General features: G+C 48.3%; 1 protein-coding gene across 4 annotated transcripts; it reads right to left on the bottom strand.

The window, feature by feature from the left end:
* Positions 1–384: 384 nt before the first annotated feature.
* On the bottom strand, positions 385–209,387 carry RNF220 (ring finger protein 220). 4 transcript variants are annotated; one of them, XM_058030483.1, is made up of 15 exons: positions 208,763–209,387; positions 126,495–126,569; positions 82,183–82,312; positions 69,089–69,134; positions 59,396–59,491; positions 55,241–55,283; positions 47,699–47,820; positions 46,567–46,699; positions 31,223–31,319; positions 30,155–30,241; positions 28,812–28,867; positions 27,033–27,111; positions 12,085–12,193; positions 10,875–10,949; positions 385–3,318 (listed from the first exon to the last, which is right to left on the bottom strand). In XM_058030483.1, exons 1-15 carry the CDS (start codon positions 209,385–209,387, stop codon positions 3,247–3,249), a joined length of 1,845 nt encoding a protein of 614 aa, XP_057886466.1. In that variant the 3' UTR covers positions 385–3,246. The 4 variants fall into 4 exon arrangements, with proteins under 4 accessions (XP_057886466.1, XP_057886467.1, XP_057886468.1 ...); XM_058030484.1 differs by lacking the exon at positions 126,495–126,569; XM_058030485.1 differs by lacking the exon at positions 126,495–126,569 and having other exon boundaries at positions 47,777–47,820.
* Between the last annotated feature and the right edge of the window lie 23,319 nt (positions 209,388–232,706).

Genomic DNA, 232,706 nt, shown 5'->3' with positions numbered 1-232,706 from the left:
GGGGGAACCCGACCTCTGCCTCCCCGTCCCTGGGCTGGGGTAACCCTACACTGCACCAGGGGCCCCTAATGCACCATGTATGGATCTGTTGGGGCTGGGCGTCTCCTGCCCCCACCAAGGCAGCCGATGAGACTTCATTATGGGGGTGTCCCCTGAGGGGTGCCCTTCGCCCTGCCCTCCTGCTCTAGGCGGGGACCAGTTGGGGGAACCCACCCGTGGTGGGCCTGGCGCACGTCCCAGCATCCCCCTGCATCTGTCCCTGCATCCCAAACAGGACCAGGACTCCCCTCTGGGACATTACTCACATCCAGGAGCTGCGGTGTGTGGTGGTGTCTCTGCTGCCTCTCGCCTGCAAAGGGAAACAGAGAAGCAGAAAGCGCCCAAGAAGATTTATACTTGTTTAATTAATGTCAAATGTAGTTTACAAACGGGAGTGACAAGTACCTCTTTGTATAGTATACACTGACACACAATCATTGACACACCGGAATATCGCTTTGTGCAACTGGGATTCTTTGGGCAAAGATAGGTCACTCTGATATTTCACTTTTTCTTTTTTTAAATCATTTAAACTCATTACAGAAGAGGGGAAGTGGCGGATGCCTGTTACAAACTGGGATGCCTCTCTCCCCAGCCTTCCCCCTGCAGCTTCCCCCTTCAAAACAGGGGATGGCTTTACAATTTAAACAAAAAAAAAAATTACCAAAAATAAACCCCAAAGCAAAGAACCAATGACTAGTTACATATGGTTTTACACATACGTACATAAAGCACACGGCTGGTCCACAACACCTGCCAGAGAGGCCCTGGGAGGGAGCTGGGCTATTTCCAAGGAAGGGCTGGGTAGGGGCCTCCTACCCTCTTGCCCTTCCTGGCTGTCTCTCAAACCCACCTGGCTGCAGCCTCTCCATCTCTGAGACTTTAACACCAGCACACTCCCAGCTGAGCCACGTGCCCTACAAGGTTTTCTCCCTTTACAAATCCAGCCTGAGCTGTGCATGCCTGCCCTTCCCCTGCCTTGTGCTGCCTGCTGCAGGGTTACCCTGCAGTGACAGCCCCTGCCTGCAGTCCCCCTGTGAAGGCAAGACCCTCTGGGGTGCCCTGGCTTCCTCTGGCTCCTGGGAGCTCTCCTGGGGCACAGAGCAGAGGAGGCTGCAGCTCTCTGGTCTCAGAAGCCACACACAGATATGAGCTTGGACACAAGGGAAACTCCCAATTAGGAATTGTCACCTTTTGATGAGATGTTTATGAAATAACAGCTCCTTCAATTTCATTTGAGGTTTTTTTGGGTGCAGTGGGATCCTTCTGAAATCAGTCAGGAGGTGCCAAGGCTGCAGCTGTTCTCTGCAAAGAGTTCAGGGTAGGGAAGCAGTAGTGGGACTGTCACACTCCCCACACATCCTGCTTACCCAGCCCTTCCCTCTCTGGAAACACCCCAGCAGCGCTGGGGACCCAACTCCCAACCCCTCATCCACTGCTTTTTCCAGACTGTCTGGAAATGCCCGGCTGTGTTGTGCTGCCAGGTGGGATCTGCTTGGAAAGGAGTGGGGCAGATGAACTTTCCCACTCCCTGTCTTCTGGATGTGGGGACCTGGCACCCCACAACAGCCCAGGAAGCTGTGGCAGGGATACACAGTGTGGAGCTGGGGGAAGTCCCAAGGCCTTGGGAAATGGGTGAGTATCTGATTCTTGGATCCGGACAATAAAAGAAAGAACAAAAAAACAGGCCAGATGGCAGCTTTGGTTAAGGCTGAGGATATGGGAGACAGGGACAAGCATGAGGGACTGCAGGGGACCTCTGGGTCCAGCTGAGAGTGTCTCTGCTGGATCCTGGGAGTGGCAGTGGGGACGAGACAAGGCTGCCTTGGCTCTCTGCCCTGGTGCCAAAACCTCTTAGGAAAAACACAGGCTGCAGGAGAGTGGGAGCTGGGGGATGAGAGAGCAGGGCAGGGGTGGCTCTGCCAGGGAGGCCCACAAGGGAACGGCTGAGTGTCTGTGGGCAAAGCCACCAGCAGCACCATCCTGAGCAGCCCAGGCACCCTCAGCAGGAAATGCTGCCCAGAGGAGGAAAGCAAGGCCAGGCAGGGCAGGGGCAGGGGCAGGGGCTGTGGCTGGACGAGCACAGGCATCAGCCGGACCCTCGAGCAGGCACTCCCAGCCAGGGGAGAGGACAGGGCTCTGACAGACTCCCTCCTTCCAGCTCCTCACCATTTGCTCCTTCCCCAGCTGGGAAAGACAAAGGGGGCTGAGCCAGATTCCCCCTGTCCTGCCTGGCCCCCGGTGAGGAGTTAAAAGCTGTGTCTTTCCGGGGATAATGATTCTATTATAAATAGCCCCATTAGCTACAACTAATGACAAAAATCCACCTCCTCTACTCCCCATAAGTTCTGTAAGTTATGGGCAATGCTACAGCCATTACTAAAAGCTGTTAACTTCATATCTGAATGAGGAAATATACACCACAGAACATTAAACCATTTATATTATATATATGTATATATATACTTTTTTTAAACTAATGACTTTAATGCCAAAACTTTGCTGAACCAAGAAAAATATGGGTTTAATGTTCTCTGCTCATTTTTTTTCTTCTTTAAAAAAAATACAACCCAAAGAAAAGAAAGGGAAACTTATTAATATGTAATGTTTGAGTCTATCCCATTTATACACAACATTGTAAACATATATAATCTATATTACATGTGCTTCATTTCTGCCTGGGTGTGTTTTTTTTTTTTTCTTTAAACCTTTTAGTCATCACTAGAACACCACAAAAAACCAAAACAGAACCAAACAAAAAAAAAATCAAACCAAAACAAATAAAAACAAAAACTGATCAAGGAACACAAGTTACAGGTTATTTAACATCTTTCTGTGAAGGGTCCCTTCCCCAGTCTCCTGGGGGCAGAGTGGTCAACAACACAGTCCAAAGGAGGGCTCACGAGCCATCCACAATGCCAAGCCAGCTCCAGGGAATGGGTGATGGGGAACACTGGTTTTAAAAAAGGGGGCTTCACAACAAAGGATTTGGTTTTGCCCGCTGCAGATGCTGAAGGAGGTCTCAAACTGCGGGACCTGGCAGCCGAGGCTCCCCACTGCTCCTGAATCCTCGAGTCCATGTCTGGAGTCTCTGGTTTGTTTTTTCTTTAAATTTTAAAACGTCTTTTTTTTGTTGTGGTCGTTCTCCTCCCCCTGGGTGTGACGAGCTGAGCCGAGTAGCTGGGTCCTGCCCTCCTGCTGGGTCCTTCATAAGTAGATGCGCCGAAGGTCTCCGGGAGACGTGATGGTGTTACACTGAGGACAGAGCTTCTTGGCACCCTGCAAGCAGCAGATGAGATGCACAGTGTGAGTGTGAAGGACATCCCTGCCTTTGGCCTGGGATTGCAGGAGCAGTAAGGCCCTCCACGCAGGGCCATGGCGTCCAACAGTGAGCACAGGATGGGTGAAGGGGCAGTCCCCATGCCTTCCTTGCCTGCCCTGCAAGCCCCTTGTCCTTCTCCAGTCCCTGGCATGAGGCAGCTGGACAAGCAGGAGCTCTGCAGAGGGCTGAAACCCAGAGCCAAGCTGCATCACCCAACTCAGCACCATTGTCACCACTGGTTTCCAGGGAGATCTGCTCCTTTTTGTTTCCCTTGCTCACCAGCAGCCCTTGCTGAATGAGTTCAGACCACTGAACAGGCAGAAAATCAACCCAGCTGCCACAAGTGAAGCTTTCAGCGGGGATGATTGAGCTGGTTCATGGGGGGCTTGGACCATCCCTTTCAAAATGGGACACTGCCTTGTCCATCCTGCAAAAGCCTAAGAGCTGCTGGCATGAAGGAACCCTCCGTCCCATCCTCCCCAGCTCACACAGATTCTGCAGAGATGAGTCTCTTCTGCCAAGGTGAGCTGGAAACAGCAAACTGATGTGAGCTGGGGTGGGGTAATGGGTGGCCAACAGGAACACTACATGAAATAAAACAAGGGCTGATGTGCCATCTATCACTGAGCCTGACAGCAAGAGGGTGTTAATAAGCCTCAGAATCGGGGTCAACCTAAGCCGGTCATCATTAGATTGGCAGATGTGAAAGACAACTGATGGGAAAAATGACAGAAAGATGGCTCTGCTGTGAGGCAGCCTCCCAACTACAGCACCAGCAGCGTGGGAAACTGGGATGGCGCTCTCTGCTCCCACTGCACATTATTCCCTGCAGTCATGGACCTGGCACACCTGCCATTCCCTGAGCTTTGCACTCCTGGACATTCCCAGTTGACAGCCCTTGCTGCCAGCGGCTCAGCTGTTGACAGAACACATGTAGGGACCATGGGCACCTGCACCTGATCTAAACCAGTCACACACAAAGTCCTGTTGAGCTAGAGTTGAATGAAGTGTCTGTAAAAGACACCCAGAACAGCCTGGCACACCTCAGGGTGAGTGACACTCTTGGGGTCAGCGACAGGCTGGCAGTTTGTCACTGAAGGACAGACCACTGGTGGTGTGGATAGCATGCCTAACATTGGTGCTGATGCCTGTGGGCACATCATTCCAGTTATCTGGGACAACCACTGTGTCTGTTTAGATTTTCAGCCTTTCAGGACATCCCATCCTGTGCAATGCATCATGCAGCCCTATGCTCTGGTCTTCACAGAGTGGACTTGGCATGCTGGATTCTGGGAGAAGCAAGTGCAACCTGTAACTCAAAGGAAAGGCTTAAAATGCTGATGAAATGGAAACTTGAGTGCACTGGAATTTCGCAGAGCCTGTTTATTTAAAATGCCTCTTTGCTTATTTTCAATGCCTCACCTTTGGATCTCCAGAACTAGAAACAGCAAGCTCTGCTCTGCATGTCCCAGTAAAAACTTGCTGCAGTGGTGAAAACATGAGAGAGAAATCTGAACATCTGCCCCTTCTGCCACTGTGCTGACATAGCAGCACTCCCAAGGGGCTCACTAATCTGGAGGCAAATGCCACGAAATATCCTGTTTCAATTGAGTCTCTGCTCAGTTTCATGTGTTTCCCTTTTCCTTGGAGGCACCTGTTGCATCTAGTTGCCCTCCTGGCATCAACTTTGTAGCTGAAGGGGGTCCCAAAGGAAGTGGCAGGGAGGTGCTGAGGGATTAATTCACAGCACGTTGTCCGTGCAGCTGGCAGCTGCCTGTTCAAGCTTTCTTGTGTGCCCTGAAAAGCAGAAGTAAGTGTGCATGGGGACTTGAAGCATTCCAGATGTGACTAGTGCCCACGTCTGTGTCCATGCTCTCCTTCCTGAGACAGGCTTTCTGGCAAGAGGCAGCAAGGCATCAAACCAAAGGATGCAGGTGCTCACTCTAAGCACCAGCCCTCTGCACTCAGCCCACAGGGGTGGCAGAAATGAAATCAAGTGCATCTTTGCTCTCTTCCATAGCAAAGCAAGGTCAGGTATGCAGCTCCCTCACACTACAGGGAAAGGGAGGATGGCTGGATTTATCTTGCCAGACCTTGGCATCTCTGTCCCAGAGATCTGTTTTCTGCACCACATGCTGATGGCTTTAGGGGAATTCACTCTCCCACTTAGGGCTGAGAGCTGCACATACATAACCAGGGACAAGTTTTCAACCCTGTCACAAAGCAGAATCCAACTACATGGAGCTTGACCTATTTTCTGCAAAAGCTGCATGATCACAGATTGATTCAGGGCAGTGGGGGATACTGCTTCACCTGCATGTGGGAGGCACAGCTCATCCTTGAGCTCTGAAGTGTGGGTACATTGAAGGGAACAATGGCATCCTGGAAACCTTCAGCAGCCCGGCCTGAATGTGGTGCAGGCTGCACGTGGCACGCGGCCCAGGGCTCTGGGTCTCCTAATACTTTGGACACTTGGGGATGCATTTTTCTTTTATATTATATGAAAGTGCCCTCCTCTGCACACGTAAGCATGTGTGGTAAATTTCGAACTAAGTCCTGATTTTTTACTTTTTAGATTGAAGTTGCTCAGAACCTTGTTCCTTACATCTGACTTTTCGGTGTAGGTATGTAACATTTATCTGGACCAGTGATTAAGCTCTCCTCTCTTGTGGAGAGGCACATAAGCTTGTATACACACACATGCTGGCACAGGCACAATGAAAAAGCGTTTGCTCCCCCACTGCTCACCTGCCAGCTGGGGTTACTAAACTTTTCCCTTGAAATAAAAATGCTGTGGAATAATAAGTCCCACCTGTTGGCCATTTCTTTTTCTTTTTTTCCAGGTCCTTCTGCTCCTTTCATCATAGCTACATGGAAAAGCCTTGATGTGTTATGGCTGTGTGTGCTGGAGTAAAGGCCACCTCAGCTTTTCCATTATAAACCCCAGTTTTGAGGGGTTTATAAAACTCTGCTGCAAGAAGTTTGCTCCAGGGCTGTTACAAAGCAAAGAAACGGGGCTGGAACCAGGAAGGAGTTTATTTTTTCTCCTCCTTTCTTAATTAAAATTTGGCAAGTGATTGATCCACAATACAGGCTAATCACTTGGGGTAGTAGTTTGAAAAATGCATTAACAAGAGCTGAGATGTTGAAAAGTCGTTAGGGCTTACATGGTGCCAGGAAGGATTGGACTAGTTTGTCTTAAAATTGACTCTTAAAAAAATGGTATGATGTGTGCTATAAATTGGCTAAAGCAAGGAAACTTCTCACAAGGAAGGATTTAGGCACTTCCTGCTGTCCCATGGGTCTAAAAATGGGAAATTTCCAAGAATGTGTTACCAGGGACAGAGAATAAAGAGACAAAGAAACAGAGTGGGCAAAGAAAGTAACATCGAAGCAGGGAGATGACAGGAAGGACCCTAACCAAGAGCCAGCTTCTTGCCAGGAAAGGAACTGAATGCCAAGATCCAATTCTCAACCAAGGCATCAGCCTCCTCTCCCACCCATGCCTCCACACAAGTGTGGAGCTTCTTCTCTGCAGATGCTGATTCCCAGAGAAACAGCTGTCCTCCACTGCCATTGTGGGGTAATGGGGTTAAACCAGCAGGAGAACAACTTCTGTCACCAAACCTCCTCAAAGGGTGGAGCTCACCCCCACAGGCTGCTGGAGGCCAGAGCTGAATAATGCTAATTAATAACCAGAGTGATGAGAACATCATGAAGGCTCAAGTGCAGCATCCATGCAGCTGCTGACTCTGGAGGTCTCTATATGCTGCTGAAGCACTGAGGAATCCCCCAGAAGGGCTGCTCTGTATCTGTACCTGTGCTGTTCTGTACAAAACCACTCCAGCCCACATGGCATACATGGTACTAGAGCCTAGAGAGAGTGGCAAGGCTAAGGATGTAGTAATTACCAAAGATATAAATGTGTCAACTGCAGAGCACAGCATATATCGAAGGATCCCCTGGAAGCATTTTGTGATGAAGAAAGCTTTTTAGAAGTGATTTTTCCCTGCTCTTGTAGCTGTCATTTTCAAATAAGCCCAAGACAGGCAGGCACAAGCCTGAAGTCAGCAAATACACCTGGGAAATGCTGGATCTGGCTTGTACAGGTGATGGGGGAAACTCAGTAAACTGCATTTGTTCAAATAAACCTGTCCTCTTTCAGCCCTTGCACTGACCACCACCAACAACAAACAACAGCCTGACTTAAGTTTCCAGCTCCATTTACCTTGTAAAGAAGGATACCAGGGATTGGGAAATCACACAACTATAGCTCAGAGGGACATCAAGAACTTGCTGACCCATTCCCTGGACAAGATCACCTCAACCTGATTTACTGCTGACAGACACACATCAACCCTGTTCTCACAAACTTCCAAGGATGGAGGCTCCAAACCTCCCCAGCAGATCACTACAGCAGATGGACAATCTCTTCTGCCAGAGAACTCTCCTCAGGAGAAGGAAAATACAAATCTCACCCACTCTTAGCTGTAAGGTCCCCTCTCAGGGGAAGGATGGAGACTGGGCAGACTCTTACAGAGGGAGATTCATCCCCTACGACCCCATGACTTGGGCTGTAGTCCAACAAGCAGCTGAGGATGGACACCCACCATGAGGACTGTCAACATTCAGGGAAAGGAACTCCACCTGCTGCTGCCCAGGCTACGTCTTGCTCCTGCAACACCATTTCCTCTCCTATCTTTGAAGAACCTGCACACGTTTTCAGGGCTTCTAAAAGGGATCACAGGTAAATCACTCCATGATTTTAGTTCTCTTAAGACATCTCCAGGGTCTCTTTCTACAACCCCAGCCTTTGCTTCAGAGATGGAGTCTCCTCTGGTCAATGTTTCAACCCCAGAACTTGCAACCTGTTGATGTGCTGAGCTCCAGTATAATTACACCTAACCTAGAGAGTCCAGCAATCATTTGTAGAGTTAGTGATTAAAAGTCTCTTCCCTGCCCTTTCCAACAGAACAGTTATAATTTGGAATTGAACATCAAGAGCCAAAGTCCAAAAATTTTATTTTCATGAAGTCTAAGCATTTTAAGATCCAATCCTCATCAGTGCCCTAAACACTATCAAGTCAGATGCTCAGATCATTGTACTATTGTATCCTAGAAAATGTTTAAACCTTAGGTCCACAGACACATGTCAGCATCACATTTCACGCTGTCTTCAATACCCTGCAGAGGTTTAGAAGTGGTCCAGGGCACTCTGAGCCTTCAGTTCCAGGGCCTTGTTCAGTACATGATCCTTGCTCTCTCAGGCACACACTCACACTCTAAGTTAATGTTAGATCTTGGCTGGGCATGTAGGCACAGGCACAGAGGAGAAAGGGGACTTTTCACCAGCGTGGATGGCAGATCTCCAGACTGTTCAAAAGGGGCCGGAAGCCTGACACAACCCGCCTGCTCCAACTCCTATTAACTCCAACAAATTGTTTATTGCACAACAGCAGAAAAACGCTGCCCCTCTCCCCCAGCCAAGTCTTTCCATGTGTGCTGCACGCGCAGGCTCCCTCCTCCCAGCCCACTGGGGAGCCAGCTTTATACCCAGGGAAAGGTAACAGCAGCGATTATTACACACACTATCCCACAGCTCCTCGCTTGTTAAAAAAAACAAGAGTCTCTTTTGTGCCCGAAATAAAAGGAGATACCTTAATTAGAACAATGCAGGTTGGTAAGCATTAAACACTGAGCCCAGCTGCTGTATGCCATTAAATTCATAAAAAGGGAGGGGGGAAGGAGGGCAGTCTTAACGAGATTACACACATTGACTTTGATCAAGACACAAAAGCACCAAGGCGTTCCAGGGTTTTTATTGCTGTCTTCAGGCTACATTTTAATGGTTACATTAGAAACATGCGAACACAGGCTGGGAGATTTTTTTGAGATGGGAAAGGGAGTGCAAGCATGCCTTGTGAAAAGGCCTGGTTTAATAAATTGGGGGCTGCAGGGAGAGGCTAGGACTGGGGAACACATGAGTAGTCATTTATTAATTGCTTCCCCTATGCAAGTGCCAAGTCCTAACATGATATCTTGCTGGACTACTCCCATCCCGCCTGCCTGGTCAGCAGAAGAGCCATGTGCAGATCACACACAGCCAGATTCATCACCACCTTTCTCACAGACCTCTGGGGGGAGATGGCTTCCCCTCTGCAAGGGAAATGTTAATCCCTCAGCACCTGGAGTGACTTTCCCTGTTCTCATGAGAGGCTGTGACTGCTGAACATGACAAAAAGGCATCTGACTGAAGTTGCACTAAGTTGCTGCTGAGCCTAAGAACAGCCTGAAATTAGTGCCACAGATTTAGAACATGACTTGAGGCTGGTGGGAAGAGGAGAGGACAAAGACTTCAGAGTAAAGAAAATGAAGAGGAAATTAGTGTTTTATCTTGTGCTCTTAGCACCACTGAAAGACAAGATTACTCCTCACTTAGCAAAAGTGGCAGAGCACATATTCATCCAGACACCTCACAGCAACATACCCACATATGTGTCTTTTATAAGATGCTGCTAAAATGTTTACAAAAGCTTGTATAACGTAAATAGTGACAGGGTGTAGCTGAAGAGCTATAAAATACAGCCCAAGGGATAGCCAAGTTATTGAGTTGCTATTAGTACTCAAGCCCACAGGCACTTCACCATCCTGGTAACTTTTCTTGGACAAGACTTTTAAAGGGCAGGATTTAAAGGAGCACGATCAGCCTAATCGTAATTCCAAGCACACAATGTGTTTTATAAAGTAGAGTAATGCCTTCCAGGAACAAGTTTTTAGGAGTGGCATTCCCTTATATTTTTTGCAACCCAACACTGTATCATCTTGCTAACAGGAGAACTAGAAAGCACAATTGACTATTTTCCACTCCCCAGCCTGAACAAAATGAAAGCCCTGAAAATCAGCTGCAGAGGGGATGTTAAAGGCTGATTAAAGACCACAGTTTTAACACAAGAAAAGAAAACACTACTGGGTCACCTATTCAATGTTCAAGGTAGTTCCCAATCTTGTAAACAGAATGGCATATGCTTGAAAACCACACAGTGCTATTCCAAGTAACCTAAAAAACATAGATTCACATTAAAAAAGCTCCCTTCCATATCCTCTCTCCTGAAGATGATTCCCTTTGCTTCAGGGGAATATTATGTTTCTCAGAAGCTACCCATTCCACGAAATCTCAGTGGATTTGGCCTCCATTCTCACAGCTTTACCTCTCTGCATGGATGCCCCACAGAAAATTACTGAAAGGCAAGGTAGTCCCTGGCACAGAGCTCTTCCCACAGCAGCAGAGGACAAGGCAAAGGGCAAAACAGAGCTTGGGTCACAACGACTCCAACAACCATGTCAAAACTAGAGTGGGGTGTTAAACAGCCAGGCTTGGGAAACCTGCAAGCACAGCAGTCAGATTGTTTAAAATAAAACAAAAAGCACCCTCCCCTGTGGCAATCTAGAATAAAGTATCTGAGAAGAGTGGAAAAAGGCTGTAAGTGAACAAGAAAGCAGACAAGAGCCTCACCAGAGTCCGCAGCCAGCATTCTTCACAGTGCACATGCCAGCACTGAATAGAAGTCAGGGGCATTGTGTAGGAGTCCTGAGGAAAAGAAGCAAACATATTATTTCCATAGCAGTGATCTAGTGATTCTTCACTCCCAACCCCATCACAATGCCTTTCTTTGTGGGTAACACTGTCTAGTATTTTGTTAAAAAAGTTGGTTAAAAGAACCAACTTGTGTAATACATAAGTTGTATTTGTGTAATGTTTGTACAGAAGTGGCAGAAAGTCTCCTTCAATCCCTTTTCTTGGCTTCCCAGAACTCCTGTTGGAAGCCCATAATCCACTCAAGTGATGACCTAGCTCAGAAGAGTTATCACAAAAGCATCTGAAGTTGCTCTGGCCACCTGCCATTATTCTCATCAGAAAGGTCACCAGATCATATGAAAGCCAGTGACAGGGTAAGATCAACCCTTATCACAACTCAGCTCTGCAGGAACAGTGCAATCACATCCCAAGAATGGTGCTGCTATTTCAGCAGACATGCCTTCTCAAGGAGCTATCTTCTATCATTGCTAACAAACCTCTGGAAATCAGCAGCCAGCTGCTGTCCCTTCTATGGGACGAGTGACAAGGGCTGCACTCCCACACTCCCAAACTGTGAGCTGGCTGGGAGACAGAAGCCTGTGCATCAAGCTGAAGTTGCAGAGGGAGCTCTCCACCAAGCAGAATGTTCAGTCCTCAGCAGAACACAAACCCAACAGGAGATGTAGAGCCCTGCAGGCTTGGACCATCAGAGGGAGCTGCTGCCCTTCCTGAGGAAGGCCACAGCATCACCAGAGAGCACGCAGGACACTGGCAACTTTTATATGCTCAGGCAACATCCCTGTTCCCAAATCAGAAAAGGTGAGCTCTGACCACAGATTCTGCTCTCTCCTATGTACCTAAATTTGCACATCCAGGAAAAGGATGCTGGTATTTGGGAGTTTTCTACAGGAAGGCAGAAAGTCTTCTGAAGTTGGGCCTTTCTTGATCCTGATATAGAGTGACAGCTACAAATACCAGTGAAACAACGTAATTCATACAGAAATTTGAGTTATTAAGACCTTAATTTGGAAGGCTAATTGGTGATGAGTTCCCCCAGTCTGCCTGCAAAAGGAGAAAAGCTTCTCCTCTCCTCAGCAAAGATAGCAAGACATTTCTGATTCATTACCAGGAGTGGAGTGCTACTCACCATGCAAATGAGACATTTATAGCGGTCCCCACGGGAAAGCTGCCTTTCTAACTCACGGACACGAGCCTTTAACGCTTCAAATGTTGTCACTGCCGAGTCTTCTGTAATTCTGCAAAAGATGATGAAGAGTGACCATCACTGAGCACACAAGACTGTTAAAGAGTTTGGGGCAAAAAGGATCCCACAATAGGTACTGCACAGGAAATGGCATCGTATTTCAAACTAATACATCCAACTTGGGTTAAAAAAAACTCCTGAAAAGCCCGGTGTGAATTCTTTAAAGTGTCTTTCTAAACACTTCCAAACACATCACAAAAGAACACAACCAGTGCTGGAGTTGCTAGCTTCATACAGAGCAAGACACAGACTTTTAAAGAACAGATATTTTTGTTGGGGTTTTCTGTTTGTTTTCTGCCTTTTTTTTGTCTCTCTTAAGAGATTACTTAGGACCACATGCTTGAGACAAGTTCTGTATGTTGCTTTAAAGTTGCTGATATAACTTTTTGTGGGCAATAGGAGCTGTTCTTCCCCTTAGAGAGTGGAGGCCTTTGCTGGCCATCAGCCTTGTGAAATGCAAAATCAGCTCATTACACAGGATCAACACAATGGCTTATATTAATGAAAGCCCCAGCTTTTTGATTCTAATACTGAAAGAATGGAGAAACCAAAAGCACTGGACACGGTGCCAACAGGGTAGCTATAAAAGCAGCTTTACAATCTCAGCTTTCCCATTTCCTAGAGTCATTTTTGATGGGCAGCATTATCTCTTTTGTCACAGAGGCACTGTGTTGAGGCCAGGCAAGTGTATTTTCATGGTTGTGCAAGGCTGGTGAAAAGAGCAACTTGCCAACCTAAAAGCAAGGGCAGACAGCAATGCTTAGCAAATGAAATACAGGGAGCATTACAGACAAGGATGCATCACTCCAGCATGCTGCAAAATCTGATTTCTACACAGTGTAGCTATAGGGAGGGGGCCTCAGGTATTCCCCAGAAAAGATTTAAGAGAATTGGCAAAAAGGCTCTCACTTTCTTGAATAAAAACAAAGCCAACAATTTTCACGTGTGTCAGTGCATTTCTGGCATCTCCAAGCAGACTCCAGCTCAGAAGAACCTGAAGAGCATCTTGACACCACAAGCTGCATCATCAATCACAAGATAACCCACAGTGGCACCTATGTCTTCTACCTTTTTAGAGGATGATTCATCAACAGGTGGCTAAAGCACAGTCTAGTGGAATTACTACAACCAGTGAAGTGAGCTGCAATCTCAGCACTCGCTGCAGGCAGGCACTCACTCCTTTGTTCATCAGTCACTTGCTGCTAGCGTGCAGGGAGGGACTTGGGGTATCTCCCACAAGCTGATTCTGATGGCTTTTCCCAAGGCTTTGGTAATGGAACTAGTCAAAGAGATCTTGGGTGATTTTCCTAATTATGACACTTCAGAAGGAAGTGAAGCTGCTGGAATGTATATGGTTAACTACCAGTGCTACAAAGCTCCTTCAACTTCACTCCTGCCTTTGTGCTGATGAGACACGCTCTGCATGAGCTGAGATCTTCATCAGAAGGAGATTCATTGCAAGTGACAGCTGCCAGCAAATGGTAACAATTTTAAAACTGCAAAAAAGGTAAAGAAATACAAATGTCCCATGATAGCCTAGTGGGTGAGGACTGTCTGGGGACAGGGACACTGTGGATTCAAGTCTTGGAATACATAAATATTCTTTGGAGCAAGATGAAAGAGTTTCAGTAGGAGACAGTCCTCCCTGCTGTGAAAACACCCACTTGCTCCTGCTCGTTGGTATAAATTATTACCACATCCCAGCTTGAGTTCTCACCCTCAAGAAAGAGTTGCTAGCATTTTCAAAGAAAGTCTAGAAAGGTGTTAGTTTTGTCCAAGGAAGAAACAGATTTATTTATTTATAGCTTGAAGATTATTGTTGGCTGAGAAAATTGTTTCTCTTCCAGTCTGGCCCACCACTGAACTAATGCTGGCTGAATACTGAGGCTAAATTTGACTTCATGGAGTCCATTTCTCCTTCTGCATGCACAAGGGAACTGGAGGTGTAAAGGCAGTGAGTGTGACTCCTGCCCAAAGCAGGTGGCAAGTAGAACTTCAACCCTTGCTAAATTCTCCTTTTACCATCTGTGGAACTGGCTGCTCTCCTCAGATGGGTGCAGCAACTCAGAAAGGAAAAGTTGATTCTTTGAGCAGATACAAACAAATGTCCATTCATCCCCAGTCCCAACCCAGTAACAGTCAAAATTTGAAAAGGAAAAATTTGCCACTGTAACAACTAGAGAAGATAGAAAATGGTTTGTTTATAGAAACCTAAACAGCTGACCCCCATTGGCCAATTTCGGAAAGTCTCTGAGATAATCGCACCTGTCCAGTAATAAACGAATGAATCAGAAAAGGAGGCTGAATAGAGGTATAAGCAATAATGCTCAGAGGCTGCCTGATACAATGGCCAATCAATAGGAGGGCTGTAGATCAGGGTGCTAGTTAGCTGGAAAATTACCACACCGCTGCGTGCGTCACGCTGTAGGGATCCTGGACAATCAATGTGGGAGGTATTGATTTAGTTATTATCACTTCATACGCTCCAGACATTGTTAAATATACATTTATTAACAAGACTGGGGTGCATTGGTAAGAGAGGGAGCTTTAGCCACTGAGATACCTCCCAGCACTGATCAAAGCTTAGCTATGACAGAATTTAAACTCCATGTGCTTCCTGCCAAGCCAGCCCACAGGACAAATCCTGACGCACAGCACAGCGCTGAAGACACAGCTCCTACTTCACATGAGAGATAGGAGTTTTGGCTCTAAGTGAACATTTTGCACTTGAGATTTCAGGAAAACCTCTCGGAGCAGCAGCAACAAGGGATGTGGCAGCCAAGGGTCAACCCAAAGCGAGCGATAATTGCATGGTTACTTCGGAAAAGCTGGAGGAAATGAGGTCAAGGGAAATAGGGAGAACATTAGTAAATAAAGGAAACTGAAACTACCTCCAGGGATGGAATAAAGACGAGAGTCACTTCCCATGTGTCTGCCTCCCGTGGTGGCCAGCGCACTTGGGACACATGCCATTCCATTTAGTGTCATTTTACCGTCAACCTGCCGCTTGTATCCTAAAGATAAGCATCGCTTAGGAGCAACTCTTCCTGCAGCAGCAATCTTGGGAACTCCCTCAGGATTCCCTCTTGTGTGTGCACCTTGTTTGCGCCTGCCTGGACACAGCTGGGAGCAGCCTTGGGCAGAATTTTTACAGGGTAGCGCCAGGGTGGAGCGAGGGTCAGAAAGCCAAGTGCCATGGACAGGGGAAGGCTGTGTACAAGCTTCCCTGCCAAGTGAGGCAGAGGGAATTACGGGGAAGGAATTGGCTCTCTGCTTTGCCTTGACCTCATGCTGGATGCAAGAGGACTCTTAACAATTTTGCGCCTCAGCGCTCTGATTTGACGTGTTTGGATAACGTCATTTATCAGCCTCCAGGGAGACCTGCTGAGCACAGCTGCTGCCAAGAGCTATACCTTGAGCCTCAGCGCTCATGCTTCTCCAGCAGGTGTGAGGGGCCTCCCCAGTACCTGAACTGTCCTCTCTGGCTGAGGATGTATCAAGAGGGCACCTCCATCGTGGAGTAGAGACTGCTGTGACAACACCACACACAGCGAGCCTGAGTGAGAATGCTTATACAAGAGCAAAAACAGGAAGGGAGGGATCCTTGTGGGAGAAGCTGGGTCCTGTACTTCTCCCTGGACTTTGTGGTTAAGTTTTCCACACCTTGGCAGCCACAGCTGAGGATGCTGGGTATCAGGAAGTCTGGGCAGACTGCATGTGATAATTTTCAGTCTTTGCGCCCAATGCACATTTTTCCACTACTCACAGCATTTTCCCTTCAGCACTGAAAATAAGAACACTTTCTTTCTCTGAAAAAATCCTTGCTTTGTTCAGGTACAAGGCCAGAAGAAGTGCACAGAAACACAATGGCAGAGGAAAAAGGACCTATCTGTAGCTTTGAGCAGCAATCGCCTCCTGAGAAATCTCCCCCGGAAAATGGCCACCCCCCTCTTTGCTAAAAAACTTAAACCCAAACACTGGTTATTTGTTAAACATTAGCATGCATGTGATCTTTGTTTCTCCAAATTAAATCGAGCAATTCCTACCCGCTGTCCCAGTGGGCAATCACAAGCAATTCCGTTAATTAAATTATCTCTGATTCTGCAGCTCTGGAATCTCTCAATTGACTAAGTCTGTGCTTTATCATCAACAAAATACTGGACCAAAAAGGAAACAAAAAAATGCTGATGTCAGTGTGATTGGCCTTGGTTAACCCTTCCCAGCTGGTATTTAGGGCTGCTCAAGAAACTGCTGTACTGGAGCAAGCCCAAGAGTGAGAGCCTTGTACCACAAATACCAATAGCAGCTGTTCACTTTTGTTTCCTTTTCACTGTACATAAAAACACAAACACCACACTGTCCCTTGCATCCAGCGTCCTGCCTATTTGGGAGCCACAGAAAGATGCAAACTGTTAGCTGCTGAGCAAGCAGGAAAACACCTCAAAGAAGCCCCTGCAAATACCCCATCCACATCTTATCCAGATCGCATTTGATGTATCCTGCTGTTGAGGAGTCTCCATAAAACATTCCCCTTTGGTTTATTTCAACTGGATATAAATTTTCCTTTCTTCATAAATGGCTACACTGTACACAGCATTCCATAAATTTTTACAATTCCACTGTTTGTATGTACCTTGTAAAAAACACTTAGCACTGATTAAATGCACCACCAATAAAATTTCATGGGCTACTTTTGACACTTGATATTTTGACCTTCTCTCTTCCTCATACATTTATTTTTGCTCTCCTCTGCCTGTAAACACAGACTGTCAGAGAGGAAAATGTACAGTACCACTGACATACCTGAAAGTGATGTATTTATTTTTAAACAAAGCCTTTATCCTCCCTTGTCCAAAGTGGAGAACCCAGCAGAACATACATGCCACCTCCCTGCACCAAGGGCAGAGGTCATGTCACTAGCAGCTTACACATCATAAATATTAGAAACAGACTGGTCGATGCTTTGAAGGCAAAGTCAAGCTAAAGTAAAATTCCAGGAGCAGAGAAATTGCCCCAGGCCATATCCAACCTCAGCTGTAGATGACAATTATCATAACCACTGCTACACTGCAGGAGAGAAAGCCTGGTGCAGTCCTTGCTTTGTGGGGCACAAATCTTCAAGACTCGATAAAACGACCCCAACATCAGTGCACAATCATGCAATTGCCAGCCTTCTCTCATAGCCAATTTACATCTGGGTGAGAGGGCAACTCTTTCAGAGAAGAGACCCTGTTTTATTAGCCTGTAACATGCTGAGCACAGCTCTGTGACACCCAGGAGCACTGCAGAATGGCAGAGCACAGTGACACTGTCTCAGCTCTCACTCATACAATGTCTTACACACTACTCCCCCACTACCTGAGTTTCAAACACTAACTACAAACACACCTATATTTCTTGGGATAAGAACTGCTTTCATTTTCAATCTGATGAAATAATCTGCACCCACTTTCAATTTAGCAAGCATCAGCTGCAGCAAGTATGAGAGCTAAAGATACAGGGAGTTTATTTTGGCAGATGTGGGTGAGCGGCACTGAAGTCAGTGGGAGATTCAGACTGAAAGGACTTTTACACTGACTGGAGTGCAAGAACATAAAGCTGAAAAAGCCCCTTTGCTACTAACAAGCAAAACACTTAAACTGACATATAAGTTTTTAAAAAGAAAAGTGACAGGTGGCTTTAAAAGAAAACAGACACAGCTCAGGCATTTTCAGTATCTTAAGTCTCTGGAAGAAGCCCAGCATCAGGCACTGGTGGCAGATTGACTGTGAATCACCCCACAACATGTGGGCTACCAGACTGGCGCAATGTACTGAGATTTTATTTCACTAGATGAGCTGGTTATAGCAGAAGGGGCTTGCATGCCTTGATGTAGAAAACTGCCCAGCAAAGCTGTTTACAGAAAAGCCATGTCAAATCACACCAAGTGAAGTTTAGACCCTCTAAAGGGTCTGCAACACTGCCAATGCTAAAAGCAAATCTCCTGGCAAGACATCAACGTTTTAGGAGTTGGCTTCCCCTTTATTTAGCTAAAAATCTCATTTATTGGGTTTATTTGTTTTTAGACTAACCTCCTTTAAAAAGAGGCTGACTTATAATCCTGTAAAACGTTGTCACATGTATTGAGGAAATTGGCAAGGATGCTAATTTATTGTCCTCTAGGAAAAAAAAAAGCCCTCTTTCCTTGATTAATGTATGTTTTTGTATTGTAAGATATTAAAGAATGTTGCTTCACCTGTGATTATAGAGAATAGTTTACTCTGGCAAAGTGCCCTGGCTTCTGGTTGCCAAGTTATGAATAATGCAATGTTCCCCATTCTAATTTCTGTGTTCTAAGTTGTGAATTTGGAGCAGGGTGCATGCAAGGGCACACACACACGACTCCGAGGCGCTCTCAGTCACGGGCGCCTCTATTTTATACTTGCTTGCACAACTTGTTAATACTGGCATTTGCTTGCCAAATTCAGAGTTTGCTTCTCACTAATTTCATCTTGATGCAAACCAAAAATGTTGTCTCTTTTTTTCCCCACAGAGGAATTATTTCTCTTACACTTGCATGCACCGTCGCAATACCACTGAGGGGAGCTTACCACTGCAAGAAGGCGTTTTAAGCTGCATTTAGTAGGGACTTGGGTAAAGATTCCCTGAAGAATTTAATGACAGAAGAATTAATTTTGCTTTCACATCTCCCCCGCCTCCATAACACAGAACTCAACAATGTCTTTACAGAAGCAGGAAGTAAATTCAGGCGCTGGCGCTTTCTCTTCCCTTTTTTTGGCCCATGTTTTGCTGGGACACATGTGCCCAGCCCCAATCAAAACAGAGACAGATGGCACCGCTGATCATTCAGAATGGAAGGAGCCTCGGAGTCAGCATGTTTAGATGCATTTGTAGGGCTATGCAGTATCCACTGGCCACTGGGACTGATTTAAAAAGGCGGCGAGTGAAAGTCTGAGCTTGCGCCAAAATTTTAAATGTGCCATTTGAGCAATTATGGTTCGACATGAAATCTGGGAGAAAGAATGCATAGGTCATTCTGATTAGATTTAGAGACTATGTTCCCCGTTCCAAAGAGAAAATAAATGCAATCCCATTGCTTCACTGGAGCAGCTTTGGTGATAAAGAAAAAAGCCATGCTATGGAAAACTGGTTTGCTGCAGCAAGGTTCTGTAGAGGCAGCACAGGCTGAATCAGAAAATGATTCTCTAAACAATGTTCCTAAAGAGAAATAATGACTCATCTAATGTGTTAATATCTCTATTCACTTTTCAAACATATCCTTCTTCCTGGAGACCCCAACTGTATTTCTAACAGATCTGTGAAAGTGCATTGTGGTCTCTATCTTAATACAAGCCAGGGCCACAAAAGACAGGAGGTGGAAATGGAAAATGCAGCTCCTCTCCTTGCTGAGGCACGCGGGCTAAAGGTTCCAGCCTACGGACACTTGCCTCCATCCACAAGTAAACATGTTTGGATTATGACCAAGCTCCATGTATAGCTAGGCAGGTCTATTTTTCTACTGGAAGACTTATGGCAGATGTAACTTGTCATCTTACTGTGGCCTGGAGCTGGTCTGGGATTATTGGTAGCTTTGGCTGGACGATCAGGGCACAAAATTATAAAATAGCCATGAAATGAAAGAGGAATAGCAAATTCCTAGGGCTGAAAGTTGCTCAGGAGGTTGGACATGCAGCTGAGTCTTGCAGCCAGCCTCTGTGAGCAATTAAATAAATGTCTCCTACTCCCATGGCCCCCATCCAAATGCCTGAAATAAACAGGAAATATCTATGCTACTACAGCAGCACTTGGATTCATCTATAGCCTTTTAAGGGCTTTACTGTGGAGGTGATATGCTTTCCAGAACCTCCATTCATGACTGCTGATTGGAGGCACCCAAGGGCAGTGCGATAACACATCCTCCAGACAGCTTCCTACAACTGCTGCTGCCGCCCTAGAACTTTTACACTGCGGCTGTTTCCTTTACAGGGAAAGAAAGGAGCAGAATTAGCATCATTTAAGGTAATCGTGCCTTCAAAAAGAAACACGAGGCTATTAAAGGAGGCCAGGGCACATCAGTATCATATAACCAATTGTGGTCCCAGAGCTAGAAAAGGAAACCAGCAGAGCAGTGGAAGGACAGGTCATGAGCTGGCTATCTGAGGGAAAAGCAGGAATACTTATGCAAATGTGTAGGAAACAACAGCTTTTTGCAGCCAAATCATCAAAAATGAAGAAAAAAGATAATGGAGAAACAGGATGAAGTGCCTGTAGCAGTGGGGTGTAAGGTTAGGAAAAGCACTGACACTGAAGTGAGGACAGAAAATCAACATGGATATTAAACGACTTTAATTATATTACTTGCTATTACTTTGCTTCTGTAAAGGCAGTGCTGGGTTCTGTGTTACAGAGGCAAAGAAGATGTGAAAGCACAATGAATTCTTCTGTCATTGAATTCCTTGGGAAATCTTTACCAAGCTCCAACTAAATGTGACTTAACACTCCTTGTTGCAGCAGTAAGCACCCCTCAGTGATCCTGCAACTGTGCATGCAAGTGTAAGAGAAATAATTACCCACTCTACAGTTGTCCCAGACATGGTTTAATGAGAACTAACAAAACCGGTCCTTTTTAAAGTACTATTTTGTATTTATACTTACTAACTGTAGCCCAAGAAATGCATAAACTACCAAGAGCTGTAATTACAACCATCCTGTTGTCAATACAGCAGCTGGCACAGCACAAACACTTACTGAGTCCTGCCACAACAGTTAGTGAGTGCCAAGGAAAGCAGTAGCCCTGTCACCATCAGCAAACAGCCGGCTTGTGCAGCCAGGGCTGCCCTTCAGCAGATGCAGGGGAGAGACAGAAAACTAGCAGAGGATAGGGCACAACATGGTCCCTCTTCTGCTCTTCAAAACAACATTTTCATCCAAACAGGGAGTGCAGCCTACATAAAGATAATTGTTACTTTTCTCTTGAGAGCATCTGGGCGCCACACAAACATTTCCTAAAAAAAAAAATAGTATCACTCCCTGACTCTTAATTCTTGCAGCATAGCTAAGGGATGTGAAAAAAGAGTCACATCTTTAAAGTATTTTCAGAAGGAACATGGCAAGACCCACAATGCTCCATCAGAGACAATGTTAAACAAAACAGGCTAATTTTAGGGACGACTCCTCTGACAAGCTGCTCACACATCTAAGGGCAGAATTCATCTACTAGAAGGCAGTTGTTTGTGTTTTATAAGCTAAAGTTTCTCTTACCTATGGAATAACTCCAATATTTCACAGGGAATCATCATCCATCTAACTGAAGTACCCTCTAACAGACCATCAGCTTCATATCCCCTTTGAAATAGCACAGCTGAGCACTTGCTGGGCCACGATTTATTTTTTACCTTCTAAGACATCTTGGTAACTCTATAGCTCAATAGTGACAGTCGAATTTCACACTGCGATAGCCCCCCATCGATTTTTCATTCCCAGGAAGCAACTCTACAAATTAAAGTTAACAGCATTTCTGAAACTACGAAAAGAAAAAAGAAAAGAAGGGGCAGGCAAAGAGACATAAATTACAAGATGCCTAAACCACACCCCCAATGTAGGATTAAAATTCCATCCTGGGTTTTTCACCAGTTATGCAGGGATGCAGAACCTACTGCCCCTGAAGCCAGAAGACCCCTTGGGTTTGCAGATGCTTCAGCTTTAAAACATCACAGGTTCAACAGAAACAAGTCTCTTCCTATATGAAGATGTCAAAATCTATAGAAAACTGACTCAAGGCATGAAATTAGACCAAGTCTCTGGACAACACCACACTAAACAGAGATACCACCTGCCCCCAGGTCTGAGCTTGTACAGTCACAGGCTGCTTCACTGAGCTTTGTTAATCATTGGCCAGTGAAGAACCGGACACTGATACAAGTTCAGTTTGCACAGTGGTTATAATGTTTGAGACCATTATTGGCACGTGCAACTTCTCTCCAACAGTTAAAAGAGGGAGCAGAATAAAGAAACACAGCCAAGCACTCTGCTCTCCACTGTCACATCCCAGAGGAAGAAGTAATGCCAAAGCCTCACTTCATAAAGAAATGAAGCATCTTTCTCCATACCCTTTCAGCACTAACACCAGTATGCAGTACAAACGCAGTATTACATACTACTGGAATTACTCAAAAGGAGTAAAATCTAATAAAGATAAAAATCTGGACACAAGCAGCACAGCCCAGCAGCTTTCTCAGCCTTTGACAATCCCACACTTCAGTTCAATGTCCGGAATCCTCTCCCAAGTTCATGTGGGCTGTTCTGGTACTGAACTCACCAGCAGCATCATGCTCTTGGCTCAGCAGAGCACAAAGGGTTAGTTCATTTATGACTCAAGCTAATTTTTTAATTCTGTCTTTGCTATGAGATGTTCCTGTCTCCCATCAAAGCCTATAAATGGTGTGACACTGTGGAGAAGGGCTGGGTATCGCTTATCCTATGGTGTGAATTCTCAACAGCTTCTGTTTTCTCTGACATACCAGCTTCAGGTGCTATGAAAGGGCTCCTTCCCTTTCAGGCCTCTGCTAATCCTCTGGCTTCACACTCTGCTCCTGCCTGGATGGGTCTGCCTGGGAGCAGGGTCTCCCCAACACCCCAACAGACACTGCTACCTCCCTGACTGCTCCCACATGCCTGTCTCTGGGCACAAGGACCCCGATCTAAACTTTGCTTAATTTTAACTGATGCTCCTCCTTGAGCTGCTGTGCCAGAGCCCCTCCAGAGCCAACGTTTCCAAACAGCTGGACTGGAAAGTGGTGAGGTGGGAGGGAAGGGGAAGAAAGAAGAGACAGGAGAAATAAAACAAATACAATTGCTTTTTGTCTCTAAAACCCTCTTTTTAACCCAACAAGCGTCTCATCCAATGAAGCATGATAAGCATGAAGTGTTATATAAAGAAGATAATTATAAAGGGATTTAATGCTTGGCAGGGTTGTATTGCAAGGTTCAGAGCAGAGGTAGCACACTCACTTAAACAGCCTTGTGTCCGGGTTTGGTATTATGCGGGCAGCGTGGCTGGGGCCAAGCGGAATCAGAAACAAGATTTGTTTTTAAAAAAAAAAAAAAAGCACAGCCCCCTTCCCAGCGAGGATGGCAGTTTCAGTCCCACCTCCTTCCACTTCTGTCCCATCCCTGATTAATGATGTTGTCTGCCTGATTTATGACCCACCCCAACAGATTAGAGTTTCCCTCTTCAACCTCCCCCCCCTTTCACCCCTCCCAGAAGGCACAGCCACACTCCGTTGGAAATATTAGAGAATTATTAAATAAACATTCATACGTCATGTCTCTTCCCATACTGAGCTCATCGTAGTCAATGCTCAGCGGCCGGGCCCTGTTTGCTTTGGGGCTGACACCAAACAGCTGGAGTGATTCATGGAGAGGCTGGCTACAATGCTCTGTGCCATACATCATGCTCGCAGCGCTCCCTGCCCCGGCGGAGATAAACTGATCAACCACAACGGGCTGGAATGAATTTATGACAACACAAAATTGAGGAAAACAAATGGGAGGTGACCCAGTGGGCCACTAACCCAGACTCTCTCGCTGGCCTGCAATCTAGTCTTGTAGCAGAAAGCAAAATTGAACATTGGCACTCTGAATTAAGATGCTGGCTTTTAACCCCGGGGAACCTCTGTTTCAAAATGGCACCAGACCCTCACAAGGCAGGGAGAAAGACTTTTTTGTGGGGAAGGTGCTTTTTGCAGCTCTCTGTGAGCAGCACTTCTGCTGAGAGTCCAACGTTCAGTGGAGGCCATCAGGGAGGGTGCCTGGGCAATTAGGGACCAGCTGCTCTCTGAGCAAAGCTGCATCTCGAGCTGAGGTAAAGGAGCATTGCACCAGCTGAGCTCTGCCTTGGCAATGGCTGGGGTCTTCAGCAGACAAGCAGGGCTCAGATAGTGTGATGCTCCTTCATCTCTCTTCAAGAGCCTTCAGCACTCCAGTGTCTCTTCCAGACACCTCACATTGGCAAGATTAAAAAAGCCCAGCACTGAGACACCTCACAGTGTTAGGAAGGAGAGCTGGGACAGCACCATGTCTCCCACTACCCCTGGCTGCCACCTGAAATTCAACACTACACAAATGAGATCAACTTGTCCAAGTTACTGATGATCTGGCACAGCAGAAGGAGCAGAGCAAAAAAACACAGACTTACCCCAAACCCCATCTATAGCTGTTCTACATGCAAGAAACTCTCCCACAAAACCCCATGTTTAGATTAATTTAAACCTGCTCAAGTGAAGAAATTCAGCTGCGTGCCAAAAGGAGAACTGCTCAGTGTACTGTATTAATGGATTAAAAACCAAACAAAACTACACTAGTCTCTTTGCCCGGACTTATTTTTGGAAGAGGGGAGGAAGGAACGCCATTCTTATGAGAGAAGGATCAATAGGCAGATCACTGCTAACTCTATTAGCCCCTGCTCTAAACAGAGAGCACAGCTGACACAGGTGCTAAGCCATGTGCTTCTGGACAATTTTAAAAATGCTAATCAGATGCTACACAAGGTTTAACATGCCAATCAATAATGTTCAGATTTAAAGGCAAAACCTGAAGTTACAAACAATGGACTAAAGTGATGCTGCCAAAAACTTCCTGTAAGCACCACCCAAAACAAGAAAAATGAAACCAATTTAGCTCCAGATTAAGAAACAGGAACTAGAGATGAATCAATTTAGCCTGTTGGGCTAGGTCGCCATATATCATGGCTCAGCAGTGGAGTGGGAAGCAGCCAGACAGTGAGAAACCCTTCCCCCTCCTTTTCTGTAGGCTTCTAGCGCTGATCCCTGTTATCAATTAATTTAACAGAACCCCTCTACACAGACAAGCACACAGAGAATTCAGACTCCTTAAATGGCAGGACAGAAACTATTTATCACACATGAATCTCAAAGGAAAGGAGAGAGAGGGAAAAAAAAGGTAGCTAGGAATTCTCCACCTGAAACACTGTCTTGTTTTCTGAACCTTGGTGAAATAAACTACCTTAAACAAAAAGGTCCCTCTGCTACTTTCAAAAATTAACATTATTGGAAAGACTGAACAAGACATTTGAGGAATTTCTTGTAATTTCTTTTAGTCTTTACTGACTTTTAGCAGCACTGAAGCTTTAGCAGGCAAGGTTATTGCAGAGCAAGGTGTGTGTGAATAGACACACACACACGCTTGCTCTCCTCACGTCACAGCAGCGTTAGCGTGGGAGTTGTTTGGAAAGGATTGTGGGACCCTTCAAAAGGTGCAAGCTAAAGCCTCTTTGATCAGATTATTAAAGCTATGTCAATTTTATCACTTGAGCTCAAGTGTTCTGGAAAATGTCAAATCCTTTCAGCTCCTACAGTTTAAAGATTTTCAATAGGAGTGGATCTGGGAGGATGGAGGGCTGCTGCACTGACAGGCAGGAGGCCCAAAGGGAAGGCAAGCAGCAGCTGAGACAGAGGCTGACAGATTAGGGCAGAAGGGATGAGTCCTTGCCACCAAGACAGCATGCAATGGCTGGCTCACTCGAAGGACAAAGCTGGTTCTGCATTGACCTGCAGGCTCCCAGACTCAGTAGTCCCTGGCCAAAGTCTGCTAAGGAGAAGCCATCGAATGGCAGACAGCCAACATTTGGGACCAACTAACAAAAAGGGCTTGTAGAAAGGAAAGAGCTGAGACAGCAAAGCAGTGTTAAAGTTCCCTCTACAGCAGAGAGCTTCCCCAGTTAACTCTCATGGTGAACACATACTCTGCCAGGCTGCCTGAACTGTCAGAGACCCAAAAATGTGCCAGGGATGCAACCTCTTAGGTCAGGACCAGGGAAGAGAACGAACTACATGAAAATGACAACTTTCTGTAAAGTTAGCTTAATGCTACACCACTAGATTTTTCCCCATCCCAAACTATCAGTGGATGTCACCACAAATTGTAATATTTAAAACCCAGCATCACATTATTGCTTTCACTGCATTCAAGTTGTTTGGTCTCTCACTTGATCTTGGGGCAATGTTTTTTATCAGGCAATAATCAACTTAAAACACTAAGGCCCATCCCAGCTAATGCAGTCCACAGTAGCAGAGAACAGCCTGTAGTTTTAGGCTTGGACCATCAAATTTGTCCAAGCAGTAAGTCACCCCAGTAGCACGTGGAATAAGGTTTAGAATAGAGGCTGTTACTCAAATGGGCAGTGCAGATAAATCCATTTATTTTTATTTCAGACTGCAGCACATTCAGTGAGCAGAAAGGGACAGGAAAGGAGATGCCTAGCAGTCCCTCCCCAACTGTATATTAAAACACTGGGACTGAAACTTCTCAATCACTGAAAGGGTTGCAGGTAAAAAACTTCAAAACTGAGACATTATTTCTGTTAGGAACCATGCAAAGGCTCAATATAGATCTTAAGGAAAAAGAAATCCCCTCTGTGAGACTTCTTCCAAGTAACAGTGCTGCTAGGGGAAGATTCTCTTTTGTTGAGAGATGAAAGATGGAAGATAGAGAGAACAAGCATGGATCTATCTATTTACAAAATTTAAAAGAAAGCAATTTGCAGTGGAGAAGCCCTGTGGAAGCCAAATTCCATGTCACTGGGTAGCTGGCCTCAAAGATACCTGGTGGAGAACTCCCCACAAGCCCTCTGTTAACACAGCAGTGATGAGTGCTCCAAGTTCAGGCTTTGTGTTGCAGCACAATTTCCCCCTCTCAGTGGTAAAAGCTTCAAATATGCCTACCTTCAGATTACCACTGCTGCTGGGAGCACCAGATGGGACACTATGGCTCTTTAAAACAAGAAAAAGAGAAGCTACCCACTTCACACTCACTTTTCAATGTCACTGTTCTTACAGGTCTTCTGCATGGTCTCCTGTTTACTGCTTTCACCATTACTCGTTGAGGGCATTTCTGTGGAGGGAAGAACAGAAAAATTAGTAAGAAAACATGAAATCATTCCAATGAGCAAGTCACAGTTTCAGAGGGCCCCAATGAGCCACTTTCATGCCAGCTCTTGGTAAGAGATAGAGAAGTGACTGATGCTAAGTGTCCCTGTCTGGCAGGAAGGGCTGCCCTGGACAGTGTATTTCTATGATTCAGGGCCCAAAATACAACTGCCCTTCACAGCGATCTGACCCCTGCTGATGTACCCATTGTTTAAGCCAGGATTTAATTCAGAAGGGTTGATGCAGCTGCTACATGAAAGTGCTCTTCTGGAAAGGTGGATTTGGAGCAAATCCATCCAGGCCAGACCCTGCTCTCAGCCTCTCCCATTTGCTGAGACCTCACAGACACAAGTAGAGAAATATATACCAGGTAACCAGAATGACAGAACAGTCTGCTCATCATGGCTGCTCCCAGCACAGGAGAGGGTGTGAGACACCAGGTGGAGATGAGAAGATGAACCAGCCCCAGGGTTGTAGGTTCATCACCGTGAATTCAGGTAAAAGGTATGAAGAAAACAGCTCATAGCAAATGTCATCAGGGCTGCCTCCTCATCACCTCCACGGCTGTAGCTACTAAAGCTGATAATACCTACAAGCAAGTGCTTCTACATCACAGAAAATAAATGTGATTGCCTATCCCACAGAAGGAAATGCCTGCGATAGATATCCTATGTTCTCCATTTAACCATCATGCCCTTGGCAAAACTGGTTCTGCTCCCTTCCCCCACTCCCACTGGCAAGTAGTTATATCTTGTAGGTACTTTCAAGGCTGGGAATCAAATGCCCAAAGCATGACAGGAACAGAACAGGGAACAAAATCATTGGGACATGTCTCTTCAGGTCGCTGAGCTTCAGTTTCCTTCCTAAGGGAGCTGCAGCACACTGCCCAGCTCTGGAAATGGATTTGGCATCTACAGCTGGAAAGCGCCAGGTTTTATTATTCTCATATTTCCACTAGGTTGCTGCTTACACTTACAGTGCTGCTGGCATTGAATAAAAACCCCCAGCAGTCAGATGGGTTTAGCACTTCCCCCTTCCTTCTCAATCCAATGAGCTTTCAAGTGCTGTATGCAAAGGTACACATTCACATTAACTCCTTTGCTCTGGAGTCTCAACTACAGGTCATGAAATAGGACAGATCCTAGAGTTTCCACTCCTAAGGTGAAGGCTTCACAGTGGTAGGCTTTTCTTGCCATACAAAGGCCAGCAAGGACAAGATCTACCCAAAAGATAAAAGTCTTTAGTATATCCTCTAAAAGAAGGGAAGAAAAAGCAGTTGGAAAAAACTCAATAATAAATGCACCTGTGTAGTTTAAATATCCAGCAGATGAACACCACTACCACATTGTCAGGCTCTGCTGGCTCGCTCTGTAATACAGCAGTTTGCCTTCCAGTGGTGTGCCATCAAGTCAATGCAAACCCTATCTCACATCACCATCCCACTTAAGGTGGCACTTTTGGGAACTTCCCAGCTGCCATTACTGACAATTAATTGTACTGTTAAGTTCCAAAAATATAGTGTGGTTTTATGTGCATACCTATCTGATGACACTCTGCAAGAGTATCAGTAACTACCTCTCCTAAGTACTGGCAAGCAGAAGACACGGACGATCTACCTGCCCCCCTGCAGTACATAAATTAACAATTTACAATTTCAACACTCACCGTCACTGGCCCATTTAGAAAACTCTGGCGTTATTCGAGTACTTGGTGTGCCACCACTAAAAGAGAAAAGGATAACATGCAAAAGGTTGAATACAAACAATTTTGTTGCTCAGGAAAAGCTATGCCTTCCACCAACCACTCCTCTCTTAATACTTCTATCCATCAGTCTAGGTTTCAAAATGTGAGCAGCTGGCCAGCCAAAAAACACGCTCATGCTTCGTGGCATCAGAGACACTACTGTATTTCTACAGAAACTCAACAGAATTTCAAAGTGCTTTTACAAGCAACATCACCTCTTGTGTTGTAGAGATGGGAAAACAAGCCCAGGAAATGTGCAAGGAAGGACCTTGTAAAAACAGCAAAACAATGTGCTAGGTGCAAGCCACATGAAGGGACTGGATCTCCTGGCCTCAGGCACTCAGGTATCTCACCAAGCCCTAAGTGTCTGTAGCCACTGATAACCAAGAATCCTCCTGCTACCACACCAGACTCCTAGCTGTGAGGGAGCTTCAGCATCTTTGTGGCCCTGCTTTTGGACTAGCATGGTTAGCAAAGTATTGACTGGACCAATGGTTTGGATCCAGTGGCAAATGCCACTTTTCTATGGAGTGAAACCTAATTTTGAAGTAGTGTTTGCGACAGGCTAAGCAGTAAGAAAATTTCATTTCACTGCTCTATCAATCACTTCAGCCTTGACCCCACAAGATCACTCAGTGAAAGAGATAGAGGGGTAATTTAAGTCCTGTTTTATGCAGGGCAGGGGGCTTAGAAAGCAATCCTAGCTCCCTGTTAAGGCTCATTTTATTCGCCTGGAATGCTTCCCTGAGTGCCCTGAATGCTGGCTGCCTACATTCTCCACATATGTATGTGGGCAGAGCACACATCCTGCCCCAACCCACAGCTGAATACAGATGGATCAGTTTGCATGCCCCACAACAATTAATTTGATGCAATGAAGTCACACAAGGGATGCCAGACTCCTACAGTGCCAACCAAGATTCCAACAGCATCACACTGTACTGCTAAGAGCCACATTTGATCATGAAGCAAGATGGTGCATAAAGCCTTAGTCCAGCACAGTTTCCTTATCACCAGAACTCATCCTCTGTCCAGCACTGTTCAGGGCAAAGATGGCACTGGCAGGGCAGTGGGGTGGCTCAGAGAGGTTGAGTGTACAGGAAGGCTTTCCTAAGGCTGCACAGGTAGAAACAGAAACCCATCTGCTGGATTTGTAAGGCTCTTGTTGCAACCCTTGCACTCAAGTGAACAGGGTATTTTCCACAAACTGAGACTCCCCAAAAGTAATGAATGCACTAATTTAAAAAGGCAGAAATGATACTTACTTTAAAACAGCACCTCGGAGCGCTTCCCTTTCTTTGGCTTCACCTGGCTCTTCTCCAGTGCAAGGGATAATGTCTGCCTCTGTGTACCTGAGCACAAAGGGTTAAGGAAGATACAGCCCTGCTGCAGACAGTAGAAAGGCTTTTGAGATGGTTAGGACACTGTCTGGGATATAGAACAAATTAATTCCAACTGGGAACACCTTAAGAAATAGAGGGGTTGATATCCGCAAAGGGGCCTGCTTTAAATTCTGGATTAAAGTTTTGTTTTAGTTGGAGAGAAACAGTAACACGATTCCACAGATTCTTGCAAAAGGAAAACTAGTTCCTGAACCTGTGCAAACTTAACCTGCAGAATTTGTGTTTGAAGTACAGAGTTCTTTTACCAGTGGAGGGCTGGAGCTTCAATCCTAAAGGCTGGTACAGATTTCAATAAAACCTAATTCTACAGCTGCACATTGTCCCTCATCACAGCTAAGGCAGTGTCTGTCTAATGCCCTTGCAGGAATTCTTCCTTGATGCCTATTACAACTGCTGTGGGGCAGAAGTCCGGTCACAGCTCTCCCAGAGCTGTGCCCAAAGAGCCTGCTCCCAGATGGAGAAGTTCTCAAAATCTGCCTTTAATGGTAGTTCCGCCCATGAACTGTGTAATGAAAGAGGAATAAAAAAAAAATCAAATCTCGCAGAGTGGAAGGTGAATAGTGCTTACTGCACAAACCCCTTGAAAACAAAAGGGTGTCTTGTGGAGAATAAACTCAATTCCTACCCTTGAAGCAGGAAAAGCTATCCATATAGAACAACCTAGATGTAGGCAACAGATTGTTTATGAAACAGAGAAACTCTAACTGATCCCTTGCCATGTCTCCTACAGACTTCAACCAGGTCTAGAGTAGTGCTGCATCAACAGCAGGATCTCAAAGGGAGCAATGGGGAACCTCTCCTAGTTCAAATAACATGGTAACTGGAGAAGGCTGTGTCATTTCAGTAGGGCTGGACAAAGATTATCCCCAATTTCCTGGGGCAGGAGCACCTCTGGGTCCCCTCTCAGTAAGAGCCTTTCAAAAACGATACTGTGGTTTCCCGTACTCGAGTGTGTCGTCTCCATCCACATCCAGGTCAGCGTCGCTGTCCGGATTCTCCTTCCCGCTGCACATGATAAACCCAGACCCTGAAAGAGAATAAAACACATGGATGAGCATTTGAATTGGAAATGAAGTGCACCAGATCTCCCCAAAAAGGTGCTACAGCACCAGTTTGCAGGTTGTCCTTTACTAACAGCCTCATAAAAGATGCCCTCTCCAAAGACAGCACAAGAACACTCACCAAAATGCTCTAACTTCCTAGATTTTATGCTCTAAATGCCCCCAACATTGAAAATGGAACATTCTCGACTTTTAGCTCTCCACATGAATTTTTTTAGAATTGGAGTCACTGTAAAGGTCTCTCTCAAAGGCAGAAAAAGCAATGAAACTTAACAGGAAAGACTTATTTTTCACAGAAGTAGTTAATGCAAAATCCACACTACTAGCAGGTAAGAGAAGGCCACAAGGATGTTCTGAATTACTTCTTAATTCAGATGCAGAGAGCAGGCAGAGGCTAAAATACAATTAGAAACAGCTCTTCAATTTTGAAATACATTTAGTCATGGCTTAGATTTTTAAAATTTAAAACATTTAAGAATAGCAAACCTGCTCCCACAAGAGGGGAAAAAAATCAGACTTTTCTCATTAACAGCTCCTCACACGCACTTACATGAGCAAATTGCAATGCAACTCATCAAGAGTTCTGCTCTTCCAGCACAGGGGTGTCAGGCACACATCCAGTCCCAACTCCATCAGGAAGTAACCACTTACAGTTCCACCTGAGGCTGACTGTGCATCAATTCCCAGTTTCCAACAATTTCTACATTTACTTTGGTCCCAAGCATTTTGTAAACTGTAACCAGGCTTCTTTTAATTTAATCTGCACAAACACCTACAAAGATGAATCTTCATATGGTATTTTCTGCCTAGGGTTTATTAATAGAAGAGAAACTATAGAAGGCATATTTACTCTTTATGAGAGCTAACACTGAATATGCTCTGTCCTGTTGACTGGATATTAAGCAAAGACCTGCTGAACTCTAAGGTGCTTGCTGCTAGGTCCCCATTTGTGTTCAATTTTGCAGCAGATCTAAGCTGTTTGGGTACATTAGCTGTGCAGATAGAAATGTACTCACTGCAGCTGCCTCCAGTATGTTCCTTCACTAAACACCCCTGTCCAGACAGCAGAGCTGGACACCTGGCTCAGGCAGAGGTGGAGCCTGAAGCACCTGGCACATCCGAGGCTGGTGACCTAAGTCTGTGGTAGACCAGGGAACATATCCCAACTGCAAAGATTGAAAGGGTAAGGTAGGTATTGCCTTGGCCTTGCACCAGTGGCCCAAAAGGGCTATGGTCCTGTACTGCAATTATGGTTCTATAATAATGTTAGCCTGTATTCTGCATTTAGAAGCACTGAGTATTATATGCATGTCTGAAGAATGAGGACATTCCAAAGCTTTAGGAAATCTTTTTCAGGAATTCAGATGTCTGAGTCTGTTCACCCCACTAGGCTCTCACCAGCACACTTAACATAAGCCCAGAAGGGTGAACTGTATTTCTAATGGTCTGCATCTGTGCAGACAACAGGGCAAAGCAAAGGTCTCATTTCCAAGGATACCATGCAGACACAGCTCTTTACTGTCGCTCTCCAGGAACGGACGCTCTCACTGATTCATTAAGCCCCCAATAAAATTTGTTTATATGGATTTGATATTTCTCTACTCTGAATATCAAGAAGGTCCTTAACGAGTGACAACTGTAGCATGACAATGATTTTAAGACTAACCTTTCCCTAGAAGCATAAACTACCTTTTACCTCAAAGTAATTGCCAGCCTTAATTTTTAGCAGAGGTAACACAACCAGCACCAAGCATGCAGCACCCATGTCTGTGCCAGGTACTGTGGGAGCCCTGCCTGTAGGTCAGCCCCATGGTGTCACTGGGGCAGCCCTTTTCCAGCAGACCCCTTTCAGAATGTTTCACATACTGGCTGAACACTGCCAGCCAACACAAGCTGCCTCCTCTTGCTGCAATGGCTCCTCTAGTAAATCTTGCCTCATTCAGTTCATCACAATGTTTGGGAGAAGATTTAGAGGGGTAAGAGAGACCTGTCAAAGAAGCTGCATAGTCTTTCAAAGCTGCTTTAAAAGTCAAGAGTGGGCGATGGGGTGGTAATTTATAGGCATGGCATTTAACCTGCAGTAACACCATCCCCTGCACCTGGCATTACTTTAGCCCATCACTTCTCAAAGGCCATAAACTTTGGACACACAGGTCTTCATTTTTCTTGTAGCTGTGGGAGACACAAATCATGCAAAGCTGGAGCTGTGACTTGGCCAGTCCCAGGGGGTGATCTGAACATTAGCCAGACAATGAATACTTGGAGCAAGTGCCTTGGTGGGGGGGAAGGTGGCCAAATGAGTGAACATAAGTGGGACCACCCCCCTTGTTACTGTCTCTGCAAGGATGCCAAGCACACAGCAGACATGCACCTTTCCATCAATTTTGTTTCCAAGTGACTCAAGCCAAATGGTGGTTTATGGCCAGAGCTTAAGATGAGAAGATCTGCTTACTACAATACAGTTTACAAATATTAAGGCACCTTGTCTTCAGAATCCTTGTGTCCTTGCTCTCAAGACCTTTGTATTTAAGAAAATCCCTTTTAAGTCTGGAAAGAAAATATTCCATAGCTTTGGCTGAATCTAGCTCTATTGCCTAGCTGCACTGCCAGCAGACTACTATGCTTCCTGAACAGGGTGTGTACAAGGGGAGAGTTTGGATAGTATGTGTTCTGATGGCAAACACACACTGGGATGATCTGAGAGAGCCCTTCAGTCAGAGAGTGCACAGCAGAGAAGTTCATAGGTTAAAATGAGGGACAGGGGAAAGGTAAATTTTCTTTTCTGATCAAACAAGAACTCCCAGACTGACACCTAAAGGAGGTGCAATCAGGTGATCCAACTCTCAGTTTTTCACTTAATATGTTTTTTTTTTAATGTGACCAAGTGCAGTCTATTGCAACATGGTGAAAACCAATGACTTAGAAACTGTATGGTAAACAGAGTAACCTCTATGAATCCAAAAAATATTCTGAATATAAGTTGTGCTATCAGTTTTAGGACTTCAGAAGCTGCTTTAAATAAAAAGGAAAAACAAAAGCCACAAAACATGCTTCTGATGCGAATCAAAATATCCATAAATCCCAATACTGCTCCTGCACACAACAAAATACTAAAAAATGGGACGCAAAGCTTGGCCCTGCATCACCTGGGGAATGAAGGGCTTGCAACCAGCATCCTATAATACCTTTTGATTCTGCAGCAGGGATGGATTTTGAGGCCTGCTCCAGTGGGATCAGGTTTGGTGCCACAATTTCAACCTGACCCTCCTTGTCTAACTTCCTGGGGTTGCTTCCATGCACAAAGCCAGTGAAAACACCCACGCAGCTGTTCAAATATTTGACGTCTGAACTGCTTGACATTATTCATTCATCTCAGGCTCATTCAAACCAGATTTCTGGACAAGTGCAGTTATAAATGGATTAAGAAGACCACTAAATGCAAGGAAGGTCCAAAAGGATCACACCTGCTTCTCACTAACTCAGCCCAAATGTAAAGAGGGCTCACAACTTCCAGCTCCTGCTGGTGGTGTAAACTGCCATCCAGGAGAAAGGAAAATGTGAAATGGAGTGCAGAGGACAAGAGCTTCCACAGGACCCCCTACCAGCTCCACTGGGGTGATTTGCAATTCAATAGTGTGCACTGAGAACAGGGAATGGTTCCTCCAGCAAGGCTCTGCTTCTGAAGGTCACACAGTAATTCACAGCCATCAGCAACACGGCCTAGAGTAGAGACCTCTAAAGCCAGTGTGTTATCCAGAGGTCAATGCTCGGGACCAGAACTTTATTCCCACGTGTTAACAAAGTGAAACCCCACAACTGAATGTTAACTTGTGAGCTTGACCCAGGAATTCATAAGAGATGTGATCTCTTATTCACAGAATCACAGAAGCAGCTTTGACTCTTAGGAGTCACCCAAGGCCTGAGGAATGTAATTCCACATGTGAATTTGAAAATGCTGCTTTTAGATGAAAAAAGAATAAATCCAGTGCAGGCTCTTCCACACTTTTCTTGTCCCTTGTTGAGAATTTTTTGCTCTTGCTGTGCATTTGGTAGGAGGCAACCCCTTGTCATATGCTGCCAGCCCCAATACAATTAGCCTCCTGATGCTAAAGCAGCACAATTCTCTGACAGTCTTAATCCCAGCTGCCTCCTTAAGGACCAGACAAACAGGAGTCAACAGGCAGGTCAGACGCTGAGGCCATTAAGCAGAGAAAAAACAAAGTTACAGCTCTGTCTCCAATCCCCATTGCTCTTGTAGCCAGGTGCTCTGACAAGCAATTCCAGCACTGGTATTGAGTGGCACCTCTATAAACCCTGTGACAGTTTGGGAGACAAACTCGCCCATCAATCAGAATGTACCTATCAACATCACTTACCTAGCACTGTGTACACAGCTTTCTTTGCTTGGGCTGGTCTCAGAGCAGTCTGCCTGAGCACCAATTCTTGTTACTTTCTGAAAAATTTAGGTACTCTACACAAGCAACAGTGTTTCTGAAATACTGACTCAGAGGTCAGAAAAGCAGGAAAAATTCGATGCATTGTAACTGCTGCCAACTTCAAGCACTGGCAGGCTCCAGGAATCAGCTGAGCTTGAAGTTAAAAACACTTCCCATTCTTTCCATGTACCTATTAATAATGTCTGTAGATAAATCTCACCAGAAATCCTTTCCTTCCCCTTCTTAGGGGAAGCAAATAAAATAAAAGCACTTTTCTTTCACTCAAGTTGTCCCCTATGCCCAAGCATCCTCTCTGACCTCTGCACTGCTTCTCAAATCTCACTTCCTTTATGCATTCCCCCTGATGAGTGGTCACCTGATCAACTCTCCAGTGAATGGTGGCCCAGGTTAAGATCAAGAGTTATTAACATGATATGTAAGCAGATTCACAGGACAGATAAAAGGACTTCACATTCAAGTACCTCCTTTTCTCCATCACACTCAGTAGCAGATGGTCCAAGTGACAACATATGCTGCTTCAGGTGCTGACAGCACTGCTCCTGCACAGGCACGAACGAGCTCACAGGGACACTGGCAGTCTTAGGGGCAGAGTGGTAAAACAACCAGACCACTGCAGACCCAAACAACCCCAGCCTGATTCCCTGAGCACAGGCAGGAAAACACAGACCTACTGTGCCCCCCTCTGCTCCTCAACTCCCACCTAGGCAGATCACTTTTGGTGACCAGCTGTTCTGTATACACTTAATTATATGTTTATATTTCATTATCACTCCAAAGCAAGCCAGGGAAGAAAACTAAGATGTCAGTATTAAACTAAGATGTCAGTATTATTATTTGTACCACCATTGTCAATGCAGCTATGAGATACTGCTCATGCAGAGGATCAAACTCATCTGGACAACTAATATTTCTCCAGTGTGGCCCCAAGGAATGGGAGAGAGAGTGAATGGAGTGAATGTGTGTGTGTGTGTGTGTGTGAGAGAGAGAGAGAGAGAGAGAGAGAGAGAGAGTGTAAAAATCTATACTGGAAATATTCTAGAAATCCCAAATTTTGCGTGAATTCCATAAATGGGTCTAAATTCAAATCCATCTTAGAGGCCTAGAGCTCTACTGGGGCCTATTTTGGCTGGGAAGAGGCATTCATTCTGTTTGCAGGTAGCATACATGTGGCTCAGGAAAGAAGAAAAGCCTCCCATAAATCTCCAGAACTGCAGCCTTTGCTAATTACACTCCTTGCAGTGACCCCTTCTGCACAACCTCCCTTTCCAGCACGTTCACTCTATTTTCTTGTTGAAATGGCACTCGTTGCCTTCTTGGAGAGTAAAAACAAGGAAGGCAATAAAAGCAGTTTATGCAGACTCACGGCCAGGCCTCACATACTTCCAAGAATGGCTCTAAACTGGGTTTATTCCGTGATCTGCTGAAGTATCCCAAACTAATACTAAGAGGACAGGGTGGCATAGATGCCATTTTATTGTAAGAGACAACTGGGAAGACAGAGAAAGCCACTAAAAAGTCTTGAAAACGAGAGGAAAGCAAAGATGAGACCATGTTGAACACAGGTCTTTCTACAGATCCATAATGCCTCCCCAGCCTTAGTTTTCAACAGTGAAATTGTTCCCCCATGTTTTCCTAGCATCACCAGGGATAGAATAGTTCTGGTGATGTTCCCAGCCTGTTGCAGAAAAAACCCGACATTTAGAAGCCAAGAAAAGCTGCTTGCAAAACAAGAGTTTTGTTTCTCAGGAGCCAGATCCATTTAAAGCTAAATTTACCTGGAAAACTGACACCCAACTGTGTTGTTACAGCACACACCTGAAACAGCAGATGCATCCATCTGATGCTGTCTATTAGCTCCCACAGGGGCACAAATGGGCTGTCAGAGCCCTGACTGCTTACCAGCGTGGATGCTTACAGGGATCTTTGCTAACAGATCACAGAAACAGCTGCCTTTAAGGAAAGGGGCCATATAATTTTATGACCATTACCATAATTTTGCAGCAGCATGCTGAACAAAGGGCAGGCAAGCACTGCTGTACAGGGTAAGAGCTGGCTGCTGCAAGGCTCAGGAAGAGGCTTCCCCACCCTTTGCAGCATTGAGGAATATTCCAGAGATGTCTTTTGTGCCTCCTGTAACTCATCAGGTACAGACTATGGCTGCAGAGGGGAAAACACATTCGGACCGGACCAAAGGTCTGATCGGGTTTAACAATTCATGGCTGCCTCCCAGAGCCTCATGCTGATGTGATACAGGAAGGTGAGAACAGCCTCATGTCTGTCTCAAAGGCTGCTCTTCAAAACCTGGAGCTGAACTACAAAAGCAGCAGCAACAGCCATGGTCTCTGCAGCTACAGCTCGTTTTCCACAGTTAGGGAAAGGTGGATCTGAAAGGTTTTGTTCCCCTGGGGAGAGGGTGGAAACAAACAAAAAAAGAAGAGGGAGAATTAAAGTAATCTTGAATCGCTAAGCAGATTCACATCACTGGATCAATAAGCACCACTGACAGGGATCACAGGAATGTCGCAACTTTGCCAATAATAAAGCAGCACAGCAGAGCTCGGAGGATGACTTTTCTAAGGCAGCCGAGCATGAAGCTGCAAGGCTGGTGAACAGCTGAATGTGACACCCTGGCTTACAGCAGGCTGCTGCCAGTGGTGGGGCTCAATGCAGTTTGCTTTAAATAATGATGAGCACAGAGATTGTATTCATGGGGAAAAGGCAACCAAGGACTGGAAAAACCAAAGGCTAAATTTCATAGGCCAAACACATGTGCTTTTCCTCCCAAACTAATTCTTTTCTAGGCTGGAAAGAAGAAAGAAAAATCAGTGCTAATTTAATCAATTGATCAGTCTATTGATTGCAAAACTGGAGCTGCTAGTTAGCCATGTGCTGTAATGCCCTCAACTCTGAAACCACAAAACAACCATTGATTTCTTCACTTCCAGCTCCAAAACAAGAAATAAAACCGGGCTTTCATGGAAAAACAACTTCCTTGTCCAGGGAGAAGACGCAAGCAAAGAAGAGAGGCCAGGAAACAGGGACAGCCGCATCTTGCGAGGTTCAAACTGAAATTAGTTACAGATGCAGTCACAGTGTCTTGTGTAAACTCTATCGATTGGGTGGCTGACAGTCTTGGGAGCCTCCATAGTAGGACAATCAATCCGGCTGCAGTGTCACCTGCCACTTTGCTGAACAGTTGACAATGCAATTATCCAGTGTGGAGGCAGGGAGTTGGCGTGTGTCAAACGCAGTTAGGCACTTTCCGGGCACCACTCGATAATGCGCTGCACCGCCGCGCGCAGGAGGCGACACACGGAGACAGGAGCTGCTCAGAGCCACCGAGACCTGTGCTCCCTCCTTCCTTCAGGAACATCTCACTGCCCCCGACTTAACAACTGTATTCTAAAATGCTATTAAAATCACGTCAATCAACTATTGTGTGCTTAAAGCTCAAGCTTGACCTGAGTGTCCAAGAAGTAGGTTGCAGCTCTAGCAAAAACTGCACATCCTCGAGGGAAAAAAATTAAAAATTTATCAGATTACTATCTTAAAGCCTATGATTTTCAAAACAGACCAGTAGAAAACTGGATTGCAGAGCAACTAATGTCTGAGATCTACAAAACCTGAAGTTTAAAGGAACTGTCAACTGAAACTCAGTCTGCTTCAAAAAAGGAGTAGTTTCAGGTGCTCTACCTACTCCTTTACTCCCCCTACTAATTTTCATGGTGTTACAACTGCATTTTCTGTTTTCTTTTTTCTCCCTTCCTTTCTCTAGGAAGGGGTTAACAGACATCCCTTTTCATGCTCCAACTACAATATGTAATACTGGAAAAGGGAAAGAATTCCACTTCTTCCTGCAGAAAATCTTTTCCTAGTTAGAATGGCTATTGGTGTTACATAAATCGACCACCAAGGTTTACTTGATTGTGCTCCTTTCAGCTAATGCATTCTAGCAGTTGGAACATAAAAATTAATTATTTTATTTTTGTATGCATTCAAGTTAACAAAAATGTACAATCAGCAATGAGAAATTTTAATGGCTATCTTCACCAATTTCTTTTTTTCCGGTTAAAATTATTTTTACTTTGCTAAGTCCCATTGATTACTTTGTGTTCCAAAATGAAGGAAATGGTGTTCCTTGAAGAATTATGTGAACTTCAAACACACATGACACTGGACATCAGTTACATAGCAGGTCATGCTGGCTTTTGTACATAAGGTGAGAGGTTTTTTCCTTCTTAAATCACATACTATTCTAATCTGTTTTTCTGGCTCACTAGAGCCAATTTATGATATTAATATACAGGACAATACTTAACAGATATTAATTAACCACAGAATCCTTCAAATTCTATATGCAGACACAAACTACAGAGAAAGAATCAGGTGCAGCCCATGTGATTACTGTATCTAGCACTATGCACACAGACTTTGTTAGCATTTTTAGGTCAACTATTACTTTATGGGCAAGTACTTGCTCTCAAAGGAGAGAGGTGCAAACGTTAAGAAGTGCTTGGGATACTCCATCAGACAAATCCAAATTACTGCACTGCTGCAATGGAGGGATTACCAGGATTACACAAGGGCTGAGGTAAGGGACACAGGTGCTCTGGGGCTCAGCAGCCCTCTATAAGGGGCATAAGGCACAGACTAAGCACTTGAGAAACATGGAATTTATACATCTTGCCCACTTGGAAGCTTACAAATGGTTGAAGTGCCCAGCAGAAGGTAGCAACCTGAACATAGGAATGCTAAAATTCAAGGGCTGAGAGGCCCAGAAAGATGCTCAGATGTACAGACAAATTCAACTTAGCGAGAGATGCTGACACTGGAAACATGGCAGAGAAATGCACAGAGTTGAGCTCTTGCTAAATGGGAGGAAGATTAAGAATTTCAGCATAGATTCCTTGTACTCTTAACACAGACTGCTCTTGCACCCAAGCTGAAGTTTGCTTTAGCTTACCAGGATAAAAGGAATGCATTCTGGCTCATCTACACAGCAGCAGCAATGATGATTCTAGTTACTAGACCACTCATTCAAAAGGCCTAAATATGCCAGTGACATCTCCCATTTCCCACACAGCCTCTTAAGACACACATTTACTGTTCAGCTCAAATGCTTTTGCTGCATTTGAATAGATCAGGTTATACCCTCTTACCAGTATAACCTTAAATGCAGCCTGAATCTCCTGACATGCAAAAAAACGAAGTCTCCGTGCCTCTTGAAGCTTCTCTGCATGTCTCATTATATTTTATCTGAAAAAGAGGACACAGCTGGCTACTAGGTGAGACTCCAGAGCAAGACTTTAAAGGTTTGTCGCCACTGCTACTATCTTTCTAACACTAGAGAAGATGCTTCTCCATGCTTCAGTTTCCACATACTTGTCAAATACAGATTTTTGTTGTAGAGTTCCATTTTCATGAAATTGCACAGAGAAGCACAAGTGAATTTTCCCCCTCTATTTGGAGCTTCCTGCCAGGCAGTTACCAGATCCAAGAAGTCACTGTAATCACAAAAACCTGTTGTTGAGGTAGGAGAACTAAAAAGTATCTATTTAGATTCTTAGGCCAGGACCTCACACATTAAAGAATGATTCTAATGCTCCATGGATTTAGAAGAAGAACAAGCTGGAGGAGAATACAGATACTGCCCCAATGCTCTTTCTGGGACAACTAACCCACACTGGACAAAGGCTGCCTCTACAACATTTGCTGCTCAAACTGAAGCATATCTTGATTCTGTGTTGACAGAAAGCTGGCAGTGCGAGGACTTCAGTCATTTGCTACAAACTTTTAAGCATTTTAATACAGTCCTACTTTCCAGGCAGCTGCCCTAATTGTACACGACATGAGATCCAATGCAAATGGACCCCCAAGGATAACTGTAGTTTGTTACAGCTTATAAAGGCTTTACCAAGTCCCTCTATGCATACACTTAGTTGTGCTGTTCTTTTCCCTTGGTAAGACATGAGCAAATAGAGCCAAGAGCTTGGGAGAAGGGTTGCATGGAGAAATAAAAAGAAATACCAGAAAAATAAAGACAAACTTCAGAGTTAAGTAATCCCTGTGTGTTTTTCCTTCTTCAAGAGTATCACAATCTATCAGACAGATCCTTGTCATGTTGATCTTTCTTAGAAAGTATCCTTCCCTGAAAATGCCCTGCTTGCCATTTTAACATTTTTAAAGTCTTTCTCTCTTTTGTGTTATTTTTGATGCAACTGATCTGCCGAAGCAAAAGAAACTGAGAAGAGCAGTGGTGACTCGCTTGCTACTGCACCTAGAGGAAGGCTTTTTGGTGGGGGAGCTGGAGGGGAGAAGAGGAGGACAGGGCGGGTGGAGAGAACTTAGCTACAATTCTTCAATTCTTTCATATCTAAAGAGGACAGCAATCTCTGTTCTATCAGACCGCACGGTTCGTGCTTTAAATGGTACTTGCTGCCAGCTTGCTTTCCCTGTCTCTCTCCCTTTGAAGCAGACTGGACAGCTTCCTCAAGCTGGCGTTATCACTCCCTCTAACCACTCTTGGCAGGCAATCTAATTCCCCCTGAAAAGGTCACCGCCATTTTAACTGCCTTTCAATCACATTAAGCACGCTGCCGCTCGTGCTCAGAGCACTGCGCCCGCAGCTCTCCTGACTGAGGTGCGATCGATAAACTGACATCCCGCCCAACACCCAGCTCCCCAGCCGCCCAGCCCTGCTCTGCTCCATCCCCTCTCCCGGGCAAGCTGCTTCCCAGAGTGGACAGAAAGGGACCAAGTGACAAAACCCTCTCCTCAAATCTGAGGCAGCAGAAGGGAACCGCTAACCTGGCATTTACTAATCTTTGTCCCATCTGTTAAGAAACAGAAGGGTGCAAGCATCCCCCACTCCCCCGCCTTCCCTAGACCTACAGAGGCAGCAACTTCACAGGACAGTTTGCTTAGGCACCAGTCCAGACACCTTTGAAGCTGTGTTACAAAGAACAAGCCTCCCTCAAGCTTCCCTCAATGCAATCATTACCGTTATCTCTCCCCCCGAGCTGCTTTTTTTTTTGCAGTTACGAGTTATGTGTTCCACCCATCGATCCCTGTGTAAGACACTGTTTTAAGTCCTCTTGCCTTTTGACTGTGCTAAGCCGTTTAAGAGATGACAGCAGCTTCTATCAGTGTGAAGCTGATGTGATTCTTTTCAGATAAAGCACTTTTTTTCCACTTCCCCCCCTCCCTTCCCTTCTTTCAAGTAAGAAACATACACACAAAAAGAGACACTGAATCTTTCAAAGGAAAAAAAAGCCTTTTGAACTTCCCTCAGGAATTCTTTAAAGGGATAACCTTACAGTGTAAACACTGAGGGTAACGTGCATCCATTCTGGACTGGAATAGAAGAATTGCTACAAATATGTTGAGCATTAAAAAAACCCCAAAAACCCCACATCAGAGATGAAGCCACTTGACGCTTTCACTTGCGAAGCCTTGTTGGCATCCAAAACACAGAAACTCATTAAAGGTGGCATGAAATAATCCCGTGCAACAAAGAGCTTCAGAGAGCGATGATTCAGAGACATGGGGAGAGATAGTTACTGAATGTTCAGGTATTTCCAGAGAAATTTTACTCTTGTGACATTGTACTGAGGCAGGGGAATATCTGATTATTTTATCAGTACAGTTTTACATTTTGAAGTACACACTTGATTGATTTAAATAGAGTTTGGTAATTCATGCTGGTATTATTCTGCACCTACCTCCAAGGAGAACCACAAATTCTCCTACAAACCGCTGCTTCAAGCAGCACCTCTGCTGAAACAAAGTGGCTCCAAACCCTATATAATTGCCAATAATCTTAATTTACACCTTACCTCTTTCCAGCTTTGCAAAGCAAACTGAATGACAGCAAATTTTAAGAAGCCAAGAGGACAGCTGGAAGTACTAAATATTTCCTGACTGAAATCCTTCAGCAAACCCAACAGCTTCAGAGACAACACACTGATCCCTGCACTTCTTAGGTCATATTCCTATGTGCTGCCACAGCCTGTTCTTTCTACCTGCTGCCTCAGGTATGCCAAGCTGTGGCAGCCAAGAAGGTGTGCTATGGCTCTGCCACACTAGACCTGACTGGGGGCTGGCAGCTGTAATAAACAGAGAAGACAAATAATTTCCAGCTTCTAAGACAGCTTCTCAGGTCAGAAGAGCAAGATTTTCCTGCAAGTGCTTTGGAAGCAGGAAAGTGTTATCCTAGGAACTTTACAAGTGAGAGTTTCAGCTTGTGATTGCTCCTATATTTTAGACCACCTTCCAGAAAACCCAAACAGGGCTGCTCATTTCCCTGAGGCTTCTGTTTTTAGGAAGAAAAACCCTAAGGTCTCTCAACCTTACTCCAACTGATAATCTGTCAGCATTTCCTATATAATTGGCAAAGAATTTTCCTCATGTGGAGAGTGATATGAACCTTGTCCCCTAACCAAAAATGATAAAAAAGTCCGGATCTGTGTTGAGACACTGCTGTAATGCTGCCCAATGGACTTATGTGCAACACACAGTGGCCACAGTGTCCTGCTCCCCCTTCACCCAGCTGTGACATCTCCTCAAAGCAACACACCATTAAAACTGAAATTAATGAGACACATGGCCATCTATTTTCCCCTCCGGTTTTATGTATTTCCCCATGTCATCTCTTTAGACATTGGTGACATCCCTGTAGCCTGGTAAAGGCTGTCTGGCATTATAAAAGACATTTGATTTCCACATCACTGCTACTTCTCAGCAAAGGGAACAGAGCCAAATGCAAAGCCTCAGGTGACAGGGGTTAACGAGGGCCTTGCCAACTCCAGACAAAGCAGTTTTAAGCATTAGAAAGCATCTACAAAACGTTGTGCTGTGCTTCAGGGCTGTAAATTAAGAATTCTGTCTGGCAAGAGCCAACACTGGCAGCAAAAGAAGAAAGACAGTCACCTTAAGGTTACCTGAGAGTGCACATAGCAGTCCTGAGTGATGGAGACCCATGAATGCAGCAGTCAGAGACAACAATAGGAGAGCCACAAAAGAGAGCGTGAAAAAGTGTAACTTAATTAAAAATAAATGCAATCAGCCAGCTGTAGGAGATCACTCCAGCTTTGCTCTGGCTTTCCAAATTTTACAACTTCCTGCACAGAGTAGGTAGGTACTCTGTACATATTGTCTGACTATTCCAAAATACTAGGTAGAAAGTTGTTAGGAAAAACATTTACCCAGCCTAACTACAGCAATTACACAGATATTGTCCACCTGAAGCCTCATTTGAAAGAAAGTATCCATATGACCAAGGTAACGTGGAAGATTCAGATCACACTTCAGTGAATTAACTCAAAAGCAACTGGGAGCATTTACCAGATGAAGACAGCACCATGTCCACACCAAAGAAGTGGAAGAGCGTGCTCTCCTCAAATGCAGGTGTTTGGTGGGGATGAAGGAAGAAACCACTCAAGCACAAAAAAAGGGGAAAAGATGAACTTAACAGCTTTTTCTAACCAGGGCTAGCAGTGATGACAACAACAGAGGCACACAGAAATCCCATGCCTCCCTGCTACAGAGTGTAGTGTCTATGCTACATGAACACAGTTTAAGATCCTGCATGGTCTCATCAGGCCTCTACGTGGAATCATGCACAGACACAACTCTCCAGGCAGTCACAAAAAAAGTTAGGCTGCTGACACAGCATGTAATAGCATGAGCTTCACTGGGGGTCCTTTAAAGCCTGAAGAAGCTGCTCCTTATCATCTGCTCTGCTACAACCCAGCTACAATTTAATTTCAGAGGAAAGCAAGAGCAGATCAGGAGTGCCTGGTTTTAGCAGAGCACACGGCTTGCTTTTTAGTCCAACTCCCTTATGCAGTAGCCTTTCCCCTTGAGATATTTTAAATTAAAATCCAAGCTGATATAGGAAGAGATCACATCCCATCCTCTTTATTGAACGAAGGGAGCCAGCATTCCTCCTCTCATTAAGCATGCGCTACGTGGATTGCTTGTGAGAAACTCTCATGAGTGCCTGAGGTTCATGCCAATGAACAGTTTAGTAAATCCTCCTCTTTGAGGCCAAAGGGCTGAATGTAAGAAAGGGGCCAGGTTTCTAGCTAAAATTACATTCACCAATAAAGCTCACAAGAGGTCAAATTTTGCCATAACTCACTCTCTCCTTGGTAACTGATTTCCCCATCACTAGGGAAGGAGCAAAAGAAGGAGGAAAAATAAAATGTGTTTGTCTGAGAGCCCTAAGGGCTTGCAGTGCTGGAGGTGCAGAGCAGGTTCCTGGATTCTCATTTATCAACCTTAAAAGGGATGGAGTGATAAATGCACAACTGGCCCTTTAATATTTTATGCAGGTGCTAAAGCGACTTAGCTGTCACCTCCAATACATCACCAGAGGCTGATACACCAGCTTTCGTCACTCCAGGCTGGGAATTTTTACAATTTCATTTCTATTTCCCTCTCTTCACATATTTCCATGTATTTCTTACTACGTGTGAGATATAAAATGTTATTTTTCCCCACATGATCTACCCATTCCCTCCTCAGCCACATTCCTTGAGAAAGAAATATCCCCACGCTTCGTTAAAGATTTGCACAAATTTTGACTCCAATCGTTCAAGAGGGACAAAAAACTGAAATCACTTTACATTCTGGCAAAAAGGCTGATGATTCTGCCTTTGTGGAAGGGAAATCCCTGCGTCCCTCCCTTTAAAGATAGGTAATGATGAAATTCCAGAGCAGAATGGTTTACAAGTGCCCCCGGAACACTGCACACCTCGGAATCCTCCCTCCAGGAGAGTAGTGGCCCGTATCCTCTTCTGCCCGCACCACTCGTACTCCTCAAAGCGGTTGCCGTTCTCGTTCTCGATGTCCACAGAGTCATCCTCAGTCATGCACGAGCCTTCTCTCTGCATGGGGTAGAGCAGGGGCAGAGTGTTGAGATGCACAAAATGGCTCTTTGGGGTTCGTAACTCGTGGTGGGATGGGGAAGAAAAGCTGGGCTGCTTGCAGGACAGCTAAGTATAGAGCATACAGCAGCCTCTATTCCCATTCCTGCTCCTGCTAACCTAAACTAGAAGTAAATAGGTACTGGAAGAACTTTACAATCTAAGATTAAACATGTTGCAAGTTTCATAATTTTTACTCAAGGAAATATAAGGTCTGGTCCCTACAACAATGCTGGTGTTCACTTCAACATGCATTCCCCTGCCTTGCAAGCAAAATTTCTCTGTCATGGAGGAACATTCCTTTGACCCCTAGCAGAAGTGTTCTCCTGTAACATAGTTTCAGGGCATACTGATCAAAATACACCTCTCTTTATACTATGCACCTCTCGAGGCAACAAGTCCTCTATTGAAGGTTTTTCCCGAGAAACATGAACAAAAAGCCCTATGACAAAACTCTCTCCCCTCCCCTGGAGCTTGTTTCTCCTTCCTTGCTGTCTTTGGGATGAACAGCAAGAGAGTGGTTCTGCTTAAATGCAACTTCTCTGGAGTAAGACGATCATGCAACCTTTAAAAATCCCAGTCTGCTATAAAAGAACCCAACAAACAATTGTAATGCTGTCAAAGGCACAGATCAGAACAAACTGTTCTTCCTGTGCTACACAGGATGCCTGAAGTCCTACAAAAGGTTCATAAATTTCAATAGCTCCACCTTTCAAATCTACAAATTAGACTTCCATAACAGAACAGTGCATGAAGTAAAAAGTTGCTAATGCAACAGAAAAGAAAAATCCAGAAAAATCCATCTTCCCAGACAAAGAAGTGACTACAGATCTTAGGGAGACAGTTAGCATTGCCTGCAAGCTCAGCAATGTTAGTTTTTGCCCCACATTAGGACAACTACAGACAGAGCTGGGAGTGGGGAGAAGGGAATGGCAGCTGGTGATCCTGTTGCGCCTCTACCTTTGCAAGGCATTGTTCCACATGCCTACTCATCTCCTCCTCGGATCCTGACAGGGGCCGGCTGCAGAGGGGACATACCTGCCCTTCGTCTTGCTTCCTCCGTTTCATTTTTCCAATCCGAGCTGCATGGAGAAACCAGGGAAGAAAAGAAACAAAAAAGGAAGACGTCAAGTTTGCAGGTCCAGTTTTGGCTCAGCTCCAAATAATAAACCCTTGGCAAAAATGCTAACATTTCACAGCAGAAAATCCCATTGTAACTCCCAATTCTGACTTCTATGAACAGAACAGAGACTGTTACTTGGCACTTTTCAGAGGATATCTGTAACCTTTGGCTGAGCACTCTGATTCCACAAAGGCAGCTATTCACAATTTAACAACCAGAAGAAAATCTGCTACACATCCCATGGTAAGTTATTAGAATGGTTAAAATCTTTGCCTTGGAAACATGAAATTGTTTTCAAAGTTGAGTGATAAAGCCACTGAACCCTGTTTTGAATTCTGCCTTTTAAGTCTGAGGTCCTTCCATTAACATGTCTATTCCCTCTACAAGAACTTGCTTAGAATGTGGAAGGATGATGTAGCACCTGATAGCCTTGGACAAGGTATTTAACAGTCACTTCCAGAACCACAAAACTTCCTGTACGCCCTGAAAAACTCCTTCTCAGACCACCACAAACAAGTCAGAGCACCATCTTGGTAGCAGGCAAATTTTATGGAAAGGAAAGAGATTTGCTACGAAAAACACAGGATCTATGCTAGATAGCTTCTGTCTCTCTACTGTTTTTATTTCATGAAAACTAGGAGCTACACTGCCTTCTCGAGAGCACGCTCTGGGAAACAAACATGTTAGGAATCACGATGATTAGAAAAAGCAGCCAAGGTAGCCTGTTGCTTAATCCAATAGCTGGTTAATTTGAGCCATCGTTTAATGTGATCAAAACATCTGGAACCAAATCATTTGCATTAAAAAGAACTTCTGTCTTTTATTATGATAGCTTTAGGCAGGTATTACTGAATAACTCAATCACTGGCTGCAGGAAAGTCACTGTTTAATTAATAAGGAAGGTCAAAATTCTGAATGAGAGACAAGAAAAAGCCCAAGGAAAGCCCGTGTGATAATGAGAGATGACACCACCAAAAAGCTGCATTAGCCAGAAATCGTTACTGACATTGTGAGCACTGCAGCATGCTCTGAGAGCCTTCATGCCTGAACACTGAGGGATCAACAGCTCCCTGCAGCCAGCGATCACAGAAAGCTTCTGCAATGCCAGGATGGGAAGGACCAGTGCACAGGAAAGTTTCTGTTCATTGTTTTCTCAAGTGCATTAGTTTAGAGCACACACATCAAGTGAATTATAAAGTTTCAGCTGAACACATCAGCACAGACCAGAAAGGCCTCCTTCAAGACTTTCTTGCTGGCTTCCCTGGACTCAGGACTCTCTGGGTTAGGATATACTTTCCCACAATTCCGGAGCCCTCATCATCACCTATACTCTCTCATGCTCCAGCACTAAGAAAGCTTCAAATTAGCCAATGGGCATCGTTTTTCCTCATTGAAATGCATATGTGTGAAAACTCCCTGAAAAATACATCTCCTCTCCTCACATGCTGGAAAGGATTCTGCAAATGTGATATTCCTAGAGTAAGAGACAGCAACTTGAGACCAAACCAAAAATGTTTTTGATATCTGGCACTTTGAACAACACAGACTCAATAAACACAGCTTTGATTGTTTCTCTAAATTTTATTTGCTGAAGCTCCACAACCCTCTCTTGTGCTGGGTACACCACACTGACAGTTCCACAAACCTCTCATTTAGGCAGAGTTAAGCCATACTCTTTCTGGCTTGGACTTAAGTGCCCAAGAGATTTCTGAAGTTCTGGTTTAGTGCATACCTGTATCCTTCAGCATGGCTCTTTCATTTAAGTTTAGGATGATCTTTCCTTGCCTCACTAGCTCTGTAGAGCCAGAAAAAAATATGGAAGGAGGCTGGAATCAGACACGACTTGAGCATTCCTCAGCAAACACCCATCTGGAGAGAAACACAGAAACAAAGCCTCCTCTATCCTGATCACAGACACAAATTTCTCTCACCTCATCATGTTTTTAACAGGGAAATGCAGGGAAGGAGCAGTTTAATTATTCTGGTAGGACTCCCCATGGCCAAACAATTCAGTTAGAGCAGTCTGCCTGGTAAATTTATTAGTATTTTAGGGATTTTTTACTGCCATCCTCCAATCCATGCACTGCAGCAGTGACAAAAGGAAGACAACTTATTTTGGATCTTCCACAGATAAATTCTTGGGACAATTCTACCACAACAAGCACCTGATGTACTGCTGAAATTTTAGTGCAGAGTTGGGAAAGAACCTCACTCTACCCCAGCTCCACACCAGACCCAGCAGCCAGCCCCTATCTTGGCTCATTTAGCTCCGCAGAGCGGCATCCCTTCGAGTTGCAATGCCACAAGTGAAAAAGCCACCGGAGGAAAGAGGTGTTGAAAACAAATCCCCCTGCCATTTTCATTCTCTGGTCATTAGCAGTGGCAGCAGCGCCGTGCCCACGGAGGCCGAGGGTGCCCCTGGTGACAGGAGGGACGGGGAGGGAGCAGCCTGGCACGCAGATCCGAGCGGCGCTGTCCCTGGCCCGGCCATCACTTCCAATCAGCGCGGCGGGGACGGAGCGGCCCCAAAGGCAGGGGCTGATTGTGCCGCCGTCCCGAAGGGGAGCAGCTCAAAAGAACACGCAAGTGAGACCGCAGGATTGCTAATTAGTGTTGATAGATGCGATCATTTCTAATTAGCTCACTAATCCCTCTCTCCCTCGCTCCTGTCGCAGGACCATGGAGAGAGGGGGAAAAAAAAAGAAAAAGTCATTCCCTTCCTCCCATAATTCAGGAAGATAAAAACGCAGCCAGTTGAGGACTGGATGTACAAAGAGGACAGAACTCAGGGAAGGAGGTTTTTGCACAAGACCGACCCATTCTTACCTCTGACCGCACAAAGATTCTATAGTTATTATTCTAACCTTCTGCCAGGAGGTGAGAAGTTCACTAGTTTTTATTAGCATTAATAATTATTATTATTAGGCTATCAGAGGGCTTCCAGCACCTCTGAGGCCTCACTTTTAAAGATGTACATTACCCTATACATGGCTCCTGCTGCAAGTGCATGTTCTCCCTCAGATTACACGAAACCATCAGGCACAGGGGGAGTTTAAGTCACCACAGCAGATGAATGAGAAAGTGGCACACAGAGGTGAGCAAGAACTGGGATCCTCTGCAAGGGCAGGGGGGTCTCAGCTATGGTCTCTGACTTAACCTAGGAGCTGTGCTGGCTATGGAATTGCCCTTCCCTTCACTGATATGTAATTCTCTAATATGGGGCTGTGCAAGGTGAGAGGCTGCTTGCTCTAGAGAAGGAGCCCCACTGCACTCGACAGAGCCTCTGCTGCTGAGGGAACACTGGTCCCTCCTTCCCACAGGCACAGAGACAAGGAGCCAGGCCACCACTGCTGCCTTATTGGCAGAAGAGACTGAGGATGCTTTCTAACAATGGGGTCTCCTCATCAAGGCTGAACATTATTAATGCCTAAAGATCATGTTACTCTCTGGTCCAGCCAAACTTCCTGCGAGAAAAGCTAATGGATTCTACTTTTCACTGGTGCTCCCTTCCCCAAGCAAAAATTCACCTTCAGGACACAGCACTAATTACCTCAGAAGTGCTCTTACACAGCATCTAGCAGTGGACATTGCACCAACCTCTCCTGCAGCATCAAAGGCCATGATTAAGTTACTAGCAATATCTCTTATGGTTCCCTCCACCAGTTTGAGTGGTCCCCTGAGTCCTATGCAGACATCATTAGCAGCTCCTGCAATGGCAGGCCAGTCAAATTAAGTGGAAGCATTTTTGTCTCCTTTCCAGTGAAAATCATCCAGCTTCATTCCTCCCCCACCCATCAGCTACAAAAGCACAGGACATGGTGCTGGTGGTTCAATAAACTGCACGGTCTGTTTGGGGAGACAGGCTGGGGGTAACCACCAAAACTGGATTCACCTTGTCAGGGAGGTGCAAATGGAGCTTTGTAAGGACCTACTTCACAACTCACCTAAGAACTTTGGAAACAACCCTAAACTTATGCCAAAGATATTCAAGCACAAGAGCTAGCACCCGTTCTCTGCAAATCTGCAGGAGTCCTGAGGAGTGGCTGTACCTACTTTTGTTAGATGTATCACAGAAAGCTTTTGTGAATGATCAAACTCGTCCACATTATCTGATGCAAGGTAGTGGCAGCGCACAAAAAGCCATCTCAAGAAGAAGCAAAAGCAAGAAAACAGATGGTCAAGAAGGAATCAGTTTCAGACCTTAAGTACAATTTGCTGCTCATCTGCCTGAAAAAGAACATTAAGGGCCAGATTCACAAAAGGATTTCAGTGCAGCTTTCAGATTTGCATGGTCAAAGTTCCACACAGATGATTTTCAGCAACCTTCAATGTGACACTATTCTCAGAGGTTGGCACCTACTTAACCTGCTGAACCCATGTTCTGATACACTAAGCCAAACTTTGTGCCTCCAATTTTGAATGACTACCTAACCTGCTTTGCACTGCTAAACTCCACAAGCATCAATTTACAGGGTGGCTTAAAGTTTCCAGTTTGGCAACACTGGAAATAAGGCAAATGAAAGAAAAGCTTCCTTTGTCACACAGGTTCATCAGGAACCAGCACCTCATATGCCTGGGTTCACAAGGACACAACCTCTGGAAAGTGAGTTTAGCACAGGTGAGAGGTGCAGGATTAACTCACGGAGGCTGACAGGGAAGTTGTGATACAAACACTCAACCAAGAGCCTAACAGACAGAACATTAATTTCCTGCTCCTGAGCTTGAAAATGCATTTGCCTTACTTACAGCTCAATTTAAGTCACAGGCTTGACTTAAAGAATTAAAATTCTGGCCAGTCAGGTACATGTGAACCATGTTACTATCAGGATCTAATCATGTTGTGGCCAGGCCAACAGAAGCTCACAGAAGACATTTCCCTCTCTACCTTCTCTTCCCTTAGCTCTTTTTGCACATTCCCAAATGAACACAACAGGATGGAAAACATCAAGGTCCAAACAAGACTGAGTCACAAACAGCCTGGGCAGCCAAGATTAGAGTCAAGGACAATGTAAGAGAAGAGCAAACACTGTGAGTCCTTTTTATGGGAGGAGTTTCCAGAAGTGCTTCTGGAACTCAGCTCATAAATGCATGACAGAAACACCAAGATAAACTGGTTACAACAATATTGAAAAGTACACATAAAACATCATAAAACAAATGAAATAGATTTTTATTTGACAGACTGCATTTGCTATATCTTAAGTTTCTGCAGTGTGTCAATGAGAATATGAAACAAAGAGTCAGTTGTCCTTGAACAAGTCCTACACAACTTCTGTTCATGTAAAATAATCAGGATTAGGAAACTAAAGTTGCATGATTGATTAGAAGCTCATTAAAACATGAGATATAGATAAATAAGAGGTTTTTTTTTCTCTAAAGCACTCCAGTGTTCTCCATCTAAAGCATTACTGCTCAAATTACTCAACAATTAGATGGCATAGCTTACAAATACTGCAATTATTTCAGTACAAACAAACGTGGAGGAAGAAACTAGAAAGCAGCCAGTGTTCAGAAGTACACATGTAAAGACACATGCACAGAAAGGAGCAGAAGAACCCACCCAACCATGTGGCTGGGTGCAGCCTGGACCAGACATCACTACAGGTATGTTCTGGGAACAGCAGTGATCAGTCACAAAAACCTAAGGTCAGAAGGAACCAGTCCTGATCTAATCTGACCTTCTTTGGGACCCAAAGCACTTCACCTGAATTTCTGCATCCAGCTCCCTGACATCTGGACCCTCTTCATCTTAGGATGAAGAAGAGAACAGACAGGAAACCCCAGCACTATTAGGGCAGCACATATCTTCTTTCATTTAGGATATGGCTGTACCACGAAAGGTACATAAAGAAGAGTAAAACGTCCAACAGAAACAATGCAAATGCTGTACAAAACTACCTGCCTCCCTTCAGATGAGCACAGTTCACAAAAACATCCAGAAGAGCTCCCAAAAGGAGATCACAGTCTACCCAGACTGTGGTGCAGCCCTGCTTTGGGACACAGACAAAAGCACAAAGCAATACTGAGCCAGTTCAGCTGAGCATGCTCTCACCGAGAACTTTGTCTCACTCTGAAGGACTCCACAACACCAAGAATTTGGCTCAGACTTAAGAAAAAAAATCTTTAAAATAAGGTGACTGCACCTTAATTGCTGGCCTGAAAAAAGGTGGAAGGAGAGAGCTTAGCCCTAGCTATCCAACCATGATAAAGGAACAGTTTGACATCCTTGACCCCAGAGACCTCGGTCACACAAGACAAGTCCCCAGAGAGCAGCACCTCGTGTACCTGGGCCATCTGAACTCTGTGTCTGCCTGCCAGCACTTCCTGCACTCATCCTGGAGTGCAGAGTGAGCACCTGCCAGCAGTTACTGTCACTGGTGCAAGGTAACTCCTTTCTTTTTTCTGTGGCTTAACACTTTCTGGAGTTTGCTGGTTTTTGGCCCTCTGGGTTGATATTTAAAAATTGTAAGGCTAGCTCTGAATTCACCTATGTCTAACTTATCAAAGTTCTGGATCAGTAGCTTCTATTTGCTTAAGACTACATAAACATGGAGGGCTTCAAATTCAAGCAAAATGTTTTCTATCAACACACTCTAAACTTGTTTGCTATTTTGTTCAAGCAGATCTTCTTCTAAATAAACTCCAAATGCTCATCAGAGGTGTTATAGTGAACTATCACATCAGGAAGCTCGAGATTAATGAGCCTCCTATTAACCTGAATAAGCAAATTCTGACTAATTATTACATACTAAAGTAGCTACAAGCAGCACAAAACCAGACAACAGAACATTGTTTCTGTGTACACAGTAAGTTCTGACTTCAGAACTTTAAGAAAAGTTTCAACTTCTTCAGCTCTAATAAAAAAAGTTTCCTTTCAGCTTTTCTTTCCAATTTCAAAGCAGAGAGATGGGCTTCCTTTCTCTGAAACGATGTCTGATTTGGTTTTTTAATATCAGGCCACTGTCGACTAGAAACAGTTGTTTACTTGTTACGAGCATCCATAGATACGAGAATAAAAGTACCACACCAGCATCTGTGGGTGTGAGAGGAAAAAAAACCCAAACAAAACAAACCATGACGTCAGATGACGCTCAGGCTTCCTAAAAGTTTACTGCAAGATTCAGCCATGTGAGCTGTGAAAGCTCAGCAGCCGGGCACAGCAAACACGGCTTTGGGGCCTGTTTTACACCGGCGGGGGGATCCCGGCGGGGACAGCCGGGGCTGAGCGCGGAGGGCTTCACCCGGATGCCCCCGCGCCCTCCCGGCGGGGCTGGAGGCGGCTCCGGGCCTGCGGTGCGGGGGACACGGGGGTGCCACACAACTCGGCCCAACTCTGGAAACTTCTCCGGAGGGGCAGGCGCCATGGGGGCCGCACTCACCGTTCAGCCGGGTCTGCCGGTTCGCTCGCACCCGCAGGAAGGTCTGCAGAGGGGAGACAAGAGCGTCAGGACGCGGATGCAAACAACTCGCCCCTCGCCCGTACACTAGGCCCGGCCCGGTCCCCCCACTCCCCGCGCATCCCCGGGACAACGCTCGGTCCGCGGGCCTCCCCCCCACCGCAGCACCCACCTCTTCCCGGCCCCCGCCGCCAGGCCCCCTCTTGCCGCTCTGCATAGCCGCGGGCGCCGCGGGCGGGCGGCGGGCGGCGGGCCCGGGATGCGGGGGGATGCGGGTGGATGCGGCGCGGCCCGGCGGGCGCCGCCGATCAGCCCCCGGCGGCCGCCGCCATGTTGGCCCCGGTCATGTGACCCGCGGCGCGCGGGTGAGAGTTCAGCAGGCAGTTCCCATGACAACCGACAGGGGGCGGCAGCGCCCGGCGAGCCCGGCCAATCAGAGCACCGGGGCGGATGGAACGCGGAGGATCTGGCCAATCAAAATTCAGGGGTTACACGGGGAGGGGGGGAAACCCTGTGTACCTGACCAATCAGAAATAGGAGATTACTGGGATCCTGGCGCCCCTGGCCAATTAGAAATCAGGGGTTACTGAGACCCTGGAGTTCCTGGTCAATCAGGAATCAGGACCCTCTGGAACCCAAGGGGCCATGATTAATCATACCCCAAAGGCAGGTTGCTGCTCCGGGGCAGCTGACCAATCAGAGCCTGGGAGCAAGTGGTAAACGGCTTTCCTGATTTCCTTGTCCAATAGTGATTGAGCACCCTTCAGGCTCAACGTCACTGGCCAATCAGAGCCTTAGCCCTAAATATAACCCAAAGGCACTGACCAATCAGACACCACTATGTCACTCTCCAACTTCCTCTGCCCAATCAGAGCTTGGGGGCCCAAGAGCTCTTGGCCAATCAGAATCCAGGCGCAATAAGACCCAAATGCAGGTAGCCAATGGGCTCTACTGTGGTTCTTGCCCTGGCCTGGCCCTGCCGTGGAGCCCCCAGGGCCTGCCCTGGCTGGGGAAGTCAAGCCTTGGGAAGCGGAGCCCTGGGAAGTGGAGGCCCGGGAAGTGAAGCACATCCTTCCTGCCTGCTGACACCCTCTGCCTCTGCCGGGGCCAGGCTGAGCATGCACCTCAGCTCCAGGGCTCTGACACCTGCCTGCCCTGCCAGAAATGGCCCCTACCACAATGACACCTTGCCTACAGGCAAAGCCTGCGCTTTCCAGACACTCGTCCCTCTTTTCCTTTCCATGGTTCAGCAAACCTGGCTGGTCAGAAGTGTCTCATGGGTTTCCCTGCCATATCTGCAATTGTTGGGGAGGATGGCCTCAGCAGACCGGCCTGAGGTTGGGACAGAGCTGGGGGCTACAAATTGGGCAGCAGAGGCTCCTTTACACACAAATCCCATCTGCTCCCCTCTCTTTAGACTCCTCAGACTTTGTTTCCTGGAATCAAACCTACATTTTGGGTCTCCTCTCTGGCTCCTGTGACAGTCTGTCAGTTCTTTTTCAGAGGGAAAACAAAAACCACCCTGGTAAATGTTTTGCTCTCCCCAGATGATGATGGCAGCTGGACAGTTCAGTGCTGGCTGGTGAGCTTTGCAGTCTGTCCTACATCCCAGCTCTGCCTGCCTGCTGAACATGCAGCTGGATTCATACATGGCTTACTTATAAAATCACAGCTGCTGATTGTAGGCTTTACCCTTTCAATGAATTGAGCTGTCTTTTGGGAGCACGCTTACCTGAGCTCAGGGGGAGGGATATGAGCCTTCCCTGGACAAGCATTTTAGCCTTTTGCTTACACTACACTTGCTATTCAGTCACAAATATTCTGTGGGCTCTCTTCTAGCCTGAAATGCCATCTTTGCAGTACGATGTTTCACTTGCAATTTGCTGTTGATTTCTCCACTGGGTATTCACAGTTTTATCTAAATGTGACTAAAATGGCTTTGTTTTTACTCAAAGCTCCATCTGACAGAACATACTGTAAGAGGAGTAGCCCCTACTGACCAAATCCATTGGCTGCCACTACCTCTGTATGATCAGTCTCCATGTACCAAACTCCAGCAAGCAGGCTTGGCTCAGGGGAGGCAGGAGATGCCTCCTCCCCACATCCAGGAGCCCCCCACTGCCTTCACTGCAGCCTCCTCTCAGCATGGGGAGCAATTCAAGCCGCCCTAGTGCTGTGCATGCCCCTATTTCCATAGCACTCCTATTCATTAATCTCCTTCCCTAAGTTTCCCCATTGGTACATAAGCACAAAGACTGAGAAAACAGAGCCACAGGAATTCTGAAAACCCAAACGCCAATAACTCACGTTCTAGCATGTTACTAATACAGTGTATAATCATGATTAGATCACAACACAAGGGACAGCCATAATTCCAGCACACCTCTGCATATGGAAAGCTAAATTTTGCAGCCCTTAAAATCACCACCGTGAGAGTCTTCTGCTCTGCTTCCTGGGTTTTTTCCCTTGGCAAGCCAGGCAGACTGAATTCTCGTTCATATTGTGGCTTTATTAAGAATACACAGAGGCTTTACACAGCCTTGGCACCCACTCTGAGGTCCCTTTACACTGCCAGTGCAGCGTAACTCAGCCAGCACAAGCATAAATGAAAATCAGGCCCTAGAGGTGTTTTCTCCCTGCAGTGCAGATGTACAACTCCCATTACACATTTGCATTAAGGGCTGCAACCCTCCATAAAATATGCTCACAAACTTAAAGCACATTAGAGAGTAGCTGGACTCAGCACATGGAGGGGCTTCTGCTGAGAATATTTGTCTTTGAGTATGACATAATAAAAATGTGCAGGAACAGAGGGCTGCAAGGGGCCACCAATCTCACAGAGACTGATGTCTGGCAGAGTGGGAAGGGAGGGGGGTTCTCCAACAAAGGGGCCATAGCAAAAATCTCTTCCATGCTCTTTTGAAATGAACATAATTTAATTATTAGCCTTAATAAACAGGCAGGAAAGAGAGCAGGATTACCTGAAACAGGCATTTCTGTATCTTCTGCAAGGTTTTGCTTCTTTTGCTTTGCTCCAGCTTTTATTGTTTTACTTTCATGGGAAAGTAAAGCGGCTGTGACGTGACACCAAGTTATACCTCAAAGCCACATGGGAATATGATCCACAACTGATAGTATAACCAATAAATAGGACAGAGGATGGAATAATGGGCAACAAATGTACAAATCTGTTACTAACAGGACCCAACTTCAGAAATGTGTTATAACTGTGTCTGCTCAGTAAGAGCCTCAGGACTGGTCATCAGCCTCTCTCTGCAGGCTCAAACACAGACTTGGCATGTGCAAAGTGGCTGGTGCAGAAAGATATGAGTGCCCACCTGACCCTGGGCACAGGGTATGGCTGCAGACCACCACAGAATAGAGGGTGATAGGTGTTTACCTGGTACAGCCTCAGCCCACCCAGCCTGTCTGCACAGCAGGAGGACACAAGCTTGGGTCTGTGCTGATGACCAACATTGATTTATCTGCTGTCTTTCAGAGCCTACTTGAAGCCAGTGGCTGAGTACAGACTTGCAGCCAAAGACTTGGATGTGTGTTGAGCTGGAGTCAAGTGTGCCAGCCTGCCCCAAAAATACAGCCGGACTTACAACCAGCCAAGCTGTACTTGTGCTCTCCCCTTTTCATTTCTTGCTCCATCTCCCTCAGATTTACTCATTGCATCACCAAAGTCAAGACCTGCTGCTCCTCTGGGAAGAGAGTGTTTTATAAAACAGGCTGGCATGGCTGTGGATTGTCCACTCATTTCTGTCTTTGATGGGAGTCATGAGTAAAAAAGGTCACTTCTCTGAACGCTTCTCAGTGGGCACAGGGTGGGTAATGACAAACATAGCCATGGAAATGAGACCAAAATGGTGAATATAATGCAACAGAAACCTCAACAAAGATTTTAAAACATTTTTAAATACCACAGTGGTTCTAGTCAGATTTGCAGACAAAAGCCCACCTCTGCAGTCCTGTGAGGGGCCAAATGTTCACATCCCCATGATGTGGGCAGGAGAACCAGGGCAGTGACTGCATAGCCAAGAGCAAGGCTGTCACACAGAGAGAGCTGTGGGCACTGGGTTGTGCTGGCTCCCTGCCTAAGGCTGAGACCAGCAACAGCATCTACCTGCTTACCTGGTATCTGTCTGAGTGATGGATGTCATCTGAGGAGTGGGGCGATGCTGTCGGAGAATCTCCTTCCCGCTTGATTGAGGCCGACAACAAAATTGACTGCAAGAGAAAGGAGAAATTCATGTTGTGAGCACTGCCAAGCTCTCTGCCTGTCTCTGAGCTGTCCACAAAGCCATGGACAGTGTCTCCTGAGCTGTGGAACTGTGCTGGGATGGAATACTGAGCTGTGGGTCTGGCTCTGCTCTTTGCAAGGGACTCTGCCCCATGAGGGGATCAGGCTGCTGGGTCTAGGAATGTACAAATGAATGGGACAGTCATTTTTACCCCTGGTGGGTAAAAATGGTGTAAAAGGTCTGGTGGCTGGGGCAGAATCAGGCCCTGCTGGAAATGATATGTGAGGACCACACCAGAAATTCTCATGATAAGGCACAGGAGTGCTGAGGTGGAGCAGTGCTTACACGTCCTCTTCTGCCCTTTCTAAGTGCCACTAAATCTCTCAATAGCTTTGTAAACTGCACTAAAGCTCTCAGCACCTTTGCAGTGCACTACCTCTTCCTTCAGTAATTATGCTATTTATTTTAATAAGTAGCACAGAGAAAAAAGGGCCTTTTAGAAGGTTAAAAAGCTCTGTGATATTTGAGACCTAAGAGATCACTGATAAACTTCAAGTCCATAGTAGGTAAGTCTAAATTCTACACACAGTGAACTCTAGCAGGAAAATTACTATGGGAGTTTGACAGCATCTGAAGAAATGTACAATGAGTTGCAATTGAACTTGATGATTAGAGTACTTTGAGGGGAAAATGCAATTTAAAATTCTATCTAAAATTATAAATTACCTAAACTAGGCTAAATATAGCCCACTACATTGTGAAAAAATGTGCACTGGATATGCAGCTCTGCAGATGTTTGTTTCTGAGAATCAGCTGGCAAGATTTGACAATAAATGACTGCTTGGAGATGTGTGTGTTTGTGAAGTGTAGATATCATCTGAATTGGACAGGTCAAGTGTGGTGACAACATTATTAAAAAGCATAATACCTTGGAGAAAGGCAAGTATTCCAGAAATATTTGCCTCTGGGCTGAAATGAAACATGAAAAAATGTGCATTTTTGGGGAAAGATATGAGAAAGTGGAAAAATGACTCAGCATACAAATTAGTTCAGTCAGCAGCAAGCAATCCCCCAGGCTTGGACAGGAGAACAGCCCAGCAGTGCAGCCAGCATGGGCATGGAGGGAAGGCAGGCTCGGGGTGGCGGTGGAGGAGGAGAGTTTGGGTACTGAGTTCAACCCCATGGGTGAGAGCTGCCAGCCCTGCCCTGAGGGCAAGAGGCATGTCCCAGTGTGCAGTGCACACCTCTGCCATAAAGCCCAGCTCTACTGGCTGTGGGCAGATGTGATGTCCTGAAAGGGGTCACAGAGGAGCTGCCTGCTGGGGTGCTCGGTTATTTCCTTGGACAAAACCACTTCTGCCAACTGAGGGCTGTGCTGACCACAACTTGGGGCTTGCTTGCTCCTCAGCTCAGCCCAACAGGGATGCCAGGCACTGGGAGGGGCAGTGGGAACCCAAGGGGCTGGGGGCATCCATCCCAGGCTGCCTCAAGAGCCCAGCCTTCACTTTCCAGATGGGCAGGGCAAGGAGGCTCTCTGGCTTCATGTGTTGGCTAAACCCAGCTGCTAATGGGCTTTGGTGAACAGCTCAATTATTTCTGCAGAATTTCTGCAGAAAGCTCCTGCTGTTGTTTAGTTTCTTTATTTTCTAAATAGAGAGTGAGGACCATTTTTGAATAAGCAGGATTGCACATTTCCTAAAAAACACGGAGGTGAGGCTCAAAGCCTTCAGTTGTGACTCACAATAACAGAATAACAGTTAATGCCCTACTAAGCCAAGCATCCTGGAGGTGGGAGGGTTAAATCTGTTTTGTCTTCCAATGTATTCTAGAAAAGGGGAAAAAATACCCATCTCCCCATTCCTTGACGACAGACAGACAAACCCTGCCCGCCTCCCGCTCCCCCCCTCAGCTTCTGGTAACTCTAATCCAATATTATTATGTGAAAAATGGTTGGGCTAGCTATGGAGACAGTAAATTAAACGTTATGTATTAGTTTTTAGCGTGTGGTCCTAGGAAGAATGCTGGCCCCATTTATTCCACAAACCTCCTGAGCACCATGGCAATGACCTCTGGAAAAACGCAGGGCTAAACTAATCCCAAAGATGTCAATCTCGAGGCCTCTTCTACATACACTTGCAGTTTAGATTAATAAACTGTCTATTTTTAAATTGTGTGCAAGCACTTCAATTTTAAATACCTTGCCGGCATGTTAAACACAGCGTTAGAGATGCCAAGTCACACTTCCCCTTCACTCTTAGGGAACTTGACTTCATTTGTTTTTCTCATTTCCCTGTGCTGTGCCACACTTTGCCTCTCGGGCAGCCATGGGGGCAGGTAGGGATGCAGGCTCAGAGGCTGAGGGATTAGAAAAGGCGCTTGCCACCAGGGTGACTTTCAATCCTGCAGGAGGCCAGCCTCAACAGTCCCAATTTTGGCTTCTTTTACCCCACATTGTCATGTTGAGGCTGTTTTCCAATGGCTGAGCAGTGAGGATGCCTGACCACAGCACCCCAAGCCAAGGATTTGCTGTTCCCTGCACCGCTCTGCTTATTCTCACACTGCTCCTGGCAAGCAGAGGAAGGGTAGCGATACAATTCCCATTCCTCTGTCAACTGCATTCTAGGAATGTGGCTGTGGAGGGAAAAGGTGCTTTCCCAGCCCTCATGCATGCCCATGCTGCATGGCAGACCCAAATTCTGGCATCCCAGCCCAAAAACATGGCGCTGTGTGCAGACAGGCCTGATGTGGAGATGCTCTCTGCCATGGGACCAGGTTCTTCAGCATGGTGGGAACAAGCCTTGATGCTGAGATGTCCCTTTTCCCTTGGGTTAAGGCCACCAGGCAGCTCATCCGTGCCTGGCTGACAGTACATGCCAGCTTCCCTTCAGAGTGTGTCTGAGTGAGGATATTGGAGGAAGAGGACCCTCCTTCCTCCCTTGTCTGCCCTCCACAACTCCCACCATCAAAGCTGGAGCAAGGGCTGTGTGTGAGTGGTGGTGCAGCTTCATATTTCTCCCTCCCCTTTAAATCATCTCTCCATTGGGTAGAGGCACTCTCTGTGGAGGTTATAAACCCTGAGAGGATCAGACTGAGCATTACACCTGGGGCAAGCTAAATAAAAAAAGGTCACCGGCGCTTTTTAAACATGGACAAAAAAGCAGTAAAATGTGTTTAAAAAAAAAAATCTGGCATTAAATCATGACTTTTTGCCTGCCTTGCCTCATTAAAAGTGGCCTTTTGGAAGGTAAAATTATCATTGTAAGTGATAAGATCTTTAAGAAAATAATTCACGGCTTCTTCACCCTTTAATATGATAGCCGCCACCGGCTAATTTTTTTCTTAATGGCAACGAGGCCATCAATCTTGTTCGAGCCCTGTACTCCCTCCTTCCTCCTGCCCCTCCTGCCATGCTGGGCAGCCATGGCCCTGCTCAGTGATTCCTTCCTGCCCCTCAGAGCCCAGTGGTGCCATGACATGGAGAAGAAATGTGTCTGGCTGTGCCACAGAGAAGATATGTGTCTGGATGTGCCATGGATCAGAGATGTGTCTGGATGTGCCACGGATCAGAGATGTGTCTGGATGTGCCACGGAGAAGAGATGTGTCTGCCTGTGCCATGGAGAAGAGATGTGTCTGGATGTGCAATGGAGATGTGTCTGGCTGTGCCATGGATCAGAGATGTGTCTGGCTGTGCCACAGAGAAGATATGTGTCTGGCTGTGCCATGGATCAGAGATGTGTCTGGATTTGCCACGGATCAGAGATGTGTCTGGCTGTGCCATGGAGAAGAGAGATGTGTCTGGCTGTGCCATGGATCAGAGATGTGTCTGGGTTTGCCACAGATCAGAGGTGTGTCTGGATGTGCCACGGAGAAGAGAGATGTCTCTGGATGTGCCACAGATCAGAGATTTGTCTGGATGTCCCCAGATCCCAAGGGCACATCAGCCTCGCCCTCACACTGCAAGGCTCCTCTTGGTCGCTCCTGACACGCTCCATGGACCTGCAAACTTGCAGAGATCAGCTGGGAACCCTTCAGCAGCTCACCCAAACGCGGAGCAACACCGAGTTTACATAAATAAGCACGGGGGCAGGTTTGGAATGAATCAAACGCGCATCCTGCAGCCTGTATGCCAGCTGCAGGCCGTGGATCCCCAGGCCTGCTCCTCCCTGCCGGGCCGCAGGAGCCGTGGGCAGTGCTGAGCAATGTCACCAAGGACACCCGTGCCAGCCCACCAGCGGCTCCTGACCTGCAGCCGTGGGCCCTGGGCAGCACGGGGAGGGCCAGGGGTCAGGGAGCAGCCGCCAGCGCCGGGAAATGGATGGAAATTGGCGGCACAGGCCGCCCCCAGCCCAAAGCGCGGCCTCTCGCCGGCAGCCGGGGCAGGTGTCAGCACCAGGACAGCCCAGCCCGTGGCTCTGACATTCTGCTGCCTCTCAAGGCCAGTCATTTGAAAGTATTAAAGTGCTGGGCTCCTCTTTCTGAGAGCCCTGGAAAAACATAAGGAGTCTATTTTTCTTAAACAATCCATCACAGCTGCTGTCAGCAGAACAAATACCCTAACCCTGCTTTTTATGTATCTATATGGCCTTTTAAAATTTTTTTCTTTCTTTTTTCTTTTTTTTTTTTGGCATAAAGTGTTCCCTGCTTGATGCATTCAGCCTTAACTCTGCCGTCTAAATAGGTACTTATCACTTAACATGGAGGTGATGGCTTGACATGTTTTCTGTCTCCTGCCCTCCCCTCCACGGTAGGGAAGACGTCAAAGTGTTGCTAATAGCTGTTATCACTTGGGAACTGTAACCCGAAAGCAATAAGTGATACCAGGCCTTGCTGTGATTTCCCCCCTTAACTCTGCTAGCCTTTTTTTATGTTATTGCTGGAGGATCCCCAACACAAAGATGCTACTATTAGAGCTGAGTTTCCTAGAAGCTTTTGGAGGGTCCACATTTGCTCCCGGGAAAAGTTAGAGGTAAAATTATCTAGTGGCTTTTAGCTGGCTGAGATAAAGGTGGGATGGAGCTGGGGATGAAAGGCTTAAATGTGAGAAGGGTGCGAATGGCGAATAGAAATAATGGCAGCAGCAGCTTCTGGCCTTCACTGAAAAATTCCAGTGGTTCCCAAGCAGAATAAGCTTATAGAAATGTGAGCTACTAATTAATTTCTGTGCATATTACAGTGACACTTGAGATTGTAATGGAGCTCTGCATCCTCTTGGAAGAGACACCAGCTACATGGAGGGAACAGGGGCCCCTTTCTAGCAGAACTGCCCATCAGCACTCTGGAGATGGAGGGGGAAAGAGATCTGGCCCAGGTCTGCCCCTCTGCTCCTTCTGCCAAATGCAGTGGTTTCCCCTGGTCTGACAGGAGGGTACAGCTGCTTGGCCCAAGGGGTGTGAGGGGCTTTGTTTGGACATGGGGCAATTTGTTTTATGGAATAAAACCTGGCAGATACTTGGTTTTGGAGTGACTCTGGTATTCATCACCCCAAACTGCAGGAAGCAAAGCCAACTAACACTCATCTTACGTAATTTCCTCTCCTTCACATATCTGTGGGCCGTTCTCATGTCCCCAGATTGGCAAAAGCTTTGCCACAATACTCGGATTTAGCTTTTAAATCTTTCCTTGTAAATCACAGTTACAGGGGGAGGGAGCGCAGATAGGGGAATGACATTGCCAACCTCCCACTCTGTCAGTGACACAAGAGAAGGAGTTAAAACCCCAGGGCACTGACACCCGTCCCCCATTCCTACCACCATGGACATGATATGAAGAAGTTAAATGATCGTGCTAGAAATTTCATCTCAAGCGAGGCAGCTGGGAAGGGCTAAATACAGACATTCTGTCAAGGTTTAAGGCTCCAAATCTCGCTTGCTTCAAAGCTCTTTTTCCTTGGAGGGCTTTAGTGGTCAAATTTCCCACTTGATGTTGTAATTCTCTCTCAAACTGCTCGGAGAAGCTGTAAAATCACGGGGGTGGGTGGGGGAAGCAAAGAGCTCTGGCCCTGTGGCTGGGTTCCCAGCTCTGCCGGAGGTCTGGGAGCAGAGAGCTGGCTGCCTGCCTGTGGGCACCCTCTGTGGAGCTGGGTGCACACCTAAACAAACCAGCCACAGGCGTCTGCTGGGTGCGTGGCATGCATTTTGCTCATGGCCACTCACATCAGTGTGTGCAGCAAGAGCACAGCCAGGACTGGGAGTGGGAAAGGCAATTTGCAGCCATGTATTAGCAGTGGAAAACGAATGCTGAACCCACCACAAGAGCTGGGATGCTTCATGAACCCAGTCTCTTCCCCTTCAGTGATCAGTACCAGCTCTTCCACAGGGGATATAAGTTTACCTGTTGGTTACAGGTAACAGTCTGCAGCTAAAACCCTGAAATACAGGCAGTAGTGAAGTGCTCTTAGGTAGCAAGAAGGATCTGGGGATGCTGACTCTCCAGCTGCTCAAGGAATAGTGGGAACAGTTGGATTTACCTCACCAACATGGGTCCAACCCAATGTGTGGTCCTCTCCTGCCTTGCAAGAGGCAGCCGAGGCAAGGGGAGAAAGGCAAGGGGAGAACATGAAGTGTGGGAAGGATATCCAAGGGAACCTCTCACTGCTGACAGCTGTGTGCAGACTCCTGGGCAGCCACCAGTCCAAATGGAGTCTGGTGTGCTCCATATGCCTCTGTGAGACATTCCTGCTGCCTGCTCTGCCTGAGACCCAGGCTCTGGCCATGCTGGAGAGTGCTCAGGCCTCACAGAGGTCTGGGTCATGGCTGGCTTGGACAGACCTTCAGAAAGGGACCTTCTGAGTGACAATCTGCTTGTCCAAGTGCCTTGTCCACACTGGTGTATCACCATCTATTAGGCTTGGTCTCTAAGGGCAGATGAGGATCCTGAACACTGATCAGGATCTGTGGCGCTCAGCACTGCCCTTTGAGCTGCCTTTGCAGAGAGAGCCCAGGCACCAAGCAGTGGTGCTGGCTGGAGCCCCAGCTTGCAGCCCTTGCTTGGCTGTCACTGCCTCAGTCAGCTCTGATAATAGAAGAATCTGATACAATAATCCTGCATTCATCACATCCCATGTTGAGTGATTGGATTTTCTTTGACATATTGCCATGAAAATTGACCCAGTGCAGTGAGTGACAGCTCTTCAGGGGCAGGGGAGCAGAGAGAGAGGGACATGCATTCACATCTGGGCTTTTATTGCCCAGAGAGAGGTTTGCTGGGGCAACTGTGAGGAAGGAGTGGGAGCAGAGCTAGGCCACAGAGCATGAGAAGATTAAATCCCCAGTTCCAGCTGCCTCAGGCCAGCACAGAAGTGGCAATGGTAGTGATGCTATGGGCAAAAGCCCTAAATGAGCCCTAAAGTGGAGTTAGAGTGACCACAGGTGTAACTATCAGCCTGCAGTTATTCCAGTTTCCATGTCCCTGAGTGAAACCAGCCTACCCTTGTTTGTTTTGCCATTGGAAGCTCCTCAGGGGGATGGGGAGGTGCAGCCCCTTCTCCCATTGCTGAGCTGCTGGACCTGCTGGCCTTTTTGCTGGCACCAGGAAAAGGACTGGCCAGGAAACATTGCAGCAGTCCCCTTCCACCAGTTCAGAGTGGTACAGATCTTCCCTGGAGGTGCCTGCCAAACCTCCAGTGATGCCTGGGTGCCTGACATGGACTGCCAGCCCACTCCAGGGGTCTGTACCCCATCCTTCTGCCTGGGACTGTATCAGAGGGACTTCACAACCTGATGGGCTATTCATACCCCATGCTGCAAACATGCAGTGGGCACAAAGGAAAGGAGCAGCCTTCATCTCCCCACCACCCTCCTCCTCAATCCCACCTGGTTACAAAAGGGCCTTTAATACCCATCTCAGGTGAAGGTGACAGCAGTGTGCCTTCCCATGCCACACAGGACTTGTCTCCCAGCAAAAGCCACATAGAAATAATGAATCCTCCTGGGCTGAGAAGCTTTCAAGCTCTCTGAGAAGGGAATGAAAGATTTCCTGATTTCACCTTCTCCCTCCCTGCTCTCCCGGCTTCTTGAAGTTAATGTTCTTAGTCCCAGACGTGACGGGCAAAGGGAAAAGATCCATGTGGTGACAGGGGACGATTGATCTCTTTTACATAGAACGACGCTCCAGTCCCAGTTTAATCCCCTCGCTCAAGGCAAATGGGATTCTTTGTCAATGGAAACTTCAAAAGCCTGGCCCTGCCATGAGATGGACCTTCTTCTTTATCTGGTCTCTGTCAGTCACTCACTGTGTTTGCCTCCAAACAGCTAATCTGTCTTCCTAGCCGTCCTTCTCCCTCACAGGAGATGTGTTTGGGACTGCTGAGTTATCTACATGAGTCCTCATGGGGAGGGAATGGGAAGATTGCAGTCCAGAGGCTTTCATTTTGCTGGTGCCCTTTCCAGCTCCTTCAAGACATCCCAAGGCAGCCTCACACTCTGTGGATTATCAGCAGTGGTGGGTTTGGGGATTCCTCTCTGCTCTGCATGTTTTTGTGGGAGAGTCAGGTCTCCACTGTCCTGCATGACTGTACTTTGCTCCAGGGCACAGGAGGAAAGTATGGTCATGCAGGAGACAAAGGTCTGGAACACTATGGAGTATAATTTCAATTTCTTTTTTCCCTTGAAGGATTTGGGAAATTGTTGGAGTTATTTGGGAGTCATCCCTATCTGCCAGGAGCTCAGGTCAGCACAGGGGCTCCCAGGCCTCTCCCTTGGTGGGACAGACAAGGTGTTGATGGATTTGGCAAGACACCGAGCCCCAAGGAGAAAATCTAGAACTGAAACGTCAGTCTTTGCTTCTGACATCATCTGCCAAAAAAATCACCATAAGCTTCCAGAAAAACCAATGGGGAATGAGACTGGAAGTTAATTCTAATAAAACAAGCATGAAGACATCTCCTGTGAGAGATGCCCTGCACTTGTCTGGAAGCCAGGAGCCTCCCTCACTTGGACTGTGTCATCAGAAGTGTAGGAAAACCTGAAGCACTTGCCTTTGCCCACCTTGGGGAAGACAGCATGGTTTTCAGAGGCTGTGCAGTGCCCTGCAGTGCTCCCTGCCTCCTGCTCACCTGCCCAAGCTCTGTCTTTCCCACCCCTGTGCCACATGAGGTCCAGCTGACAGCAAATCAGTAAATTAAGCCCTTTGCAGTGATGCCATGGTGCTCTGTAAGTCTTGTATTTCTGCATTGTGAGCCAAGGGGATGGGAAGAGGGTCCTGGGGAGGGGGTTGAGACCAAGATGGGGTCTTTTAGTGATTTGGGCTCCTCCTTGGGTGTGCCTCACTCCCGTGAGGCAAGCCCACTCTCCCCTCCCAAAGCTGGCATATGGCTCTGGCTCCAGGAGCTCCCACACGTGATTTCCCAGGCTGTGCTCAGGCTGTGTGTGATCAGCTTTCATTAGCTGTCATTAGACACAATCTGGAGCCCCAGAGCCCAGCAGCTTCTTCGGCTGAGTGGGGACAGCAGCTTTCCCCAGTGCCACCAGCCCCCAAAGTGTGGCACCTCCCTGGGACACATCAAGTAGCAGGCTGGGAAGGTGAAGGGGTGAAAAGAGCATCCCTTGGGGGACAGGGAAAATATGCTGAGGTTTGCTCACTTACCTTGGGGGTGCCTGCTGCCATGGCATCCTTCAGGAGGGAGCTCTTGCTGCCAAGAGAGAAGAGAACGAGGTCAGTCACAAAACTGGCAGGCAAGGAGGGGAGTGCTTCGAGAGATCTCATGAGGTCAAATAGCAAAGCACATTGTTCCTCTTCCCTGGACCAACAAGAGCCTCCTCACCCTGCCTGGAGGGACATGGAAGGAGGGCAGTGCCAACTATTTCTCCAGCTGTAACAAAGTGGTCATGTGAGTGGAAGTCCCCAAACCAGCCACATGAGTCAAACACCGGCTCTCCCCCTGCCTGGGGCCTACAAAGCTCCTCTCCCAGCACCGGGAAAAAGCAAAGAGCCAGTCTGCAGGGGCACAGGGAAGAAAGCCAAGGAGAGGGCAGCAGAGGTGGTGAGCCCTGTGAAGGGTCAGGCACAATGAAAAAAAGGGGAATAGGAAAGAGAAGGAGATTAAATTGGTCTAAGAGAAAGGGAAAAAAAGATTTCCTGAGCTCCAGGCACACCGGGGAAGCAGCAGCTCTGCTGGAGGCTGGAGTGATTTGTTAATTCAGCTTGCTCTCCATTTAGCTGGGAAGGAGGTCCCTACCCGGTGCTCCTCCTCGCCTGCCCTCGCCAGCGGGAGATGCTATAGATTTAATAACACCTTCCCCCCTCCAGACAGGTTAAACTTGAAACAATTACATATCAAAGCCGACATGGCGGGGAGGCCTGCACTGTAATTTTTTGGTTATTAAAGTAATCTCTCTCATGTAAATTCTCCTGCTAACATGCTGCAAACAGCATTAGGAAATAAATTATTTCCCCATGATTCGATTTGTCAATGCAAAGCACCTGCAGCAGGCAAAAGGCTCTTGAAATATGTTGCCAAGCCCAGTGCCTGTGCTTGTAAGCACACGCTGGTGGGGTGGCTGGCTCCCAGCTCCCCATAGCCCCGGGGAGATGATGGATGGGTGGGTGGGTGGAGGGGGGAGGGCAGTGGGGGGAGGCGGGGGCTGGGGAAAGGGGGGGAATGGAATTGTGTTTAATAACAAAATTTGTATGCAAGCCTGCATCCCAGGCTAAGGATGAGTGATCGGCAGCCAGAAAGTATTAAAAAGCCTCGCTAAACAGATGCTGACAATAGAACAAGACATATCAAATCAGATCTACTTCAGAAACATTAATATACACACGCACACACGCTCGCCCGCGCGCGCGCGCCCGGCTCCGCACACCCGCGCTCCTTTCTTCTCAATCACAGCAATATGGGAGACATCAATAAATTTTTATGAGACTTTTAGAAGATCAACACGGTACTAGATGTGACAAAAAAGCAATGTGCCTGTCATGTTCGCTTTGTCGGGGACACTTTAGCCCCAGATGCCGAGCTGCAGTGCCAGCAGGGAAAAATTGAATTTGGCTGGCTTTAATCTGCCTTGATTTGGCAGATGGCTGGGTGTTATGAAATGAGCAGGGATGGAGGAAGGTGTTTTCTCCTGGGGCTATGGCCCCCCTCCTCTCCCAGCGCCACTGCCTTTTGCCCCCTGCCCTGAAATGGTGGAAACACTCAGTTATCCACTGCCATCAGGTCACTCCCAGTGCCACAGCTCCGCTCCCAGCTATGGTTCCTGGGGACCACGGATGGATGGGCTGGGGCGTCGCCTCTCACACAGCCCCACTTCCCTGAGGGAATGTGCTGTGGGATGCTCACCAAGGGTACAGGATGCCCCCTGTGTCCTGTCCCCCAGCTCTGCTCTCTACCCTCAGGAGGTGTCACAGAGGTGAAATAGTTCCTGCTGCCCACTGAGACACAGCCCTGGCACCTCCTCAAGCCTGTGCAAGAACAAGCACGATGGGAAAGATTTCCATCCCCTCTGAATTTCTACCCTGAATTTCTCAATCACATGAAGTGTGAAACAACTTTTTTTTTTTCCTTTTATAATCCAAACGCCTTGTTAAAAAAACAAACCCGTTTCCTCCCTTTTCTTGTTAGAGGTGTTTAAAATTATTCGTTTTCAAGGGAAAGAGGAAGAATATAATTAATTCCTCCTAGAAATGGTGTTAGGGCCAGGAAACTGAAGTTTTCAGAATGAGAGTCTCTCTGGTCAGCCAAAAGATCAAGCCTCTGCTGTTGGGACCGATAAGGAAGGGGAGTGGTTTAGATAACTTGGCAGACTTTATTTTATTCTTCATCTGGAGGATTAATACTCACCGCCTTTTTTGCAATGTAGCTCTACTCTATCACTAATAAGAGTTTGAAATTTGTTGTTTTAATATCATGCATGACCTAATTTAATAGAGATGGGTTAGGAATAGGCATAATCTCAGGTCATCCAAGCACCCAGACCCTGCAATTTAAGTGTGTTTTTCCCGATCCCACTAAAGAGCCCCCTGAATTCCAAGGGCTGCAGCCCCCTGCACCTCTTAAGAATGCTGGCAGCTGGCTCAGGATCGAAAGGCTGTCAGCAAAGAGAAACCTTCCCCTCCATAAACACTGCAGACAAATTAAAAATGGTAAAAGGGAAATCAAGACCTTTAAAGTTCAAACACTTTTCGGTGCCTTTTAAAGTTTTTTTGCTCTAGGCCCTTGCAGACAGCACAATCTTTGGAGACCTTGGGATTCTCTTTAATCACCCAGCCAGGCTGCAGTGGTCTGAAATGATTACACATTTACATAGTAATAACCCCAACACTCCCCACATTATTTCATGGCTAGCATATTTCCACTCAGCGAGTGATCCATGTGTTTTAAATTATAACCTGTACATAGGAAATTAGTTACTAAGTACGATATTCACGGGCTCATCTGACACTTCTAATTAAGGTGATTTACACAGAATTATCTTACGAAATAAAAAAATGGTGTTTTGCTAGCTAATAAAATATAATTACTACCCGCTTTTCTAAGTTACAGTTAGTTTTAATCTATTTGGGGAATTGTTTATCTAGTTCATTACAGCAAAACAACTTCTTTACCTTTTAGGCACCCCCCTCAAAGTACCAAAGAAGAGCAAGGAACAACCTGGGAAGACCCAACGATTTTGGCAGCCTCCGTGCTCCAGGACACACTGTTCCTTTAGATTAGGGACCATCAGCTTTAAGAGGAGCCTTTCCTCTTAGCAAGGCTCTTCACAGTGAAAGCAGAACTCAGGCTACACCAGAGACACGCAGATGTCCTTTAATGCTAGGCACACACATTTGGTTAGGAGCATCCCCAGGTGCAGCTGGGAATCCCCTGGCGTGTCCCTGAGTGAGCTCCAAGGGGCTGTTCAGGCCCAATGCTTCTGTCATGATTTCCCAAAGGGCAGCTCAGCAAGCCAAGTATGTGCCCTCCTTATCCACAGTCTTGGGGTTTCCTCTACCCCTGCCATGGTTGCTGTTACACAAAATTACTTCCAAGCCTATTTACTTTGTTATGGTCCTGCCTTTTGGGGTGTGCTTGCCATGGGAAATAAAAAGGCAACACGCATGGAATGGTCCCTTATCACCCTCATGAATGGAAACTGCTGCTTCTTCCCACAGGGAAAAATCAGGTCATTAGCTGAAGGTGAAGTTCTCTGAGCTGGGGCAGCTGCAGTTGCTCCTGCTTATCCCTGAAGGAGCAGGTAAGAGAGCTGCTGCCATGCAGCTGGAGCCTTCCAGCTCTGCCACTCTTCCACAAAACCCCTTCCCCTGTTTGACAGGCATCAGCCTGTGCAGCTCCCACATGAGATCCTGCTAAACCAAAAGATTTCTACAGGCTGCTGACAATGGATGTATTTCACTAAAAAAACCCCAAAAGCCAACCAAACAACCAACCAAAAAAAAAAAACAAAAAACAAACCAAAACAAACCACCAACCAAAAAACAACTGGAAACAATTTATTTTTAGCTGTAGGATTCGTGGCTTGAACATGCAGCCTCGGGATGGGAGCCCCAGCAGCAGAGAAAGCCTCTGGCAGAGCCGTGGATGGAACTCCAGGTGTAATGGAGCAGTTGCTGGATAGAGAGGGAATTGGATTTTTGTGAATGCCAGTTTAAATAAGTGGAAGTGTCACTTGATGCTTAAATAAGGAAATGGGAGTTTGATTTTACACCTAGCTGCAGGTGACAGCCCTCAGCATGGCCAGGTGAGGTCTGTGCCATCACAGGAAGCACACTGGGGTTTTTACCCTGCTGTGGCTCCCCCAGTGGCACCTGCACCCATGACAGGAAAAGGGGCTGAGTGATGCAAATAAATTGCCAAAGAGACTGCAGTCAGGGCTAGAAATGTTCTGCTCCTGTAGTGCCAGACGTGCTTCCCACATGCTCTCCCTGTCAGTATTTGTGAGACCTCAGTGACCAACACAGTCAGTTGTGACAAATCTGACCCACAGGGCAGTCACCCACCTCCCCCAAAGAGATGAAATGCAGCAGAATCATAAAACACTGTGGCATGACCTGACCATGCTGAAATCCCCTATTTGCTCTGTCCTATTCACATCCCCAACTCTTTCTGCCCTGCTGGATTTTCCTTTATCAACCTCTGGTACCCCATGTCCCCATCAGAGTGGATAACAGATTTCTGGGTGATGGTCCATGTGTGCAGGGCCAAACAGGAGACCGTGGCTGAGGGGGTAGTTTCATTTCTCTCCCACTATTTGAAAAGGAGGTGGCTGGAAAAATAAAAAGGAAAATTGGAGGGAAAGGTCATGCATTAGATTGATTTGGGGGGCTCTTTGCTACCATGGCTGTAATGACTGTTTAATTATTCCCAGCTCATGTGGCAGTTCAGAAGAGGCTCTGCAGAAGACGTGCATCGCCCCAGGGCAAATAACTGACCGGAGATTTATTTCTCACCCTTGGGTTTCCACACACCCCTTCCCAGCCTCCTGCTGCCCTGAGAGCCAGCAGCTCTCAGAGGAAGGCTTTGCCCTCCAGAGTTTCAAACCTCAGCCTTCAAATTCATATCCAGGAGTCAGGGAATGGACTGCAGGTACCACAGGTCTGAAGGCAATTTAAGGAGTGTTCGTAGCCCTTTTGGGGCAGTGCATGAGCAAGGGAAAACATGACCCATACTTTTTTTCACTTGGTGTGCTACCCTGGAAGCTCTTACCCATGAGAAATGCTTCCCACCTATGGATTATGGACAGCAGCCTCTGCCTGCCCTGGGGTCTGCCATGGAGGAGAGGAACAGGGCATCTCTAAGCAGGGCAGGCAGCTGCTTGGCTTGGGCTCTCTCCTAGGAAAAGCTGTGGGTGAAGGGTCCAGGCTGCTGTCATTGCCACCCTCAAAATGCTCAGGAGGAAGCTGGAGGGTCTCTCTTCCCTCTCTGTCCATGATTAATCTGCCACAGTGAGGGGCAGGGACACAAATCAGAGCAGGAATGAAAGAGGATAAATCCATGGTATCAGCAGCACCACATTGGCTAGATAATAAACAGACTCCTCTCCTCATAAATTTCTCTCCATTCCCGCATGTTTCCCCGCCACCAACACTGGCAGACCTGGAGCTGGGCTGCTCCTGGCCTTTCTGATGTCCTGGCTGGTGGGAAGAGCTGTGGCTTTGCCAGGGAACTGGGACCCTCCACCTGGTCTGGCATCCTTCACTCCCTGCCCAGACTGGGGTGCAGCAGGAGCACCAGGATGGCACAGTGGAGCACCATCCAAGCCCACTGGGGTTTGGAGGATGCATGGGACACCTGAGGTGACTGTGGTGAGGTGATCCATACCAGCATGGGGAGTGGGTGGGAGAAGCACTAGAGACTAAGCATGCTTCAATTTACTTGGTTGTTTCACTCTCTGTCTCAGTGCCCCAGGACACCTCATTCTCACTGCCCCGCACTGTGTCCTCACTCCTCATTTTGGTAGCAGCCAGCTCACCAACTTCTCCACACATCACATACATGGATGTGACCCTGTTAGCTGCCTTGTGGTGGCAGGTGGTCCTGACCCTGCTTGGGGATCACCAAGAAGCTGACACTTCAGGCAAGTCTAATTTAAATTGGGCAGGAGTCAAACTGCTGGAGAAAGCTTCAGGTGATACCACCTAGTTGGAGATGCATCTGTAAAAAATGGAAAATGAAGCTGGACCCCCCTGACTGAGGGCTGAGGTTCTGTGCTGAACACCTCTGCTGTTGGTGGCATGGGATGTCCCACTGCTGCTGTGGGGCAGGACTCTCTCTCCCCCAGGGAATCAGGGCAGAACAGGATGGGAAAACCCGTTCTGTGTCCCTGGAGCAGCTCCCAAACACCAGCCTGTCCCTACAGCCTGGTTTTGCTGGTGAACAGTGGCTGCAGAGCAATCGTGGAGGTCTCACACCCAGGAGGAGCACTGAGGAGACATCACACACAATGGACTGCCTGACTGAACACCTCGGGGGAAACCAGAGCCCTTTGGGAAGGCGCTGGGAGCCCTGGGAGCGCACAGCCAGGGAGAGGGGGCTGCAGGAGAGGTGCCCAGTCCCACCTGCAAGGCACACTCAGGCACTTAATAGCACCTGTCCCCAGCAGCTCCCCGGGCTGGATTTATGCCTTGAGGGGTCACCTCTGGCGAGACTCTAATAACACGACTTTATTAGCTTTCTTGTTCCTTCTTTAAGATACACTAGCAAGGGGGGAGGAGGGCAGCAGCACCTCGGGAAAGAACGGGGGTCGTATGGATAGGAAGCAGCTGCCCTCGCAGTTCCCCTTCTCCGTGACAAGGGGGAGAGGGAGAAAAATGATGCTCCCTTGAAATTTATCATGCACCCAATTACAATGTTAATTGGCAAGTCCCAGAAATCAATTAATTCGCAAATTTTTTTCAATTAAAAATTAAGATAAATCATAAAACGTTATTAAGCAAAGGCCAAACTCCATGAACTTTTTTTTTTTTTCTCTAGGCATCTGGGTTTTTTAAAAATTTAAATAATAAAAAAAAAAGAGCTGTGTTGCCAAAGCCCGATGCCCTTGAGTGCCTTTGCTGAAGCGCAGGGGGCTGTCATCAGCAGGACTGGGCTGAAGACAGATAAAAAAATATCGACCAGTCGGACACACTGCTTCTGCTTTATTGATCAGGCGGGAATTTAACTTGCTGTGCATATCCACCGTGTCAGCAAGGGCCACGGGCGAAATTAAAAGTACTTGGCTTGGAGATGTCGCCTTGATACCGGGGGGTGGGGAGAGATGGAGGGAGGGGGAAGAAGAGGGGGAGAAAGGGAAGAGAAGAAAAGAAGAAGGTGGAAAAAGAAGAGGGAAAAAGAAGGAAGAAAGAGATGGGGTAAGTTGAGGAGCAGGAGGTTGCAATGCCTGCTTGCAATCTCACTTGTTGGTCAGGGCTCCTTCCTCTCTCTGCAGAGCCCGCAGGTGTCCACTGCGTGCAAGGAAGGGAATCATGTATTCCAACAGAGCATTGGAAAAAACCCTTCACTCCAAACCATTTCTAACCTCTCTCATTCAGAGGCTGGGGGACCTGCAGCATCTGCTGCACAAGAAGTCTGGGGAAGTAGCTGGTCATCAAGTTAAAGTCCCCAGGCATAAATCAAGGAGACCTGAGGCGAGAGCCATGACCCTGATGTGACACATGACAACAGAGCTAATTCGTGTTTTACACACCCTATTTATCCTGCAGGGCCTGGCAGCACGGCCACTCGCCCTTCCCCAGCAGCCACCCGCCCACGCTGGCCCGGGGAAGGTCCTCCAAAGGTCCTTAGGGACAGCACAGCGCTTGGCAGAGCCCACAGAAATGAAAGGAACACTGCTCTGGGGCAGTGCAAGGAAAGGAGCAGCTGTATTTGAACAGAGGGTTCCCTGGGCAGGAGAGGGGTGTGAGACACATCTCATAACCTGCTCTGGGTCCTTATTGTGACCAGGAGCAACAGATCAAGCCTCTGTCATTTGGGCACGCAGGGATGATGTGCTTGCGAACCTGTCCATTAGCAGGAGTCTCCAGTGCAGAGTCTGAGGGGCTAGCATGGGATGACTTCAATCAGAAAGACCATGAAACACTGGGAAAGCAACCTGTGAAAGACGTGAAAAGCAGGACGCATTTCCATAGGTCTGGATACATCTCTCAAGAACAGTCAACTTGCCTTGTGACCAGTATATTTCTCAAGGCCCCACAGCCTTTGTGTTTCAGCTATCTTGCCAGTTTCCTCCTCATTTCTTATCCCACTGGACCCAGAGCTGCCTCTGTCCCCTGAGAAGAGTCACTACTGTGCCTCTCTGCATAAAGAAACCAGGAGCTGAAGCTCCTCCCAGCAGGGTGAGGATGCTCTGTGCAGTGCCAGGGACCGAGGAAGCACTTTCTGCTTCTACCTCAGCTGCAAAAAAAGAGTGGATTAAGAACAGTGAGAGGAACAGAGCATGTGTGCAAACAAGGGAGAGGAAGCTTCAGATGGAACCCAAAGGAAGATTTAAGCCTGGGCAGAGGTGCACTGAATGCTGCTACAGGAGCTGGATCACCATAGTCCTGGGGTTGGTTCTTTTCCTCTGACATGAATCAAAGCTGGCTCCAAAAGTCAAGCTAAATCCCCCATCTGGGCACTTCACCCTCTTTGACACAGGCATTCCCACTACATCTTACTCTGCCCTCCTTTGCCTGACACTATTTGGTTCTTTGTGACAGCACCTTTGAGGTCACAGAAAACAGCCTGCAGCACTTTGCATCTGCACCAAGGTGCGAGACCCCGCTGCCCTCTGTGCTCCGGGAAATGCTTCGTAATCACAGAAGCAGAAGAGGAATTATTCCTGGACACACAGAAAGGTCATTAGGGGAAATCAGTAGCTCCTGAGATGCTGGATGTGCAGGGATGTGTCCCCACGCCCCCAGCAGAATGGCAAGGAGCAATGAGAGCTGATGGCCTGGGCTGGGAGCAGGCAACAGGTGGGCACTTTGTAATACAAACATGCTCACAATAATCAGTACTGATTGCAAAGGAAAAAAGAAAGAAAAGTGAATGAGGGAAGAGTTTGCACAGCCATGGGGCACTTTGAGAACATCATCACCCTCACTGCTCCACCCTCTGGATCACTCCCCAGCTATACTGATACACCTCATCCATTTTTGGGGAGGTGAAATCCCAGCTCTGAAGCATAGACTTGCTGCTGCTAATGCAGGGGAGAATCTGTCAGCTGTCACACAGTGAAATAAAACACCCCCCACCAAATATTTTTTTAAAGGAGCATTGCATATTCAAGAACAGATTGTTATGCTATTAACACCACTGCATCCAAAGGCACATTCCCAACCTTCAAACTGCTGAACTCAGCAACTGTAATATTTGTAATGCGACTTCCTAAGGTTTTTTAAATGGCCAATAAATGTCTCTTCCCCAAACTCTAGAAAGAATCATTGTGGAGCATCAGCTGAGGCTGGCTCTACAGCTCTTACTTCCTCCTTTACTTCTACCCTCAAATTCATCTTTTCCCCCACCCTGAACTCAAACCAGAGCCCCAAACCTGCCTTTCTCCACCCAGCCTCCCCTCCATCAGCAGTGCTCTGAGGTCACTGCCTGGGGAAAGCAGGCAGGGATGAAGGGTGCTGCTGCCCACTGCCACCTCTGCTCACAGTATTTACCTGCAGGGTGGCACACAGCAATGCACACGGGGGTGTGTGTGTGTGTGTGTGTCCTGAGGGACACCCCTGGGTGCTGCTCTAGAATGCTCTAGAGTGCCCACCTGCACTGCCTAGGTAGTTCTAGGCTGGGGAAATGCTGCCAGAGCAGCGGCTGAAGCTTGGAGCTGGGGCCACTGACAGCTCCAGAAAGAGTCTCACATTTCAGTGTGCTTTGCCTTTAACACGGCTGAGGTGTAAAACAAGTGAATATATATTGAGTGAGGATAGGAGACTCACATCCAGATCAGCTTCATGCACACAAACCAGGAATATTCATGTATTCTGTGTCGACCAGCCTGGCTGAGGCACAGGGCACAGACACATACAAAGGGTCGCTGTTATTATTTCTTATTTTTGCCTTGGGGGGCACTTAGCTGCTCAGATGGGCACCTTTTGCTCTCTGACTGCACAGGCAGGGCAAGGAAAGCATCCCTTCTGCCCTGCATCACGGGGCCTCCCCTCACCTGCCTCCCACTCCCTGCTGCTTTGAGCCTGTGCTCTGCAAAGGTGAGCTCCAAGGCAATTTCTCTTTGGAGGAGGAATACCAACAGTCTTGCCTGGCAAGAGTTAAACCCCATAAAACCAAGGCTTGTAGTTTTGTTTTCTTTCAATTTATACCCTTCACTTAAAGGGGGGGCAGGTGGGGAGGGAAAGAGGGGGAGAAAAAAGAAAGCCAGGTGACATATTCTAAGAGGGAGCACCGAAAACGTGTTAAGCACTTCAAAATCTCATATATTCAATCGGCCTCTGGCAAGACATCTGCCTAATGTTAGCGCTTAAATATCCTTTTCCATTTTACATGCATTCAAGTCTCATTTGAGCGAAATGAAACGGTATTATTAAAGGGAGATTTTGCACAAATGGCCTGAATTTGACATGTCAAGTTCAATGAGGCTGTTACATATGTAACACCAAAAAGGGCTCGGAGGCTGCCGGCTCTTGAAACAGCGCCAGTGGCTCAGAAATGAAATTTGCATTCAGAGAGCCCTGCTTGGCTGCATGGAGCTGAGCACAAGGCTCGGTTGGACCCACACAGCGTGGAGGAGCTGTGGGGTGAGCACAAGCAGGTCTCTCCCTATGCTGTGGGAGACTGGACACACCAAGAAAGCAGCAGAGCTAGAAACCCAGGTGCCTCATTCCCACCCAAGGTAGCTTTTTCAAGGGAAAGCTGGACTCTGCAGCAGGGTTGGATCCTCCTGAGTGATGTCCATCACTGGTCCAACAGCTGGGTTTAGTCCCTGGTACATGCACAGGACTGCTGAGGCATGGGTGGGTGCTGCCCTGTTGCCAGCATGGCTCCTCCTGCCTTGCTGCAAGATGCTCAAGCTGGGTTGACCTTGAGATGTCCCTGTCCTGAGGCCAGGATGGTCACACCAGTACTGCCCTTGGAGGGAAAAAGCACTGTCCCTGTCTCTGGGGGATAGCAAACCCCATTCCTATCAGATGAGAAAGGGGTTCATTGGAGTGGGTGAGTTGCTTGTGGTGATCTGGGACATGGGTAGCATCATCCAGGTGGTGCCTGCAGCTTCCTTGTATCTCAGCCCCCAGAAGCTCCTGGAGAAATCCCTTTTCTGGAGTTGATCCAGTGCCCACCAAGTCTCCAGTGCTGCAAGGCTTCCCCAAGCACAGGAAATCTACGATTTTGTTGCAAATCATTAAGGTTTATTAAAACTTAACATCACAAGCCATGATTGGCTGCATCCTCTTTAAATTAGAAAAAAGAAAAAAGCCCTTGGAAAGTAGCCCCCTGGTTTGCTTCTCCCCATCAGACTGATAAGTAACAGCTGCTGGGCCATTTCGGTAACAAGTCGATATTGGCAGGGAGCGGCCAGGGCTGCCAGTGCCCGTCGCGTTTATAGGCCTACATTTTATTTTTATGTTTATTGGGTTATTTGAGATCATTATTAGTTTCTCTCTTCTCTTGTTGATGTGTTCTTGCTCCTGGCTTCTCCAGGCAGGAAAGGTGGGGGAATGGGAAACGAGGCAACCCACTGTAGTGAGTTGTAGCGAGCTGCCTGCTGGGGCTGGGCAGTGCAGGGGACTCAACCCCATCACACCCCACTGCAAATCCTGCCCACGATTCCCGCCTCCGATTCCTGCCCTCCCTGCCTGCTGCTGCCCTGGTCCCTGCCTCAGTTTCCTCCAGGACTGGGAGGGCCCATCCCTATGGGGAGCTGCTGTGTTACAGATTAGCCTCCATGGCCTGAATCCATCGCCTAGATTGAACGTTATCTATCACACTACGGAGCGAGTCATTATTTAATAATTAATAAAGACCTCTGATTCTTCCTTGCCGCCTGCGTGGCTGAGCGGAGCAGGCCAAGGAAGCGAGGGCAAGCCAGGGAGAGCTGTCTCCTCTCTAACTGCTGCTGTTATTTAAAGGAATAATGCCATTCTTTTTCATTTGTCAGCTGGCCCACAATGGCCCTTGTCACGCTTTATGATTTAGGGTTTCCTTTCCTTTCCCATTAAACGCCACCTTCCCATCACCACTTCGCGCCAGCCAGCCTCTGCTCCTGGCTTGCAGTTTCAGTTTCACTCTGATATTGGCCCAACTTCTTTGATGGGCTCCTCCGAGCACTAATTGCTTCTGTTCATTTAAACCTGTTCACTAATTTGCAGTGGCCCTTTATTAAGTTGGATGCGGCCCAAATTACACCATAAATTACTCTTGCAAGGGGACTGGGTGTCGCGGGGGATAAATGGCTGCCTGTTCCCTGCTTCCCCCTTCCCTATCTTCCTGTGCAATGCACAGGGAATGTGGGTGTCAGCCTGAGGGTGCAGGTGCCAAATTTGGGGTATCTCAACCCAGATCCATTCTGGGAGGTGTCTCCTTCTCTAACTAAAGCTCCCTCCTGCTCCCTCCATCTGCAATGGCTATCACTGAATCCAAGAAGATCCAAGCCAAGCAGGGATGGATTCTACATCCTCCATACTGTGCACAGCCATGTGCAGCCCTCACCCTGGCACACACACACTGACACACATGCTGTCCCTCCTCTCCTACCACCTGCTGATGTAACTTTGCTTCGAGTAGGCAGTTTGATTCCTTTCCTCACCTTTTAATGACCGGAGAATTCATTAATAATTGAAATAAACACGCTCTTTCCCAAGGCTGCTGACTTTTATTAAGGCAGGGCCAGGGATTTGCCAACCCTTGGCTGCAGCCATTTCCTAAATAACTGCTAGCAGTTAAAAGGCAATTTTTTTTTTTAATAGGTGACTTTTTTGCACTGAGGGTAGCAGAAGGGAGCTGAAGGCAGCTGAGGAGCAGTGTGCACCAATGCTGCAGGGCTGCTCCATCAGGGGGTGTCAGCAAAATGAGAGCTGCTCACTACACACACGTCCCCTGGGAAAGGGATGTCTGTGACCTCCAGGAGGGATTTCTGCCTGCCTTTACCATTGCAGTGAACCCCAGAGAAATGTTTCTGCCCCATTGGCTAGCACTAGATCCCCCACATCTTGTAGCTGCGGGCACCACCATCTTCTCTGCCCCATGCAGGTGCCTCAGCCAGATCACCAGGGATGCTGATGGACCCCAGGGAGCTGCTTACCTGATGTTCAGCTGCGTGAGCTTCTCCAGCTCCTGCTCCATGTGCTCCTGCAACTCCCCGGGGCGAAGAAGGACCTGGCAGATGGGGCAGATTGGAGCCTGGCTGTCAAACAAAGTTGCTTTCTTTTTGCCTGTGAGAAGGAAAAGAAGGGGAAAAGCTTTAGCTCAGATCAGCTGCCATCAGCATCATCCATGCTCTGCTTTGGTTCCTGTCCTAGCACAGGACTGAAATCCAGGGATTTTCTCATGGTATAGCCCTAATTCACTCTCCATCCTACAGTGCCTGGGGCAGGGATTGGCTCTCTCCTGCAGTGGCTCAGCAACTGGCACAAGAGCATCCCAAGCCTGGCTGTGGGCCCTCCACTCTTACAGGGAGACAGCAACAGCCCCACATTCTGGAAGTGCCCCTGTGCACACCCAGCTTCCCATTTGAGGTTCAGGTGATATGATCTGGAGTAGATGGTTGACTCTACACTGCTCACTGTTCCTATTAACTCATTATAAAGAACCATCTTTATCCTCCTTGACACTCCTGAAGCTGGGTGGGTCAGGATGATCCTCCCTATGAAGGGCAGAGTAAATCTCCATGGGCACACAATGTTGGGCAGCAAAGGAAAACCCATGATGTGAGGCTGTGGATGCACTAGGGAGCTCACCCAGGATTGCTCACCCTTTCCCAGGGCTGGGCTTGGGCCCCTTGTCCCCCCTGCACCACCAGCAGCTCCAGACCCCAGAGTTCTGGGTCGCTGGGGTTGTATCACCCCTGGGTGAGATTTGGGGCTGCCTGTGTACCCTAATCCTAGCTGGGTTGAGCCTCTGGGGCAGATCTGCAAGCAGCACATTTCCTCACACCCTCCTTACTCTCAATCCTGTCTTCTGCTTCCCTGCCCAGCCACATCTCCCTGGTTCACTCCCTGATCTGAAGCCAATTTCTTCCAGCTCAGAAACTTTATTGCCCCCTCTGTAAGGAATATACAGCGTCTATTTAACATAAAATAAAATTCTAAAGCAAACAATGAAGTTCCCATAAAAGAGGGAAGCCCTCAGGTCCCCAGGCCCCCTCTCCCAGCTGTACTAGCAGCTCTGCTCATGAGAGGGCGTGCGGAGCCTGGCTCAGATGGCTCTGGCAGGGAGGAACGTGCTTTATAGCTGCCTCTTGTCATCCAGCATGAACCCTCCTGCTGGATTATTTATTTATGTATTAGACATGGATCAAATTGGTTAAATCCGAGTGAGAGGCAGTAATGCACAATAAAGCAGCCGGTGCTGGATACGAGGGGGCTGTGTGCAATGTGGCCTTCCAATCAGGAGCCAAAAGGTGCCATTTTATGGTTCCTAATGATGGTGGAGCCCAGTTAAATGAATCCCCATTAAAGGAATAGACCTTCTCAAAGGATAAAACATTGGCGTGAGCAGCTTTACTGGGTCGCTGCTTCTCTCTGTATAACTGCCTGGCACAAGCATTTAACAAGAGAAAGGGTCTGAAGTAAGTTTGAGAGTCACCTTGGCTTTTCTTTGCCCTTCAGCAGGACAAAGTGTAAGGGCCTGATGGAAGCAGGGCTGTCAGGAGGAAAACCTGACTGGTCTCTCCTCTGGACTTGGGCCACCCCCAGTGGCTCCCAGGCAGATCCCAGGTGCCTTGGGCCCTCATTCCCACCACCCTTCTGCCTGGGAGGACACACAGTTTTTGGCAGCATGCAGCCCATGCAACTTGGAACATCCTCCTCTCTCCTCCTTCGCTCATGTTTAAATAATGCCCAGAATCCAGCCCAAACCCAAACATCCAGCTCCTGCTGACCCTTGCGGGAAAGGTCGGCATTTCAGTAATTCCATCTTCCTCTTGGAGCTTTTCCACTTTTGTCTAGTGGGGGCCCAAAATAGCCCAGGAGCGTCCCCGACCACCTGCTATTTATAACCCCAACTTCACAGCAAAACAATGGAGCTGTCTGAGTCTCCCTCCCAAAATAAACAGGCAGCCTTTGAGGGACGGGAAATCCTGCTGGATCCCCGCTGTGGGGTGTGCAGATGGATGGGTAAACAGGCTGCCCTCCGCCCTGCTGCTCTGCACCCCCACTCCTGGCCCAGGCCACTGCCCTGGGGCCCACGAGCCCCCATCACCACCACAGCTGTGGCTGCTGGGGCTGGGATGCTCTCAGCAGCACCAAAGAGTGGAGCAGAGGTTGGGCATCCCCGTGTCTCCGCTCCACGGGGAAACCAGAGATGTTCCTTTGCTGCAGGAGGTGATGGACTGTCCTGGACCACAGAACTGGGATTGGCAGCCTTGGGTCAGGGTGCATAGTCAGGGTCCCCTGCTGGGGACCAGCTGGTACTCCAGACTGCTGGGATGTTTAACCCCCTGCACACCCAAGGCCTCACACCCTGCTTGTTCGCTGGTACTCTTCCACGGGGTGCATGTTCCTAAGCAGAGGCGACTTTGGATTTCAATGGCTGGGGCAACCAGGAGGGATCTCAGGCCATGAGAAGAAGCCTTGCTGTCTTCCATGACTGCTCCCAACCCCAGCCCAGGCCAGCAGGAGAAATGAGCAGCAGTGGCCTTACCCACCAGCTACACCAATGATACGGTGATGAATTTGTGCCAAGGAAGGATGTGACAGCTGTCACTCCACATCCCCATGACAGCCAGGGAAGATCCCCTTGCTCCGGTGAGTGCGGGAGGCTGGTGCTTGCACTGAAACAAGGGCTTCCAGAGGGGCAGGAGAACAGGAACCGGGACACACAGCCAAGTCCCTGATGTAGAGACTGCAAAGCAGGAGACAGAAGCAGCCCCAGCTCCTGGCCCAGGGGGCTGGCAGCTCACTTTCACAGGAGCAGGGCTAAGTGCAGCTGACAGGCAGGAAGGAGGGATCCTCTCCCGTGCCAGGAGGACACCTACGCAAGCCTCCCCAGGTCTGCGGCACCACTGCAGGCCTGCAGGGCCACAGAGGCTTCTCCTGGAATGTGTCTCCCCAAATCAGCAGCTTCCACATCTGCAGCATGCCCAGAGCCTGGCACACACCCACGCTGTGGTGACCTGCTCCAGGCAGTGGTAACCATCTCCATGGTGGAGGATGCTGGGTTGTGAGGAGAGGGACAGGATGGGCATGGCAAGTTTTCAGGCCTCTTGGTTTGTGAACACCAGGGTGGAGAGAGATGCATACAGCCCACCTCTCCTCTGCAGAGCAGAGTCATCCTGATATCCAGGAGCAAACAAAGGATGCTACATCATGTGTGTGGGTGGATGGTGCTGGGGTGTAAGTGCTCACCCCTCTGGATGGAGCAGAGGGCATTGATTTGCCCAGGGCAAAACAAAGGGCCCATATCCCTGAGCGAGGGGGGGACCTATGCCTGCTCCCTGCTTATCCCTCCCTGCCCTGTGCCAAACCCGCTCCTGGGAGACTCTGAATGGCTCTTTTCAGGCTTTTGTTTTTTGGCAGCTGTGTTTTTGTTTTCTTTGCCCCTCTCTCTCCCCTTCACTCTCTGGTTACTCGGTAGGCTCGGCTCCAGTGTTTACCCTCCGCAGCTCTGCCGCGCTTCCCTCGCTGCCGACCCCCCGCTCGCCGGTGCCAGAGAGATGAAAAGGCAGAGCTTTGGTGCTCCCGCTGTTTGCACGGTCTCCTGGGCTCCGCGGAAATGTTTAACTCCAAGTGCTGAAACCGAATATTTCCTGCTCTGAAAGCACCGTGCTCAATACGCAGATGCACCCCTGCGTGGAGGAATTTCTCCACAGGCTCTTTCGGAGGGCATCTGCAAATGGATCCCAGCCCAGGTAGGGACTGGACCAAGCCCTCCTGATCCCACTGGGGATAGAGGGCTGGATCCTTCATTCAGGGACACTGATATGGATCCAAGATAATTCCCTTGGGAAGGGTCTGATTCACTGCAAAGCAGCCCGTAATGGGCTCCAGGCTGGGAGCTGGGCTCAGGTTCAGGGGACACAAGGTAGGCATGGAGCCATGAAGTCACCCCTGCTCCTGCCCTGCACCTGTGCCCTGACAGCACTGCAGGGTGGGAGTGTGTCACTTGGAAGGCAGAACTTTCCCTCACAAGCAGAATGTGAACTACAGTTTTGGAGAGCATATAAGTGAAAAACCCGAGGAAACCAGCCCACCAAGAGTGCTGACAGCACAGGGTGCATACAGCCCCTCACCACTACACAGTGCAGAGTAAACAATGCTCCCATCACTCAATGAGCAAAGTTTACAAGGCATGAGGGCTCCCTCTGCACAGGAGCTCAGCAAGTTGCCAAATGAATGAAATAAATAGTCTAAAACTGCACTGCTCATCTGCACTGATGCACAGCCAGGTGCCTCCCCAGGAACTGCTGCCGAAGGTGGCACAGGCAGTGCCACCTGTGGCTCCCCATGCTGTCCCTCCTTGTGACAGCTGAACCTTGCTCCCATGAGGACCAGCTCTTCAGTCCCAACTCCTGATTTCTCCTACCTCAAACTCTTTTCCACTTCTGTGAGTACCAAACCCCCCCTCTTTGAGATGCCTCCCTCCATCTCACCTTCCCATTTCTGCTCTCTCCCTCCTAAACACTCCATCATTTAAACCCAATCAAAGCCAGTTGATCTGAAACTCTTCTGAATAGAAATGACCCCACGCTGGGGCCCTGTGGCCCCATGCCCTGCTTTGGGGGCTGTGCTAAACCAGGTGGGTGGTAATGGAAGTGCTGACACAGGCTGCTTGACAGCACTGCCACTGCCAGCTCCTGTAATAATCCCTCTGGCTGCTCTGCAACTCGCTTTCCGCGGCGATTATTTTCCATTCGATGATGGGCTTGCTGTTATTTGTGTACTGATAGCAGGTATCTTGTGTGACAAGCCTCCTTTCCTTCCAGCTCAAAAAACAATAATTCAAAGAAAGCCCCATATTAGCTTGGAAATAGCAAAACACTCACTCTTCTCCTGGTGAGCCCACGCCACAACTGATGAGGCTCACAGAGCCCTGGTAGTAAGTGGCGGCCAAGGAGGGGAGATGACAACAGTGGCTCAAGGCAGAGATGGTTCATGTGTTAGTGCAGAGCACTCCAGAAGAACAGTAGAGGCAAAAAATATATGGTATTAAAGTGAGGGAGCAGGAATAATGTTGATGATTGCTCTCCCATCTCCCTGTTATTTACTGGTTTGGTTCCAGTGCTATCCCCATGGAGTGACATCCTGCCTGCTGGGCACTGCCTTGGATCCTGCTGGTTGGTACCAAAAAGTATAGGCACCCAAAAACCTGCAGGTGAGGTCAGGGCACCTCCCATTCCTTCTATGAGGGCCCTCCCATCCCTCAGGCTCCTGCTGGCTGGGGATGCAGACCTCAACTTGCTGCCCAGGATGGGTGCCCTGGATCTGGCCCCTGCTGCAGCTGCTCTGCACAGGGCAGTGGAGATCCTGGTGCCAGAGACAGTGACAGGCAGTGAGGTGACTCCAGGTTTGAGTGCTGTGGCTGGGTTCAGTGTCTGGCCATGACTGCATCCACAGCACAACTTAACTCTGCAAACACCCCACAGAGCAGCAAGCACATCCAGACCACCCAGCACTGGGCAGAGCTCCCTTGGATCACATGCCCTTTGGAGGTCTGTGCAGGCAGGAAGGTGGCAGAGGCCTGACAAAATGGCTATTCAGATAAGAAAATATTTTTGAGGAATCACTCACAGCACAAAGATACTGCATAGCACCAACAGAAGCTGGACTTGGATTGTGCTTGGCACATCACAGAGCCAGTCCTGCCTTGAATCTGGCAAAGAGAGGCACAGGGATGAGGGACAGCTGGTTTTATACACCTAGGGTGAATAAAACACATAGAGACATAGACAGACAGGGGGACCTCTGCAACCCCATGAACAAACTGGGTCACAGAGAAGACCTGTACTCAGACTGCTGCATCCCCACCAAGAGCCTGATCCCTGACACTGCTCCCTGCTAAGGTGCCCAGGCTGCCAAGCAGCTTAGAAAATACACCTGCTTCTCTTGAGAGTAAAAACTAGAAAGAGATCTGAGGCAGAAAAGCTTGCTAAAATATTGATTTCCCTCCAAAGAAAGAGTTGTTCTTGTAGCTGCCTGTCCAGACAAGCTGGATACTGGAGAGGACTGGTGTAAACTGGTGCAGTGCTGCTGCCATGCAGTTAACCCCAGCTGAGGCTGGTCCCATGGGTCACTCAGTAAAAATGCATGTTTGAACAGCACCCTGGGCCCTTCAGAGGCTGCTGCAGGTCCCGTTGGGTCCAGCACCGTGTTGCTCATGGCCAGTGGCAGCTGGGCAGCAGGAGAGGTGAGGAACCCCTTGTGATCCCACCCTGGCTCTCCATCTGAGGAGATCATGGCTGCCCGGTGTGGGGCAGTGAAGATGGATGGAGCTGGGCAATAATTTAAGAAACGGAGTGAGTCTGTACATCCAATCACTTTACAAATCAGGGGAAAGGGAGAGAGGAGGGAAGGCAGGAGGGGGGGGGAGAAGTGAAAAGGCCGCGCAGGGAAATGCATCACAATTACTGTCTCAGCTCTAATGAGGAGCCTGTCATGAGGCTGTCATCCTGCGGAAAGCCACCTACTCAGAAAGATTCAATAAAAAAGTAGCAGAGAGATAAAAAAGAGATATATTTCAGCCCTTGCTAATATTCTTTTCATTTGTCCCAGCACAAAATAAGATACTGCACTTAACCGGCTCGGTTAAAATGAAAAGGGGGGGGGCGGGAAGGGAGCAGCATTGATCAATACCACTAAAAGCCGGGAGACACGGTGATGGAGTGCAATTTTTTTGTCTGTGCTGAAGCATAGCAGAGGCCCGGGCGGGGTAATTTATGATTCGTACGCATGCCGGCTAACTAGAGGCTGACAAGACAATGAATCCCCGATGAGAGGGACGCGGGCTGCCGGGAGAGCTGGAAAGGGAGAGCATGACAGGGACCTGGAAAGGAGAGAGGAAGAGGAGGATTGGGACAGGCTGATGGTGCTGCTCCATGTGGGGATGCTGAACTGAGCAGAAACACTTCCCTGGGTTTCACAAGGTGAAAACAGAGAAATGCTGAGAGCTAGCAAAGGAAGGTGTTGCACTGCCTCCTCCCCTGTCCTCCTCTCTCACAGCTGGGCAGCCTGCCCACACAGGCTTCTCCCAAGGAAGCACGACAGTGCCCAGCCACGCCCCTCTCTAGGTTGGAGATTGACCAAATGAGGTCAGCAGGAGCCAAGGACAGAGATGATCCCTTCTCTGCTCCAGATTCTCTGATGGGTGCCAGTATGAGTCGGGAAAAGCTCACAACCACGGAGTTGGATCTTCTTGCTGCTGTCCATCTTCTGCTCCTGGAATGAAACTGGAGTTTCCTTCAACCCACTGGTTCATCTCCCAAACATACAAGTCCTTGGCAGCAGCTGGGTCTCCCCAGCTTCAGTCAAGGTCCTTGACTTCAGTGAACATGGCATGGCAGAAGCACTCTGAGGGAATCCTACAGCTCTGCCTTCCATCCTGGGGCATCTCCTGGGGCATGATGCACCTCGTTCCCCCCATCCTTGAGCTGCCCTCCATCCCATGGGTCTTTTTATACCAGGCACCCAACACTGGCCAGGCTATGGACAAACTCCCCAGAGCCTCTGGGACCCTGGGATCATGCTGGCAGCTCTGCAGACTCCATGGCCCATGGCCAGTCCTTCCTCTGTGGGACTTGCAAAATGAGGCACTGGTTCAGAGCACACTTCCCAGCACATGGCAGCGAGGCAGAAGACCCCAGGGCTCTCTCAGTCCTGTGCCATGGCCAGACAGAGTGTGGGGGATGATTCTGCCTCTTCACCATCCCTCCTCCTCCTCCTCAGACACCTGGAATGCCTGGGGCTGTGTACCCAGGGCTGGCAGCTGGGCAACATCCACCAATGTGCCTTGGGCCCTGTTTGCTCTTAAAAGGGCTACTTTTTGTTGCTGGTTGGATGAATTATCCAACCTGGAGTTTCTGGTGGCTTGGTGGGAGAGGGTGGAGAGAAGGAACTCTTTGGGTTCATTGCCAAAGTGTGCCTTAACTATCCATGCTCTGCATCAAGTCTTGGGATGGAAAGACCTGGAGCAAAGCACCTTCTTTAAATGCCAAAAAATAATGGCAGTGGGAACTAGAAAAGGTGGGAGTTTCACATAAACATTCTTGTACCTGGCTGAGAGACTGTACAAGAGCTGGGGTCTGAGGTCTGGACACATTTGGGGCCTGTTTTGGGCCTTGACTCCTTAATCTGTAGCAGAAACAGGGATACAGCTGAGAGAGGGAGCAACAGCCCTGCAACTGGGTCTGGGGAAGACCTGCAGGGGTTTCTACCCCAGCTTCATTCCACCATCACATCCAGCTCCCTGTAAAACACACAGGATGATCCTGCACCAGGCTGCAGCTGCTCAGCTGTCTCAGCCCCACCTGCCTCCTCCTTTGAGTTCTCAGCAAAGGACCTGACTGCATCCTGAGAGAGGATCAGCCTGGAAATGAACCTTTGCCTTCACCACTGGCAGTGAAACAAGAGCCTAGGAACTACCCCACTGCCAGTAGGCTGGGCCATGTTAAGGGTCCCCCCACAGCCCAGGGAGGTACCCCAAGAGCAGCAGCCCCATCCCGGCCCTGCAGAAGACACTTGCAAGCAGCCATGCTGCTCCAATGCCCTTGACTTGGAGGGCAGTCTGTGAAGTTGGTGATATACTGATAATTCCAAGGGGTGATGTGGCAGAGCCTTTCCCTACCTCCCACCCCCTCCCTCCCTGCCACATTCCAGCTCCTCTCCTCTCCTCCCTTGGGGATGTGTGGGGCACATATCGAAAACACAGATATTGAACTGTCAAAACTATTTCCTACAAGAAAATAGATTCATCAGCTTGCAGCACACAGGGTCATTGCCACATTTTCCCCTCGCGCCAGCACCTGCACATGCCGGCGCATACCCAATGCCTCTTCGCAGCACCGGCACTTTAGCTTGTAGCTCAGGGCCCTTAAGTGACTTTGAGAAATGGATAATCGATTATAATTCCACGGGCCTCTCTGCAGATTTATCCGGAGAATGTATAAAAGCCAGGGATTGGGAGAAGCGGGTCCTTCTGGCCAACACGTCAATTGCCTGCGCTTTTCGTGCCCGGCTCGGAAAATCGCATCCCGAGCACGACTCTGTTTAATCCATCAGTACACAATCAATGCACTCTGTAATCAACTCTTGATCACTTAATTTTACACATGTTGGCTGAATCCCTTTGTTTAATCACTAGATCAGGCCGCCTTGTTGCACTGCCCCCTCCCTGCTTAACCCTCCCTGACCCTCATCCCCTGCTGTCGGCACTACCAAATGCAGCCCGGAGCCTTCATTTCACCTTGAGGAAGAGCTCCCATGAATTTAGAGAGTCATGAGATGGCAGAAAGGGAAAGAGAAGGAATGAAAAATAACACTGGAGAGAAAGAAAATATTTTCCCTTCTGTGTCTTCATAGAGCTCGTGCTGGCCTTTTTGATCCATGTAACAGCGACCACTGCTGGGGTTTAAAGGGGGGCTGGATGTCAGGGTATGCACACTGAAGCCCTGTGACACCCCAGGGAGAATGGGCATGTTGGGGTGCCACTGGGAAGATGCACCAGCAAACGACAGGCACTCATCACCCAGCTGCATCTGTCCCCTCAGCATCCTCCCCACCCCCTGATTATTTTGACTGTTTTAGCAGCCAGTGCCATTATGAGCAACAGTTCTTGATCTTTCCCTCCCAGAGGCATCCTTGGGAGCATCACTCCCATCTCACCAGGGTTCGTCTCTCTTTTCACGGCAAGAGCATGACCCTTGGGTTGTGAATGCATGTAAACACAGCTATTTGGCATTTTTAGCATGATTTGTGTCACCAGCCTGGTGCCATCTCATCCTCCGCGTGTGTTCTGCCAGCGTGCCAGGGTCAGTGTCTGAGGGATGCTCATAGGTGGAAATGTCTGATGGCCTGACAGTGAAATGCACTGGGATTTTGCAAGAAGATTTTGTTGCACTTTAATTGTGTGATGAAAGCCTGGAGCTCAGAGATAGGGGGACCACATACTTGCAATCCAAACGTGAACCATTTTGACTGGACACATAGGTCACACAGCACGTCCCTCCTACTCGAGCAGCACAGTGGTCATTCCCAGCCCAGCTAAATCTTCCTTTTTAAAGAGGCCTTGGTGCTGCCTCTGATTTGGCACGTGGAGTAACTGCTGCTCATTCCTGCAAGAATAAATGATGGGATATGCTTGAACAAGAGGGATCTGGAAGCACAATTGCCAGGGGAACGTGCAAATGTTAGCTTTGCACAGGAAACTCGCACAAAACTGTATGTTGACACCAAGAGGCCAGTTATAGGACAAAGCAGGCACGGATGTTTAAAGAGAATTCCAGTTGCTATCCTATAGCAAATAGCCTTCAAAGAGCCCCTGGAGCTCTTGGCTTCTCAGCATGGAAAGAGGAGCTTGTGCAAGATGAAACACAAATAAATAGTTTACCATAGAAAAGACATCCAAGGCAAAGAGCGAGATGCAAGTTTTAGCTCTCACATTAGCCAGCTGGGGTTTTATTGGTCCCTAAGTAAAAGCTGTAAATAAAATACAAACCCAACCTGCATATTGTCAACCTACATTTTAAAAAAGCCCACAACTTAATTGCACTCAAGAGCACCAAGGGGCGAAGTCGTGCACGGTACATCACAAGGCAGCCCACAGAGCTGTTTAGTAAAGTGTAAATCCAAGAGCTGAACAAGTGGAACTTCTTACCTTGGGATCTGCCAACAGGCACAGATTACTCTGCCTTTGCTAGCACAGCTCATTCTGCTCCAGAAACTCTTGGTAATGGATTTGTAAGGAAAAGGAGCACAAAATGCTCTCTTCTCTGCTCACACTGACATTGGTGGCAAGGACGAAGGATGGGTGGTGAGCTGGGTGTTAAGACTCCATCTCCTTGTTTCCAGCCTCCTGTCTGGCCACAGGCAGCAGAAGTGATGCTGCACTTTAGGGAGGCAGAGGCCAGGTGACAGGGACAGCAGCTCCAGCTGGAGTATGCCAGCAGGGAATGGGTGAGCCACCAGAGCATCTGCCCCTCCTGTCCTGACTGCTGAGGATTCCTGTGCCAGCCTCTGCAGTGCTCCTGGGGTGTTCCAGAGCAAGGACAGGTCTTCCCTCCATGTCAGGCTCTCATCCCTCCTATGCAAAGCTTAGCTGCTCTTTTCATCCATTTTTTCTTTCTACTGCATTCATTCTTTAAACTGTAATACATGCTTATATGTTGAGAACATCAAAATTAGCTCATCTGGCTCATTTTCAGGAATTGCTTGTCCTAGCAGATCCATGCTTGGGATCTGCTCTGGGCTTCACCTGACTACTGTCTGCATGGCTTTTTTTCTCAGGGTCTGCACTTGTTCAAGGCAGTCTGACTTCCAGGGGATTAGAGAAATCCAAACTAGATCATTCTATCCCCAGAGCTCCTGGGTGGGCCCTCTGAACCTCTGGCCAGGTACTACTCTTCTCCCTTTTCACTTGGCACACCACACACTGTCTGGGCTGGGGTCCTGTGCAGGAGCAGGGCAGGATGAGGCCTCACACACACATCACAAGCAATCAGGGATGCTGCTCTGCCTGGAGAGTTAAGTGCCCAAATGGAGCATGCAGGATGGGAAGCCAGGCAGAGATGGGATATGCCCAGGCTGGAAGAAGGTGCTGTCCAAGCTGAGGATGCGTTTGCAAATCCTGGTCCAGCAGCAGTGAACCCTCTAGGAAGAGCAGGAAAGGCTTTGCTGCAAGCCAGCTTGGAGGAGAAGGAGCCCAGGGATGGAGAAGAGCCGCCCTCACTCTCACCCACATGCCGACACAGGCGATAGCAGTGTCACATCCCTTCCACTGTTTTCAGGTGGAGAGAGGGAAATGAAGAGAAAAAACCCCAAAACAACCTGCCAAGGACTAATTAATATTTAATTTACTGCAAAATGTACTTATTATTCCCAAGTAATTGGCCGACTGCACAGCTGTGACCACTAATGAACAGAGGGGGGGCAAGGCGCAGGGACAGGAGGTGGGTGGGGGGAGCACAGGGGTGGTGGTGTCTTTGATCAGACCCTGCTGCCTGCCTTTTAATGTGCATAATAAGAAAACTTAAACAGCTTTGATTTTTTTTCCCAAGATCTAAAAATGGCTGTGATGCCACTAATGGATTGCGTTTAGCTTATTGCACTGTAATTGCCCTATTATCGCTGCAACTTTAACAAGGGGGGAGAAAAGGACTTTGGAAGATGGCATTTGCAAATAGGTTGTTGAATAGCACTGCTGCTAAACACAGAGAACACAGGCGAGTCCTCCTTATTGTGATTCCTAGCATAGATTCCCAATACCTGAGGCACTCAGCATCCCTGTCTCTATTGCTGCTTTTCGCTCTGTGATTGAACTATTGGCTCATTTAACTCTAAGGATGGGAAATATTTTTTTACCTGCTAATAGAAGCGTGCCTCGGTTGTGGCTCAGCGTAGATTTTTAGATCAGTTTTTCTTGACGGCTTATTCTGTGGAGAGAGTTAATTTCACCCCAGTGCAAAGTACTTAAGTGGGATTTAAGTGGCATGGGAGTCTTTTGCTGACCCCTCAGCACAAGGTGAAATCTGCCCTAAGAGCCTTCCCTCCCCAGAGAGAGATGCTCAGCACAAAGTGGGGACGCATCCTGATGCTTCAGCCTCTTAATCTGCTGCTGAGTCCTGGTGTTTCACACGCAGTCCTGACCTGCACAGGCACAGCTTTTGGGCACAGGGACAAAATCATCCCCATACCCCAGGCTGCCTTGGCTGATGCACGAAAAGATGTCTTTGCTAGATTGAGGGGATGTGGAAGAGCATGGAAAAGGTATTGAAAGTGCAGGTTTCTTGTTCTTTCTGAGTCCTGACCTGCTCAGACCCTCGCTGTTCCCTCCCAAGACGGGCAGTCACTGTAGCGGTCACTTACTCTCCTGGAGGCTACCAGGACCAGGACTGTCTCCCCTTTGCCCTGAGCCTCACCCCTCCTCTCCTCCACTGCATCCCCCACTCCAATGCAGTCCCAGCTGATACCCAAAACCACCACATTTGGCTTGAAAGCAATCTCTGCTCTACTTTTTAACTACACATTGTGCATTATCCCCACAGTAAAGCCGAAATGGCAGCAGAAAACTATATGCTAACCCAATAAATGGTAACAGCCCCCTTGGAGGCATTAGAGGGGAGTGTGTCAGCAGTGAGCCAGCCACATGGCTACCAAGGGAGCCACACAGCCAGAGGATGCTATGGGCTGCAAGGCAAGGAGTAGTCTGGGTGCAGTGGGATTGGCAGGGAAGTCCCCTTTCCTGCTTGCATGGCTCCTCTCAGAGGGGGAAATTCACACCAGGTCTGAGTATCTGTGCTGTACCAACACCTGCCCCATGAGCCCTGTGCTCCTGTGGGTGCTGAGCTGCAGGCAGAGGTGATGCCTCACTTCCCAAACTCTCCATCCCCATCTCTGCCTGAAGCCAAGCAGCTTTCTCTGTGTTTCTCCTGAGCTCCCCCACTCCTTCCCTCTCCCTTCTGCTCTCTTGTGCTGGCAGAACCAAGAAGCAGGCACTGCCTCAAAATCCTCCCCAAAACCACATTTCTGTCTTGCTCCAACTGGCAGATCTTGCAAAAGAAAAACTGCCACCAGACCTTCAAGGGGAGAAGCAATTTTGGTTGGGCTCTTGGCAGGCTGACCTGGTGCTGGCCTCGAACTGCTGGATTTTCCTTGCTGGATGCTGTCTCTCCAGCTTAAAGAAGGAGCTGGCTCTCAACCCATAGAGTTTTATTTTGGATTTTATTAGACCTGATCAGAGAGATGCTTTTTTTGGGGGTGTACCTCAAGGCGGCACTCAGACGCCCCTCAGCATCTGCCAAAACAATAATTAAGAGATATTTGATTAGTGCCTTGTGTGTGAGGAGGGTGTCACTCTGTAACCAAGAATGGCCACTGGGAAGTGGGTCAGCACTACCCTTCTTTCCCAAAAAACTGGTGCAAAGAGGGGAGTATGGCCTTGTGGCCATGACATGACACAGGAACTCAGGACCAGAGATTGCCTGTTTGATCTCATTAATCTTCCTGTGCTTTAAGCCCTCATTCCTAGAAAGAAAATCAGAATCCCATATTTTAGTTTCCTTCTCTGTTCAGCCTTTAAGCTCAATGGGACTGTGCACAGTGCTCTGCTGCTAAAGTGGTCTCATCTATTCCTCAAGAGAAACATAAGTAATGTTATAATAATAATAATTTATAATTATAAATTATAACCCTCCCCAAATATAATAAATAATACAAATTCTATACATTAAAAAAAAAAAAAAAAAAAAAAAAGGAAAAAAAGTCAGTTTCTGGCTCCCAGTTCTCTCCTTGCCTGGGTTAACTTCTGTCCTGCTTGTTCCTCTGAGCTGGACCAGACACGATGCTAAGGAACAGATTCCAGGTCAACCTCCCCCATCAACATCCCCAGTATGAGCGCTGCAGCTTGGATACAGACACAAAAATCCAGCACAGGCAAAAGAAAATCAACACAACACCCCAGGGAATTTAAAAATCTGACCAGATAGGCACTATTGATGGAGAAATATAAATGCTGCTATTTCGGTGGCAGCTTCCTGAGCCCTAAACCTGAGCTGCAAAGTGGATTGTTGGATTCGATTTGTCAAACTGGGAGGCTGGCAAGTTTGGGCAGCTTCAAAGACTGTGTTTTATGGAACCTTTCAGGAACCCTCAATAAAAAATGTATTAGATTAGTAATTTGAGTCCCAAATGACCAATTTGAAACGATTGCTTTCTTATGATTTTTCTGAAAGTGCCTGTTTCGTGAGAAATTGCTTGAAAAATCAGACAGAGTTTTTAGAGACAATTGTAACAGCACACACGAGGGCTGGGCACGATGGCTTAGGAGAACATTCATTTAATTGAGAAAGGGAAAAAAACCCTTTGTAATGCTTCTTCTGTCTTTCTTTGGCTCCTGCATTACCATAATAAGGTCTAATTCTCCAATAACTCCCCAGAAGGGAAAGTGCCTTGCTCAGCCCTGCATTCAGGTGGGAACAGGGTGGTGTGGGAGGGAGGCACAACTTGCCAAGGTCAGGTGTCCTGAGCAGAGCTGGCACAGGAGCCCCTTGCCAGGTTCCAGTTATGGCTCCTTCCCAGCAAACTGGTTTTATCCCTGCCTGCTCAGCTCAGACCTGCCGGGGTGGGATGTCTGTGGGAGCACTGGAGGGCTCTCGGTGGAGCTTTGTGCTTCACCATATGGAGACGAATGGAACACACAGTTCACACAGAACTGTGAGCTATGCCTTACTGTTTTTAATACTAAAAATGCTAAAGGAAAGTGCCATTTAACTATCAGATGCATCAGAAATTAAGTGTACTGTGACCTCCTAAGCCTCTTTCAACCTAAATTATCCCACAAGTCCACCACCCTGCAGTTATCTTTGTCTTTACTCTTTGGTTTCTACGCTTTAAGGACCAGGCTCAGAGCACATACTTAAGCCTTCTACTCTGACTGCAGGGCTCAAAGAGTGCATTTTCCATTTATTTAAAGGAAAACTGAGATTCTTATACCATCATTTCATTGCAGAGGCTTAAACTATTAGAAGCAAAATTAAAAAAAAAATCCTGAGAGTCTTGTGATAAACTTGTGAAAGTTGGCAGTCCTGAGAATGAATCACCCTTGGACACTGCTACCTGGAAGGTATGAAGGAATTACAGTATATAGCCTAATTAGGCTTGTTAGCAGAGCAGGGCTGATTAAGAAAGATGCAGAATTTAGAGGAGAAACCAGAGAAGGACTAACCTACCCTCCAACCTCTTCTTATCCTGTCCAGTAAATCCTTCATGCCCTCTACACTCTTCTGTTTCCCTCATTCCGCCTATTTCCTTAGGATACTGAAGGAGCTGTGTATGTTTTGCTCAGTGGTTAAGCCCCAGGCATTTTAGGGTACCTCCAGGTGTGGAGTGATGGAACAAACCCCTGGTTTTGTCTTGCTCAACTTATCAATTTCATCACTAATGAAAATGCAAAAAACTTGCCCAGATCACTGAAATATCTTTATTCTTTTTCTCCTTAACTGCTCCTATTGAAGCAATATTTTTAAACAGGCCATTTTTAAGACAGGAAAATACCAACCAGTAGGTTTTGCATAAATGGCAATTTGCAAAACTGCAAAGGTGACATTTTTGACATGAACATTTAACAAAAAATTAATATTTTGTCTCTTTAATAAATGGGTATTTGCAAGAGAGAATCCATTATAAAAAGAGAGCTAACGCAAGGTTCTTGGAGCCATTTCCATCAATTGCTATAAGATTTATATGTAAATATGTTAATGGTACTATTAATAATTTAATGGGGGCATGGCAAGCTGTGTTTACATAATAAATATGATTAAGTGTTTCCCCCGAATGAAGTTGCTGAACTGTCACACTACCCCAGGTTATTATCAACATGGTTTTAAAATGTTAATCAGGCAATCAGAAGGAAATAGTCCCCCATCCCTGCTGGACCATCCAAGTTGTTTTAAACACAGACTGCCACTGGTTCAGATGATCCCAAAACCTCCCAGCATTGCTGCAGTGACACAGCAAAGGCGTGGAGATTCGCTAACATGCACGGACAATGTTTTATCTGATTTTACTTTTTACAAGGGTGGACTAAGATCATCCACTTGAATGGAATCACTTCAGATTTACTTGAGTGTAATTGAGAAGAAAATCTCGTCTGAGATAATTAAGTCGCTGAATATGCTTATCGCTCCTTAAATCCACTGTGCACGGAGCAGGGAGAATTGCACAGTCCTTGGGCGCCAGGAACAAAGCAATTTCTGGGATGAGAAACTGCTGCAAACTTCAGCAAATTCCTACCTTGCTGGGCCTTATCCACCTGGACTTACAGGATCTTCCTTTATTCAGCCATCATTCCACTATTCTCAGTTCTTGCTGGAGCGGGGTTTTTTGATAGCTCAGACAAAGCCACTCTGGAGCTGCTGGAACTGGACCACAGAGGGGTCGTGGCTGCAGCCCCGGCCCAAGCCCTCAAACAGCCACCCCAGCTTGCCCACTGAGTCCAGCTGGCCAACTGCCAGCCTTTAGTGTGAGCAGGCAAGGGATGGAAAGGGTTAATTTAACCGCAGTGCAAGGCCAATCACGCTGAGGTGTCAAACTATAATTTTATATTAGGGCCTGTAATAGTTACTAGAGTTTTACTACAATAACTACATGTCCAAGCAGAGTTTAATGAGAAAATCTATAGTTTTGCTATGGTATTTTCTCTTAGTTTGCATAATTCCCTGAATGCAACCCAGTAAAGCTTTTGACCCGAGATAATAAAAAGGTGATAAAAATGGGCTGTAAAACCCAGCATATACATATATATATATATACATATATATTAAACAGCCACTACAAAATTGTGAGTAATTTCCACAAGATAAAATGAAACAAAACCCCTCTTCAGACGCAACTAAATCAGGGGAGAACAAAACTACACTAAACTGATAAATTTGAGCCGTAAGCAAGCCCAGAAATGTGGGTCATGGAGCTGGTCCTGGCTGAGCTCAGCCTGGCTGCTTTGGGGACAGCAGCTGCTCCTAGGAGGGATGCTCCTGGGTGTGTCAGGCACACCTGCACATCACAGAGAAGGGATGGGAATTTGCCTGAGGGTGGGAGTAGCCCCCAGTAGGAGTGCTAATTTTCAGAATTTAATTCATACTCCATGAATCATAAACAGGAGCAGTCTGAAGCACTGTACTGATACCTGGACTGACAGACAAGGCAGGCTGTTCTCCTAAGGACCTGCAAATGGAAGGCCAATAATGGACAGTCTATTTGGACACTCAAATAATTCCACAGAGCTCCATGTTTCATTTTGGGCAGACCACACCTGTTTCACCCATTTTTGACTTACAAAGCACTGTCCATTTGTCTGTGGGTGACAGATCTCTCTGTGTCGGCATCTTTTCCTCCCAGGTGGAAATTCTGGAGTGCAGCTAAAGGAAAGCCCATGCAGGAAGGCAGTGGAAGAGCTGAAAGACCAGCTTTTAAACCCCTCCCTAGACATGTTAAGAAACATGTATGTGGAAATCGATGTGTGTTCAGATCTCAAATGACAGGTGCACCTGCAGGAAGGTCCCAACCAAGGAACATGGCTGGGGAGGAGTGAACCTGTCCAACACCACTACTAGCTAACCAGTGGAAGCATTTGCAGCTCATAGCAGGAAGAGTGCTGAGTATAGGAATGGCCCATGGTCTGCAAATTGCCTGGGGAGACAGGTCTGTCTGTTAAGAGCTGGTAACTGCATCAGCTCATCCTGCACAACCCTTACATTGAAGGTTGCTGTCTCAATATTCCTGTATTCCTATCACCTTAGTTATTCCCTATACCTATCAGGTATATCAGATGTCCTTCGTGGCAGTGAGCTCTCACAAAACCCCATATTCACCTGCAAACATGGTGACATTCCTGACAGCTAGTGGGAAATGCAGTACTTGCCCCAACGAGGTCAGGGTACCATGGATTTACACAAAGATTTCACCAAGGAAGACACAAGTCTGTGACTTGAGTCTTCAGGCTCTTGGTGCCCCATTCTGACCTTGGTTAAAGCTCTCCTCCCACTCCCCTTGTCCATGGGGTGTGATCACAGAGCCAGAGCCCTGCCAGGCATGGGCTGGTGAAGGAGGGAAAAGGCTCCTTGGCTGAAAGGCACGCAAGAAGGACACACTAAATCATCACACACTCTCTCTGCATTTCCTCCTCCACCCTGCAGCTGGTTACAAGGAGGTTTGGATTGTAAATACAGCAGTAACTTTCTCCATAAAAGTCAGCCTCTTCGCCAGAGCCATCAAGGGATGGCACAACCCAGTGCTTGGGATCTAATAATAACAGCATCTTTCATTGCTACGGCATCTCCCACCCTGAGGGCTACTGAAGGGCTTCACAAGCATGCTCTGCACATTTGGATCTCATCCTGAAACGCACCCACCTCCAGGGACAGGCAAAAACCATTATTTACAGGAAGAATTCACGCGGGGTAAGGCAGAGTGAGCTGCATGGACACCTATTTAGGACACGGTAGCGAACACAAAATACGCCTCGGAGATTTTTATGTGCAAAAGCAGTTTTGCTTGGGATTCTGCATCACCCTGAAGATGGGGACATTTCACACACCTGTACCTTGAAGCACCTGCCTTGTACCCAGAGAATGGCTGGAAGCTTCCCTTCCCACCTCCCTTCCCCACCCAGAGGCTTGCAGTGTGGGGGGAGACACCTGGAATGGGCTGCCACCTTGTGAGGAGCACCGAAAGGTGGGTCAGGTGTGCCAAGTGCCACCTGCCCTGACCAGTGGCCCCTGAGGTTCATCTCCGTTGGGTCCATCTTTCTGGCAAGCTCCTGGCTCTCTGTCACCCTGCCAGCTCTGGGCTGTCCCTGTCCCGTTCCCCCATCAATCACCCACAACGGGGATGATGTGTTAATGTTTTTCCTATAGACAGACACATTATGTTTCCACACTGCCTCTGCACACGCCGTGTTTACGCCCCTTCTCCCTCCAGGGAGTAAATCAAGCAAATTGATGCGAGCCATGATTAATTGTGTATCTCGGACCAATCTTTTACCGAGTCCCTCACACGGGCAGGTTGTTTCCCCCCCTCCCTCCCCGATGTACAGGGGAGAGGAGAAGGCGCTCCGCTCGCTCCCTCTCTGCAGTTTGACGGATAGAGCCTGCCCGGGACGCGGCGAGATAAATTTGAAAGGCCTGCGCCGGGCTGTCAGCGTTAAAGATGATGAATGTGGGAGGTGAGGCGGGAGGGACCCGCCGAGCTCGCCGTAATGGATAGGGCTCTTTGGGAATGGATGCTCGCCCGGCGATTCCGCGTTAATCTCCGGGCTCCGCCGAGGTGCCGCCAACTGATAACAAGGAAATAGGAATGACAACAATTTTTAGCCGAGAGATTCTTCACAAAAATGCCAACCTGCTGGAGGTCTGACAGGCCCTGATTGAATGGGAGCAGGGAGGGGGGGAGCCTGCGAGCACCTCTTGACTAACATGCAAAAGATGGATCATTTCATTCCCCCGCCTGACCATCTACATTTATTATCATTTCCCTTAATTCTGCCTCGCTTAGATACCTGTCAGCACCGTTTCTCTTCCAAGGGTCAGCTGATGGGATGTGAGAGGGGCCGGAGACCTGGTCTCTCCTCCAGCTCGGGAAGCAGGAGCATCACGGATGTGGCTGCCCAGCCCTCAGCTTGCCTGGACACAGAGATGGGCGGATCCCCAGGACAGGCTTTGCTCCCTGAGGTGGGCTCATGGCACTGTCCTGCTGCTGCTCATGCTACCAACCAGCACCTGCGTTCCTGAGCTTTCCCTGCCTAGGGACAGGAGCCTGAGGATGCCTGATCCCTGCTGTCACCACCTCTGATGGCAGAGAATGTTCTGTCTCCTCCAGCCAAGGCTTTCCAAGCCACATCACCATGATCACAAGCCTGGTCTCACATGCCAGGAGCTCTTTGCTGGAACTCAGCCTTTGCTCACCCACCCCAGACACCACGGGCTGTCCCCAGCTGGAAAAGGCCCATCTGCACCGTGTGGTGTGTGCCCATAGCTTTGCCCAGGCTCAGCAGAGAGCCTCACTGCATCCCACTGTGCTCATGCAGCAGGAACCAGGAATAGAAATACAGCCAGGTCTCTCCTGGCCTGAGCACAGTGGGATGGGATCTTGGTGCTGCTGCAGAAGCTTCAAGCCCTAGAGAGGGTCTTTGCTGCTGGCAGGACACATTCCACCCCACTTTTTAAAGCTTTCTGCCAGAGCCTGTTAGTGCCACAGATGGTGTCTGACCCACCAGTCATCATCTTGATCCCCAGCTACCCTGGGGACCTTTCACAGGATGTTTGCACAGATGAAACCCCTGCAAAGGGTCCTCTGACCACTGAGAGATCCTGAGGTCCAAGAACCTGGAAGTGACAGCACAAGCTATGGCACTGACCAGGGCAAGGACAGCCTCAGGGACAGGCACAGGAGAAGGGACCCTGACAGGCAGGGCACAGCTGATATGCACCAGATCGGCCTTGCAGAGGGCTGTGGTGGAGGGGACCCTCCAAGGTCATGCAGCACCCTGAGATCTTCCTCCCGTGTGCCTGGGCTGACCCCTCAGAGCCCCTCAGCACCTGGAGCAGGAGCCTGGCACTTCCAGGGTCCTTCATAGCTGCATCAGCTTGATTGGGTGGAGAAATCACCACATTGACCAGCAACCATCCAGGCACACTGGGCTGCACAGATTTCTTCCTTGGGGTTAGGCGGGATGCAGACACCAGACTGTCCTCAAATCTCATCCTTTCCTGAGTGCTCCCTGGTTGACCTGCATCCTCTTCCTCTCCCTGCGGCCTCCTCTTCCCCTCTTTCTGTCCCTCCCTTCTGCAGACAGTGCTGGTTCTTTAACGACCCTGATCATACAACTATTTTCTGGCCACACATAAACGCTTTCATTCCCCCCCTCCTCACCCCTGACTGCCATCACCGTATTAAAAAGCAACCCGCTGCTGGGAATACATTAGTGACTTGCAGCAGATCCTTCTTTGCAAGGATAATTACAAAAAATAGAGGGACAATAACTATTAATATTTTATTGCAGTATTTAATGAGCTAAAGCAAATCATCTTGCACTCCACTGGAACGACATGCTTTGTCATTCTTACGTTCCCTCCATCATTTTCTCTGGCTCCCCATCTGAGAAGCCCTCCCTGCTTTCAAGTCCTCCCCACTCAATTTATATTTCCTCTAAGATGCTTTCCTCCAACTTGAAAAAGGACCTTGCTACTTTCTGGGGCTGGTGAGCTCTCCCTGCCAGCACATCCACTTGTACCCAATGAGTCCAGGGAAAGAGCAACCCCTTTATCTAAGCAGAGTAAAGCTGCCCTTTCATCTCAGGTGTTTATTGTCTCCATTTCACAGGCAAGGAAACCGTTTCCAGAGGTTAAAGAATGAGTTTTAAAGGCACTTTGGGACTCCGTGGGACTTGTGTCCTTGCTCTTGCCAGCCCTGCATGGTGCAGGTCACCCACAGCTCAAGAGGGAGTCGGTGACTCACACTCAATGGGCTGAGACTGCAACGCTGTGGAGAGATGGTGGAGCCCTGACCCCAGAGCATGAGACAGGCTTGCTCCCACACAGCAAACCCACTGCCCCACTGCCACACCATCGAGGAGGCTGGGGACATGCTTAGGAAGGCTCAGGGAGGCTAATCCCTCAGCATGGCTGCAATTTGGGCTACCCTCCCCAGGAGCAGAGGATTGGAGGAGTGCTCTGCAAGGCTGCCAGGGTGGCCCTGGACACCTGCACCTCTGCACACCACAGGAGTCCCTGCATGTCCCTCCGATGGGCACAGGCCCATGGTAGATACTCACTGGGCTTCCCTGGGGAAAACACCAATATGTCAATGTCTGCTTTTGTATTTCCCTAAATTTTGTTATTCCTGATTTTTGATCCATTCTGGTAGGAGAGAAAAACCGTGCAAGTAGTTCTATAGGCTCCAAATATTAGTTCTATATAATATAAGACAGTATTTCTCTACTTTATGTATATAAATATATGTATATAGTTCTATTGTTCCAATATAGAGTTTTTCTCTCTTGCTCTCTGAGTCTATTTACTGGTCCTATAGGCTCCTATATGTAAGTCCCAGTGATCTGCATCCAAGAAAGCATTTAAACACTTCCTAATGCTCAAATATCTCCCCCTTTTTACTGCACATTCGTTACTTTTGAAATCCACATCTCTCCTTTGAGCTGCCCTGGCCTTCCAGGTAATGTCCATTTGTGTCCAGCCACCTCCTGGTCCTTCCTGTCTGCAGCTAATGCGAGCATGCAGGGGCAGGGCCCAGAAATACACAGCCAGCACCTTGTCCAGGCTGGCAACAACCCTAGGAAGAGCATTAGCACAAAGCTCTGTCATCTTCTCAGTGTCATTTCGTCCTGCTGTGCTGGCCAGGCACCAGCAGCGGGTTTAACCCACGGCAACAGAAAGATGCCCGAGGGAAAGGCAGAATTCCCCTGGAGGAGCACAAAGCCAAACCAGGACACTCATGCATTTATTTGTGTCCCCTAATAGATAATGTTACCATGTGCTTAACGCCTTGTCACACACAAGCCAAAGTCAATCAGGCTTCACCAACACGAGCAGCCCTTAAAGGGTGTCCAACCCAAACAGATCTGAAACAAGACAGTTTCATTCTAAAAAGACTCAGCAAGGTAAAATTAAAGTAGGAGTTGTTATTGGCACAATGACCTTTACTCATGGAAGTGTGTGAGTAATGGAATATCTTTCCCTGAAAAATACTAAAAATATGTTATGGATACACACACATATATGTGTATAACCATAAATGTAATGCTTCCTCAAAACCACTCAGAATGTGCATCCCTGTCCAAGAAGAGCAAAACACAGGAACCAGCAGCATTGCAGGCAAAGATAAGGGGGGAGTTTTTTGAGTGTCTCACTGACTGAAAATCCAAGGCTAGGTGCTCAGCTGGGATCATTCTGACACTGATTTCTATCAGCTGAACCAAGAATTTCAGGATGATGGGACCATAGTAACATGTGCTCCAGCTGGTCATTGCAGCCCATAGGTAACAAAATAGTGAGAGGGTTAAAAATTCTTTACCTGACCTTCAGTTGCAGATGGCTGGGCTAACGGGACAGGGGACACAAGGAGCAGTTCCCTGTCCTCCACAAATAAATAATTACCCCCCAGCCTCCGTGAGCAGAGCAGAGATTTAATGTGCTGACAGCCTGCATTTTTTACCTTTAGTCAATACAAGAAAGGCCCCAAGACTATGATTCCCAACATCTGGATTCCATCAATATGTGATCTGTCATGATGTATCGGCATCCCTCCCTCTCTCCAGATTGAGCAATGCGGCTGGTTTTATTAATACGTCAAATACATTATCCGTGTAATACACTTGTCTGCCTCTGCCCTCCCGCTGCTCCCACACTGCAGATTTGAATGTATGATGAATCAGTTTGCATTACACGTCTGTACGTCATAATTTGTCAGGATTAATAGAACTGTGTGCGTGGGCTGGGGGAGCGGGAGGGAGCGCGTCGCGTGTGTTTAGCGCAGAGATGTCTGTATCACTTATTTATCTCTGCTCAGGCCGCTGGCTTCCCGGAAAACAGCGAGCACAGCACATCTGGGAATCGCTGAGCAACCCCTGTGCTCTCACAGGCACAGTCCTGCCTGCTGGTCAGGCTGCAGAGCTGTGGGAAAAGGGCTGTGGGGTATTTTGGGTGCCTCTGACACACTGGCATTTCCATGGCCCCATGCATGTGGGTTGAATCCCCACGTGATATGTCAGGCACCAGCCACACAGAGAGACACAAGGAAGGTGACACAAAGGCTCTCAGTCTTCCTCCTGGCTCTGACAGACCATTGTTACATGACCTGAAGCTCAAGTCCTTGCCTCAGTTTCCCTGTGCTTTGCATTTATCTCAGCCCTCAGTGATGATTCCCTGTGTGCCTTGCAGAAAGTAATTTATTTTCACTTTGCAAGTGACTTTCGGTCTCACTTATGGCAAAGAGTTGGGAGCCATGTGTAGCTGATGAGCAGCACCAGAGCCAGAGGCAGCTGGTGCAAGTGACATTCTCCCTAAGACCCAGTGAAACTTGGCCAGAAAACAGGTCAGGGCTCAGAAGGAGCTGCTGGTGCCACTGCTCTTTGCATACAGTTCACTTCTTTGTAGCTTTGCAGCTGGACTTTAGTTTTTCTCTGTAAACCACCAATATCAGCCATAAACATTATTTACAGTATATTACATAGGATTTCGTGGGACCCATAAGGACCTGAGAACACAACTCCCCATGCTGTTGGCCCCAAGGGTGACCCAGCAAGACCAGTGAGAGTGGCCTGCAGCGGGCACATGCCTTCTCTGCCACATGGCCTGGCTGATGCAGAGCTGCTGCTGATGGCCCTTGGAGCCCAGGGAATGCTCACCACAGTGCCTGACACCCTGCCAGAGCATCCTGTTTGTGTCTCTCGGTTTGCTCCTGGTGAGCTCACATGTCCACCCAGGACAGCCCAGCAGGGCGTGGAGCTCCTGGCTCATGGCCAGACAGCCCCGTCAGGGCAGCTTTGCTCTGTCTCACTAGCACTGCCTCAAACCTTGTTTCAGAGTGTGAACCCCACAACAGAATACCCCAAATCCTACTTCCACATCAGGGAAAGGAAATAGGAATGACAACCAAGATCTGCCCCTAACCAAGGTCCCACAGAGGCCTGGCTGCCCCAGATTAGTGATGCTGTACCATACCTTGCAAGGAGTTTTGCAGGTGATGCTCTTGGCCAGGCCCCCTACCCAGATGAAAGGGTTTAGGTTGGGCTAGAACTGGCCTCTCAACCAAAGCACATTAGGACCTTTAGACAGGAAACTAAAAAACACCCCTGATTTGCCCCTTTTGCTTCTCCAGAAGGGCCATGGGATGGTCTGGTTGAGTAAACTCTTCCACCTCCAAAACCCACACCCTGCTGCAAGCCCCAAACCCACCCCCTCTGGTGGTTCCTTCAGGAGTTCCCAACCTGCTCTTCTGTGTGGAAGCACAAGCCATGTCCCCAGGGGTCCCAAAGGATGCCCAGGAGTTCCTCTGCCGGGGCCACCACGAGCCCATCCACGCAGGGGCTGGTGCCACCTCCCTCTGCTCAGGGGACACCACGGTTCCATGCCCTCCCCGTGGTCACCACGTGTCCGAGCCCTGTCCCACTGCTCCCAGGGCTGCTTCCCAAGCCCGGCTGGAGGATGTGACGTCAGGGTCCCCGAACAGGCAGCCCTCACCTCGCTTTAATAACAGCTCCCAGAAACAATTGTACATTTACAGCCCAGCGAGCGAGCTTGGCACGCTGAGCCCGCTCCCCTTCCAAGGCTTAATTTGATTTTGACATATTGGCTCGAGATTAAAGGGCTCTCATAAAAAAGGGGAAAAAAAAGAAGAAAAAACAACACCAAAAAACTCCAAACACACACATACACACACACATGCACCCGGCCCCCCCACAGCCCCCTTTTCAGGGCTCAGGCAAAAGTGCTAACATTGTAATATTTTAAGTAGAGAAAATCCAAGTGTGCTTTACCCCCCGCTGGCTCTTATGCTGGGCTTATAAAAATTAAGTGGAAACCTACACAGCTGTAGGCTATAAATCCTTTGTCGCTAGCGCAGCAGCCAGGCCTGGTACCTGCCTCCAAAAAAAAAAAAAAAAAAAAAGAGAGAAAATAAATGCAAACTCCACGAAGTGAGCAGCCAAAAAAGATGCATAGGGCTGGTGGAGCTGGGCAAGTGCAGGAGCAGCTGTTGGGGCTCTGGGGACATCCCCATGGCCAGGGGGCTGCAGGAGGAAGTGAGGAAGAGAGGAAAGCGCCAGAGCATCAGGGAGAGCACAGCAAAGCAGTAAGAGCCCTCTCGGCTGAAGATCAATTAGCATCAATTACTGACTTCATTTAATTGTCGTAGAAGATGAATTTGTCATTTTTAGTCTGGAATTAATGGGAGACCTTCAACTTTCCCTTGGCAGCCCCATCAGGTCACTGAGTATTTTCTTCCTCCTTTTGCACAGAGGAGAAATGTGGCAGCAGGGAGAAGAACTGAGAGCTCCAGTGTCACCCAGATACCTGTCCCATCAATCCTTGCCCATCCCCATCCATCCCCTTGCGTTCCCATCCACTGCCATCCCAAGCATGGAGCCACGCATGGCAGCTGACTGGTACAAGCAGCTCAGATGGTTCTGGTGCCCTCACCAGCTCTTGTGCCATGCCCGGCAGCACTTTTGCCACTACCTTTCTTGTTTTCTCTTTTTATTTGGGCACCTTCCACGTTTTTTCCTCTTTCCCGCTTTCCGCCAGAAATTAATTTTGCAGCCGAGGGCTGCAAAGTGTTTACATTTTCCCCAGCAAACAGGCGACAGTAAACAATGAATGCTCGCAGATGAAATTGAATTTATAACTGCATTATGGGGCCAGATAACGCCCTAAAATAATACAACGATAAGGAAATTCGATTTGATTGCCACCACGAATCAGCTTGGGCCCATCTGCAGCCGGGGCCTTCCATAATAATTTCAAATTGGGTTTGTAAACCTTATTTGTCCTTAAATATTTCTGTCATTTTTCATTGCCAGAGACAGGTCCTTGGGCGCGAGGCGGCGGATTGGTCCCGCCGGAGCCGCGGCGGGTGCCGGCAGAGCCGGGCGGGTGCCCAGCGTGCCGGGCGGGCGCCGGGGCTGGCGCTGACAGCCGCTCATCCTATCCATCACCGTGTCGACAGCCAGGGAGGAATCTCAGCCAGAAATTGAGTTTGCCTCACAGGGGACAACTGAACAAATTAATAGACCATTAGCCAAGCAGTGACCTGAGAAATGAGGGTGCTCAGGCTCCCCACAGGTTTGGCAGGGAGGAAGGGGAGAGGCAGTGGCAGCCCTGGTTTTGTCCCAGGGGGACAGTCCCAGTGCCCTGGGATGGGAGATGCGGGTGGGCAGCCGGCCCGGCTCATTTGCAGCCCAGCACTGGTTCACTCAGAAACAGCTGCACTGGTGTGCAGAGGCATTTCCAGAATGATGCCGGATTCCGATGGGGGGAGATGTCAAGACGGGCTGCAAGGATGACCCACAGTAATACAGAGGGACAGCCAGGCAGCAGTAAAGTGAAAGGTAGGGAGAGAGTGACTAAAAGTCCTCTAATTTCTGAGAATGTCCCCCAGAAAATCACTGTACAGAAGTGCTGCATGAAATGGTGCCACATGCACAAACAGCTCCCAGCCCCCGGGTTCAGGGGCACAAGACATCCCCATCCCCAGTGGGTGACAGGCCCACGGTTCCTGCCAGGCAGGCACTGGGGTCAGCATTCACCCCTGCCAGTGCCAGCCCTCCTGACACAACAGAAGATGCTGATTTGGGAAAGCCCTGGGCAGCCCCTGTATCCCAGTCCCCAGCTGGGGCTGTGGGACCTTGCAGAGCACCGATCCCAGGAGGACACGATCCTCCTGCCTCCAAACACCACCAGGTGCCCAGTGCAGCATCTCTCCTCTGCACCCTCCCTCCAGCTTGCCTTTATCATCACCATTCATTATCCAAATGACTATATTTATTAAGTCCCCTGCCAAGGCATTACAGAGTGGTCTGTAACAGAGATTAAAAGCGGAATAAAACACCAACATGATCTCTTGTCTAGTAAACAAAACGATAAACAGCCTCAGCACCGGCTATCAGAAACACACCAGCCATGGGAGGGATGCCAAATCCATTGCTGCCACAACAGGCACAGACCAGTGCCTCTGTTCTCAGAGGTAGGGTCACACCTGCACCAGGGCTTCTGCTTGGCCAGCTGCTCCCTGCACTGGGACCCAGCTGGAGGGGTAAAATCTCCACCCACCCTGCACCACCCCACATCAGCTGGGATGCTGAGCCCCACAGAATGTCCTGCCCTTCCTCTGCCCCTCCAGCTTGTAGGGCAGAGACAGCTCAGGAATGTTCCTCTGTCAGTACTGACAGCCTGAACCAGGCTGGGTGGGTGACTGTCCCCAGGCCTGCCAGCCCCATGGCCCCCATGTCCCCCAGGTATGGCAGTCCAGGGCAGCAGGCAGATGGACTCCCACAATCCTAGTGGCATTTGCCAGCAGCTGGGACAGCGGTGGGATCCAGCAAAGAGCCACAGCTCCTTGTTCCTGGCCACTCATGTCTGCAGAGCACGGCATCAGCCCCTGCAGCATGAGGCTGCTTGGTTCTTATTTTCCAAGGTTTTATCTAAAGTCTGTGGAACAAGGTGCTTTATGAGGAGGCAGCAGGCTTCCTTTGTCTCTGCTGGAGATAATCAGGTGCAGATAGGATATATATTCTGTAAAAACATACACTCACTTCCACTCACCGGTTACCTTTTTCTGAGAGCTGTAAGGGTTTCAATTACCGGATCCTGGATTTAGTGCCCAGGGCTTTTTGGTGTGCGTTAGATTTATTAGAAGGTTTAGTACCAGCGCAGGATTCACGCATTTACTCCCAGGAGCCCAGCTTCCGTTCACAGACCCTAAATCATGAGCTGAGATGGGCTATTGTCACTTAGGACATTAGCATGGTTAACGTACGTGGGGATGATTAATAGCAATACACATGCAGCCTCCCTGTCCTCCCCAAACGCTGCTCTGCCACCTCTGCTGGGTTTTTGTAGTTGTTGTTTGGGTGTGATGGTGTTTAGGTTTTTTGGGGGGGTATTTTGGGTTTGTTTGGTTTTTTTGTTTGGGTTTTTTTGTTGGTTTTTTTTTGTTTGTTTGTTTGGGTTTATTTTGTTTTTTGTTAAGATGAAATATTGAAGGCACTCAGGGCCAAAGGTGTTTCTGCCAAGGGAGAGCCATAGGAAGCTCCTGCCTTCCCAGGGCAAGGGGAGGATGCACAGTAGCAAGAAGGGAGAAGAGAGCTGGAAGAAGGGGCAGAATGCAGGTTAGCAAAACCTGTGGGGAAAAAAAATATTCTAAGAGTAAACCCAGCCTTCCCTGCCAGGAGCTATCCAGCACCCCTTGTTCCCCAAAGGGTACCTGAGGCCCAATCTGTCACTGAAGGAAAGAGAAGAGCAGAGAGCAGTCAAATAAGCTGAATAAGAGAGCAGAGAGCTCTCTTTAATAAGCAGAGAGCAGCTGAATAATCCAGCCCCTCTGATCCAAGCAGATCTCCCCTGAAAAATCCCATGGGATACCTCACCTGTCTGCCTCATCCTCACATCTGCAGGAGCACATTCGCATGTTACAGTCCTCACTATTGCCCCAGATTATTGACAACAAGGCCAAAACTCATCACACCAGTGGCACCCCAGCATTTCAGGGTTAGAGCAGCCTCTGCACTGTAGGTACCTGAGGCTTGAGGTGAATCCTCAGCCCTGCCGCACTCCAGAGGAGACACAACCACACTCCTAACAAGCAAGATCCTGATGGCTTTTGTCCTTTTTCCAATACTGTGCTACTCACATTCCTTCTTTTTTAATTAAAGCAGCCCCAGCTGATTTTACAAGCTTGCCACTGATTCTCTCCCAGTCTCTGTGTCTCTCATATGCTTGAGTGCTAGTATTAATTATTAGAGCCAATTTACTGTTTATACTCTGATGTTTTAACTAATTACCACTAATGGCAGACACCAGTGGGCAATCAACTTCATTTAGTTCCCAGTGCAAACCACTCATTACCATCTGAGAGGGAACGAGGGATAAATAAAGACCGAGCTGCATGGGTGAGTGCCTGGCGATGAGCTGCAGCCCTGGGGAAGTCCCTGCTGCCCAGGGCAGGCCTTTGGCAGGGCTCTGGGGAAGGGTTTGAATCTCCAGCGTGTGTGGGTGGGCAGCAGGGGAATGTTGCTGTGCAGAAGGGCCCTGCAGGAGTTGTGAAGATCTCTGGTTCCTCACTCCGTGTGCTCAGTCCTGCCTTGGCACCAGGCAGAGGCTGTGAGTTACCAGAGAGCAATGTGCCTTTTTCCTTGCATGGCGAATAGCTTCTTTTCCCTTCTAGGATTCACCCCCGGGGGAATGCAGCCCCTGCTCGTGTTCCTGGCCTGGTGTGATGCCAGATGGAGCCAGGCTTCCCGAGTCCCAGGTGCCTCTGGTGTTAATCCTGCCGAGAGAGGAATGGTGGGTGATGTGAAGCCAAGATGAGCTGGGGCTCAGAGGTCCCTGAGCTGAGCTTCCTCCTGTCTGGAGCTGGGCTAATGAAGGTCACTCATGGAGATAATTCAGCTGTTTCTGTGTGTAGTGATATTGTCAACGCTGATCCTTAACACATCCCTTAGCCTAGCTTGTGTCTCTGTGTGTTTACTCTGCCAGGAAAGACCCTGAGGCAGATTTTACTCCCCTGCACCTCACAACCACTGCCAAGAATCTGGGATGTTAAAAGCACACCCCCTTCAGGTGGCACAGCTCTCCTGGCTGTGTTCCTCCATGTTTTAGCCCAAGAAACAAACACGTGCTGTAGAGAGGGGCCTGCAAGGAGGGATGATGGAGTAAGATGGCTCCACCAGAGCTGGGCTGGCTCTGAGTATTTAGGAATAAACTTTTGTGGGCACAACCCAGAGCAGAATACAAGAGACAAAGCTCCTGTGTGTCTTCCATGTGGCTGAGAAACATCTCTAGAAAAAGTGATGTCCAGATTTATTTGTCTCTTACTCCAAGACCTGTCAGCCCTGATCTGGGACAAACCTCCAGCCAACTGTACTTGTGCTTCTGGGGATCTGGACTCCTTCAGCCCTTGAACGTGAACCTTTCCAGGGGCCAGAGATCTCTAATGACCTGCCAGATGATCTCGTTACCAGTAGTGGGAGTCCTGCCCTAACAAAAGGGACCATGGTGTTTTCAGAGTTCACATTTCATCAACTTTAGCATAGTGCAGTGCCACAACAACTCAGCTGGGAAGCCCAAAACAGGGACACAAACCAGAGGGACAGGGCTGGGCATGACCCCTCCAATGGGGTCTTCAATCTTTCTCTCTCTCCCTTTCACATTTTCTCTCATTCTTTCATTCCCTGATTTGCTCTGTTGAAATCTTGATTTTGAAAGGGAGATGGGGGATGCTGGACACCTGCTCCACAGTGGTGGGGACGTGGTTGCCTGTCTTGCAAGGAGAGGGGGTTATAACTATGCACACATCTGAAATGTAATTGCTGTCAGCTCTCTCCATTCTTGCAGCACGAGGCCTTTAATCTCTCCCACCAGACCCATCGGCCCTGATATTGCAGCTCCAGAAAGGCTGGTTTTATGTACTTTAACCCTGCGACCTTTACAAATCCCATCATTCCAATCAATACGTCTCATTAGCGTTAGGTAAATGTATGGGATGGATGGGGAGCTGTGCTGGCAGGAGCCCGCAAAGGGTGGGGTGGAAAGGGCTCCTGCCTGCCTGCTCTCAGGGGGCAGCACAGCCCCACCACGCTCCCCGAGATCCTGGGGCATCCTCCTTCTCGCCACAAGCATCCTTGCTCCCAAATATCCTCCCCACAGATGCACACCTTGGTGTAGCCAGAGATGGGGGCCAGCTAATGCGGAGCATGGAACAAAGTGCCTGCAAAAGCAACTGCAGAGTCAAGAGCCCAAGCTGTTAACTGGACCAAGCTGTTGGAGTCATTTTTTTCCCCCTCCTTGGGAAGCAGACATATGTTTTACAGCTTTCCCCTATGTTGACTAAATGAAAACATACGGGCCCCATGGCAGGTGATGGGAAAACAGCATGGGGTGTGTGCAGGGCTGCCTGCCATCCCTGCCTGTCAGGGGAGCTGCCAAGGGTGGCAGCCACTGTGGATGTCAGGGTAAAGCCACGGAGTGGGGTGAGGAAGGGAAATCTTTGACACTTCCCATGAAAATGAAGGGCTTAATTAATCCATGGAGAAGTATGAGTTTACATCTCACCAGTGCAGGAATGCTCACTGTGCCAGGTGGGATTGACCCACAGATTCATGGGACATCAGTCCATCAAGGATTCTTCAGTAAAAGGATGGGGACAATCTGGCCTTTTGGAAGGTCGGAGGCCAGATATTGTTGCATTTTGTTTTTTTTTTCTGAGAAGAGGTCTCCCTTCCCCATGGATCAGTGCCTCAGCCAGCAGGGCTGTAAATGCTATTACTGCCCATAAAGCCACCCAGCCCTCCTCCCAAACCTGCTCAAACGTTTGACTCAAGTGACCCCCTGGCACCCACAGATTCCATAGGAGCAGCTGGCTTGTGGGCTGCTATTACTGCAGCATGCCCATGGTGGGGACAGCCTGCCCTGCTGTCTGTGCTTCCTTGCTCCTTGTGCTGCCACCAAAGTGTGGGGTGGCTTCCCAGGAGCCCACAGATTGAGTGGTCTCCACACCTTGGCACTGCCAGCTTGCCTGTGACATCTGCCTTGCAGATCCACCCTGTATCAGATCTGTGTCCCAGAGCCTGAACTGAGCTATCCCGTGCTCAAACTAATTCATACCCAGGAAATCCAGCTCCCCAAAAGGGAAGAAAATTACTCTAAGGTTTTCTCCTCCCAGCGGGGCAGCTGGGATGCCTGAGGAGGTGAGGGTGTGCTCCTTGTCCTGGGATGCCTGAGGAGGTGAGGGTGTGCTCCTTGTCCTCCCAAGGCAGGGCAGGCTTTTTCAGCAGCATCTGCAGCTGGGTTTGGTTTCTGAGCTCTGCTATCCCCATCTGCAGAGCCAGCACGTTACTGCAACAGCGTTCAGCCCCACCAGCCCCGGGCTCGCCTCAGCAGGAAATGCATCCTGGTGAATACAGCACACAAAATATTTGTGTATATCTATTTCTGCAAGAACCTACAAAAGCAAGGGCTTGAAAACTACAGGCCAGCTCTGTTTTTCCACATTAGTGAGGTTTAAAGATTTTTCCATGAAGTTTAGGAGCTGGGCCAAATACAGCTCTTGCTGGAGAGTGGGGCAGCCAAATTTTCTAGTGGGGATACCTAGAGCTGGATATGCGATGTTCCCATGTATGCAGGTGCTTTGGAGATGTGGCTCATCTGCTCCCCCTTCCCAGCACTGGTGCCTGCTCTCCTCCTCTCCCTGCTGCTCTGTTTTGCTGAGCCTTTTCAGCAAGACCTCAGACTTGTTGACAAGCACTAAACTTCTGTGTGGCATGAAAACCATTTAAGCACTAAGCTCCCCTTGGCTTTAGCGAGATGACTCTGAGGATCTCAGCACAGCCCCTGTCAGGAGGCAAAGGGAAGGAGAAATGAATAAATCCTCTGGTGGGGCAATTTCTCTCGACGTGACACTGCTCCTGCTGGAATTAAATGGGCAAGTCCTGAAGAGTCTCTTAGGAGTGGTGGGCCATTTCTGTGACCACCAAACAGCCATGAAACCTGCATGTGGTCCATGATAGGAAGAACTAGTCCATTGCTCAGAGTTGTCCTCTCCAGCAGAAAAATTGCTGGGCCCAACAAAGCCCCTGCTGTGCAGAGGTGCCCCTCTGCCATGCACTGGGGCACCTCACCCTGGCTAAGAGCTCCCAACAGCAGGGCACCCATGTGCAGGGGGCTCATGGGATCTTTCAAGAAGGGTTTTTTTGACACCAGTACCGTGGAACCAGCAGAAAAACCTCCCTCAGCAAGCCTTTTGGAGCAGTGTTGCCTTCCTCAGTGCTGAGGTCCCTGCCTGGCCATCCCCACCTGGCAGCAGGGCATCCCACACAGCCCCTGCAAAGGGGAACAGGGTGGCAGGTGGAAAGCTGACACATCCCCAGCTGCATAGTTGTTGGAGGAGGACAGAGATGCAGCCTTGCTTCTGTTTAACCTTCTGGGGCTTGTCTGCCAGAGCAAAGCTTAGCAGGAGGAGAGAGATTGTAGATAGTCGAGGGGATTGGTAGGGCTGGAGATGCAGGGACTGCAGCAGCCTTAGATTTTATCTGCACCTCTGCAAGGCTTGACAACCTTGGAATCCCAATCAACAGTTGTTCATAAATGCAGGGAGGAAGCGTGAGGGGTTAAAGGCAGAACATCAGCAGGGCACCAGGGGAGCCTCTTACAGATGAGGGTACTCGGTGCTGCTGTCACTATATAGTCTTATAACACCTGGAGCATACAAGCTTAGCAGCTCCCTTTCCCTTAGCCATTGCTTATGGACAGCACTGGGAGCAGAGGGAACTCCCAAAGGCCAGGAAATCCCTGCCAGATCCCTGTCAGCTCCACTGGCTCCTGGGAACCTGCATTCCTGTGCTACACCCCTAAAGGGATGGGGCTGAGCCCGGCTCAGGGGAAGGTGGGAAGAGGCTGGAGGAAGCTGCAGACATGGGAGCATGAAATTCTCAGTTCTTCCTTTCACTCTTGGTCTCTCCTGGCAATATTCAGCCCCCAGGACTACTCTGTGTGCCCCTTACCACCATGCATAGTTTGGATGTGCTGGACCCATTCCTTCACTGTGTTTCATCTGTGTCACCAGGAGCTCTTCTTCTTTGGAAGGAGTTGGAGAAAGAAGCTGGGGCAGGTCTAAGGCCAGGAAAAAAAGCAGGTTTAGAGTGTCACTGGAGAGCAAGCAGGAACTCAAAGCCGTGGAACCTCATTCCAGAGCCACAATTGCTCCCTGCTGTGCCCTGTCTCCTCCTCACCTCTGGTCTGCAAAAACCTGACTTTTACTCAGCCCAGCATTTCAGTCCCAGCCATTACAATGACAAGGGTGATAAGAGATTCTTATCACAGTGCTCAGAATCGATTTGAAGCTGAGCTCCTTTCCTGCACTCCTCCTTTTCTTCACATCTGCTGGAGCAGCAGTCGGGCGCTGCACAGGGACTCAGCAGCTGGGTTTGCTGGAGAGCAAAGGTGACAGTTCAGGGTTCAGATCCCTGCAGAGATGCATCCCTCAGCCTAGCAGCTCCAGCTAGCACACATCCCTCAGCTGGAGACAGAGCATGGGAGTGGAGCCAGGATGCCTGGGCTCCTTCCTGACACACATCTGGGGGAGACCTGCTCAGTGTCCCCAGCCTGCAGGAGGGACAATGCAGCTCCACATCCCTGGAGGACATTGTGAGCCTCTGTCCAAGGGGATCTGAGTGAAAGGTACGGCCTCCCAGCTGAGGCAGGAGCTTTTTCTCTTCCTTATGCTTGGGTGAAAGGAAGGTGAAGATCCTGCTGCCCCCACCAGAGAGACAGAGCATCCTGCAGTCCTGAGTCTCAAGCCTGGGGCTCAGTGCATGCTGTTTCACTCCAGCCTTCCAAAGAGCTCTTCCTTTCTACAGCTTAGTGTGGCCTGCCTTTGTTGGGATCTCCTCCTGATCCTATTCACACGCCTGAGGGGGACATATCCTGCCCTCCTGTGAGTGGAAAGGACACCTGCAAAAGTGAAGCAGGACCTTTACTTTTGCACATCTGCAAAAGTGAAGCAGGACCTCAGCCACTGGTGGGGAAACTGAGATAGGGTGGGCTGTGGGCTTGCACAGCCACACAGCACAGCTGCTGAGGGAACTGAGATGTCCTGGAACGGGGCTGCTGAGGGCACCAAGACAACCTGGTCTGGACTCACATGAGAAGCCTCAGTTGCTTTTGAAACCTTGTAGTCCCAGCAGCTCTGGTCATGCAGATGTTGCAAATCCTCAATTTCCTCCCAGAACCATCTCTGGGAAGGGCAAAAGAACAAGGCAGCAGCAGGGGAAGCATCTGAACAATCAGGGCTTGTGTGGAGATGAAGAAAGGCCCTTCTTGTTGGCGGGTGCAGTTGGGGCGAGGCCGGGGGCATCGCAGGGTGGCACCCCAGGTACTCCAGCTGTGCCCACTCCAGCCCAACAGAGAGGGGGCTGTTGTGGGCCCGGCACAGGGTGTCACCGCCTGCCTTGCTTAGCAGGGATGCTCTCTCTTTGTGCCTGCTGGTTTCTGCTCTGCTGACCCGCTCTGCTCCATCAGCTGGCACCATCCATCACCTCTGGCAGCTGCGTCAATTCCAGGGCTCCGCAATGCCATTCCCCAGGGGAAAAAGCACATTTTTTTAAGGGAAAGGAGGAGTATTTTCTCTCCTGGCATGCTGCAAGGCTTCCTTCCTCTCCTCCTCAGAGACATCTAATGCCCAGTCCAGCCCAGGGACAGGGGCACAGCATGTGACTGCATTCTTCATTCTGCCCACTGGAAAGCAGGGCCAGAAGGGCTGCAGTGCCTGCAGTGATCTTGGGGCTGATGTGCACTGGCCCCGTCAGGAGCTGGGAGAAATCATTTTGGCAGTGGCCCAGCCCTTCAAACAGTGCCTTATCAGGACTGGCTGCAACAGCAGCACTCAAGGAAGGTGTTGATGGTGGTGGTTACGAGCCAGGGTGCCAGGGCAGCTGCAGCTGGGTCAGCTGCAGGATCTGGTATGAGAATGGACCAGGGTGTATTCCCACCTCTGTCCCTGAAAGCCCTTCTCCAGGAGGTGGCGAGTTTAGAGCGTATGCTGGCAGCAATGCCCCATGACTGAGTGCTCACCAAAGGCCACATTGCTGGAGGGTACCTACAGCTGAGTGGTGGGAAAAAATAAGACAATCTTCATCCCTTCCTCCCTGCTTCCCTGGGCCAGGGTCAGCCCTGCAGTGCTGGATGTTGCCCCAACTCTCCCCAGCCTCAACTCACTGTCCTGAGGTCCAGATGTGGGACAGGACCCGACCATTTTATCAGGGCTCTCTGTCTCAGCAGTCCCACCTCAGCAGCAGAAACATATGCCTCTTCAATCAATACTCAGCTCTTAATAGTCCTGACAATTCACAAGAAAACAGGGGCATTAAACGTTAATTATATCTATTTGGATTCAAAAAAATTTATTACTGGAGTTAATTACAGCCGGAGTCATAAAAAGGTGCAGAGCAAGAGGCGCTCCTGTTCTGTGGGGTGAGCAGGACTGAACAGCCCCGGCCAGCCCAAACTGTTGCTGGGCAAGGATGGAGGGATGTCCCTCGCCATGCCCACCACGTGGCAGCAGGACACTGCTCCTGGACAGGGACTGCCATGGGAAGGGGCTGTGTGGGGCTGAGCTGGGGTGTGCAGAGCCAGAGGCAGAGTCTCGGGGCGCAGAGCAGGTACTTGCTTAGCTGTTGTGCTGTTGGGACCCGGCCTGCCCCAGCCTGTGGGCTTCTAATTTACTGCTTTCCTTTTACCGTAAAACTGAAAGGGGAAGGTGCACCCTTTAATCACTGCCTCCGGGGCCCCGCCTGAAACCACACAGAGACCAAGCGAAGGCTAGGAGTTAATGCTCCTTCCGACACCTTTTTATGATTCACGGGCCTGACCTTGAGCCATAAACCGCTCAACCTCCCCGCCACACTGCCAGTATTTACAGCCTGCAGGGGCCATTGCACGCAGGCACCGATGCAGATCCGCAGCCGGCCGCGCACGCCGTGCAGGTACACGGCTGGGGATGCAGCAGGGATGCAGCCAGGGATGCACAGGCTGGGGTGGCAGCATGTCCAACATGGCCACGTGGATGGGCAGCCAGGGATGGACCCTAGCACGGCACTGGGGATGGAGATGCACCCAGTGTACCCACTGATCAGTGCTTACGCACACCTGTGTGTGCACAGGTAAATGCACCAGGATGCCCTCAGCGGGCAGCCCCTGCAGACACACATCAGAGCACACAGGGAGCTGGGCACCCACATACCCCTGTCTGGGCACTGGACACTGGGCCATGGTGGGGGCTTTCTGCTTGTTGCAGCAGGGCAAGGGCACAAGCACTGTGGAAGGGACTCCACAGGAAAAGGCCAGGATGAGCTGGCACACCACAACCCCCACAGTGTGGAGTGTGTCCCCACTCCCCAGCAGCAGGAACATCTGCTGCCTCCAGAACCCCCAGTGGCACTCCAGAGGTAGGTCCTGGCATCAGGATTTGGCCCACTGAATCCCACCAGCCCCAGGTCTTGCTCCAGAGGTGAGACCTAGAAAAGCCTACGCTGGGCCGAACTGGAGCAGAGTGAGGTCTACGGGTTAAAGCAAAGTGGGTTCAGGTCAGCACACTCCTTGCTTTATGCCTCAGTTTCCCCACCACTGCAGCAGGAAAAATAATCCTGATCTATCATGTTTGCATGGAGGTGGGAGGCCGAGCTTGTTAATGTTTGCGAAGTGGGTTTGGTTCTTGTGATAGAGCAAGGCAGAAATGTGAAGGTCATTATTATTAGTGGGATTAAAGCAGCTGAACCCAGAGCAAGGGGTACAGGGGAACACAGCACTTGTGCCAAAGCAGTAACAAATCCCACACATGTGTAAGCTCAAAACAGGGATGAAAGCTATGATTATGGCTCATTTTAGAAACACTGAAGAAGAACCAGAGAGCTGCCAGAGCACTCTCTAATACTTCTGCAAAAAAAAAAAAAAAAAAAAAAAAAACAAAAAACCGAAAAAATACCCTCCATGAAAGCAAACAGGACTAAGATAGGCTGTTCCAGGAGACACCCAGAGCCTGCCAGTGCTCACTCAGTATATGCCCAACAAGGCCACAGGCCCATAGGCATCACTTGCCAACTTGCCAACACAGCTCACCTGGTCCTCACAAGGATCAGAACCCTCTCCTATGCCCCCACTGGGGCATCATGGCACTGGACAATTTATCCAATACAAGTCTCCATATTTTTTTTCTTTCCCAAGTTTACAGGTTGTCTAATTTTTTTGCTTTCCTCCTTGCAAAACAAAAGAGGGAAAAAACACCCTTATCTCAGAAAGCAGAGTTCAGGAAAAAGCTACTGGTCTTTTGGACTTGGTGAGTCCCCATTGGTAGCCTTGCTTGTCACAGAGAATTTATCAGCCAAACACAGTGCTGGTATAATGTGCTATATAACTTGTGAATAAACAAACTTCAGCATGATAAATGCCCTGCTTTGAAGCCATAAAGTTATTAGCTGGTGGCTGTTAGCTACTGCTTAGCGTGGGACATGCTCCTTCCGTTAACCCCTGGATGCCTGCCTGTGCTCAGAGCCCCAGGGAGATCTCTGGAGGGCACCTCCACACAGCAGGAAAGCATGGAGGGATCTGATGGGCAGGGATGCTTCTGCTGGCGTCTGTGCACATTGTACTTGATGCAAAGGCTGAGAGAGGGAAATGCTTGCTGGGAATGGGGCGCTGAATGCTGGCAGCTCCTTGCTGTCCTATTTGAGCGCTTTGGCAGCTCCTCTCCTTCCCTCTGCCCCTCAAGAGGCACATGCAGAGGGGAGCAGGGCTGGGGCAGTTAGGCTGTACTCACAGCTCAGACCTTCTGGGTGTGCACCCATTGCAGAGATGGGCTAAGAGGGGGTGGGAGCAAATCAGCACCCACCAGTCCCAGGTCACCTCCTTTAGGTGAAGAGCTGCTGAGCACTCTAAGGTAAAAGCCCCAAATTTTTCTGGCAGCAGCCAGCCAGCACGCTCCAGTGAGGTGTTTAGAGTTCCCTCTGCTGCCTGCAGTGCACGGCTGCTTGCAGCTCCTGCTGAGCTCAGCCTTGCTGGAGGCTGGGAGGGGCTGGAGAAGCAGGGCCAGCACTGCTGGAGATGGGTGATCAGCACCACAGGGCCAGCAGTGCCAGGCTCCTGCCAGCGCCACACCTGTGGCACCCTCCCCTGCACAGAGCCAGGCTGTGACACCCACCAAGGACCTCTGGTCCCTCAGGCCAACTCCTGCTCTTGTCCCACTGGACCAAGGCAGGACCAAGGCAGGGAGCTGGGCACACTAAGGATGGCAGCAGGTCTCCAACACTCAGCCCAGGGCATGGACAGATTTATGGAGCAGTCTGGAAACTTTGGACACACAGCCTGGAGCCCTGGAGCTGCAGAGGGAGATGCTGGTGCCCAGGTACCAGCTATCCCCCACTTGCTATCCCTTTCCCAGTAAAACCACTCCTGCAAGGCAGCAGGAGGTATTTCAGCAGGGCCAGCTGAGGGGCAGCAGGACTCAGGGCTGCCTCAGAGCCTGCTCCTCATTTGAAGTCCTGTGTTGAGGAAACTTGTAATTAGAGTCCCGAGTATTAATTAATCTCCATGACCCTCCTCTCATTCTCCTTCCACTGCTCCCACAGCTCAGGAGGTCAGCCTGGATTATTAACACAGGCAAGCAGAGGATGGCGAGCTCCTGGGTGGGTTGGCAGACCTTGGGCCACGTTCCTGAGCTCAGAGCAGCCAAAGGCACCATGTCCCTGCCCAACAGCCTGACTTCCCTTTCCTGTCTCCCCTCTCTCTTTGCTGATTTTGATTGGGGTCATCTCACTTGGGCACAGTCAGCACTTTGGGGATGGCATTCAATGAGCTGAGACATCCCAGAATGAGCAGAGCTGCTTCTGTGCTAACTCGGTCTGCACAGTCCTCTGCAGAGTGGCTGAGAGCAGCCTCCTGCATCCCAGAGCCTTGGATGAGCCTTGCTGGAGACAACTTATCCTGGGAGATCTCCCAGCATGATGGAGATCAGCAGTAATCACAACCTAAAACGTTACTGAAAAGTCTTCAAACATCCCATCTCTGCTCATCCAGGTCTTGCTTGGGTCTTTAAGAGCCCCAGCATTATAAAGGCATTGCTGGAGCACGGAGAGGACATGGACACCCTTTGTACAACATGGCCCTTCCATCCCAGGGTTGTCCATGCTGCTTGGGGCATGGACATGCCCCTGGGGTGGCCAGACTCCCTGGAAAGATGCTGGCACAACCCAAGGGCAGATACACTACAAAGAGCAAGGAAAGGAGATATTAAATAAATCCAAACTTTTCTGACTCCCTTGTAACCACCAACTGCTTCCCTCATCTGATTTTTTCCTCTTTTCTGCTGCAGCAATAAAAAGGGGAAAATCAACATCCAAATGATCTTGTTTATGGCGACTAAATAAGCTGCATGTGCTTAATCCGTTAGAGTTTAATGAATTTACGACTTGCTCTGGAATTTGACAAGGGCTGTAAAAGAGTAATTAACATTTATCAGTGTGTTTTTTACACACACCCCACCCTCCTCCCGCCTCCCTTCCCTCCTCCTGCCGCCTGTCGCAAAGCAGCACCGGGTATCGGGGGGAATATAAAAGTGATCAATTAATTCTTAATAATCTCAGGGAAAGATTGTAGAGTCACAGTATGAACTCAGGGAGTGTCAATAAACATGCCAAAGGTTGGTCCCCCCCTTCCTGGCGCTGCTGCAGAGGAATGTGGGCAGCCAGGGAGGGGATGGGGCTGCAGGGGCGGCGCTTTGGTGGGCCAGCCCTGCACCCCTTTCCTCCTCTGTCACATTCCACTGCCCTCCAGATCAGCTTTCTGCCACTGACACAGTGGCCTCAGCGACAGGATGAAAGTGAGCAGGGTGACAAGTGGGGTCCCATCTAACTCAGCAGTGGTGGTGATTTGGAAACACAACCCCAGTTGCTAACTATGCCAGTCAATAGCTCTGTCCTAACAGACCTGAACCTGTTGGGAGGGACGCCAAAGTCCCCACCCTGGCCACAGGGCAGCTGAACATCTGCCTAGATGTAGAGTTGCCCCACTGTCACCCTTCTGTGTCACTCAGGACAGGCGGCTGCTGCTGTTTCAGCTGTGCTAGACATGAGGGTATGTCCCTGCTGGCCCGAGACAAGCAAGGGGGTCACACCTTGCTTCTGCCCAGCCCTCCCAGCTGCTGTGGAGCAGGGAGGTAAGCAGGGATGCAATTTGGGGGCTCAAGGGGACAAGCCCAGGTTTCCCACCTCAGTCCCAGGGTGGGCTGAACATGATCTCAGTGTCCAGGAGATTGCTGTGCTGGGAGCCCAGTGTGCTCTGCCACCTCTTTTGGCAGCCCTGGAAAGCAAAGCCAGAAAGAGCCACAGCCATCACCTTCCTGGTAGGTAAGACAGACATTTCCCCTGCTTCTGTGACTGCAGCATCCTGCCCCCAGCAGCAGCCTTTGCTGCATGTGTGTGACCAGGGCGTGGGGAAGCTGCATGACTGGACATCCATCGGGGAAGAGAAGGGTCAGAGCTCCTGGGGGTCACCAGGCTCCATGGAGGAGACACAGAAACATCTGGGCTTGGGGCAGAGGGTCCTGGAGACCCACAAACAAAAGCTCAAGATGATAAATCCTCAGAGGTTTGAGACTGTCTGGAGATCTGCTCTGGACAGAAACAAATTCTCCCCGTCGAACATAATAGCCCAGAAATAAGCAATGAGATAGGGATGGAGAGAGCTGGATTCGGGGAATCTGGAAAATCTCTGCCCAACACCACACAGACACTGGTGGGGATGGGAGGTGGAGGCAGCAATATCCTCCCAGCAGGCTGAGATCCCTGTGCACACCTGCCAGCTGGACGAGGGAAACTTGGGATTTCTTGAGAAGTGGGAGTTGTTCAAGCCAGCCTGAGGCAGCTGAGTGCAGGAGAGGCAGGGAAGAGAAAGGGAAAGTAACAGGATGACCTTGATTTATGTCACCTTGACTGGTTTGAATCCAGCAGGCTGGCCTGGGCTGTGGGGCTGGGCAGGGAGCAGGGCTGGTGGGGAGTGGGGCTGAGCCCTCACGCAGGGCAAGGGAGTGAGCGAGGGGCTGCAGCAGAGTCACTCTGCATGGCCAAAGCATCAGAGAGCAGCTTCTGAGTGAGAGTCTCCAGCCTTGGGCAGGCTTGCAGTACCAGGGGCTGCACAGAAGTGGCACAGATGCACCTGGGAGGGAGAAATGGAGGCACGGGGAGGGGGGTTCAGGCCACCAGGACTGGTCCCAGCACACCAGCATCTCCTCGGCTCACTAGAGAGCAGGTCTAGGTCTCCACTGCATGACTGGTGTAGCCAACACCCACAGCTAAGGCTGCCAAAATCACTCAGGAAACACTCGGGAATCACTCAGGAAACAGCACCAGTTGCTCTTGCAGTGCTCTGCATTGCTGTCCAGGCTGCACCACAGACCCCCTGCATCACCTCTGGATCTCCCCTCTGCTGTGTGGGGCAGTGAGGGGGCAGAGGGGCCCTGCACTCCCCTGCCTGGGCTGGCTCAGATGCCCCAGTGTCAGCCTGTCTAAACAGCACCTCCTCCTGCAGAGACCTCCTGCCACCGGGGGTGGGCAGCTCAGCATCTCTGGGGTTTGTCACGGTGCTCCTGGAGCTACCAAACAGCAGCTTGGAACACACATCCCAAAGGGTTGGGCCAACCAGACCCACCATCATCCAGCTGCTGGAAAGGCAGCCCCCGGGGCTGAGGTGGCATTGGGCAAGCCCTCCCTGGCCACTGCCACACTGCCTCACACCAGGCACACGACTTCATCTCTGTGCAAGGCTGGAATCCCCCACCTTACCCAGGTGCAAAGGCAGTGCAACTCAGAGAAGGAGCCAGGCTGTGATGGTGATGCTTGGCCAATGTTTGCTGCTTTGCAGAGGCACCTAATGGATGAGAGACAGCCTGGCCATGCCCCAGGTGAGGTGCTGCTGACTGTTGTAACAAAGAGCATTTATCCAGCTGCATCCCCAGTTTCTCCTGCTTTCCATTTCCCTTTTCTGTCCCTCAGGTGTGACAATTTTAATACCCATCAATAATAAGGTGAATGGTAACTGTAAAAGAATGTGCAGCCCCGTGTTGACTTTTCTCCACCTGAACAGTCACACTTCAGGTGATGAAAGAGCTGGAAGGAGTTAACAGGGGACCCCCACCCAGGTCCTCTAAATGCCCTGCCCCAGGTTTTAAGCCCATAAGCACTGGTGTTAAAGACGATTCTAAGCCATGATTATAAGAAATCTATTGATCCTTTTGACTCTATAATGACAGAGTAACCATTTTAATAAAACACCTATTAATCATGCATTAACCCTTCTTAGCTATTTATACACTAAATACCAAATCAACAAGGATGTTCAAATTTCTGGGAGGCTTTTTGGAGGGGGAGGGAGAGGAGATTTCTTTAGATAACAACAACAAGAAGAAGAAAATAATGCAAACTTACAGAGGGGGAGAGTTAAAATCATACGATGAGTGGCAGTTGCAGACGCCTGGGGCCCTCTTTGGTTGTCGCTTCTATCTGGCAATCAATTGACAAGAAATTGAGATTATGAAACATTGTGCCTACGATCAAAGGAGGTGGGCATACTTCCCCCATCTGAGGCCAAATCTCCACTCCCCCAGGGGAACTAATATCAGGGAATACCAGTAATTTGGCTTTCAGCAGGTATGAGACAATGCTGACACCAGTTTCAGTGTGAATGTGTCCACCAGCCCCATGGGTCTTTGTGGCAAACTTGGAGCAAGGTTGCAACACCCTAAAGGTGGATCCTACTGGAATATCTAAGATGCCAAGGATTTTTTGTCAGAGACTTCATCTGGAGCAACAGAGTAAAAAGAATGGGAAATTAGGGAAGCAAGCACTCCACCAGCTCAGGCCAGTTGGGAACGGGCACGGGTTGTTCACCCCCTCTCCTTGCCCTTCCCCGAGACCCACAGCATCAGCGTGGAATGGTTCAGCTTGCAGACCTGGACTGGCACAGCCCTGGGGCCTCTTGTGGAAGAGCAGGAGAGGGGGCAGGCAGGGCTTCCTTCTGCCCCAACCGTTGCAGCCTCAGAAACCACAAAGTCCCCGGGTGCATTAGGAAGCGCCTGGAGGCCGGAGCTTCCTGCAGGTGCCCCACGCTCATGAATCACACCTTGTCAGGCTGGGGTGCCCAACGGCTGGGTGGCTGCAGTCCTGCCCTGGGACGCACCTGCCTCCCCGCCACGCCAGCCCAGCCAGGCAAGGGTTAAGCAGGCATTAATCACACTGTTTGAGAGACATTTCAAAGCCTCTTCCAAATATTATAAAAAATGTCTTTAATCATCTAATAGCATGAACTCCTCTGATGATGGATGGAAAGAAGTCGCCTCTCTCCTCCTGATCCTAACAGATGAGGCTGAAGAGCTGCTGCTCTGGGGGGGGGGAAAGTTGGGGAGGGGGCTTGGGGAAGAGAAGGACATTTCTCAACCTCCCACCAGAGCAGTTATAAATATGAGGTCATACAGCAAGAGATGATAACACATTAAGGGCTCTTGAGATATTAGTCTGTCAGCCTCGTTAGACACAGCCTATTTGGGGCTGACTGCGTAATTAGAGGCTGGGGTACCCATAACTCATTGGTGTTTATATGGTAGGAAGGGGCTTCAGTCACCATCACCCTCAGCACTCTGAGAAGCCATCTTCATCAAGCATTAAACCCTGCTGCAAATAGAATCCTTCTGCCCCCAGTAAAAACTGCTCCTGCTTCCCTCCTCCTGCCCTTCCCACTAAGCCTGGAGCCCATTGCATGCTCAGTGCACCCACCCTCACCTCTCCCCTCCCTTCTAGCTGGGGAACAGGGTTACAGCTTGGCCAAGGTGCCCCAAGGTAGTTATTGAACAGATGGAAAAGTCCTGGGTCCCAGTTCCCTTCCCATGGAACAGCCCATGGGGAGCAGTCCATGCTTGGCTCTGCATGGGACTGCATCCCCCAAGAACCCCTAGACAACATCCATAGCAAGTCTGACCTGCACCCTCCCACCCCCCAGGGAATAGCTCCAGGCTGGGCTGGAAACAGCTTGGACAAAATGGGTCCTGGGAAAGACTGAGCAGAAATAAGTCCAAAGAAAGGCAAAAACATGCAAAAACACCAGGAGAGCTTGTCACTCCTGCCCTGCTGTGAGCATCCCCATGCTTGGTGGGGAAGCTGGTGAGGAGCTGGGCTTTCCATGTGTTCTCCAGTTTCTCTTCTCAGTTCTGCCTAGGTGGCAGTGAGCACTGACACGCACAGGCACTTCCCAGCCAACCCAGCCAAAAATTTGGACAAGTGAAACAGGGAAGGGGAGTGTTTCCCTTATGAAACCAAGCAGAGCAAAGGCTCCACAGGTGCCAGCTTTGACTCAATAGGGAACAGACAGGGAGCAGTAAGCAGGGGGAGAAAAGCAAAAGCCAAACCCAATGTTGTGCACTCCACAGAACTTTCCCAGCAACACACCCCTGTAAGTTCTCTTGCTGTGTGGCAGGAGGAAAATTAAGGCACCGGGAAGTGCAGGGACATCAAACAAGAAACAAGAGCCCTCACTGCAGAAACTGCCTGACACTGCCAAGGTCCATGGCATGGCCACCCAATACCTCATCCCCTCTCCCTGCTTGAGTCCTGTAGCCAGGGAGGGGGCAAGGGGTCTGCAGAGGAGGGGGCAACCCCATGGCTTCCCAGGATGAGGTAGGATAATGAATCCTGATGGGGGAAGTGACCTTTTCCAAATGCCACATGTCATTGGATTTTATATCACACCAGGACAATGTGCCATGGGTATTAAAATCGTTTTTCCAATAGAAGCATGCCTGTGTATGTGTGTGTCAGAGAAAGATGTGAGAAAAATAAAATTAAGATGTGAAAATTAGGCTGCGTCCAAACACGGCCTTTAGAAAGAGACTTGGATCCTCACAGAGCAGGATGGAAGAAAAGATCCATGCCTTTTGCTCCAGAGATCACAGATGATTTTGTCAAGGGAATATGACTTGTCTAAAACTCTGTGACAGAAAAAGGGAAAAGGAACTCAAGTCCTGATCTCTGTTTCTAAAGTTCTGCAAAGACTTTCAACTCTGCAGTGTCCCTCTGCTGTGGAGGGACAGCTCCAGAGCCGCTCTACCCCTGGAGGCACAAACAGGTGAATGTGGAGCATAGATCACCTTGTATGTGTGCTGCTGGACCCCACAGGTGTTAGTCTGGTGCTTAAGGAGGCAGCCAAGTCCTGCAGGACAGATGATATAGACAATGCCAACTTGCTCAGCCCCACCTGGGATGCAAAGCAGCCCCTGTTCCTGTGGGCCAGCCCAAAGATGTGAGCAGAGCATCCATGGAGTTACCCATACACACAGGTATGGACACTCTCCCCATACATGCCAGGATGCATTCTGATGTGAAAACACAATGTGAAAAGGGAGGCACTGGAAGCCAAATTCACTTGAACTCCAGCCTGTTCCCTCAATCTGCAGGGCAATTGTCCGGCTGAAACAACAATTGTCCGGCTGGGACAAAAAAAAAAAAAAAAAAAAGAAAAGAAAAAAGAAAAAGGGACAAGCTGTGTTTGTTTATTCAGCTTCTTTCTCCCTCTCTCCTCTCGACAATACCCTGACACCGTGTCCTGCCGCGCCAGGGCTGCAACCCCAAAGGGCTAAATTTGTCCCAGCTGGAGCCCTGTTTACAAGCCTTGTCCTGTTTACAGCACGGTCCATCCTGTCCAGGGCCAGGCAGTGGCCATCTCTGGGGTGGACAGTTCAAGCCTCACCTTCCTTGGCCTCTGCCGTTCCTAGGCTGCCCATGAGGCCCCTGGAAAGGACCCATCTCTGCTGGCATGCACTGGCCTTGCTTTGCTGCAGAGGGATGGGACCTCACCTGCCTGCCCTCTAGTATGGGGGTCCCCTACCATCCCAGGCTGCCTCACCTGCAGGAGCTCCTTTTGGCAGGACTCAGTTGGCAACATCCAGGCTCTTATTTGCTGTTTAATGAGTTCCAGCTAATGAATCCAAACACATGAAAGGTTTTCATTAAACCTCTGGCTTGCTGTCAGCATTGGCCACAAGTTTGGAGAGGTTGGGAGACACAAGAGTGGTTTCAGGGGTGACTGAAAACTCTCACCTAGGAGCCTGTGTGCCACCTGCTGCCCTGTCACCCTTTCCATGTCCATGCCTGTTCTCAGTGGATGCAGAGGGGATGTGAGATCCCCGTGGATGTGAAATGAAGCAGCTGACCTTGTGCTACTGCAGCCTCCTTTATCAGGGCAGTGAACAGAGGCTCACCTCATCCCCAGTGGCAGGGCCACTGCTCTGCAGTGATGGATCCCTCTCTGTACCTGCTAGGGGCTACATCCACTTAGGCTTAATGAGTGAGCAACCTCCAGCACACTGAGGCTGCAGCCTTTTCCCACACAGACCTGGTGGAAAACACTTCCTGATGTTGCCCTGGGAAGTTCCTGCTTGAAGCCAGGAGTCCTGGATCACATGTTGTGATACGGCGCTCCTTGTGTGCATATGGAGGGGAAAGGAGGATCTCACAGAGAGATCCTGACATGGGTTCAGCTCCCAGACTGGATGAGGGGCTCAAATTTCAGAGCCCAGTGCTGCATCTGTGCAAGGAAGGGTCCAAGAGCAGCTGAGTGTGGACCAAGGCTCCAGTTGCTGCAGGCACAGGAGCAGAAGAGTGAGTTACCAAAACCTTCCTGTTGCTACACTTTCTGGAGATGGATTGTCCAGAGCAATGCCCATGGTGGCACTGTCATGGTGTCCATTTTCCAAGTGCCTCCTTATCTCCCACTGCTCACACCTACCTCACTTCTTGCCTACAGCCCAGTTTTGGGTTTGCTTGTAGCCTGGCTGGGGGGAAGCCTTTCTGCACTGTGTGTCCTGAATGGCATCACATGGTGAAGAAGAAGATGCAGGAAGAGCAGAAGAGGGGTTGTACGCCCCAGCCTACCTCCCTATCCAGAGATTTGGAGACCATCTGTGCATGACTGTGAGTGAGGGTGAATTTGAGCACAAAGGCTTGTCTACATGAAGTGCAGCTCCTGAGAAGATCCCCATGCTGGGCATTTCCTATTCGCAAAATGATACTTTGTTTGCTCGAGTTCACCAGACCCCCTTTCACTCGGAAATACAAATGGAGGGGAAGTTTTGGGGAATATTTTAAAAGTCAGAAAGTCACCCCCACCCTTCATTCATGTTCACTTCCAAACACAGGCAGGACTTTAAGGGAAGGTCTAATGGAATGGCACATCTGCACACAAACACACACTGTCTGTGCCCCTCACATGTGCAGATCCTCATCTCCGGAAGAAGATCTTCTTGTCAGGAAGTCACGGCCCTGATTACTTTGTCTTCTACGTTTAAGAACATCCCTAACTGCTCCTTGGATAGCTCAATTAGTAAAGTGAATATATTATATAAAGTCTAAAAGATTAAACTATCATAGGCAGCCCATAATTTCATGAAGAAGTCAGGGGAGCATATCCCTCTTATTAACTCTATAACAAATGTGATGAAAATGTTCAAATAGAATGTTAATGCAATGTTACGTGTAATTTTCCCAGGCGATTTTCTGCTGAAATATTTCTTTATTAATAGTAATTGAGGGTATAAATTATGAATGAGGCGATTTTCTCCTTTCACTGGGAAAGACGTACTAATGGCAATAATTCTTTATAATAATTTTTTTGGGGGGAGAATGGGGAGGGAGCTAGGGTGAGGGGTTTAAAGAAAAAAAATCTTTAAAGGGATTGCAAAATATATAGACTAGCAGTGCATGTTTTATGGCAGGGCACTGTATTTTATATCCGTGTGCTGGCCATCAGTCCTGTGTGGGTCTGTACTGCACGTGCACGAGGTTTGGGCCTCTGGCAAAGGCGATTTCCTCCTCTATTCTACGTGTGTAAAGCCTGACATCAAGCACAGGGAGTATGAGAGCACCAATGCTGTGAGTCTGCAAATTCAGGACTCCCTGTTTCACTGTTTAAGGGAAAGAGTGGCAGGAAGCACACGGTGAGCCACAGGGAATTGTTTTTAGTAGGTGGGTACTCAGGGATGAGCAGGTTAGTGGTGAATTTAATACAGACTCTGACACTTTTCCATGTTCTCACCATAACCAAAAGCACTTTGTGCTTTTGTTTGGGGTTTTTTTGGGTGTGTTTTACCATCAATTCAATGCTGCTAATCCTGACCCCCAGCACCTCCATGTGCGGAGATGCTTGGTCCTACAGCCACCGAATCTTGAGCAACCTTGAAGAGGGGTGGGACTGGGACAATGCTGACTTCCAAATGCCACCCCCACCCCTCTGTGGGACAGAGCCTGGGGACACATACAAGGCCAGCCCAGGGCCATGTGCTCGCACACCACGGACAGGCAGCCCCAAGCAGCACAGCTGCTTGAGGGAAAACAAAAAGTCCTTTTGGTGATACCAGAATGAAAGAGGCATTTTACAAGGATTTCAGAGCTAGCTCTCCTTCAGGGTTGTATGGCTTTTTCAACAGACCGAATGATTTCAAAATTTTTCCACTCAATTAAAAGAAATGATGGTTTGAGTGCAATTCTTAGCCCCTTGCTCCTGCACACATCTCTCTTTTCAAAGAAAGACAAAGGTATAGTCTCCCTTAAATGTAAAGGATAGTATCCCTTAAATTTTCATTACACTTCAATTGGATTTAAAAAATCTTCTGAAAGGTTTAAAACTTTCATAGCAAAGAATCCACTTTCCCCCACAATTTTATTTAAAACTTTTCCCAGAAAGGAAACTTTTCAAACAAGTTCTAATCTACAACAAGCATAGGAAGAAAAACTCCTGACTCCAGGCCTTTGCCATGTGAACTAAAGCGCTTCAGCTAACTAAAAAATGTCTCTGGTAAGGATTTCCACTGAGAGTGGCCAGCACATACTGGTACCCAGCAAGGGGTAGAGGTCCTGCCAGGACACCCATGCACAGGGATGCAGATGTGCCCCACATGAGTGCAGATGTGTTGAGGAGTGGGTGGCTTTGCTCCTCCCCAGGGCAGCTCTTACACGGTGGGAGATTCCCCCTGCTCAGGCTTCTCCCTGAGTTCTGTAAGAAGAGCTAGAGCTGGTTCTTCTGCAGCCAGCTGACTGTGCTGCCCTGTCTCTCCCCTTCTCTGGAGGCACACACCCTCAGGCCCTGCCCGTGGCTTACTCCGCACCAGCAGGCTGTGCGAGAGGCTGCAGAAACGCGAACAAAATCAGCGCGATCCGTCACCAACCCTCCTCAAAATTAGGTTAATAATTTATGATGTTAAATGGGACAGTTAATAGCTGGGCCAGATGATTCCTCAGCTAATCTAGAGCATGGGCTGAGCTGCAACGAGTCCTCTGAGAGTTCATTACACTCCCCAACCCTCGGCGCTAGTGCTTTTGGCTGTACTGATACCTACGGGAGGCTGTGGCTGGTGCCGCTGGCAACACGCCTAAGACTTGCCCCTCATCAATTAAGAGAAATAAGGAAATTGACAGGAAAATTAATTTCCAAAGAGACAATGCTTCTGAAGCCAGCACTGCCCCCAGAAAGCTGGGGGGTTATCTGGGAATCCTGCCTGGGAGGATTGTGTTTGCTGTCTCACTGAACGAGGTCAGGCTGCTTTTCTGAGGGATGGGAGAGCAGGGAGGGATGTAAGCAATTGAAAAGGTGCTTTGGCTTCTGGGTGAGTCCCATGCAGGCTCCTTATGAGGGAGGGTGCTCAGCTGTATTTGTGAGGAGATGCACAACACACACCTGCTGCTTAAAGCCCCCCAGTGCATTGTGGCTCACCAGCAGCAAGGATTTACTCCCTGACAAGGCACATTCCCAACAAAACCTCAGAGATGAAGGGTCGGGATGAGAAAGCTCAGCAGGTCTTTTCTGTCAAGGAAACAGAGCAGGATTGAGACAATCAGGATGAGACAGTCAGAGTGCTGTCCAGGGCCAGCCCTCACCCAGAGAACAGCCATGGGTGGATCTCCAGCTGCTTGCCTGTCTCTCTAACCTCCCTCTCACTGGAGATCAGATCAAGCCCAGCCACAGAAAGCAGGCATTGGATAAAATAGCTTCCCCTCACCAAGACCTCAGCCTCTGTCTGTGTCCTGAGCCATTCCATGTCCCCCATGCTTTTTGCTTCCTCCTTGGTCCCAGTAACCTTCCTAGACCACATGACAAGCTTGCCAGCCACAGCCAAAAAATGCAAGGAATTACCAAGAGTACATCTTTTCATCCTTATCCAATGTAAACAGATCACTGGGGTCCAGGGCACCTGGAGACAACAAAGACCCTCTGATACTGACAATCTTTGACTCCTGCTTTGCCCATTCTGCTTTGCTTCTTCCTTCTCAAAGACCAGATTCTGCAAGGCAGAAATGCTTCAGAAAGCTTGCTGTCTCTTGAGATCATGCTCAAGAGAAACAAAAAGTAAGCAGGGACCCCACCTCATTGATCTCAGCTCTATGTGGAGGCAGGAATCTCTTCTTTTGCTCCAGCATCTCACTGGGGATGTTGTCAAGCAGTGCCAGCCTCAGGCAAACCTGAAAGAGTGTGGCAAAGGCACTCTTCTCTCCAGAAGAGCTAGAGATGGGTACCCTTGAGTATGGCACTTCAGACAGACTAAATCTCTTTTACAAATAGAAAAACTAAGTCACTAACTGTGAGTGACCACTCAACATCAGCAGCAATAGCAGCTGAAGGGAGTAATTCTTCCCACAATCTAAGGTTCCCAGTACCAACATGTCCATATCCTGCCCTTAAGTGGGAGCTTGAGACAGACCCAATGGGCTAAAAAGTGACTGGCTGGGCTGCAAGTGCAGGCTGCTGCAGCCAGATGTGCACTGATGACTCGGGCAGATGTTGGCCCTGCAGCACGTTCGGGCAGTAATTCCCCTTCTCCCTTCCACATTCCTTCTCTGCCAAATTCAAACCATGCACAGTGCAGGGGGATTACCTGCAATTACAGCTTTCACACGTCCAGGCTGGTTTCACTCGGCTCGGGGACAGCAGAGGGAAGTAAGGGCATCCATATGCTGGGATTCTGCAGCCATTCCCCGGCCTGCCTTAGAGGCAGCCAGTGCTGTCTCACCCCTGCAGCTCCCTCCCCTCCTCCAAAACCCCCTCCCAGGTAGGAAAACCAAGAAGGCCAGGGCCAGCACCAGAGTCCATTTTCTTTCCAGCTTCTGCCCAAGTGAGTATGGGAGAAATGACAATTAGGGGGACAACAAATGAGGCTGCCAGACCCTGGGGGGGACTTGTGCAGTAACTTGAGGCTGAAGCGGAAATAGCTCCAGTCAACCCACTTAGAAAATCATCATTACTGTAAAATTTATGGCTGACATGAGCTTGTCTGAGAGATATGACTATTTAAAGGCAGCCAAAGCCTCCATTTATAATAATGTGAGGGAAGGGGGGATAGAGAGAGATGGGGCAGGTTTGAAGATCAAAGGGGCATTTGGGAAAGCAAAGGAGACTCTGTCTGCCTTGGTGGCAGGGGCAAAGGGACAGGGCTTCAGTGCAGAAAGGGCTGGTGTGGTGAGGTGAGACACTGTGTCCTATGGGAAGGGACCAACCCTCTGCCATGCCTCTGCTGTCCCAGTCCCTGAGACCACAGCACTCTCTTTGGCCTCTGCCAGTCACTCCTGCCTTTGGGGCTGACAAAGTGCCACCACCTGGGTGCAAGGTGTCCTGGACGCCAGGCACACAGGTGAGCTCAGCACCATCCAGGCAGTGCTGGACAGGGCCAGCATCACCCACTCATGGTATGCTGCAGGATTCACCAGGAGTGTGCTTGTAACTACATGTGAAGAAGAAAGCCATTACTGGGACAGGGAGAGAAAAAAAGCAGTGACAGGTTTGGAGGACAACAGGCAAATGCCTACAAGGTTCACTTTCTTTTTTCCTTATATTTGTTAAGGACAGAAAATTAGTCGTGGTGGGGGACTCCTGATAGGCCATTGCTGTACCCAGGCCCTTAGCCATCCTCCTTAGGTGCACTTCCCTCAGGGCTCTACAAAGAGGATGTAATCACTCATTGAGGCTTGTTTGGGGAACGCCTCATTCCAACAGCAGAGCCAGAAGGAAGGCCCACTTGCCAGTTCCTTGGGCCAGGCAATCTGGACAACCCTTACCTCCAGTCAAACAGAAATGCTTCAAATTTGCTGGAGGATGGATGCCACGGATGCCCATCTTGGCTGGAGACACACTGCATGTCCCACCCAGCATGTCCCTGTGCCATGCTTCCCTATGGATGTGCAAGGGAATATGGGCCCTAGCCATGAGAAGGTTGGAAATGAGCACAGAGGTACGGATGAGCTCTCCACTGAGGCACCCCCAGCAGGCTGCAGGACAGCACTCCATGCCATCCAGAGCAGGGAGCAATCCCTGGAGGGACCGGCCTGCCCAGGGACCGCATGGAGCCAGCCACTGGCATTCCCGCCCGGGCTCTCCTCCCAGTCGGGCTGCTCCCTGTCCTTCGGGGATGGCAATGGCTCCTCACCTGATTGAATTTCCAGGCCATCACTTGCTCTCCCTGCAGCTGCGAGGCACGATCGCCCTCCCGGCAACCCCACGCTCACCCCGCGGAAGGAGGGGCTAATTCAGTTAGCCCAGTGGCATTAGCTGCCGTGAAGAATAACCCGCCAACAAGGGCCTGCGAGCCTGACACAATATTAAAGACCCCACTGCCCTCACTTGGGGCAGATTAAGCTGGGCTCATTGCTTTAATGCTGCACTCCTCGGCCGGGCTCCCTCCAAGGCTCTGCACCTTAACTGTATTACCCCAGCACCGATGTGCTTGACCTGACGATATTGCTCCCACTGATAATTCACCTCCCAAGAAACTTTGCCTTTTTGACCTCATGCTGGAGTAGGTTCTAACCCCACGGAGCAGGGCTACCCCTGCATCCCACCATCCACAGGCTTGCTTTCCCTCAGCATCATCTCCTGCCTCCCTGATCTACTAGAGGCCTTGAGGTACCTTCTTCTGCCGAGCTCAGGCAACTTGCCCCTGAAAACAGGTCACTGTGGTGACCCCAGGATCTCAGTCTTTATCAATGACTGCACTGACATGCACAGTGAACCTGTGGCACATGTATGGGTGTGCAGAGGATGGAGAATGTAATTTACAGCACCAAGGATGTGCGGGACATCCCGGCTCACTAACCTCATCTGGGGTACCAAGGCTCTCTCACTAGCAATGTGAAGTGATGCACAGAGGGAGCATTAGGTCCTTCCTCTCCCAGGGATACACATGTCTCATCTGACCCAAGGAAGCAATCAGGAAAAACACCCAAATGCCAGCCTAGAGGGAGCCTGGGCTCCAAGTGAAACTCAACAGAGCGGTGTGGGAGCAAGACTTGGGGTCATCCTGCTGCTGCCAAGCACAGGCAGTGCCAACATCATCTTGGCTTGGCAGTAGCCACTGCCTCCTCTCACCCAAAAGCTGCCAGCAGCTGTCTTGTGCTCTTATCCCTGCTTCACCCCGTGGCCTGCAAGCAATACAGGGAGAATCTGTACAGGAAGATGCTGTCTGCTGGGGCTGCTGCCTCACACAGCCTTGCTTTTCATAGGAAACAGCACCAGAGAGGAATCACTCTTGCACTTAGTCAAAACCAGAGGGCCACTGTATCCTATAAATCTCCAGAATGAAATCTTTGAATATGGAAAACTCACCTTTTCTGAGAGAAAAAAAAAAAAAGTCTGATTTAGCCACCTATTGACTTCTGCCCTCCTCACCAGAAAATCATAATAATCTACACCGACCTTTTCCTCTTACTTTTATCACTGGCCATGATATCACTGATATAATTTTATCGTTATGTAAAAAAGAGGTTGGATTGCTGGATGCTCTATCTCACCTCCTTGGAAGAAGCAGGTTAGCATCAGCAAATTATAGCTCCAGCTCTCGACTCAGAACAAGGCATCTGCTCCCTGCTCTGCTCCTTTGCCTATGCACAGGTAGTTTCTATACTTGCCTTGCACAGTTAGTGCTTGGGTAGTGTATATCAGGTGTCCTTACATAACTAATGTATATGTATAGACATTACTATTTACACTAAAGAATAATAATGACCAGGCAATGCTCACAACAAGCAAGACCTTATTTTGGAAACATTTTGCTTCCTTATTTTCTGATTTCACTACTCAAAGGTGTGTTTCCTTTTTTTTGAAGAAACAAAACTAGAAAAAGGAACGAACCTAAACTTCCACTCGTAACTCAGACCACAAGTCTCGGTGTTTTTCTTAATATTAAAATTTTGGTGAAGCTGTGTTTGACCTGGTGCTGCTTCTGCACAGGAAGCAGAGCATCCACATGAAAAGAGTGTCACAGAGCAGTTGTGAAGCCACATGGTTTGATGGCTCTCAGGACAGAAAGGGTCTATTTTGAGGTTTGCCATCACTCAAAGGTTCTGTGACCCTGGGGAAGGCACAGCATCTCTCTCTGTCTTGGATCCCCTCTGCCCTCCTCTGGGTGCATGGAGATTTCAATAGGTGCAGAAATTTGCTGCTGCCTGCCACCTGGGGCAGAAGGAGCTTTCCAGCATGAAATACCAGCTGTGCCATCTCACATCCTGAATTTCCTGGCTGGATCACTGCTCAGAAACTGTGCTTGTCCCTGGTGCTCTGCCCAGAGCCCGGCCAGACCTGGGACCTGTCCTAACCTGATACAGCTGCCATCCTGAGCAACACCAGTGGTAGAAAGTTTTCAGGGACACAGATTAGGCCAACTGACAATAGCAGAGCTGGTATGGTATCTACACGGGAAACACAAAGGCTGATTCCCTCTACTGTTCTCCTGGAAAGACTCCCTTCAGCTGCTCACACATATATTGCTGAGCAGGGACTGAATCCAATCCTGCTTACACAGGCTGTGACGTGGCCGAGGACAGGGCAGATCCACACTGCTGGAAGCAGGAGCAAACCCTGCCCTTGGTGTGCAGCCAAATGAATCGGAAACAAGGAAGGGTGTACGGCTTTTACAAGCCTTTCTTCAAAAAGGTGGGCAGTGTCAGAGTAGAGACAGGCCCCAAATTTAGCCTTGGGCAAAGAGACAGAACCATTCATTCCACATTTTGCAGTTAACTCGCTTGAGAGGTGAATGGAAAATGGTTGATGTGAACACTTTTTCCTACTGGAGTTTATTTTTTTAAGTGCAATGCCTTAAAACTGAGGCCTCTGCCCTGCCACAGGGCCTGAGTTAAGGTCATGCCACAGTGCCCATCTCCAGCTCCAGCAAAATCCTTGTGCTGTGCTCTTCTGCAGATGGGCAGTGCCTGTGGGCACCAGCAGCCTACAGCATCTCTGTGCTTTTCCACCCACTGGTGCAGAAAGAGATTGGTCAAACCAAAACCATCTCCACAAAGGGGAGCCACCTGTGCCATCACGGGGACAGGGAATACCTTTAGCGCCACCAGGAAGGTGACACGGGACATTGGGCCCTCTGCTTCTCACCCTTCTGACATGACCCCTCCTGTTAGGGGGAGATTTAAGGTGCTCTTATATCTCCCTGCTGTAAATGGCCTCATAAAAGTGACAGAACGACGTTCATATGGATGCTTGTTAAAATTTTATTACTAATCACCACCAAAGTTAGCTGCTATATTTAACCCAGGCTGGGGGAAAGAGGGGAGGGGACACTGCCTGGGCAGGATGGAGATATCCAGTTCAGAAAGCAAAGGCAGGACAGGCTGATGAGTGGCCCTGACGTAGCTCATGGACACAGACAAGGGCCTGCTTCAGCAATTGCAAATAAAAATCCCAGAGCCTTCTCATCAGCAGCAGCTACAAACCTTTTACAAGCCCTAATGCAAGAACAGGATGGGCTTATGGTGAAGCACAAGGCTACAGATCAAAGAGCCTCAGCTGAACTCCCACCTCTGTTGCAGCCTCCTCATGTAGCCCTGGGCTCTTCCCTGTGTGGAAGCTCCTGTGCAAAGCAGATGGGAACAGAGATTTAACAAGACAGCAGCTCTGCAGGCTGGGGAAGTCTCTCATTGCTGTGCAAGTGTCTGGCAGTCCTAGGATGAGCGAGGCCTCTCCCTTGGGGCTGCAAGGACACACTTGTTAAGCTTCCTTTCCTGTTTCAGTCAGATTTTGTCCTTGCAGGTAAAAGAAATGCTTGCAGAAGAGTGAAGAAAGCCCAAGGATGCTAACTGTCTTGGCAAAGCAGAAAGTTCAACAGTTGCAAAAGTGTCACAGGGCACTTCCAGATATGTCCTTGCTGAAGCACCTCTGGGAAAGAGCCAGTGAGGAGTTCTGCAACGTGACACATGAGGAAGGAGGAAGGTGGGCGAACGCATAGAGCATACAGGTGGTATGGACTCGGCTACCCCTGCTGGACCCACAGATTGTGGTCACCTCCCCAGACAAAAACTCAAGAAAGGGATGGTCCAGATGGCCATAAAGGCAGGCCCAGAAGAACCAAGATGGTCACCTGTTCTGCTGTGTCAGTGGCATGCAAATAGCTCTCCCCCACTGTGTGTGGATGGGAATTGGGGCAGCTGGGGCAGGGACGGCTCTTCCACCTCGACATGATGCACTGAGAAGAATGGGACCACCTCTGATCAGATGCTAACAGAGCACCCTTCTGCAGGGGATCATGAAAAGGCCATGATGGGTTTGCTGCTCTGCTGGCTGTCCAATGCTGGGAATAGTAGGAAAATATTTTATTGATGCAGTGAAGAAGGAGGCAGAGGGAGAAAAGTCTCACAATGAAAATAAACAGCTTTGAATGTCTCCTCAATTTGGTAATGGAATCCAGATGACTACAGGTTTCTGGAGAATGAAAGACAAAGTATTGCTTAAAAGACTTCAGCTACCAGTACACCTTCCTGCCTGCTTGTACAGCAGAGGGGAACAGGAGAGGGAGACATGCTCCTCTCTGAGGATACTCTCAGAAACCTCCCTGGAACTCCCCATCTGCATCTCCTTACAGCTTCATGGTACCCCCAGGTGTTTTTGGCAGGTCCAAACACCCTCATCTACCCTCATACTTGCTGTACTTAAGCATCACTGAGACCACTGCCATTTGGCTCCTCATCACTGCTCCCAGTTACCTCGTTCCTGGCACTCTAAGGGAGCTGCTGTCTGTCAATCCTCACATCCATCTTTAGAGCCCTGTATAAATCTCCTAGATGCCTCTTTGCTCCCTATATATCTATCTAATTAATGTTAGTGTAAGTAAAGCACAGCCTTTTCCCCTTAATAAGCAGAGTGCTGACTTTATTACAGGTCTTTTTTCTCTCCCCCCCCCCCCTTCTTGCTTCAGCGCTTTAAATCATGTTCAGGAAAGCGCTTACGAAGGGAAAGGCTGCGCGTCACATCTCGCCGTGCCTTCGCCCCGGCACGGCTGGGGAGGGCCGTGGGGACTGGGGAGCAGAGGGCAGCAGGAGGAAATTGGACAGGATGTGTTCAGAGCGATGCCAAGAGCTCTGCGCTGCCAGGTTCGCCGAGGTCAGGGGAGAAGTCAAAGGCCATCGATGTGTTGTCTGGCTGAAGGCAGAGTCCAAGCAAAACAAGGTGTTAAATGTCTGCTAATTAGAAGTGTCAAAACAGGACTGGAAAGGAAGGCATGACTGGGGAGAGCCTGGAAATGTGATAAGTGGGGCTTGGTGGAGGGGGAGTTGAAATCCTGGGTCTCCAGATCACACTGCAGGTAAAAGTGGGAAGGCTCCCGCAGCTGCATTGCTCTTTGGCACTTTTTTGTTCAGAAATCCTAAATGTGAGATGTAAAGGATGTGGACTCAGAGGACAATAAGTTCTGTTGCATTTCCTGAGAATTCTTAGGATTGTAAGAAGCAGAGAGATTTTACAAATGTGTTGTCTCTTCAATGTCAGCTCTCTGTCTTTCTCTCTCTGAGATCCCCCTCATCCAATTTTACTCCCTGTCCCATGGTAAGTGTTGTTCTTCCTTCCTTCTTCTCCCTCATTGCTCTCAGACTGCGTTGGACTGGGTGCACCAACCTCTGCCTGCCTGCAGGCACTAGGGGCTGCTGAAGATGATGGATGATGCAGAAGGGAGACCCATGACTCCCACTTTCCTGAGGCTGCACAGCAAACTGCGGGGTGAGAAGTGATGGAGGAAAACGTAGCCTGAAGGCTGGGCTTGGCTCAGCTCTGTGGTGACTCTAGAGCCCTTTGGCAGCTCCTTCCCCTTGTGCATCACATGGATGTGGTGTCTGATACTAATCCACAAGCACTCTATTCAGAGAGCAGTGGGGACACTGCTGGAGGGGACACCACTGGAGGGGACACCATGCACAGGCTGCTCAAGCTTCTGGTGCCCAAGCACATCAAGCATATGAGAGTGTGTGCCATCAGACCCCTTACAGCCAAAGAAACACACCTGGCCTCCAGCAAGCCAGGCACAAGTAAATGATGCCTTACTGCTTCCTACTGCTACACCAAGCCACAACCTGGTCATTCTCCGACCAGCACTGGAGCCAGAGGGCTGCCCTGAAAGTGTTAATGCTCCCCATGGCCTGGGGTGAAAGGGTTACCCATGTTGTGCTTGGATTCTTTGGCTGTAATGTGATTTCTTGGCTCCTGTGTATATATTTATGCAGTTTTGTGCACACTCTTGCCCACTCCCCCCACAGGGTGGCTATCGATCAGGCTAATGGAAGGGATCCGATTGCACATGCTCCGACGTGCTCCCAACAGCCTTGCCAATGCTGGCCTAGCCAATCAATGCTGAGGTGCCCCCGAAAATTTCCCATAATCTGATTTGAAGATGTGTTATCACTTAATAAAATCCACACTTGCCCTTCCTCTTCCCCCTCTACTGAAATGCATTTGCACTCTGGCTCTTCCATGCCCCCACATCCTGCCAGACTCTGGGAGAAGAACGATGGAGTGGCCAGGGGCTAAAAATGCCCTCTCTAGGTAAGGGAGGGATGGAGAAGGGGAAATCTGTTCTTTCCTGGGTAATCAGCATGGCCCAGAAGTGCCAGGGGACATACATGGTGACACAGGCTGGTGTGTGAGGGCTACCTGCTCCCTGCTTCCTTTCATGATGCACTAGCTGCAAGGATGACAGTGAAAAAAGGGGATGAATAATGCTCCTGTTGAAAATATGGTGAAAAACGCTATCAGTCTTCTGTAGCCTGTCAAGAAACATTCCTGTGGTCTTTGGCAAACAATTCACTACGGTGTATGAAAACACTGAGGGTATGTCTGGTGCCAATGGGTGTCTGCTTTCTGATCAGCCTGCACAGCAGTGACAAGAAGAAAGTCCTGGGCAGCTGGGGCAAGACACCAGTGGGGTTTAAATGAGATACTCCCTGACACTGTGTCTTCTCCAGGGAGGATTGTTTCTCCAAGTGTTGGATATAGGTAAAGCCTTATAAAATAAGGGCCTTGTTGCCCTTGTAAAATCATGGCTCAGGCCTGCTACTTAGACTAAGTATAAGGGAGCAATGGGAGGGTGACTCAGCTGGGACAGGCTAGAGACATGTGAGAGATGTGCTGTGTGACTGCTACACATTCACATAGTGCTGTATGGTGGTTGGCTGACTTGGGCTTGTTGTGCCTTAAAACTATGTAAACTGATAACTGGCTAACTGCTTAAAAAGTCTGTTTTTTGAAATAAAGCAGCTCTCCTTGCACTGCCCGAGGACTCTGTGTCGCTCTGCACTGTCACATCCAAGAAGAGCAAAGTCAGAGGTTCTCCTACTCTAACCAAACTAATCCTTTGTCCCTTGCTGGCCTTCTGCTCCAACAGAAGATCTTGGTGCTGCCTCGATGGCACACCTCTGTTTCACAGGAGGGGACACAAAGGGCTCAAAGTTCCTGAGCTGTCAGGCTGGTTACAAATGGGAAGATGACTATGAATAAGTCTGTCTTCTCCCACCCTTGTCCAATAGAGGGAGGAGGACGGTGCAGGATGCACACCTCAGAGGTGGTGTCTTTTAAAGCCCTGTCCCTGAACAACAGGAGTCTCCTCCCATAGCAGAGCAAGAAGCCATGCATGCAGGGAGCCATGTCTGCCTGGGGATCCAGGGACAGGCACATGCCAGCCACAGGATGAACCTGAGCCCTACAGATCGATGTTGTGTGGGGCTGCTCCCTGGGGCCTGAAACCTGACACTGAGGTTCAATAATTCAGGGGGAGAGCTATCAATGGCTTCTCAGCTCTTCAGAGAGGATAGCAAATTGAAAGGCTTGTCAGGAGTCAAAACAGAGCAGGGCAAAGCTGGGCTGAATGTCAGAGAGATTAAACAGGCAGAAAGCCACAGGGATGGGGATGAGGACAGGATGAGCGGAGAGGCCAATGCTTTTTATGGTTCACTTTGGCAACCATAGGAGCAGTCCAACTGCAGCAGAGCAGAGCACTCTCACAGCTATATGGGTGACCAGTGCTCCAGGAAAACTCTTTGACCAAGAGGGTTTTCAGCAGCTCTGCTAAGGTTAAGGAGCCTGATGGCATGAGGTTCTCCCAAGCTTAGACACTGTGTCACTGAACACCTCTACAGAGTGACCTTCCTGCTGCTGTGCTGGTGCAGTCGGGGGCCAGGGCAGAGGGGACTCGTGCCAAGGTTGTGCGTCCCATTTCAAACAGTGCCTTGGAACGGGAGAAGGATGAGACCAGTAGCCTCCTGTGGAAGAAAATAACTCTTCCAGGCCCAAATGGGACACTGCACCAACAGTGGATGATAAATAATGGTGATATTTCAATAGACACAGGTATGATAATGAAGAGCTATTCTTCTTTTGCAAAGATCACTTGTAGAATTAAATATTTATAAATGATATTTAGACTTCTAGTCCTGTAAAATGCCTTTTTTACACAGATAATATATGTTGACTTGTTGGAGAACCAAACCAGTTTGATATGATTAAATGCAGAGCTGAGCGACATGATTCACACCCTTTCTTTTCCACTTGCCAGCCTACGGCATATGCAAGACTCTATCAGTATGTTTCTACAGATATTCACATTTAAAAAAAAAATAAATAAAGCCACAACCATCCCAGCTGCATAATACATTGAAATCCTCCCAACATCCCAAATGCCTCTATCAACTTTGCAGTGTCTGGCTTGTAAGACAAAGTATTTCACACCACACCAGGCAGCTTTTTTAATGGACAGAGTTTCATTTGTGCTTTACATGTGACTTATTCAGCTCTGATGCCTGACCCTGCAGGCCCTCATGTGGGGACCAAGAGGCTGAACTGGCAGTGATGAACGTGATCAGGGATACAGACCCAATCCCCCTCTCTCTTCCTTCTCAAAGCACTTTGGTACCACAGTCAAGCATGCTCCACTTAAACAATCATTTGGTTTAAGAGGGATGTGACCACAGATGTGTGTTTTCTCCAGAGTCTGCACTGGTTTCACATCTTGAAATTACACTCCCCAGCTCCATGAACTAAAAAACAGAGGTAGAAAGAGGCAGAAGAAAGAGGAAGAGATTGCCAGGCTGGTGACACGTGTCCAGGGACACCTGTCCCACAAAGCGCACTTGATCCTCAGCCTGACCACAGCACGGAGACTCCATTTTGCAGTTTCACATGTCTGAGGAAGAGAAAACTGTTAATCTGAAAGAAGCTCCTTTTTACCCTCACCTTACATATAATCACTGACTGTTCACACTGCACTCTTCTCACACCAGTGTTTGCCCCTGCCTGAAGAACAGTTGGGCTGGGCAAGGATCTTGGGAGCCATCTGCACCCTGAGAAGTGAGGCTGGTTCTAGCCCTCAGAGCGTGCAGTTAGACTTGTTAAACAGCGCAGGCAGCAATATTGGAAGGAGAAGTTTCCATTAATTTGCAGGTGCTGGGAGGAAGGGGGGAAGGAGAGGCCAGGTGCTTTCTGGATGCTGCCCCCAGCAATCTCCCCCTGGTCCTTTCCCATTGTTCCAGAGCCGTCCCACGCGGCCCTGCCAAAGGGGATAACAGGCTCAGGAACAAGCTGAGTGACAGCAGACACCTTATAAAATGCCTGGCTGAGCGGGCCTGGCGCCTTGCTGCACGCAGCGCACATGCCCGCAGCCCAGCCAGGCCCGGCCCTGCGCGCAGGTACCGAGGGGGGCTCACATCAAAGGCTCCGGTTTTGCAAGGCTCAGGACGCGGGAGGGCGTGAATTATAGACTTTGATGTCTGAGCAGCAGCAGAGGAATCGGCGTGAAGATCGTTTATAAGTCGCTATTTATGGTCTCCACTAAGTACCAGGCAGCCCCTTAAAGCAAGGGATCAGGTTTAACTGAGGGCCGCTGCAGAGAGCGGCTGCCGGCGGCTGGGCCAGGCCTCTGCGTAGGCAGGACGTATTTTAGACTCTCTCCATCTCAAACAGCTGAATTCAACTGTGAGATATTCCCAGATAAATTCCCCAGGTCTTTGCCAGTTTGGGGGAGACCCAGTGTGGGAAGCTGGTGGTGCCTGCACAGCAGGAGAGGCATGGCTCCTGGAGAAGCAGATCTGTACCACACGGTGGTGGGGTTTAGCACTCACATGGGGTTGATCCTGGTCCCTGCTAAGAGAAAAAGGGGCAAATTGGAAATCTCAGCATACTGTCTCTGCTCCTAAGGGGCCATCTGGCTTTGCCTTGCTGCTGACTCTCTTGCCTGATGTAGTTTGTAACAATCCCCAAGGCTGGACAGAGCTGCATGCCTTTCCTTGGCTGATCTATGCTCTGGGTATCATGTTCCTCTTGAAGCAAGGCTGGGACATCAACAAGGCAGCTCCACAGCAGAGGAAAGGACAGCATCCAACCACACATCATGTCACTCCTGGCCATGGTTAGCTGTTGGCACCTGGCTCTCCCCAAGGGAGGGGACAAATGCATGCTTCTGTCTATGGCACATCTGGGTGTGCCAATGTTAAGAGATATCTTAGAGATTAAAACCATTGAATCCTGGGAACAAAAACCATTCTGATTTCAATTCACTGAACTGGAATGGCCAGTATCCCCCAACTGGGACCCAACTAAAGAAATAACTGCTTTTGGGTTCTGTTTTGTCTCATCTGAGAATGAACAGCCTGGTTGGATTTCTCCCATGTGGTTTGATTCCAGTCCCTGTGGTCAGAGGTCAGTGGACAGCTGAGGCTCAGGGGAACTGCAGCACGGACAATGCCTTGTCTGGGACTGGAACACTCCTGGTGAACCCCACAAGACCCATCACCCCCAAATGTTCCCCAATGCATCAATGAGTCCACAGAGGTGGCTGTGTTCTCCTTGCCCCTCTCCTCATCCCAGAAAGAAATTCACATTACCTCACACAAGGAAGGACCATTACCTGGATACTGAGAAGCGCATCTGGGAATGCCATATGCTGTTCCTACACCTGAGCATCCCCTCCTAGCATGCACTGTCCTCTCTGCCCTGACACTATTTCTTTGCCCTCAGTGATTTTTGCAGTTCCCTTCATTGCAGCATAAGTTAGAAATTCCCCTGCATAGCTTTCATATTCTCTTCAGCACTACAAACTCAGGCAGTCTTAGGCCAGGCGTAACACCAGCCACTGCTCGTTTTTCCCTGAAGGAATGCCATCCAAACTGTAATCTTTGAGCTGATCTGATTTACAATCCAGCAGCCAGTTCTGAAGCCCCCCGTTGCATTGCTTGGGGGCAATGCAGTGCACAAAGATGCAGGCCCATGTACTTGTTCCTGTTCAAACAGCACAAAATGCCATTGTGAACAGAACTGGATTTTCTCCCTATCTTCCATTAAAGGTTCATGTCCAGCATCTACAGCAAACTTCTCAAATGCAGCTGCTATATTTTGGAAGCTGAGACAGACCATGCTGGATTTTTCAACAAGTTACAAGCCTGAAATCCAATTCTGGCCCCCCAAACCAGTGGACATTTTTGAATGCTGACTATTATATCTGGAACACACAGACAGACTTCCTCATTGTCCTTTCCTTGCCTTGCAGTCTCCAGCATAGCAGCACTCAGCAGGCCTGGTTCTGCCCTTGCACATGCACATGTAAACTGTAGATAAGCACATATTTCTCTTTGCTCCAGACACTCTCCAGGATTTATCTCAAGCAGGACAGGGAGCCCTCCACCACAGCTCAATGCGATCCCTCCTCAGACACGGTCATTTTTATGTCCAGAAATATTTATATACTTTGCACCACTGTTGTTTGCAGATTCTCTCTTGGTGGCTTCCACACTTCGCGGCAGCCCCTGTTTGAAGTTGGACCAGATGGGAGCCTGGACCAAACATAAATAAACCAATCAAATCTGCGAAAACAAGCCCCCATCCCTCCTGCCTCCTCCTCAGACCAGTGTGAAGATCCAGCCTGGGAGAGGGGGGCAGGCTGTGCTCTGATGCTCTGTCCACCCTTGAAGTCCCTTACTCCGGGCAGAGATTGGTATGTGCTGTTTGCAGGGGGCTTGTTTTTCTAACATGGTGAACACATGCTCTCTCCCGAGAATCATTTATTTTACATCAGAGATCCTGGGGCTCCTGACCCAGAGTTTTGCAAGATGGTTTTGTACTTTCCCTGATGAGGAAGGAAGACACATTCCTCCAGCTACCACTGCAAGAATGGCAGGTCCCGGATGTGTCCTTCACAGACCAGGTTCTCCCTCATTTCCCTCCCAAGACAAAGGTTAAAAATGACACGCTGAGGTCAGAGGATGCTCTGAAGGGCTCCACAAAGCTCTCCCAGAAAGAAAATACTGTTAAATACTGTTTCTTTTCCTGATAAGAGCCACCTTCTTGTGGAGCACCAGTGGATCAGATGAGCAAGGAAACAATGGAAGGAACAATGACCAAAGAGGCGTCTTAATAAGTTATTCACTATTTTGACTGTTTTCCAACAATTTAGGCCTCAAAAGAAGGCACAAAAAGCCCTGAGGACATTTATCTGCCATCAAAGTCTCTTTAGAGCCACCAATAGCCAGTACAGTTCTTGTAATAGCCCAAAGTCAGACCCACCAGCAGACCTGGCTGCTGCTGTGCCCTGCAGAGAGTTGCTGTGCCCTCAGCACTGGCTGGCTGCATTGCATGTGGCTGGAGTTGCTGCCTCGCAGGACCAAAGGCACCATCCATCCCTGGAGCACAAGAGAGACAGTTCTCTTCTCGAGGGCAAGAGTCCCCCTTAAATCCCTGCTGGGCATGGACTCCAGCACCCACCTTCCTTCCCTGGCAGGGAAAGGATGCCGAGGGAGAGCAATGGGGAGAGCAGTGCATCTCTGTGAAACCCGATCCTTTAACACGCAGCTCCTCTGATGTGGGCAGCTTGTGCTTTACAGCATTAGAGGAGCAACATTTCATGGAAAATTCAATAAATACCCCTGTACAGCCAGACATCTGTAAACAAAGGCTTCCAAATTCAATCAGGCTGTGGGCTCAGAGCAGCATTTATAGGCTACAGCATGGAATATTATATAGGAAAGCTAAATGTAGGGGGAGGGAGCAGATTCCTGGAAAATGAAAGATCTTTTAGCTCTCTATTACCCCAATGAAGAGTAGCTATGTCTGTGTTGTACCACTGTGCCCCTTCTTGACTGGCTGGGGCAAGCCTTGTCATTCCCAGTCTGCCAGTTGCCACGTCAATCTGTACTGGGCTCTCACCTAGCAAAGACATTGCAGTAGAGACCACAGCAAGACAAGCAGGGAAATGCTGATGACTCCAGCAACTGCCAGCCACTCTGTTTGCTGGAGTGCACTCCTGCTGCCAGCCATACCAGGAGGGTGACCTTTGAGATGTTGGTCTGAAGATGGCTCTGAAATACCAAGCCCTGATCCAGGAGTAAATGCTTCCAGAAGCTGGAAGTAATTACAGCCTATGCTCAACTCACAGCAGGGTTTTGAAGGGGAGAACAGTGTGTTGCTTGTCCTTTGGGGCTTTCCTGGGTCATGCCATCCCTCAGCAGGTCGACTGGGCCCTGTCCATCTTGTCTCCTGTTTTTTCACAGCCTCAGTTTGCATTCGTATAAAACCAGATAAACTAGGCAAAGTGAAATGGGAATGTCCAGTCAAGGCTCTGCTGAGCTCCATGGTGACTCACCGGATGGAGCAGCAGTGCTGTGACCCTCAGCCATCCCCACCAGATGGCTGCTGGCACTGGTACAGAAGATTTGCTCCCAGAGTTGAGCAATACCAGATGTGTAACACACAACTGAACTCTGCTGGGCATGTTTGTGTACACTTGTGCACAGATACACACCCCCCACAAGCCACTACAGCATCCTTGTAGAATTCCCTCTTCCCTCTGTGGCCAAGGTTTTCTCTGAAGGATCCTCACCCTTCAGCACAGTAAGTGTAAAGGTCTCCAGCACAAGCAAGTGATGCTGAACAGCATGGGACATGGGTCCCTGCTAATATCTGCCAACATTATGACATTTTTCCAAGCCCAGGCCAAAGATCTTCACAATCAGGAGATCAAAACACTGTCCTTCCTATGCTGACTTGGTTTCCCATGCATCACCTGAAGGTGAACACCTGCAGGTGATTTTGGTCCAGGCTACACGTAACTATCATTTCAGACACACCCAAAATGGTTCATTACCAATCCAGTGGCTACACCACTTTGCAGGCTCTGGGCTCAGCATGCCCAGAAGTGCTGGAGATCCTTCTGCTGGCTGCTCCAAGCTGCACCTGCATGGTCAGGGGTCTCAATTTCTCCAAGCTGGACTTTGCAGATCCTTGCAAAGAGCAGGCCACCAGCTCAGAGAAAGCTGTTCAAGTCCTGCTGTGCTTCTGCAGCCCTTCGGGCACCTCAGGGGTGGTTACAATGGCAGGGACAGCTGTGGTCCTCTGTGGAAGATGGCTATCAAAGAACACCTTTGGGCAGCGGGAGCTGCATCTGGATGACCAACTTGAACCCTCTGGCAGCACCCGCAGAGGTTATCAGCCCATATTTAGGGCAGGCCAAATCAGGCATTTGTCTCCTCCTTCCCCTTGAGTGCACTTTTCCTTACAGCTCAATCAGGCTTTACGAACACACCACCACACACAGAGGGCAGTATATATAATAAATAGAGCCTAGCTCTGAGGGCAGCAGCAGTACACTATTGCCCAGGGGACAGGAAGGTTAGTGGGATTGTGATCTAAAACCTGAGGCTGGCAGCTTTATGCTCCCCTGGGAGAGATTTCCACAGCTACTGTGAGGAAAACAATCACTGTTTTGGTTATTACACTTCATTTATTGGTTTGTTCAAAGATCACAGCCAGGTAGGCCTTAAATTCAGGGATGCTCGGAGCATGGATCTCCAACCTCACTCTGTGTGGGTCACCCCAGGGTGCTCCCCCAGCTTATGCCCTTCCCTACCCCAGGACAGCTCCATCCTGACTGGCTCTGTAAGATTCCTACATCACGACCAGGCAAAGCATAGGAGGGAAACTGTCCCAAGGAACATGTTATGCTTTGGGACAGATCTACAAGCAAAGCCTCTCACTGATGTCAACACGAGAGGAAGCAACACTTGTGCTCTGAGGGAATCATCCAGCACACACACTGTTGGGAGCATATTCACTTACTAGGATGCATCTTTCATGTTGTTTGAGAAAACATGAGAAATTAGAGTCTGGATTGGACACATCCACACCTGTACCTTGGAGGACAGAGAGCAGGATGTGAAACTCGCTGCTCCTCAATTAAGCATGGGTGCTCAGGGAACTACTGTAGGGTATCAACAAATGTACTCACTTGGGTTACACAACAGAGACTTTAAAGCTCTGGGAAGAGAAGTGTGTCCATGCAATGCAGAGGTCTGCAGAACAAGCCATGGGCACCCCTTTGCATGGTGGTAGCACAGGCAAGAAAGGAGCAATAAGCAGTGAGCACCTCAGCTGCTTTGGTCATACAGTCCCCCAAGCACATCCAGTCAGCTACTGTCCCTCCAAGATGCATTGAAGAGCACTGGGTGATGGCTGGGATTCAGGAAATGTGGGGTGCTTCCCCCACTGCTCCTCAGCCAGCTGCCCTGGAAATGTTCCTATAAACTCCTATTAATTAGTTGACACTTGGACTGTGCAAACAGGCTGCCCCCTCCCTGTTCCCCCCCAGGAGGCAGTGCTGGAGCAGGCCAGTGTGGGGGCTAAGTCTTGGGCACATTCTTCCAGTTAATATTTCAGCCCACAGTTGCCAAGGGATCGGGGCTGGCGTTTCCCCCCTTCCTCCCCCTTCCGCCTCCCAAAGCGCCATTGGTGAGCGGATAGCCAGGTTATTGCCTCCCCCTCCCTTTGCAAGCAGATGTATGGGAGCCAGAGGAGGAGATTGATGGGGTTTATAGAGTCTCCCTCCTGACCACCCACCATGGCTCCTGCTCCCTTGGGCCTGTCCACACCACAGTCACAGCAATGACTCCACTGGTGCCCACCACACATAAAAAAAACATCCTGGCTACTTCTGCTGGGTAGCCTGGGTCACATTTGCTGCCTTAGAGGACTTTCTTTGGGTCCCAGACACATCAGTGGGATGGGTGAGAGCTTGCAGCTCCTCTCCAGCCACATCCATGCAGTGAAGGGAACTCAGTGAAGCCTGAATATGAGTGACATCAAGTCCCTAACTGCTCCTGGCTTTCACAGGTGGCACAAAGCAGACTCCAGCTCTCCCAAAGCTTTCAGCAAGACAGCGCACTGCAAAGAGTGACCATGCAGAAAGGGCTGCACAGCAACTCTGGACAGAATAGTGTTTGGACATGGAGGCCCTCCAAAGAGCTGCAGCTGTCCCTCCTGGAGGCACCAAGTCCATGGCAGGTCCTGGGAGGCACAAGGGTGGGAATAAAAGTCATGGAGGCTGGCTAGGCCCAAGGTGCCCACATGCTGTAAAGTGTAAGGAGGGGCCCATGGAACTCATCCATGGACATGCAGGGCAGCAGCTCCTCAAAGAGGAGGGAGACTGGGTTTGGTGGAAATGCCTGAGGAGAAGCCTTAAAAAACCTCCCAGCTCATAAAAGTGCCAGGGATGGCATTTGGCATGACAGGCCTTATTGCTACCAGCAGCACACTCAGCCAGGGCACCATCTCAGCAGAGGCTTTCAGGAAGGACCATCTTGGGGACAAAGCCAGCCGCCATTGGATCCCACAATTTTTCAAATTAAACTAACCACTCCCTGCCACTCGCGAGAAGAAGAAACAAATCAAGTTAACTAAATGTGTTGGTAACATTTGGGCCATTTCCTGTATGTTTAACACATTTTCTATTAAGCCCACGACAAATGGCAAGGGCTCCAGGCGCAGCCATAAAGGCTCCCTCCTGCCGCAAGCCGAAGGGGCTGCAGGCAGGGAGGGGAAGGTGAGCTGGCTGAACAGGCAGATGGGAGGTGAGCACGTAATTCACAGCAGATCCACGATTTGATTAATTTCCCTGCTTTTCCTGCTGGAGAATTCCGGGTTTTATTGGCCGTTAAAAGGCACTGTGCTGCCTGATTTTGGTGCGGAGCTGCGCCAGAGGGGGGACACAACATGGGGGCTGTGTTGTGGCTGCAGGGACCTGTCGTGGTGTGAATCAGGTGCAAAGTTTAAGGTGGGTGGGTGTTTTGGGGATGGGGATTCCCTTCTGGAGGACAGTTCCCCCATAACATATTTTCTAGAGACTTGTCCTGGGGCCCTGGCTTGGTGGGGCGGGGGGCAGTTATCTTGGGACAAAGCATCTCCACAAAGCAGTGGGACCCTCACCCAGCCAATTTCTCCCTCCCCTCCTTCAGCTGCTCTCTCGTCCCTCCTCCTCACACCAGGCTGCTGGGATCAGCCCCTGCAGGAAAAAAAAATGCTCAATTTGTCATGTCATGTCCAGCTGTTAACCTCCCGTTGCCGAGCCATAGGAAAGACTTGCTTTCTTCTATTTATTTATTTGCCACCCGGACAATGGACGGCCCCAGGCCTGCTGAGCTCTTCACAATAATGCCACCAACGATCCCCCCTCCCTGCGCCTCCCTCAGCCAACAGCACCAGCTGAGGAGCTGCAGGTGTCAGCGGGCATTAACCAGTGCAGGGGTCCCAGCTCCCCTGAAAGCCCTGGACACCACAAAGAAGGCAACTCTCAAGGGCTGTGGCCAAGGCTGGGAGGATCCCTTGACTGTGAGGATGCCTGGACTGGGCTCGTGTGAAAAGATCCGCACAAAGAGAGGAGAGAAAGGCCAAATGATAACCATCGCTCCGGAAAGTTTATCCTGCCACTTTGGGGATGCTTGGACAGGGAGGAACAGATCTGTCCAGCCACCCAGACAGTCCCTGGGAGGACCAAGGCCTGGCATAGCCACTGTGTCCCTGGAGACAGCAACTAAGTGGAGGGAAGGGCAGCTTGGAGGCTGGCTTTGACCCCTGCCAGGGTTCTCCTACTGGGCACAGTTCAGGGTGGTAATCTGGCAGAGTTGAGGCCAGGAAAATTGCTCCAGCAACCAGGATGTGGCCCAGAGGGGAATGGCACCAGCCCCTCACCAGCCTCCAACTGAGGAAGCATTCTGTGTGAGGCTGGAAGCCAAGAGCTCAGATTTGGTAGTCACAGGGCTGCTCCCCCTAGTTAGCAGAGCTGAGGGTATGGAGACCCCCACCCAGGAACACTTGCGAAGCTCCAGATCTGCCCACCACCTCTGGTCACAGATATGGGTCTGTCATTCCCACAAAAACTGTGGTGCCTCCCACCCACCACCTCTGGTCATGAATGGGAGGACAGAACCATGCACCTCTCACAGACCCAGTGCCACACACCGGGGCACTGCCCACTCCCAGGCAGCTGCCAGGGCTCTGAACACATCGGCGGCAACCGGTTGGGTGTGCATTTGCTGTTCTGACAATAAAACAGCTCTCGGGTTACTGGGAAGGTATCGGCGCCGGGCAGCCGAGGAGCGAGAGCACGCGGGCTGTAACTCCTTCCTGTCTGCCCGGCTGTCTGTCCGGCCTTCCTCCCCCTGTCAATGTCACTTTATTTGCTGCTGGGGTGGCGATAGAATCACTATTAAAAGCACAAGTAGTAGGCATTAAAATGCATTTCGGTTAGTCCGGGATAATAAAGGCGCGAGGGGAAGGGGGGAGGTGAAAAGAAGGAAGTTTTAACTCGCTAATAAAAATCAAATGCAGGCAGTTTGCAGGAGCGAGCGGCTCGGCGCTTTGCCTTGCTCTTGTTAAGGGCCCGCTGCCATAAATAACTTCCCTGAGCGAAAGCAAAGGAGAGCCAGGGAGTGAGGACGCAACAACACAAAATTTTTCATTTTTCTCCATAAATCATTTCAGCGTGTGATAATATTTGTTTTTTCTAATGAGTCTCCTGTGATCCATTCCGGGAGCTAACATCAGGGCCTGTCAGGGTATGATGTGTGGGGCACTTCAGAGCTTTACAAAAACTGCCGCCTTTACAGATCCTCCCCTGCCCTTCGCTTATGCTCAGGACAAATGTGGCCAATTTTTTTTTTTTCTCTCCGGGATTTCAGGCTCTCTCTCCTTTTGCACAGAGTTCTTCAGCATTAAGCCCTGAGAAGACACCTCCCAGAAAAGCAAACCATCCCTCTAGTTTTCTCTTTGTCCCCCAGAACAGCAAACATCCAGGTCCCAGGATGAGAAAAAAACCCCTATGGAATGGGAACAAACCAAAGTGAATGCTGGCAGTGAGCCTCAAAAAGGCAGCTCCTCGGAGATGGCATAACACCTGATGTCTGCCACACTCGCTCTGCCCCATGGGCAGTTCAGCACAGAGTCTGGTACAGATCCAGGTCTCTATGCCCCCACCCTTTGACTCCAGCATTTGACTCCACAACACCTTCATGAAGTCCTAGGCACCTGCAGAAGCACTATGATGACTGCAGGAGGTTCCATTTCCACAGAGAACATATGCCTACTCATACATCTTCTTTTAGTCAAAGACCAAGAGCTTCACAGCCAGGGTTTCCTTGGGGAAAAACCTGTTCATTTCTGAAATGGAGCCCAACATGCATGTGGAGGTGACTGCAGGCTACAAGGGTCCAGCAAGTAGGAATGAGGTTTTACTGAGACTCCTTCCATTCCTTCACCCCTTCCAGCTCCTCAATACTCATTGCTTCAACCCCCAAGTAAGTGAGACACCAGATCTCAGACCTGAAGAGAGCAGTTTGGGTCAGGGGTGGGAAAGATGCTTTGTACAGTTACACCCAGGTGACCAGACTGGCATCAGCCCTGGTTATGACAACCAGAAATTATAACTAATAGCTCAAGAGAGTGCTGGGCACCCAAGCTAGTAGGTTCAACTCCTATGGGCAGGAGTACAGCCCCATGGCACCATGTTAAATCTCTCAGCACAGCACCCGTGGATCATGGACACTGGCTTCAGTCTGTGCCTCAGTGACAGGAGTCATGCCAGTAGCAGGGACAGTGGATGCTGCTGGTGCCTTTCAGTCTAATTTTAATGGAAGGCACTTATATTCAGGGAGGTCTATCCATCACCAGATATATGGTTGGAGACCACCTCAGTGAGAAATAAAGGGAAAAAGAGAAAGTGGTACACCAAGAATGGTGTATAGAAAACATAAGGGGAGAGGAGCCCAGGAGCATATTTCAGCTGAGATCTATTGCTCAGTAGGTTGGAAATCACCAAAGACTATAAAGATGCTCTGCTCTGAGTATCACACATCAAGAGCAGTTAACACACCATAATGCTGTGCTCAAGAAAGCAGGATATCCCTGCAGGCCTGGAAACTGAGGCCAACCCTTGCTCCTCCGCAGCATGATCCAGGTGAAAAAGAGCTCATTCTGGCTCACTCTGATCCTTCTTCTTGCTCCTGCAATCATCACCATGACGGCCAGAGCCAAGGCTGCTCTTAACATCACCATCATCAGGGTTGTTATTATTATTATTAACATCATTGTTATGGTGTTTCCAGAGGAAGCTCTTAACTCTGGTCATCGGGATAAAGGCAAGCTGGTGGCATCTTCAGGGAGCCATAATGGTTCGGGGCCCGGCTCAGTGTGTGTTTACTCTCTTCCAATGTATGTGAGAGAGGAAAAGAGAGAGAGGTAGTGAGATAAACACTGTCATGGGCCGCTTCCATCATCTACTCACAAGAGCATAATAAAGCCCTTGTAATATACTAGAACTTGTGTGGTCCCGGGGTCTAATTTGCATACTAATTACTCAGTGCAAATGGGAACGAGGGGTAGGGGGAGGGCGCGCGGGTGAGGGGGACTGGACTATTTGCTCTGCCGTTTCATATCATGCTAACAAGCTAATCCGGCGTGCAGTTAGCTCCTGATATATAACTGCTCATTAGTATTATAATAAAGTACATGAAACAACCATAAAACGTTATATACTGCACAAGTGTTGTTTTCTTGCCAATTATCTGCGGGCGGATTTATCACCGCAGTTGTTGCAAATTCCCCTTGGTGAGGTTTGGGTCGAATAAAGAAAGGTGTTGGTGTGAGGGGGGAGTGGGGGGGCTGCTTTCAAGGGGGAAAACATGTGTTTTCTTAAGTAGCACTTACCGATGCGCCATTTCATATGAGAGAGAGGGAATGCTGCATCCTTAGGAGGCTGAGATGGGAAGGGAGCGCAGGGCTCCACGTTCAAATTAAACAAACTTCTCTCTGTTAGGGAAATGGGACCTGAGCCCTAAGGATGGACTTCAACCCAGCAGAAAATAACCAAGGACAGGGCAATATCTTTTTCCTACTGCTTTCTTATAAGGTAGATGGACCAAGACCAGAGAAAAGTAGCTCCATTTGACGCAGAAAGGGCTTGCCTGGCACATTTGCCAGCAATGAGGCAAATTTCTCAGGCTCCTAGCCATCCCAGAGTCCCTGCCCAAATCCTGCTTCTCTTTCCCTTTACAGCACCAGCAGTCTGCAAGAACAGACAAACCGCAGCACCTTTTTGGACTGTGCACGGCTGCCTGCCCTGTGGCTGATGTTTCTGCCTTTCCAACCCATACCACTGCCCCAAAACTGCTTCATGGCACAGGGCTACTGACCAGCTTTATATGGCACTGAAAGTCATGAAAATCTTGTGGTTCACTGCTTTACCTGGTTGGTCAGAGGACAGCATCCCCTGCCCCCCCACAGGTCCAAGGCCAGTTTCAAAACCTGATAGGCTTAAGTGGAGCACAGGGATTTGCAGCCCTTGGTCTGTGGTCCCCGGGGGTCCATGGATTACTTCTCAGCTACCCAGGAATGCTGAACAAGAAAAGCGAACTGAGGATCAAATAGTGCTCTGAAACCGGGCTCTGCACCTTCGCTGGAAACCCCCGGGGCACCACAAAATGGGAAGAGGCTGAAAGCTGCTGGGGGGATGTGAATAGCAGAGCACCCACAGTGGAAGGGGACTGCACAGTGCTGCCAGGAAAACCTGCTGCACTCACCAGAAGAGACAGGGCATCGAGTGCTAATCCCTGTTTCTACCCCAGGAGGGATGGGTGACATGGCTGCAACCATCACAGGGCATATGAAGGAGCATGGACTCAGGGTCCTTCACTTATGCTGTCATAGAGTATCTCTGACAAGACCATGGACCTTTCCTGCCCCAGACAAGACAGGCTCCCTACCCTTGAGAGCTGCATGTTCTCCTATCTTAATAGGTGCTGGCAGAGCTTGCTGAGCGTGATAGGCACTTCACCCATGCATCCCTGCTCAGCTCTTTTCAGAGATGCTCTGTGCTCCCGGAACCTACTGCTTTGCATCATCCCACAACACCATCATTGCAGATAGGCCCACATGAGTGTGCAACAGGTACTTTTAAAGCTTCTACCAACCTCAGCATCCCACTATGTCCTTACAGTGAAATACCTCTGCAACAGGAACCCTCCCACTACCCCTCCTGCTGACACTGCCTCCCAAACAAACAGTTGTGACCATGCTTGCACACCCACTGTGCTGGCACGCTCTGACCCAGATGTGCACTGCCTGGTGTACACAAGCACAAGGTTATGTTTCCAAACACTTACACAAGGCAATGGGAAGACAGACGTCCTCTTCTGTGGAGACCCAGTGGCATAAATCCCACCCACTTTTCCTCTTACAAACAGGGTTACAAACGCAGCCCCCATGGGTATTTCACACAGAGCCATTCTTCCTCTCTTTCACACACACACACACGGGCACACACACACACACACACACACACACACGCACACACAAACACGCCCCCTTGCTGTGAAGCATTTGCTTATTTATGGCTTGTTTTTGTCAAGCGGAGGAAGGACTGACAGCTCTCAGTGGTGGGGCTCTGTCTGTCTAACTCCGTAATAAGACACATGATATCCATTCTGCTGCCAGCGGGGAGTGAATCACGCCAACCCTGTCACCCCGCTTCGCCTTGGCGAACTCCACAGCTTGTTAGCATCACAATATTGGGAGCAAAATGTGACCCAGCGCTGCCATGCCCCCTCCTCCCTCGGTCTGAAAAGAGAGGGGGGAACACACACGCTCACATCTCGACACCAAGGAAAGGCACAAATCCCCCACAGGGCTTTAAAAGGACTTAAAACCATTTTAATAAACTGATCGAGGAGGAAACACCTCCCCTTGGGAGAGGGTTACTGAGCAAATGCCGACACTGTCTCTGTCCTGCTCTGCCTAGCCCAAAGCTGCTCTGGGACACCCAGGAAGGGGTTTCCCTCATCCTCTCTCCTGCGGCTGGCACGCAGGTTGTGGAACAAGCATCCCGGCCGATCAGGGTGAAGGAGGGCTGCTGGGACCCATTTCCAACCCCAGCATCCAGGGCTGAGCCAGGAGGAGTCACCACAGAAGCACTGAAGGACCCCAAACTCCCTCTCCAAACCCGTCCAGTCGTGGGGAGGGGAACTCCTACTTACAGCTTGTTCCCAGGAGATAAATAGACCTCAGTAAAAAGATTGCTACATCCTTTCAATAAAGATTTTTTCCTCTTTCCCAGACAGCTTGTGAAATGTTTTAAAAGCTTCTCACATTTCCAGTGAAACCCACAGAGAAGAATTTTGCTTGTTATCAGCCCTAGAAGACCCTGATAGACGGATGATATTTTTCCCCCTCCTTTCCCTCTCTCACACTCTCTTTTTTTACAAGCTGAAAAGAGAGTCACAGTGTGTTTTATAACCGGCTCTCTGCATTTCAAAAGCTCAACGAGAGCTCTCTGCGAACCCTGATAAGCCCAGGGCTCTTAGTGTCTTAAATACCTTTGACAAGCTATACATTACAACGCTAATAATTTGCCAAATTTGCGCCCATAATATGATATCTGTAAAACGTCAAGGGTGGTAATGCGATTAGCGGCCTCAAATGAAATATCGAACATTCAGCGTTTAGGCCCTGAATAGGGGAGAAAGGAAAGGAAATCAATTTCAAAAGCAGGAGGGAAAGAAGCGATAAGCGTGTAATAAAAAGGGAGAGGGGAGCATGGACAGGCCGGGAGAAAGAGCATCTTGTTTTTCATTCTTCCTTTTTTAAGGCATTCAGGCCTTAAAACGAAAAAAAAAAAAAAAAGAGGAGGAAAAAAAGCACAAACAAACATCTTTGAGTTAAGCCGGTTACAACTCTGCAAAATAACATTTGGCCACCCTAACAACCCCAGGGTTTGGTGGATGGTGAAAGTGGGGGAAGGATTTGCTGTTTGCTCTCTGATCCCCCCTTATCCAACTCCCCGCCCCGAACAGTTCGGGTCCATAAAACACAGGATGTGAAATTACAAGTAGTCTGAGGGTGGGCTGCCCCCTCCTCTCTCCCCCACTCAAGGTGGTAGAATCATAATGTACTAATTATCTGAAACCACTCCGAGTAGAAAAGAAACTGTCACATACCAGGCTGTAGACTAAATAACAAACATCCCACACCTGCGGCTTTATGAGCGCTTGCTGCGCAAGGCAGCCGGAGGGAGGGAATTCCCTGCTCCCCACTGGCACAGCGGACAGGCTCCTGCCAGGATGGGATACCGGATGCTGCAACCTGGGGCTAAGCAGGGTCTTGAACCCTGCAAGTGGCCTAAATGTACATGCAAAGCTTATTGATAGTTATGTCCTGGGTTTGCATTTGGTTTTGCATGAAAACAAACCTTCTGGCAGGGTCCGTGTGGGAAGGAGGAGAAGCCACCAGAGGATGGTGACCCACACCAGGGGCAGGAGGCAAGGAAGAAGGAAACAGTCAATAGTGCAGATTGACTGCTCCTGAAACAGTTCTGGACATTGTCAAGACAGCAAAGGTGGGAACAAACTGCAGCAGACTCTCAAACCAGCACAACCAAGGAGTAAGTCCGGAGGCATCAGGCAATGACTCTGCCTCTCTGTCCTTCACCACAGCTGGAACCTGAAGAACATTGTGTCTGCACACAAAATGACTTGTGGGTACTCAACAGTGGGACTCTGCACTCTGGGGTTAAGAGAGATTGGAGCAGTGAGAGAGGGTCAGCCCACTGCAGCCCCATACACCTGGCAAGGTTAGCAGCATCCTCAGAGGAGAGCTGGGATGCACACTTTGTGTAGTGCCAGCTCCATTATCCTTGGCTCCTCTTGGGCTTCAGCTTCTGTGCCAAGGGTGAGCAGAGGAAGGCAGAGTCCCACCCCCGATGTGCACATACCACTTGAAACTACACAGGGGCCCACCAAAACCCTCCCAAGGAGGAATAATGATGGTACTTGGACAGTAGAAAGGCCACAGGAGCACCACTGAGCAACAAGGCAGAAGCAGGCAACTTCTGGTTGAGGGAACTTTACCTTAGGCTTCGCCATGCAGCCAGGGGATTTCAGATGAAGCCTATTAGTGAGGGGCACAAGGGATGGAGGGGAATAACCCCAAACAGTCAACTGCAGAGCACTCAGACTTGCTGGAGTGGTGAGCTCTGCTCACCATTACAGGCAAGGTGCTGGATTAAACAGATCACTAATTTGCTTCCCAGCAGGACAAATCCCACAGCAATTCTCCTTTCTGAGAACAGCTGAAAATGGCCACGGGGGTAGGCCTGGCCAGCTGCTGGACTGACAGGATTGCCTAGATTTCTTCATGCCATGTGAAGGGTGCAAGGTCCAAGCCAGGGGCTTTTCTGAATGGAAATCTGTGGAAGTCTGGCAGGGAGGAGGGGGACAAGCGCCATCACCACCTCTCAGCTGCACAGTAAGAAGGGTTATGTGACCACAGGGCCATGTTTGGGGGTGCTTGGTCCTGTACAAGTTCCAGAAGACAAGCGTGATGCTGGTGTCTTGAAGCTTAGTCAGCCCTGCTATAGGCAATGACATATAGATAATATCTTCACTGAAAATTCAGCTCCCAGGCCATGGAACAACCAGGACTGTTGCTCCAGGTCAGGGTGCTGCCCTCCTCCCTACCAGTACTAGCAGCAGATCAATGATCAGACTTAAGCTCCTGGGTCGGCATCCACACCCTAGCTTAGCCAGCACCTCTGAACCTTCTGCATGCAGGTACAATTAACACCAGCCCAGCACTGGTGATGGGTACTGCAGAGCCAGGACAAAGACCCGGATGACCACCAACAGCACACCTTACTGCAACCTGCAAATCCCCCAGATCTTTCCTGGAGGCACTGGGGTCTCCAGGTGGCCCTGCCTGGGGCAGTTGGAGAGCGGAAGGTGCCTGGTCCCCTGTGGGAGTGAGAAAACACAGCGGTGTGGGGGCAGAGCACGTGCCCCTCGGCCAAGCATGGAATGGCCATTACAGGACCACTTCTTGCGGCATCACGAGTCATTAAAGCCAAGAGCGCTCGGGGAACCATCAGCACCAGCCAAACGACTTCCCCAGATGTGGCTCATTCTCAGGATGTGGGAGCCCCTATGGACACCCACCTCCGATCCCAGCTCCTCCAGACAAAACATTCCCAGCTTTGGAGTCTCCACCCAGCACCCCACTCGCAAGAGCTTTCTAGGCCATTTAGCAAGAGGCACTGTTTTGTTTTGAACAGATGTTGCCTTCCCCCTGCCCTCCAAGGTCCCCAGCAGCTCTGCAGCCTTTGAGCTGGGGAGGCAAACGAGTTTTGCACACTTGTTTAAGGTCAGTCAGGTGCATGCGCACAGGCACACACATTCTCACACGCATGAGCTCGACAGTGGGGTCAGCAGAGAGACACCCCAGACTGAAGCAAAGCAAGCACTGGGAACAGTTACAGCTGTGCTCAGCCTTTAGTGTTAAAAGGACTTCTCTTCCCCACAAGCAGCCAGTAGTACAGGTGCTGGGACTTTGCACTGCCATCTCTCAACTGGAGTTAAGCAAATTCTCTGTTCTCTCTGGTAGATGTGGGGAGCTGAGACAGCTGCAGGAGTTGAGCCAAGGTAAGACCTTCTCCAGGCAGACCACGGCAGTGGGTGATCTGTGTGGGCCTGGTGGATCAGCATAGAGCTTCTGTGTCGTGACTGTCATTTGACTTCAGTGAAGAACAGACAACTGCTCACAGCTTAGAGGATAGATCAATTTATTTATTCTCAAAATGTCACACCAGAGTGGGCCACTTGAGGCCTGCAAATTCACCAAGTGCCCAGTGAGCCCAGGTTACTCTCCAGGACCATGGCACGCCACTTCCAACCTAGCTATAAAGGGAATGGTGCTTGCTGAGATTAGTTTTTTCTCTGCTCAATCTGGTCCAAATGATTATTGATCCCTTAACATGGTGGCGTAACAACAGCCCTAAGGCATTTTTACTGAGAGATCCTATTTTAAGCTCTTTGTCTCTTTCAGATTGTACTACTGCGAAACTACTGGTTTCATTTTGGTCAGAATGGAGGCAAAACGTGCACAAGCTCCCTTTGGCCGTTCCCATGGGATAACTGTACCTGCTGTGCATCCAGGCTGCTCCCTTGGGGTCAGTCCTTGAACAATATTGTCCAACTTCTATTGGGTGATGGACATGGTAAGCCTTGAGGTGATTTACTACATACTCTTTGAGGTCCTAAAGACAGAAGAGTGAAAGAATCGAGACCTTTTCAACAAACAAACCAACGCGCATCCCAACTGAAATCTTTTGTTCATAAGACCAGCAGCCCTTTGTGCTAAATCCAGCTTACAGACAGAGGAATTTGTCACTCAATGCTCTCAAGAAGCATCTCCATATCTTCTAGAATAGCTTTGTGATCCAAATCACAGTAACGCACTTTGTCACTGAGCTGGCACAATCACATGTGGTGCACTCACTTCTTGAACGCGTCTGCAGGGTCTTGTACAAGTCTGAGTCTCTGTCCCAACAGTGAATACAGAATTTCACAGAAACACACAAATGCTTTTGGTGTCACACTTCCAAGCTTCTGTTTGCAGTCACAGCTCTGGTCCTGTGGCCCCTTTCTGGCTAAGTGTGCAATCCCCTGGTGTAGAGTCTTTCATCAGCACACACTATTCCCTTGCTATTCCAAGGGAAAAGCTGACTGAGATGTGTTGACCAAGAAAATGTGCATGGAAGTTGGAAACATCAAGCATCATAGAAGACATCAAGCTGGACTTCAGTTTACACTGTGAATGGCAACAAAAAACATGCAGTGTGGTCCAAGCCTGCAAAGGGATCAGAGCTTGGACCAGCATTTTACTTTTGCTGGTGCTGACATGGCTGTGTTGGAGAAAGGACATTGTCCCCATGTACCACAGTGATGGAGAGAGGAAGAGATGATCTGGACTGAAGCAGCAAGAGGTCCTGGGAGATAATCAAGGAGCTGTCTAGGGCTGGAAAACTGTGGCTACATTCAGGGAAGGAGGTTCAAAGGGTCTGAGGCTGGGTGAGATATTGTGGGCCTCTGCTGTCTGCATACCAGAGCGAACACTAAAGGAAGCACAGTGAGCCAAGGCCAAGAGGACGGCAGAGCAGCTTCTGGACTCAGGGCTGCAATTCCCCGGACGTACATTCTTTTTCACTGTACATCCTTTACACACATCTATCCTTCTTGCTGGATGTATATCCTTTTCACCATTCTCTCTTTGGGCAAGCTTTTACAAGACAGCAAGGCTTTTAGGGGGCTCTTCAAGCCCCTACAAGTGGAGGTGCAGAAAGGTAGAAGGGATCTCACTCCATGGTGTGCAAGGCAACAAGAAAGACATCCCTGCCCATAGCTCCTCTATTCTGTTCTGGCATCTGTGCCCCACCATGCTCCCTCCTTTCTGTGCCACCAGCCTTGCAATGGCCAAGCCCCAGAGAAATCTCAGTGGGGTCCCCATGTCCCACTTCTCCTGAAGGAGACTACAGCTGTGCTGGCTTTCAGCATCTGACCCAGAGCTTTAAAAACCTGGGCGCCGCGCAGAGGGCTCTCTTGTTCAGGGACCCGCATTCTGACTTTGATTAAGTGATGGACATGAAAACACACAGACACACAAACACAGTGCAAGGCAATGTCCCCGGAGGAATGGGAAAAAAGGAGAGATAAAAACCAAACAGCCGTTTTCACCCCCCAAACCGTATAATTTTGTGTAAATTTTTACTTTAAACATCTCTTTTTTTCCTGAGCTGTGATATAGGCCCTGTCAAAACCAGGGCCAATTACTGCCATTAGGTTCCCATTATGTCACTGCTTCTCCCCCCATTATGAAGGTCTTCGGCACACAGAGCTATAATCTTCACTCACTCTCGCTCCATCACTCCCAGAAGGAACAAAATTGTTTAAAAAAAAATAAAGCCTTTATTTTGCCCCTGTCAGCTCTGAAAAGGAAGGAAGGGAAAAAGAGAAAGAAACTGGTAAAGTTTTTAACTGTGAGGTTGCCAAAAGAATTGAGAGAAAGAGTTCAGCACAGCCAAGGCGTATGAATTGGGGGCTGGCAGGAGTACTCTGCAGGATTACCCCACAAGTCACTCTCCTTAACCCTCACAGGGGAGATATTTTTTTCCCTTTACTTTTGCCAAAGCAGACCTGTGGTGAGCCTGACATTGCCCCTGGGAATGGAGAACACAGAGAATGACTGTTGGGAGCAGCACACAAGACAAAATTCATGTTCCATATCACACTCCCCATACCATGGTTTACAGCAATTTGCTGCTAAAGCAGCCACCCCATCTGCTTCCAAATACCAACCAGCCTCTTCACCCAAAGTGCTGGCATTGAGCCTGGAAGTGATCTGAGAACATCCTCAGAGGTAGTACACGGATCTGACATCTGCTGCCATCAAGGCAGAGCCTGCAGGATCATGCCCAAGAAGGATGACCAGCTGAGGAGAGCTGAGGTGACCATGCTCTGACTCCTCAGAGATGAGAGTACACAAGACCATGCACACATCTGGGATGAGAGCTCAGCAAGTGTGTCAGACAGCTCATGAAGGATGGTGAGGGACAGGTGCTTGAGAGGGCCGCTCACTTGTCAAAGTAGGAGCAGCCTGGTCCAGGAGCTCAGGAGAGTGTATCATCCCAAACTCATTCACACTTGGCCACAGATGGACAAGACCACATGCCTGGACATCATAGGAGAGCTACTAGGCATGTTCTCAAAACTCTGCTGGTGCTTTCAAGTTCAGCTCCTCTCTGGGATACTGAGAGAGGGAGAGCAGTGTCTGCAGTTGTCTGCAGTGGGTGATTCCAGGGTGAGCAGTTCATCTCCAAACACCCTGTGTGCTCCTTGATTCTGTTCACTGATTTTTATTGAACCTACTATAATGCATTCTGTGTGAGGTTCATGTGAAAACCAAGGAATGGATCTACTCTAGCTACAAGAGCTGGATATGGTCAGCTCCAATAAAATGAACTAGAGACACTGAAATGCAATACCCAATCCATCTCCCTCAGTGCCAGTTAATTCAGTCCTAGGGCTCCATTTTGGTCAAGGCTGGAGGTAGAAGCAGCATGGGAATCTGATGTGATATCAAATAACAGCAGAAACTCAGACCAAAGCATCCAGAGAGAGCTTGTACTCAAACTGCATGGACCTCACAGCCCCAGGATGTGAGGAAGGAGCACGTCCTTTCCAACCAGTGGGACTTCTCTGTGCCCTTGCTCACAGGCAGTTCTCCAGACACTGACAACAAATCTCCTTAACCTTCCTCTGTTCCCCCTTGTGTCCTTGCTCCTGTATCCACTGAAAAGGCAACACCTCCCCTCCCAAACCAGAGTCCTCCCTCTCCTCCTGTGGCTCCCGCACCCCTCTCTGGGGACCCCCTGCAGATGACAGCATCTGGCAACTCTTGGAGCCACAGAGAAGGGGCACAATTTGCCCCTAAACAAAGAAACATCAACTCTGCTAAAGCGATTTCCACCCTCAGTGAGACCTCACAGAGCCATCCTCCTTCTGAATGCAAAGGTCTCGCCCATTCCTCTGCAGAGAGGGGGAGGGAAAGAAAGGAAAAAGCAAAAGAAAAGGCGTGGGGGGGCTGGAGAGGGACACAGTGACAGACACTTTGGCTTTCCTGAGCTAAAGGCTGAGCCAGTGCAATGAAAGCGCTCAACAGCGGCCCACTGAGCTGTCACTTATGCGAGTCTGTGTGTGTGAGACACAAGAAGGGCTGCGCCCGCCAATTGCCCCGCTTTCCACCAGCCCCCTTTTGTTTTTGTTTAAATCAAATCAAGGGTCGCTTTAAGATGTGCAGCAAAGCAATTTGCTGAGTATTCTTCCCCCCTGTCATGCCAGCAGCAGCCCCTGGTAACCGGGAAGCTGCCCACATGGAGGGGGAGACCCTCTGGCTGGCTCGCCGGAGAGGGCGCAGGGTGAAGGCCGCAGGGTGTGGGCACTGGGGCGCTGCTGATCCCCTGCTTGTCTGCCAGCCTCGGAAGGGACAAGCTCTAGCTGCAATGGGGGACTCAAGGGGATTCACAATCCTCAGCAACCTCCCCTTCTGGCTGCAGAATTCAGTGGATTGAGGACATGGGCTGGGGTATATTTTTTGCTTTGTCTGGGCCTACCCAGCTGCATGATGCAGGCCTAAGGCAGAGGTGCACAGGCTGCAGAGCTGTGTCTCTGCTGTCACCCACAGTCCCCTTGTCCCAGCTCCCACAGAATGGGCCCAGGAACCACGAGAATTTGTTCTGATGCAAAGCAAAGGTCCTCCCTCCCTATCCTTCAGCTGGCAAAGCTGTGGATGGGATCCTGGAGTGTTCAATAGCCAAGGACAACAACTGGGCCCAGGTTCTGCACCCTGCCCCTCTGCCACCTCCATGCCCCCAGTATGAGCTCTGGGAGGGGCAGCAGGCATGGGGCCATCCTCATGGGTCTTTCCCTAAGAACACTGCTGGGGAAAAGCTGCTGCTGCTGTGCTACAAGTGCAGGAGAAGAGAAGTTGCTGAGGAGGAAGGCTGATGAGGAGGAGGGTGTAGAGCTGGGAGGGCTCTGGGAAGTTGCTGCGTGTTTGAGAGGGAGGGCAAGAGATGAACTGGGAGACTGCCTCTATGTGTGCACAGCACACAGGTTAAAAGAATTCAAGTTTCCAGGCCCAGAGAGATGAAAGTGAGGGAATGTGGGAGTGACAGGGCTGGATATCCTCCTCAGCTCCACTGAAAACAGGGAGCAGCCTGGATTTCCAGCTTATGGACCAGACTCTGACATGATGCTGGTTATCTGGTTACTCTGGCAAGTCCTTTGGCTGCCTTGTGCTTCATTTCTCCTTCAAAATAAAGCACTAATGAGGTTCATCTCCCTAGTAAAGTATTGACAGTCCTTTGGATTTAAAGGGAGCTTCTAAGAACAAAATAGTATGAGAATTATCACAACTGCTATGCCAGAGGACTGGAGGGCAAAACATTGGTTATGTCTCTAAGAGACCTAAAGATGGCCATGGGGATTACAGATGAGCAAACCCCCATTGCAGTGTCCAGCAACTTGCTGGAAACAGTTGCCAAACTAAGAGTCCTTAGTTCAGATGGCCACCAATCTGTGTTCAGATTTACTAAACCCCTCACAGAAAGCCTCCTCCAAAGGCAAATACTCTCAGCTCAATGACTGGCTGACAACTGTTTTGGGTTTTCTAAATGCACATAAGACAGCCAGAGTCATCAGCAGGAAAAAAGCCAGATTCTCCCTAAAAAGCCATGGTAACCACAAGCTGGGTGACCCATACATGCACCAGTAGCTGGGATGCCAATTCTGCTGCAAAGAGAAATGTTCACATGAACCATAGCCACTATCCAAAATTGAGAGTAATTTTTTCCCCAAAAAGAATGAAATTATCTTTTCTGTAGAAGAGAAGTAGAAATGGTCAGAAAGGGCATATGAAAGAGGGAGCAGGAGTAGTTTTAATAAAATAACACCTACTACGCTTTCCTCTGGTAAAGGAAGAAGGGAAATAAATAGAAAATATGAATGGCAAAAACCCCTTACAATTGATAAAAAGGCAATAGTTATAGACAACATATAGTTAATCCCTGTGATTCCTTGCTGTAAGGTTGAGGCTACAATCCAAGTGAGGTAAAAAACTCCACTTAAACAGGATAATGGAAACATCCTGGGTTATAGCAACAAAACTAAACAAAAACTGTCAGTGTCATTTTTTAAAGGAGTACACATGCTTTCAACCAAGTAAGAAAAAGTTCCCCTGTGGCCCATTTATTCCAAAATTACATGCCCTGCTGAACCATCCTCTCCTGCAGCCAGCGTGTCCTGCACCAGACAGGACGCTGGGTTTCATGGATGCCATCCTGACTTCAGGTGTGTGTTTTCACATGTGCCCTGCCCACACTGATATCCTCTCCATACCAATAGCTTCCAAGGGGTTAAAATAAAACTTCTCCCCAAGAAGAAGAAGAAGAAGAAAAAAGAGCCAGAGAGACAAAGTTAATTGAAACTGCTGTTTAATTTTTCAGCTCCACTGGATTACACTGTGGCACAGATGGTTCATCAAGACAGTCTCTGTCTGTATCACTGTCCGTCCCAGCCTCTCCCCCCATCAGGCAGGAGGGAGGGGGAGGAAAAAAACACAGCAGGCAGTGGCAAAAAAAAAAAAAAAAAAGAAGCAACTTAACACAAAAGAGCATTCTGTGCAGCTCTTTTCAAGGCGCTGGGACAATGCTCCCAACTTGATCCTTTCATAAAGAAAACGTTTCGGGGTCAGAAAACAGGACACATTAAGCCCAGAGAAGCACATTGGCCATTTTACCGCTGACTTTCGTGGCTAGCTAGAAGGCTGCACCAGAGTTGGGTTATTTTAGTTGTTTTTAAAGGCGGCAGCCCTGTAGGAACAATCACATTTGGGGCTTGGGGTGGCCTCGGCTCCCACCTGCCCACAGCACCCTGTGCTCCAGCACAGCTCACCCATCCCTCTCTGCTGAGAAAAGTCTAACAGAGATGAAAGGCACTCTCTTTAACTGGATTACCCTTACAAGCAACCAAACCAAAGAGACTAAAAACTAGCTAATTAAAGCTGTTCAGATACAAAGAGCAAATCCTTCCTCCTGCTCTTCCTTCTCTCGCTCAGCCCAATTCATTCATATTTCCCCTTATGCCTTATTAATTCCTCTATCGCTGCTCTAGGGGACAGAGGGTGGGGGAAGGAAGGCAGGTGGGGAGTGTGAGAAAGGGGACCAAACCTATCCATGGGTCAGATTTTCAGCATTGATTTGGCTTTTGCCACGGCTACAATCCATTGATTCTTAAGCTTAAATTGATGATTAGCACTTTCTGAATGAAATAATTCCTGGATCCTTGTGAAGAAAAAAAACCCAACAGCTTTTTTTTTGGTGAAATAATTTGCTCTGCTAATCATATTTTCCAGAGGCCCAGCAAAGGTAAAACTCCTTCAATTTAAATTTCAGGTAAGCATCCTATCTCTAGCTAAGGCATGAAGAGAGCACAAATTAAAAAGCTGGATTTTTGCCCACATGAACTTCTCAGCAGGTAGCTTTTGCCCTTAGGGTAACAGCCAAATCTTAAATCCAGAGCAAAATTCATACTAAAGCTTTTTCGAAGATGACATCTGCCAGGAGGATATATTTTGGTTATATTCCCCATACCAGAGATATGGTATATAAGGCATAAAGGTTCAATCACAAATAAGAGAGATTCTGAACTTCTCAGAAAACTCCTGAATAAGCATTCAGGAGAAGGCTGTGGACTTGTTTACAATTGAATCCCATTCCTCTGTTTCTTCCTAGTAAAGTAGGTATTTCACTGTCCCCAACACTGCTAGAAAGGTGTGAAAAAAGGACTGTTCTACTGCTCTGTATCAGGCCAGCTCCCATCACCCCATCCCATCCTGCCAGCACATACTGCATAACCAGGAAACTGCTGACCTTCCAACCATAGCAAGTTCCTCCATTATGAAGGAGACTCGGGCACTCCAGAGGAGTCCACAAGGCCATGTCAATAAGCAATGATTTTTCTTCAACCAGAGATTAGATGAGAAACTGCATCCTTTACTTCCACCTGCCTCTGACAGATCTCTGTCCCTCTGGTACAGCACTTTCTAGACAATTACTAAACAGAGACTCAAATCAAGCAAATTTGGGCCAGTGATGGCATTTCACAGCCAGGATAACTGAGGTCAAGGCAAACTAAGCATCTTTGTCAAGGTCACAGGAGCAGCCCAGAGCCAGCTTGCAGTGCCATGCTGGAACAAGGCTGGCACTTGGTTTAGCTCTCCGCCAAAAACAAATCTTAGGGGAAAGCAATTCTGATGGTTTCAGGCCAGGAAAGAGCACACAGGTGGGAAAAGAGCTGCATCATCCTCGGGATGGCTGATGCACCAACCACGGCTGCCCTGCTCCAGAAAGCTCCCATTGTCAACAGTGCAACCACAGTGGCCTTTCGTGGTTAAGAGGAGGGAAAGCGGAGCTTCACCTTAGAAAAATCACAAATGAAACCACAACATCATGTGCAATTACTTCTAACAGGGTAATTATCCTGTACAGCAGGATGACACAAACATACTCCAGGCCCCAGTACCTTGGGAGCTGTTTTATAAGCCCACCTGCTTCCATGACCTGTTCCCTTCCGTCTCTTCCTTGGTACACCTGGTGCATGGGCAGCTGCCATGCAGGTGTGGGCACCCAGGAGTATCCTTAGCTGCTGTGCCCGTGGCTGTTCTTACCACTGTGGAAAAGTCATCATTATTTTTGGGTTGAGACATGTGCTTTGGGCTGAAGGACATGGCTGGCTTTGTATAAGAAGGTACTTTCCACTGCTATATTTTTTTTCTTTGCTTTTGAAGAAGACCTGCCAGCTTCCCAGCTCCCATCTCACCTGCCATAAACAGGGTGCCAAGAGGTGGAAGAGTCAGAGCGGCAGAGAGGGAGACGAGGCTGGAGGGGGAGGGGGAGCAGAGATGACTGGAGGGAGGTCGAGAGAGGAACGAAGAAAGAGGAAAGAAAAGAAAAACCCAGCAGTGCACCATGTTGCATTGTTCACGCTCAGACCTTCAATTTGCTCTCTGCATTCTCCTGCAGCGGGGAGAATGTTACGCTGGCTTAAGAGACAAATCGGACACAAAATAAAGACCAAGCACTCAGCAGTAAAGCAATTATCGCAACATTTTATGCCGGGCCTGTTCCTTTTGAAGGCAGCCTGGTGCTGCCCGCATGTACCTTAACCCGTTCCTAATAACCATAAAGTCACCATTATTTACGGTACAAGACATTAAATAAATAATGAAAAAGCTGCCGGCGACGGAGCGAGGCAAGTGGGGGTTGCAGGGAATCTCCCGAGACCAGAGCTGGCATTGGCTTAACCTGCACTGCAGAAGGCAGAGGAAAACAACTTCCTGGGACCTGGGGAAGGGAGGATACATTTTTATTTTGGGGTGGCACCTTAGGCCCTGGGATCAGAGTAAAAATTAGATTGTGGGGATTTTATCAAAGAAGAGAGAAGTAAAATGGAGTTGCATCGACTCATGGGCAAGCTACAAACCTAAAAGGATTCTACAAGAAGAATGAGGGGTGGCAGGGCCAGATTCTGACTTTCACCTTGCCAGCATAAATACTCGTGTAATGCTGCTGGAACCAGGAGCTCCTGAACACTCGCAGGATGTAGCTGAGACCAGACATGAGTCCTCTATGAGGACACATCCAGTCCTATCTTGCTTAAATTGAGAGGTAAATAGATAAAAATAAAATATGGACATAAATATGGGTCATGGCAGGATTTCCCACAGCTGTGGATCAGGTTAATGTACAAAGGGCATTTACCCTACTTGATCTCCACCTCTCACTGTGCATCCGCACAACCCTACCAGGAAACAACATCTGCCCTTCCAGCTCTGCTGCTAGTTTCAGAAACAAACATTTCAACACCTCTGCTTTCAAGGTCTAGCTGCTTTTCCCCAAACCTGTTTCTCTTTCGAACCTCTCCCTCTCTTGACAATCTTCCAGCTCTGAGCAATGCTGGGTCACACTCTGGGTGCTGTGCCACCCTGGTGAACCCCAGCAGCCTGGGCAGGTACAGGTACCTAGACACACAGATAGGAAGCAGGACCCTGCATGCTATCTTCCACAGAACCTCGGGTCACTTCCAGAGTTCCTGATGATGAGGGATATAAAGCACCTGCTGGCAATGTCTGCCCAGCATAGGGATCAACAGCAGGCACACCTTTGGGTTACTGTGATGTTCCTGAAAGGGATGGTCAGTCTTCATTGTCCCCCAACACTTTCTTATAACTGATTTCTAAACCAGACCCTTACAGCTTGATGCAGAGATGGTGAACAGGGGTACCGCCATACCAGCCACCCGCTGAAGTTGCTGGCCTTGCATCAGAGATAGAAAACAGGGATAATTCAGGAAGGTTCTTCAATGCCAAGCATCACAGTGATTCTGTGAAGCTGCTTTGTAACTCTCAAGGCAATCAATGTGAATTTTCATAGTGTTTTAAAGACAAAGGAAACTCCACACCAGGTAGAAAGGGCATACAACAAGACTGCTCTAAGAACCATGATTTATATTTTGCATTTCTACCTAGTAAGAACCGTTCAGGGGTAAAGCTAATGTATTCTTGAAAATGCACAAACACAATGTGGAGCAATGGAGGACACCTGACCCTCAGAGAGCCACTGCAATGCAGCTGGTGAGCTCTCCAGACATTCCTCTGCTGGGGTTTCATTTGGGTGTCCATATTTTTTAATAGACTAAACTTTAAAAGAAAGATTCAGGATTAAATGAGACTCATTCCAAACCATTCTTTGTATTGCGGAAATTCCTCCCAAATTATGTTGAAACAAGGCTTTGGAAAAATTGTTGCCCCTGGGGCAGATGGAAGTTCTGGATCTTCTGACTTTTGAGGAACAGAAATGGGTTCTTTATATCTGTAGAACAGGAGAACTGCTTTTATAAGAGCTAAGATCTGCTCCTGGCAACCTTTGTCCACCTTGCTCTGCTGTTTCTGATGGATGAACAAGAAGAAAAAATTATTCCGCTGCCAAGGGCACACTGGTCTGGCAGCACACACACTTCTGAGACACAAAATGTTTCTGATCAAAATCCAAAGGTTGTTGAGTTTATTTTCTTTAAACCAGAAATGTCACTCTTTCTATGACCTGAGAATTGGGATCTATGTCCCAGGATTAAGGATTTTCCTCAAAAATGGAAAATCATCATGTGAAACCATATTCCTCCTTTCATGAGAGCTTCCATACTTTTTACTCCAAGTTTGTCCCACAAAGAACTGCAGCAACTAGAAGAAGAGGGCAGTGTTTGATTTTTGATATCAGAGGTGTGTACCTGAATGGTCCCTTAGGAGAGCAGAGATCTGCTCTTGGAAGTGCGGGTCTGTGCTTTTCTTACATCTACCCATAACAAAGGAAAACAAGCTCTTCTGTAGCTGAATGGGAGTCAAATGTGCCACACACAAAAGAGGAAGGGCCATCTGCACCATCTGATTCAACCAGGGAAGCTGCTACAGGTACCCTGTACCACTGGGCAGATGGGAGGCAAGAACAGCACCAGCAACGTGCGAGGAACACATCCACTGGAGATGATGACGGGCTGGCATGAGTGATGTTGCTGTCCCCCAGGGCTGGCCATGCAGAGAGGGTCATCCCCTGCTGCCTCTGCACTGTGGAGGGGGTCAGGGGGTGCAGGGGCAGATGATCCAGCTCACGGAGGTCGCAGCGTGCTGCTCTCACCCCATCACTGTACTGCGAGACTGGAAATTGCACGGTGCCCAACGGAGGGGTGCCTCAGCATCCGGCTGAGCGAGCCTTTCCAAAGCCTGTGCTGCGGTGACAGCTGTGGCACTGCACAGGAAAGAGGACCCGAGCCATGGTGTCACCCCGTGCCCCCTTTTCACCCCAAGGTTATAAAGCAGAGCGCGGGGCTGGCAGGCACGGGGGCAGATGCAGCTGCTCCCTGTAAGATCTGCTCCATTACACCTCTCAGGAACGGGAGAAGGGGTGGGAAGGGAAGGAGGGAGGAGGCGGATTTCCAGGCATCGGTGGGTCCATTCTTCCCCAGCTTACGCAAGTCAAAGCTACAGCGATGTGGGGGGGACGAGCCGGGCGGGGGGTGGCCACGGCTCCGCCACGACAGGCCATTCAGGCGGGCCTGAGTGTCACACCCAGCTCTTCGGGTGGACATGCCTGGCTCGGAGCCACTGAGAAAGCCACCACGGCAGTGAATCACAGTCCCCTGCGACACCTTCTCCCTGTGCCTGCCAAATCCGCGGGCTCTGGGATGACACTTTTTTTGGAAGCCTAGCCCCAACATCCGAAGCCAAACTGATGTCATTTAAGAGGCTGCCCCCCCTCCCCCTCGCCCGGCCACCAGGCTCAGCTGAAATGTAAACCTCCCCTCCTCTCCCCGCAACAAAAGCGAAAGGCTTTCAAAGCCCAACCTGATTGAAATTCAAAAACTTTTTCAGCTCCTCTCCCTCCTCCCCACCTTGAAAAGAGAGTGTATAAAACTGGGAGACAAAAGCCTCCCCCAGCCCACCCTCGGCATTGTCTGGCCGGGGCGGGTTCGGGCCAGCGACAAGGGGCACCCAGCCCGGCGGGGGCCCCGCTCCCGCTGCCCGCGCCCCGCTCGGCCTCGGCCGGGGGGTGCCGAGCGTCACAACACACCCGCACGCACCCAAAATAACCCGCTCCCCGCCTTTGTGCCGCACACAAAGGAGGGACCGGCGCTGATGGAGCCGGCCGGGTGATTTACTCACCTGCCTCTCCAGCCCCCGGTGGGTTTCTATGGGGCGAGGGGGAGGGGAGGGCTGGTCTTTGGTTTTACACACACGCACATACGGCTTTTGTTGCTGTGCCCCTCTTCTCTTGAGCCGGCATCTTCTGGGTGATCCTTAACCTCGCAGTTCGCTGGTGTCCCTCCCCTCCATACCAGCGCTGGGTGTCCCATTCAGCGCTCATGGGCCAGGCATTGAGTTCTGCAGCTCCCTTACCATTGGGATGGACATTTCAGGGTTCACTTTCTGAGGTGAGCTCCCTTCTGCGCATCTTCAGCTAAACAGCTGCTCTGTTTCCTTCTCAAACATCTTCCTGAGTTCCATATTCCCATTGCAGAGAAGACATGTCTTCTCTGTAAGCCCCACTCACGCACAGTTATGCAGGAAGCCAACTCTATTAGCTCATCCATCCCTTGCAGCCAAGTCAACATCTCTGAAAGGCTTTAGAAAGGCACCAGCACTCCTATGGCCTGTTGGGCTGGGCAGTCCCCATCTGTTGTCCCACCTGGGCAGTCCCCATCTGTTGTCCCCATGTCACCAGTGGGACAATTGAGATAGGCTTTGGTGCTCCCCAGGGGTGCTCGGGTGTATCTGATGCAGTTGGGTACCTGCACACAGCAGAAGAGCCAAACTGCACTGACTGAGCCATGGGTTTCAGACATTACTCACCTCCCACAATGGTGCTTCCACCAACACCATTTCACAGGATCAGAGAGTCTCAGCATTTCTACTCTCAGGACTCTCCAAAGCTCTCTCAGAGGCAGCAGGTTCCAGTGATAAAAATTGTCCCTTTCCATTATGGAATAAAAAAAAGAAACCATGTAACTGTGAGTACAAAGATTTCTTCTCTGTTCAACAGCAGGCTCTGCAGGGCATCTCCTGGGGCTGGGAGACAGTACAGCCTAGCACACACTGATAGAAGCCCATCGATTTGGTCTTTGTTCCTACATGCTCCTCAGCACTGCTGCTTCCGCTCCATTAAGACACCTCAAGCCTTTCCATTTTTCCTTCAATACTGCTCCTGTTGCTGATCTTCCCTCCCTAGACTGCAGGATCTTTGGAAGCAGCTCTCCTCCCTGCTCCATGTTCTCCTGCACAGGAGCCCTAATCCATAGCAGCAAGTTCTGTGAATACCCTCATCACAACCTGGCTGCACAGTCCCAAGCTGTCATCTCTAAGTGACACTAAGTGGTCCTGGGCTCAAAGGTGACATATTCCCACACAATGTGACCTTAAAATGCAAGCTGCATTCCTTGGCAGACATATCCAGTTCAGATGCTGCTACTGCGTGATAATCCATTTTAAAACATCTTGAGAATGGCTGATGGGATGCATGAGCAGGGAAGAGGGAGTGCAGACATCAGGTTCTTTACTACTATTCACAGCACCAGCCTGGCCAGTTGATGCTTTTCTCTGGATCTCATTTTCCCCCTCAGTAGAAAGGAGACAGTCATTCCAGCTCACTCCTTTAAGCTGCTCTAAGAACTTACCAGTGAGAAGAAATAGGTGTACAAAATGCCAAGTAATAGCTCTGACTCCAGAGCTGGGTGAGAGACCTGGCTCCTGACTCAGCTGCCTGCCTGCACAGCTCCGTGGCTATCCAAGACAGACTACTAAATTATGCAAAACCTTTGAGTGAGCCTGGCTTAATTAAGTTTTAATTTTAGTAAATTACCAGTGTGGGAGTGGTCGAATCTGTGAACCATTACTCCTGCTTGTTCGGGATTTTATTTGGAAATAAGACACTTCATTACATCTCTGTAAACAAGATCTACTCAGAAAGGAGAACTGGTGCAGAGGATCAATACAGAAGTGGGAAGAGGAGGTGAGGAGACAAGCAATCCAGTCTGGGAAAGTGTGGTTAACACAGGGATTTGGAAAAAATCTGTCCAAGAGCTGCCTGTCCTGCATTCGACTTCTCCCCTGCACTCCAACATCAGCCTTCAGTCTCATCCTGAAATTTGCAGCATTACTGCCATCCATGGCAATGATGTAGGGTCTTATACAGGGGCCTGGGATGTTTTGCCTTGAGAAGCCTTTTCATCATTGTACCCCCTGTCCCTGGACCAAGGAAATGTGAACAGGCTCTTCATGAGTGCACAGCACTGATCTCCCTAAGCTAAAAAGGGCTTGTAAAGCCCAGCAGGTGCACAGCACTGCTGTGACTGCCATGAGCTGATATTGCCCCTAGCCCAGAAATCACTGTTTCCACTACAGTACTGCCACCAGACAGAGACAAGACTTGGAAATACTTGTGCCTCCTTTGGCTGGCATGGGAGAAGCTGTGAGCAACGATGGGACATCAACACAGCCTACAGCCTGGAATCTGCTCTTCTTTGCCCAGGACACGAGCTCTACCATCATAAGTCCCTGACTGGTTTAACAGCAGGATGATCACCCACAGTACTGCAATGCCTTCTGCTATCACTGTCACTCCTGAGACCACTGCTAACACCCACCACCTGCCACATGGCAGCACAGGACTGGGGTATAGCACAGAGGCCAATGACCTACCCTTCCAAAAACCTGGTGTTTTGAATGCAAACCAGATATGCATTTTTATAAACAGGACTCATTTCCAAGGGAACAAACCTAAAATGGGACTAACTTGCTGTGTCTGGGACTTTATTAAGTTATTTCTAAGATATTGCATCTAATTTTTAAATTGAATGCAGTTCAGTATCTTGTTAGCCAAATGTTATGGTATTTATAACTTAAATATCCATCCAGAGAAATCATGATAGTTTTACAAATCTCCCTCAATAGCTTAAGTTAAAAATAAACCAGCCAATCTCTCAATCAGCCTTATTCATTCATCTCAGCTATTGTGGGAAGAAAAGAACAACATACGCAAGAGAGAATCAAATGGTCTGAGAAGAGGCAGCTGAACGTATTGATCAGAGTTAAAAAAAAAAAAAAGTTAGAAAAACCCAGACACACGTCATTTGGTTTAATGCAACCCATACAAACAGCTCCAAAAGGCCACAGCTGCCCGCCTCGAGCTCTGCTCCAGTTGGTGGGTGCCTCTCTCCCAAGTGACAGCCCTCCAGAGCAGGCAAGACCTCTCACTACGCCTGCTACTTTAAAACTACTCTATCTTCCCCAGAATAATAATAAAAAAAATTTGAGACAAAAGTCAACATTGTATCCTTAGGACACCAAAATAATAAATAAATAAGCAGGAATGCTTGCAACCCACCAAGTCTGACAGCTTAAAGTGTGCACAAAGAAAAAAGCACTGGTGAGAGAGTAAAAGCCATCCTTTGAACTCCCGTGCCCCAGGACTCTCAGAGGCGATGGATTTATGCTTCTGCTCCGGCATGCCAGTTCAGAGGCACCCTTTCTATCCATCTCGCCCTGATGGGCTCTCAGAGTCACTTGTGGCCTTCTCCCACACTTTTGGCTTCTATTGTTTAAACTTTCCCTGTTTTCCTGCAGAGGAAAAGGGAGAATCACCTTGCATTCCTTGGGTTATTTTAAAGGAAAGGGAAAGAAAAGGGAAAAAAAAAATCTTGTCTCTCATGGAAGGAAAGTTTAAGTGTTATTTTGATTATTTACTTTTTCTTAATAACCTGCCTGGGAAGGCCCTGGCCCCTGGGCTGGAGAGGGAGCTCGCCATCCCTCAGCCTGTTGCATTCAGGCAAGGTGAAGAGGCACAGCTCGTGTTAGGCCGATGGGAACAAATCTCCCCTTTTGTTCCCTGCCAAAGGCTTCGCTAATTGCCGTTGGCCCGACCCTGCCTTATCGGCGATCGCTCCCAGAAGGGGAGGGCACAGGCAGGTTCAAAGAAAGGAAGAAAGAAGAAAAGAAAGAAGAGAAAGCAAGAGAAAACATTCCTTTTCTTCCCTCCAGTAGCCAGTGAGAGGCAGAAAACCAGGGGGAAAGAAAGAAGAGGGAGCATGAAAGAGAACAAAAAATAAATAAATGACCCAAGCCTGCTCGGAAGACCCTCTTTCTCTCCTATCAGCTTTTACAGGGGGCAATACATTTTATTCATTGCCAGGTCTGACTTATCGCAGCCTTGTTTTTAATGAGGTATAATAAGGGGAACATTTTGTAACAACACGGTTCCTCTATTTTATCCGACAAACAGCTGTGTCATGGCCGTCGCTGGGAGAATGAATCATATCTCCCTGCCTGCATATGCTAACTCCCATGTAATTACCCTCGCATCTTAAATAAAGCAGGCCCTAAACCTGTCGCTCAGATTACAAGCAAACGGTGCAGACCTCGTAACTGGGGCCTCTATCATTACAATTAATTTATCACAGGAGCGGCTGAGATTAGAGACTAGAATTAAAACTCGAGCAAGGAGGGTGCCCAGGGCTGACAGGGAGAGGGAGAGGAGCTTTATTGCAAAAGCAAGGCAGGCTAATTCCTTAACTGGAGCAATCCTGGTTATTTCTTTCTTCCTTTAAGTTATTCGCTCAGTTATTTTCCTGAGGCTACAACAGGACATTTTTCTCCCTGGAATGTCAGGGAGCTGAAAGCAAAGGGAACTTTGCCCTGTATAAAGCCCACTCGATAAACACAAATGTATAAAGGTTCTGTTCTGGGTGAATGCACGTGTGTCCAGATACATCCATGCACGTGGTTTTTTTGGAAGACACATATGCTGTGTTTGTATGCAGATATATATGCCAATGTATATGTACATAACATGCCCAGAGACCCAGCTGTGCAGGAGCATCTCTTCTCCACTGCTTTACAGAACTGCTCAAAACACAAAGTTCTGCCTTCTCAAGACTTCTGTGGGGAAGGGAAGGGAAGGGAAGGGAAGGGAAGGGAAGGGAAGGGAAGGGAAGGGAAGGGAAGGGAAGGGAAGGGAAGGGAAGGGAAGGGAAGGGAAGGGAAGGGAAGGGAAGGGAAGGGAAGGGAAGGGAAGGGAAGGGAAGGGAAGGGAAGGGAAGGGAAGGGAAGGGAAGGGAAGGGAAGGGAAGGGAAGGGAAGGGAAGGGAAGGGAAGGGAAGGGAAGGGAAGGGAAGGGAAGGGATAAAACCTTTAAAATCCTTTCCTTTAAGGACTTTTTGCATTAGAACAGCAATTTTGCATGGTGTGAAGCTTGCTGCCTTCCTGACAGCGTTTGACCTTTGGTATGAAAACCATTCCTCCTTAGCCATGGTCTACCTCTGGTTACTTACAATATCCAGCAAAATAAGAGAAAAAAAGCTGATAAGCAATTTCATATCCACGTCAGCACCATGCACTTCTGCACAAAGGAGCTTTTAGTGTCCTGCTTTTTTACCAGCACTGCTTCCCCCAGAAGATCCTGGACTCTGGAACATTAATTCTACCTGCAGATGGGCATTTGCAAGCAGAAGAGGACCATTTCATCGCAAGACATCAACTCTGCAGCTGGCGGGACAGATTCTACAGACAGCAAAGCCTCCTCATATCAGAGGGAGTAAGATGATTTTCAATCAGCTCCATCCAAAATGGATCTAACTGTAGGACTGGGTTCTAATTCAGTAAAATAATAAAAAAAGATACTTCTATTAAAATCAGATGTATTTTTTAAAAAATAATACATATTTTTAGAAACTTCTGTGATTGTTGCACTGGGAAGAATCATGAAAATCTATTTTATTTTCTACTACCCAGAATTTGGGCTCTTTTATCAGTTTGCATATTGAAAACAGTTTTCCTGTCCTCACTTTTGCTTCCAGTTGCTCTGCAGTGCCTTATCTTTTAGCATTTTGTGCGTACCGCAAGACCTGAGCTCCAAGATGAATAGATGAAAGGAAAGGAGGGAAGGTTGGCTTTTAAAGAATTTGTGTACATTTTTATTTCAAATTAGTGTTTGTTTTGGTTTTTTATTTCCTTCACAGGTTTTGTAAACCTAAATATTTTTGTAAAACTAAATATTTCTTGCCAAAAACTGAACCTGAGACCAAATGACATAGACACATTAGAGAAAAAGCTAAACCACTTAAATCAAAGAGTGCTGGTCTGCCAGCAGCGCACTCCAGCCAGCAGGAAGGTTATAGTTTTATGGGCACCAGAGATGTCATTTGTGGGTAGAAGAAGTGACCTGTGGTCCTTGCAGCCCAGTGTGGTGTCTTCAGCAAAGGCCAGACCAGATGCTTCTGTGAAAGATCAAACAAAGCACGACAAAAGGAAGACACCACTGTAAACAGTTACAGGGCAGCCTCAATTCAAGGGAAGTTTCCTCCCCAAAAGCTGGCCACTGGCATATGCTCTGTGGTAATGGCAGAAGGCATTTAACAGCATCTTATAGGATTAAGCCCTAAAACTCCACTCTCCAGTATCAATGGGACTGGAAGGCTGGTATAATTTCTGTTAATATTATTATCATTATTGAAAAGCAAAGCTTTTTGCCTCTCTTTTCTACCTACTTGTACTTGTTTTTATGACATATTTGCTAACCAGGTAGTGGAAATTCAGAGCTTTGGGCCTGAAACTTTCTGCTTCTTACCAAGTGAGTCAGCACTGCCAATTTGACGCAGCTATCAAATCAGTATCTAAATAATATCTCAAAACTCATCCTGCCCATCCTGGCAGTATTTTCTTTCCTGGACCTGCACCATGGGATGGAGCCTGACGGCACGGGCAGATGGGTGCATGGCACTGCATGCTTCCTTTCCCACAGTGCCAGCTCGGCTGCTCTGGGCAGGGCTGGGGGCTGCAGCCCGGGAGGCAGGAGCGGACACGCCACTTTATTTTCTACTCACAATTGGCAGCTTCCTCCACCCACCCAAACAGAGCCCGCAATGTTTTTAAAATGCAGTCAGCAGCTGGAAACTAAGGCAACTTCTGTCTCCTATTGAAAGTCTCCCAGCAAAGCTGCAAGCCTTCCCTGGACCACCCTGGGTCATGTAAATTCAGCAGATTATCCATCCCTAACTCTCCTCATCTATCACCCGCCTCTGTTATCGATCTGCTCCTCTGAGTAAGTGGGGCCCGGGCTGTCCATTGCTGAGTCCTGCAAATCTGGCCAGACGCTCGTGTGACTGCCCGGGAGAGCGAGGAGGACAGGTTCAATAATGCTGGGTTACTGCCACAGCACAGCCTGAGCCCAGCTGATCTATGGGCTCGGCAAAGGCACGATTCAAAAGCAGGACAAGACTTGGCCATAATGCCACAGGACTCCATTTAATCCCATGACACTCAGCTTTAAAGGCAATACTGCCAGCCGCCAGCTGCCTGCCAAGGCTGGAAAGTCACTTCCACCGCCCAGTGAAAGAGATTAAATGCCTCCTTTCCATCCATAAGATACCAACAGCGCCTCAACTAACTGTCTGCTTCTCCATTTTAAAGATGAAGGCTGAGAAATGCCTATCTCCATGTGCCCTATTTGAGCTCTTTGTCAGAATCTCATAAAATCCCAAAACTTGGGACTGTAAAACTTCCCCATTTAAAACCCAGCTGACTTACAGCTGAGCTTAATTCCCCTCTCAGTTTCACCCAGTGGTGCAGCTGCAAAGTTCAGGAGAACACAAGGTTAAAGCTCTAAATATTACATACACACCACCTGCACCAAAGTCCCTGTGCTTTAATTTATAAATAAAATGAAAGATGAACCAAGTGTAGTCACACTAGTGGTGTGTTCCTTTCCCTGTAAACATCTCACTATAACTGCACAGCAAGGGCTGCTGGAGCAAACTCACCCCAGTGGGGTGCTAAATCTGGGAGCTGGAGATAACCATTGAAATGGGAATACCTCCAACAATTTCACTGCTGATTTTTCAGCAAATATATATCTCTATGATGCTTATTCATAATCTCAAACTACTTTCCACATGTCCCAAAGAGGTGACAAAAAACATTACGTGTCTATCCAGCTGCCAAATCCTCCCACTTCCCCTCGCTTCTACAATGCAGCTGAGTATTGTTAATATGAAAATCTTTGGCCTATTGATCACTAAAAATATGAGGGCGACAAAAATGCATTGAATTTAACATAAAAATAAACAACTCATGGCTGCTGTATTGACTGTATTATTCATATTATGATTTAATTCATTTGCCTTTCATGCAGCTGCTGCAGATTTCCACCATCTGTGTCAGACCACTTCCGAAGTCCAGACCCTGGAGCCCTCACTTGCTGAAAGCAATGGGGTCTCCACTCCAGTGCTACCAGAGCAAAGGCATTATAGGTGGAGAACATCACCCTGCATGGTGCAAAAGCTCAAAGCAACGTGTGCCTCCTTTGGATGCTAACTGATGTTATGGGACATGACTAAGTCTACCTTACTTTCAAAGTCTGAAAGAAGGAGGAAGCTAACCTGTCCTTTGGAAGAATATTCCAGAGAAGCTGTGGATCCCCCATCCCTGGAAGTGTTCAAGGCCAGGCTGGACAGGGCATTAAGTAACCTAGTGGAAAGTGTCCCTGCCCATGGACGGTTGGAACTAGATGATCTTTAAGGTGCCTCCCAACCCAAACCTTTCTATGATTCTATGTTTCAACAGCCTCACAGCCCTCAGGCTGGCTAACCAAACCCTAACCTTACAAGGACAGTTCAGCTGGGAACATTCAACATGTTCAAGATACTCATATCCCAGCCTGGATTTCCCCAGACTCCACACTACAACTCTGCAGCACACACCTGATGATGCAGATCATCTTCCTTCCTGATAGTTCCAAAGCTCTCCACATATTAGGGGTCCAAAAACTCACATGGATGGGGTGAACACAGAAAACTCTACACAATCTCCAGTCCTTCTCAAGGCACTGGAACAGCAGGGCCCTGGGGAAGAAATGCCTGACTTTAAATGGAAAGATGGGGTTGGGACCCCACCTCATGTCCCACCAAGCACCACTAAAACCAAAACAAACCAGGCAGCCCCATAAGTCGTAAGAATTAAAGGCACGATTCCGCCTTTCTAACGATGCTTTTACAGAAACCATTCCACTGTAAAACTTTATGATTTGAATCTTTATAGCTGCCAGCAGAGCACATGTTCACTGCCTTAAATTATAACTTAATCTCAACAGAATTTGTGCTTTCCAGCACTCTGTGGGTAGAGTGAAAGATGAGAGGCAGAGCTTCATGCCTCCTGCCCACCTGCCTCCTTGGACACGACCTCCAGAGGTGCCCTGTGCTGGGGTGCAGCCCCCAGGCCAGCTCCCATGTGGAGATACTCTACAGCACAGGTCCTTAAGCAGCACCTTTCAGCACAGAGATAGAGATGCCCACAGGACATTGTTATGGTGTTGTTTATTACCATGATTGCTAAAGCACTAAAATGAAGGAATGTGGATATCAATAAAAACAGTAAAGGAGACAGAGGAGATATGACAGTAGCATCCCAGATATGCTTTGTGGGACCAGTGCATCCTCCTCAGCAGCATCACACACACCAACCCCAGTGGAAAGCACTTGGGGCAGTGAGGAACCCCCCACTTATTCAAAGGGTAGAAAAGGACCAGATCTGCAAGAGATGCTGTGACAGAACTGGTTTACAGCAGTCCTCCAAAGGACACCTCCTTCCAGGGGATGGTCTGCCCACTAACACAGCTCTGCTCTCTGCAGCAGAGGTACTGCTGCCAAGACCCTGCTTAGGCTACAGTAAAGCAGAGCATCCCCCTGTGGTCTCTGACCTGCTTTCCCTCCACAAACACCTTGCTCAAGAAGAGCATGCTGGTTGATTTTGATGGACTTTTTAAAACCTTGCTGCATATATCAAGAAGCAGAAGTTGCACTGGTAGCAATACACAGCAGTGTGCAAATGTGAGTTGCAAGTATATAATGCAATCCTGGAAGAAGCCCATGCCTTGTGACCATGTTTGCACATATCAAGATGGCAGCAGAGGAAAAAAATGCTGGAAGAAAACTGCCAGCTATCCATAGCAAAGAGTGCTCCAGTTTGGTGGGGGAATTGGGAACATATTTTTTTAAATTCATTCTCATATTCAGCAACAAGGAAAAGACCAGTCAATCAATATAACAGTAAAAGTTTTAACACAGCTAACCTTTAGACACTAAACAATGTCATACAAAACTAAAGCAAACTGCATGAAATCCCAGTTAGGTGTCAAAATCACCCTGGGTCAGCCAGGCTAAGAAAACAGAGATAACAGAGATAACAGACTGAAGCATCCTGCCATACTGAGCCCTGTAGTTTTCTCTGCTGAGATGTTGGTATCTATGAATGAGTGGTCCTCCTCAGGCAGCCACAAACAGCCTGTTGATGTTTGTGAGTTCTTTGGACAAGTGACCCAACTAGATGGTTGAGGTCACTGTACTCCTGCAGCTCCTAGACTTGAAAGATAAAAGGGCTTTCTAGTTGTGCTCCCTGCTTCCAATTCCTGTACAGTTTGTTCATACCTTTCCCCTTCGCATCTCCTTTCCTTTTCTTCTGGCAGGGGGAACTGCTTTTTCCCTTCCTCTGGTTGACCATGTGCTGATAAACTTACATGGAACCATTTTCACTGCCAGCTGCTGATCCTGCACTTTAACCTGCTGTGTCTCTTGCTCATCTCTACAAGCCACCAGGCTACCTCAGAACTGAGGTCACACAGAAACTGAAGTGCCCTTCTGAGAGAACATGTGATGCTCCACACCTTGTGTCTGCCAAACAGTGGGAACCTGATACCTGGACAGTCACAAAATCATGCACAAGTAGAAGGATGAACATGAGATTATCTCTTTCTTCCTGTCCAAAACAGAAACAGCTAAATTTAATGCATTCCTGAAATAATTCTGCTTCATTTGCTCCTGAAACTTAGCAGTGCTCCCCACTGACTAGGCAGTCTAGTGCACTGATCTGTCACCTCCATGGTAGAACATAACAGCTGACAGAAGGGATTCAGTTTAGGCTCATAATTTCAAGCCTTATCTGCAGTTGGAACATCTTCCTACTCCTCAACCTGCAATGCCCACATGCCACACAATCTTAAATGAGGGTGGATTTCTTTTCCATTCTCCCAAGGAGAGACCAGCCTGACCACCCTCACCACCTTTGTTTTAGGCAGGCTACAGCTGAAATGGGTATCAAGAAGAAGAAGAAGTAAGAAAGCAAACAGCCCTCCATTTTCTGCAAGATTACCAAGAATTTAGGAACAAACCTTTTAATTTCTTTTTTCCCTTACTCTAATATTCTCTTTTTTTTTTCTAGGAAAAGGGGGTGTGGATCTCCTGTAGGCAGGATAAGAGAGTGCTCTTGGGGAGCTGAAGTTTGTCAGTTCAAACTGGACATGTAGTACCTGGCAGACCTCACCTTTGACAGAGCCACATGTGACTAAGAGCTTCCCTTTGATGCTTTCTCCTCTGGATCTTTTAGGCTGCAGTCCAGTAACTTTCCTTCTTTAAAGGAAGGCTGAGGAGATTTTGTTTCCTGACTTTTGAAGAGCTTTTCCTCTTCTTTCTTTGATCTGTGTAGTGAATTTGATCTCCCAGAAGAGCAGGATGAGTGTGTCTCCTGGCAGCCCGGTTCCGGACAGTCAGGATTTGATTCATCGATTCGTTTATTTTTATTTGGCTTTTGTGTTTGGCAAGCTGAATACAGGGCTCTTATCCTTAGGTCCAAGAGAAGGAAGGTGCTTCCCTGAACCTGGCTGAGTCTGTACTTTCCAGGCTGTGGGCTGGATGCCAGCACATCTCTCGAGATACTTCCACTGTCTGCTCAAGAATGCAAGGAAAGAAGCTCATCTCTCCCTCCTGCTCCATCATGAGACTAGACATCTAAACAGAGTGTGCTGATAAGATATTCGAGTCCTCCCCTGCAGGGAGCACTTCAATTTCCAGCTTGTTTTGTGGCAGGTTCTGGACAGGCTTCTGCTGACCTTTCATGCTCCCCGCTGGCCTGGCAGCCAGAGGAGGGATGACAAGGGGACCTCGCCTTCCTGAGGACTGAAATGAGGCTGTAACTCCTCAAACCCATCCTACTGAAGTATGAGAGGAACTCTTTGTAGGTCTTTATCTCAGTGACAGCCCTTCTGGGACTCCTGCATCAGTCTGAATGCTTCTTCCAAACAGCCATGCATGGTAAATCCCACAGCAAATCTCTTCCAAGCCTTCTGGCAGCTTTCCCTCCCAAAAGGAGGAGACCCAGGTCCTGCTGTGCCCAGACCAGCTCCTGACTGGAAGTTTAGAAGACCTGTTCTAGCTGGACACCAAATATTTTGGGAGAAATAACCATTCAGAAGAGATGCTCTGAGGTGAGGTGACCCAGGAGAACAGACCTGGGGTGTCAGAGGAGCCCACTGGCAGAGCATCCTCAGCTGTGTGAATACTTGAGCCAGCTTGGGGCAATTCCTGCTCCCAGGCTGCTGGGAATCCAGCCTGCAGCCCAGCTCACAGCTTCAACCTGTCATTGGAATCATCTCATGGCTGCACTGAGATTAGGAACAAAATGAATGTTTTTGTGGGTATTATTGAAGTTTTCAAGCCTCCTCTCCTGACTGATTGGTGCCAGAGATGGGATAAGGACAGGAGTCCCTCACTTCCAGCCCCAAGATGGACAGCAATGCTGTATATTCAATAAATAACTGGGGTATTTACTCAAATGAATGACTCTGAGCCTGCTCCAAGGAGTTAATTTAGTGCTAACTGACTGGATGAAAATGAAAAGGTCTCATTTTACATTAAGAATGATCACCTGACAGTTTTACTGAATATATTATGACAGGATTTATATGGCTATATAATTTTAGGGTATATTTGGAAGATTATTATCCTGATTTAAATAAACATGATCTCAAGAAAATCAACAGAGAGTCAGGAACTTTTCACACAAGAAGAAAGGCAAGAAACTGGCTCGGAAATTAACCTCAAATATTTTACCTTGTGCCTTCTACCAGACACTGCTTTGTAAACAGTGGGATCCCACAGTTCATAGGAAGTGGCAAAAATCCACCAAAAGTTCTGCTAACTCACACATAACTAATGAGTATGGCACAAACTTCTCACTCCAAATGTCTCGTCTTTGCACCAGGAAGGGAGCAGCAAGGGAACCTGGCAGATTGTGTGGGCTGGAGGGAGGAGGAGGTGGATGGAGGCAGGAAGGAGAGGCCTGGGTGTCAAAAGTGCCCCTTAAAAAAAAGTGTTGCTTAAAGAGCCTTCTGCAAGGAAAAAGAAAATAAAAGGGAGGAATCAAAAGCAAATATATTGTTGACTTTGGGAAGGGCATCACTTTCACGTGTCTTACTTTCCAGGAGATGCTCCCATTCTCTGAACACAAACGGGGCACAAAGGAGACTTTCAGGAACTTTTGCCTCTCATGCTCAGGGGCAGCTGGCAGGCTCTGGGCTTCTGCCCCACACAAGAGCAGCCCTGAGATGAGGCTCAAATATGCCCCATTGCACATCACCTATGGGATGGAGAAAACACTGCAGCACATGCCTATGGCATTCCCAGGCCTTCAGTACATCAGCCCTGCAGCTGGCATCAGGGCAAAACCAAACCCATGCAGGTAGGAGCTACTTTCCATGTGCTCATCTCCCTTCCAGCTTCCACAGGCAGTGGATGCTTACATGGGGAACCTTAGTGCAAATAAGTGCCAAGGACACAACCAGCTGCCTCTTTCAGCCTCCCCAGGTCCTGAATCCCTTCTCATCCTGTGTCTCTAAGTGTAATTGTATACAAGAAAAATCCTCTCCAGGCTTGTTCTGTTTTACAGACTGCCTGATGGGATTATCTTTCCTGTCATTTTGAAGCTTGTATAAGCATGTGACTTACACCACTCAAGCTAAATCACACTCAAGACGTTCTGTCTGTCTAAATTGTTTTCAGGATCAAGTAATTTATTTACAGATCATGTTATTTATTTAGGAAAAAATGAATTTAAAACCAGAATTTTAAAACAAATGTAAGACAGAGGTAATGAGGACATTGCAGTCAAGTACCAATATCCTGTGGAGCAGGTAAGTGCCAAACAGCAATGATCTTGAATACTGAAAACTGCACTCTCTGGTCTCAGACCACACAAAGAAAAGGCAACTTATTTGGTCAGGCACAGACTTGCTGGGAGGTAACACTCACTTAGAGACTACAGTGATGATAGGCAGCCCAGACACATCCAAGACAGGTAGATCGATTATTCCTGTAGCAGTAACCTTGGGGAAATATTTGTCTGTCATAACCCCAAAGCAGATCAACTAACATTTAGGGACTAATCTGATGCCCAGTCCAGTCAGTGCAAATTTTTACATTTATTTACTTCCATGGCTGCTGGATCAGACCTTTTGGGACTGCAAAATATCATACAAGCTTCTCTTTCCACTGGAAGAGCTATAAATGTGCAAAGAGCTGAAGTCAGGAACAGCCAGGTGGAATTTGGCTGTGGGTTTATTAAGTAACAGAAACATCTCCCGAAGCTGAAGAGTGTCAGTGCCCAGACGAGGGTCAGGGGCACACACAGGCTCCTTCAAGCACCTGCTCCATGCACAGTGAGTTCATAATTCCTATGGGAATGCCTCTAGAAGCAAGTCAGGTATGGGGGCAGATCTCCACCCTGGGAAACTGGTGGCGGTCCCAGGGGTCGCTTGGTCACCACCCCACACCTAAGGGCAGGGATGCTTTTCAAAGAGCAACCAGATGAGGCCAAAGTCCACATGCATTTTCTCCAGTACAGTCTGAAGCCCAGAGCTGACTTTCTAGCGTTTATTCTTGATTTTAAGTGGTTGTTAAAAAAAAAAAAAAAAAAAAAAGAAAGGCTCATCAAGAAGGGGACTGTGTGCTTTAAAGTGCTTCAGCAGGCTCTCAGAGTCCACTTATTTTTGAGTGAAGATGGATACCTCAAGAGGTTCTCCTCACCAGTAAATAATTCATAAAAGACAAACAAGCCCAGGTCTGTTTGAATTAGAACAAAATATTTCTTTAGAAAAGTGAAGTGATTAAGCACAGGAGGAGCTGGAGATGACAGCTGGTGTCTGCAGCTCCGGATGAGTCACCTTCACTCGCCAAGGCCCCTCTCTCCGGGAAGTGCTGCTGCTTTTTTCTTAACCCTTTGAGATTCCCAGGAATGATTTGTCACCGGGGTTATTAGCATTTCTCCCTTGATATCGACAGCTTGTCTTTCCTTCTTCTAACCGGTGAGTGATTTCTTCACACGCTCACCAAATATAGCCAAATCACCATGGTAAACTTATCGACAGAATCATATTAACAGCTGCTGAGCATTTACAGGGCTGTAAGTTATACAGAAAAAAGAAGGAAGAAAAACACACATGGAAATAAACCAACTCTGATCAGCAGTGACAAGCATTTATTTAGGAGCCACTTGATGGAAATATTTTTTATGTTTTAATTGCTAATTACAGGCTACTCCAGAAGGGTAGCTTTGGCCAAAATTATCCTTTAAGCTGGAGCATTAAGCCAGAAGTGAGCACACCCTATGTGGATATATCTTAGGACATCAGGACAACAGGATTTATTTTTAAAGTGCTGTCCTTGTTTAAATCAAGCCTGAAATTTGCCAGTCAAAGTTGCATCGCTCCTGACTTACCAGGCAAGGACCTCTTAAGTGTGAAGTCTTAAGGTAAGAGCTGAAAACACATTATATAAAGGCCTTTTCAAATCATTAGCTGAGGATGCTCTGATCCTCTTGCATACTGGGCATCACAAAAGGGCCCAAAGGGGCCATCAGGGAGTGGGCAGCAGCTAGCAGCATCCTTGCTTCCCCACTGTGCAGCAGAGCATAACCCCTCTGCCTGCTCTAAGTCAGACTGGACCCAGAGGGAGAAAACAGCTGGTTTTCTGCTCCTCTTTCTCTGCATGTTCAGGACACTCTCAGCATCCCCTCCCTATCAGCCCCCACATTTGGAGGTATATTTTTATTAGGGACACATATATATAACACATATATAACAGGTATGTGGATGATTCTCACTACTTACTTTGAGGCATCTAAGTTCCAAGATTGTTTCTGAACAGGTGTTTTCAACCCTTTGGGATTCTCGCAAATTTCTCAGGAGATAAAGCTTTCAATTCCAAACAGCTGGCACCTGGTGGGAGCTACTGATGAGAAATCAGCATCCCTAAAGCATCACCCAGCACAGGACACAGGACCTGCTCTACTCCCAGAAGAGCCACCCACTTGCACTGGTGCTCACAAACATAAAACTGACTAAGCAAAGTGCAGAGACCTACAGTGAACTCACTTTCAATAAATTTAGATGTAGAATAAAAAGGCTGCTCTAGCCAGGCCCTCAAACAACCCATCTGGGCCATGAACCTTTGACCACAAGGGAGAAAGGAAAAGATGAAGCATTTCTGCTGCTTGGGGACATCCATAGTTGGTACATCAGGCAGTTCACCAAGGTTCTTGCAAGAGTTTATATCTAATAGCTGCTACTTCAGGGTTTCTGAGGGCTGGCGTTAGAAAGCTGAATTCCATGGGAGCTGTACTCAACTGAGTGGCTTCCTCCTGTTGAAGGCAGAAATGGGATGGGGCCTGGGCACTACTGGCAGTGCAAATACATTTGCTGAGATCCCAAAGTTGGCTGTGCTGACTCACCTGGCTCACTCCTCTGCAGCATCTCCTAATCTTGTTAGAGGTCCAAGGGAGACAGCCTTGCAGGTAACAGCTTCCCATACCCTCCTTGTGCCAACCCAGAGAAGGGCACATGGAGGCTCAGGTATGGTTTGCTGGCTAGCAAAGCAGGGACAGCAAGATGGGGAAGGAATGGCCATCATCTGAGACACAGAGACAAGAAGTCACCCCCAAGAAAAGTGCTTATTCTAATCATACTCACTTTCTTCTGGCATTTTTCAAGTCAAATTGGGAGTGTGAACCAAAGTAACTTCTCCTGCCTCTGCTGCTCACCCTTCTTCCCTGCTCTAGAAAAAGCACAGACCAGACTACAAACTGAAAGCCCACAAAGTATTACTGCAAAACCTTTCTTTAAAATTTAGATGTAAACGGTGGCTTAGTCTTCAATTTCTTCCCTTCAGCCACCTTCCCCATTCAGCTCCCTACCCTCACACACACCCTTTCCTTCCCCAAACTCCTTTGTTCAACAGAACAAAAAAAAAAAAAAAAAAAAAAAAAAAAAGAGAGAGAAAAGAAAAAATAGAAAAGCACCCCCAGAAAAATGGTGCTATCTCACCCCATCTGTCCTTAATTTCCCTCCCAGATTCACTTCTTTGCTCTTTAAACCCTCTTTTAAAGCAGCCCAGCCACCAGACAGTGGGACTGCAGAAGGATCACAAGCCAGGCATTGGAATGGTTGGACCCAGCCTCACTGGGACCTGCACTGCTTAGGAATGGGATGGAGGAACAGGGCAGCATCACCACTTCCAATCCCTCCAGCTTGACCTCTGTACCATGAAGCTGCTCTTTTGGGCCCTCCATTCCCAGACAGCAGCTTTCTGGACCCAAGAAAGAATGGAACCATCCTGCTTTAATTGAGTTCTCTTTTTTTCAAGAGTTGTCAGGCACTGTAGGCTCTCTAAGACCTCTGCCCCAGCACTTCAGCAAGTTTCTCTTTCACTCTGTTAAGTCAGTGGGTGGGTTAGGGGTGCAGAGCTACACCTGCTGCCTCTGGAGGGCCACGTCCCCTCTGTCCTGCTGCAGTGGGTACAGAACCCCTGAGGGTTCTCTGTCAGCTCAGTCATGCTCCTCACTGATGTCCTGCAGTGTCCAGACCCAGGCTGTCTTGGAGTTGGAGCTCCCACACCCACTGGGAGCAGGACTGGTGGGATTTCAAGGACTTGCAATTGGTCAGAGCCAGATCTGCCTGTGCACTGGGGAAGCACCATAGCATCATCCAAATGTGTCACCTCCAGCATGTCCCAGCTTCCAGGGAAGGAAGTACCAGATCATCTAAATCCAAAACATCATGGATTTGTATTCAGGCAGATTAACCTACCCTGAGGAGGGTGAGGGGATATGAAGCATTTAAAAGGTGACCCAAAGGGAAAAACTGAGCCATGCTGGGCCGTGACATAAGTATCTCCAGTTGCTGGATTCAGGCTGCCAACAAAAGACTTCCTCAATAAGGAGCCCTTCCTCTTCCTCCTCCCACCAGAGCAGGGAGTGGGTGCCTGGCACCTCAAGAGCCATGACTGATCTGTGAGATGTGATAGTGCTACTGTGAGAAGGAAAGTTAGAAGCAGCTTCTATTACCAGAAGAAATCTCCATCAACTTCCACAAGAAGCAAACTGAAGAACGAGTGAGGCTCTCGCTCTGGCCCCTGCAGAGCTGGGATCACAGGAGTTACTCACAGGACTTCTTTGAGCCTCTTTACATCACTCAGGGAAATACAGTACCTGGCAGTGTGAGCTCAGAATAGAGGAAGCAGAAGCTCGCTGAAAATACAGATGCTAAAAGCTGTTCAGGCAGGCAGAGCCAAGTCTCATTCTTCATGTAAGAGAGCTCCCTCTAGGTCAAACACTCGGGTATTTCAGAGCCATCGCTCGTTTGGGATCCCATGCTCGGACCTGATACCTTTCTCTGGAGATGTGCCCGTCAGTCAGAAAGCCCAGAGGCACCCCAGAAAATCTGTCGTTTGCTTTCCCCTCGCAATATTGCCTTCCTGCTGCGGGCATTGGCCACCCGTGCTATGTGTGTGACAAACACATGTGTGTGACATGTGCCCTGCGTGTGCCCAGAGCCACCAGTCCTCAGAACTTCACCCACCAGAGCAGCTCTGACCCCTGCATGTATTTAAAGCACATTGAGATGTGGCACTTGGGGACATACTTTAGTGGCAGATGTGGCACTGCTGAGTAAATTGTTGGACTCGAGGATCTTACAGGTCTTTTCCAACCTAAGTGATTCTGTGACTCCACGATCCTGCTATGTTCAGCTGGAGCACACCAGGGAAGGAGCCAACCCGTAATTTCTCCAGCCCCAAACCCAATCTTTACCCTCCTTTGAAACACTGATGAATTATTCCACAAACTGATGAGCAAGGGGAGTTCAGAAGAGGCTTTCAAATTCACAGAGCTAGAAAAATCGGATGGAAAAGACTTAGTGCTGGAAAATGCTGGACCGTTCCCCGCAGTGGGATCCCAGGAGCTTTGCACAAACTAGTTTTAAGCCTTGAAGTCTTTAATACAACTTCCTGTTTTATTTTTCTTTTACCTAGACTGGTATTTACTAATAAATATGCAGCTGGCTGTATAGAGAACAGCAGGTAGCTCCCATTTACAGCTGTATATAACTGACTGCAGCATTCAACACCCTCACTCTGCTATGCAGTATAATACTCACAATAAAACACACACCGTATTTGCAACTCTGTTCATGCTACTATTCTGGTACGTGACACACATTAAGAAACATATTCAGAACATAGAAAAGAATTTACCATTTACATAAAAAAGATGCACTGGGATTTTCAATAAGTTCCAGCATAATACAGTATCATTTTTATATCTTGTCTGCTCCCTTGGTCTTGCTGATTTAATACATTTTTTTCTCTTTATAACCAGAAATCTATAGGTTGTATATGGATTTTCTTAAACCTAATATATGGTGTCAGTGTGTATTTATAAAACTTTACCATAGAAATGTAACAATTGTCAGAGTGACTTAATCCAAGGGCCATCCAGGCCAATATCCTGTCTGCAGCAGTTTTTGCCATTAATATGGATTAGGCAGACAATACAGTTTACTACAACCTAGTTTTAAAACCCTGTTAGTGATAATACTACTGCCGTGTGTATAAATGGTTATAGAGCACAGAGTGCAGAGAAATAGCATCATCCCTACAGGGCAGGGAGGGAAACTGAGGCAGGGGATATGGGGATTATTTTCACATGCATAAAGAGATATTATATTTATATATACATAAAACTTGATGGGGATTATATATGACAAGGAGCTGTCTGGAGCCCTAGATAGCAGCACCACCCACTCCAGCCCTTGCATCCCACCATGTGTCCCTGGCTGCACCAAAGGAAGGGCCACAAGCCTGGGGGATGTTGCCCTGGGAAGAGTTAATGGTGCAGGTCTCAAATCCAAGCGCTGCAGGTGTCTGCTTTTAATTCTTTGCTGCTCTTCTCCCAAACAGCCCAAGGATTTCCACCCTCCCTCTTTCTCCTTTACAAATGAGTGTTTAACATAAGAAGAGAGGCAAGAGGAGCCAGGGCAGCCCTTTCTAGGCAACCTGAGCAGGCGGGAAAAGGCAGCTGGCTGGAGCCCAGTGAGAGAGCAGGGACCATGGGAAGAGCCTTCTCACATCTGGTTAAGTACTGCTAAACCCTCCGACGAGCTGCCTAATTATTACAACACTTCTGCCGAAAAATTAATGTGCTTGGCCGTCTGCACTGGGGCAGAAAGGGTAGGAAAGCAGCTGTCAGGATGCAGGCAGCGATGGGAGCACCAAGGAAAGAGGTTTGCAGCACAAGAGCACAAGAGAAGGGCAGGGAAGCTCTGCCTGCAGGGACCCTGCTGGGGAAACAGCCTTGTCCCTGCTTCTTTTTGCTGCATGGCCCCCAGGAGAGGACAGTGCCAACAGAGTTGTTAATCTAGCAACAACAGCCCTTGTAAAGAGCTCAACAGTGATGCCCTGCCTACCAAAATCGGCAGAACAGCCTGCCAGCAACCCAAAACATAGATAATCATCCCAAGGACCCAACAGCAGGGCCAGGAACGAGACCCAGGACACTGAGGTCCCGTCTGGCTGGCCTCTGCTCGCTTTTCCTTCTTGCTGAGCCCTCATTTCTGTAACTTCCAGAAAATTCAAGAGTGGCATTTTATTTCTGATGGTTTCTATAAGAGCTGTAGGTACAGTAGCACATTCATATGCACATCCCTATTCACTTGTCTCTGCCACAACCGGTTAAAAAAAGGCTGCAGAGAAGACAGCAGGGTTCTGCCCCCCCAGCTCAGCCATCTCTGTGTCAGGTTAGTGGGTAAGCCTCTTTCTGCTACAGCTGTGCTGGGATTAATCTCTCTCCCTAGACAAAAAGGTGGGCTTATTTCCCAAGAGGTGTCCAAGTACACCCAGAGAGCTCAGCGAAAGCAGCAGCCTGCTGGGTGCCTTTTACCCACAGACATTTGATGAAATTAATGACACACAAGTAAGTATAAAGGCTAAGACAAATAGAACTGGCAACAACTTGAACCTTTGGCCTGTCCTTTGAAAGTCTCTGGCAAGTCTCAAATCTTCTTGATCTGCTCACTAAAAGGATGACTGTCCCACAATTATTTTCCAAGCATTTGTTGGCAAGTTGTAGGAGGAAAAAGGCATTTCACTGAAGCTGTTAGTACAAAAGCTCAACTCCAGCCAGGGGCTGGACTCCACTTCAAATTATAATATTTTAAGTACCTGAAAATAAATATTTTGTCAGCTGCTGAGAATTAAGAAGTAGCTTCGACCTTTCAGAGAGGGGAACCCTGCAGAGAGCGGCGAGGCTCAGAGAGTTAGCTGCAAAACAAGCTCTGCCTGAGCCATTCAACCTGTCTAGAGCACACACAGCCTCCCCTCCCGTACTCCCAGCTCCCCGCAAGCTGCCCAGAGCCTCTGGGGCACGACAGGCTATCCTGCACCCAGCAGCTCCTTCCTAGCCAGGAAATGTGCTGACAAAAGGGACTGGAGCAGCACTTTGCTATAAATTGGGTGCCACAATTAAACTGAGCATCCTCGAGATGGCAACAGCAGAGTGACCAGTCCACTCCCCTGCTGCTCCCTGGTGCTGTTGTGTCATACTGTACCACTCACAGACCTAGGAATTTTGTCCACAAGGATTAAAAATACTGACTTTTGTTTTGTAAAATCTGACTGTGACCAAGCCCCTGGGGAGATATACCCACCACCCTGTCACCCCATCGCCTCTCAGACCTCTGAGCCACAGTGAGCGCTATTTGTACTCCAGCAACAGCAAAGGGAACCCACACAAAGCAGGAGATCTCTGTTTTTCCAGCAGAGCTCAAGGAGTTAAATCCCTCTCCCTTCCCCCCCATCTTTCTGCCTTTGGCCTTTAGATCAGCCCTGGTTGCCAATGAGGACTCATCGAAACACCACCAGGCTGGGCCTGTCAGGAAGGAAACCAGCGCGTCCAGAGTTTTGTTGTTCTAAAGACTTTTTTTAAAATTTTATTTTACTGCTCAGGAAGGAAGCCAGAGCTTGCGCTTCACTCCAAGAATGTTGATTACTCATCCTTCCCTGCATTATTTCTTTTATCTCTCACTTTTATCTACCTTACTCCAAATTTTTACCCCAAATTCTTTCTCTACTATTCCTAGACACTGATTTCAGCTGTTCATCCAAGTTGCATTAAAAAAAAAATATTTGGCAACTGTTTCCTCAGAAAAAAAATCCTATTTGTCATGTTTATTAAACAAGCCTCCATCCCTCCCCCTACGCAGCCTTTTCAATCCAGGCACCACGGTTATGACCACTGCTCGAGGATCTGGGCACTACAAAACATGACCACAACCACCCTCAGCTGGAGAATATCATAATCCCTGCTTTAGAGACAGACACTGAGAAATTACTCTGCTTGTCCAAGGTCAATAGAGTCCAGAGCACAAGCACAACCTGTGCTCAGAGCTTTGCCCAGGCAGCCCTTCCCTCTTCCTGCTCCGCATGGCTGCGAGGATTAGGCACGCACAGCTCTGCCAATAACTGTGTCCTTCATCTTCAACACCCCCCACCAGTCAGGCTAGAAACGAGCAACACAAGTAAGAGAATAGGTATGTGACGAGTTGATGACACATTTCCTTAGGTGCAGAAAAATGTGGGTCCTGGATCACCCAAGTGTCAGTGAGCCACCTGAGTACATAGCAGAGGGACTATCAGCAAGTGGTGTCTAACTGCCTTCTCCTCCCAGCCTCTGCAAAATCCATCACACCACCCGGGGGTTTCCTTTTCTTCTCTGCCCAGGTGCAGCTAACAAGCCAGACACAACTGGCAACATCTGGGAGAACACACACACAGATGTTTCTCATTGACACCGTAACCTTCCCCAGCCTCCACCAGCACGTGCCCACGCCCCGGGGTGGGCGCCCAGGTGGGAGACACACATTGGGTCCCCACAGTGTTCCCAAAGAGATGCCCAAAGGGGAAGCTTTTGGGTTTTTTTAGCTTGAGTTTCTTTCTTCCTTGAGATGTGCCACAAACCTGGGGGCTGATCCGGGTAACACCATACACAGCTTCCCCAGGCTCCTACACCCACAACATCTCTGTTACACGCCAGTGAAGCCAGTGCAAGTTCTCTCTGCCCAGCTCTGTCTTGCTCTAATACAATCCTCCCCTGTTTCCACAGTTAACTCATTGTTTTCATTTTAAGAGGGGAAAATAACGAGATGGTGGGAACATTACTTCTGGCTAACGGAGACAGAGATCTGCAGACTTTCATAGCTTACTTTTTCCAGTATATCCTAGTCCTGATCCAAATATCATCATACTTATTTCAGTCCTGGACCAAATGTGGGACTGGACACAACACATTGGCCAAATTAAGACAGAAATAACTTGTAGCATTTTTTTACTTCACACTCTCTCTAACACCTCTTGCTGACATTAAATTTCTGGTCTGCAGATGCCCTGCTCCCCGCACTACTGAATGTCCCAGCGCCTTCAACACAGCTTCCCTGAACACATTAGTCCCAAATCTGCAGTGAAGGCAGGCTGCCCATCACCTCCCCCCTTCCAAAATCAAAACAGCTCTTTGAGAGCAACACTTTTGTGCACAAACCTAAATATGCAGAAAGGAAGGAGCAGCACAGACGGCAGCAGCCAGTCCCGAGGAGCAGAGCTGGCAGGAGCAATGCCAGCTGTCCTGTACAGGCTGCATGCTGAGCAAAGTGCAAATCTGAGGGCAAAGAAGCAGGGCTGTAAGAATTTGACTGCCCATTCTCCCCTTCTCTCCTCTAAGGGGCACCTCCTGATGTATGAATCCACTCAGGCTGGCAACTTTTTGATTGTAACCATTAAGTTCCTCTGCTCCTTTTCAGCACAGGGTTATCCAGGTCACTGATTGCTCCTTCATCTCCCCAGCAAAAAAAAAAAAAAAAAAAAAAAAAGCATCAGTGGTCAAGCTGCCTCCTCAGGGAAGCTGAAGACAAGGGCTCAGGAGGTAAAAGCTGTCACCCTGGCTGAGGACTTTGCTAGAGGCTTATCTCCCATCTATAGTGCTGGAAATATGAAGTGAGGCTGGTTTGCAATCAGAAGAATAAACAAGGGAAGAAAATGAGCTTCTGCAGCCCCCTCGATGGTGCTGTGGAGTTTGGATCCCTGTGACCTGCACTGATATCCAGCTCCCAGGCTTTCCACCTATCCACAGCCATGGGGAGATGGCCCTTGTGGGATTGCCCACGCTGCAAACACTGACAGGAGACAAGGCTCCCTCCAGCCTGCACAGGCCAAAGGTTGGGCTGGGAGCGGGGCAGCTCTGCTGTGGCACGGCCAGGCCCCCTGATAAGAGGTGCAGCACCCAGGGTGTCACTCACCCTCCTGCTGTCTCACTCACAAACACTCTCACATCACCTCCTGAATCCCATGGGAGCTCACCTGGTGCCTCCAGTAAGGAATTTTGTGGAGCATCCCCCCAAACAGGACTGACTCCTAAAGAAATCTTCAATATTGAAAGTCAGGTTGGAGAACAAGGCAGAGCTGTGATCTGTGCTGGGTCTCTTCCCATCCCTGATCTCTTCTCATCCCTGCACAACTGCCAAAGCAGGCTCTCTGCAATGAGGGATGATTATCCTATGCCTCCTGATAGCGAGGGATGCTACAGGACAGACCATTTCACATTCTAAATGGCTTTGCAAGTTGTTTCCTAAAGCGCAGAAAAACAATAGAAAAATCAGATTAAAAGGCTGAGCCATTTTAAATTAAAAATACCTAAATTTAAATCAAAGTCCCAAAAATCCCAGTAGGAAGAAATGGGTCCTTCAGGGCAGTGCCCTTTCACTTGTTGCTCTGTTTACAAAACCAATTGCTTTTGGGGAGGCTGTCACAGGGAGCCTTCACCCCAGCTGCTCTTCCCAGTGCTTTCTGATTTAGTTTCCATACAAGTGCCAGGAAGCATCCACCTGCCTCCCAAAGAGCAAGCCCATGCTTGGGGAGCCAGCCCTGCCAGGCAGCCCAGCTGGATGTGTCCTGCCAGCCTCCCCCTGCCCAGGGCTGTGGCACTGCACACTGAGAAAGCCCAGGTAAGCTAAGGACTGCACCTGAGAAAAGCTCATGTGCAGAAGCTCTTGGGGCCTTCTAAATTGAAAACATCATGTGGTTACTCTGGCAAGATATAGTTAAGATTCAGTGCTGTTGGGGGATACCAAGGACACAGTTTCCAGCTCTTGCTTTTAGGGGTATCCGGAGACACTTGGTGCCTTCCTTTTCCTACTTCAGAGCAGCCCAGGATTCACAAGAAAAAGCACAAAACACATTCTTGCTCTGCAGTTCAGTGAGAAAGCTGAAATCTGAAGTTAGCAAGAAATGGATGTTCTAAAGCAATACTGATTAGAAACTGTGTCCCGAGTGAGGAAAAATGCGATGGAAGTGTCCCACACCTGAACTCCACAAGCAGTTTTGCTCTCAGCAAGACTCCCTCCCATGTTATCTGTGTTTAGGACAATAAATCTCTCCTTGCTTTGCTCCTCCTCAGCATTGTTTTTCCCCCTCTTCTGTTGCTCAGGCCACTGCTGCAATTCAAGACACCAAATGAGAGAAGAAAGTGATGGCTAAGAAGAACTCTCAGATTATCACGACCACCCTCATGTTTTTAAAGGACAGAACAAAGATGAAATGGACAGATACAGATAGCACCAAACCCAGCAGTACTTTTTCAGCCGGAGCTTTCCTTGACTTGAGGGCTGGGTCAATCTGGCCAGCAAATACCCAATACCTGACACAACAGCAGGAAAATAATTCAGTTGTAAAAAAACCTGAATTTGTGGTGATGAATTTGTCCCAAATTCTGTCACCTGTGAGTTTCTATACTCAGACCAGCAAAGCCAAGCAGGCAAACAGTGATGTTGCATGGAAGGGGAGAAAGAGGCATATACAGCTTACATGTGTAAATTTACAAAGATGCACGTGCCCTTTTCCAGATGATGCTGAAATTTAATCCTATATTAAATTTCCCAAATAGAAATCCATTATTTCTGAAGAATTTCAATTGCTCTGCATAGCTGAAAAATGTCCTCAAAAGTCCCCAAATCTGCTATTCCACCCTGAAGAAGAGAGGTGAAACATTCACAGGCTATCAGGCACATTGACATGATAGAAGACCACCAATGACATGAACCAGAGGATAAAAATCATCCCAATTTGCTATCAATGGCTGCTTTTCTTGGAATACGGTATTAAAAGAAAACAACTTCATTCCCACTATGAATTTGCATTAGAAATCCATAATAAAAAATAAAGCTTAATATTATACAAATGGGTACAGTTCTCTATAGTGCTCTTGATGCAGATTAAGGTTAGACAGATTTTAGATGACAGTTATTTACCTCAGTCTAGCACCATGTATGCACAAAAAGAATTTATTTTATAGCTGCAGATATTAGCCAGAAAAAAGAGATGAGAGGAAATCTTACAGTCTCACGTAAAATATAATTATGTCTGTTTTCTACTCCTTGGAAGGCAAACAAAGAGAAAAAAATGAATCTGCTGCTAGCATTTAATGGGACTTGTCTAAATGATATCAAACAAATAACAACCAGCAGCAATTCACTAACACCTTCACTTCTATTTTTTTCATTGGGGAATTCCAGAAACATTAAGACCTTGTTGCCTTGAACACTTTCAGTCCTACAGAGCAGGATTAGGCCCGTGCCTGAGTATGCCTCTTTCTTTCAAGACCTTCAAAATATCAAGGAAAGGAAAATAAATCACAGAGGCACTAATGCTTATTCTCTCCCTCCTGAAATGTTCACCTTCCCCCCTGCTTCTCCCCATTCCTTATGCAATCACCACCAATCAACCAGGAAACTGTTGCTAACTCTCGAATTTTTGCAAGTTAGCAAGTAAAATAATAAAACAATGTTTTAACTGTCAGAGATCCTGGCTCGCAAAGTGCACTTTGGTCATTTCCTTTAATAACTGTAGTTTAGCAGTAATGATTTATAATAGTTCATAATATTCTACTAACTGTACTATATTAATAATACTAATACTTTGCCCTTGCCTAGCGCCTTCTGTCAGAGGATACCAAGGCGGCACGCTCGGCGGTGAGGGAGGCATCGCTGCTCCGCGCTGGGGATCGGGGAACCGCGACTCCCAGGCATGCCCGGGGTCAGGATTCCCGATCCCAGCCCAGCACGGCAGCCGCCGAGTCTGCCCGCGCTCCTCCTGCCGCAGCCCTCTGACAGCGGCCCGGCCTGATCGATGGGGCTGGGGATTTCATGTGATTCATTCCTTCTCGAAAAGCGAGGTTTGGACAGTGGTTTGCAGGCCGTGGTTTTGATGGGAAATGCTGAGAAAGGTGGGGGGGGGGGGTTTCCCTGCAATTGTACAGTAAGTACCCTCCTGCCAGCATCCAGGCGCGCAGGGCAAAAGGGGAGCGATAAATGTTTGCTGCGTCCGTGCCCATCTCTCCAGCAGGAGATGGATAAATATAACATTTCTGTGTTGCTCAGCACTCCGAAGACAGCGGCTACACCAGCTCCTGGGGAGTCCAAAAAGGAAGAGAGGGGGCACGAGGCATCTCTGGCATGGCAGAGATGACATGAAGGCCGGCCGGATGGCACCGGCTGCACGGGGAAACATTTTGGAGGAGAAAACAGCCCCAGCCCTCCCCCTCAAACGATCAATTAAAAGCCATCCTTCTGCCGAGAGCGGGCGAGGACAGCAAATGAGGGCTGCGAGGAGCAGCGCCCGGCCGGGGTCTGCATGACAATTGATGGGAAGGGGAGGCAGCCCTATCCCTCCTCTCACCATGGTGATTAGGCATTCCGAGTGCGCCAGATAGCCCCAAATAACAGAAAGAGAAATATAAACTGGAGACCGGCAGATCCAAGGGAGGCCAGATGGCCCCGCAGCCGGCAGGGGCTGCTCCCATCCAGCCCTTCCCCACTTTTAACTGTTCAAACATTTCTTTATCCCGACAAGACAATTAAGCCGAACAGCACGGAAAGGAGTCTCGGCAACAGTTTGCAGAAGGAGAGGGAAGGCTGCTGCCAGAAAAGCAGGAAAAGGAGGTGATTGCTGTGTGCTCTAAGACCTCCATGCGGCACACTTTCCTCCACAAGGATGGTGTGTATTTGGTGGAGCAACAGGGATGGATGCATGGCCGTCATCCCTGCTACTGCCCATCTGCCTGCCCAGCCCTTCCAAAATTCCACTGTTGCTTCTTCACTCCTACATCACGCAGGGCACTGCACAACAGAAAGAAACATTCCACTCGATTTAGTTCATTATTTCACAAGCAGAGTTGAACTTGCAATTTCCCATGATCATGGCTGAATATGATTTAGCCACAAAGCATAACTTCACATTAGACCCCAAATTTTAGCAGCCTTGAGAGCGGTGCATCCCAGAGGGAAGAGTTGTGAGCAATGGATGTGTGGACATGTGCATTCCCCCTCCAATCCGTTGTTCCTCCGCAAAAAACCAAAACCTTCTTCCCTCCAGCACATGTACATAGACACACACAGCTCTCTACATAGGTCATAACACAAATCCCAGCACGGGTCTGAGCAGGTGGGTGACTGCACAGACAGCCCCTGATCTGATTTCCAAAGCACCACATTATTCAGGAATTCATGCTGTGGTCATCATGGCCATGATGTCCGTCACCTGAAGTGCAATTTACATTTGATCAATAACAAACCAGTTGTTTCAAAAGGAAAACTAACTCCATGCTAGAGATGTTCTTTAAAACCCCAAAGTGTAACAAAGAGCTCACGAATACATCACACAACTTCTCCTGCAGACATGAAATCAGTTGCAGCACAAACTGTGTCCAAGGTGAAATATGATTATCAAAAATAATAATAATCGAAATAATGTTAATATAATCACTTCTACTACCCTCAGCAGACCCAAGGGACGAGCAAGGACCCAGCCTGCTCCCAGCTCAAATGTTCATCTCCTGGGCACAGCCGGAGCTGGGCAAGGGCCACCAGCAGGAGCAGGGAAACTGAGACTTGGAGAGCCAGGCTCTGGCCAGAGGATGGAAACTGAATCAGTGGCCAGGATGTAGAAGATCACCTTCACAGCACTAGTCACAGACAACACGTGATGGAGACCAAGCAGCAGGCAGTAATGGGAAACCATCTCCTGTGGTCCCAGGGAGGCTGGGGCACAGCCCTGCAGGGAGGTCTCTGCTCTGACGAGGTCCAGCCCTTTGCCAGGAGGTCCCACTTTGGCACCAACCTCTGCCTGCCACTTTGTGGGAAAGCAATGCCACAGGAACTGGGTACTATGACTGAAGGACACTGAGACAGGTTTCATTAGAAATAAAAAAAACAGGAGTTTTTTTTCCTTCTGATTTTAAAATAGGGCTATAGATCTCTTTTGCAGAAAGGAACATGGCATTTATTTCCAGTCCTTCTAGGAATCTCAATTATTGCACGCTTATTAAAGCAAACCCATAAAATATGTCTTCCAGTGCCTTTAACACATGCTTTACAAGAAGCTCCTAAACTCTAACAAATGGCATTATTTTTCTCAGTAAGCACCTAAGGGAATGGGCCCATCCAGTACAAGGTATGTCTGCTTATCCCTGGAAAGGCTCCACTTTTCCACATGTTCCCTGTATACTCTATCCCTCTGGATGTCCTGAATACTCACATTTTACAGCAAGAGACAACTTACCTAAATGCAGACATCTCAGCCCAATTTGCTGATTAACAGAGAGTGCAGTCCCACCCAAAAGCACCCCAAAGGTGTTGTCCCTTTGTGGGATGCAGGCTATGGGTCCAAGCACCATCCTGCTCTAAAAGTAAGGAAAGGTTTATGCAAAGGGCTGAGCAACCTCTACTGCATGAATATCTCTCTTATGGGGCCAGGTGCCAATCTGGAGTACTCTGGAACATATCACAAATAATTTTACTGAATTCTGCTAATTTCTTCCACCGGTGAAAGCAGGCTGAGACTTTCCTGCCATGCTGCAGAGGACTAAATAAGCACCTTCCAAACACTCCTTGATGTGCAATTGTCTCACTTTGATCCTTGTTTTCTTGCAAAGCCTTCCAAGTAAAAACCTATTTTTCAGGGAAATTAAAACTCAGTGATTGCATTTTTATTAAAAAAAAAGGGGGGGGGGGAAGGGAATTTCTCTAGAAAATCACCATTTAAGCTATGAGGTGAAACAAGTATTTTAATGATCTATTCAAGAAAGGCTCCCATACAGTGGAACTGAAGACCACACAGGGCAATCATAGTAATTCAGCTTCCATGTAACACAAACCCTTTCAGCAATCTGAAAAATACACCAAAACAGTGAAGCTCTGCAAACCTGAAAAACACCCATTAGACATGGGAAGGTGTTGCTGATCTAAGAAAATTTTACAATTTTTCCTTGCAGTCATAGAAAAGCCTAATTACATTTTTACCTTGAAGCTACAGCCACCTACCTGCTCCATAAAGAGCACAAGTAGGCAGATTTTACAGAGGGTTATATGTAACAGTGACACAAGGAATCCACAAAACTCCTCAGAAAGAACAAACCCCTAAAGTACACATTTCTACGGAAGATTCAAAAATGTATCTGCAAATGCTAATGCAAAAGAGGATCACCATTCTATCTGCAAACTGCGATCCCTCAAATTCTTCACTTCTGGAGTTCCTCTTTTCTGATGGCCAGCATCAAAGACCATTAGGATCCTCTAAAAGCTCCACAACTTGCTCTCAGCCTTCAGCAAACACACCCATACGTGTGTATGCACACACCAAATAAACTCGCTGTCTTAATGGAGAGAAGTTTCCATCGTGGGGTATCTATGTGTGATGGGAATATGATACAGAGCCAACAGACGTATCTAGTGTACATCATCCTGGTAATTACAGAAAAATTTTAGTGTAGATGAAGTATCAGGGGCGTTGCATTTGCTCTACTCTACCGTGCAGAAAAGCATCTTAAAGAAATTTAACATGCTAACAAAATACAACAAAACACCTTCCACTTCTGCCCAAGTTTCCCAAGCTGCCCGCAAAGTTTTTATTCCACTTCCTCTGCCACGGCCCTGGCAGCAGCACTGGCACTCGGTGTCAGCCTGTGCCTGTGTCAGTGCAAAGCCCCGTCAGCTCCCAGCAGGAGCGGACCCGCGCTCGGCACGCGCTCTTGGCAAGGGCGAGGCACGGCGATGGATGCGGGTGCGTCTGTCTGTCCGCAGCTGTGCTCCATGTGGTCTAATTCATTTAGCAGATTTACTTCTTTAAATGGGGTATCTGACAGGATTTTGCCAGCAAGATCCATAGCAGCTGATGTGCTCTAAATTCATTTAGCCAGCGGACCCTCTCCTCGGCCGCTATCTCTCGGAGTACTCTTTGAGCAAGCTGAATTTTCCCAGCCAGGTTATATCGATAAGAGAAAGAGCATCAACAAAGATGTCTCTAAGCCTTGCCATCTCACCTGCCTCCCCCATGGATAATTATATTACCAGCTTCCACACATCCACACGCGCTCCCACCTACAGCCACCTTTCCTACAGACCCAAAAGGAGGGAGAGGAGATTCTGAACAATGAAAGGAGCTCACACCACAAAAAGTAGCACGGTCGGGGGTGGATCAGAAGGAGAAGGGGGAGAGACACAAGAGATCACACCGGTACTGCAAGAAATACACAGCTCCTGCCATCAGTGGGAATTGTCCTACCCTCGCAAATGCCGACAATAAAAGACACACTTGCAGCATATTTCAAAACCAAAGAGCGATGGATTTAAAAGGCAGGTTGATTTTATGATGACTTTTATTGAAAAGGTACGCTGGGTTTAGGCAGATGTCTTTTAGCGCCGGTAAGTTAGCACAGTGCCTAATTCAAGGAGACAGCCTGAGGAAGCAGCGCCGACAGGGGAGAGAGAGCCACAATGTCTCTATTACTCTCCTTGGTATCATAAAGGGGAGAAGAAAAATCACATCTGAAAGGGAGAGGAAGCAACAGAGCAGCAGGTTTTTGTTTAAAAGAAAAAAGTAATAATACAAACAACAACAATAATAAAATTGTTTTCTATTAATAAAATTCAACAGAACAAAGGAGCCCATGTGAAAAGCAAACCACTCACTCCTTGATTACATGTCTGGGTTTACAGGAAAACTCTAATCATAAGTTAGTGCTCTTCCTTGGGGTACCACGCTCTGTTGACCCCAGACCACTCCCCATCGTGGGTCACCTGCCAGCTCTGCAAATCTGGAAGACTGCCCTTCATTAAGACAGCTCTGCCCCTCTGTGTGGGCAGCTCCACAAGGGACAAAGTGATGGGGGAACAGGGAGTTACAGTCATGAACAAGTGGACCGGGTTCCTTCAGTCCAATAATTGGCCTGCGAAAGAGCATATCACCTTTCAATGGGCACGAAAATGGGGGAAATACTCAGAGAAGGCAAGTGATGCAACAACTTACTGAATTGTAAAAACAATTTGTATTTGTCTTAAAGAAGGAGATCAGTGGCCAACAATATTCTAAAGTTAACCAGAGGAAAAGGTAATTTTGTCCTAAGCTGAGGCATGAATTGTGACGATTGGTAATGCATTTGCTCTAAAAATGGTGTTCATGAAGAAAAGGTCAGAAAGAAACATCTGAAGAAGAAGGGGGAACATGCTTGCTGCAAGATCTGGAAAAGTTCCTAGCTACACATTCCAGCTGCATCCCTGTTTACACTTATACATGTACCAGCACCTATGGCCTCACACTGGTGCATGGACAGCTTTCTGCAAGGTCAACATCACCTCTCCAGCGATGTGCTGGAAGGTGAGTTTCCTTCAAGAGCACTTCACCTTAAAATCTGTCAATATCCTTTTGGAAGAACAAGGCAATACTGCCTGGCTGAGCTCAGCAGGCAGGAAAGGCTGCTTTGCCTCAGCCTCCAGCAAGTCTCATGCACTGCAGGGCAATCACCTGTTGCGTATCTCAACAAGGCACAATTAAAGAACCACCAAGTCAACAGAGGTACTTACATCTGTCACTTCGGTCTTCGGGACTGGATGAGGTCTCACGGTCAGAAATGAGGCCAGAAACAGCAAATATCTTCTTCCCTGTATCGTCAACTTTGAGGGAGCCAGGGGAGCTGGAGGGGAGCTGCGTGCCAAACTCGTACTCCTTCCCATCGGTGTCCGAGAAGCGCAGATGGGGTGAGTCGGTGTCGTGGCAGTTCTTCAGGCGCTTGGCCGGCGTAAAGGCCGACTGGTAGCTCTCCCGGTCTTCAGTGGACGCAAAGGGGCGGAAAGCGCCGACGCCGCTGTGGTTCAACATACTGATCGGGGTGCAGTCCAGGTTGGGGGGTGCAAACTGGGGGTGAAGGTGAAGCAAGGATGGAGGAAAGTCACGGTTCGCAAATGCCCCCGGCACCCCGCCTTGGCGGTGATACATGGAGGCAAAAGTATATGAGCCATTGGTAAAGGGAATGTGCACGTCCTTATCTGCTGACACAGGGACCCCAAAAGGCCTCGGCTGCTGGCAGGGGATGGAAGCATCGCGGCTGGCTTCGGCAGTGGAGGCGAGAACCATCAGTGCTGGGGAGGCCAGTGGGTTGGGGAGATAGGGTGAGTTCTCCATCTTGAATGCTGCCCGGTGTAAGTCCATCGGAGACTCTTTCCTCAGCAGGATCACAAGCAGAACGATCTTCCCCGGAAGGAAAGCAGAGCGATGCCTAGGAATGGAGCGGGGAAAATTACTGGAGCATCATCACCCTTTGAACGCTGCAAGGAAACAGAAAGGGAAAGAAAACACAACCAATTAGGTTTCTGCGCTCATTTCTCCGGGATGCTCCAGCAGCAGAGTGGCCACATGTGTTACAAGCCACCGGCCGGAGATGCGCCACTGTTCTCATTCAAGAAAATCAATAGACAACTTCACACACTAGTGGAGTCAGCCCTGGCCCTCCAGGTTAAAGGGTATCATCCAGTGCAGATGAATGAAAGGCAAACCAAACATAATAACATGCAGATTTAATAATGCACTAATAAAAAATATTCAGTCTAAAATTAACACGGTAACTCCAAATTATAAGTGGAATTTTATATGGCAAGCGGCACGTATACATAACAGCAATAAACTTAAGAAAACCCCCACATGCACACACCCTGCTACTTGCTTGGGGGTTGGGGGTGTAGAACCAACATAAAAATGTCCATTGTACCCAGTTACCCAAATCAGACAGTACACATGTTAGAACTGTACATGATGCTTGAGACGTACGTAGCTGACACGTATTTTCTCTCACTCTCACAGTACATATGGGTAGATGTGTGCTTGCACACACAGTACATGATACCATCATACATATGTATGCACACCACTGGAATGTAGGAATGTGGCTGTCCCGGTGGGTTTGTGTAACGCACAAACACCCACGCAAACACCCACGCGTGCACGCGCGGTCCCTGAGAGCAAAGGAGAAGAGACTTCCCCTGTAAAACGCCTGGCGTCTCTGACAATATTTAAAATCATAATGGGTGCTTCTGCCATCTGATCTCTGCGAGCGTCTGCCTTTCGGGTCGGGGACAAGAGAGGATGGATCAGTAATTTTAGTTCCTAATGCACTCACTCTTAAGTAGATTTGTAAACTGCCCTGGATGTGCCATTAACATTTAGAGGAAAATGTTAACAAAATTTCTGCCTCGCATCTTGCTGAGCCTCCCAGGTTGGCTGCAACCACCCACCCAGCCACAACCCCCTCCCAGGGTGAAAGAAGGGAAAATCCTTCTTTCTCTATCTCCCCCAGTTCGCAGTGCCTTTTTGTGTTGTTATTTTCTCCCCCAATCAATCTCATGCCTTTTCTTTTAAGCTTCCGCCGCCTGCCATTCAGGCCCCACAACCCAGCTTAAAACACAAGTACTGTAACTTTGAAACAATATACTAGCCGCTGGAGCTCAAAGGGCCAGAAAAATCATATAATAATAAAAAGCTGTTACAAATTGTGCCTCTTAAATCCAGAGGGTCAAACATCTCAAATAAAACTTAGTGAAAGAGTGTCTCCCTAATGGAGTGCCTTTTGTACTCCATGAATGAGGGAGCCTAGGTTAACAAAGTGTATGAAATCCAGTCTGGGGCTTTAATGCAGTTCAGTGATAGCATTTCCTCTCTCCCATCCTGTACCAGCCGCTCCACTGACTGTTATGAATTGTGAAGATGAGTGGACATCATCTCTCTGCTTCCTCATTTGGCACTCATCCTTACAGACATCATTGCTAAATTACCAGATTATGTATCTCGCATTAGCGGATTTGCTCTCTTCCAAATTTTAAATAACTTTCTCGTTGAGTTCTTGCCACAGACAGCGAGGGGGAGAGGAAGAGCAAGGGATGCCAAGGGCAGCCTGGTCAGCACTGCAGTCCTGGGCACACTTGCTCTGCTGCTCCACATGAGACTGATCAAAACCTGGAGGTCAGAAAACTGCAGCCACTGGCAAATTCAGAGTTTTGGGGGGATTATATTACCATGTAAATATAAAGATATATACACACACACACAATTATATATTCAAAGAGATGCATGCAAATAAGCCACTGTTCTCAGAAATAAACGATCATTCACATGGAAGCAAAACTGAGCAATCACAGAAAAACACAGATTTCCAGGAGGAAAAAAAAAGGCAATCACCTCTGCCTGCTTTTCTATTTTTACTTGTGCTTTCACACCATTACGTTAAATGTATTTCATAAATTAGTAATCTGGCCGCAACACTTGACACTCCTGTAGGATACTGTGAATCACTATGGCCGTTTATTCGTTTGCAAACTTCATTACACCAGGAATAAATCAACACATTACAATATCTCAGCCAGCCAAATTTAATTTTTTTTCAGCTCCCACTTCCTTTTTCGTTCTCTCCTGCTCCCTCCTCGCCCAGCACCTCCCCACCCCCCAGGAACAAGGACAGATTAGGCTGCGGCGGAGCAGTCATTATGAAAATCTATCGTTAATACACTCCTAATGTCAAAATGTCATAGCTTTAAATACAGAACCCAAAAATAAGAAAACTAACTGACCTCCTTAATTAAAAAAATATGGATTGCAGGGTAATCAGCTGGAGGGAACATTTGGGTGCTGGGAAGGCAGTGGGCACAGGTGGAGTGAGGAGCTGCTACTTTTCTGCCTCTATGCTGATTTTTTTTAATTTAGCACCTCGCGCAAATCCAGATTAAAATAACTCCAGCTATTGATCTGAGCAGTGGAATTGACATTAATTTTAGTTCACTTCTCACTTTGCAAAGGGATCAATAGGAAGTAATAACAGCTGACATCCCCGCTGAAAGGAGGAGAAAAGACGGGCTGGAGACAGAAATCGAAAAGCAACCAAATAAATCAGCAGCTACTTTTCCACGGCATCAGACAAACTCCAAACAGATTGCAAAAAGTCTTTGTTGAATTAACTAAACAAGGAGCAGAGGGAGGGAGGGTGGAGATCAATCTAGGAAGCTATATAAACTGTCTTCCAAGTATGAAGGTTAGATGGACATACTGAAAAGTAACTCTGATTTTTTTAGTTTGTTTTTTTTTTTTTATGGTTGCCTATATGCATACTTATTGGCTCTTAGAGCTACCCTGTTTGAGGTGTACACAAATTACCTGTGTAATTGTATATGTTCCTAATAACGAGGCTGAACATGCCACGACCCAGGCAAATTGTATCAAGAGCCTTCAGCTCTGAACCATAAAAAAAAAAAATCTCTCACCAAGAAACAAGCAGTAATCGGTTCTCTCTGGCTTAGTTTTGAATCCTCTGCTTACAAAGGTTGTAGCATGGTGCTGCATAAGTTAAAAGGAAAGTCTGATAAAAGTAGGAGAAGCCATGACAGAGCTGCATTTATCAGGCACCACAAACACCCACCAAGTGGAGAAAACAGCAGTGAGCACTGGTTGTAAGTGTAAAACCCACTTGCTAATCAGCCTGCGAAGAAACGCGCTCATATGCAAGCACATGCACAGCCCGTACACAGCCACCAGATCTGCAAATCTTTTACTAAATGTTACTCAGAGTTCCTATTACTAAATCACCTCTCTGCTATCGATTAAAATAAATAAAACACACCACTCTGGTTTCTACAACAGGTTGCATTTTTGTGGTCTCTCAACCATTTCCAAATGCCAGAGATTAAAGTAATGGGGCAAATTAACGTCTTTCTCCCTCCAGAAAAAAAAAAAAAAAAAAAAGAAAAGTTTTCTTGGGAAAAAAAAATTAATTAACAAGCTATAGGGGAGGGAAAAAAGATTAAAACATTAGGAAATCCAGGAAAATTGATGATGCATATAAATTAGGAAATACCCAGGAAAAAAAAAATCCCAGTATCCATTTACATTAAAAAGTTTTTCCCCATAAATGTCAAGTAGGAATTTAGAAATATGCTCTGCGCAGAAAAGCCAAAGATTATAAAACAAAATAATGCCAGCTGTTTGGGGATTTAAGTGCTCAAATGGATTATATATTTGAACCAAACTGGATTTCCTTATAATAAATAAAACAAATGCAAGCTAGAAAGCCAACAAAGGAGAGCTCTCATCATTGGATTAAGATACAAAGGAAAAACAGTTAATTTTTTTTTTCCAACGCGTGAAATATGCCAACTGCAGCCGCACACACGGACAGCTGCCGTGGAAACCGGTTTAAGGGGGAAAGGAAAAAAATCGGGAGCGCTGAGGAGGCGGCGGCGGGGCCGGGCGGAGCGGCCCCGGTCCCGGTCCCGGTCCCGGCCCTGGACTGCGCCCGCTTCTGTTTCGCTGTAAACTTCTTCTTCAGAAATTACAGAGAAAAAAAAATGTAAACCTCTTTTTTATTTTAATTTAATTTTGGGGTTTTTTAGAAAGAAAAAACCACGGGGAAAAGCCCCCGGGCCTGGAGGGCGCTCCCGCGGCGGCGGCGGCTGCCGGAGGGAGGAAGCGCCGGGGCTTGGGGAAGAGGAAAACGGAGAAAGAAGGAAAAAAAATCCCAACGCACATCCTACCCGTGGGTCCGCTGCCGCTTCGCCCCCGGCCCGCATTCCCGGCCCCGCTCCCGACGTGGCGAAATCCGAACGAAACCCGCGGGCGGCGTCGCTCCGGGGCAGCCCCGCTCCGGCGGGCACCGGCCCCGGGCACGGCCCCTCACGGCCCCTCACGGCCCCTCACGCCCCCCGCGGGCGGCCCAGCGGGCTCGCACCCGCCCGCCGCCCCCGGGTTGTCTCTCCCGCCCGAGCAGATTGTTCAATAAACCCAAATAAAATAAAATCCGTCGGGGGTGAGCCCCGCGCTGCAGCCTACCAACATCGCCAAGCCCCGCCGCTCCGCGCTGCCCGCCGGCGCATTAAACAGGTGTTTGCGGGCCGGGGCTGAGGGCCCGGCCCGGCCCGGTTCGGCCCGGCCCGGCTCGGCTCGGCTCAGCCCCGCGGGTCCCGCCGGGAAGCGGCGATCGGGACGCAGCCGGGGCCGCTCCTCTCCCGCCGCCTCGGGAATGATTCGCTCCGGGGAGGGCAGCGGGAGGGGGCACCGCCAGCCCTGTCCGCACAGCCCCTTGAGCCGCCTTTCCACCCCTCCACTTTTTCTTCCTTTTTAAAACCCGAGTTACAAAGATCATCAAACGCGAAGATGCCCAGAGTTGTTTGGATTTATTGCAACAATCACTTACCATACACATTTCCTGTGTGGAAGGATAAGCATTCAATACAACTCTTTAAGTAGACAGTTCCTAATGATTTCATTGTGGTCAACCAGATGGTTTTTATGTATTTAGATCTGAAGGTGAAGAATTATTTTCCATGCTTCCAACCTATTTACAGACTTCCCTGGTCTAGAGCTGGGGTTGTTGGTTAAAAGAAAGAAAATCCTGCGATTTCTCGATCGCATCGCTGGATGATCCAGAAAGTTTTCTAAAGAACCTAAAGCAAAAACAGGGATAATTCCTTTCACCTCTTCTGGCTTTCCAAACTACGCCATTCACATGTGGAGTAATTTTAGCACATTCGTTGAATACGCTGCCAATTTAAACCTCCTCTCTACCTTTGTTTTATCTGCAATAATAAAACCAGAACAACACCGCATGTGAGATCCAGGCACTTGGTTCCTACCTGGAAGCAGCCAGGGGCAAGGGCGGCAATCTTTTAAAGATGAAGGACCCGAAGAGGGGCGAGGATGTTGGACAAACTTCAGCCGCGTCCAAAATTAAGCTAAGCGCGACTTAACAACGAGTGGTCAAAAAAAAAAAAAAAAAAAATTATCGGTCTTTGAGCGGGGATCGCGCATTTTGGGGCGGCTTAAAAGTAAAGTTCACCCGGGGACTGCGCGATAGCAAAAATGAAAGCTTCGCAGTAAATAAAATGACTGTCTGGGCAGTGTTGCTCTAACGCACAGAAACCCTGGCGGGTGTTTTGGGTTTTGGTTGGTTTTTGTATTTTGTATTTTTTTTCCTCTCCGATACTTTTATTGCAAAATAAAATACTAAGTTTGTATATTTTAAAGGCAAAAAACCCCCCACAAACACACAAACAAAAAAAAATCCCAAACCAACAAACCCCTGGGTGGGTGCGTGGATCTGTTTATTTCCTTTGAAAAAAGTTTTTGTTTTGCAGCTGCTGTGAAATGAAATTGTCGCTGCCCAGAGCGACCGCGGAGAGAGCGAGCGCCGGGAGCAGCGGGGGGAAGCGAGGAAATAACCGCCCGGCTTGCCCTACCGAAAAATAAGGAAGAAAAAGGAAAAAGGGGGAAAAAAAGAGTTTAAAAAACGCTATCTATTTGGGAGCGAGGGATCTGTGCCGGTCCCCGGGTCCGGCCGGGCTGCCCCTCGCCGTGCGCGGTCCCCAGCCCGGCTGCCGCGGCGGTCCCCGGCACCTGATCCCCCTGGCGGCTACCGGTCCCCCTCGGAAAGCCACCGGGGGGGGAGGATCCGGGCAGCTCGGGGCTCGCCGAGGGTGAGGGGGGGCCCCTTTTATCTGCCTTTCCCCTCGGCATTACCATGCCGATCCCCACCCACCCGGCCCTCCCCGCGGCCGGCGCCGCTCCGTGCCGCCGCCGAGCTGCCCGGCTTCCCCGGCGCTGGGGAGGGAGAAGGAGGAAGAGGGAAAGGGCGCGGGGGCTGGGATAGAGGCAGGAGGGGGGGTTGAAAGTTGCCCTGCAAAGTTTGCGTGTGGCCGGGCGGGCGCGGGGCCGGTACTCACGGTGCGGGGCGGCGGGCGCTGCGCGGAGCCGGCGGCGTGCGGGGAGCGGGGCAGTCCCGGGCGTGCTGGCCCCGCTGCCCGCCCGCCGCTCGCATGCAGCAGCGCGGGAGGCGGCGGGGGTGCGAGGGAAGGAGCAGTGCTGCCTCTCAGTGCCGGCTCTCATCAGTGAATGAGCCTCCACTCTCCGAGGGGCTCCCGCCGCACACACACACGCACACACGCGCGCACACACACACACGCACACATTCACTCTCACACACGCGGAGCCGGGCTGAGCACTGCATACATTAGGGCACTCGGGCAGCATGGGAAATGCAGTCCAGCACCGGCGCCCACCCGCCGGCTGCCCGCCAGCCCTGGTCCCCGGAGTTGCCCAAACGGGGCGTCGGGAGCCGCTCCTCTCCCAGGGGCGCCGCTTCTCCTCCCAGCCCCGCCGTGCTGGCTTCGCCCACCCGCCTGGCATCTGGCATCGGTCATATTTTCCACCGGGCAGCTCCCTCCCCAAGTGCAGCGGGACGCTGCTGGGCCCCCCGGGCGGCCGCTCCCCCGCTTCGGGGCAGCCCCGCTCCCCTGCCGGCCCTGAGGCACCGACTCCCCTCGGGATGCCCGTGGGGACGCAGCCTTCCCTCACGTACCCTGCGGCATCTCCTGGCATGGGATGGGCATGGCTTCCAGGGGTAGGCATCATCCCCAAACTTGCCTTAGACAGCCACAGCAGAGCCAGAGAGCAAATTAGGGACTTAGCACTCCCAGTGTTTCCCAGCTGCGGCACGCAGGCACGGCACTCTCACTGCTATTTTAATGTTTCCTGGATGCACGTCGCAGCTCTGCACAAACCCTTCTGCACACACCCTCCACCTCGGCCACAGGCAACTTCCCTGCCAATCCTAGGAGTGTCCCGAGCAAAAACTGCCTGCCATAGGAAAGGGAAGAGCCAGTTTTAGATAGAGACTCAAAAGAAACACTTGTCTCGCTGTTTCTTGTGAAGTACACCAAACATTGATCCAATAGACTGATTTGTTTTGCTCAAGAGCAAAATGTTTTGTGTTTTTTCTTCAACTGCTAAATAATTCCAAGTAGTATGGACAGCATTTTATGGCTCTTCTCTAACTCTGCACTGGCATTCTCAAGATACAATTGTGCTATGTGACATACCCTGAAAACAGAAGTCCTCTCCGTCAGCATCATCAACCACTTGGGCTGTATTCTGTGTATGACAGCAAGAGGGATCACATGCTTGTGTCATCCAACAACCTCTGTGTAAGCAGTGACTCATCACTAAAGTAGATGGGCTGGCTTTACCTGTTACTCCAGGATCACCGAATGTGCCAGCCCCTATAAGAATGTCCACAGGCACCACACAAAGCGTGTCCTCAGGCCTGAACTGAGTGCAGATCGTGATTGTTTGCTTCTTGCTGTGCTGAAACTCACCCATCCTTCCTGCAGCATTTCAGAGACAGGTGTAACACACGGTTCTTGCACGACTTTGGAATGAATGATAAAACATTTAGAAATATTAATAATAATAGTAACAATAATAAACAATTTCCTTATTTTCACACTCTAAATTTCAAAATAAAACAATGTGCATTTCAAGCTTCTGAACTCAGGAAGAAAGCACCTGGGTGAAGGAGCCTCATGTACTTTCTCGACACAAGCACCAGAAGCCCTGTTCCCTGCTCTTGCCTGCAGCTCAGCCACTCGGAGGCTGATGATACCCACCAAAAAGAGGCAGCTTCCCTTCAAGGCATCTGCTCCACTGCTGCTCTCCTGCACACCACGTGCAAGAGCAAGGAGGGTGGCAAAGCAAGCAGCAAGCACTGCCTTCTCCTGTGGATCAGCCATGGCACAATGTTAAATGTGGGCTCAGATTCCAGAACTCCTTTTCTGCTTTGTGTAAAATCTGGCATTTGCATAGTCCAGGTAAAAATCTCTCACAAATTGGAGCAAACATTACTGTACATGTATTTTGCTCATCAATTGTAGTTACCCTCTGACTGACCAAAGTTACAATTTTTTTGCACTGGTGATTTCAAACACCTCTCTGGTAGGACATGTCTCAACACCTGAGTCCTGCCATTTTGTCTGGGGACCCTGAATTATCTGGCACCACACACATTTCCAAGCCACTCATCTTGCAGCATGCTTCTCACCAAAAGCATCAACAGTTCAGGACTTCAGCAACTATTCCACAGGGTAGTGTAGATGAGCCACGTTTTAAATAACATCAGAGTTTGACACACTTCAGGAAGCCACATTAAAAACCATCCCTTATCTCCCAGGGATCCTGGAGAAAACATTCAGTCACAGCCCAGCTTGTGCTACAGCTTCACCAGCAAAATTACAGAATTCCAGGGGAAAGAAAGTGCTCTTATTATAAAGCTGTATTTTCAGTACTTACAACATCATGAAAAATGATCCCTCAGATTTAAACTTCTTTCTTTTGTTCTTAGCCAAAAAGCAATTCTTTTTACTCTTTCAGTTTCTTAGTATGGAAAAAAGGATCTGAATCCTGCACCAGCGTCCAATTTATGCTAGCTGAGAACCAAGCTCCGTGTTTTGAGGCTTGGAAAAAAAAAGCAGCTTTATTTAACTTTATGTTACTGCATCGTCACACACAAACTTAATACAGCTTGGATTCGGGGAACAAATCTGGCATTTAGCTAGCTTCTGTGAGCAATGTCTTCAGAGGAAAATAAGAAGATACACTCAAGTTATTTATATTTGTAATTACCATTAATCTGTATTACTAATGAGGATTTTGATCCTGAAAATGGATCCATAAACATGGACTCCTGCACCACCATGGAGCTGTGATATGCACAGAGGCCCATAGGAAAATTTTCCACTGAAATATATATGCTACACTGATTATTTGGACCTTAAAATAACTTTGAACATCTGATTTAACTTTTACTGTATTGCTCATCTCTAAGTAATAGAGCACACCTCCAGTTGTGGGTTTTTTACACTTAATATTAAAACAAAATTAGAGATTGTTACATGACATCACAGTGCTGTCCCTTCCCATTTCAAACACTGCTCTAAATACTGAAATCTAAATTAGTATATACAATCCTGAACCTACAGGGTTGATTGGATGCACTTAGCTTTATACATACAGATTTCAACAGGATTACTAATAATACATAAAGTCAAGCACACATGTAAATTCCACCATGAGCAGTGCCTACACTGAAAGTCTGCTGTATTCTCACAGTACCAATGTGCATTCTTAGAACAAGAGACCCCCTCACCCATCATCATCTCCTCTAGCTGCTATTGCATAAAACGGGATTGAGAAATGTGACAAGCTGCAGCAGCAAGAGCAGAAGGCAGCGGGCAGGCTGCGTTGCAGGTGTGCCTGCAGACACTGGCAGGGGTCCTGTGGCAGGGAGTTGTGTTTGTTGGTCCTGTTGTGTGCCCTGTTCGGTCCCCCTAAAAGTGGCACCCCAAAAAAGTGCTGAAACTCTCCAGTTCTGGAACCCCGTCCTGAAGTCACTGTCACCATCACCAGACCCAGACCACTCCTTGCCTCCCTTCATCTGCGGGATGGGTGGAAGGTGGAAGGACGGCAAACGGATGACTTAACTAATTAAAGCAGAACTTCTCCTGGCCGCGATCTCGGAGGCGGCCGTGGCTCCCGGCGGGGTGTGGGTGCCTGGCTGCTGCCGTGTGTAATGTCCATGCCCTCTGCTGGCTACAGCCAGCGCGTCCCCGCTGCCACCGCCGCCCTGCCCTGGCCACAGCGGACACGCCGGGAGGATGCTGGCCGGGGCCACAGTCCCTGCTGCCCAAACGATTCTATCCCCTGGTTTGTCAGAGCTGTGGCCCGGGTTTTAGCATCCCTAAGCTGGTGGCTGCACTCCAGGAGGACAGGAGCTCGGAGGCTCTGCACTTAGCCATGTCTCCCTCTGATGCTATTAGCAAGGACATCTGAGATGGAGATTGACCTATGAGTTTGGGAGCATTATTCTGGTCTTAGCAGCTGATCTGGGCTTTACTCTAGTGGTTGGTGTGAGGATTGTCCCAGAGCTCAGGAGAGCTAATATGGGATCTCTTCATCTCCTGAGCCATCTGTGGCTGCCCTCTGCCAGAGCCCTCTCTCGTCATAGGAAGAGTCTGGCAGAGGCAGGGCTGAAATCAACCTATCTGCCAGAAAACTGAAATTTAGAGCTGGCACACTCTCAGTGACTAGTCTCCCCAGAATGAGAAAACAGTCTTTTAAAAGACTTGTTGACTCATATGACTAGTAGTAAGAAAATTTTCTTCAGCCTACAAAAATTTTCAATGGCTGAGAGATCAGCTAATTTTTTTCTTGTTAATCATCATCACCATTGTCATTATCAGCATCACTATCTTCACCGTCACCTAGATCTCTTCCAAAGTCTGCTGACTAGCACAGAAGAACCTCTTGGTTTTGCTTTTCATAACACACTACAAAATGCCAGTATAGTTTTAAACATTGCTCATCACCGAATCTCTACAGCAGAATGGAGACCATGCCTGGGATTTTGCAAACAAGTACTATGTACTCTTTATATATCCTTGTCCTGCAGTATCATTTCTTATACAACCTTCCCCTTGGAAAATTCCTTCTCCAAAAAAGAGGTTGTACACTGGATGGCAGATGTTGGACAAGTAACTGTATCAACTGTTTTAGGAAGACTGCTCTTATGTGAACATCAACCACATTATCATTCCTACAGCTGAAGCCTAACACATCTAGAGCCCTAAAAGAGGCACTTCTGGGATGTGAGCTCCTGAGGAAAGCTCTCTCCAAAACCCTGGTAGCCACAGTGTGTGATTTCAGCACATGCATGCAGCAACACCTTTTTCTATCAACTGTTTCTAGAATTTGATTACAGCACTGGACACTTGTTTTCTGTACAAGCATCCACTCTTTTTTTCAGGGCTTTTTAAAATCCCTCTCTGAGCAATATCCTGTTGCTAGGAGTTCCACAGGCTAATGGTGTGGAAAAATATTTCCCAGTGAGAAGAGCTACACCTGTCCAACCCCCCTTCTGTGCACCATCCATCACACTGACAGCGTAGGTAACTTGCCCGGGATCATGTCAAAGCGTGAAATAGCTATAAAGGCAACGCATATGTGTTTGTCATTTTTATCATTAATGGGATCAAGCAAAACTAAGGCAGAGCTATTGAACTGTGCCACAGAAGCCAGGGGAAGCTGGAGCCATGTCCAAGAGCAGTTCAGAGTGGTGGCTCCTGCTCTGGCCCACGGAAAGTGCACGGGGTGAGCAACGCTTTGATCTTCTTATTTATTTGTGTTTGATGTGGCTGTAATGCAGGGAAAATGTTGGGTTTGGTTTTGGGGCCCAAACTGCACGGCCTGGGGCAGGGGAACACCACCTCCCCAGAATGGACCTGTGGCTCCAGGCTCCTCCTCTTCCCTTCCCAGTTCAGCAGGGAAGCCCAATTCAGCAGAGGATGGGGAAAAATACCCACCTCCTCTTTTAGCCAGGCAAGCAAACCCGAGCAGGACAGATCTAGTGAGCTTTTAAGGCAGCTCTCTGGTGTGATTAGTTAGAGCTTAACATGAGATAAAATCAATTGGAAACTTGTGTGAGTTAGGGCTGCTCTCATCAGTCAGAGTTTGCAGCAGCCAAGTGCAGCATGATTGTTATTAATATCTACTACAGATGTATAAGCTGAAATGGGGCTTTACAGTAAAAAGGAAGACAAGTTACTCTTTCCCAAGAACATATAGATTGTGCATGTAATTCAGGGCCATGCTGAGCACCCTGCACATCTGTAGTGGTGGGAGCTGCCTGTTCTTAGGAGAAAATACACTGGTGTCTTATATGCATGTGCGTTTTCTCATGGTACTGCATAACACACGAGGATGTTGTTTAGGAGTTTAAAGTGCTGAGTATTGTGATGTTTGTGGTCCATCCCAGGAGCTGCATTAAATGTGAGGCAGCCCACACACCATGGGTGACTTCAATCCTATGCTTTGTGCCTGCCTTCCTTCAAAGGAAAAATGCTTTCTGCCAATGCAGTATGTAATTCTGTATGAGGCTGGACCTCAGCATCAGCTGTAGTGCTCACTACTGTGACTGCTGTGATAATTCCCATGCTGTCACATGAATGGGATTGCACCATAAACTCACACACCTTAGCCGTGCTGATGGCCAAGCCTACATAATGGCCCAGTGCATTGGTGCTAATGATCCAGTGTTTATGGTGGCCCACAGCACCGTTGTCATGCCAACGAGGTGGTATTCCTCTCTAGAAAAAATAATAATAACCAAATAAATAAATACTTTCTTTCTCCAGACTGATCTGTCTGTTTAATAGGAGTTGGAGATTAAAGCTGAAGGGAGGAAAATCCCGGCTGAAATACAAACCAGTCTCTGTTCAGACGAGAGCAAAACATCTTTCTCCCTCTCCATCCCCTCTGTGCTGTGCAGGGCACTCTGTACAAAGCTTCCTTCCCAGGGAAGCAAACCCCTCCTGTGGCAGGATAGGGGAGCAGGAATTTCTGCCTAACCAGTCGCTCCCTGGGGATTTGGGTCAGGCTCAGGACTGCCATGCTGAACCCCCTATCCTGGTCCCATGGCAGTGTCGCCCCAGCAGGGACATGGCACAAGGAAAACCCATCCCTATGGCTGCCACGTGAGCACCCAGCCTGCCCAACCTGCCCTGCACTCTGCCCCAGCACAAGTGGTGTCCTGGCAGAGTTCAGCTTTGAGGGGTGATGATGCTACAGACCCAACTGAGCATGGCTCCTCAGGATCATCCTTTCCCTCTCTGAGAGGCTGATGTTTTTTTTTATTTCATACAGAAATAAACACCTGGTGCTGGATTCCAGGACTTGGTGCCTGGCTGTCATTATTCCCCTCCCAGGAAATTACCTATCTTCCTCTGAGAAATATCTGTCTTCTTCCCACCAGTCCTTCTCACAAGTCACTTCTCACATGCATTTCCCATTCTGTTTTCTTGCCCCTCTCTTGTCCTTTCATCCAGCTCACATTACTCCGGCAGTAAATTATTTAAAGCAGGCAAACACGTGCAACAAGCCAGCTTTCTGTCAGACACGAGCCTGTTCAGAAACTGATACACTCAAAATTTCTTTATCTTGGCCCAGCTTTATCTTGAGCTAGCCTTTTCCACCATCCAGTTCAAATGCCTCATATCCCATCACACAGTCCCAGTGCCCTACAAATCATGGCCCTTCAGATTCCTGCCTTGATTTTTGGAGGAACACCTTATTGCTTCTGCAGTTTTCCTGCAGAATCAACTCCTCCATGGGATCAATAAGGTAGAACTTAATGTAATTCAGAAAATTATTCAGATAACAAGAATAGCTCGAATTTTAAGAGCAAATAACAACAATTAAACTTGGAAGAGGTATAAGCCCTTACAGCACAGGTTGGACCAGCAGCTGGCATGAAGAGGAAATTGGCACAGGGAATGTCTTGTCCTGCTAGTGTAGTTTTCTTTTGCAAAGTTTCTTGCCTCTAGCACCGGGGGGAAGAAGACATGGCTTAGACTTTCTTTGTTAGCAGTGGCACAGTGAGCTGGTTAAGGCAAATGCCCAAATTCCCAGGTGTCTGCAATGCACCATGTATAACCAGTCAGGCTGCATGTAGTAATTTCTCCCTGTTGTATGTGTAATATGTGAAAGGTCACTTCATCCAGCCCTGTGCTCTAGGCTGGTTTTCAGGAGACTCCTTTGCACCCACCCTTCTAGCAGTTCATCAAGCCACCCATGCACAGCACTGCTCTCCCTCCACAGGCTGTGACAGTGAGAGACAGTGGTAAGGTTTGACCAGGAGGTGTTAAACAGACCTGACAATTTGTGTGCTTTTGTAGGAAATCTTGAACTTCAGTAGCATCTGGGTCTTTCTCCCAGTTATGGTCTTGAAGCTGTCACGTTTGAATTATCCTGAAGATGTTCAGTGTCTCTCTCTCATGTCTTCAGAGCGTGTGGGTAGTTGACCCTGTTGAGTAATGTCATCCCATTAGACAGAAACACATGTTCATTGAGATAAGGATGAGCTGTCTCCCATAAGGTTTGGAATCAGATCTCAGTTGGTCTTTCTGTTACACATCCAACTGGCATGATTCCTCCCTCCACTGAAATCCTGCAGGGATATATTTCAGTGGGCTAATTATAAATTCCTTCTGTCTTGCAATAGCTGGATATAGCATGCCTGGTGGCATGAACCTCCCCTCCTTCATTCGTGTTGTGCACCTCTCTTGCTGCAGGCAAAAGTAATTTCCCCAGCCTGGAAATGTGATTTAATTTGACCTTGTTCACACAGGTTCTGCATCTTTTACATTCCCACCCCCAATGATAAAACAGGATCAGAGGAAATTGCAATGATTCACAGTGATGCTCTGTCTCAGCCTCCAATTCTTCTTGTTCCTTCCTCTCACTGCCATCTCTGCTCTGCCTACCCATTACAGCTACAGGGTACTTCTGACTGTAGGTGGAAGATGTAAGAAGGATGTAAAGATGTGAAACCACACGCTTGTGTCACATCTCTGCCAGGAGAGGCAAATTGCGTGTCCTTCCTTATGAGACACTTCAGGAGTGAAAGGAAAAGAAATGGAGAGCCAGAGTGAAGAGGGAATATTAGCAGAAACAAGGGGAGTGCTCTAGCACCTTGTTTGTCAACTGTTTCTGTAGCAGATCCTTACTTGCAGTCCCTGCCTGCCTGGATCCACTCCTTCTGCCATCCTCATGCCCAAGGCTGCTGTCCTGAACTGCACAGTTCTACTGTCCACTGGCTGCTGTCCCCAGTCTGCCCACTCACCCTTCCTTGACATGGTGAGAATAAATTGTCCAACTTAAATACCTCAGCCCTGGACTCCTAGTGGTCCTCTTTAGAGGAACATCTGTGGAAATCCATGAGCTCCCCCCAGTTCAGAAGGTCTTGTTAGTGGGATTCTCTCTCCCTTGTCTGGTATTTGATGCTCAGCAGGGAGATGTAATGGTGAGCTCCTCTAGAAGACAGACTCTCTAGCTGTGCCACAGGAGTGTTAATAACACACTTGCTACTTTGCAGGGTCCCAAAGCATACAAGATGGTTGGAGAGGCACATTCTGGCTGTGCAGTGGCTGCCTCCACCAGTAAACTTGGGGACAGCGAGCCTTTTTACACCAGCTCACAGAAGCTGTAGGCCATGCCAAGAAACTGGCTATCCAAAGCAATAAGCTGCTGAACATTAGGGAAGCATGCTTACAGGATTTTTCCAGTAATAGGGATGGCATCAATCGTCAGCAAAGCAGACAATCTGGCTGCATGTGTCATTCAGGTTTGTTAATGCTCTGTTTCTCACCTGCTGGCTTTCCCTTTTGTGCTGTTACCAGAGCCCTGGGAAACCTGCTGGGTCCAGTGCCAAATTGTGTGGATCCTTTGCTTCCAAATACAGATTTTTTTCTTGTTTTGGGTGCATAGGACTGCTATTCTCACAGGAACTTTCTGATGGGGATGAGAAATGTTTGGGATCCGGACTGTATCTAATATTGCAATAGCTTTATCTAGAGAAGCTCATACTTGCTCTTTCTGTTTATCCCTCACTTCAGCAACTCACATCAAATGGAATATGGTCTAAACAGATAATTTCTAACCCTAGGTTGTAGTGGGGTATCTTGGGCCAGACAGGAAGGACCACAAGTGGTCTCTAAACTGTTGGGAGCTGCAAGTGTTGAATATTGAGCTTTTGCACTAAGAAGAGACTGGGAAGGGGCAGGATGGAGGAGAAGGAGAGTATGTCCTCTCATCAGCACTTTGGGAAGCTGGGAAACAGCTGCCAGAGCTGGACACCACAGTGGATAAAGGACAAAGGACTTGCATGTTTTGCACCCAATTGGTACAGACTGATAAAGAGTAGAAGGATTTTGACCTGGAGTGAGTTCCTCCAGGGTACAGACTTTAAGGCCCAAAGGTTCAATTCTGAGCATGTGGTGGGTTTTCTGCATGTTGATGGGCTGATCAGTGAATCAGTTCAGGGGATGGAGCAGTTTTATTGCTCTCCCTTGTCTCTGTCAGGCAAAGCAAGATGCCTTGTTCTCTGGAGCCACCAAAACGATGGCTTGTGCCTCTCACATGAAGAAAAAGGTCCACACAGAGCAGCCTGGTCTAAAAACCCACAGCCTGACTTTAGGAAGTGGCAGAAGGTGCTCATTCCCAGTGAACTGGATGTTTGCAGGGCACAGTGCAAGACTCAGTGAGATCCAGGCACTGCCCACTGCTGAGTAATGTTGTTGTGAGTAAGAGACTCCTATGAGCCATCCATGGTTTCTATTCATTTTCTGCCACGCCCCCAGGCAGCTGGTGTGAGGCTGAGCAAGTCGTTTGCTCTCTTTGGCTGCCACTAAACTTATCTTCATTATTGCACATTTTGGCTCACTTTCATCCTCTTCTGTGGTGAGGAGTTTGCCTCCAACCCTGATCTTCAAGCAGGGATGAGCATGCTGATGCTCCTTCCATCCTCTCACAGTCTCGTGTCTATTTAAACTGTAATGTTTTAGGAGCAGGGACATTAACCCTCATCTGGATTAGCATTGCTCTAATGTAAATAATATTAGTTACATTATAGATGTTTCTGTAATTAGAGTTCCTGTTTCTATAGGCATTTAAACACCCCGTCTCCTCATTTGACAGTTATGTTATTTGATTTGTGTTCTCCTGATGTGGAGATCAGTACAGAAACCCTTTTATCTCTTCTGATGAGCAGGTTTAGACCATGATTGGATTTGATTTTTTTAGAACTGTGTATAGGGAGGAGCCCACAGACACCAGGTATGATGTGTGTAAGGTGGGATACAGCCACAGAATTTAAATGGAGGTTAAATAACATGGCAAGAAGCAGGGCTTTAATCAGTAGGGTTTTTTCAAGGAGCATGAGGTAAGGACAAACCTTTTCAAAAGGAGGGAAAAAAAGAGCTGGCTTAGTTGGCAAACCCTTGGAAAAATTGGCCTCCCTGTCTCAATTTGTCTGCATTTTAAGTGAGACACAACAGTATTTGCTGGTACTCTGAGGGAAGCCCACTCATGAAAAGGTTTACCAGAGATGATTTTATCAGAGATGCTTGCCTCAGCAGATGGCTGTATGCTTTAAATTTAAACAGAGAGACATAAATAGTAGAAAAGAAAAGAGGGTAATAAGAAAAATATTAAACTGCCCAGTGCAAATCCTTGGGGAACTTCTATTGCAATAACTGACCTCCCATATAGCACCATTTATTTCATACTCTGGCAGCTTTATAGGTGCTTGTACAGCTACAGACGAACACCAATTTGCCAGTGCAGTTTGTTTTGATAACTGTTGTTTTCAATAAATCTATATTAAAATCAAAGGGAAAATTAAATAGACTGAAGTCGGTGGCACTAGAGATAAGGTAGCACATTACTACGCTGGCCTCTTCAGCTGGAGGAGCTTTCCCAACCATGCACTGTGGGTCACAGGTGTGACAGATTTCAGTGGTCTCAGCTGTGCTTTCTGATGGCAGCCAATCTGAGTGAGAATTCTGGTGGGGGAAAGGAATTCTGATATTTCCAAGGTCAGTTCCTTTCAGGGCTGCAGCAAAGGAAGAGGCTGGGGGAGGATGCACCGCTCACTTCCACAGGCTCTTTCTCTTGGGTTTCAAAGGACAATTGCCAGCACACAGGTCAAGGTCTCCAGCCTTTGAACTCCATGCTGTGTCTCCCAGGACCCCTTAGGTGTTCCCACTCCTGTGTGACAATCCACCCAGCTGGCACCTGTGGGCTGAAAGCAGCAGCAGAAGCAGGATCTGTGATCGGTCCCCTGGCAAGCGGGATGTCTGCAGCTCAGATTTTTCTGGACATGGCATGTCCTTCTCCTCTCTACCCCTGTCAGCCTAGGGACCTCCTGCAGCATCAGGGGAAGTCCTGATGGAAGAGAGGGAGGAGAGAAGAGAGAATAGAAATTCTGGAGAGTGCCGAGAAGGAAGGAAAGAAGAAAGAAAGGAAGGAAGGAGAGAGCTAGGGGAAGTGATGGGAGGAAGAGAGAGGTTGGAAAAGGAAAGAGGGTCTGCAAACACTGGAGATGAAAGACAAAGAGGCAAAAAATAGAATAAACAGAGGGGGAGATAGTGGGGAAATACAAGCAGTGTAGGCAGAAGTTATGTCAGAGCAAGGGTCTGACTCCCAGAGCAGGCAGCAACCCTCACTCCCCTCCCTGGTGAATTCAGCTGTCCATTCTGTCCATTGGACATGTGTGTGCTCCTGGAGATAAAGTTTGGTGAAAGGAGCTGCTTTGGTCAGGAGTTTAGGAACTACTTCAAAGGCACAGCTCTGGACACTTGGAGCAGCAGGGGCTAGAGCTGTCCAAGTAATTATTTCGTTTCAATGGGGCAGTTTAGAGGAATGTTGAATCCAGGAAGTTTTCCATAGCACAAAGCATCACAACGGAGTCCAAATAAATAATGAACCTAAGAGACTTCATGGTAGAGTAAGTAATTTTTTTTCTAGTTCTCAGTTACTCCAATCAGTGTTTTCTGGTAGAAAATTGGTCTTTTTCTACCAGAACACACTGATTGGAGTAACTGGGAACATTTTCTAGATTGTATCAACATTATCCAAGCTTTTGCTGAAAAATTATTTAAAATATTCATATTTGGGGTGCTCTCTTTTTTCCCCCCCTCATCTCCTTCTGACAATATTGTTTTATTCCTGTTCTACATTTATACCCAATTTAGTCCAAGCATTTGGTCTAAAACATGGGATCTCCTGAGCTGGGGGGGAAACCAGGGGCTCTCTGGGTAAAATATTTTTCCTTTGTGAAGTTTTGCTTTTCTGCCCACAGCAAAAAAAAAAAAACAAACCACAAGTGATGACAGGCCTGTGCCAGGCCCTTTGCCTGCCAGCCATCAGACCAAGGGGTAGTTCAGGTTTTTCAAGAACAATCACGTTCCCTGGGGTTGTTCAGACCGTGCCAGGCACTCCTCCCCCTGCTCTAGTCTCTTATGTCCATCTTTTAAAGGCACATTTGAAAAATAATTGTTAAAACCCATTGTTGCCCCAGCTTATGTCAGGGATCCTGATATTGAGTTTCACAAAGACATTTAGCTGGTTTAATAGGAATCTTAAAAAAGGGTGGGGATTATGCCTGTCAATGTAATCTACAGTATGAGGAAAGGAAACAGTGTGGTGTAATGGATGGTTTGGGCTTCTACAATGATGTAAAAATAAAACAAAAGAAATGTCAAAGTGGTAAAGTGAAAAGTAATACACTTTTTTATTTGGGAATATGTCATTAAACAACAACAACAAAAAAAATCTGAGCACTAAACTGTTTGTCCCAACTTAGGTCAAAAATCATATTTTTTGAAACCTCAGAATTTCCCAAGGGACACAAATTCCTCTGTTATTATTTTTGGCCAGCTGTCTTCCATATGACTGCCCGTGAAAGGTATTTTATCTCAAGTTAAAATCCCACACATAAAAACGTCTCTCTACCTTCCAGCAGGTGTGCTTGTCCTATGGGAAGATTTGCTTTATCAGCAATGTGTTCCTCCAGGAGAAATGCTTAATTTTAGATGTTTTTTCCATTTACACTTAGAGTTCAAGACACTTGAGGAGCAGCTCAGTATTGGGTGGCCTGTGCAGGCGTCAACCCTTCCTTTATACACTGCAGCCCTATTAGCTAAAATACTGGCAAAGACATTTTGATGAAGAGTTTTGGGTTTTTTTTAATGTCGCATTAAAAATGTTTAAAATGCTTAAAAATTTCCCATTTCACTGCTGTTGATGCCCTCACTTTGAAATACAGCTTTCCCATGACAACATAGCTGTAAAACACATTTAACTTTTTTTTTTCTTTTTTCTTTTTTTACTAGTTAGCAGTGGAGCTTTGCTATAGCTATTAAAATATAAAGAATAAACTGCACCCAATTGCACAATATTTTTTACCAGGGTTAAGCCTGAATTTCTTTGTGGATGGCATTGACATATCAAGATTAAGTATACAGTGCGAGCACCAGGGTTTTACGACGTACAATAACGTAGAAAAGCTTGTGTTTCTCCAGCAAATTGCCATCACTGTTTGCCCTTCTCTCTTTGTGCTTCTTGGGTCTGATTTTTAGGAGCAGGAGCTGGGAAAGGCATGGTGGATGATTCAGTGCAGCTCCCTTGAGCTGAGATCACGCTGGCACCAATGGGAGGTTTTACAGTGCAGTGAGTGGCTGCTTTCACGGCTCCCACCGCTCCCCTCGGAAGTGATCCCACAGTTTAATGCATCATAGCCTCAGGACATTTCTCCTGATGCTCAGCCCCTTTTCCTTTGGTCAAGTGTCTTGGGGAAATCCTTTGCTGGTGATGGGTCGTTTTATTTTGTTTTTTGGTGCTGATGCCTTCCTGACACACTCAGTTTTTCTGCTCATCCCACTACAAAGTGGGAGTGAGGGGCAAAAGCTGGATTCACTGGCAGCCACACAAAGGGCAAGGGCACTGATCTACAGCCCGAGGAACACAGTTGTTTATGTCTGCTTTGCATTTCTCTGCATCCTCTTGCACTTGTGGTTAAAGTGGGGTTTTTTGGGGACAGGACCAGCCTGTTTGACCAGCTTTGTGTGCTCAGTCAATAGAAGGTCCAGCAGGGATGATTCTGACCATCCCAGCAAAGCAGAGAGTAGAGAAATAAAATGCTCACATGCACCAAACCCCAGAAGTTTGCTCAAATCCAAGCACATCTCCCATGGAAACATCCCATCCTGATGTGAAATGTCCAAGATTCCCTTGCCCTCTGTTAACATAGCCCAGTCAATAGCCACTTTCTGATGTCCTGCAATGTTTTTCTAATGTACTTTATTTCCTAGCCTGCCAAAGGCTGTCCCTCTCACCTCTGTTTTAACTGGAAAAGGATTTCCACCCCATGGCCCTGATTCTGGCTGAATTAATGGTTTTTGAACTGAATCAGCACATTTGAAGTTAAAACAGATCCCCACTGAGTCTGTACATTTTTATTACTGCGCAAGGAGTGCTTAGGAAAATAAAAGGAACGAGAAAACCCTGAGAGTGGACCACCCTGTTGAGGGGGGAAATGTAGAAATCAAGCATGTTTATATGAGTGATATTTATAGGGTCAAGTGACATAGATTGTACGAGGCCTTGGAGCCCAGCTCAGGAATACCACATACCAGTCTGGGCACTCATGCTCAAGAAAATTTAATTGAAACTGAAGCAGGTGCAGAGGAGGTCTACTAAGATGGAGTGGCAAATGGAAAGATAAGATGCTAAGGAGACACGAGAAAAAAATGGCTTGTTTAGGTCACCAAAGCAAAGATGGCAAAAATGGCTGGGATCTGAGAGCTGCCTATGAATACACCAGGAGAGGGAAAGAAACCAACCAAGCTAAATCAAAGAATCATTTTTCCAGAATAAATTGGAGTAAACTTGCTATAATTACATTTTATCTGGGAATTAAAGGTTTTTCCATCTATCAGGTAGAGAAAAGCTGAAGAAACCTTCTACTTGGGTGAGCATGAAAAAGACATATTTGAAGATGGAGGTGGATAAACTGGGATGTTGGAGAGGAAATGATATTACAAGATGGAGGAGAATGGTTCAGTATCCCTGGGACTTCTTTCCTGACCAACACTCCTACCTGTGGATTGCTTTTATCATCTGAAATACTCTTTTGCCTTTTCTTTGCTAAGGACATCAGCACCTTTAAAATCTCCTGTCATTGTCATCCAAGAGCCCTGTGCTGCATCTGCAAAGCTCCGAGCCCCACAGAGCTGCTGTTGCTCCCAAATTCATCAAGGGGGTCACTGTCAGACAATGAGACACACTTGCTCCCACGGGGTTTGAATGAGCTGCTTTCTTTCAAAACACCCTTTAATTGACAGCTCGAAATAGCTTTCCATGATGACAGGCTGTCATTAATATCATTCACCAGAATGATACCCCAGTGATAGTCTCTGTGTTTGGAGGGAAAAGGGAGAGAGAAATCCTCTGCAAACAAATGTTTCAACAGAATACATGAACTGAGCTGTGGTTTCAAGAATGACAACATGAATATAAAAATGTACATTGTGAATATTAGTATTCCCTTAAATATGTACTCACGTTGGTTAATGAGTCCCACCGGTGGCGTTAGTAACTGAAGGATTTGGGTTGGCACGTTATTAACTTGTTAAGTAGAAAACAGTGATACAAAACTACTTGTCATGTGTATTATAAGACATTTAAAAGTTTCACTCAGCATAAGCAGCTGAACAGTATTAACAGAGTTGCCTTTAAAATGATCTGATGTTTCTTTGTGCCATAATAATGTAAAATCCCATTGCTTTAAAAGGAGCTGTGCTCCAGGGACCCTTGGGAGGGAAGCACTGGGAGAAGGAGGGAATGTCCCTCCTTCTCTGTGCTGACCCAGCAGCAGGCAGAGAGAGACCTGATAGTTGATCTTGGGTTAGGATAAGCTCAGCCCTGTCTTCACACAGAGGATCCCTTGCAGCTGCCACTTGGGGCCAGGGGGGTTTATTCTGTATTTTCTGCCTTACCCTGCCCCACTAGCTTTCTAATCAAGCTCTGTCCATCCATCAGCCCAGTGGTGGCTTAACATTTCTGCTGAATGAAATAATGCTTTGCTCAGAAACTGTTGGGGTTTTAAAACAAATAAAACTTCAGGTAACTGTAGACCAGGTTGCTGGCAGCAGCAGAGGGATCCAGCCATAGGAGAGAAGGTCACAGCTGGAATCTGAGCTGATTTGCACCCAAGGCTTGAAGACAGTCTTTCATGTAAATTAGGACAGAGCAGACACTGCCCCAGCATGG

This window comes from Melospiza georgiana, chromosome 9 (assembly GCF_028018845.1).
Source record: "Melospiza georgiana isolate bMelGeo1 chromosome 9, bMelGeo1.pri, whole genome shotgun sequence".
Lineage (NCBI taxonomy): Eukaryota > Metazoa > Chordata > Aves > Passeriformes > Passerellidae > Melospiza > Melospiza georgiana.
This window is presented reverse-complemented; position numbering and strand designations above follow the sequence as displayed.

Excerpts from the sequence above, each read along its gene's own strand:
- RNF220 (XM_058030483.1), bottom strand. The coding sequence starts at position 209,387 with ATGGACTTACACCGGGCAGCATTCAAGATGGAGAACTCACCCTATCTC. Across the intron at positions 27,112-28,811 it reads TTCTAAATGGGCCAGTGACG|AAATGCCCTCAACGAGTAAT; the intron begins GTGAGTGTTGAA and ends TTCCCTCCACAG. Across the intron at positions 10,950-12,084 it reads ATAAATGTCTCATTTGCATG|GACTCCTACACAATGCCCCT; the intron begins GTGAGTAGCACT and ends TCTTTTCCTCAG.